This window comes from Perna viridis, chromosome 6 (genome assembly GCF_037379345.1).
Source record: "Perna viridis isolate PV_CMFRI_1.1 ecotype Kerala chromosome 6, ASM3737934v1, whole genome shotgun sequence".
In the NCBI taxonomy this organism is placed as follows: domain Eukaryota; kingdom Metazoa; phylum Mollusca; class Bivalvia; order Mytilida; family Mytilidae; genus Perna; species Perna viridis.
In genome coordinates this window covers 33,926,559-34,214,916 of record NC_142450.1, presented here as the reverse complement: position 1 = coordinate 34,214,916, position 288,358 = coordinate 33,926,559, and the positions used below count along the sequence as shown (strand labels likewise).

The 288,358-nt window shown below is 32.4% G+C and overlaps 8 protein-coding genes, 1 long non-coding RNA gene and 1 pseudogene across 24 annotated transcripts; 5 read left to right on the top strand and 5 right to left on the bottom strand.

Annotated features, from left to right (window-relative positions):
- The first annotated feature begins 3,092 nt into the window (after positions 1 to 3,092).
- On the top strand, positions 3,093 to 4,825 carry LOC148614660 (uncharacterized). The gene is made up of 4 exons (XM_088586199.1): positions 3,093 to 3,249; positions 3,525 to 3,629; positions 4,102 to 4,203; positions 4,660 to 4,825. Exons 1-4 carry the CDS (start codon positions 3,211 to 3,213, stop codon positions 4,792 to 4,794), a joined length of 381 nt encoding a protein of 126 aa, XP_088442325.1. The 5' UTR covers positions 3,093 to 3,210; the 3' UTR covers positions 4,795 to 4,825.
- Positions 4,826 to 7,249: 2,424 nt separating this feature from the next.
- LOC148614659 (uncharacterized) lies at positions 7,250 to 11,188 on the bottom strand (annotated as a pseudogene).
- A 3,116-nt stretch (positions 11,189 to 14,304) lies between these two features.
- LOC148614658 (uncharacterized) lies at positions 14,305 to 16,608 on the top strand. The gene is made up of 3 exons (XM_088590463.1): positions 14,305 to 14,406; positions 15,481 to 15,522; positions 16,477 to 16,608. The coding sequence occupies exons 1-3, from the start codon at positions 14,305 to 14,307 to the stop codon at positions 16,606 to 16,608; spliced, it is 276 nt and encodes a 91-aa protein (XP_088446589.1).
- A 7,754-nt stretch (positions 16,609 to 24,362) lies between these two features.
- LOC148614657 (uncharacterized) lies at positions 24,363 to 28,032 on the top strand. Its single transcript, XM_088588921.1, has 4 exons — positions 24,363 to 24,516; positions 26,564 to 26,674; positions 27,529 to 27,633; positions 27,880 to 28,032. The coding sequence occupies exons 1-4, from the start codon at positions 24,475 to 24,477 to the stop codon at positions 28,009 to 28,011; spliced, it is 390 nt and encodes a 129-aa protein (XP_088445047.1). The 5' UTR covers positions 24,363 to 24,474; the 3' UTR covers positions 28,012 to 28,032.
- A 13,746-nt stretch (positions 28,033 to 41,778) lies between these two features.
- Positions 41,779 to 50,847, bottom strand: LOC148614656 (uncharacterized). Of its 2 annotated transcripts, none has more exons than XM_088588919.1 (12): positions 50,780 to 50,847; positions 49,222 to 49,411; positions 48,809 to 49,010; positions 48,176 to 48,346; positions 47,567 to 47,751; positions 47,188 to 47,347; positions 46,692 to 46,803; positions 46,174 to 46,324; positions 45,458 to 45,614; positions 43,253 to 43,418; positions 42,480 to 42,670; positions 41,779 to 41,998 (listed from the first exon to the last, which is right to left on the bottom strand). In XM_088588919.1, exons 2-12 carry the CDS (start codon positions 49,396 to 49,398, stop codon positions 41,958 to 41,960), a joined length of 1,713 nt encoding a protein of 570 aa, XP_088445045.1. In that variant the 5' UTR covers positions 49,399 to 49,411; positions 50,780 to 50,847; the 3' UTR covers positions 41,779 to 41,957. The 2 variants fall into 2 exon arrangements, with proteins under 2 accessions (XP_088445045.1, XP_088445046.1); XM_088588920.1 differs by lacking the exon at positions 50,780 to 50,847 and adding an exon at positions 49,931 to 49,954.
- Positions 50,848 to 87,343: 36,496 nt separating this feature from the next.
- On the bottom strand, positions 87,344 to 121,899 carry LOC148614655 (uncharacterized). 5 transcript variants are annotated; one of them, XR_015923747.1, is made up of 7 exons: positions 121,813 to 121,899; positions 110,854 to 110,977; positions 107,039 to 107,139; positions 105,068 to 105,095; positions 95,867 to 96,216; positions 95,233 to 95,338; positions 87,344 to 92,103 (listed from the first exon to the last, which is right to left on the bottom strand). It is a non-coding gene; the product is annotated as an uncharacterized LOC148614655 (long non-coding RNA). The 5 variants fall into 5 exon arrangements; XR_015923749.1 differs by lacking the exon at positions 105,068 to 105,095; XR_015923745.1 differs by lacking the exons at positions 105,068 to 105,095; positions 107,039 to 107,139.
- Positions 106,763 to 139,233, top strand: LOC148614654 (baculoviral IAP repeat-containing protein 8-like). Of its 3 annotated transcripts, none has more exons than XM_088588916.1 (7): positions 106,763 to 106,849; positions 114,727 to 114,989; positions 123,577 to 123,752; positions 126,348 to 126,429; positions 128,399 to 128,539; positions 130,612 to 130,761; positions 131,179 to 139,233. In XM_088588916.1, exons 2-7 carry the CDS (start codon positions 114,752 to 114,754, stop codon positions 131,376 to 131,378), a joined length of 987 nt encoding a protein of 328 aa, XP_088445042.1. In that variant the 5' UTR covers positions 106,763 to 106,849; positions 114,727 to 114,751; the 3' UTR covers positions 131,379 to 139,233. The 3 variants fall into 3 exon arrangements, with proteins under 3 accessions (XP_088445042.1, XP_088445043.1, XP_088445044.1); XM_088588917.1 differs by lacking the exon at positions 106,763 to 106,849 and adding an exon at positions 110,759 to 110,804; XM_088588918.1 differs by lacking the exon at positions 106,763 to 106,849 and adding an exon at positions 110,884 to 110,902.
- Positions 139,234 to 151,388: 12,155 nt separating this feature from the next.
- On the bottom strand, positions 151,389 to 166,967 carry LOC148614653 (Golgi-associated PDZ and coiled-coil motif-containing protein-like). The gene is made up of 9 exons (XM_088588915.1): positions 166,712 to 166,967; positions 161,350 to 161,514; positions 159,929 to 160,104; positions 157,390 to 157,555; positions 156,746 to 156,841; positions 155,389 to 155,553; positions 154,658 to 154,749; positions 154,285 to 154,410; positions 151,389 to 153,751 (listed from the first exon to the last, which is right to left on the bottom strand). The coding sequence occupies exons 1-9, from the start codon at positions 166,922 to 166,924 to the stop codon at positions 153,625 to 153,627; spliced, it is 1,326 nt and encodes a 441-aa protein (XP_088445041.1). The 5' UTR covers positions 166,925 to 166,967; the 3' UTR covers positions 151,389 to 153,624.
- A 4,218-nt stretch (positions 166,968 to 171,185) lies between these two features.
- On the bottom strand, positions 171,186 to 229,902 carry LOC148614652 (intersectin-1-like). Of its 7 annotated transcripts, none has more exons than XM_088588905.1 (45): positions 229,537 to 229,902; positions 225,870 to 225,938; positions 224,608 to 224,697; positions 224,410 to 224,473; positions 223,349 to 223,539; positions 221,117 to 221,218; positions 220,448 to 220,675; positions 219,424 to 219,487; positions 218,901 to 219,109; positions 218,568 to 218,681; positions 216,072 to 216,222; positions 215,642 to 215,753; positions 214,984 to 215,133; positions 214,302 to 214,442; positions 213,590 to 213,677; positions 212,640 to 212,779; positions 212,153 to 212,262; positions 211,876 to 211,904; positions 211,267 to 211,500; positions 210,616 to 210,719; positions 209,996 to 210,123; positions 209,295 to 209,376; positions 208,870 to 209,016; positions 208,249 to 208,316; positions 207,800 to 207,993; positions 207,032 to 207,204; positions 202,631 to 205,366; positions 201,615 to 201,708; positions 200,377 to 200,498; positions 199,809 to 199,940; positions 195,469 to 195,514; positions 194,594 to 194,788; positions 185,320 to 185,441; positions 184,712 to 184,818; positions 184,268 to 184,343; positions 183,693 to 183,800; positions 183,386 to 183,484; positions 182,516 to 182,683; positions 182,267 to 182,338; positions 181,727 to 181,858; positions 181,009 to 181,130; positions 180,195 to 180,277; positions 177,139 to 177,216; positions 175,359 to 175,532; positions 171,186 to 174,581 (listed from the first exon to the last, which is right to left on the bottom strand). In XM_088588905.1, exons 2-45 carry the CDS (start codon positions 225,883 to 225,885, stop codon positions 174,424 to 174,426), a joined length of 7,953 nt encoding a protein of 2,650 aa, XP_088445031.1. In that variant the 5' UTR covers positions 225,886 to 225,938; positions 229,537 to 229,902; the 3' UTR covers positions 171,186 to 174,423. The 7 variants fall into 7 exon arrangements, with proteins under 7 accessions (XP_088445031.1, XP_088445032.1, XP_088445030.1 ...); XM_088588906.1 differs by having other exon boundaries at positions 229,788 to 229,899; XM_088588904.1 differs by lacking the exon at positions 177,139 to 177,216 and adding an exon at positions 177,875 to 177,952 and having other exon boundaries at positions 229,736 to 229,885.
- Positions 229,897 to 238,493, top strand: LOC148614651 (ferry endosomal RAB5 effector complex subunit 4-like). 3 transcript variants are annotated; one of them, XM_088588914.1, is made up of 12 exons: positions 229,897 to 230,010; positions 231,371 to 231,451; positions 231,992 to 232,069; positions 232,374 to 232,497; positions 233,033 to 233,101; positions 233,882 to 234,063; positions 234,692 to 234,755; positions 235,449 to 235,547; positions 236,617 to 236,750; positions 237,632 to 237,737; positions 237,989 to 238,034; positions 238,292 to 238,493. In XM_088588914.1, the coding sequence occupies exons 2-12, from the start codon at positions 231,392 to 231,394 to the stop codon at positions 238,386 to 238,388; spliced, it is 1,059 nt and encodes a 352-aa protein (XP_088445040.1). In that variant the 5' UTR covers positions 229,897 to 230,010; positions 231,371 to 231,391; the 3' UTR covers positions 238,389 to 238,493. The 3 variants fall into 3 exon arrangements, with proteins under 3 accessions (XP_088445040.1, XP_088445038.1, XP_088445037.1); XM_088588912.1 differs by having other exon boundaries at positions 229,915 to 230,501; XM_088588911.1 differs by having other exon boundaries at positions 229,916 to 230,195.
- Positions 238,494 to 288,358: the final 49,865 nt, after the last annotated feature.

The window sequence follows — 288,358 nt, the reverse complement described above, 5'->3', positions numbered from 1 at the left end:
ATCAATAAACAGGACAGGTAGCCCTCAGGAGAATAAATATACCCTACGAATGATTAACTACCTCTAAATTAGAAGTTTTGTAAAGAAACTGATATACTTTATCGAAGATATGTATAATGTCTGGCAAGAATTGTGTTTTTTCATGTGTGAACCAGGTATATATTTAGACTGAAAAAGCAATTGAATTATATAGACTAAAATGGCAGAAAAAGTATGGATTGGTGATTTTGTATGTGATCTTGCTTTGATGCAAGGAAGAAATTTAGCACACATTTTCGAGATCGTCAGCAATCAACTTTACTAAACCACCTTTTTGAAAATTCTTTTCGCAGTTAATTTGTATCTAAGCTGCATCTTATTCGACTTGGCAAAGAATTCACAGTCCATCAATAAAAAAGTTGTTTAAACACTAAATTACTTCAGCATGCACTATTGTTCGAACGTACATGTATAATAAAAGCCTTGGTTTTATATGGAATGCATTTGTTGTAACTGGTTACAATTTAACTATTCTAACTGGCTCTCTGCAGAAAGCATATACGCATTATTTGTGAAAAGTCATATGATTTTCTAGAAAAGTTCCATCGCATAGCCGCAATACGAGTACTAGATCTCAAGAACAAATGTTCCGATGTATAAATTAATACTTATTAGCATTGAAATATTATTAATTCGTGAAAAACAAAAACACGGAGTTGATAACAACTGCTGGTACTACAACAGTCTTCTTGACCTGTTTGGTAACCATGTCAGTCCTGAAAGTTTAATTAGAAAATAAAATTAACAAAATCAGAATTTCCTGTAGACTTACTCAATCAACATGTTTTGCATATTCTCAGTTTTAATATGTTTATCTATGTTTTTCATTCAATTAACCATTAATTTAAGTTTTTTTTTTATTGAACACAGACTCTTTGGTAAGATTCATGCATTCAACAATGTTAATGATATTGCGATGCGTACGAACTTCATTTTTTATCTATTTTCACACATAAATTTAACTTTGACTGCTGTTGTATTTAATGTATGGGGTCCTGCGACTTGAATTAAAAGTAAGCCATGATTATTTTATCACAACAATACATCAATTTTATCACATACACAACATAATGTGCAAAGAAAACGTCTTTGATTTCAAAATGTATACTGATTGATATCCAATGCATTGATATACATTGCGTTTGCCAATTAGGTACATTATCAAGAAATGGTGAACACTTTGAGTTTTCATACAACTGAAACATGATGGTGGCACTGATATTTCATCAATATTAATTCGATAACTTCCTGTCAAACATCATTACATCATCATATAAAGATATGTTTGCTCCATTTTCGTAATATTTGTTTTTTTATCCAGAATTTGCCTTTCTTTTTGAAGAATTAAACGGAATGGCATATTATATTTCTAAAGGTGCATCTCTAAGCGCTACAGGTATACAGATATCAAAGCGACGATATTTCTAAATCTATTTGTGTCAACAAGCACAATTTACAAAAACCGATAAAGAGCTATCCACTTTAAATGACTTGATTTTTGTCCGTGTCCGTTCCTGGCATCATTGTTCGTGTCATTAATGGTACAGTTAGGTTAAAAGGACAACTTAATGTGAATAAATGAGCACAACAGCTTGATGCACGATATTACTCCAACTGAGGCCTTTCTTTATTAAAGATTTTTATCATTTGCTGAAGACGAAGAAGTTCTTAAAGCCTATTGATTATTGATTCTTATAGTTGGTTTGACCCTGCTTATGTTGGTGCTCTGCCTTTGTTGAACTAAGTTTGCTAGTGTTAAAGGAACTATAGTTATTGTAGGCTTAATATTTCTTTCGCTGTTGAATTTCTACAGTTCAGTTGGCCATTTCTACAGTTTAGTTGACCACTTTAGCTGATGATTGCTCTTTGAGAAACGTCCAATGAATTAATTAAGAGGAGTGTGAATTAAAAGTTATAAGAAATGTTGTTGTTGATTGGTCTGTAGCCAGAATTGCCTTGTTATAAACGAAAATGGTAAAAGCACGTATAAAAACGTGCATTTTCGTTATAATTTAGTTAATAATGAATACAATATATATGCTAAATTTAGGAGCGTAAAGCTTATGAAGGCCATAAATGACCGTTTTATTTTTAAGAAATAATTTACTGAACACTTTTATTCTACAGTGATACAATGTGTTGTAAAATGACAAATTCTCACTCAAAGCTCTTACCCCTCTAACATTCCCGGCAACTTCTGTATATTACTGTTACAGTATAAATTATATTTTCAGTATGTTGTGCAGATATCTAACATCAAAATACTTTACTTCAGTCTAATAATTCGGAGAAATATTTAGGATCTCAGGAAATGCTTATTAGGTGTTCGGGAGAAATCGGAAATGATACTGCATGGTCAAATCAGACGTTTATCATTCATTCATCTGATATTAACATTGATAAAATAAAATAAGCGTTTTACACTATCAAAATTGTGTGTTGTAATTTATTGTTTTTCGATCATCGTTGCCAACAAAAAAATGGTTCCCTCATTGGTGGTTGTTAAGTGAAAACAATGATATTTACAAAAACAAGTTTGCTAACTCTTATAGACATGGCACCCTTTTTACATTAGCAATTACTGTTTATACCAGTGTTCGTTTTCGAATTTCTTTTACATCACTCTTATTTTTCATTACACCAGTCATCTAGTTTAATGGTCAGTTGAATATTGTTGTACCCATTTCAACTAACATCAAACAAACAAGAGAAATCGTATGGCAACTGTGAAAGAAGGAGATTTGTGTAGCCAAGTTTAACCCACCATTTTACCTTGAAATGCATGTATTATGATAAGAACCATTGGCTTATTTTCCGATTCATCCTTGATTTCAACAATTCATGTAGTATTTATCATTTTCCTGATTTGGTAATTTTGCTTTAACCTACATTTTCAGACTTTATAGCAGGACCAAGTGAAACAAAAACAAGTAAAAAATGATGGTTTTTTAACATATATTCAGCAATTTGATTAGTCCAAAATTGGGTTAAGGAAGGTTCAGGTAGGGTTTTTGAATGACAAAACCGGACTAGACCTGTGCCAACATACATAGCATAGTTCTCTTATCAAAAGATATCGTGACAATACATACTGGTATAAATATGCAGTAAGTCATCTTTAAACGTTATATTGAACAATTTAGTCTGTGTGTTACAAGGAGACCATTCAATATGTTGTTTGCTGTGTTAGTTAGCTGTATTGTAAGCCAGGTATAAGTGTTTGATATTTTTAATGATTCATTTTTTAAGTCGATAAATTAGTAAAAATTGTCATTTCATTTTATTTTGATCAAGCATTTACAGCAACATTCAATTCAGATCAGAAAACCTCTTGTTTTTATTCATTTCATTTCGACGTCAGATATTTCTGATATTGTAGGGTTTTTTTTATAAAATTTATATCAAATGCAATTTTCGATTTAGTAGTACCGGGTCATACTCAAAGCAAAATCAAAATCATTCGAAACTTCTTCCTTTTTACGTAGGTGTTTGCTGCAACAACCATGCACCCTCATCACACTCATCCACATCATACGCATGCAACAAAAGAACCAATAGAGTTTGAAACCTTCAGATATGATCCTCATTCCGTAAGTACAAAACCTAATTCTGATTTTAAGACAGTGAGATCGAATTATAATAATTTGGTCGCCCCTCTTACATTTAAAGTGGAAAAAGCAATAGCGACGATACAAACGAAGACAGTTTGTGGGCGCAACAATACCGAGTGGACAAAAAAATGCTTTAAAACAAAAAATTAAAATGTGTGGTACTGTACAGTCCTTTTTTCCTTTATCACCAACATTTGGTAAATATGTTGAAATAAGATGTTAACTTCTTTTTACTAGAGAATTTGATTCGTAGTTTGCCTTCAAATGCTGAAAAAAATTTCAAAATGTTCAATTTTCCGGTTGTTTTCCTACTGAATTGTCCTTCAATTTAAAGATCAATGACGTCAAAATTTAAATTACAAGATTATTCAGAGACAAATATGGGAACTTTTTCGAGACAATTGTGAATACGAATTCATGTATATGCTTTACATGTTGCATTTCATTTTAGCATATCTTGGCAGTGATGAAACAGAAGACGTGCTATTTCTATAAAATGACTACCCAAGAATCAACAGAAGTCCATACATCTACAGGAATGCATGCTATAGAGGTTTGTGCTGTTTAAAATAGAAAACAAAATCACGACACTTTTAGAAAGAAGGTTAATTTCTAGTGCAACTTCCGTTGCGTCATTCAAACAATGTAATATCATTGATAAAGATAGGTAAAGTGAAGTTGTTTCAAAGTTTCTACTTAAAAAGGGCAACACCGTAACTAACGAATTGGGGTTTTCGGACTATGATACTTGTGCATATGTGATCTAAACTGCACGATAGTGAATAATGTATAATACGTAAAATACTATGCATAAATAAGACTGGAAAAACGTATGTTGCGTGATTTGAAATGTTATAAACATATAGCAAAGAAGGGATAGCATGAAATGAGTTATATATATTGTATATCTCCTTAATCAATTCAATCAAGCCGAACTGAAAATGTCTTATGCAGGGCTTTTTCTTTCACAAATGATTAACGTTTGGGTCATTTTCATTTTTCATTTTAGGCCAAAGTTATTGCTATGATAGACGATTCCACAGCAACATACAGTATAATGTCACACGCCGATGTTACATCCGCCAGCCATCTTCTTGGTCGTCAATGTAATCATCAAGGATGGACAACATATAAACTGAACTGAAAATCAAACATTATAAACTATAACAAATTTATCAAGTTAATCATTACATCTAGTCATAGTCAGCAGATGGTTGACAAATGAAAAGAAACGTACTATTAGCAACATGTTTCTTGTCTCTTAAGTACTAATCGATATGATATGCAAACCCTAAAGTAAAGGTAATTAATGGTGCTGAACCCCCCCCCCCCCCCGAACAAACGATGCTTTTCAGTCTACATATGGTATATCTTTAGGTAATGATATTCCTTTCTGTATGCAAATTCGTATTTGCTTACCCTAAGGACGCTTACCCTACCGGTGCACCTGGTCCATGATCCCAGTTTTAGTGGAGTCCGAGTTGCTCATTTGCTTTTGTTACTTTGTATGTATGATTTTAGTTACTTTATATTCTTTGTTGCGTATGTCTGTTTTCCATGTCTGATCTTTGTCCCAGGATTACATTCTTTTGATTTCTGCTATAATCTTGGTTCCCTTGATTACTCTTTCTCTATTATCAATATATAAAGACGATGCCTTTTTAGTATTTAATTGCAACAAGCAATATCTTTTGGAGTCATATAATATCGCAAATAATGTGCACCCTCCTACAATTTACACATGATCTACAAATACAATTTCCAGATATACTGGTTTATAAAGGAGAACGGTTTAAGACTAACAAAACATTTGATGTCAAATTGTATCGTAAACCTACAGACAACTTCCTATACCTAGAAAAATCATCCACCCACCCAACCTCTGTCTTCCAAGGATTCATTATTGGTGTAGTAACACGATTTATTGGAACCTGCAACAACAGGGGTGACCTCGACGCACAGATAGAATTACCTCAGAACAAACTTTCTCAAAGGGATTACAATTTTGTTGAAATTAATTCATGGATACTAAACACGCTTGATAAAACTCGACAAAATACATAAGAATATAAAACTAAAAGTAAAGAGAAGATCTCAACCATTAGTTTTAACTACTAAATTCAATCCAGTGTTCAAACAATTAGATGCCTGAGGAAACACTGGCATTACATTTCAGACGACGAAGAAGCATCTGCATTTGTCCTTGGCTGCCGATAACAGCTTAAAGAAAAAAAACATAAAACAATATGAATATCCAACCGCAGCAAAATTATAAACAATCATGGAAAATGGATAATTTATAAATATACTCAGGTAAAAACAAGTTGGCTGGGTGAAGTGATCTCTGTCAAAATAAAATATATTTGACTCTATCGATATGAATGGCTAGAGTACAAGATGAGGATGTACGACCTGGGTCATCTTGACCTAAACGATATTCGAAACACAAGGTGAAGAGATAAAAAGATATGTTTCTACAGACTTAATATAAAAAGAGAGGTAATTGCTACCTCTTATGAGTACATTGAACATTACAGAGGGACATTATTAAAGTACCTCCTGTGTAGAGAAAATTAATAAATACAAACAGACAATCAACTCCTTAACTTATTTGCAGCAAATTGCTTACTAGAAATTCTGTTTAACGACTGAAAATGAATATTATGAAACAATATAATCCTGAATCAAAATAAACGTAATAACGTTGCAGTTCCAAACTTGATAGGAGGGATAAGACAGATATTTATCTAATTAAACACATGCAACGGTATTTGTATTGGGTTTTGCTGGAGTAAGAATATGGACACGTTTATTTTTACAACTTACACTGTATTATTAAATGAAAAGTTATAGATGTCTAAGTCCCCTGGTTTAGTAAACTCTTTATTAGTGTGTTTGGCTTCTGTATTTTGCGAAAATATGATTCATGAATACTCAATTCTACTTTATAATGCATTGGTATATTAACCTGATGGGTAATTTAAAAGTGTTCATTAAGTTGATGTGAGCATTAATTTTTTGTAAATTATTTCTATTTTTACATAATTTGGGGATTAGACAATATCGCTAGATAATGTATTCCTAATTACCCGTTTTCGTTCATATGATTTAGTTCAATAACATTTCTTAAAATATTTGGTTTATTCTAGCTATTCCAACATTCTAAAATTTATAGGTAAAATTATAAAATCCATGTAGGAATAGCCAGAATGGTTGTATAAACAAGGGATTAAGTTTGTGTATACTGTAAAAACAAAACTTCAAGTGAAATTCTAAATGTGTTGGAATTACCTGTCCCATTTTTGCTGTATGTATGAATTTTTATTTTGGATCTGTAAAGGTTTCATGTGAAAATTCTTATGAATTTTAGACTCGCAAGTGTTTAGGTGTCATTTAAAGTTTCCTTTTATAACAATAAGTCATTGATAATACACACTTTATGAGTACATAATATTCAAGCACTGATAACATTGTAAATAAATGAAGAAGCAGTAAATAAAGTTAAAGTACTCATAATTTGTTTAAAAGAATCATACAATAAATACATAAATAAAACATACAAACACAACAGTTCAAGCAATGATCAAAAGTTCACAAGTCTACTCTAGACGCAAAAGATGAGAAGCAGCGTCAGCAAACTGGACTGGTGTGAATTCCTGCTTCTGTAGACGAGTCTTTAGTGTTGTCTGTCTGGAGTCGATCTCTCGGTATTTGCGTTTCCTTGGGACACGTTTATCACCGGCTCGGTACTGGAGCAAGGTACAAGTATGGGCGGCTTCTTCGTGCTTAAGTAGTCTCACCATGTTGAAGACGTTAGGATGCGGAGCTTTCACCAGTTACTTTAGATGGTTGGTAGTCCTTGGTCCCTCTGTTGCATGGTGGTTCCACAGGTTACGGTTTCCCTCTATCCAGTAACTGGTAACGTAGTCAGTAAAGGAAAGTGTTGGTATGTTGATGTCGGTGTCGTCGAAATCCTCTAGTGCATGGAACCAAACGTCTTCAACTGTGTCGGGTGGCAATAACGGCAGTACAGCAGCACGTCCTACTAGGGTACGGATGTCGTCGTTGTCCTTATAGGGTACCTGCAAACCATGTTTCTGTGCATTCCACCAGATGCTTTAGATATCGTGAAAGAAACAGCCTTTGATGTTGATTCCTGAAATAGACAAAAAAAACATACATTAAAGTTTATTGCTAGATGAATTTAAAGTCATAATAATTTACATTTATTAAAACATAATTATTAATTATCATATTGGAAATTCAAATTGTCTATATTAATGATCAATTTGTTTTTGCTTCAATGCTCTCTGATACATTAGTTTTTTACAAATTCTGAAACATTCTATAAAGATATAACAAATGAGAAATATTATCCTGGGGAAACTTGGGTTGCTGCATTTCTGATGGCTACTTCGTAGTCAAGAAAGAGTGTGGTTGGCTGGAGTCTGATGTTGAAGTTCTGGCAAGGGTCTAGTAGTAAGGTAAGTAGTCTTGTGTAAACGGGTTGATTTTTTCCTGGTAGTAGACTGTACACGAGTGGAAACATTACACCGTCAACCATGGCATGGAAAGTGTAGAGCTGGTTAAAAGAGTAGCACAAGCATAAAATGTACCATCACCATAAACTGTGTCTGCTGCGGCAAGATGGGTTAGGTTCTGTCGAGTACTGAAGAGTAGTATGCGTTCGTTGGTGTTGTCGTCGGCGAGTAGGAATTGCTGTTCCGTAGTAGTCTCTGTCCATTCTCCTTGTAGTTGTAGGTCTGCTAGTAAAGTAGGTAGTGCGGGTAGTGTCTTGTGTCGTAGAACTGGTCTTTACATGACTGTGAGGTGGGTATCTGTTGAACTAGTTGTAGAGTGTCGTCATTCCATTCTCTGTTGCGAAGTTTTACTCTTCCTCATAGATGGTGGGTATTGGTGTGAGTTCGACTCTGGCTCTCTCTTTCATAGTGTGGAGTATTGTGTCAACTCTGAGTTTGTTTTGGTCTGGCTGGTGGTTGTGGTTACTGGCTATCCTGGTAGGTATGCTGTTTAGAGTGTTGATGGTGGCTTGGCAGTCACGAGTAGAACACTGCCATTAAATTCTGTCACCACGTCTTCATGTGAAACTTGAACCCATTGTGTATCAGGTTCTGGTTCCCGAGTCTGTTGGTAGTAAAAGTAACATCTAACTGTGCATTTGTTATGGTAAACTGAGAATGACTTCAATCACAGAAATCAGCATATTTATAAGAAATATATGGCTTGCACTACTCAAAATGAACAAATCTCACAAACTGGTGAACTTGGACTAACTCAAACTCAACATGTCATATTTTAATCACTTTTATCATTTATAATTGATTATTAATTAATTGATATTATAAGACGTTTCATAAACATGTATCAATAATTTCCAAAGCTTGTATTTGAATATAATTGAATCAATCTCATTTATTGCTTACAAATTAATGTATATAAATATTTTCAGAATCTGTTTTAAATGTATATATATTTAAAAAAAACTTATAAACTTTTAAAGATTTTTTAAGATTTGTTTATTAAATTTTAAATTCAGTCTTTATCTTTTCCCCAATATTTCAACATTTTAAGTCTATCTTTTATTTATTTATTACCATGAAAAAGTTATAAATTTTGCAAAAATAGCCCTACATTTTTCTAAAACACATTATACAGAATGTTATAATTTTGCTAATAAAATATTCAAATCCAATGTTGAATCCCACATTTATCTGTAAAATGAATTAGGCAATAATTACTAAAACAACAAAACCTACTAAAACAACATCCAATGTTCTCTGCATGTAGGTATATCCAGCATATATATTTTTTAAAATGTTGGAATACCCAGAAGACACCAAACATTTAAGCAGACAATAAAAACATATAGAATATAACACTTGAAAAATTAAAATTGCCCTAAACAATCAATTTGTTACATTTATCATTTACTTTTCTTGATCAAGATTACGCAACTCAAAACTACGGTGGTCACTATGATACCTTGGACTGCTAAGAAATGTCAATTTTTTAATATGTTAAATCTTCCATATGCTAAAGATATTTGTTTCTTTCGCCAGCAACTTTCAACATCTAACATGGCTGATTGATATTTTACAAGAGCCAGGACAGCTGCTTCAAAAAGTCATAGCACTTTTTACTTTCTGTGTGTTTTTAATTTTTAATTGTCGGGTTGTTACTTTTTGTATTCATTGTTTATTAGTTTAGTTTGTTTTTTTGTTTGTTTGTTTGTTTTGTTTGTTTTTTTTTTATGTTTGTTTGTTTGTTTGGTGTGTGTGTGTGTGTGTGCGCGCGCGCGCGCGCGCATATACTCCCTTGGTGCCTTTTCTCTTTTTTATTTTTAACAAAATGATTATTTCTATCGCACATACTGAAGAATAAAAGATATGTTTTCTATGTAACTTTTACATATAGACAAGTCAACTACACACGCCGCCTAATGTGAATCAAAATTCGATTCATCTGACATCACTTATTTTCCCGGTATTTTCGGTATAGCTTCGCTTTTTACCCTTTGACCTTTAGGATGCTCTTCTATGGAAACGCAAATCACCTGATCGCAATTATTTTTCCCGATTGGCCAATACTGCTATCTTAGTGGCGTTCGAAAAAACTGTATCGAAAATTTGAAATAGAGTTCGAAAAAAATAATCGAAAATTTGACATTGCGTGCCATGTGATATTTCTTGAAAGAAATGTAGAAACTTAGAAAAAGAACAAAATTTTATTTCGTCGGCTATCTTTCTTTAAAGATAGTACTTGCTAAATATAGAAGTTCATATTGCTTGTGTCTTAGTTTTTTTTATTGATGTCTTGTTTATTTATAAATCTTCAGTTTTATATGTAATATGTTGAAATCAGTTGGCTACATTTTGTAAAGTAGATCGTTTTTGTGTCCTGTTTTCATGTTCAGGCCATGATTATTAAATTTAATTTATTTGAATTATCCCAATATTGACGCTTCGGTATTTTGTTGCCGATATTTCCGATAAAAATGAAAAAATAACTTAAAATCATAGTTCGATAAAGGTAATGGTAAAAGTTATCAATACTCGTATTTCGGAAAGGAAGATAAGTATTCAGTAGTTGGCAAAGTCAAATTTAACCGGGAAAATTCCTCAAGTTGTCAATTGAAATGATAAGATAATCAAACTACATTTGAAAAATATGAATAAAGTAAGACTTAATTTTGGTGTATAATGTAAAATGTACAACTAAAATAATTGTTTGCATTGGTTGAAAAAGGGATTTAAAAAGGGTTAGACAATTCATTTAGTTCCGCAATAGCAATGATTTCCGTCTCTATTTCTAGAATAAACAAACACTTGTCATAATTGCTCATTAGAAAAACTTTTTATGAATTGGGAAGCGGAATTTTGTCCCTTTTTCTTGCTATAATTATTCGGTCTGAGGATGTTTTCAAAAAGCGTTTCTTCGGATTCCGATTTTAAAGATACTTACACAGATTTAATAAGATTGAAAAATTCTGTTTCACGAATAGAAATATTTTCTTCCATCTTTCCTATCTGCATACTAATGTCACTAGCATTTTCATCCTTCTGTTGTAGAACTGCATTGTAAAGTTAAATGATACTGTTACGGCGAGTTTGGAGATTTGAAAATGCGACATCTTTTCGCCCATTTTTTAACGACTCCTTGATGGATACTATTTTACAACAATTATAATGAGAAAACGCTATATTTATTGCACATCAGACTTCATATTGTTGCTCACAAATAATGTTATTTCCTGTAAAGGATGAATTTTGCATACATTCCACTCTTAAAATTTACTAAATTCATTAGAGTGTGGAATAGTAAGTGTATGTTTTAGGCTGGCTTTGCATGAAACAGTTTTAACAAAAACCCTATCCACATGTAATGCACAAGTTGGATGTTTCACTTTTCTCTTATTGTGTACCGTTGAACGATTCATAGTGGGATCTAGGCACGACGTTTGTATTGAAAACACCTGAAAAAAGATTCGGAAATATGTGATGGCAAACTTTTATCTCATGTTGTTACAATACAACTTATCTGAGTAAATGATGCTCTGGTTTAATATACATGGGACGCATACCTTATTGTATATGTTTCAGATCAATGAAATGTTATGTTAATAATAATAATATACCTAGAACTTTAAGTATATATATTATAGCTTATTTTTCTCTAAGATGACCTTCAACAAACATACTTTGAAATTCTAATATGAAAATGAAAAATAGGTCACCGAACTTAATTTCGAGACAACAGGCGATCTTTTAAAATAATATACATAGTTTCTGTAGGTCATCTTCATTATCTTTTTCGCAAACTATTAAAAACACTGGTACATAAAATATTTAAAATAATTGTCTATCTAAGTTATCTGACATTCGTTCTTATTTCAAAACGAAAATTGGGGGTCATCGAACATTTTTACTTGTAATATTAAAAAAAACTAAATTCCCATTTGAATTCTATTAACATTTTCCCACCCCTTATCTTCCCTTGAAAGAGACTTTTTAAATGCATGTTTGTAATTCTACTACATTGTGGAGTATGCGAAAAAAATGTTTGAATAACTCAAAGGCATTTTTACATCATTTCACTATTTGAAAATGAAAATATGAACTTCTGTATGATTTTGCTAGATAACAAAAAAGTGCTTTGTGCTATTGGTATGATCTGCCTTAAATGAATAATGACTGTACTTGTGATTCAAATCATATCATCAGAAAAAAACGCAGTTTTGTCTACTTAAACAAACTGAATTTATATACTGCTGATAATTGTCATTAATAATGACCTCAAAATGTCTTTAAATCTTTATAACAAACAAAGTTGACTTTCTTATCTTGGGAATTAGCACTTTTATTATACAATAAATAACCAATAAAAACTGGATAAAATACCTTTTTACATAGTAAAGAAGATGGTATTACTAGACAATAGGTTTTAGAACATTTCCAGAACGTAAAAAAAACCAAAAAAGTCAGGGACTATCTACATGCACATTGAAGATAACAGAATTAAATACAATTACACAAATACTGAAGATATGGAAAACAAAACACAGCGCACCAAAAAAACTAAAAAAAACTTGCTGTATGAACTGCCATAAAAACAAGAAAGTGACGTTAGACGGAAGGTGAATCAAGTCCTTCTTCTCCAGCAACACACATCACTTTTGGAGTAAAATCTTCTTGGAGACATATCGTTTCATCTGTGAAATGAAAGTTTTATATTTTTCCATCAAATTGTGATGACGACCTTAAACTTGTAGTGATATGATATCGGCAAAGGCTGAACACACCCTTGCCTTAGAAGGTCCTTTCTCTACAAACAAAGTCAGTAAGAAACAAGGGCATGAAAAAAACGAATTTTAAAAGCGATTTGCAGGTTTTTAATTTCTTTATTTTTGAACTTGTAAAAGTATCACTGTCATTCGGAATATCTAATGCACAGTCTCGCGCATGGATTATTTAATAAAAATTAAAAGAAAAAAATACGTTTGATAGCGAAACAAAATTCCTTTCGACATTCAGGAATCGTGATACCTTTAAGTTCGTTCACGTTCGGAATATATATATATATTCAAGGTTACATAATAGATTCTAGTTATGAACGTAAATTGCCACTTTATCTGATTAAAGCGTATGACCTGTACTTTTAGTCCAGATATTTCTGGTTTGTTAAAGGGGCTACAAGAAGGCTTTTATTTTTACAAAATCACATAAATGTTTTTCCCCTGTAATTGGCCCCTATGCCTAATCAAATATAAAATATGAATTAAAATCAATTTGTACAACCGGTGGACTTATCATATGTGTGTTTCGGTTTTACTAAGAGGGATATCGTGCGTTTTGTTTAAGAGAGTAATCAAGGGAATCAAGGTTATAGCGGTAATCAAAAGAATGTAATCCAGGGACAAAGATCCGACATGGAAAACAGACATACACAACAAAGAACATAAAGTAACTAAAATCATACATACAAAGTAAAAAAGCAACTGAGCAACTCGAACTTTACTAAAAAACTGGGAGCATGGACCAGGTGCACCAGTAGGGTAAGCGTCCCCTGCTTTTCTAGAAACACCTGCCGAGTTGCTCATAAAAAATCAAGTCCAGGGTAGAATAAAGAGGAAAGAAAAACTATGACACGTTGAACATGTCAGTTTTCATGGCGCAGATAGATACACCATAACGATCCACGAGTTCATGATGACGACCATAAACCTTTTGTAGTGATGATTTCAATCTCGTAGCAATATAACCCTGCTCCAGAAACCTATTTGTTAGTATTCTAGAGCGATACAAAAAGTGTGCGTAGTTTCGGCAAGCTCTGACATAACGTATGAGTTGTGATATGAACACTCCATACGCAGGTGCTGAAAGGATGTTGCCACAGATGAAAGGAAACTTGACAATTTTGAATGAAAGGTCATCACGTTTGTCGTAAAGTTTGGTCAATAGTTTTCCTTTACCATCGATTTCTACGTATAGGTCAAAATATGAGACTGACTTCACAGTGTCAGTAGTATCCTTTATTTCAAGTTCTTTGGGGTAGATGTGATGTATTAAATCCCCAAAAATTATGATTGTTTAAAGATAATTCGTCATCTATATAGCGGACTATATAGGCACTTGCTATGACCACAAAACATCATGGACACCATGGCCATCATGGAACAGGACCAACTAAGGAACCAGTTGAACGTGAATCTTTCAACTTTAGATATGACCCACAATCTGTAAGTTTCAGTCTGAAAGTGGAAGACAGATATTATGAATTCGCTTATAAATGTCGAATGCATTTTTGCATATCTCATCTGTAACATTATGCAGATTTTTCTTAGATCTCTTTATTTGATGTAATAGCCTTCAGTTTAGTAATGACATAGCAAGTTCAATATGTATTTTATATATAAAATTAACTAAGAAATAATTTCATTATTTCGACTTTCCTATCTGCATTACACTCCTGACATATACAATATCAAACATATGATAATAACTAAACATGCTATCCGTTAAATGTAACTAAACAGTTAAACAAAAAACAAAACAAAACAAAACAAAACAAAAAACACAACCATTGTTCAAAATAAAAATGCAAAATATGTAAATTTTTTCTTTTTGTTTTTTGTTCTTTTTTGTTCTTTTTTGTTTTTTTGTTTTTTGTTTTTTTGTTTTTTGGGGTTTTTTTGTGTTTGTGTTTTGTTTTGTTTTTTGTTTTGTTTTTGTTTTTGTGGAAATGATTTCAGTCATACAACCACAATACGATTGACAAAAGTCATCTGAATGCAAACTATATTTTAAACTTTGACTTTTCGTACATGCAAAACTTTTATCGTTTTCTTTCTCTCCCCTCTAAATCATTATGCAGTGTTTAAAAAAAATAGTCAAGATATGTAATAGATGAATATGCTGGTACTTAATCAACAAATCAAAACAAAAATTCAAGAAGTTACATGTTTTAATCAATCAACAATGCATTTCTTGAAAACTGATTGGAAATAATTATGACAGAGTACTGGAATGTTGAATTTGATATAAATCAAAACTAATTATCACCGTATTAAGTCACAAACTAACTGTCCAACTAATGGTATCAGAAGCATTTTACTTCCGCTTGTACATAATTTGTTTTAACGAAGCACGGAGTAGAAATGAGATAGCGCGTGTAAAAAATCATTTTTTAGAGATTACATAAAATTCTATTTATGCCAACTAGCTCCAAGCAAGTTTTTAAGTGCTTTGTTTTTCTTTTAATCTTAGCAACTGCTGTGGTAGGACATAAATATTATCTATACACGCTCTCTCAGACTATAGACGTTCACACATCTCATGATCTTCATACACTTGAAGTATGTTTTGCTTTCAGTATTTAGCATAATAATTATTTGTTTTTATAGTTTCTATTTCAAAAGGTGTTTCTGGAATACCTATTTAATGATACAGGGTTATTGCATGAATACTGTGGAATATTATCCCGAGTAGAATTGTAGATTGCATGAGTTTACAAGGGATTATGTTCCCCAGTATTCATGCAAAAATCTTTTTGTTGTTAGCAAAATAATTACGTCTTGTTTAAAACGATTTTTTGTCACGGATACATGTAACGTCACAAATTTTAACTATTTTTGCACTAGTGCAATATGGAAATGTGTTGCACGCTGGCGTTGCATGGCTTTTTATAAGCAAACAATTGATATTGCACGGTTGACGCCGGTTGTATAAACTGGCTATAAAATTGTTTCTGTGACAAAGTTTCCAGAATCAGAGTCAATATTAATTGGTTAGATACCTAATATATATATATATATATATATATATATATATATATATATATATATATATATATATATAGATGGGTCTGAAAAATTCCCAACGATGTTAGAACTATATATATATATATATATATATATATATATATATATTCGCCTAAATGTGTTCACTTTCACCAAGACATCAAACCTGGTTTTATCTGACTCGACCACATTTAATGTATAAATGTATATAAAAATAGTTGATAAAGGGTAACTCACTAACTGAGAGGGAAAAAAATCAAATTTCTACAGTGATATGTAATAGACTGTTATGTCAGTTCGGTACATACAATAACGTGTTTTATGTATCACGTAAAAAAGACATGTACTTGACATGTAAGTCATTTATTCAAATAATTTTGTAGTCTTGTTGTTTTTATTCTATCTACGCTTTTAATACTGTTTTCGTGTTTTGTGCTGGCATTATATTATTTATAATATATTTGTAATTTTAGTTGACTATTTTATATGTCATCTTTGCTTCCTTTATAGATGTCAATGATAACATTGATTGATGATATAACAGCTACATACACTGCCATATCACTTGTTGACCTCCAGACTGCAAGCAAAGAATTAGGCCACATATGTCATCATGCTAAATCCATTATCAAGCTTAATTAAGTAAATTGAACTATTTAAAAATATTGTATTATTGTTATGGAGTCAAAAGTAGAAACAAAAGGTAGACCAAAAGTGTAGCTCAGATTGTCCCCATATGTATTGCTGACCATAAATTTCTTAACAACATCGCAAACAGACAACTTCTTGTTAGAATCAGTGGATGTTTACTTTGTTTCTATTTAATTCTAGACAATTGTGGAAACAGACTGGTATTGCCCGATGGGCAAGTATAGACGCCAATTGGTATTACCCTAAGAGCAAATTTTAACATACATTTGATTCGGATCTAGACACTTTGACAAGGGGGTACCAGTCGAGGTTACACAGAAAAAGGTGGTGCTTAGACATTTTTTTGCCATTTTTTGTCAATTTCACACATAACAATGATAAATTGTTCATTAAAAAGGGGGTGCCATCCTTCTTGTTCCCCTCTGGATCCGCCATTGAATTGATGCCACATTTATTATACAATACTGATTGATGTTGAAAACAAAACGATCACTTGTCAACGACAGTCAATTCCTTGATAAATGTCCTCTACATCAGCAACTGTTGTGTTTATTTCATGACGAGAATGAATTACATTTAACATTCATAAGTTAATATATCTTCTACGGCGTACATTGTTATATGGTTAAATAGAAAAGATCATTCTTCTCTGACATGAAATAATCTTGTTTTGTGCAAAATATCAAATGTTCGCAACTAATTGATTCCAAGAAAGTATCAATAAATTCCATTAAATGGTGTATGAGGATTAAAATTAAGATGGGAACTCCTCTGCGAAACGGAAAGGAGGGCGACACCTTTAGCACTAAAAAAGCTCACTCAAATGAGGGATAGAAATATTTGGGGACATTTCCTGTACTATACATAGGTGAAATTGAGGTACTTGATTATTTGGGTTGTTTTGTCCTATTTTTCAGAAACTGCAGTTTAGATCATATATCATAAGCCGAGATATATACATGTACATTAAAATTTGTTGCTCTAATTTTGGAATCTCAGTCATTTTTTTTTATTTTAACAGAAACCCACAGTGTGGTTTCTATCAGTTGAATGGAATAAGGATATTTATAAGTCCCACAACTCTGGAAGGAAGCTGCAAACTCGTTACAGATTAGATGAAGTTACATAAATAAGAACGTTTCTTCATACTTGTGTAAAAATGTAAAGCAATAAATTTGTTCCTGTCATTTTGTATCTTCGAGAGAAAGAACACAAAGAAACTTCTGAAGCAATAATATATTTCAAGCAACTATTTTCTTGAGCATTTCGTCAGTACTGGCTCTTCAGATAATGTGCTTGCAACATAAATAATAAAATCAGTGTAAGATGATATATTGTTCAATAACAAATGAATATGTACACTTTTGGACCATCAATGCCCCCCCCAGAAATGTAATTTTTGAAAAATTGTGTGTGTTCAATTATGAAAAACACTCACTTCGTGATCCCTTACCTAAAACTCTGGATCCGCAACTGTTTCAGTATGTTGTAGTTTTGTGTTGATATTTTAAGATAGTTTTAAAATATTGTGAAATTAATACATGACTTATATTTAAAAACATAATTTGAATTGAATGGTTAAGATTAGTAATGTAGAAATGTAATTCAATTTAATTCATTGAAAATATGAAACTTCCCTTGTATAATAAGGTATACCTATGTAGGGTTCTATGCCAGAATTAACTTCTACTCGAAAGACCTGGTTACATTATGATGACTACAGTGCAATCACTGCGAAAAATAACACGTGTCACACAGTTAATTCTTTGTACTTAAAATTAAAAATGTAGAATTCCATTCCTAGTGATATGCTTCCTCTGGGACATCTTCATATGACAGTAGGGTAGAACCTTGTAAAGTCGGTTCAAGTATGGACGCACTATTCAAGGTTGATAGTAGCTTGATACAGTCTTGAATTTTGATTGTATTTACACAGGTTGATAATTTCACCATAATCAATGTTGCCCTTTTTGGCCACCATTTGGTTCAAATCAATCAAAACATTTTATCAGCTTCAATGTGGCCCCTTTTTTGGAACTTATTTGGTTAAAATCCGTCTGAACTTTCCTTTGGAGAAAAAGCACATTTTGGGACAACTTCTATTTATTACTTATGTAATCATCCAGACATGAGAGAAATGCATTTTTCGACTCCTTGTTCCTAATCAAATCAAGTCATAATCCCAAAATTTATCTCCAGTCTTTTTTTCAGTGGTATGTCACCTTATATTCAATCGCAAAGATATCAATTTACGAACTTGTAACAGGTACTTAAATTTTTCAGTCAGAGAAATGTTTGTTTCTGACTATTTTTTTTACCCATGGTTCCTTAAGGGTTCAAATCTTAACCAACAATGCCAGTCTAACCTTAGTGGTATAGATATTGTGGATAAATATCAGAGACATTTATTCGTTTTTACTTGAGTTTACATGAATCTAGTTCAATTCAATTCGGTTAAGGCCATATCTCCCAAAATCAATACCAATCGTCCTTTACGATTTGAGACTTTAAGCAACCAACAGTGTCAAATCATTATGATACAGCAAATTTTTCTAAGTCGAATAAAACACATTTAATCAAATTTTCTTAATTTTGGTGGAAGAGTTTTCAAAAATTGTGTGTAATGTGAACAAAGACAGAGTTCTTTAATTTTTCTCTTGAAAAGCATGCATAATACTTGTAGTAGATTTTGTAGGTATATAGATAGAAACCCTTTCAGCTGATAATATGATTCCAATTATAGGGCAATAAAGGAAACCAGTTGGTATAGAATAGCTACAAACTGGTAATCAGTAAAATTTACGCTGCATAAAATAGAACTTACATGTACTTGCACATTATGTATATTATCATAATAAAATGCAGATTGATATAACCGTATTTTAAGTCCTTAACAATTGGGACACATTCAATAAATTCAATTGACAGTTTATCTAAATTCAATTACAACACATCTTTATTTTGGATCGTAATTACATTTTAGAGGGCATAAATATCTTGTAATTGACTTTAAAACAGTAGAAAATTTGAATTTAAAGTTTTCCCATTCTACTCCATTGATTTACATTTGTGACTTTTTAACTACTAGGTTAGTGATTAAAATAATTGTGCGAGATTTCCCAACCTTTAATTTTTTCCACAAATTTCATGGGAGACCATGACCCCTTATACGTATTCTTGCTTCAAACTATTTCCAATCACTCTACTATACATGCTTGCTAAAGCTGACATGTTAGAAATCTGACTTTACCATCTCAAGTAGAGAAATACTTTGAAAACTTCTATATTTTGGATGAATTAATTACATGTACTTGTATATATGTACAAAAAGACTAAAACAAACAACAGGTTTGTCAGGGTAAGATTTTGTCCGTGTTCATATATAAGCGCTTTGATTAAATACTTGATGAAATTACATAATACATACCTAATTAAACAAAATGGACTTGAAACTGATATTGAAGGATATGGCTAAACAGTTTCTATCTTTTAGGATGAGAACAGCTATAAATTCATCCTCACAAGAATGAAATAATATGTCCGCATGGAATGCCGACCGTCTTTTTGAAATCACCTTCATCACACGGACAAATATATTGCCAATAAAAAAGATTAGCATTTTATCAGGATCTTTTACGGGAGTTTTGGAAGATGATTTGGAATCAAAGTTTACAAAGTATAAAGAATCTTTCCAAATACTATATCAAATCACTCGTGAATTATATCACGCAGAACTGACTTAAAAGATTTTGGGAAAGTGAATTGTACAAAATAAAAAAAAATCTATTTTTTTTTATTCTATCAAAAAGTGGTACAAGTAGATAGACATTTCAGTTGATTCCTTTCATGTATTTTTTTAGAATCCGTACTTGACATATGTTGAGACGGTTTTATCACAGTAACTGTTGAGTCCATCCTCCCTCCATCGTTGTGAGTAAAGGAGTAATTTCAAATTGGGGTAGCTTTTTATGTTAAAGAGCCAGCAATATGCTTCTGTTTGTAAATGGTCTTGTCATGCTTTGGTATACATTTAGTACACAAGGAGAGCAATGTTTTGTAGATCAAAGAAATACGAAAGGTCTTAAAACAGAAAAAAAACGTCAAAGTCAATAATTGTCTTTATGTAGAGGACTCAGTGAATGTGACGGGTTGCAAGGTAAGTCGTCAAGACCCATTTCCTTAATCAAACAGTCAATTTAATGTCTTTTGCAAACAAATATAATTATGTTAATGTTTAGTCTGCTGTTACGACTTTGACTATGACATAACGAACTTTTAATATTAGGATAATTAAATTGGACATGTATATAAGTTCTTTAGGTTCCAATTCGAGTGAGATTAAGTGACTTCATTTACGTTTTAAAATTAGAAATAGACGTGTCTCAAAGTTTTCCTTTATTTGAATAGTTAAGCTCATTAACTGCAATATTCCATCTTAAGTTGTAAACACAAAGGTAAAGTTCAGGTTTTAAACATTCATGCACAATTCGAGTAACCTACAAATTATATAAAGGTTTTCAAGGCAGTAAGTCTCGTTACTTGTAAGTATATCAACGACTGTATATAAGTATTGAGTCTTTCTTACTTGTTCAAGTATCAAATTATCTGGGAAACCTCTTTTGCAGTTTTTAATACCGTTCAGGAACGCCTTTTTTGTCGATTTAAGCAACCTGTCTAAAAACGCCGAAATTTATTATCCAAAACAAAAACATTACTATGGGCAAAGGCAACACAAGTTTGTCGTCGTTTTCCTCTTTGTCAAAAATTGACAAAGTTTACATCCACAAAAGTAGTCCGCCATAAGATATTTTGTTTAATTTAAATCAACTCTTTAGTTAGTCCAATCCACAATATGCGTGTTATATCAAATTCATTAGACAAACTTAAACAACAACTATACTAAACATGTGTAAGAGTTTAATTGAAAAAAAATTGATCTGACAATACGGCCATTATCTCTTGATTATGTTTTTATGAGAGTATAAAGAATTCGTATAGTAATTTGTTCAATGCAGACAAAGAAAACTGTAGCATTGGACATCATACGATTTCTCATGTTAACCTCATTAAAATATCAGCAATCTTAACGGGGATTTATACATCGCATCTACAGCTAAAGAACTTGAGATAAAGGAACCAAACACAAAGTCTTGACTTCTCATTTCGTATTGTCAACTTTCCTTTCATCTGTGGCAACAGCCTTTTGGCACCTGCGTATGGAGTTTTCATATGACAAGATATACGTTATACAAGACTTGCCATAACTACGTAGACGTTTTATTTGGTGCTAGACTTCTGACAGTTAAGCTTCTGGAACAGGGTTCAAGATTAAAGTCATCACTTCAAAATGTTTTGGTCGTTAATATGAACTCATGGATCATAATGGTGTATCCATATGCGCCATGAAGACCGATTTGATCACCATGTCATAGTAAATTTAAATTTTATGAGTAATACCTAGGTGTTTCTAGAAAAGAAAACAGGACGCTTACCTTGCCGGTGCGCATTTTCCATGTTCCCAGTTTTTAGTGAAGTCCGAGTTTATAAGTTGTGTGTGTCTATTTTTCCCGTCTAGTTTTAATTCCTTGGATCATATTTGTTTTATCACCGCTGACATCTTGGTTCGTCTTACCTCAAATATACTTTTTCACAATAAAAATAAACGTCAATATGTCTGTTTTTAATATTTTCTCAAACCATAGAAAGTTGCAATAATTAATTATCTACCCTATGTCTTATTTAAATAAAAACTCTCATTTTGAACAATTTTCCTTGAATAAGGCACTGAATATTAGCCGGCACTGATTGATTGTTTAAAAATTTTTGGTTTGAGATACTCCTGCGACTTTGAAATATCTCCTTCATCTCCTTTTTACTTTTCTCCCCAGCATCAAATGAATAATAAATACGTTTCCCTGAAGCTATAGATTCATTTTTTTAATTTCAAATAGTCGCTTTGTTAAAAAGAATAATCAAGGGAACCAAGGTTATAGTGGTAATCAAAAGAATGTAATCCTAGGCAAAGACTAGACATGGAACACAGATATACACAACAAAGAATATAAAGTAACTAAAATTATACATACAAAGTAACATTAGCATTAATGAGCAACTAACTCGGACTCCACTAAAGACTGGGAGCATGGACCAGTTGCACCGATAGGGTAAGCGTGCTCTTCTTCTCTAGAAACACCCGCCGAGTTGCTCATAAAAAATCAAGTCCGGGGACGATGAAAGAGGAAAGGAAAACTATGACACTTTGAACAAATCAGTTTTCATGGCGCAGATAGATACACGTTAACGATCCACGAGTTTATGATGACGACCATAATGTTTTTTTAGGAATGACTTCAATCTTGTATCAACATAACTCTGTTCCAATAGCCATTTTTTTAGAATTCCAGCGCAATACAAAAAGAGTGCGTAGTTTCGGCAAGCTCTGGCATAACGTATGAGTTGTGATATGAACACTCCATACGCAGGTGCTGAAGCGATGTTGTCACAGATGAAATGATATCAAGTTCTTTGGGGTAGATGCGCTGTATCAAATCCCCAAAATTAGGATAGTTTAAAGATAATACGTCATCCATATAGCGGAAACTAAGATTAAATGATCTAGCTAAAAAATATTCTTGCTGTCGGATAAGATCAGCTATAAAGTCAGCATCATAAGAGTGAAGGAATAGGTCAGCAAGAAGAGGAGCACAATATGTTCCCATTGGAATGTCGACCGTTTGTTGAAAAACGCGTCCATTGTATATTTGGTAGATGATTTGATTTTATTTCTTACAAAGCATGAACTATATATTTGTATCTAGGTGTGTCATCTTTATTGAAAACTTAACGAGGAATGATTTTTTTAGTCGGGATTCTAACTGAGTATGGGGGATAGACGTATACAGTGTTACAAAATCATAGGATTTAATGCTTTTATGCTGTGATAATAGTCTTGAACTGAATGTCTCCAAAAGCTCTTTCGAATTTTTCAGGATCCACATTGAATTAATACTACTAGGGGAGTAACAAGTGTTGTGGTAGGACTGCAGACCCTCTTTGATAGCTGTATAGACGTTAAAAGTTTTGAAAGAGGTTTGGTGGTACATTTTGTAGATCCAGCTATGTAACGTTGTTTGTATGGATATTTGTGGAGTTTAAGAATCCAGTACATAGACGGTAAATCCCACTCATCGTCCTTGGTAGAGAGACCAAAAGAGGATGGCACAGATTTGTGGTTTTTCACAATCTCTTTTTTAGAGAGTTTGGTAGCAGCATAGGTTTTATCACTGCTATTATTTTCTACGTCTACCTGTGATAGTAACAATTGGATGTAAAACGTTTTGCAGACAAAAACAATGTTGTTTTGGGCTTTGTCTGCTGGTACGACAACATATTTGTCATGTATTGTAGACAATGTTTTGCTACATCGGGGTCTTTGAAAACTGATGTAGCATTTGCTTAAATCATACAACCACCAGCTATTGTCAGACGTAGAATACAAGAATGTATTGGCTTTAAGTTGAACTATCGCTATAAATTATGTATTTGTTCGATAACATATATGCATCACACCATAAAACTCTAATGTCAAAGAAAGCCTCGTTCGCTTGTACGGGTGCTCAAAATCGAATAAGAATAGTCAGCCGTGATATCATCAAGATATAACTTAAACGTACTTCATGACTACTTTAGTCGACAACATGAAATGATTAGTCAGTAATGACTTATTGTTCTTATGTTCCAAAATTCGTTCACAAATTTTCCTTGCGTAGGCCTCTAATCTCGCCTTTATAAATTACAAAGTCTATTTCTTATCGTACTATTTTTCTGCAAACGTTCTATTTGGCAAGAAAGATCACCATGATGAAGTTTGTAGTTCTCTGCTCTCTATTTTTGGTCCAGGTAAGAACTGATTGTAAAATAATTATACTACCATGTGTTAGGATTCAAAAAGCCTGTGTATTTTTAATGTGTTTTTGTGTGTTTGTGTGGGTTTTTTTGTTTGTTTCTTTGTTTTGTTTTGTTTTTTGTTTTTGTTTTTTTGGGGGGGTTTTGTTTGTTTATTTTGGTTTTTTGTGTTTTTTTTTTATCTTCGTTTTGTTTTTGTTTCGTTTATTTTTGTTGCTATTTTCTTAAATTTCGTAATAATAATTAATTGGTTTTAGTTTCAATGTTTCAAAATATTCAAAATTGAATTTTTTAATTGGTTGAGCTTTTCGCCACTTCTCATTTTTCAAAGTTATTTTTATTTCCGAGGAAATTTTGAATTTGAGACCAGTACAACAGTTTGCTTATGCAATATTCATATTTCTGATTTGTGGTTAAAGTCATATTTGAATTTACTATTCACCTATTTCAAAGTCATGTCATTATAATTTTACTACGTGGATTGAAATAGGTCACAATATGTGAAGCAAGTATGTGTTCCAAATCTTATCTCTGAGTCGTTGAACATGACAGGGTCTGTTCGACCTGAATAGATGATATGTCTCTAAATTATGTGATATCCGACTTAAAGTTACAGAAAGCTTCAAAGATCAACAATTACACAAGAATGTGAAGAAAAATCCATTTGAAAGGACATTTTTTAAAATATTTATTTGTGGAAATATATAAAAGAACAATGTTAATTAATCATAAATGCCATCTTAAAGCATTTCGACATTTTTTTCCATTTTAAACTCTTTTGAAATTTCCATGAAAGAAAATTCTTACCCATAACATGCTTCTAACAGCGCAAGATGATTTATAAGACGTTGTTTTTGGTGAAACGTCATTTCAAACACATAATAACACACATAAACACTAGATCTATGGCAGTGAATAGAGGCTACATAATCATATTGTAATGTTAGTCGTCCAAAACAGAAAACGAGTTTAATTTTAAAACGTGAACCCGAATTAGTTTACCAGTTTCCGGTTAAAAAAATCTCATGTTTTATTTTTTAAACATATATTCTTTTCAAAGGAAAATAGTGTATGTTTAATTCCATGGTGCATTTAAACAACGTTTTCTTCTTGTTTCAACAATCGTCTGAAATATGTAACATATCTAAATTGCATAATTTGAACATTAAATTTTGTTAGCTATATTATATATTATGAACACAAAACTTGGAAACTGCAGCCCTTTTCACAAACAATCGTAAGATTAAAATTAGTCGTAAGTTATGACGTCACAATACTTTTATTTACTATAACGTCATAACCTACGACTAATTTTACACTTACAATTTTTTGTGAAAAGGACCACAGGATCAAATCCTGTCATATTTGTATACATATGTAATAACTTCTTACATTGCACTAAAATCTACATTTCATCCGTATGTTTGTTTGCAATAACGAAATTTTCATAACGACGTATTCTGGCAACTCAAAAATGCCTATTTACAAATATTTATAAATAATTCTAGATACTTATAATTGAATTATAAATATTTATAATATAATTATAAATATTAATAATATAATTATAAATATTTATAAATGAATTATAAATATTTATAATTCATTTCTTATCATTTATAAAGACTATATATATTTACAAATATTAATAAATAGGAATTTTGTCATCTTAAGTTTGCCATAACGTATAGAATAGATGTCATTTCGATATCTGAAGATTTCTCCTTTTCTATATTCAGATTTATCATACAATACCCTAGGTCAAATAGCATTCATATAAAGTCTATTTAAGCATAAGATTTACCTTACAAAATAGATGGTGTGTATTGATAACGATATTAGTTATTTCTTGACGCTACAGAGAATAAAAATGCCCAAAATACTTGATCCCTTATCCAAACAAATTACGATATGGTTATTTTTTTTTTTTTTTTTTTTTTTTTTTTTCCTTACGTCTATACTAAACTGTCGTCTCGTTTTGTATTATTAAGTTTTAAGGAAGTTTTTTTGTCGATTGAAATGAAAATTTATTTTGATAAAGGCTTTGGCAATGACAACAAAACACCATGGACACCACGCCCATCATGGTACCGGGCCAACCAAGGAGCCAGGGGAACATGAAACTTTCACATTTAGATATGACTCACATTCAGTAAGTCGAACTTATACACATGACAATGAAGTTTGAAATAATATGTGTAGTTATCTGAGTCTAATGCCTTTATGAACAGCCGAACTAAAGTTGAAAGACTGCTCAAAGTATAATGCAATTGGCAGACATGTAAACACAGGTATGAACAAAATAAAAACCTAAGGTAATTTAAGATTTGATTTTAATTAAATAGAACAGATTCATCAAAAGCAATATATTTGTGTAAATAAAAGATACAAACTATTTAGAAAATATAAAATGATGCATGAAATATTCTTATTTCAGTAATCTTTGCGTTTTTACATATTAAAATGTTGAATTGCAAATGGTTTATCATAAACCGACCAATGAGTCATACAAATTTTATTCAACGTTTTTAGTATAGATCATTTAGCCTGCTCTTATTTAGGTAATTAAACACGAAGAATATGGACAATTCTATATTAACACAGAGGCAATGTAATCGATTTTTTATCAAAATATGTCTCAGCGCTATATAGTGTCGAAGAGGATATTGAAATTTCAAAACGAATCTTAATTTTTTTTATCACTGGTTTTCCCATCTTAACTGACGGAACAAAAGACGATTGCAATTATACAAAAAATAACAAACACCAAAGCAGCTAATGTTTCTTTTAATCAAATTATCGGCATAGCATGACATAGCCATCGATTATCAACGTCCACCTTATTCTGATAACACCTCATTTTCAACAAGTACACATCATGATATTTGAGACCAGATGACCAGATCCAGTCTAGAATTTATACGATTGTTTACAAATCTATATCGATATTTTGAGTAACGTCTGCTTAGTTTGGATTTGCTTAATATTATCATTTCTTTATTTTAGCACATGCTTTTGGCTCTGGTAGGACACGGTAAATGTTACTTGTACCAACTCTCTGGTGATCAGACAACAGATGTCCATACATCTCACGGTCTTCACACACTGGAGGTATATTATAATTGTCAATTCTATTGGTTTTATAGCAACTATTTTTTCAGACGACAAAATGTTTACTTTATTTTTCGTATAAAGAAATGACAAAAGTTTACTTGTAATAAACATTTTTGCTGATTCGAGTTTATATGCATTATAAAATTATGAAGAAGTCGATAATATCATACAAATAAATGGGTTAGAATATAACATATTTTCGTACGTGTTACATGAACTAGTTGATACAATTTTGATTTACAGATGTCAATGATAACTTTGATTGACGATACAACAGCAGCATACACTGCCATGTCACTCAATGACCTTCAGACCGCCAGCAAACAGTTAGGACACATATGCCAACATGCCAAAGTCATTTACAAACTTAATTAAACTCATTTCAATTTAAAGAAATTAAGTGTATTTATCACTGGCCAATTAAGTTTTGTTTTTTTATGTCAAAAAAACTGAAAGGGGTTTGGGTTAAATACTTCTGTGGTTCTTTTAATGACTTGTTGCGTTTTTGTAGTCAGATAATTTGCAAACAATGGGATTTTCGATTTCCCATAAAATGTTGCATATATTCGGTGGGGTAGGGGTACGTTTTCTTTACATTACTATAGTTTACAAAAACCTAAGGGTTACCGCAACTTTTTTTTTTGGTATTATTAGAAAGCTAACATTTGGCTGTCAGATGATACCTATATCTATACCAACTTATTTCGATCAGGAAAAAAATTAGTTCGATGAATCAAAACACATAAAATATAGATTTGTGCCTCAGTGAGGCAATAAAAGGGGCAAAAAATATGCAAAAATGCTTCAGTTTATTTTTTGGCGACTAAATGATTGATTTGTAAATGGGAGGTGTAAGGGTACCCAAAAATCATATTTTGATTGATTAGTGGATGTGCACGGTGGTTTCTCTGCCTAAGAACTTTATTTAATATCTGATTTTACTTTTCTTAATTGTAATAAAATTTCGGTTTTACATTTTGTAAGTAAAAATATGATTGTCCTTTTGATTTCTTAAGTTGAATTGATTTACATTTACAGGATTTGTAGAAAATCAAAGTAAAGCAAATCATACATTCCAATAATGATTTACATACAATTTTTCTTTAATCCAAATATATAAAAAATAATAATAAAATTTAGTACGTATCAAAATGTACCATTTTTTTCCCTTAAAATCGAATGACCAAAGGTAGTTTTCTAAAGGTATTCTTCAAATGACAACCTAACAAGTTTGATACTTGATTTTTATTGGTTATTGATGATTATTAGGTACCGGCAGAAAAAGCAAAACGTCAACAATGAAATTAGTTTTTTTTATATTTCATTTGTTTTTCATAGTCAAGATTTTACAACATCCCATACACCACCGCCTGACTAGGGTGTTTCGGGGTATTTTAACAAAAAGAAAGTATGACTGACTATCATTTTAATGTAAATCTAATACAAATAAATTACAAGTTGTAAATTGAAGAAGAAAAAGGCCTTTCACTCACACTCTCATCCAGCTTTCACACTGCCTGCTTTGCTTAATAAATAATACAAGAGAAAAGTTTTGCCGGTATATATATTTACATGACATGGTAATTATGGAAATATATGTCTAAAAGGGGTCCATCTTCGATCAAAGTTCAGAATTTTATTGTTCTTTACTGCAATGAAGTCTTGTAAATCGTGTAAATATTGAAGTTTTAATTTTAGTCCTATGTTTGGAAGTTTCTCTCTCAACCTACATTGGTAGATATAGTTTTTTTTTATAACAACAACAATGTAATTAAGAAATGGAGTATGATCAGTGTATCCATAAATAACACTTGATTTTTTCAATTGAAAATCTAGATAAAAATTCTTTATATAATGTAACACAACATCCCAAAAACATTTAATAATTCTACATTCATAACAAGGAAGTTGAATAGTCTCTTCTTCAGATCCACAAAAAGAACAGTATTTTGTATCATTTAGATGTATTAAGTACAAACATTTATTTGTGGGAAGAATTCTATGAAGTATCTTGTGTTGAAAAGATTTAATATAAGTGTGATTGCATACCTTTTTCAAAGGATGGAAATATTTTGAAAAATCATTAATTTCTATCTCAAGCACTTCTTCCCACTTTTCAAGTTTGGCATTTAGTGAAAAAAAGACGCCATCTCTTAAGTTTTTATAAACAAACTTTGCGTTTTTTACTGATAATAATGACTTGAGAAAAGAATCTTCTGCATGAAAGTTTTGAAAAGTAATATTATTTTCATTATTTCTGATGTAATCTTTTACAAACTTTGGTATGCTAGATATCAGGCTGTAGTATCTCATTAAATTATTACTAATAATCACTTCCTTGATTCTATCAATAGACATGAAGCTCTTTGTTTGTGGATCTATAATATCGTACAAATGTTAAACACCAAAATCTTTCCAACCTTTATAATAATTCATTTTTTCACAAGGTACATAACTCAGGATATCGATAGATAGCATACTTTGCACACAATTCTTCACTATTGGTTTTGCAAAGGATAAACTACATAAAACATCTCTCCAAAAAGGATTAGCAGCCTTAACACTTATATCCTTGACTTTTTCTTTTTGAAGTTGAAAGACACGTTCACCTCCATAGTTGTAAAATATCTTTAACAAAAGTTTTTGCCAATGCCCTCCAGGATTCCTAAAGAACCTCTGTACCCAACTCACCTTAAGATAAGACACAAAAGACTAAATATGAATCATGTTTAGCCCATCCTGTTCAAAATCACCTATCAGAGTATTCCTCCTAATTTTGTCTGATTTGCCATTCCATGAATTTAAATAACATAGAATTAAGTTCATTTAGCTTTTGGTCTGGTAGGTTTGGTAATGATGTAAAGAGGTGAATTAGGTTTGAAATTGCTAATGTTTTAACTACAGTAACCTTTCCCAAAAGTGTCAGTTTTCTATGTTCCCAACTTTTTAACACTCTTGATACCTCCTTAATTTTTCTTGCAATATTTATATTAACCATAGCACCTAAGTCTAAGGAAAAATCCAGACCCAGAACACGGAAATTAGAATGTGACCATTTCAAATCTAAATTTGAACATAGAACAAGATCAGAAAATCTCTTACTCCCAATCCAAACTGCTCTGGTTTTTGATGTATTAACCTTTAGACCAGATACTAAGTGGAAGGAATCAAAACATTTTATGGTCTCCCTTAAAGAGGACTCTGTACCGTCTAACATTATTACAGTGGAATTATTAAAATATGTCAAAATAAATAAAATCATGGCCTGAAAACAGGATACAAAGACGATCTACATATGTAACGTAGAAAACCGAAAAAAACATATATTACATATAAATACTGACGAAAAAGAAACACAGACACATTGTAGGAAAGTGAATAAGCATGCAATACCGGCATACTTCAGGGTAATTTTTCTTACCCATGTTAAAAGCTTTATACATGGTAAATATATTGGCCTTCAGTTTTGTAATTGCTATTTAGTCCACCTTGTCTCTAAGCCGGAAGTACCATATCAATGAAATAAGATTAACAGCGACGTCAATAAATATGAGAACCGTCAAAACTACTGATGTAGTTAAAAATTAAAAGTTAAAAATTATCAACAGTACGTCATAGGAAATATCAAAAATTCTGTACACTATCACAAACCGGTTGAAGAATTTAGTCCATTCTCTATTGCCCTCGTTCCGGTTAAATGTCGCCCTATATAAGCCATTCATTAAGGTGAAAGTTGTTATTCCATAGTATCCATAGTAGACAACATGAAATAATAACACAGCGCTAAACAGTCCTATTGATACTCCAGTTCGTCGGTACGATGTCCGGTTTGTACAACAAATGATCAAAAACGCAACAATATTAACAAGTAGGACAAGACCAGTTCGTATCATTAATATCTAAGTATTACTTTCTGTTCATTCGGTACCTTAGACTCCTTTTCACAATTCTCTTCCCTCTTTCCGCGGAACAATCCCTCAGGTAGAACATTTGTGTACAATGCATATAAGATTAAGTATGTCAAATCAAAAAACGGATTGTCCCTAGTAGCCATGTTTTATAACATTTACACACATAATTAAAAAACCGTAAGAATTTGCATTGACTTTAAATTTAGTAAAAAGCATATCCTTTAACTTTATGAAAATACCTTATGTATACTCATTCACATGAAAAAACGCAGCGACAATTACATACACATACACCTCTGCTGGGCGCTTTTTGCAAATTCATTAGTAACTGCCTCCTAAGTCATTTAAAAACACCAATAAAACGATTTGATCATACCATTCATTCAGCTTTAGTCTTAAATCGAAGTGGTATTGCAAGTTAGTAAATAAAGCTTTCCTTTAAATCTTTACCAACGTTAGTCGTGGATATTGAACCGTTCATATGCTTCATACATTTATGAGTATAAACAACATTCAAAATCTTCCAAGCAAATCAAACCAAGAAAATAGTGTTTCTTTATTGACTGAAAAAGGACAGGCACACACATGCTGTAGTGATGTGTTTGAATTGGGATTTTTATTTAGATATTTTTTGTACATTTCTAGTGAATGTTCATGAAACTTTTGCCTCAGGAAGCAAAAAGAAAAGTTCGCCGTCAAATGAAGTCAGAAACACCTTGTTAAAAGAAAGGAGAGTGAAGACTAATATTTTGTTGTGCCGTGTTGGGGTAGGATATTTCATCAATGTTGGTGGCATTTTAGATGTGTGTTTTACAAACAGGGATACAGAAAAGGAAGGGGAAGCAACGTTTTTTGTCATTTTGTTTTATTGTTATCTACACGAAATGTTTTTATGCATTTATTACTTTCTCCTTGGTTTATAAAATAACTGTCTAGTCATATTTAGAGAATACTTCAAAGACACAGGAATATGAACGGTTTGTGATTGTTTATAGAACTTTGGAATTTGTAGTTGACGTTGTTATTTTGCTGTACAGTTATATACTTTCAGAGTGGAAGATGACAGAATTATCATAGCAACAACAGCTTTGTCTTGCGCAGATGTTTTACTTAATATTCTGATTTTAATAAAGAATTGTCACGACTGTTGTTATCATACACCGAAACCAGACGAAAATACTGATATGAAGGTTAGTTACTTAAAACCGTTCTTTTGTATATATTTATATGACCTTTCACAAATAGATATCATAAAGATAATATGTGCTTTTCAGAGTCGTGCTTTATTCTATAAATTACTGATTTCCTTAAAACGTTAGATAAATATCAAGTAATCATCTCTAAAATTTAATTGTTTTTTTTATTAATTTTACAAAATGATACTTTACATTTGCTTGTATATTAGATGTCATGCATTTAAATTTTGAGACGGTGGTTCGTTCACTTGTCGTTTTCTTTTATTTAAAATTAAGGATATTGATTGGTATTTTTTCATGATAATAGTATGAATTTTTTGTGTCAGAAAAAAAGGAAGAGCGAAAACTGAAGACCAAGTAAGGGATATATTTTAGGAACGATTATATCAGGAATACGTCTTTGCCAATGGCCGATGATAACTAAATTGAAAATTAACAACAACAAACTGTCTAAGAAGCTCGGGAAGACGTATTTGATGAGCATTGCAGACGAAGAATTTATAGAGGGTTCAATATCTTTATAACGAAAAGTTAAATATTTCAATGTTAAGAAATACGTATGGTTAAAAATTTAGGGACCAAAATAACTTTCAGTTAACTACGGCAACTTCTCAAAACAGTGGAATTATTTTGTCGATAAATTGTATTGTAAAACAATGTTCATTGTGTGCCTTGCTTCCTTTTTTGTTCTTTGCATGTTGTCCTTTAGGTGTCCCCGAAGTTGTCATTTTCAAAAATTTCCAATGAAATACTTTTGAGTATAGCTAATACTTTTTATTGTGTTATCTCAAAATAATCATAGGTTGATATCTTGTATAAAGATTTAATTATCGTACTGAATATTTAAAGGATAATCTTGTGTTTTAGACAATGATTTTTTTTATGATATTACAATTAATCTTCTATACTGTTTTGACTACAATTTAGATAAACTTGCCCGATGGCGATGTTATACTGACGGTCTGTAGTGCAATATACCGTTATGAAGCAGGAGCAATATACCCTCATTATGCCTTATAATTTAGGCGTATGACAATATGTCCGATATCGATGTAACAAGAAATATTGAATCACCAATCAAGACAGATTTATTGACATCACCAAAGAAAATCGAAGACAGAGGTAATCTATCAGGAGAAACCCTGTTTCCACTCTATTGTTTTCCCTTAAGCATGATCATACTTGCAAACAATCATAAGACTTGTTTACTTTCTTTTTAAACTAACTTGTAATTGAATACAAAGTGCAATGATTTTTTTAGCAATAAACACTTGCTATACACTCTGTAAATTACGTCAGGTCATTTGTTCATTTTTATCAAAAACTATTCCGGTTATGCAGGCTTTTCCTTTTGCATCTGTTGGTTAGTTGTTAATTTATTCAGGGCTACAATTTTGTCAATTGATTGTGCAAATTTGTATGTAAACAGCATCCAAAATTTTCAATTATAAAAGGCTATTGCAGAACCTCGCGATTGAGGATTTCAAGGCTAAACTACCTGACTGTTCTGGCAAAAACTCTCCATTCAAATATGGCCCTTCTGGTCACGTCGTTACGGGAGATTTAACCATCATCGAAAACGAATCTCTGCGTAATATCCTTTCTAAAGGTCCCATGTACCGTGACCCACGCTCCATAAATTGGAATTATAACTTAAAAGTTCTTATGGATGCCGTCGAGGACTATGAAAAAAAATGGATAAAACGAGAACAAGAAGACATTGATTCTCTGTCAGAGTGGTTAAAGGCCGTGAGGTCTTTAATTTTGAAACGAATGAAAGTGTTAAGTAGGTCAATGAGTGCCAAACCTACATCAGTTTTCAAAGACCCCGATGTAATAAAAACATTGTCTACTACACATGACAAATATGTTGTCGTACCAGCAGACAAAGCCGAAAACAACATTTTTTTGTCTGCAAAACGTTTTACATCAAATGTTTATTATCAGAGGTAGACGTAGAAAATAATAGCAGTGATAAGACCTATACTGCTACCACACTTTCCAAAGAAGAGATTGTGGAAAACCATAAATCTGTGCTATCCTCTTTTGGTCTCTTTACCAAGGACGATGATTGTGATTTTCCGTCTATGTACCGGATTCCTAAACTCCACAAGAATTCATACAAACAACGTTTCATAGCTGGATCTGCAAAATATACCACCTAACCTCTTTCAAAACTTTTAACTTCTATACTAACAACTGTCCAAGAGGGTCTGTACTCCTACCATAACATTTATTATTCCCGTAGTGGTATTAATTCAATGTGGATCCTGAAAAAATCGAAAGATCTTTAGGAGACAATCAGTTCAAAACTATTATCTGAATATAATAACATTAAAACCTACGATTTTTCAACACTGTATACTTCTATTCCCCATACTCAGTTAAAATCCCGACTTAAAAACATTATACATCGTTGCTTTTCCAAAAACGATGGTACACCTAGATACAAATATATAGTTCTTAGTAGAGATTCCTCATACTTTGTAAGAAATAATTCCAAATCATCTCCCAAATATACAGAGGAAGATGTTGACAAAATGCTGAAATTTTTAATCGACAACGTATTTGTCCAGTGTGGTGGACGTGTTTTTCAACAAACGGTCGGCATTCCAATGGGAACAAATTGGGCTCCTTTACTTGCTGACCTATTCCTTCACTCTTATGAGGCTGACTTTATAGCTGATTTGATCCGAAAGAAATAATATTGTTTGGCTAGATCCTTTAATCTCAGTTTCCGCTATAAAGATGTCGTATTACCTTTAAACAATTTCGGGGATTTGATACATCGCATCTACCCCAAAGAACTTGAGATAAAGGATACTACAGACACTGTAAGGTCAGCCTCATATCTTGACCTACACTTAGAAATCGATGATAAAGCAAAACTATTGACCAAACTTGTTCTTTGTTGGGTATGCCTGTTTTCCATGTCTGGTCTTTGTCCCCGGATTGCATTCTTTTGATTACCGCTATAACCTTGGTTCCCTTGATTACTCTTTTAAATACAATCATTACATGTCATTACAATTAAATGCATAAGACACCCTATGTTCGTAACATTCGTGTTCACATTCCGAGTTGTGCACTTAAAAGTACCCAAAATTTTCCAACATTTTACCGGTATGTTAAACTGGGATATCATTGTGAAACAACCGATAACAGGTTGTTTCTTTTTTCAGGCAGTGTACAGATTAAGATAGAAACAGGAAATATACTTCAAGATGGACCCAAGGTTATATTGATAAATATCCTCACGACTACGCCCCTTTTCTAACAATAACAGACCCCTTTGTATAATAAAAAGAAACGATTAAAATATCCTTAAACGTAATATGAAACAATATGACACACATTACAATAACTAGTAATTACATTTGTAAAAAAAATTACATATGATTTTGAAAATTGTTTCCAGGTGCAAGAAAACCTTGAGGTAGGAGATATAAATATCGCTTTCTTAATTTTTTTCTGAAATTATGCATGCGGAAAGATCGGCTCGAATGCAATCATGTGACAGAAAAAAATGACATCGTTTCGGAATTCGATTTCTTTGTACATAGATTTGAATTATACAAGTAAAAATGATGAAAATACATAGGATATGTAGGAAAATTGTTAAAAAACGGAGGTATTAAATCATTTCTTAGTACTGTGAAATAACGGTGCAAAGAATTTTCTTTAAAATATATATATATAATTATCAACTGTAATGGCTATCCAACGATATTAAAAAAAATCACTTGACAACGGAACTCGTTAACCCTTCATGCTCTTTTAAAGGGGAATACTTACAATTTTTTCGGTCTTTTTCTGTAACGTCAAACTTTACTTCGGCGACGTCACTTATCTTTACATGTAATTACGGTTGTGAATGTTCAAATGTTAGGCTTGCTACGACACTTGTTACATATAAAGTACTTGTAGCAAAATTAATGAAAAGAAGGTCTTGGATACAGTTTTTCTTCAGTTTCAAATGAATTTTAAAAGAATGGAAAAATGATTTAAAGTACAACACGTTTTTGTATCGAAATAAGATCTCTTCAAAATCAAGATAAAATGGACAGGTAGAAGATCGTTGCGTTTATTTTTTTTTTATTTTTTTATTTTTTTTTTCATTCATTTTCCGTCAAAAATGAAACGATTTATCCAAAGCTGTTCGCCGAGTTCTACAACTCTTCCACGTTCTGCGTTGTTAAGCTTATCTCCAATGCAAAGCAACGCATTGTCGTAACCATATGCTTTGAAATTACATAAGACGGAACAGATGTGAACGTTTCACTTCGGGATATTAATGTCCCTGTTTTGTCTAAACGAATTCATGATAAATTCAACAGAGGTGTGACTATAAATCATTTTTTTCAGCATTTGCAAAGCTTTTACATCCCCGATGGCATCATGAACGTCATATGATATGCTTAATAAATCGGTTACTATTACCACCTGACTAAAGATTTTCTTTTCAATTTTCCGCTTTACTTTCGTAAGTGACAGAGTATCTATAAATCCTATACACTTTTCCTTAAAACTTTCCAAAAAGCCATTCGCCTCCAGTTCTTTAATTGTGATGTTTGAGTCGATCTCCCCTTTTCCGATACCATATTGTTTTGGTTTGATTCCTTATACCAGTGGTACAACGTCATGCAGTGTTTGGGCAAAAGTAAGTAAATAATAGAAGAAGAAAACAACAACAACAACAACAAACAAAACAAAACATCAACAGAAACAATCAACATCAACTAAAACAGCTGAATCAAACGAACTAAAAGTATCTGCTAGGTTGGAAACAAATTGTACTATTCTTAATTTCGACAGAATTTTAGCACGGCTATCTGAAAAAGAAATGACAAATAAAATAGAACTTTGCAAAGACGGTGGCGAAGTAATTTTGATCATGCAGTTTTCTAAAGAATGATTGCAGTCTATGGTATGGTGTTATTGCTTTGTTAATCATCTGGGTGGGTGTTTATGCGACAAATTGTAACATTTAAATTATATAATAGCTTATCAACTGAGAATAAATTAGATGAGAAGTGTACATGTTCATGTAAATAAGGGCAGGTTTGATTTCAACGATTGTGGCAGAAGTTTGAAGAATTTGAAGAATTTTCACTAAATTGAATTTCGAGTTGATACTTCTATTACTCTTCTACCCTGTTTTCATTCCAAATTGTCGTTATTACTTTCGTCTGTTTCTCTTTTTTTCTCGGTTCTCGTAAACATCTTTTGGTCTGTCTTTTCCGCGAAGGTTATTTAATTTAGTAAAATACAATTAGCGAACGAAATATCCACGGGAATTTCGATTACATGACATTTTAGTCAGTGGTCGAAGGGAAATAACTCACATAGTAACGCAACGTCAACGGTTTTTTTTTTTTCGTAACCCGCTAGGGGCGTTCATTTACGTAACTCCTACTTTTTTTTAACAAGCAGGAGTTAAAAAAATCACAGCAGGTTATAACTTGCCATATTGATTTGGAATGCATACAGTAGTAAAATAAAGAAGCTGTATATACGTAATAATTCAATTATCTTTTACCAATTCATAGGGTGTCATTAAACTTTTACTTAACGCATAATACAAATAACTAAAATTACATAATTATCATTTGGATTATTGCGCTTATTTCATTAAAGTTTGTAGTACTTTTCGTTCATTTTAGTTACTACTTTAATGTACTTTTCAGTCAGAATCAGACGTTTTAATTGTTCCAGTATCATCTGCTGGGAGTAGTACAAACCTGAAAGAGACTGATGAGAAACAAGCTCTGATAAAGCTCTAGGGTGACCATTTTAAGAATGGCTTTGACAAACAGATTGGTAACGGTTTACTTCCTGGCAACATTGGTGAATATTCCGGAGCCAATCCAAAGCAACAAACCCAGCGCGTACTACTAGCGTACATTTCCAAACGAGATGAAACCATCTGTCCAGGACAGGTGATATTGGAAGAATTCGGCAATTTACAATGACAACCAACGTTACGACTGTTTAAACAGAATAGCACGAGTTTTAAACGTTTCGATAGAACATCAAATTCAAATACAGCATTAATAAATTCATAGAGGAAAACCAATCAAGGGATAGACTTTTGATTACCATGGAAAGAAATCGGCTAACGAAAATGAGGTAGATCCTTATTATGGAAGCTAAGTGGCAAGGATGATAGTGATGTTTTCTGTATACTTAGAATGAATAAAACTACATGACACTTATGTAGTGCAAGAGTAAAGTATACGATTAGGATTGCACCTTTCTCACATTACTTTTATGTTGCATTCCGCGTTTAATCGAATTCTTAACGTTTATTAATTGTAGCTGCACATTCAAAAATTTGAATTTGTTATCTCCTCATGTTTAAGTAGAACAAATGCGAAATATACCTAGGACTTAATTAAATATAAAATATTTAATGGTTTTTAATTGCTTTAATAACTTAAAACGGTGGAATGCATTTCTTTTAACAATTTTAAAGTTAACAATCTGATCCTTGGTATACTCAAAACTGTCTACTTATTTCAGGCTCTTACAACTCCCTCATATTGTACAATACACATACACACTATACAATGTATTTCTGCACATTTCAACGAAAACGTCCATTTTAAATTGTGATTGATTAACTACATATCTTATTATTATCATAAATATTTTCTGCTTTGCAGGAATTTGACAGAACACTTTCAATTTACATTAAGGACGGATAATATCAGAAGATAAATGTCATTATGTTGTAAAACTCAGTTCAATTTTTGGATTAGTATTTAAGATCTAAACGTTTATCTAGTCCAGAGAGATATTATATGTTATTCAAAGATAAGCCTTTTAATATGAGTTCTTTTCTTGTGGTAGAACAGCAATAAAATTTCGTTTTTGCTCTAGCCAAATTTTATTTTTACTTGACCGTGATGTTTCGTATATGTGGTGACTTCAAGCCGACAAGAGAATAAAGAATTGGTTATAATTGTGTATCGAGATTACATTATTGGAAATTGCACTGACACGATTTAGTCAAGCTTTTTATCTGCATAAACAGTGTATGTGTAAATTTTGATACTTTTCGATGATACACATGTGGATCTAAAATTGATAGTTTGTAAATAATTATGTACTTAATTTATATTTAACAATACCCTTTATTCTCTTTGTCTATATAAAAATCCACTGAAATCTACATTTCTTTTTCCGTTTTTAAGATGAAGAGCATTACAATTTTATGGCGGTTTCAGCCCAATTGAGATCAAAGCATAACAGATATGTTAGAAACATGTGCTCATATAAGCGCACAGTGCCCTAGAACACTCGGCCAGCTAGGCTATATAAAAGTATAGCTTTCGCTGGCCGGGTCATTCCACCTCGTAGGATTAATCGAGGTCTGTAACTTAGTACACGATGTATGGTAGTACGGGACAGTTCATTTAGATGTTATTATGTAAGATAGAAGATCACATTAATGATGCACGTCACCACAATTCAATATTATACAAACGTCTCAGAATGTGACGACTCTATTCACTACACTGCTCCATCGGATCAAATTGATACAGGGAAGATATGTAAACGTATAGAAATGTCTGAAAACTGAAAAATTCCCAACGATGTTAGAACTGACGTTCCCTCCGCGGGACTCGAATTCATACCGCTGTGACATCTATGGCAATACCGCCTGCACAAAGTCCACTGCCCTAGACCACTTGACCAGCTAGGCTATGAAAATATAGCTTTCTCTAGTCTGGTCATTCCTCCTCGTAGGATTAATCTAGTGCTGTAAATGAGTACACGATGTATGATAGTACGGGACAGCTCATCTAGGTGCCACAGGGCAATTTTTTTTTTGCTCCAATGTAATGTACATAGCATATGTATGTGTATGTCGAGAAGTATAACTCTAGTTTTGAATCGACAATGGATGGCTCAGAAAACGATTTTAACATTCCCTAACAAAGCAACCAAATCTTGCTCAAATCAAAGATTTATCTCCCTTTTTTATTGATCTTTAATGCTTTCTTTGTAATTTATTTCTCTTTTATCGTTGTAGTAAATCCAAAGCTAACATTCAACTTTGAGAAAGGGTGCAATGTGATATGAAATGGGTGGAAAAAAATTGAAAACAAAATTTGTCATATGTCACCCACTGCCTGATTTTTTGCATGGACATTCTTTTTAATTTATCATTTTTAAAATGCCTACGATAGTCTAACATGGTCCGTAGTTTTAACCTCTTTTTTAATCAGTAACAGATTTTCTATCCAATAAATTTATCTTTTGATTATTAAATCTATTAAAATGCTATAGATTTTTTTCAAAATAATGCTATTTATATAAGTATCAAGTACTACTTTTCAAAGAAATGCTTTATACATTTTAGTGTCTCCGTTAATGCTTTGAAGAATGTTTAAAATTCGTAAAACTGGATGACTCTTTATTTGCGTTTCCAACATTCAATGTTCGATTGGGTTTTAAAGCAAAGGAGTTTGCAGACGCATTTAAACTGCATTGATATTTTTTTTGGGAGGGGGGTGGTATATAGACTAGAACGGCTTTGGATCACCATTGTTACAAAATCGGCCGCAGAAAAGGAAGGTAAATCAATCTTAATATAGCAGCAAAATACCAAATATGACAGAGATGGTTTTGGTATATCTAGATTGACAAGCACGAGAAACAAAACTACTGGAATTCTCGTTGTTTATGTTACCAAAACAAAACTACTTCGCACATGTTTATATCCACACGGTGCAAGACTAAAATTCTTTACTGTAGAAAGCACTTTTTCATGATTAATGTTATATCGCTTGCCGTTCTTAACAGTAAGATTGTACACCTGCATACTCAATATTCTGAAATATTTATCCTCAAGAAAAAAATAAAAAATGCAATAAAGCCGTACAATTATAAGCAACATTTTTTAGAACAATGTCACATCAGATCATGTGGTCAGTATACTCAAAACTGTCTACTTATTTCCGGCTCTTACAACTCTTTGATATTCGATTAATACGCAATCTCAATGTTTAGAGCATTTTGACGAAAAGTTTGATCTTAAATGTGATTAGTTTATTAATGTAATTTCTTTACTATATCTAAGATACTTGTATGAAATAGATCAATGGCATTACCCAACCCAGTTCAATAAGTCAATTAGTTTTTAAGACTGTTTTGTTTTCGTAGTAGGACAAAGCCACTTTGTTTTAGCTACAGCCAAGTTTTATTTTCACTTGTCCATGATGTTCCGTACATGTAGTGACTTCAAGCCTGAAAAAAATGACGAATTAGTGTCCTTATATCCGTAATGGACGTCAAAATAAAAGAAACTGCATTTACACATTCTGTTCAAGGTTTTTAATAACTAGATACATACGAGTAAAATTTAATAATATCTAATGCAATACATGTTAACGCAAATTTCATAGTTCGTGCGTCACTTTATAGTCAATTAATAATAACAATGTTTTTTAGCCTTAGAAGAAGCTTTTTATCCTGCAACTTAAGTGTTATAGTCACTACGTGTAGCAGTTTGTATTTATAAAATAGTAAATAAAAATCCAAAAGCTGGGATATACTTAATACATTTTATTCATGTAGTCTTATGAGTGAAAAGTATATTTAAGTGTTTTTACATTTCTTACTTTATATAATAGAATCTATCTTTTTTGTGGTATTGCCGAATTTAATAGTCATTTTATGGAAGAAGAAATTTCGCGAACTAAATTCATGTGAATAATTTATGCTTTACCTGCGACCGCGCTCTGAAATCCTGCATTGTAGTCACAAGCCACTTCGTTATTAATGTAATTATTTCTATCATCTGAGTACTGATCGTTCTGTCCTGGACCTCCAACGAGTGCACCAAACAGGATATGGGGGTTAGGTGCACTAGCCTGCTTGTTCAGGTCATTGCAAGGACCGGGCATCATTGGGCATGAGCTACAATTTCAATTTGAAAATGCTGGTTCCATTTTTGTTGTTGAAATAATGATAATAGCACTATTATGTGTCAGTTTATTATTGGATTCAAAATATTTATTTTAGGATAACAATGTATTAGAATTCGATTTGTAAAACCTTTAGAAACATTTTCTTTTTCGTTTATTTATTTTTTTTTTTTTCGGAAGTGGGGCATGTCCACATTTTTATCGTATCTCCAGCCCTTTTTAAAAGAATGAATAAAAGATCTGTTAAAAATAAGTTTTCATATGTAATGGGTCTAAAAACCAAATTTACTTATCAAGTTCATTATACATGTAAGATATAACCAAATTCTTTTGTTTTGTGTTTTACAATCAATCATAGGTACTTTAAACTACAAGTATTTCTATCTGGACATTATGAATTATGATAAAGCTTTGACCTTTGTTTACCTTATAACCTATGTCCATAAAATTTAATCATTGACCAAGTTTAGTCAAACAAACAAGAAAACACATTTTACCTTAAGAGGCTACTATTTGTACATCTAAAACACCTAATTATTCCAAGTCTCGTCATTAATGAGGTAATGAATAGTACCTTGCTCTGTGATGGGGTCTGGTTGGAGGGTTCACTCCGAAGCCCACCACGAAGCTTCGGCCTGTATCACCTAGAGCATATCCAATTTGACTCTTTGCCCATTGTCTGTACTCTGTTGGATGAACACCTAGGTCAGCCGCCAGCAGTGCCATGAAAGCCATATTAGCTGCAAAACAAGGCATTTGAATTAATGCTGAATAAAAACTACAAGATTAAGTAAACATCTAAATAAATACAACACATCATCATTCTTTGCATTGAAAATATTAAATTGCATTTACCTACACCATTTAAAGTGTTGTAAACTATATAAAAGACAACTCACAATATGCCATATATCAAATTAAGTCAGAGCGCATTACCAGAAGAAATAAACAATACATCTATATTAAATGATTAACCATGATTCATGTTAGTAGTCCTCGGAGTGGGAGGGTCCACCGTGCACCCCCTCCTCCCATCAACTTCATGGTGATTTGTAGGTACCTTTATACCTCTCATTACCGAATCAATTTGTCGCAAAAGAACATTCCCGGATTATTTTTAAGTATAAGCCTATACTTGTACCCCACTGGGTAAAAAAAGCCAAGATTTTTTTACTTAATTGTTTGAGTGTCGTAACCTTCCTGGAATAGCATGTGGTCATAAACTGAACAAATTTAGATATCATCGTATAGCCCAATGTCTTTGCTTTACAATGGTACTAGGAAAGTTGCGGTAACACTTAGGGTTTTGTGATAAAATAAAAAAAATCTACCTATACCCCGCCGAAAAATCGCTTAAATTGACATATTTTCAAAACCCCTAGAGTATTTATGTTTCAGTAAAAATGGCTTTTTGGTATTTTCTATTTATTATTATCACAATTTATACTTCTGGGGTTCTTTTGATGAATGTTGGTGATTTTCGTAGTCGGAATCTATCAAAAAATGCGAAAAATGGGATTTTTTATTTTTCTGTCAAAAGTCACAAAACGTCGACTCTACAAGTTATTTCTCAAATAAAACGTCTGAATTTTTTGGTATCATTCGATAGATAATTAAATTTCCTACATAAATAAATCACGGAAAAACCCTAATGTAAAGAATTAATTTCAGAAAAAAATGTTAAAAATACTAATTATGAATGCCTAAAATATGAGTTCTACGGTGTCAGTATGCTGTAAATGAGAATTGTGTTTGATACTGAGACCAGTTTTCTAGAGGTAGGAGTAGTATCTTTAACATTTTGACGCAAAATCCTTAGTGTCCAACTTTCTTGGTACCATTGTAAAGCTGAGACATTGGGCTACATGATGATGCAGACGTATGTCAGTTCAAATCGTTCTGTAGAAAGCAGAAGTTCGTAGAATAAAAAAAAACTTTAAAAACAGATTTTTGCCTCAACGAGGTATAAAAGTAGCCAAAAATACAAAAATGCTTCAGTTTATTTATTTATTTTTTTTTATTATTTTATTTTATTTTTTTATTATTATTACTTTTTTGCAACAAAAAGATTCGTAAATGGGAGGTTTAAGGATATCTGAAAATCATATTTTGGTTTATGAGTTGGGGGGGTGCACGTGCACGGGGGTTATCTCAGCCCACTTACTATAGTGAGATGACCAGCAACGATACACTCATAATTAAGATTCTTCTCACTTTTTTTAGGATTGTTCATGAAGTTGATTCTCTTGAAATGAGTTGCAGGACAACATAAACATTCCAAAATGATGGTTTAGATGCAAATAACAAATAAACAAGAATGACCATTTTTCCCTCCTCGACGACAAAGATCGACTTCTTATATTTGTTTCTGAGAACCATTTTACTCCTTTGCCCATTGAAATGGATTACCCATCTCTCATATTTTTTAATATAATTGCCAAACACATAGAAAATGAGCAAAAATAAATCACTACTCCACCTTTGGTAATTCCAAAATTATTATACATTGTTTTAGTTCATTAAGCAATATTTTCATCACTCAATCTAAAGAAAAGTCAGTTGCTGCAGGCCGAAATAAATCTGCTCTTTCCTGGATATTTGGCTTAAAAGTCGCTTCAGTTTGTACAAAATGATAAAAAAATTTAAACACGAACTGTGGATAAAAACGTAATTTCTACCTCAATATTCCTTCTTCTTTTATTGTAATCGTTCACAAACTTATTTTTGTATGATGGCTTATTCACACTAAACTCTACGCACAATCATTTGTTAAACTTACATGCATATCTCAAAGATCCCCACTGAAGCCTAAAAGCCAGACCTTTTGGTGTGTATGGAACAGCATCTGCTCCGGAGCCCCCCGGCATCCAGTTTTTAAAGGTTTGTTCCAAATCTTGCAGATATTTCGTGTCTTTTGTAATATTGTATAATAAGATCTGTAATGTTATTGAAATTTTCTTAAAGAGAAACTCTAAGTAACATATAAATGCTTTGCAGTACTACTAACACCATGATAACTTAATGTTTTGTAATGCAATGATACTTTTAATAGCCTGATTGTACAAATAAGTAAAATAAAAAAATATCCACACTAAACATTATTTGAGTATATCATAAACCTGTGTGAGCCCCTTACTACAACAATAGATTCGTTTATCATTATATGCAATTAAATTGAATTGTGGAATTAGATCTTCCTATGAATTGGTTTCTAATGATGCTGATGAGAGATAACCCATTAAAACACATGTACAGCATATAGAAATTTGCAATATGGATATATTGTATGCATATACAGGTGTATTTTAAATCGCCTAAACCAAAGCAAATTGACTTGTGCAAATATATGCGGTTCACATCAATTTGACATGAAAAGACACTATGTTTAAAAGTAATTTTGGAATAATTGGCTGATACCGATATTTAATTCATCGATATTTCAGTAAATCGGGTTTCAAATAAAATAAGGTATACGTTAACGGGTTATATAATAACCATATTTCCAGTGTTTTTGTCGTCCCAAGACTGGCCCCACGCTGCCCCGGGTTGATAATATTGCTCTGCATCTGCCAAGTACTGATTGTCATTTGTAGCCTTGTACAACCAGGCTGCTCCCCATGACAACTCGTCTTCATATACAACAGATCTGATAAAAATGTAGCAAATGTGTTTTTACCTACTACCTTGGCCAAAACTAGAAGTTCCACAGTTATTTCAGATTTAATTGTGTACAATTTGTGTGCAGAATACATTTTGAAAATGTATTTGTTACACTTTCATAGAAGTGGTTACCCCTTGCCAAATAATCAGTGGTTTTAAAATTTGTTTTAAGGCAAATTAATATCTTTCCCAACTTTGAAGATATCGACAAAAATCAAAGCTTGAACATTAGGGCAATTCAAGTATGTCAAAATCCGATTTCATGACCAGAACATCGAATAAAATAAAATACACAAAAACCTGTAGATAATGAAAACAAGAAGATAATTCCATAAGCGTCAATATCTGGTTACCTGTAATATGCTGCTGCTTGTGGAACGCTTGTACTGTAAATGCCTTTGAAAGTTTTGGCAAACTTATACAACTGTTTTGCATGAGTTAATAGTTTTGCAGCAAAAGCTGGATCTGAAATGATGTATACTCTAAATATGAAGTCCTTTCTTTTAAGGTAATTACATTTAAATAACAAACGAAATACACTAAGTCAGAAGCCTCAACCTCTATTTGCGGAAAAATAGTATTTTGAAATCAAAATATTGCTTCTCTAAGGAGTCTTTCTTGATCATAAAGGGGATTTCTACCAAGGAAAAATTTAAAGACGCCATTTCTACTTCCAATTTTTGACATATGAGTTCAATCACCTTATGTGTCAAAACTCAAATCGAGTTCCTAGTTTATTTTCGTTTGTAGGTTTTAATATAAAATGAAGGCGTCTGATAAAGGGAACGATTTTCACATATCAAATTCAGATAAACCTTAATATCAATACATTACTTAGATATGACAAACCTTTTTCTTTAAATACCATTGAACCAACCGCCATTGCAGCTGCATATTCAGCAGCTACGTCACTTCCAGGTTTGCTTTCGGTTATTTTGAAGGCAGGTCTGTCCATGGTCATATCTTCTGGTCGACCCCAGAAGGAATGATCCTTTCCACCGTCCCCTACCTATAAGCACATTGAACTGTTCATGTAACGCTCAAATTGATTTGCATGCCGTATATTGTGTTTAATCAGATACGTCTTGATTTTGAGATTAATTAGTGTATCATTGCACAAATTTATCAACTTGCTGATAACAACTGCTCAAAAATACTTGAAAAGGTCTTAGCTCTTTGATAAAAAGAACATAATTTCTAATTTCTTTGGGAAAAAAATAACATTAACCTGGACATAGAGTTCGTTTTCCCCGGTATGACATTTCAGCAACCACACAAGCGGCCACCTGATACAATCGTACATCTCCCCTAGTTCCTCGCTAGCGATATAGGCATCTTTATACTGTAACAAACCCCATGCCAAAATAGTTACAGTTGCTGACATTGGGAACCCAAACTTTACATTATCTCCAGCTAATGAATAAATGAAAAATAAAGGTAACAATTCTCCGAACTGTGTGTTGCAAGTCTTTATCCAAACACGTATTCTTATGTACGTAAAAGTCACCATCTTACCATAGTTAGATATCGCTTGCAAAAAGAAATGCTGATTCTACTGTTAAATTTATATACATGTAATTAATCTAGCAACAAAGTGCGTGTAATTGATTAATCTTTACAATTATGAATTAGAAATATGAAATATCTCTTCCGTTTGCAAAGTTAAGAAGGATTAGAAAATATACATAAAGTGATAGTATTTCAAAACATCATCATCAATACATCCATAATGTGAAGTACCATTGCTAAGAGTCACGATTGCAAATCTACGATTAATTTTTAGTTTCCAAAGGAACGATGTTTTCAATGTTCATTCCAATATGATAAGGCAACCTACCATCATACCATCCACCTGTTAGGTCTTCCCCATTATTTCCCTGGTCATGTAAGGCAGAATCACCACGCCATGGAATTGGGTTATCAGCCGGAAGTTTACCAGATCGCTGTGCGGCATAGAACAAAATAGACTTCTCAAGAACTTCGTCGTAGTTGTACTTTGTTCCGTCGTCTATAAATTTGTAAGGTTGATAATACCAATTTTATACAAATACTGCTAGTTTCGGTCTGTTGTACACGTGGTCCGACGGATATCTTGTCGGAACAATTATTTTTGTACATTTGTCTCAGAATGTGACGACTCTATTTGCTACACTGCTCCATCGGATCAAATTAATACAGGGATGATATATATACGTATAGAAAGGTCTGAAAAATTCCCAACAATGTTAGAACTGTCAAATTTGCGATGCAAATTTTTGGTCGTTCCCTCCGCGGGACTCGAACTCGTACTGCTATATATATATTTACTGATCGTTGCGTAAATCATTTGTCTTTTTAAATAAAAAGTATGCGTGTTGTTTATGCACTCAAAGAAATGTGCAGTCAGCTACTCCATATATAAGACTTAACCGTTTCAGATAGATGATAGCTTATGATAGAAATGTCTAGAATTCTATTGTAAAGTACCTACTATTTGGTAATGGAGGAACCGTAAATGTATCGATTCCAAGATTTTTTAGCACTGCTGTAGCTGTTGGTTTAGTACCACTATATTCTATCTGTACAGTTATGTCCAAGGTATCCCCTATTTTCTGTACAGCAGTATGGCGACGGTTGACCAGGGTATGACCTGTATTGTCACTTGTGTGTTCGATTTCATCACCCATCCATTGCTGGTGAAAACATACAATAATAAAAGATTTCGTGAAATTTTTTAATGTGTAATCTAAAACTTTCCAATAAATAAAATACATGAAATGGTATATATACTTGTTCAGTTCAATCAAACTATATTTAGTTGTTGATATTAGTACGTGTTCGACTATGCTCTAGAAAAGAATAAAAGTCTTTAAAATATCTAAAATAGAAAGAAGAAAAATATACCGTCATGGACTTTACAGGTTGAGAGAATGTGATAAAACACTCCCAACCATTTAGATCTTCTGTTATATGAAACCTAAAGTGACCTTGCATTCGTCCTCCCCAGTCATCAACATTGGTCAAGGTTGTTGTCATGTCGCCTCGTGACATAACCGGAAGAAGTAAAAGTATGAGAAACATTTCGTAGCTCAATCTAAAGAATAAAATGCAGTGTTACGATTACGAACATTTAGGCAGGCCTACATAATACTGCGCAACAATTCATCAGCATATGTGCAATATTGCTTTGAGATAAACAAACATTTTGTTTCGCTTGCTGAATGACGTTTCTTTCAATTTTAAAAACCTTAACTACCATATCAATAATCAAATTCTTTTCTGTCTGTTCATTGCAATTATGTTTCTTATATTATACTTGGTTTCTTGCCCTTTTTCGGTATTACTTGTTTTTGTTCTAATTTGCCGAATGTGTAGGTTAAATGTTATGAAATCAGATCTTATTGGGTTTAGTAATTTTGGTTGCTGGAGAGAGTATCGCATAAATAGTGTGTAAGCTAAGTTATGTCAGTTTATTAACTAAAGGAGTCAAAATAATACTTAAGATCGATAGTAATCATACAATATGATCTAATCACGTAGATGATTGTTTGTAACTGTTGTATTCGTATAACTCATTTCAGAATGAATATATTATGTCAAATAGTATGCATACCAAAATCTTCTGGGTGCAAACTTTGAGAGTTCATTAATGTAAAGCGAGAAAAAGTGATCTTGATCGCGTGTTCGGGTCCCTCCATCATGGCAAAAAAATTACAAAAAAATTAATCCGAAAATTAAATGTCAACACAAATTTTTAAAACTCTTAATCAACAAAATATGTTATGACACTGAAACGTCACTGTTCAAAGTTTTTTTTTATTTTTTATTTTTTATTTTTATTTTTATTTTTTTCTAATTTAATTTTATTTGATTGATTGTTTGTTTGTTTTGTGTGCTTGTTTCTTTGTTGATTTTTTTAATATTCTTCATTTCTTACATGTATCACCATATGAAAATGGTCATTCTTCATAAATACATCCTCATTTTAAAATGCAAGCTTCGTCAATATTTTTCAAACTTGTTCTTTCTTTCTAACAATACACACACTATTATGTAAAATACTATCAATATCATTTAGGAAAATACAAATACTTTTCAAGAAAATCGAAATACTCCCAATTTGAAATCTCTTAATTGCACTTTTTTTTTCTACCAAATAAAACTTTTCATTTACCCCTATTAATGATTCATAAATACCAAAATATATGGATTCTTTTTCATGGCTCACATCCAGGTAGTTGCATGTTTTGTGCGTTTATAACAACTTGTAAAGACGATTTAAAGTTAAATACATTCATCGAGTGTAATAATTACTCAATCTGCTGTAAAATATACAACATTGATATGTATTGTAATAAAATAATAGAACACTGTTTTAAAAAATCATATAATAACGAAATCAATAATTTGAATTCAGTTTTTCATATATTTAAAAATAAAGGTTAACACATACTATTCTTACCTTAAGTTTCACTAGACTAATTTTTCTTATCTTTGACTCTTGACATCAGTGACCGAATTCTAGACTATCGGACCTAGTATATGACCCCATGTTTTACATTATGAAAGCAATGTTATAGTTGACATCTAAAATCTACTTTTGTGTCTGTAAAAATTTAAAAAATATTTTATTTGCCCTCGCGTTTCAAAAATTAATGTCCAATGATTTGTCAAGTTTATTATTTATCAAGAAATATACCTTATACTTATCGGCCGTATAGATATGTACCTATGTTTGAATGGGTTTAAATTGAGTATTTGGATTAGTAGTATAAAGATTTAACATATCATAAGTTTGAGGTAATAAATATGACATTGTTCTAAGGACCAAACTTTTTTACCCAATAAAACACTCAGTCAAGTTCTGTTTCTTGTTCCTTTTTGTCATTTATCCATGCCTTTTCATAATCGTCAACTTTGTCCATAATGATTTTAAAATTATGGTAGCAGTTTTCTTGTTGTGGTTTCTCCGGGGCATGATATATCATTTTTTTTAAATTGTCATTTTAGTAATGTTCCAATCACCATTGACGACGCGACAAGAGAGGTTGTAAACAAACGGAGACTCGGGGCAGTCAGTGATGTTTAGAAGTACGCCTCTCAAATTATGTAATCAATACTAAACATTCATAAGCAGCCAAATGTGTCCTATATTATAACAATATATTATTTCATTCATATAACAATCATATGATAATTGACATATTTATCAAGATAACATATTTAGCTCACAGAGATCCACTCAATAAGACGTCTTATCATAATCAAATTTAACTCTTTCAGTTTGCAAATTTATTTTAATATTTTTCTATTCTTTAAGTCGTATTTTTGTGAAAATGTTTTTTCATACGGGGCGCCGAGTTGGGCTCTTGTGGTTTTGTACTCAAAAATTCAATACAGACAAAAGTGAGTTTTGTTCAACAAAAATGATTTCAGATTAACATAATTTATAACATACTACGAATTTAATTTTTTTTTTTCATACAAAGTAATCTTCCAATGGACAAAAGTTACTTTGTCATGAACAAATTCATTTTTGTATCACAAACTTTTCAAACCTAATTTAAATATAAGGTAACAAAGGTCAATTTTGTATGCCAGTTAGTTTAGTTTCGATTCTGTCATTTTGTCATCACAAAATTGAAGTGATCATAAAATAAGTCTGTATATCTTAGTTTTCTACGACAAAAATGATTTTGTTGTAACAGAATTCAATTTAATTTTGTGTACACAAAATTGATTTTGATTACAAAAAGATCAAGTCCTATTCAGCGCCCCGTATTTCACACAATAAACTATAATTTCTTCGCAGTACATTTCGATTTCTAAATATTTTTAGACATGACTCAAATTGGAAATACTATAAATGCTTCCAAATAGTGTACATTAGTCAATGTTCAAAGTATTGCACATTATACTGAGCGAAAGATTTTTAACAAGACGGCAAAAGCGGGCGAATTTAACGAATTGTTTTTTTCTTCAAACTGAACTGAATGACTCTAACGTCATTTGTGATAACGAGCTTACCGAAATCGTTATTATTGAATCCAAGATAGAAGAGGTACTCAAAAACCTTAATACTGGTAAGGCATCTGGCCCCGACCTTGTCAGTCGATACTTTAAAAGACCGCGTTTCCGAATTGAAAGGTCCATTATGTAGACTTTTCAACTTATCGCTCTCGAAGTCGTTCTTTCCCAGTATGTGGAAGAGAGCTAACTTAACGCCAGTTTTCAAAAACTGGAACGTGCGAGAGGTTAGAAATTATCGGCCTATTTCTTTACTCAGTATCATATCAAAATGTATGGAACGTTGCGTATACAACCATGTAAATTTTTACCTGAGAGAAAATTAGACCATCACTCAGCACCAATCTGGGTTTACGCATGGCGATTCGTCTGTGAATCAGTTAATTGACATTTCTAATTCGTTTGGGCAAGCCTTAAATCACGGTAAGGAAGTTGGTGTCGTCTTTTGTGACATATCTAAGGCATTTGATCGTGTTTGGCATAATGGATTATTATGTAAGCTACAACAGTATGGACTAAACGTACGCCTGTTACTATGGTTTCGTAGTTACTTATCGGATCGACTACAACGCGTTGTTTTAAACGGCGGTTTTCCTGGTTGGAAACCAGTGAGAGCTGGGGTTCCGCAAGGATCTATACTTGGCCTTTATTATTTCTCATTTTCATAAACGATATCGTTGATGACATTGATGCTTATATTAAATTATTTGCCGATGACACTAGTCTTTACGTTATAGTGGAGATTCCTGACGACGTGGCACTGGCATTGAATAGAGATATTGAAAAATTCCACCAGTGGGCTTCACGATGTCTTGCACCGTTTAATCCTCAAACGACGGAAGCGATGTTAGTATCACGTAAACATGTCAGACAGGTACATCCTGCTCTACAAATGAATGATTTCGATCTTAAAGAGGTCTTCAATCACAAGCATTTAGGGGTTTATTTTTCGGACGATGGTTCATGGCACGATCATATTGATTATATTGTTAAAAGGGCGTATTTGAGGATCAATGTACTTCGGTTTGTACGTTTGGTTCTCGACCGTTTTACTTCGGAAAAGATGTACGCATCATTTATCAGACCAATTCTAGAATACGGAGATGTAATTTGGGACAACGGGTTACAGATTTTGTTTAACAAGATCGAAGGTGTTCAGATACAAGCAATGCGTATCGTAACTGGTGGTATAAAATTAACATCGTTAGACGGCCTATATCGAGAAACCGGAGAGGAAAAGCTCGCGAATAGAAGGCGAAAGCACAAGCTTGTGATGTTTTACATGATGATAAATGGTGACACACCCGAATATTTGAGTACCCTTGTACCAGACGCGCGGGCTAATATCCATAACCATTCTACCCGTCAATCCAATGACATATCAGAGATACGAACAAGGACATCCTTGTATTCGAACTATTTCCTGCCGTCCATTATTCGATTGTGGATGTGGAATAACCTTCCGATCGAAACGCGCAATTCCAGATCATTACATATCTTCAAAGCGCGTTTATATGTTTCGAACGAACGCCGACGGCCATTATATCATAATATTGGAAGCAGGCTATGTCAGGTATTGCACACCGGGTTACGAATGAACAGTGGTTCACTCAACGAACACCTGTTCAGGCGTAATCTTGTGGGTGGCCCAAACTGTGTTTGCGACAAATTGAGTCAAACAGCCATTTCTTCAATATTTATTCTGATTTACGACGTACCACTATTCACACTTTGAATTTTCAGTTTGACATTGATATTCTCCTAAATGGGTCGAATGCTCTACCAACAGATCAAAATACTGAACTTTTTGTGAAGGTGCAATCCTATATTATAAAGAGTAAACGATTTGTAAACGCTTAAAAATATAATTTGTATACATGCTATCTTTTGAGTACATTTCATCTACTTTACAAATATATATTCTTTTATTTTTATTATTTTTTTATTATTTCTATTTTTTTTTTCTTCTTTATAATTAATTTTCTTTCTGTTATTAATATTTCCCCAAAAAGTTAACCCTTTCCAACTTCATTATACATATAGTACATGTATTTGTAAAAATTCCAGAGCATGCTTCTGAATGTATTGAGATGTATTTTGTCCTTTATTTGGAGACGGATTAGCATAAGCTATATGGCTTGTTTCCGAATCCTTGTGCTTATTTACTACACTGTCATATCATGTATAATATTGACGTATTCTTTGAAATAAGATGTGTTTAAACTAAGATCGTGCTTGTATCTATTGCTTTGTAAAATGCTATTACGGATCGCTATAAATGGCTTGTATTTCTCAGAATCACTTCCATTCACCCGTTTATTTATTTTTTTTTTAATTATTATTATTATTATTATCTGAAACAGCATTGCAACAGATCACAACTATATTTTTGTGGTGCTAATATGTTCAGTGACGTGATTCATTGTAGTTTAAAAGGGTAGAAAAAGTACAAGTACAAATATGATTTAAGTAGTGGATAAAGTAAGTACCGTGATATCCTATATTTAGAGAAGGGGAATTCAACATGGTGAACAAATATTATACGAAGTTATAGAAAAAAAAAACTGATATTTTGTTGTTTTTTTTAAATTGTGAAACTGTTATGCTGATATATGAACATTTTCCAATTGTTTCACTAAACTGCTGCGTTAAAAATGTGTTAAGATATACAAGATGTCAATAACGATAATGCTGATTTTCAATAAAAAAAGAAAAATATTAGAGATAGTTTCATTTGTGTAGTAAATGGATAGTTCGAAGAGTGTAGCAAATGTTTGTTTGTTTTTAAGCTTTTAATATACCTATATGGTGTAAACCTCAAATAATAAAGTATCTAATATATTTTAGATATAAAATATATCGTCGAATTTTGTTTTTAATTTGTGTTGATATTGTGCTCTGTTTAATAATATTATATTCATTTCTATAGTTTAAATGTTATGGATTAAAAATTTACTTTACTTTTGATGGCGATGTCTAAATAGTAAATAGCCAAAAATACATTATTTCGTGTTACATTTAAATACATACCATAGACAAAGAACGAAACAGAAGCACAATGCTTTATTTTTGTTCGTTCCCTGCTTTAAAGTTTGCTTTGCACATTAATACTTAACATAAAGATTTATGTTATTCGATAATTTCATTTCTATTTTTTTCTTCTTTTGAGTTACCTTGCTTGAAACAAAATCAATTGTAGTTTATTCATATACATTCCAGGGCTTTATTTATCCCATTGTGATTAAATTCTCGCAGTAAATTTTTCAAATACAAAATAAAACAAAAGGAATGCCAGTCTTTCTACTGAACAACTTCATCTCTATCCGGGTGTGTGTCAAAGAGACATTCTAATTGTGATAAATGCCAAAAAGCCCTTCATGCTTTCTATGAAAAAAAATATGAATACCAAATAATTTACAGCTTAAAATTTTGAATAATTGATCAATCCAATACTGCTCTATGCGGATGACATTGAAAGAAAAGGTTAACAATTTTGTAAGAAAGTTTCAAGAGTTAGAAATACTACTTTAATGCTTAATATATGATTTATGGAGAATTATGTCGTTTTCCATTACATATCTGTTTCAAATGTAGAATGGCAATGTTTTGGGACAACCATCTGCTAAATAATACAAAACTATTCTCATGTACCACGTGAAGTAAAACTAACATTCTATACGCCTTTAAGGGCATATAAAAACTTAAGTTTATAACATTAATCTGGGAAGACCAAATACCATAGTTAAAACAAGAATTATAGTATCTGTAAAGTATAAAAAGGTCCGAACCTGACAGCAGATCGGACACACTGTTGTCTTGTAAGAATATGGTGTCCCGAGATTGGAATCTTAGCACGCTCACACGTGGTATGGAAAGTGCCCCGACCAATTTAACAAAAAGTACCCAATCACACGTTCAGTCTGCAGACCATTTATTCCAGTACAAAAATTTTGACTATTTCAAAGTAATCAAACTATGTTCCTTCACTTTAATGATACATTTGACTACAACGATGACGAACCACATTGTACCATATCAAAATTTCAAAACATGCAACGTTCTTATAACCGACTCTTACTTCTCCAGTTCCCTTACAAACAAAATCTTCCATACAAGAGATCACGATGAATTAAGTTGCAAATCAACAAACGTAATCTATAGATTAGAATTTAACTTATGTGGTTTAGTATATGTCGGAGAAACACAAAAACGATTAAAGAAAAGAATGTGCGGTCATCTTTCAGGAATTAACACCACCAAATTCCCGACAGTTTATCAACAGTTTAATCAACACGATCATTCAATTCTCTCTATGAAAATTCGTATTTTAGAAAAAAATTACCATCCTAAGAACAGTCCCGTTCTAAGTAAAACTATCGTAGGGAAAGAGAGGAGTGCTTGATATGCAGACTAGGTGCTGCAATACCTTACGGATACAATTATAACATCAAAAGTATAGGAAACCTTTGAAGCCAATATAACAATAGCATAAATGTGATGAATTTATTTGACAAAAATCCAAGATGGGAAAGTCATGGCCATTGCCACTATACGTCACCTCAGTTAGATGTCTCTATAGATGGCCTCCTTCCTTTCATACAAAAACCTCTTGGACTTCATCACATTAGAACCAAACCTCTCAATCTACTACACTCCCTTTACAAAACAAGTCTTGACACTCCTGTTTCAGACCCTACCTCATCATTATACAGACCTCAGGCCATCATTTTGGATATTGGTTTCCACAGACTCTTTAAACCAGTTTGTCTGAAAAGTCAAGATGAAGAAAAACGATCATTTCTTCCAGTACCGTTTTTCAACAAAGGCATAGATGCAATCTGGCTGATATCCTCCATCACAAACACGTTACCAACATAATTCCCCCATATTTCAAGACAAATCCATACCAGTTATTTCATATTCCTATACTTCACCCATTTAAAATTTTCAATTATAAAAGGCTATTGCAGAACCTCGACATTCAGGACTTCAAGGCTAAACCACCTGACTGTTCTTGCAAAAAATCTCCATTTAAATATGGTCCTTCTGGTAACGTCGTTACGGGAGATTAAACCATCATCGAAAACGAATCTCTGCGTAATATCCTTTCTAAAGGTCCCAAGTACCGTGAACCGCGCTCCATGAATTGGAATCATAACTTATGAATGCCCCGGAAGACTATGCAAGAAAATGGATAAAACGAGAACAAGAAGACATTGATTCACTGTCAGAGTGGTTAAAGGCCGTGAGGTCTTTAATTTTGAAACGAATGAAAGTATTAAGTAGGTCAATGAGTGCCAAAGCTACATCAGACCCCGATGTAGCAAAAACATTGTCTACTATACATAACAAATATGTTGTTATACCAGCAGACAAAGCCGAAAACAACATTGGTTTTGTCTGCAAAACGTTTTACATCCAATGTTTATTATCAGAAGTAGACGTAGAAAATAAAAGCAGTGATAAGACCTATACTGCTATCACACTCTCCAAAGAAGAGATTGTGGAAAACCATAAATCTGTGCTATCATCTTTTGGTCTCTCTACCAAGGACGATGATTGTGATTTACCGTCTATGTACTGGATTCCTAAACTCCACAAGAATCCATACAAACAACGTTACATAGCTGGATCTGCAAAACGTACCACCAAACCTCTTTCAAAACTTTTAACTTCTATACTCACAACTGTCAAAGAGGGTCTGCAGTCCTACTACAACACTTGTTACTCCCGTAGTGGTATTAATTCAATGTGGGTCCTGAAAAATTCTTTTGGATCTTTTGGAGACAATCAGTTCAAGTCTATTATTTGAAAATAATAGCATTAAAACCTATGATTTTTCAACACTGTATACTTCTATTCCTCATACTCAGTTAAAATCCTGACTTAAAACATTATACATCATTGTTTTTTTTTTTTTAAAAAAGCTGGTAAACCTAGATACAAATGTATAGTTCTTGGTAGAGATTCCTGATACTTTGTAAGAAATAATTCAAAATCATCTCTCAAATATACAGTGGAATTTATAATCGACAACATATTTGCCCAGTGCGGTGAGCATGTTTTTCAACAAACGGTCGGTGGTAATAAATTGTGCTCCTTTAATTGCTGACCTATTCCTTTATTCTTTTGAGGCTGACTTTACAGCTGATCTGAGCCGAAAGAAAGAATATCGTTTGGCTATATCCTTTAATCTGAGTTTTCGCTATATAGATGACGTACTATCCTTAAACGATCCTAATTTCGGGGATTTGATACATCGCATCTACCCCAAGGAACTTGAGATAAAGGATACTACAGACACTGTGAAGTCAGCCTCATATCTTGACCTACACTTAGAAACCAATGGCAAAGAAAAACTACAGACTAACATTACGACAAACGTGATGACTTTTCATTCAGAATTGTCAATTTTCTTTCATCTGTGGCAACATCCCTTCAGCACCTGCGTATGGAGTGTCCATATCACAACTTGTACATTATGCCAGAGCTTGCCGAAACTACGCAGATTTTTTGTATCGCTCTAGAGCTTTAACATATAGGCTTCTGGAACAGGGTTATGTTGCTACAATTTTTTAATCATCACTAAAAAGTTTTATTTTCGCCATCATGAACTCGTGGATCGTTATGGTGTATCCATCTGCACCAAGAAAACTGATTAATTCAACGGGTCATAGTTTTCCTTTCCTCGTTTGTCTACCCCGGACTTGACTTTTTATTAGCAACTCGGCGGATGTTTCTAGAAAAGCAGAGGACGCTCATCCTACCGGTGCACCTGGTCTATGCTCCCAGTGGAGTCCGAGTTGCTCATTTGCTTTTGTTACTTTGTATGTATGATTTTAGTTACTTCGTGTTCTTTGTTGTGTATGTCTGTTTTCCATGTCTGGTCTTTGTCCCTGGATTACATTCTTTTGATTACCGCTCTAACCTTGAATCCCTTGATTACTCTTTTAGTACAATTGAAAGATAAGCTAATACACATGGGCGGTCTAGTATGTCTAAATCTAATCTTTTCGACTTAAATTCAAAATATCGTTGGCGTAGAAAATTACTATTTACGCACAGCGCTTACAACAAACAAATACATTTATGTCCTATAGAAGATGCTCAAATTTGAAAAACCCCTATTTTCTAAGGGAGATGGTTAGGAATTGCGCAAGATTTCATTATCTTTCCATTTGTCAGAAGCGAGAAATTTATACTTTGTTTTAATTCTAATGATCTGAAAAGTAATGATTTGACCTAATATTTGAAAAATATAGATAAAGACATTGAAATCGATAAATAAAACAAGTAATGCAAATATGGGAGTACAATAAAGACATTGAAATCGATAAATAAAACAAGTAATGCAAATATGGGAGTACACTAACTTTTAAATAGTCTCTTAAGAAGAGGTTACTTTAAAATGTCCATCAATGTTTTAAAAAAAAAGTTCTATCCTGCACACACAATGCGAAAACATTTGTCTGATTTTGAGTCACTGTTATCTTCTTTATACCAGAATTTTTTGTTGCCTTTTCATTTTACAAGATTTAACGGTCGCTTGGGTTTCAAAAGGTACAATTTTAGTACCCGTTGATATTTCGCTTATTTGTTAAGGTCTAGTTGTAACTGTAAATTGGAATTGAATTTTATAAAAGGCGATGGTTATTTATATCGAGGGCTCCGAGAATATATATACCAGTACAAGAATATATTATATAAATCATGTTTTACTTAGATAATAACATTAACCTAATATCAGAAGACAATTATTTTTTTATTTTATTTGCTAGTTTTAAGCTTGAAAAAAAGCCTCATAGTGAGTCGTTAATATTTGGTAATATATTTATAACTCGTTCATTAACGCGCTGTGTGCAAAACAAACCACTATTCCATTGAATTTTACATCAGATTTTAAATTTCGCCTATCAACCTTTACCTACATCACCTTTAACTGTTGTATGTTCCATATTTAAGTTTGTCATTCTTTGTTTGTTTATTAATTGGAAATAATCACCCCTGTCTAGACCTAGCTAATGTTATGGTTTGATAGTTATTGAGTTTAAGTCGATAAATTTATATCGTCAAAAATACTGAAGCATGAACCTCAGTAAAAACTGATGTGTTCCTTCTTGTTTGTATGTTTTTATGTCATGAAATTTTATTTACAAAATTAGTAATTATTCCATTTATGATCATTTTTGTATGATGGACGTCATCATGACCTCGTGGATCCTTACGGTGTATCAATCTGTAACATGAGAATCGATTGTTCAACGTGTCATAATTTTCCTTTACCCTTTCGTCTTCCCCGGGAAAGTAGAAGACCGCTTACTCTAAAAGCACGCCTTGTCCATGCTCTAATTGCATTAGAAGAATCTGTTTTGCTCATTCAGTTCTGTTTCTTTGTGCGTGTTATTTGGTCATTTCATGTCCATTATTACTTGCTTCTGTTTTCCTTGTCTAGTCGTTATCTTTGAAATATCTTCTTTTGATTTTCGTTTGAATCTTGGTTCCCCTGGTTACACTTTTATCAATTTCAAAACCATTCCGAGAACGATCGATCGCGTCATAATGTATATAACATTGACAAAGATGTTTTACATCATCAAATCAGTTTTCTCTTATCATATCACAAATGTGAAAGATTATTACGACTTAAAACGATCAACACGATCTGGAATTGTAAAGATTCTACATAATAAGACGAGATTATAGATTTAACTGAAATTGAGAAGCTCTCTCAGGGCATTAGATAATGAAACAAGAATGCATCATAATGACTGCAAAAAATTAAAAACCGAATCTTTGGGCCAAGAGAGAAGAAATACCACAACATATGCTAAATATGGAGATGTGATGCTGAAAATTAATTATACTGTGCTCCTTTGATGTAATATCTATTTTGCTAGATTTGTTTTGGATTTGGTTTAATAATGGAACGGATAAGTGTTCGGTAATTTTATTGTTACCTCTTATTTACATCCTAGTTTTTATGATAATGTAATATATATAGCTCGAAAGTTAAAACATAATCTTTTTAGTGTGGAAACATATTTAAATAAACTTATCCGTAAGGGTCATCTTTACCGTATCATTGTTTTTATTGCTTCTGATATTGAGTCTCTTGTAAATAAATTAAATATTCATTTACTTTATAATCAAATTTCATCCTATTTCCTGCAATACTTTATATCTTTGCATTTGCATGAACACCTTATTTGTCAGAGACATTTTCTGATATGTGTTCAATCGATCGTATTGGACGTGTTTTCATTGATACTTTAATTAAAGTAAACTTTCGCTTTAATTATAACGCGACGTCGCCAAGTAACTTAACAACGTCTTAAACCATGATTATCTGCAGAAGCAGTGAAACCGGTAGGAGAAGAAAGATATGACTTTATACATTCATTTGTGTGATTTTTAATTGTATTGTATCTATAAATGCAAAACAATGCATTTCCGACTTCTTGTTTTTCAGGGCGCACTATACAGTTACATTAAGGCGCACTGTTTCGCACACCAAGTTACCCCGGTCAAATTTTGTAAAACTTCAAATTAAAAGTTGAAATTTGGTGGATATATTAATTAAATGTAGATAAGCATTTATACATAGACAGATGTAATATATGTTATTGTAAACAGGTGTAATTTAAATGAAAAATGATATCCGGAACATTTCAGTCCCCTGCCGTATTAGGTTCTCTCCTCAGCATCAGATGGCTGATTTTCAAAATACCTTATTTCGCACGAACTTTTGGGACTAAAATTGTGAGAGAATTAATCGAAAAGGGTCGTATTATTTTTACCTTTTTTCCACCTACTCCATGTATGCTTTCATCCTGTGGTAGTGTCTAAGTGCCTGATACTTTATAAAATATAGTATTTGGCTGTAAGTTATGGAAAGGCACCCCTGATTTGTACTAAAACTCAGTAATATTTTTTTCAGTATGTTACCATGGCTACTGGATTTTATAAGAATAATCACTAAATTACTTATTAATGACTTGAACCTCCACACACCAAGGATTTAGAAAATATGCACTTTTTTTATGACAAAACACTAGTGTGGACTGCCTCAAAACAGCTTGATTTCAACAAAATGAGACAAAATTTTCAGAAATGACCTAACTGTTTTGTACTACCTCACTATTGATTTCAACCCGTGTGGATAAATCAAAAATCTTTTGCAAAGTTTTCCGTTGTTGTTTTTATTTTGGAAATACAAGTGTTTTGGCAAATAATGGTATGATTGTGTATTGATTTTGGTGGTATTGTTATAAATTTTGGAAGTTTAATCTTGATAGCAGTGGCTCATTACTAAATATTGGTATGAGAATCTGTTGTCAAATAATAGAATATCTGCATAGATTTGAGGACAAATTCTTGTTTCCATAAGGGAGTGGGTATTGTTACGGCCGGTGAATTTCAGTATCGGACATATTATTGTCAATTATCGGGTTCATGTAATATCCTCATTCACCGGTATTTTTACATGCAGATATTCGGTCATTTTTGCTATACTTGGTGCTTTGACTGAAGAATTGTTTTACCTGTTATAAATAATACTTGTAATTATCATTTTATCGTTGTCCCGAACACACTTGACTGTATTATTGTTAATTTATCTCCGTGTTCGGAGTTGCACATCGAATTCGGCGCCATCCCTCGTGATGTGTAGTTATTTACTGTTGTTTGTGTACTACGTCATGACCTAGTTACGATGTAAATAGCGTAGGCGGACACCGAGATGTTGTCTGTTCCTTTGATCCGCATATGCCAATTAGCTTACTATGCAAATTATGGCCCAAAGTCAAATTAGTTTTGACCAGAAACTGGTAATTTCTAATTATTTGTAAACTTTTATGCTGCTATTATTTATAACCTGCAGACTGCTTCGACGTCTGCTGGGGCTTACTTTTCGAGGAATTTACTCCAAGTAAACTTTTGGCAACACCAACTAAAAGTGTTTGTTGCTGCACCAAGTGAACTACTTGGTGCACAAATTATTACTTTAATTCTTATAGAGTTAGGGGATATTGAGTTTTTATTTATTAACTTGGTCACCTTTGTGAAGTGTTTTGATGCTGCACCAAACTGCCCCAAGTGCTGTTTGCTCCAAGTATATGTGTGTCAAAGATTTCTGTGATCCACTGTATCATTATATTAATTTATCATCTTGCTCTTACCTATGTATGCAGAATTTCGCTTGCCGGGTCATTCCTCCTCGTAGGATTTAATCTAGGGCTGTAACTTAGTACACGATGTATCGTAGTACGGGACAGTTCATTTAGGTGTTATTATGTACGATAGAGGATCAAATTAATGATGCATGTCACAACAAATCAATGTTATACAAACGTCTCAGAATGTGATGAATCTATTCGCTACACTGCTTACCGAGTGATCTAGAGCGCTTGATTTTGTGCAGGCGGTGTTGCCATAGATGTCACAGCGGTACGAGTACGAGTCCCGCGGAGGGACGTAAAAAAATTTGCATTGTTTACCTTGTGAAATAGAAAAATACTAGTCCAGAAAAGGACAATTAAAACTGTTCATATTAGTTTTATTTAAAGTCTATTACTTAGGGTAAATTTCAGTAGTGTATTTGGAAAAGTCAGGCTTATTCAGCGCAAAAATACGTTTTAAAATTGGTTTCCTGATGGTTATGCGTACTATTTTTACCCGAAATCTTTTGATGATATGATGCCAGCCGATAAATTTCCACTTGAAATAAGTTATATAAAAAAACAATTACTGATTTTATGTTTTTTTTATATTAAAGTTCGGCTGTTTTTATTCGAATTGTATAGGTTACAGAACCATACTGTCAGACTAGAAAAGTGACCGTGATAAATGTACTGAAGTGCAATTGTTACAGGCTTTGTAAAGAATAGCCAACGGATGATTTCCGCCAATTTTTTCAATTAAAATGTTCGATCCAAGTACTACAGCGTTTGAAACTTCGATTTTTCAACAAAATTACAAAGCTGTTGAAGATGTCGAAAGTTTTGTTTGACCAACATATATGTCCAGTAGAGTAAACATGATCTTGCTGTAAGAACCATTTGATATGAAACATACATCATCGATAATAAAAATGCTGGATTTGTTAAATTTTCCTAAAATATAAAAAAAACTTATACAAATCAACAAATTAACGAACACAGAAAATACGAATAACTACAACGGAGAGTGCATGTAAGCGTCGTTCGCCTTGTTTGAGACACTTGGCGATAATGTCAAATCCGGGTTAAGACTGTTAAATATCGACAAAAAAAAACGAGTTGTCAGCAATAGGATGGATCAAGTCTGTTCAAATCCCAGAACATGGCTTAACTGTCATTTATGATCATTATTTTAACACAAAAAAGATATTATGCTTAATAATGTTAAGTGTTTATATGATTTTTAGAAGGTTTTCCTAAACACGCTACCCGCTACCACTCAAAGTTAATGTAACTTCAGATATAGAAGAACCCCAGAGAAAATTCCTTTGAATTATTTTCACCCATTGGGTTTCTGAAACTTTGCACTCCTTTATAGTATATAAAAATAGAGAATGCATCTAATTCAACACTGGATATTTGAACATACTACCAAAGATATATTTAACCTTTTTATACGGTTGCATTATGATGGACATTGAAAACTAGAAGCCGATATTCTGTATACACTTATAGCCATAAATGTGAACATATATGTTATAAACCTACACATTTATTTATTAAAACCCATGTCACACCTACACAATAGTTAAGTAAAAAGTTAAATGCATCAACTAAAACGCAACTGATATCTTTGCGCATGGGATGTCGGTATCAATTTAAGATATCCACGCAGGTATAAAATAAATATTCTGTATACAAGAAAGCTATTCTCACTTAAATTTCATAATAACATTGGCAATATGTTCAATAAAAATTTAAAGTACCAAATTGGACAGTGGTTACTTTTATCTGGAGTTCTAGTGATTGCTACTCTTTTATACACAGTGTCAGAATACAATGACGAAACACTTATTCAATCACAAAATGCCGGATCAAACTATCTGGACAAAAATTATGTTTTCGTAACAAATATCTTCCTGACTCGCCATATTTTGAAAGGTGAATGTGAGGCTCAATTTGAGAAGATTTTCAAGGACAGACTTGAGGAACTTGCAAACAATAAACAACTACACCCTGATTAAACGACCAACTCACTCATTTATAACTAACCCTCATAACAATTATATTGGATATATTATATACTCACTTAAGGCAACCACTTCGGCAAACGAAGATACCATTGATAAACAGTTATGTTTACATCATGTTCATGATGATAAATTTGGATGTCTTCGTATTTCAGTAACCGATTTCGTGTATAAAATTGCCCATTTTACAAACATTGTTCGGCAGCAGGCGCAAAACGGAGAATGGAAAGTACAAATATACAATTATAGCTGTTCTAAAAGAGATTTTTTATCGGTATTTCTATGGTTGGAAAAAAGGAGAAACGTCAATATCATATTATTCATTTTGACCATGTTTGAAATAAGGTTGTGAGCCTTGCAAATTTTCAAATACGCAATTATTACTTGATCTTAAGTCATTTAAATGAATTGGTATGTATGTTAAAAAATGGTTGCAGTTTTCTATGTTGTTCTGTTTCCATCATTTATGCAAATGGATGCATTTTCGTTTTGTTAATTTTACGAAAGTTCCAATTATATAACATTGAACAATTCGATATGCTGCACACGTGTTTTAAGGAGTAACCTCTCAGCAGCAGCATTAAAATCAAATATAAAGGAAGATCTAAATTCCAAAATTAACAAGACGTTCTCAAATCCAAAAGTATCGAAATAGAATGCTAATAACATCACCGAGACGTTCTACAATGTGCATTACAAGGAATGAAGCCTTTGTGTTTTATGAATTTTAAACTTTGATAAATAATATATCAAAAGATTCGTGGTCAGACAAGTCTGACTACTGACCAGAAGTGGCATCGACCTGGTGGATTTTAAGTACAAAAGTTACAATCATATTATATTGCAATTCACATTCTGAGTCTCCGGAAAGAAGTCTCACTGGAAGTCGTTAATGCTTTGCTTGGTAATCTATCTTTTTTTCACTTCCAGTAACGCGCTGTGTACAAAACAAATTTAATTCCTTCCGTTTTTTATCAGAATCTGATTTTTCCCCATCATAATTCACGTAAAACTAATGTACATATTTTAGTTTGTCATTGTTAATTTTTGCTTATTTATTGGGGAATAATGACCCATTTACTTGGCCAAGCTAATGTTGTGTTTGACAGCTGATTGTGTTTAAGCTAATGGTTTAAGATATCGAGATATATCGGAGCGTGTACTTGTGTAAATACTGATGTGTTGTCTGTTGTTAATGTTTTTATATCATGAAATTCTATCCTGTACCATTTTAGTAAATATTTCACCATTACATTTTTTTGTTTTTGTATGTCAATATTGTAGTTGAGAAGAGTTGGTATGAATATAAATTGTTGCAATATATTGATATGACTTATTATAACGTTATCTTTTTTATTACATTAGGCAAGTGAGACACGTGTAAAGAATGTAAAACGATATTTAGTTGTCGGAAAGGTTTTGAAATAGATATAAATAGTACAAGCCAACTTTGTATATACCAATGACATTCATAGTTTCGGAATAACTAACACAATAACAAAATGCACAAAAACAAGCAAAATTTTGTATTTATTGATATATTGACAAACACAGCGTGTTTTGATAGGACTGCTTATGAAAAAAATTCAAAAAGCTGTATGGGCCACATTTATCAGTTATAAAAAATAATCGTAGCCGTGATTCTTGCGGCATTAAATTATACGTTGTAAGTAGCATAACTAATGTGCAGGAAATGAAACATATTTAGCATACACCCGGTTTTCAAATCAGAACGCATACAGGAAAAAAAGTAAATTTCACTGGGGCATTTTAGATGACAGAAAATGTCCGTACAAGTGAAAATAGAGCATCTTAGAGAATCTTAGTTCACAGCTACCACCTAGATTCACATTAGTTGGTCGAGTTATCAATTTTTAGAAATAGAAAGTATTTGTTTTTTTCACCCGTCTCTTTTTATGCTTTTGTAAGGCATATTTCTCAACGTTAACAAATTTGAAGTATGACTTCGCATCTACCTCAAAGATCTCAAAATAAAGGACTACTAAGAGATCGGTGGAAAAGAAAAAAACTCAATTTTTTGCAACATCCCTTTAGCGTCTGCGTATAGAATTTTTATATCACAAGCCATGACTTGTACCAAATCCTGCCAAAACTAAGCGGACTTTTTTGTATCCCGCTAGACTTCTTACAATTAGAATTCTGAAATAGGATTATGTAAACGTTACTACAAGATTAAAAACAGTACTTCAGACATTTTATACATCATGAATTCGTGAATCGTTATGGTGAACCCAACTGCTTCATGTGAACGGATTTGTACATTGTGTCAAACTTTTCCATACCTCTTTTGTATACCCCTGACGTGATATTTTATGAACAACTCGGCAGGTGTTTCCAAAAAGCAGAAGAAGCTTACCCTACCAAAGCACCTGATCCATGCTCCCATTTCAATGAAGTCAGGGTAGCTCATTTACTTTTGTTTCTCGGTACTTTTGGTTATTTCATGGTTCTTCGCTGTTATGTCGTTTTTCCTCGTATTTTCTTTACCCTTAAAATATATTGCTCAGATTACCATGCTAATCTATTGATTACTCTTTTTAGTTTTTTAGTTAGATCTGAAACACAAACAATACGGAACACAACAATATTTACGTAGGTATAATACCTTGAAGTTTAAAAAACAATAAGCTATTGAAACATAAAAATTAGTATGGCTTAGAAAGGGATAACAATTTCGTTAGGACCACAAATTCAAATTTCAAATCTACCCCAACAAGATCCTTTTTTATTATTTCACATAAAGCATCTATGACGGTAAAATATAATGAGGATATCCGTATTGTCCTGAACGGCAAATCAAGAATTGAAACCTATGCCGATGTGTATTGAAAATAGATAAAATTAGTTGGACGAAATGGTATGGGAATAATATCAATGGACAGTAGCTGCAAGATAATGGACCATATAAATGTGCTTTGGCACATAAATACCTGCGGCGTAATTGTGCATTTGAAGATTTATAATTTTAAAGAAAGACCCGCACAAAAATAAGTGGAATAACAGTAAAATTCTACAAGAAAGGTATCTATCAATTCCATAACCATCACTTGCAATTCATTATGTAAAGTTACATCTGGGTCATTGTTTGGTACCTTCATTGTTAAGTTGATTAAACGTTAATGACGAAGCATGCAAAGTTCAGAGCTCTTATCAATAATTGGGTTTTTTGTATGATACAATATAGCAGTGGGGTGTATTAGTTTCCATTTCCAGACTTTTGGTCCGGTAAATGTATATTATTTGTGTCTCAATGTTTATATCGTTGCAGAATTTCTGTACTGACTTCCCCGATAACCGATAATATCAGAGATTATCCTATTATTAAATGTAAACTTGAGTTATTGGGGATGTCCGTTACTCTGTAAACTTGAGTCATTGGGGATGTCCGTAACTCTGTAAACTTGAGTCATTGGGGATGTCCGTAACTCTGTAAACTTGAGTCATTGAGGATGTCCGTATTGTCCTGATAAGCAAATCAAGAATTGGAAACCTCGCCAATGCGTATTGAAAACCGGTATTATTGGTTTGACGGAATGGTATTGACGATTCTAATTTCAAATTAATAAGTGACCATATTCGAGTAGTACAATTTGAGTACGTTACTTAATACGTCTTCAATATGTTCATTTCATGTTCATTTTATCATCCATTTCATATGCATCGCCTGAATATAGCTGAAATATTGCTGCTCGGGCGTTAAACCCCAACAATCAATCAATCAATATTTCGATATGATTTTCATTTGTATTCATTTGATTGATACCATTTTTCAGTTCAGTTCACAAACTTAACGAATAATTAGAAAGCCCATGTGTGTATGTTATGATGACTATAGGAAGAAATCCAGTATATAAACTCCCATTGATTTTAATGTTAAAGTCAATGTTTTAAGTTCTGCCCTTTGTTTTATGTATTACCCTTAAATTCATGCAGCATTTTTTACCGTTACATGCAATATGAAAATATGCTTATTTTTTACCTTAGCCTTCACACTGTTTCAAGTGCATAAAAAAGTATGAAATGTAAAATAAAGAATAAGCATATTTGGAAGTGCAAAAAAAAGATATATTTCAAATTTTATTAAATTGGAAAAAAAATATTTTACAATTCAGTGGGCGCTTTCTTCAATTCTCACTTCATAACAAAAGGGGCAACACTTGTGACGTCATACGTATTTACTGTATTTCTACCGATAAGTACATATATTCTTTAAAGAAAATAAAGAATAACTAATATTTATGAGCATCGTCGGAAACCCACTGTCATAAGCGACTCATTTAAAAATCTTGTTATTTTTTTTCATTTTTTCAGTGTGTGAATAATTAGATTTATAGTGAAAAAAAAATAGCAGGGATATTTGCCTTTTTTAACTTTGAAAAAAAAAGTAAATTTTGTTGACTTTAACCCCTTAAGTGTGACGATTGTTTGTTAAGTTTGACCTCATTTTATTTGTTTGTGCGTTTCATCTATTTGGTTATTATGAGTGATTCATGCCTTTTTGACACACTCAAAAACATAAATACCCGTGCAGGTCCGGGTGTTAAAAGAATAGGCCTGCAGCAGCGCTAAGCTTGTCATAAAAGGCGACTAAATAGTTCTCAGAACCCTAGCCGGGGGCTATGGCGCTCTGCCCACAGAGCAACTGTGATGTGTGCCCCAGGAGGTGGAATGGGGTACCCCTGGCGTGTTACATGCTGGGGTTGTCAGGCTATAATACGGAAAACCTGACCGCAAACCATAGTGGTGCACCGTGTTGGGAAAGATGCCACGTTCCTCGCACGTTAAAGAACCCTACTGTGGTATTCTCCCGGAGTAGGAACCATGGGGCTCCGCCACAGGAGGCTAAATTGCCAGACTCTACCCACCTCTCCCTATCTCCAGTGGTAATCAAAATTTGTCGACCCCATTGTCCTTGTGTCCCATCCCTTTTTCATTTCATCATCATTTCATGTTCATTTTATCATCAATTTCATGTTCATCGTCTGAATAGAGCTGAAATATTGCTGCTCGGACGTTAAACCCCAACAACCAAATAAACAAAAACATAAGTTGACATCTGACTCTTTATTAACGCGGCATTTCTTGTTAATTCAAATTATGGATATTTAAAGATATTGAACGAGAATTCTGAGAATTACATTGTGGAAAATATCAAGTCGATAGACCATTACAGTGCAATCATATCTCTTTTTAAGTTAGTATTTCTTGTTAATTAAATAAGTAAATAAAGGGGTATATAAAAGCATTGACCGACAAGTTCTTCGCAGAATTGCATTGTAAAGATTGGTTATATATAGTATTTATAGGTAAAGTAAATAACATATTTTTAAAATTAAAACCATGTTCTATCTATAAAGGTGCTGGCTTTTTTTTTTTGGAGGGGGTGGTGGATTGGTTTTTCATATACTTGTTCAGTGCAAATGGTCATATTTAGATTACATACATAAATTTGAAACATTATTAAACACACTCGTTTTCAATATTTATCTCTTCTATCCCGAACATCTTAAAATAAGGAATATTATCGAAATGCGGAAGTGTGCAACTTTTCTTAGGATAAATTATGTTGATAAGAATAATACTTATCTCGTCATCGTTTATTGATACTTAGAAAATTAGAACATTATGAATACATTAACATTAAATTTGGGATACGTCTGAGAACTACTCCGCATATTTCAAGATAAAAATGGTTGAAACCTTTTAAGGAACAATACATTAAACAAAATTGCAAAATTGAGTATACAAAAATCTACAAAGCAAACTTTTTTCCGACGCAGTCGGTATAGTTTCGCTTTTTACCCTTTGACCTTAAAGACGCTCTTCCATGGAAACGCAAGTCACCTGATCGCAATTTTGTATCCCGATTGGCCAAATACTGATTAGTTAGTGGCATTCGAAAAATAATAAGTAAGAACAGAATTTTACTGCGTCGGCTGTATTTTTTTCAAGATAGTACTTGTTTAAATGTTGTGGTGGATTACTAAAAGCACTTAACTTATCTCCTGTTTACTTTTTAATGAAAGCCAGATATATTTACGCAGTTCGTACAACAGCCGATCAAATCAAGACTTGACTCTACAACTCGATCTAACAGACCTGCCCATGAGTAAATTTCATTAATTTCTGAATAAAACCTATTGACATTAATACCCAGTTTTTACTACTTAGTTATAAGACGATGATTTTATTTTTGTTTCGTTAGCATAGTCAAATTTGTTTTAACATAAATCATATCTGTACTTTTTTAAGCGAGATAACCTTATCTGATCAGTAGCACAATTTACAAAAAAATGGAATGTCTATATCCCGTGGTACCCTCTCTCCATGTCAACAGGAAGAGCTGTTAACACAGAGAAAAGCTACGCAAGTAAGAGGGAGTATAAAAGCGGGTCATCAGGTGGTAGATATAGCTCCAACATATATTTCATTTGGGTTTCAATACCTTATTTGACATTAGCACCAAAAAGACTTCAAAACAATTATATATAAAAGGGTATGTCTGTTTACACTCTGTGTAAATTTCTTCGAAGAAACTGGAGTATTTATATCAAAATTATTTTTGAGTATCAGATGTTGTTAACTTTTTCTAATATTTTGTATGTACTATTCTTATATCTTTTTTAAAACGCAACTTGGGTTTGTTAAACACTTTAGTCCATCGGACAAATACATGTTAGAATCTTCCAATTACTATCTAGGCCGTGTCAATCGGAACTTCTCGGTCATTTTTGCTTTTGTCTAACGAGAAAGCATGAGGAGTTCCGATAGAGGCCATGCAGGTGGTAGACGAGTCGAAAACAAAGGATAGTGGAATATTTTTGACAATTAAATTCATGGTTATGTGCATATGTATATATGTATCATTTTTTTATTACCAACAATTTAATCATTGTTTTTCATTGTCACCAACAATTTAAAATGATGTAATTAATAAGATTTTGAGCATCAGTGCAAATACATTCTAGATTGTTCATCATTGTTATCGGTTACCTGTATATTCTTGTATATATTTTTAAGTATTTTTTGTTTACAGAAAGCAATTTTGATGATTTAGAGCAAAGTTTATCATGCACCATCTTCATTCATTTATGACTAGGAAACCCCGTCTGAATAGTTAGTCATTATTATTTTTGAATTTTTTTTTCAAAGAAATTTATTAATAAACGATTTATCACTAGCTTGATATAAAAAAGGTTGCTTCTGGAACGGGGTTACGTTGCTACAAGTTTGAAGTTACCACTACAAAAGTTTTATGGTCGTCATCATGAACTCGTGTATCGTTACGATGTATCCTTCTGCATTATGAAAACTGATTTGTTCAACGTGCCAATTTCCTTTCCTCCTTCGTCTACCCCGGACTTGACTTATTATGAGCAACTCGGCGGGTGTTTCTAGAACAGCAGGGGACGCTTACCCTACTGGTGCACTTGGTTCATGCTTTTGTTACTTTGTATGTATTGTTTTAGTTACTTTATGTTCTTTGTTGTCTGTTTTCCATGTCTGGTCATTTAGTTTGATCATTATTAGATCTTTCAGCTTAAAAAGTTTGTCTAAACGTTCAGTATTGTGAAATTTAATCTTATTCTCTTCGTGCTTGAAAGTAAACTCAGAAGTTTCTACACCCGTTATCGACTTATCCGATTTCGAAATACTGCCGTGATTATACGACTTTCGAAATGATTGATTATTGTTTTCTTTTGCTGATCTAAAGCATTCTATTAAACCGTCGTAAATAAAGATACTGCACCTCTTGTCGAAAGTATCAGAATTACCAGAATTGCACGACTTTTTGCACGTAATGCTGATGTACACTTTGCTGTACTTCATCATATGTATTCTCAACGATGATATCTGTTTCAGTCATAACTCAACACGTATAACAGCAGTAAATCGTCTTGTTCTTGTGAGCACTTGTGAGCAACTCGGCGGGTGTTTCTAGAAAACAAGAGGACGCTTACCCTACCGGTGCACCTGGTCCATGCTCCCAGTTTTTAGTGGAGTTCGAGTTGCTCATTTGCTCTTGTTACTTTGTATGTAAGATTTTAGTTACTTTATGTTCTTTGTTGTGTATGTCTGTTTTTCATGTCTGGTCTTTGTCCCTGGATTACATTCTTTTGATTACCTCTATAACCTTGGTTTCCTTGATTACTCTTTGATACCAAATGATGTCCAATGCATCCTGTTTTAAACTATTAAATGGCCCACCCTTATAGCCGCCAAACTATATCTCGACATATTATCTTGTGGGAACGACAAAGCATCTTGAGGGAACTATATATGTATCTTGTGTAAATGAAATATAGTATCTTGAGGGAACAACATTATATTAATTATGTTGTTAGAATGACATAATAACTTGTGGTACGATGTAGCATCTTGTGGGAACGATATATGTATCTTGCGGAAACAACATAGTATCTCGAGGGACCAATATATGTATCTTGTGGGAACGGAATAGTATCTTGTGTGAATATATACCCGGTATGTATCTTGTGGGAATATATACCCGGTATGTATCTTATGGGAACGACATATATTCTTGACGGAACGAGAAACCTATCTTGTGGGAACTACGAACTTTCTTGAGGTAAGAACATAATATTAATTGTGTTATGGGAACGACATGATATCTTGTGGGAACGACCTATAATCTTGTGGGAAAGACATACTATCTTGAGGGAACGAGATACGTATCTTGTGGGAACGATATATTTTCTTACCTTTGTTATTAATTTTTTACCATTTTTTTACTAGTAAAATTTAAGCCTAAACATTGTTGAAAAAAAAATCGTTACTCTTAAATCTTATTGCAGACACGAATAATGTCTACGTTTTGATAAATTTTATTCTTTATAATGTACATGTATGTAGTCATTAGCATGTTTTACTACCAAACTCCAATTTCTACGTATCATCTTACGGATCAAGTGCGTAATCTAGGCTAAAAACCACTAATTCCACTTCCCATAGGCTTCTATGCTAATTTCACAATATTCAATGGCTTCTCTGGACTTTACCTTAACTTTAACCTGCAGAGGACTATATATCAGCATGATTCTACATATGTCAGCTCACAATCCTCAGAATGGCATGTGGGGTTAGCAGACTTGCAGTGCAGTACTGGTCACCGGAAGTGAAGTGTCTATAAATAGCATGGGAAATCCCAGTGTTTTCACAAGATAGGGGTATATTTAGAAATCATTATGGAGATTAGGCTTCACATCACAAGAAGCAAAATGCACCTATAAAATGTACAGAAATGTTTTTCCTTTCAGAAACTGTTTACATTTTTCAAATGAGATGAAAACTTTTTTCACAGCACTATGAGGAACAGGGGTAATTTCTGCGTAGGACTATTTTTGCGTACGTTCCAAATGCTCATTGTTTGAATTGGTGGTCTGTAACCTAAATCTATACTTGTACGATACAAAGAGCGATAACGTTTATAATTATATGCATAATAAGACAAACTGCTGATCAGTAAAATCTTTAAAATTGAATAGGTATTTACAGATTTTTTATTGACTTATAGATTATCAAAATGATACATTAGAGCTGATTGTTATTGATGGTTGCCTTTAAGTTGCAAGTACAGGTACTAGCATAATTCTCTCATGAATATATTAAATTGATATAACGAGAATAGGTATTGTGAATATATCAAAGGAACGACCCCATCGCGATGATACTCTATTGGAAGATAAATTGGGCGGGGGGAATATCCTACATTTCTACTGCAAACATTTGACAAAAGATTTTTAACGGGAAGAAACATGTTAAAGGAACTAGACTTTTTCATCTCAGGGTTGAATCCCTGAATGTTATTCATAGATAGCTAAAGACTGTTGAACAACAAATTATATATTTACAAATAGTTAAAATAACTATCTTAAAATAATTGAAGATAGGTCCAATTCATTTACAGATAGATAAAATATAACGTAATCATCACTATCATTTTTAAAGTTATTTACTCATATAAAGGGCTACGTGGCTATTCCGAATAACCCCTTCTACAGTTTTAGTTCCAAGAAGTTTTTACTTTCTGTTTGTTTATACCTAAATTAAAGATTAAAGTCGAACTTAACTCGCTCGAACTCGGATGGCTCGAACACAATTCAGAGTACCAAAATTTCCCCCTATATAATCAATATTAATAACCTTGGATTTCTCGAACATTCGAACTGACTAGTCGGTCCCTCCGGTAATAAGTCTTAGAAAATAACACTCACTAACTGGAATTCGTCAGCCATTTTGTCAGCTTGGGTAATAAAAGGTGTGAAAAACTGAAACCCTATCATTAATCAATGTCATTTTAGTTAATTACAGGTAAAATTTAAGTCATCACTAATAGATCCTTTTGTGCTAACGTTGGGGTAGTCGATGAGCATGCGTAGAGCATGCTCGATATACACTTCCGCGAGGAAAATTCTTTTGTTCTACCCAAGTTCTACCTAGCGGAAGTGTATATTGAGCATGCTCACCAATTTACCACAAAAGGGTATATTAGATAGTTTGATCTTAACTAGTACTGATTGAAGTTCGAGAACGTTCCGGAGTCGGCATGATATAATTATCAAAAAAAATCAGATGAAAACAAATTACTGACTAAGGAACTCGAACTCTGAAAATTTTTAAAAGCAAACACAGCATTTTTAATGCCCTCAAGTCAACATAATCTTCCCAAATCGAATGAAAAAAAGATCCACAAAATAACAAAACTTCGTAGGAAGTAAGCAATTTCAAACGATAGTCAAACTCGGTAACGAAAAAAATCAATTTCTATAACTCCCGTAACTCGAACATTTTTCAGTGGTCCCTTGGAGTTCGAGCTACCGGGGTTGACCGTATTTATATCAGGGTTTTGATATTATCAATATTTGCTGTTTTGGGATAGTTGTGGTGTGTATTATTGTAATATGGGTACATACACATTGTTTTTCTAGATAATTCTTCCTAGAGTTTAATGGTAGGAAGTGTGTACTTTGCTGGCTGCTTATGCATATATTAAATATGTATGTATTAATATATTATCTCACCTATTCTGAAATGCCAGTGTGAGCTATTGTCATTAAGTAGAAGATACATCGTATACCTCAATAATCAAATCAAATCAAATCAATCGTTCCAAACATGTTTATTTTTCATCATTTACATGTTAAATATTAAAATTTTGTTTTTGAAGAGAGGTATTTCTCTCCGGGCTTAGGATGGCAACTTTTTTACCTAATTGGTCTTGAAAAAAGTTCAAAAAATTATAAACTGAAAGCTAAAATACTATACAAATGTACTGTATCACATAAAAGTTTGAACTATGGTATTAAATAAAAATTACAATAACGGTTAATCTAGACAAAAATCTTAAATGTTGAAAATCCCCCATTTTATCATTTATGATAATTATATCCCCAATAAGAAAATATTAGCGCCCGAATTGAACAAATTATGTTGGATACATCATAATCTTAAATATGTGTCAAAAGCTATAAATGAGAATTTTGTCTGATATTGAGATTAGTTTTCTATAGATAGGGGTACCATTTTAAAACTTTTTAAAATCCTTTCATGAAAAGTTTTCGTGGTTTTATTATGTAGAGAATTTAATTAACTGTCGAATAATACCAAATTTAAGACGTGTTGTGCAATAACTTGAAGAGTCGAGTTTCTGCGATATTTGAAGGAAAAATCGAAAATCCCATTCTTTTGCAAATTTTGATAAATTTTGTTTGTTTGTTGGGGTTTAACGTCCAAGCAGCAATATTTCAGCTATATTCAGACGATGAACATGAAATTGATGATAAATGAACATGAAATGATGATGATATGAAAAAGGGATGGGACACAAGGACAATGGGGTCGACAAATTTTGATTGCCACTGGAAATAGGGAGAGATGGGTAGGGTCGGGCAATTTAGCCCCTATGGTTCCTACTTCGGAAGAATACCAAAGTAGGGTTCTTTAACGTGCGAGGAACGTGGCATCTTTCCCAACACAGTGCACCACTATGGTTTGCGGTCAGGTTTTCCGTATTATAGCCTGACAACCCCAGCATGTAACACGCCAGGGGTACCCCATTCCACCACCTGGGGCACACATCCCAGTTGCTCTGTGGGCAGAGCGCCCTAGCCTCCGGCTTAGGTTCTGGGCACTATCTAGTCGCCTTTTACAACAAGCTTAGCGCTGCTGCAAGCCTATTCTTTTAACACCCGGACCTGCACGGAGATGATAAATTTGGACTATTTAAATCGCCACAAGTTACCAAAACCATCCAGAAGTATCAATTGTGATAGCACTGAACAGAAAATACCAAGTAAACCATTTTTTACTGAATCAAATATACTCCATGGGTTTTGACTCTGAAAAAATCTTACTTTGAGCGATTTTTCGGCGGGTAGAGGTAAATATTTTCCATTTCACTCCACAACCCGAAGTGTTACAGCAACTGGAAAGCTTAGGTTCTTGCGTGTCCGATGATACCTAAATATGCCAGTTTACTTCGTTGTTGAGGAATAAGGACTTAGATGAAATAAAAACAAAAACAAAAATAGATTTTTGCCTCAAAGAGGTAAAAAAGGTGACAAAAATACAAAAATGCTTCAGTTTTTCATAAATTGCAGGTATACAGGAAGCTGAAAATAATGTTTTGATTGATGAGTGGGGGTGCACGGGAAATATACCAGCCAACGTACCATATCAAATGATACCACATTTGAAGCGTTGAGGTCGCCAAGCAATAAGTTGTAGAGGCGAATTTTTATGAAAAAAAATGAAAATCCCGTTTAAGCAATTTTTAATCATTCCTTTTTTTCGGGGGAGGGAGAGGGGGTTACGTTTTTTTTTTTTCATCCCTTTTACTAGAAGGCCGTATTTTAAAACTTCTTTAGTGGTGTATACCTGGGCACATTAGAGACCAGTCAATATTTAGTGGGGTTGGGACCGGCACATTTCATTTTTTAAAAAAATGTCTTTTCGTCTTATTTTACACTTGTCCATCCAATTATATTGACCGGTCCACTGTGTTCCCCCAAATAAATCACTTGAGTAAATATCCACTGATGTTCCTGTTGATACTTATCTTAAAACGGGAAACAAGCTATCATTTGCGTATTTGAACTCAACTTAAAACGAAAGCTTCAATTTTTTCTGGTCCTCTCTTCCACTCTGAATAAGTATTCAGTGCGGAGCAGAATTATATTGTCATTTAATGCTAAGGTGTTAAAAAGAGTAATCAAGGGAACAAAGGTTCTAGCGGAAATCAAACAGAAACATCATCTGCTTTTCTAGAAACACACGCCGAGTTGCTCATAGAAAGTCAAGTCCAGAGTGGATGAACGAAGAAAGGAAAACTATGACACGTTGAACAAATCAGTTTTCATGGATACAACACGAAAACTTCTGTAGTGATGACTGCAATCTTATAGCAACATAGCCCTGTTCTAGAAGAGTAATTGTAAGAGGTCTAGCGCAGTACAAGAAGTTTACGTAGTAACGTCAAACTCTGGCATAACGTATGGTTTGTGATATGTTAACTCCATACGGAGGTGCTGAATGATTGTTCCACATATTAGAGGAAAGGAAATGCATCGCCTTTGTCGTAAAGTTTGGTCAATATTTTCCATTACCATCGATCTCTAAGTGTAGGTCAAGATATGAAAATCACTTCACAGTGTCTGTAGTATAGATGCGATGTATCATATCCCCGAAACTGGGATTATTTAACGATAATACGTCATCTATATAGCGGGAACTGGGATTAAAGGATCAAGCTGAACGATGTTCCTTTTTCATCAGATCGGCTATAAAGTCAGCCTCATAAGAGCGAAGGAATAGGTCAGCAAGTAGAGGAGCATAACTTGTTCCCATGGTAATGCCGACCGTTTGTTTAAAACGTGTTCACCACACTGGACAAATGTGTCTCTATCTAAAATTCGAGCATTTTGAAAACATCTTCTTTGTTATCCTGTGCAATGTGATTAAAATTTCCTGTGATTAAAGGCTATGTGGAGACTATGGTATGTAACCATTTATAGATATAAACGATTTTGTTTAAAAAAAAAAAATATTTTACATCCCATTACATTTTTTTATATAAAACTCAGATTAGTAAGCTAAATGATGGTCTGACTTGTTTAATAAAAAGCTCCACCGAATACAGCATGATACGACCGCAGTCAGTTGAACTGTTCAATGGAGGCAAATGTGGATACAATTTTAGTTTTTGATACACTAAGGGATTTACAGTTCCAAATCATTTGTTCACACTAATGCAAATTCTTTTGAAATTGAATATAAGTAAAAAGAACTGCTGCTTCTAGGCGCATTCATGGATCACTTTGTACCTCATTATCTCATAAACAGTAAAACAGTTATTTTGATAAGCATACTTCTTAGAGCTCTTGCATTTTCCGTATAGAATCCAATAAATAAAATTCAAAATCGCACCAAAAATAAAAAGTTCATTTTGGGGGGTGTGGTCCCCTTTAGGCCCCTTATAATTCGAAATCTGTAAAAGTATCAGAAATCTGATTGAAAAGCACAGGCAAGAATTTTCATGAGGAATCTTTAAAAAATTCAAAATCAAACCAAAAATAAACAAGCTATCGTCAAGAAATCAGAAAAAAAATACTTGTTTCTGGTCCCTTTGTTACCCCTTATTCCAACTTCGCTCAACTCATAACCCCAAAAATAATCCCAATCTTCCTTGTGTGGTATGACACCTTGTAATACAGTTCCAAAAAGATTCATTTACTAATAGTCAAGTTGTTGCCTGGACGTCAGGAAAATGCGTGTTTCTGGCCACCATTTTGGCCCCTAAGTTCTGAGAAGTTCATATACTCATATGTTTTTATTGGCGTTATTGGTTAAATTCCACCAAATGCTTGTTTGCTTGTTTACGCCCTTTTTTGATTCTAGACGGTTGAAGCAGTATCCCCCAAAATCATTACCAAGCTTTCTTTTGTAGTTTTTAAATTTGTTATAAAATTGTATAAAGATCAACCAACTGATACTCAAGTTATCTTACGAAAACTACATGTCTACCGACGACAACGACAATAACGCCATACCAATACGATCGGAAATGTTTTGTGGTCGTTAAAGATCCTAGCCTTGATAACCGAGCATTTTTTGTTTCTTTCGTCAAACAAACAGCCAAGATTTTAGCATTAATACGACCGGCCATCATGACATTATAAAATTCATTTTAACTACAATGCTGTTTAATATGGGAAGTTATTCGGATCATAGATCCTAAAGCCAACCCACTTATCAATACAATTTAGTCCATTCAAAGTTGATGTCCGGAAACCAAACGGCGACAACGATGAAGTTGCAATAACATTGTACGTCTATATTTTTTGTGGTCAATAACTTTTTATTCTATTTTAGTTTTTTTTCCCCATGTATATTTAGGGAACTCTTGAAAATGTTTTTGGCTTCTACAACTGATTCAAGCAGTGAATTCCACATGTCCACATCTTTTTGTAAAAAGCTAAGTTTCCTCTTATTTGCTTTGCAATGTTTTTTTATAAATCTTATGTTTATGAGCTCTAGTGTTCTAGTTTCTGATTGAAAAAATACTATCACATTCCACTCTGTCTCACCTTTGTCTTAACCTAGCCCTCCTGTACTGTAATGATGATAAAACCTGGATAGATCAGCCTTCTTCCATAGTGTTGGATAACTTTTAGTTGTCCTTCTTTGCACATTTTCAATTAAGATTGCTTCCTTTTTATTCAGAACAGACCATACTAAATTATCATACAATAGATGCGGACATACTAGACTTTTATATAGTACAAGGAACCTTTTTTTGTCTAAATATTTGAAGGTTCAGTTTATCAAACCTAATTTTTGGTTTGCCATTCTAACTTTAATATTGATATATTCTTGAAAATCCAGTTTGTTACCTATGGCGATTCCGAGATCTTTTCTTTGTTCGTTTGTTATTATCTCATTATTCATGTTATATTTAGCACCTGTTTTTTGACTTATGAGCAAGTGTTTACATTTGGTTTTATTAAATTTTGTAACCAATTCTAATACCAGTTCATTAGAGCATCTATGTCCCTCTGTAGATTATTACTTTCTTCTTCAGTGCTTACAGTGGCGTAGACTGTTGTATCGTCTGCAAATAGTTTGACAAAATTTTCAATAGCATCGGGGAAGTCGTTTATATAGATTGTGAAGTGTACAGGACCAAGAACACTGCGTTGTGGAATTCCACTGGTGACACTGGACAAATTTGAGTGGTCTCCATTTAACACAACTCTTTGTTTTCTATTATTGGGGAAATATTTAATCCAACTGATTCCACTACAGTCTATTCCGTACCCTTTGAGTTTGTGGATTAGTCTTTTAAGAAGAACTGTATCAAAAGCTTTCTGGAACTCGAGATAAATACAGTTTATGGCTTTTTGGTTGTCTGGATCATATGTCCGCTTCTCCATTACTTTTATTAGTTGAGTTACGCAGGATCTTCCCTTTCTAAAGCCATGTTGATGATTTGTGAATAATTGGATTTTGTTCGTGTGTTCCATAATTTTCCCTAATTATTCTTTCCATTATTTTATATATAATAGAGGTAAGACTAATTAGCTTATAATTGGAAACTTCATATTTTGGGGGTTTCTTTTATGAATTGTGGTAATATTAACTGCATTCCATTCCTCTGGTAATTCGTCGATTGCTTTGGTAATGCTTTCGACGGTTTCCTTAATTAGTTTTGGATGGTTCATATGGAGTTTCCATATCACAACTCTTACGATATGCCAGAGCTTGCCATAACTACGCAGACTTTTTGTATCGTGCTAGACTTCTTACAGTTAGGCTACTAAAACAGGGTTATGTTGCTACAAGATTGAAGTCATCACTGTTACAGACGTTTTATGATCGCCATCATGAACTCGTCGATCGTTATGGTGTATCCATCAGCACTATGAACACTGATTTGTTCATCACGTCATAGTTTTCCTTTCCTCTTTTGTCTACTCCGAACTTGACTTTTTATGAGCAACTCGGCGGGTGTTTCTAGAAAAGCAAAGGACTCTTACCCTACTGGTACACCTGGTCCATGCTCCAATTTGTAGTAGAGTCCGAGTTGCTCGTTTACTTTTGTTACTTTGTATGTATTATTTTAGTTACTTAATGTTCTTTGTTGTGTTTTCCATGTTTTGTCTTTGTCCCTGGATTACATTCTTTTGATTTCCGCTAGCACCGTGGTTCCCGTGATTACTCTGAACCTTGAGATTTATTCTCATTGACCATATTCAAGAGTTTGTCACTAGGATTTCATAAAATTCTGTCTTCTCTATCCTCGCTTCAGTTCTCATCTAAAAAATTGTCAAATTCTCCAAATGAGATTCGCCCGTGAAGACATGGTGAAAAATTGTTTAGCAACTCAGTTTTTGTACCGTTATTTGTCTGTATATCCCCCGAACAATCTTTTATACAGTCTGTGTTCTCTTTAACTTTGGTCTTAGATTGGACTTATTTCCAGAAAACTTTCGAATCATCTTTTGTTTTTAATAATTGTTTTTTCCATAATTTTTGCTTTGTTTGCACTGTAGATATTGTGATTTTGTTCACCCAGGGCGTATTGAAGAACCTTTGTCTAGATTTGCTCACTGGTATATTTTCTTCCCAAATATTTGATAGTTTATTGATAATTATATTCCATGTGTCGTTGATATTTCCTGTTGCCAGAAACGGTTCCCAATCAATGTCTTTTAACATTATACTTATAGAGTCATAATCTCCCTTGAAGTAACACATTTTTACTTTTTTTCCATTGGTTAAAATTGAAGACTTTTATACACAGTCAAATTCTAAAACTTCACGGTCACTGTTTCCCAGTGGAGCGCAGTTCTCCAGGTTGTCAACTATACCAAATTCATTTGTAAAAACAAGATATAAAGTACTAGATTCATTGTTCCCTGTGTATCTTGTTGGTTTTGATACATGTTGAAATAAAAAAAAATATCCATTTTTTTCCCAGAAATTTAACTGACAGATGTTCAATTCCCATCTGTTGTGGTATTGTTTATCCAAAATCATATTTGATATTGATGTACTTTCTTTTTGGCAGTATTAGAAATAATTCGTTTATAAGTTCCTCAGTTGATTCAGTAGGATTTCTGTAGATATATGATATTAGTATATTTTGACTATTCTGACTTTTAATACCGATTTGTATATGCTATACATACTTTAGAGCTTCACAGTCAATACGATATGCATTATATTTTGTGTATTTACACATCCTCTTCAAGTTTTGTAGTGTGTATCATTGTATATTCCATATACTTTTATTGCGGTCAAAATTATTGGTATGGTGTTTTGGGAAGATTTCTGTTATTGCTGTATTGTCAAGTTTCTTTTCAGTGACAGTGTTAAAAAATCACCCAATTAGTTGAATAAAGTGTCATCATTTGTATACACTATATGCAAGTGTGCATTATTTACAGTGTTGTTAAAATCAATCAACTCTTTATTTGTTTGGGTTTTCCCATCCAGAAGTTTCTACTTTCTTGATTGATATAGATGCCAATAATAACCTTCTCATTTTCCTCATCATGTGACTTGTCAGTGTTAGCAATCATCTCAACATTGTTTTTTATAAGATCATGTCAAATTTCCTAGAAGTGATTGTGACTGGAATTGCGAGAGGGTGATAGAGTTTTTACCTTTTGTGTTAACTATATTGATATTCTCATTTGATGCCAGTTCAGGTAGCTTATATTTATCAAGGCAAATAGTATCTTCAATGTACATTGGATCTTTTTTTTGGGGGGGAGGAGAGGGCTTAAGTACCATCTTTCTTTGATTTTTTTATTCTCCTTTTCTTTGTCTTACAGTAAGATCCTTTACTATAATGCACTTTCCAAAGATGGTGTTAGACAGAGACTTTATTTTCATGGCGTTATCCATTATGCTTTTTCTCTGTTTCTTGTTTTCCATTATGATTTTAAGCGGCCTTATTTTACCCTCTGTCTGATTACACAGACTGAATGCTGATGTGAAATCGGAATCTGGTAATCCAATATTTTTACATAAATCTTTAAAGTGTGAGTTATAATGACTTTTTTATAATGTGTTTATTGTCACTTTCAGGTAAGTTGAACACAATAAGATTTAATTATATTCTCTTTGCTCTTCAATTTCATTCAGTTCTTTTCTGACATCATCGTGGAGAGATGATTTAATTTGTTTTTTCACGTCTTTTACAAGTCCAGATTTTAATGAATACACCTCGTGCTTAACTCTAATTCCAATCTCCTGTTTAATGATATCTACTTTTTGCTCAATTATAGAAATCTTATAATATGTTTTTCCTCAATTAATTGTAGCTAGTGTGCTAAGCTTGTCATATATGGAAACATTTTGTTTACACACATTGCATGTCCTTTTAAAATTTTGAGTGTGTCTTCTTTTAGTGCCAGTAGTAGAGCTTGAGAGATATTTGTATATTATTTACAGAAATTGAGTTCACATACACAGCATGCTATGCATTCTTTATGGTCATCTAGGGTAATGTCACATTTTGGACAAGTATTATTACTGCCCATTCTGCGTTTATTTGTTTTACATTTGACAAAAGGTGTTGATGTTAATAGGTTATATGAAGTTGGGTGATTATTGTCATATTTGTAGTTGGTGAATCGTTGTGGAACTATTTTAAAATTGTCTTCCTAAGGCTTCCCAGAGCAATCGATCTTTGAACAATAAGTGATTTCCCACATAATTTCAATTATTGTAAAAATAAGAAACGAGGCTTCCCAGTTTTATTTTTTGTTTGTTTGTTTGGTTTTTTTTGTTTGTGGTTTTGTTTGTTTGTAAGGCTACCCCACTCTAGACTGTAAGTAGATACAAGTAAGGCTACCCCACTAGAAAACTTCCCTAGAAGCATCTTAGGCTTCCCCCACAGCTTGCTGTTTCAGTATATAATTACATTATGCAGATAGAGCCTCTTAGTATCAAGAGTTGTGCTTCCTGGGTGATCGTGAAGTAAGGTTTACCCGCTTCGACTAACTTTCATATAATTCAATAGGGCTTTTTCGCTTTTGATATAAAAATAAAATAAAGCAAGGCTTCCTCGCTCTAAATTATGACCACATAAAAGGCAAGTCTTACCCACTTTGAATTTTAGTTACAAGTTCTGAGGTGTTCTATAAAGTAAGGCTTCCCTTCAGTCCTTGTCGTTTCAGTCACTTTCGTACATGTTCAACTTTATAAAAAGGGGAGCAATATATGTGGTGTCTTATTGACTTTCCCTACTTGCGTGATGGCTTTTAGACTCTTGTGAAAAAAGAGAGAAAACAAGCAAAAATAAAATATTTTTGTTTATTTTCCGAAGACTGCTATCAGAATTTACAAGTATTTTGAGTTACCTCAATCGACTTAAAATAATTTCAATATCAAGATCAATCACCGTTTAAAACCAACACAGAAATATAATTAAGCATACAAGAATCAATCAAGTAAAAGATGTTTACAATAATATGTTTTCATCAGTTACAATAAATAAAAGTTCAAATAACTTAAATCCATTATATAAATTTCCAAATTGTCGTCAAAATATTTTTGAAATAATGAAATTTAATTATTACAAATGAAAAACTTTGACATTTGATGAGAGTAACTCCATAAATAGTTTATATTCAAAGATATAAACTAAGACAAGTCTGATGTTATCATGGTAACAACTTTTGATACCAATTCTTCTATAAAAGAATCAAATAAAGTAAATCAGTAAAAAAATATTGTATTACAGATGATTGGGGGTATAGATCCAATTTTTTCAATGGCAGTCTTTAAATCGTTTTATGCAAAATATGAAAAAAGTTTTTTTCAATGGCAATCTTTAACTCTTTTCATGTTCCCCTCAATAACCTGTTACACAGTTTTTGGTTCCTTTAAGGATATAGAAATTAAAGGACAAAAAATTAAATTTGCAAGCAGACAAATAATGACATGCAAAACAGTTTAAACCTGAGACTACAACTTCAACTTATAGTTTATAAAACTTTTAGATAAGATTATCTCCAACACCATCCATTGTTGTTCTGCTTGCACTAGTAACATCGTTCAATGTATTCACTTTTAACAATTTTTCATTTTCACTCAAACAAGAGCTATAATTACTTTATATTAAACCCGATCAAAATATATATTAAAGATCTAAAAACTGTTATAAAAATAGACACTCCACTTAAACTTTTAGAAACATGAACTATCATTGAGAACGTTTTTGTTCGATAGAAACCAAATCTATACTTAAACACAGCCTCACCAAAAATATGCAACTAGTACGAATTTTATATTAAACAAGTTCGCTCGTCACACTTTCTTTCCTTGACTGCTCCAAAACCAATATCCAAATTTGTTTATGAAACAATAAAGTAATGACATAATGTACATTAGTTTAGATAGTTGTATCTTTTATTTTTGAATCTCATGTACTATTTGATCGGTAAATTTGTGATTCCGTGGACATTTGATGAATTAAATGAAAACATGAGTATGTAATTAACTTCATATCAAATGAAGGCTACATCTTAATACACAATTACACTACATTTGTGCCATTCAAAAGGAAGCTTAATATGAGACAAATTCGTCTGTCAATAACTGTCAATAAACATATAGTTATATGCTTTGACAAGAAGCAACGCCTCTAATTTTTTTTTAAGTCAAGCGTTTGACTTAGGAATGGACCGACAACTACCGTGGTGCGAGAAAAGAGGAAAAGTATTATACTGATGAGATCTAACAAGTTTTTCTCGTAATAAATTTGATTTTTTTTTTTATGTTTTTTTTCATTTCAACAATTGATAATGCAATTACAATAATAAAAGAAAAAGAGGCTCTCAAAGAGCCAGCATCGCTCATATGGCAAACCATGCCCTGTTAAGTAGGTAAGTAAATAATGCTTTGTTGCCATGTTTGACAAAAAAATGCTGAGAATGAGCTTCTACTGATGATGCTGTAAGTTCAATTGAGTACCTAAGGCACTGCATGTAAAATGTTGGAAATACCTTCAAAAGTTTTTTTTAGAACCTCTAGAAAGTATTTGGGCAGGAGTTCCCCTGTGCCTTATTATCCCATCGGGTCTAAAGGGACATTAGCCTCTTCATTGGCCTTCTATTGTTGAGTAAAAAATAGCAAAAAAGCATTTTGACCTCTATGTTGTATTTTTAGTAATGACGGCCATGTTTTTCAACCGATGAAAACGTTAAACAATCAGTTCGTGCAGGATATCCAAGGAACAATTATGCCAACTTTAATTAAATGTTGTCTCATGGTTTCAGAGAAAAAGATTTTCAAACTAATACATGTGAAAAACTACAACAAAAATTTTCAGGAGCAATAAATCTTACATTGGGTGGCAAATCACTTTGAAAATTTAGACTTCTGATGATGCACAGTATTACCCTATGTCAGAATTTCGCTACATTCAACTGCTTTTGAATTACTTGCAAAAAAAACTGTATTTGGAAACCTACGTTCTATTCTTAGTAAAGACGGCCATGCTTTTCAACAGATGAAAAATTTCAAACGATCAGTTTATGCAAGATACCCTAAGAAACAATTATGCCAACTTTAATTAAGACCAGTTCTCAGTAACGACCAAAAAATGGTGCCAGGTTACATAAGCAAATGAACTGAAAGTTTTCAAAAATAATTGATGGACCCAAAAATTATGTTTAGTTGCTATGGTTACTATGCAATACTTTGTTAATACATAGATGATTAAATTAAAATACTCAAATACAATATTATTTCGACTGTTTTTTTTTTTTTAATTATTTTGAGAGAAGAAGGCATTCCATTCAAAATTTAAATTGTTTTGAAACAAATGAAAGAAAGATTTAACTAAAAATGTCTATATTATAGGTGACACAGTCAAACATATAAATACCGTGTTGTGTTACCAGCTGAATGTACGACAGTATACAATAAAAGGATAGAGGGCTTCTGACTCTATCAGTTACATGAATCTCTTCACTATAAATGTGTTTTTATTTCTATAAAAAAAAATAGAATGGGATCTGCATCATAAATTGAGAAAAATGTATTCATTATGATACAACTCAACCACTATTTTATCACATTTCTTATTTGAATTATCTCCCTTTGCCCATTTGAGAACTCTCCTGTTAGAAGTATCGTAAAGCGGGAAAATATGAACAAAGCAGAAACACATTCCATTTGATTCTGCGGGCATATTTTATTATCTTTTATGTTTGTGATTGAATTATTTGTGGCTGTTGGAGTTGAAAATGTAATATAAAAACACTATGGATAAATATTTTTACACCTGAAGGATCTCACATGGCTTGTAATTTAACAATTTTGATGTATGGTTTCAGAGAAGAAGATTTTCAAAATTGTACATTGTAAAAACCAACAAATAAAATTTGTTTCTGAGCCATAACTCCTACATCGTGCGACGAATCATTTTGAAAATTTCGAAATAAGTCTGTCTTCTGGTGGAGAACAATATTATTGTCAAAATTTTGCTTAACTCAACTGTTTTTGAGTTATTTGCAAAACACTGTATTCTGACCCCTATGTTCTATTTCAATAACAGCGGCCATGTTTTTAACTTTTCAAAAATTTGAAAAAAAGCAGTTTGTGCATATACCCTTAGACATAACCATGCCAAGTTTCATTCTAATTGGTCAAGCAGTTTCAGAGAAGAAGATGTTTGAAAAAAAGCTAACGGCGACAGACAACGGACACCAAGTGATGACAAAAGCTCACACGGCCTTTAGGCAATGTGAGCTAAAAATTACATTAATGAGTGTATAAAAACATAACACATATTTAAAAAAAAAACATGTTTGCACTCGTTATTGTGAGTTATCCTTTTCCCTTACACTTAGGAAAATAAAAAACAAAATTGTACTATAAAAGTATTTCATTTAAGAATAACTATCAATAGGATAAAGACCAAAAGGTTCGCGCGTTTATAAAAGTATACAAAGCCAAATAAATTTTAGGGTAAAAAATTCAGATCTTTGTATTGTTTCTGTTTGAATCGTTAAATGAAATAATGAAATATACTTCCATAAACATTAAACACAACCTTAGAATATCATGCAAAAGGAATGCAGTTAGTAATAGATACTATAAATGTTGACCTTAAAAAATGTAATGTTAAGTAATTCATACATGTAAACATACAAAAGAATCAACTGACTATACACTGGCATAATATTTTAACCAGATTTTCTCATAAATTAAGCAGAGAAGGATTGACATGAATTTTGTGCTTCGTGGAATTGAAACTAATTTTAGTGAATTTGCCTGGGAAATGTAAATATTTTTTTTTCAAGAAAAAGTCACGTTAAGCTAAAATAAATACTGATACTTCGAAATATTTACAGCTGTCTGAATTCCATTTACGTTCTGAAGGTGTGCCATCCTTCATAACTTTTCTTCTGATACATGTACTTCATCTAAAGAAAGTGCTTTGTTTTGTTTTCTTCTCTTTTCTTTTCGGTATAAAATCATTAGGACTGTAATACTCTCATAACTTTAAAATGCGTCAATATCAAAGTTTTACTTGACATACAATACCACAATGTCTAACCCCAACGAATTTTTTACAGTTGCAATGCCGGGTCACGTTTTTTTTTAACACCGGTTTTTGTTAATTTATGGTAATTTCCTGAGAAAATATATATAGGTTGCTTAAATAAATTACTCTGAAAATGCGAATGAATGAAAATTTTACTAATAAAATATATATAACGTTATTATTACTAATATATAATATAACAATATAAGCATTCGATGCTTAAATGATGAACCCTTCTGAGTTTTGCAAACATGAGAGTATATGATTATTTAATACATACGCATTTGGGGTTTCCAACAGACCGTCCCGAAGAAAACGAGCAAATACACTCCTTGAGACGTTCACGTTTCCTATTTTAGCGTTCGTGCATCGTTTATCGCGCGTTTACACATCGTTTTGTCTTCGTTTAAACGCGCGGTAAGAGCGTTCATTTTAATGCATGATACGATCGTCCGTTCAAACGCACAATACGAGCGTTCGTTTAAACGCACGATAGATGCGTTCGATTATTTTGTACTTTGATTATTTCCTTCATTTAAAAGTTTTTTTTTATATTTTTGGTATTATCAATTTCTATAATTTCATTAATTTTATTTTCTTTTTTTTTTTTTTTTTCTGTCTTCATTATATGTTAATATTATTAATTTTGGCCGTTCTTCTATCGTGCGTTTAAACGCACGCTGGGAGCCTTTGTTTATCGTGCGTTTAAACGCACGATAGAAGCGAACGTTGGGTATCTTGCGTGCGGGAAACCTAAACGTCTCAAGGAGTGGATGAGACAAATTTTGCTTTGTTTACATTTACTGTTTACGAATGATTAAGAAATGTGTACTTGTACCTCTGACTGCTTATATTGTTATATATCAAAATGAAAGTTTTCAGAATGATTTACTTATGTTAACAACATATTTTCACAGAAAATTACCATAAATTAATAATACCCGGCTTTGGAAAAACCGTGACTACAGCGTTGAACCAGTAAAACCTGTGTTAGGGGGTTAGATACGGTGTTTATTTATACATTCAACTGAATAACTTTGAATCAAAATAGTATCAAAACTTCGTGTAGCGTATCTGTACTTCATGGCAGGGTACTAGAAGGACGGTAAAATTCTATTCATAGGAATTCATTTTCAAAGGATCTGTTTGTCCTTCATGTCGACCATTTCTACTTTTTTTCCTCCATCTCAAGTATATACATATTCCTGTTACAATAATCACTAGAATGCTTGCAGCAACATATAAAACCGTAGTTGTTTTTTCACTGCTCCTCTTTTCAGTATCTAGGGGACTAGCTGTTACTGGATAGTGTACAATGTTTCCTTTTTCTAGCAAGCAAATAACATATGACAAATATTGGTTCCATTCTGTGTAATTATAATACGCAACGGACATATTTTTCAATACAATATCTCCGGTCGGATCAACTACCACAAAGTCAGATGCATATGGCTCTAAAGAATGCATGCATTTCGATTCAATACTACAGTTTGAAGACATGTTAGACAAAACTATATCTGTAAAAGAACATGGTAATTTCGGCGAATATCCGGAATGAAATTTTTCATTAAGTCTAGAAAGAACTCCATTGAATGCTTCGATGCCTATATGTTTATTCAAGGAATATTTGCATAAAATGAATGAAATGTCCTGAGATAACTCTTCACCAGTTTGGTCCATTTGACGACGAATGAGGATTGGAACATTCCCAAAGAATGCATTTGACGTAAAATTCCACGGAACTATTGTATTGTTACAGATTTCCTGTGAATTACAAAGTCCATCTGGAAGACAGCGATAATGTGCAGGGTTGTTAGGGCATACTTTCATCGCTCTTGTTGAGCGTTGTTCCCCATACGGGCACTCGTGGAGAAGTCCTTTACACATTAAAATGCTTACAGCAATAATACGTAATGCCAGTAACATCATAGCAATTGACTATTGACCCGATTAAAAAATAATCCACCTAAAAATACATAAAAAATGAATACATCTTCAATTAATAAGAGTTTTCGTTTGATATTGATTCTTCGAATTATGGATTGTATAATAGTCAACAAAAGAAATGATAAAACATTTTATCAAACACAATATTTTTCTGTTTTGAATAAAACAATACAAAATAGATAAAATATTTATTTTTAAGGTAACGATCGTTTGATTATGATGGGGGCTGGCAGGATTTTGCCCTTTATACTTATTTGAAAGACAGTTTTGGAAATGTTTACAATATTCAAAAGACATCGCGAAAGGATTACGAGTGCCAGTAAGTGTTACAAGAAGTCCATGACGCCAAAGAATAAAATTATTCTTCAATCTTCTAAATCATTAAAAAAAGGTTTTAGCGAGATGAAATTACTATGTTTACAATAAGTTTAAAAATCATGAAATTATATTTTAATTACCAGACTGATAGACATTACTTGAATTGACGTTTACGGGTGATTCGATGGATTTGCGATATTCTCGTCTAGCGTAGTTGATTATATTTTGTTTTCATACGATTTATTGTGCTGTGTAGATAAATTGAAGACATCAGATTTCAGATGCACACTCTCCTGTTACACTTGTTTTTATTTTATTCAAATGTCGTAAAACCCGACAACAAAAAATAAAATGATATGAAGCATAATGCTTCAAAGAAAATTAAAAAGTGGGACAATGCTAAGGTTGAAAAACATGTAGAAAATATAGATATAGAAAAGTCAATAGATTGGTTAATGATCTTTAGACTCCATTTCTCATGCAAATGTAAATAAACTGGCCCATAAGATAACGATGTCATTATTCAACCAGCAGAATATGTTTTTGGTACTTTTTCAAAAAGTAGGAAATAAACAAGCATAGTAAAAGTGAATATAAACCTTGGTGGAAGGTCGAGTGAAGAGAAAAGCCTTTCGAGCAGCAAAAAAAGGCATTATATATAAGGCACAGGAAATATTTTTGAAAAAATGTGAAAACCCTATAAACGTGAGATGTGTAGAGAAAAATGGGATATGAGAAAATAAATTGAGCTCCCTACAAAAAGGGAAGGCAAAGAATACAAAATATCAGTGATCTTCTCATCAGAGATTTCAATTGATGAATTCTATAATTTCTTTAAAGACCTAAACAATGCCGAAGGATATGAAGAGAAATTACCTGATATGGTGGCAATAAAGAGTTGATTTAAAATGAATTCATAAACTTTGAGATTACTGAGGCTGAAATTTTGAAATGCATTAATGGATTAAAAATGGGAAGGCTTGTGGTGAAGATTTTGTTATTAATGAATATATAAAAAGTACGTCTAAAATATTTATGCCCATATATGTTAAATTCTTCAATATAGTAATAATTTTGGAAACATACCTATTTTGTCGATTTAAAAACAATAAAGGAGATATGCGTGCATGATCCTAAAAATCAAATACCCATTTGAGTTGCATGAGTAAACTTTTTACAGCAGTGCTAAATAGGTTGTGTAGTTTTTGTAGAAAGTTTTTGTATAGTTAAAGAAAATCAATCTGGTTTCCGAAAAGGATACTCGACTATAGGCTAAAAACCACTAATTCCACTTCCCATAGGCTTCTATGCTAATTTCACAATATTCACTGGCTTCTCTGGACTTTGCCTTAACTTTAACCTGCAGAGGACTATATATCAGCATGATTCTACAAATGTCAGCTCACAATCTTCAGAATGGCATGTGGGGTTAGCAGACGTGCAGTGCAGTACTGGCCACCGGAAGTGAAGGGTCTATAAATAGCATGGGAAATCCCAGTGTTTACACAAGATAGGGGTATATTTAAAAATCATTATGGAGATTAGGCTTCACATCAAAAGAAGCAAAATGCACCTATAAAATGTACAGAAATGGTTTTCCTTTCAGAAACTGTTTAAATTTTTTAAATAAGATGAGAACTTTTTTCACAGCACATGAGGAACAGGGGTAATTTCTGCGTAGGACTATTTTTGCGTACGTTCCAAATGCTCATTGGTTGAATTGGTGGTCTGTAACCTATAGATAACACTCTATCTTTCCATTTATTGTATGATTTATTGAAACTTAAAACGAAAAAGTTATTTTGTGCCTCTGCAGACTTTTCGAAAGCTTTCGATACTATTTGGCGCGACCTGTACTATGCTCAAAACTTCTGAAGTGTTCTATTAATGGGAAAAAAACAATGTAAACGTGAACAAGTACAATAATACATGTATAAAATCTCGTATTTTCAATGGTATAGAAAACTCAGATTATTTCCTTTGTAATGTAGGTGTCAGACAAGGAGAAAACCTTTCATCCTTCTTGTTTTTATTGCATATTAATGATCTAGAAGAATTTATGGCATATAATAATATCATTGGCCTTTCTGACTGATCACACGATATAGATATAGAACTAGGTCAATATATTAAACTTTTTTTTTATTTTATAATATGCTGATGATAGCGTATTTTTAGCTGAGTCTGGAAAATATTTACAGACACAGTTAGATATTTTTTTATATTTTTTGTAATATGTGGAAATTACAAGTAAATGTTGACAAAAGCAAGATACTTATCTTTTATAGGGGTAGAATTTGTAACAACTTATCATTTATATATGATGATAAAAGTATAGAAATTGTTAATGATCTTATGTATTTAATAGTACTATTCGCTAAGACAGGTAGCTTCGTTAAAGCAAAAAAGCACAATACCGAAAATGCTATCATAGCTATGTACGATGTTTTGAAGAACTGGAGACAACATAATCTAGATATAATAATCACAGTTGGACATATTTGACAAAATTATCAAGCCGATTCGTTCATATGGGTGTGAAGTTTGGAGCACAGGCAACAATACTTCATTATTGAACGCGTGCTCTTAAAAGTTTGCAAAATTCTTCTGAATGCAAAGAAATCTACACTAGATTTTGTGATTTATGGTGAATTTTGGAGACACGTATGACACTGAGAGCGATAAAATATTGGGCAAATTTAATCATCGTCAAGCAATCAAGATACTTCCTTTGTTTTAATGAAATATGCTGGTAACACTACAAGGTTGAACGTGGTCAAAACATTCTTAATGCATGTTGTTATTCATATGTTACAAAAGTATTTCTTACTCAGAATATCAGTAGTGTTGATTGGACATCCAAATCAGTCAAACAGAAGCTCGTTGACCAATGCCAACAGAATTGGCATACTCATGTACAAACTTCTCCAAAATCTCTAAATTATAGAATCAATAAAGAAAAAAATTAACAGTTAGATGACAGAAGTATAAAAACTTTATTTAGATTTAGGACCAGGAATCAAAAACTGCCCATAGAGACCGGATGATGGCAAAACATACCAAGTGAAGATTGAAAGTGTCTTTTGTGTACAGATCACGGTTTAAGGGTTGAATATCACTATTTATTTACGAGTACGGCTTTTGTTAATGAAAGGAATTTATTTCGTGATACCAAATTTACGAATAGACAAAATGTCACGAAATTTTTGTAATTTAATGAAAAGTAAACATCTTCCTGATGTAAATAATTTATGCCAATTTTTTCGTATCATTAACAACAAATTAAACTTTCAAGGGTGATAACGTTAAATGAAATTTTCTTGTTGTACCTATTAATAACTTTACTTGTATATGTGTTTTATTGTCATTCTCAGTGTTCTTAGTTATATATTTGTTGTTTATTTGTATCTCTGTACCAAAGATATTGGTATTTAGAAAATAAAAGATATATAAGATATACATACGGGTTGGTAATCAATTTTAATAAAATTACCGCTCAGGTATGTCTATAAAAACAGCAAATGAAAAATAATTATCGGCAATTTATCCTTTTTTCCTTCGATATTTCTGTGTGATACTTTTTCGTATCTTGCACACTGGTAGTATAACAAACAAACGTAAATCCTATTGACTCCCTGGGGGATGCAGGGGGTTGGTATCCCTCCTTTTTATTGGAAAAAATGTCATTTTCATCTGTCAAAATTGTCATAAAATGGCAAATAATGTCCTAGCACCCCCTTTTTCTGAGGAACCCCGGCTGGCTTCTCTCCTTTTCTGGATTCGCCCTTGCAAGGTAAAAGATGTGGCGAGTAAACTGGAAATTCAATAAAAAGGTAACATTTAAAAAATAAATAACTATTTGATATCGGTATAAATAAGCATTGAATAATTAGATTACAGATAAACAGAATAATTATTGTAACTTCCGACTTTGATACCGACAATACACGTTTGTCAAGATTGTCATAGTAACTATTTTTGTATATTTATTAGACACACAGTCATTTTTTTGTAATTTTTAAACTAAATTAAGCGATCTGTCATTAGTCTTTTCCTATAGAAACTATTTTCAGATGAAACAGACAATTTTTGATGAATTATTTCATCACGATGTCATGCAAACAAGAAAGCATTTATTTATATTCTTTCTTAAAAACAGTAATGAAAAAAGTCGACAGCCGAGTAAGAATCTTGAAAAACACTTTATTCCTTTATTTTTTTTATAAAAAAAAAACATAAAAGCCGTATTTCCCGAATAAAACACAAATTGGACGAACTCGGCAAGGACATTTTAACTTTTTATGAGCAACGCGGCGGGAGTTTCTAGAAAAGCAGAGGGCGCTTACCCTACCGGTGCACCTAGTCCATGCTCCCATGCGATGTATCAAATCCCCAAGACTAGGATTGTTTAACGATAATACGTCATCTATATAACGGAAATTGAGATTAAAGGATCTAGCTAAACGATGTTCTTTCTTTTGAATCATTGCAGCTAGAAAGCCAGCCTCATAAGAGTGAAGGAATAGGTCAGCAAGTAGAGGAGCACAATTTGTTCCTATTGGAATGCCGACCGTTTGTTGAAAATACGCGTCCACCACACTGTACAAATATGCTGTCGATAAACAATCCCAGCATTTTGAAAACATCTTCTGTGTATCGGAAGATGACTTATTATTTATAATTATTTTTTACAAAGTATGAGGAATCTCTACCAAGAACAATATATTTATATCTAGGTGTACCATCTTTTTTTGAAGAAACAACGATGTATAATGTTTTTGAGTCAGGATTTTGACTGAGTATATGGAATAGAAGTATAAAGTGTTGAAAAATCATAGGTTTTAATGTTATTATATTCTGATAATAATCTTGAATTGAGGGTCTCTAGAAGATCTTTCGAATTTTTCAGGATCCACATTGCGTATAGAAGTTAAAAGTTTTGAAAGAGGTTTGGTGGTACATTTTGCGTTGTTTGTGTGGATTCTTGTGGAGTTTGGGAATCCAGTGCATAGATGGTAAATCACAATCATCGTCTTTGGTAGAGAGACCAAAAGAGGATAGCACAGATTTATGGTTTTTCACTATCTCTTCTGTTGGGGAGTGTAGTGGTAGTTTAGGTCTTATCACTGCTATTATTTCCAACGTATAACTCTGATAATAAACATTGGATGTAATACGTTTTCCAGACAAAAACAATGTTGTTTTGGGCTTTGTTTGCTAGTGCGACAACATATCTGTCAGGTATTGTAGACAATGTTTTTGCTACATCCGGGTCTTTTAAAACTGATGTAGCATTGACACTCATTGACCTACTTAAAACTTTCATACGTTTCAAAATTAAAGACCTCGCAATTCTATATAATGATGTAGTAGGTTCAGATACAGGAATGTCAAGACTTGTTTTGTAAAGGGGTGTAGTAGAGTGAGAGGACAGAGGTATAGAAAAGAGTTTAGTCCAAGAGGTTTTTGTATGAAAGGTAGAAGACCATCTATGAAAACATCATGCATCTTGGGTGACATATAGTGGCGATGCCCATGTCTCCTTATCCGTCTTGGATTTTTGTCAAATAAATTCATCACATTTATGTTATTGTTATATTGGCTTGGCAGGTTTCCTATATTTTTGATGTCATTGCACCCGTAAGGTATTGCAGTACCTAGTCTGCGTATACAATAATCATACAAATTCTGTAATATGTAATACACCCCCAAAAAAAGACTACACATTTTTATTTTTGTTATAAAGTTGAAAACCCAACATCTCCCTTAATTTTGAATTACAGTGCATTCTAAATAATTGTTATCTCCTAAGAACAAGGATTATATGAAAGTCGCATGCTAATTTCTGTTTACTACAACAATTTAAACAAAATATCCAAATTAAGATATGTAGGCTTTCCAAAGATAAATCACATTTTGCATGATTCTTAGATGAAGTGCCTCTGAAAAATATACATCTATATTTCTCTTTTTTTTTCTTTTGTGGCTGCGGTTAATCAAGATCCAAATAAGGGGATATGATATTCTTACTAAACCATATATCTGGAAATTATATATTCAGAGCGGAAAAATAAGAGTAATCAAGGGAACCAAGGTTATAGCGGTAATCAAAAGAATGTAATCCAGGGACAAAGACCAGACATGGAAAACAGACATACACAACAAAGAACATAAAGTATCTAAAATCATACATACAAAGTAACAAAAGTAAATGAGCAACTCGGACTCCATTAAAAACTTGGAGCATGGACCAGGTGCACCGGTAGGGTAAGCGTCCTCTGCTTTTCTAGAAACACCTGCCGCTCATAAAAAGTCAAGTCCGGGGTAGACAAACAAACAGCAAATAGATACCAGACCGAACAAGATTCTGGCGAACGGAACCGGTCTTGGTCGAGGCACAATGTTTATTTTCAATGACGTCTAAATTATTTATTTTCATTATAGTGTACAGTGGAATCTTGAGGCCAGATTATGAGGACCAGAATATTTGTTTTTCAAATTTTTCAATGAAAAGGTATTGTTTACAAAAACGTCCACTGGCAACACCCGTCCCACCCCGTCATAATCCAATGGTTGTACTATAACGTTCTTCGTGACACAAGTAACCAAAAAATACGTCTCCTTGACCAAATACAGACAGATGAAAATAACTATCTAGAATATCGATTTTCGGAATAAAAAAGAGGTTCCAAGGAGCCTGAATCGCTCACCTTGTTAAATTTTGTCTCTCAATGGCAATAAATTTAATAAGAAGTTGTCTAACAATTTTGACTCGACTTTGGTAGGACTTATCATATGGATCATTTCAGCAATTGCAATTTTATTTCTATCTGTTATAGTTTTCAAGATATTGGCTGAAAAATGTAAAAAAAAAAAAAAAAAAAAGGTCATTTTTCATCTTTCAAGAGCAATAACTCTTACAAGCAGTCGTCTGACAATCTTGATCCCTGGAGACTTTTGTTGGCCTTACAATAAGGAACATTTCAGCAAGAAGAATATGGCTAAACGAAACCGTTTTGGAGATATAATATGCAAAAACCTACAATCTGACCCCTATGTTCTATTTTTATTAACGGCAGCCATGTTTTTGGACGGATCAAAAATCCAAACTCCAAATTTTGTGCAAGATACCCCAAGGAACATTCATACCATGTTTGGTTCCAATTGGTCAAGTAGTGTCAGAGGAGATTTTTGAAAGAAATAACATTAAAAATAGCAAACAAACGTATAAAACCGGCAATAACTCCAACATGGGTTTACAAATTAAAATGACAATTTGACCACAAATAGATCTGATCATGCTGAACACTTTCACCCTGTCAAAATTTGGCTAAACCTAATAGTTTTTTTAGATATATGCTAAAAACTACCGTCTTACCCGTACGTTCTGTTTTTAGTAACGGCGGTCATGTTTTTGGACGGATCATAAAACATCTTTTGTGCAAAATACCTTTAGGAACATTCTTACCAAGTTTAGTTCCAGTTGGTCGAGTAGTGTCAGAGGAGAAAACTTTTGAAAGAAATAACATCAAAAATAGGAAAGAACGTCGAAAAGGGGCGATAACTCCAACATGGCTTAAAAGATTAAAATGAAAATGTGACCAAATAAAGATTTGGACGGTTAACGAACGACGACGACGACAACGACAACGACGGACGCCAAGTGATGGCAATAACTCACATGGCCTTCGGCCAAGTGAGCTAATAAAAATGGCGATCAGGTATATTTTTCTGGTAGCAATTCCCAAATTCAATGTACAATCACGTACTTCTGTGCATTCGTAAAACACGTATCAAGTGCCTGGGGTTGAGCGGTCTTGACGTTATCACAGTTTTTTTTTAAACGGCGTCTGTGCTATCATTTGATGAGCTAGTATGCGAGTCTTGTATTTTGATTATAATGTTACTAGCAGCAGATTCTGTATAGGCCATAGTAAAAAAGGTTGTCTGTATTAATCGAGGCCGAGGTTCCTAGGACCGAGGGCTAATACAACCGACCGAGAAACAACACGTGATAATGCAATACAGAATCAGCCTGTTAGCAACACTTTTATTAAATGATCCAAAACAGCTCACAGTACACCTGGTCCATATGACCAATCTGTATGACAATCCAGCCCGTATGAATATCCAATTTATCCCTTCGATAATCTGGAAACAGCAAGTGGATACTAAACGGGCCAATACGATTTCCCATATTGGACCGGGCCGAAATTTGGAAAAGTTCTTAACAGGGTAGATTTTCATAATAGTTCATATATTTATTGGGATTGGGGCAACGTGGAACATAATTGCCATGCCGAATATTCCGACGCAGTCGATATAGTTTCGCTTTTTTATCCTTCGACCTTAAGGACGCTCTTCTATGGAAACGCAAGTCACTTGATTGCAATTCAGTTTCCCATATACTGATAATTTAGTGGCGTTCGAAAAAACGGTATCGAAAATTTAAATTGCGTGCCATGTGTTCTTTTCTTGAATGAAATGTAGAAACTAAGTAAAAAGAACAAAATTTTACTGCGTCGGGAATCTTTTTTTTTTAAGATAGTACTTGTTTTACATGTTATAAAATAGGATAAACCAAGTTTTATTCAACTCAAAGTGAAGCAGGCAAAGACTTTGAAGAACGTTACATATAATACAAGCAGACAAATAAAGCTCTGAGCTCTGCACTCAACTAACAGAAAAACAAACCTAAGGATGAAGCAGTTAAGAGAAACATGTCAGCAAAAATAAGTAGAAGAAACACATTGCATCTGTCAGCTTGGTAAGTCATACTACATGTATTTGCAAACAGTGCACGAACATCCCTCACCCTTCCATTTCTTTATTCAACTTCAAAAAACTAATTCCGTCCGATTTCCATCCTTAATTCATTTGGAAGTTGACTCCACAGTTTGGCTGCCCCATAACCGATGGAGTGCATGCCATACCTGGTTGTGTTTTTTGGTATTTACCTAATTTTTATATCTAGAAGAGTAAGAACTTTCTTTAACAGTAATAATACAGGAGCAAGTTTGTTAATCATTTTATACACATAAATACCAATTTTCTATTTTGTTTGTGTTACTCTCAATGCAAAAATGCCAAAATAAAGGACTGTTATTGAAATTTGCGAGTATAAAACATAATAAATTGTTAATTAACCAAATTTGCTGAGAATATTTCCAAAATCTCTTTAAAACATACGTGTAGTCCAGTTTTTATAACGAAGGGGGAGTAATTTGAGAGAATTTAGAACTAGATAGCGGAAAAAAAACTTAAGGTTGTCTACATTTTGCATTGAACCTTCAAAACAATATTTGAAAAAAATATAAAAAAATGAATATTCTTATAAACTCAATTTACACATAAAAAAGGAACACCTGTTATGAAAATATTAGAACAAATAGGAAAGACGAATTTAGAGATTAAGACAGAAGTGTTCAATGGTTTGATGGATCATAGATGATATCAGCTAATTACAAGTATCATAAACAAGCTAATCGTCCTATTGTGAACTACGTTGATGATATTGACATATTGATATTTTCATCATAATTAAGCTTATCATAGGTAAATGCAACCAAGATAGATTCTCGAATAACACCATTCTAATATCATCATAAGCAGGTCAGTGGAAGAAAAGATGTGGCTTGTCTTCACATTTAGTCGCACATATTGACAAGAAGGGTCATCAATAATAAAATCACGAAAGATATGCGAGTTTAAGTTGCTGGCTTCATTTCTCAATTGACAATGATATATGTTACTTTTCCCTTTACCATAATCAAAATATTCAGTAGGTTGTTGTGGTGGTTTAAAAGTTTTCCCCAAGTTTTTCATAAATTGGTTCAGAGATGTAGAATCCTTGATAGACTTATCTCAATCTTTCCAAAGTTTAACCGTAGCAGGTACAAAATTATTGAGATAAGAGGTTGTCCTATACTGAGGCTGAATAAAGTTTTGTTGGTCAGTTCTTAAATTATAACTTATGTCTATTTGGTCTTGGAAAGCAAGGAACTATTAGGTCATGAAGGTAACACGGAAAAATTCATTTTTTATTTTATAAAAAACAATCAATCTATGTTGCTTTTCTTCTATCTGATATATATTTTTTTCAAACCAAACTCTGAATAAAGCCTGTAACAATGTATGCTGCTTCAATGGGCACACTCTCTAATAAAGATGATTCTTGAAGAGTACAATCATCCCAGACATCATTAATTTTCAAGTATTGGACGAATGAAAGATAAATATCTTGTACATGTAATAAGAGCACTTAAGTTCAGAGTATACTTGCCGAAACAAGTGTAATCTTGAACAGGCTTTATTTTATATAGTATTTATGTCTAACTTCCACGTCGCATTTGAAGTAAAGTTCACACCTTGAAGACAGTGTTCATTAACATTATCAATAGGCTCTCCAAAGTGTAATACAGATTGATGAACTTTTTGCCCATGCATTTATTTTACCGAGATGATTAATTAGAGACTCAGAAATAGATACATGTAAATCATTTCAGTCTATAATAGTAAACAGTGACGTATCATCGGCAAACAATGTGATATGGTTATGGATGTTATCAACAATATTAATTTTTGATATAAATTACAAAAAGAAAAGGTTTCAAAACAGAGCTTTGTGGTACACCTGCATTGATACCTTTTGTGAGGAGAAAATTCCATCGAGTAAAACTTTTTGACACCTGTCATCTATGTAATCCTTAATCCAAGCAACTAAATCATTATGAATACCTAGTCTTTTAAGTTGTTTTTTTAATTTGTTATATCAAATTAATTATTTTTTATATCAAATTATTTATTTGTTATATCAAAGTATTAACTTGTTATATCAAATTGTTAATTTGTTATATCAAATAATCAACTATAAATTAAAAGCTGGTTGTTATTTAACTCCATTTTCTGGAAGTTCACAGTCATGGGTAGACGCTATTTAATTGAGTACTATTTTAGAATGCATCTCACATTTATTCAAATAGAAGAGATACTTTTGAAAAAGCATGATATCAAAGTGTCAAAAAGACATATTAAACGAATAAATACATCATATAGGTTGTATAGAAGAGAATACAAGTCAAATTTTCTTGATGTGGCAGACTTCATTCCTAAAGAAATACGACAATCCGGAAAATATCATGGGTACAGATGGATGCATACTAAAAGTTTGGGTAGTGGCAATGGACCAAGAAACAGTGTGCTTGATAATAAAATGTTTAGAGCCCCAAAAGCGTAGAATGTAGAAGTCGTCGAAAATTGAAACGTAGATATTATAATCAAGGTCCAAACTACCTATGGCACATGGATGGTTATGATAAACTCAAGCCATACGGAATTTGTATTCATGGTTGCATTGACGGCTTTTCAATAACTTTGTTTAGCTAGAAGCTTATTCAACAAATAACGACCCTTTGTAATTGCTCGATATTTTGTTGATACAGTTTGCGAACTAGGCGGTTATCCTCTGAAAATTAGAGCAGATTTTGGAGCAGAAAACGGAATCGTTCAACAAATTTGATGAAACAAATAAGTAATTTGATATAACAAGTTAATAATTTGATATAACAAATTAACAATTTGATATAACAATTTAATAATTTGACATAGCAAATAAATAATTTGATATAATAAATAAGTAATTTGATATAACAAATTAAAAAAAGAAATACCATGTCCCCAATACGCTTCAGTGAATAGTTTTAAAATTGTTAATTAATGTTGAACTATATATTCATAAGACAAACAATATAAAGGTGTTTTTCAATGATGGACCAGTTATATGTCCAAGGTTTGTAATAATAGACGAAAGAAGACCAATGGTCCAAGGCAACGTCGATGACCAAATGTTATACACTTCAAAGGGCCATTATTACTGATGGAAGACAGATAAATGTACGTCTATTATGAAGAAAAACACATTTCTAAATATATTTATTAACCAGGCAGTTCTAAAAATTGTTGCTTTTCTTCAAGTCTAAATGGACATAGGTTTTTATTAACAATTCATTTTCTAAATACACCAAGGAGTTAAATAAAGGTACCAAAAAGTTGACCGGAAGGGTTTGAAATTTCACTCGGGCGGAGAACAAAATTTCGTCTATGTTGATCTTATATATTCATTAAAATTCATAAGCCCCGGTCACTAATCATATATCAAATCAAATAAGCTTTATTTAAAGTCGGCAAGTTATGTAACAAAAGCAACATAAGCTCTTAAAGACCTTTTATAACCGACATAAAGTGAATGATAAAACAGTGAGTGCATGCATACATGTAATACAATACATAAAACGAGACATAAATAAAATATGACGAAGACAAGTTAAGACATTTTCAAGCACTTATAAGCAAATTAAATGCAAAGCAAGCAATAAGCTGCTTAATAAAACTAGTAGCGTAAATTTAAGCAAGATAAGCAAGCAAAACAGCAATTCAAATAAACAGAACCACACAGAGAACAATTTGGTTTAGGTGCGCTGCTTCAGTCATGGTAACACAAATCGTGTTTTACAGGTAACACAGGAGCATTTTTTTTCCTCCCAGCTCGAAATCATAGATTTAAATTGATTAAAATTTGAGCACTGTCTGAACTCATCAGGAAGAGAGTTCCAGAGGACTGGAGCAGCGTACCTAAATGATTGTTTCCCATACGTTGTTGTTTTTACATGAGGGATCAGTAATAAGTTACTGTATCTGAAATTATAAGTATGATTTTGTTTACAGATTAAATCGGATAATACAATTGGTCCTTGATCATGTAAAATTTTAAAAGTTTCTAGTGCCATGGCTCTATTACGTCTTATATATAGTGAAGACATTTTTGCCTTTATTAAAAGATCCTCATAAGAAGAGTTATAATCATAATACACATACCGTAATGCTATTTCTTGTATTTTTCTATTTTCTTTGTATTGGCCATTGAACAAAAGTGCCAAGAAAGAGGACAAAAATTAAAATTTGGCAATATAAATGTATGAAAAATAGTAAGTCTACTTAGTTTACAAAGATTTTTATCGACTCTTTTTAAAAAAATCAGCCGTTGTACAGCTTTTGTACAAATAGTTTTAATATGACTATCAAAATTTAGCATAAAATCTATAATCAACACCTAGACGTTTGACTTCCTTCACATGTCACATTAATATCACCACTTCTAGAAGAAGATCTTTCAGCAGACTTTTTACTTACAGCAATCGCCTGAATTTATTCAGGGTTAACCTGCATGCAGTTAACATGAAACCAATCAATTAAAATTTTACTTTCTGTTTCTAAAACATTTACAAGATCATCATAACTAGAAGAACAGTATGACAAAGTATTGTCATCTGTATAAATATAAAGATTACCCTTTTCAATGAAATAAAAAATGTCATTGATAAATACATTAAATAGTAAAGGCCTCTATATTGATCCCTGGGGTACACCTTTTTCTATATCTGCCCATTGGCTTACAATACCACCTATCTTTATTTGTTGTTTTCTACTTGATAAATAAGATGAAAGTAGATCACAGGCTTCTTCATACAGACCATAGGAAGACAATTTACATATCAAAACATTGTGGGGAAGGCAGTCAAACGCTTTAGATAAATCCATTAGAATAGCAGTCAAAAAATGATTTCGTTCCAAAGCAAGTTTTCAATCTTCCAAAAGTTTTAGCAGAGTTGTTTGACAGCCACGTCTTTCCCTGAATGCACACAAAAAATTATCAAAATATATTTTGATTATATAATAGATATATATATATATATATATATATGTTATAGAATATTCTGAAAAACAATTTCATTTATTATCTAATGATAAAAATTTATTTTGCAAAATCATGAATGAAAACCATAATCTTTACCGGAAATTAAAGGTGCCCTAGCGGAGTACGCGTTAACTTAGAAGCGGTTAATATTTTCGTTCCACAAGTTTCTGTCAATATTTTAACGATCCTAGGGCCGCTTATGGCACGAAACCACAATTAATTTTCCCACTGTCTTCTTTATAGCCTTTCTGTAATTTAAAAAAATTCCACCGGCGCAATTCAATTCAGATTTTCAGGGACGTTAATTTGAACCTTCCAACAACTTATATAAAAAATATAAAAAAAATTACCATTATTTTTTCAAATTTTATGCATAAACACAGAGATACCCTAAAAAATGACCCAAAATGGCTTCTGGATGTCACAAACTTGACCTTTTTTGACCTCACCAAATCACAACCTAAATGTCAAATTTCTCATTTCAACACATCTACTAAAATAATTTCATTATTCCTCTTCCATTTGAGCACAAAAAGTATGAGAAATTCTGAAAGGAAGTGTTTCTAAAAAATTTTTGAAAAATCTCCTATTATTATAGGCTAAAAGCTAAGGGCAGATAATTGTGGTCTCGTACCTTATGATATTGACCAGGGAACCAGATTATGCATCCGTGGATCGCCAATTATCATTATAGGTACGTGTAATTGTAATGCAATATACAAAGCCCTTCACTATTCCTTGTCCAAATTATGCTGTCTTGGGAGTTTAATCGAATTATTCGACATTATTTTCTATATTTCCAAAAGGGATTAAGTAATGTGGCATACAGAGGTTTTGGAAATGTTGGAAATATTCTATGTTGAGCTTAGAACTTGAAAATCACCTGGAATAACAGCAATCTGATCTTCGTTGTTGTTTTCATGAAACAGGCCAGGTTCAGTTTTGGCAACCTCTGACCTCTGACCCAAGCACGTGCTGTCAGTTCTGTACAAAAAGTGATATTAATAATACATCGGAACTAGTTATACATCGGAAAGAAGGTACAGCAGTATATTTCATTCAATCTCGCACAAGCACAGGCATTATATCAGGACATATATATTCTAATCACTTAGTCAAATCGGCATCTAGTCTGGTTAAATCCACACCTTTGCAATAGTCTGGTTAATTTGTCACCTTATTTTTTTTTGTCATTTATAGTCGGCACGCGATTAATGTTTGAAGATTGACCTTGGGAAGAACAAAAATGAGAAGTATGATTTTGATAGGTGAAAGACCTGACCATGCAAGTTGCAAAATAGTCAGAATTTCCTCTGACCCTGCAGTCAGACATATCAATATCCAAATAAAAATGAGGAGGATTGCAGGGTCAGAGAAATTCAGACTAGTTGCAAAATGACTGAAATAACAAGATGGAACTTATTATAAACAAGATTTGTATATAAAGACAATTTATGTTCTGTTTATTTATCCAGATAATAAAGTTACAGGAACTTCAGCATTTTAAAATGCCACCCACGTCAGTTTAGGGTATAATTGTTGACATGGTATTATTTTCATGGACAGTACATTAATGTCTCATACATGTTGGTTGTACTGTCATGGTGCTAATAATATGAAAAAAATTTCACAAAACTCAGAAGCTATACAGTTTTTTTTTAAAATACCCTAGAAATAGAAATGATATGCATCAAGCAGGCAAGGAATATGAAGCAGCGCTTACCAAAGCATACAACGACTATCAGCATAAAGCAGCTAATGAATTAAGAGAAATTTCAAAGAAAGCCAAAGTCACTTTGGAAAATCTTAAATAGTCTAAATAATAACAATAAACAAAATTCAGGTGATGATATTTCTACAGAAACCCTGTATGATCACTTCAAAAATCTTAATGAGAGTAATGATGTATATTCTGATCAAGGTTCTGAATTCGAGGATAACATGGAAAGTATTTCCTTTTAGGGAGATGTATGGCTGAATTCCCCTATTACTGAAAAAGAAATTAAAAATGAGATATCTAAGCTAAAAAATGGAAAAGTGTTTGGATTGAATGAAATTTTCAATGAATATATTAAAAGTATTATTGAATGCCTTAAAAATACCGGTATGTATGGGTGGTTGGGTCAAAAAACTGCCTTCCAACCCTCTCATACATTAATGATTAAGTTTGTTTGTTTGTTTGTTTGTTTGTTTGTTTGTTGGGATTTAATGTCCGAGCAGCAATTTTTCAGCTATATTCAGACGATGAACATTGATGATAAAATGAACATGAAATGAAAAAGGGATAGGACACAAGGACAATGGGGTCGACAAATTTTGATTGCCACTGGAAATAGGGAGAGATGGGTAGGGTCGGGCAATTTAGCCTCCTGTGGCAGAGCCCTATGGTTCCTACTACCACAGTAGGGTTCTTTAACGTGCAAGGAACTTGGCATCTTTCCCAACACGGTGCACCACTATGGTTTGCAGTCAGGTTTTCCGTATTATAGCCTGACAACCCCAGCATGTAACACGCCAGGGGTACCCCATTCCACCACCTGTCGCACACATCCCAGTTGCTCTGTGGGCAGAGTGCCCTAACCCCCGACTAGGGTTCTGAGCACTATCTACTCGCCTTTTACGACAATCTTAGCGCTGCTGCAAGCCTATTCTTTTAACACCCGGACCTGCACGGGCTAATGATTAAGTATGTCTTCCATATTTGTATTGATTTTTTGTTCAGATATAACAGTTATTTGTAATATTTTTGGCTCACCTGTTCCTTAGAGTATCCTGCACAAACTGATTGTTAAAATTTTTTATTGATTGAAAAACATGGCTGTTGTAACTATAAATAATGTAGCAGTAAAAATACAGTGTTTTGCAAATGATTAAGAAATTGTTGAATTCAGCAAAATTCTGATGCGGGTAATAGTGTTCACAATCAGAAGACAGACCTATTCTGGAATTTTCAAAATGATTTGTTGCCTGATGTAGGAGTTATGGCCCTTGAAACAGATTTTTTTTTGGTCATTTTTCATGAAACAAATTTGAAAATATACTTCTCTGAAACCATGAGACAAAATTGAATGAAAGTGGGCATAATTATTATTTAATGTATCCTGAACGAACTGATAATTTAAAATTTTTCGTCTGTTGCTGTCGTAACTAAAAATAGAACATAGGGGTCAAAATGCTTTTTTTGCTTTTTTTTCTCAATTGTGGACGAATAATGACAATGAAAGCTACTCATAAAATAAACATGATATTCTGAGTTGATTGGCAGTATTGAAATCATTTTTTTACATGGACATTTTCAAAATGGTTGCCATTATACGACCATTTTCACCAGTTGCTTGGATTCCAATGATTTTTTGTTTCATTAGGAAACATGGTGTTCTAAGTTGAATGGTGGTGACAAAAGTTTGTTCTGGGTGGCCATTTTCTTTCTAATTTTTGTACTTTCTTGGATTTCAATGATATTTGGTTTACTGTTAAAGTACTATTGTTCTTGGGGTATCAAATTTCATGGTTCATGGGTGGGCTAAATCATGAAATTTGGTTCCAAATGAAAAGGAATATACTATTGATGTGCATACTGAAAACCTAAAAACCACAAATTTAAGAATCCACAAACTTTTGTAGTGTTTATTTCTGATCCTGCTGCCCTGTTTTCTAATTGCTTTATGTCACTTTTTACTTGCAGTATTTCAGTCTCAATATGTCAGAATCGGTTTTCAATTGCACCGAGTCTTCTGTCTATAGACGGCAAGGCTTCAAGGTTACCCAAAAGAGCAGGGATAGAATCGATTTTATTCAATTTCGTATATATGTCACTTAGAAATGCTTCTAATGGTAGACTGTTTGTGTTGAAATTTTGGGGGGAGGGTTGATCAGAGAATATCAAACGTTGTGGAATCGGTATTTGGTTTAATGCTGGAGTGTTACATGGTACATTATATTGTGTATTGTCATATAAAACTCTACGGGCACTCTCTATCGAGTTTCCAACAGGTGTATTACAATTGACGTCCTTTGTGTTATTGTATACTAAATTGTGTTCAGCCATTTTGGACAACGAAAACAAAATAGAGTCTGATTAAATGTAAATAACTTCAACTACCTTTGTGTATCTTCAATCCAAATATTATGTTACAATCCATAATCAATATAAATCAGTCCTACACTATTATATAGCCATGTAAATCCCAAAAACACTATAAATTCATAGAAAATTTTCGGAGCCCATAACTCACATCTGAATAGTCCGCCATTGCATTAAGTGTGATCATATTTTGGTTATTCTCTCTTTTCTATTAATTATCCCGTTAAGAAAATACAATGTATATGTAAATGACGTAACAAATCTTGAAATAATTGAAGGCAATATATTCCTTTGCAACCTGAATCATGTAGCTTGAGGGTTTTTTAAGTAAATAAAATGTATTGCATTGTATAATACTTACAAAATAGATATTTAATCTAACACATGTTGGGCTTCCACAATGCAAAGTAAAAACTATTGAAAAAAAGGAAATTTCTGTTTGGGGAAAACCAGTTTTGCTGTGCTATATTTAGACCTGGAATTTATAGATAGAATTTTTAGAATATGTTTATAGTATGAGGTAAAGGTCCTTAAACATAATTTTCTAAAACCTCTGAAAGTTAAGGTTTGTAGAAAATATTATTTCCTGTTCAGAGGAATATATATATATTTACCTGTTATAATAATCAGTATTGATTTTTTATCTGTAATTGGATATCCAGTGTAAGTAGGTCATCATCTTTTGCTCCTTGGTTGATTGTTCCTCCAGTGACAACTGTGTTGGATATTGTGTGTGATCTGGTGGAAGAAGTTTCCTTTTTGACTTATGGAGAGAAGTTCAGGAAGTGATATGTTTTTGATCACATCATCTATGAATTTTGATGGTGTTTACTGGACATTGACATTTTTGTTAACTTGTATTTGCAAGCAATATTTTTGTCTAATTTATATCATTTTTGGTCAATTTTAGAAACTTGATGATTACAAAAACGTCAGTTTGTTTGAATGTGAATATCCAGAGATTTGTAATTGCTATTTGAAAGTCATGTACTTTTAGGGGTCAAAGTTACTAATCATACTTTTTAAATGAAACTATATTACTTACTGGTATTGAGTAGTCAAAGTTTAAATGTATGCTTCATCATTTTACATTATTTTGTTAATGATTTTTTTTACTTTTTTTTAAATCTTTTGTGAAATCCAACAGTACTTCTTGTTTTAGTTTTAGTTATGGAATTTACAATGATTATGGTTTTCTTAAAAATTTTCATGGACACTTTAAATAATTGTTCATACCTGTCCATTAAGGAAGTAGAATATCATAACAATTTAAATGAACTGATACTTTAAATCAATAGGTCGTAGCATTTTTTATATTGAATTGATATTTTTGGGCTTTGGATATTAAAATCTTATGATATGATGCAAGCATTTCCATGCAACATGATTGGTCACAGTCTTCTATTGAATATATTGACTTACACGAGATATTACATATACTTAAGAATAGTTCATGAGTGTGTCATTTTGCTTTTAAAAACTTACTGTTTTGAATTGATATTAGTATTCAGTGATATTTTTATGAAGTTGGAGTTCTTTAAAATAATTTAGATATAAAATGACATGATTCAGTTAAAATTTATAATGAATATGAGTGTACAATATAGAAATGATTTTAAACCATTGTGGAGAACTTCCTTTTTTACAATTGGTACTTGTGATGTATGTGTTACTTGTTTTAGTTGAGGGAACTCATTTTTTATTGAACATAGACATAAATATTTTATAAACATGTAATGAACTTCAATTTTACCAACTGTTAAATAAACATTTTAAGTGTTATCATAAGTAGTGTTCTGAATTAAGGGTAATTAGCTTTAACGCTGGCTATCACCTAAGGTTACTTCATATTTTCCAAGCAATATTACTTTATTTCAAGATAGATTTTAGTGGTAAGATAGAGATTGACTTAATAATTTTTTTTTAATTTTGATTTTTTTTTTCATTTTTAGGGTTACAAAAAAAATCTGTAATTTTTTTCAAAAAGGAAAGTCACAAATTCCATTCTGATTTTTTTTTCATTATTATTATTCTAATAGTGTTAGTATGTTGGTCATATTTTGCTGCATGTTTTTTATGGTATGTTGAATTATAACCCATTAGTACAGAAGACCCCTTAAGTAGGGCCACTTAAATACCATGCTATTATTATACATTTTTTATAGTCCTATTTCATATTCATGGAATGCAAGCCATTTTAGCAAGTTTTTCAAAGGGACAACTTGGTTAGCAGTCTCATTGGGAAAGGAAGAACAGTTAAAATTTTTCTTTGAAACTTAAGCTATTTACACTTTGGTAAGTAGCTAAATGGTTTGAAATTAATTATTCAAAAGTATCCAAGCTACATTCCCTTTGCTCAAAATTAAAAAAAAAACAAAGTCAAAGTCTGGAATATGAAAAAGGTCTATTTCATTTAATGTCAATTGTACTTTTAAGCCTTTTTAATACACCTGTCAGAAGTTTTGGAAATAGGTTAACATCATCTTAGTGCAAATTGATCATGTGACATATTGCCAAGTTACAACTATGAGATTATTGGCTAGTTCTCAACATGCTGTTTAATCATAGCTATTTTTAGTTTGATAGTTTCCATCCATTCCAAATACCTTTATTTTAATATTCTATTTAGGTAACTGTGAAGTATTCTATTTATAAGACAGTGAAACCGTCTAGTAGTGGTTGTTTGAATATAGCTTAAAGCTGCATATTGTAATTGTTTATTTGAAAAATGGTTGTAATTTTACTTTGTACAATCAGGGACTTTATATTACAAGGACAGGTCACTCCTGACAAAGTCTATATAATGTGTAAAAATAACTACACCTCCCTGGTCTTTATACAGGTTAAACTTATAGCTTATAATATTTACATGTGGCATATGCAGACTGGAGAAATTATTCAGGATTTTAGTTATACATGTATAAGTTATAAAACTGACTAATTGATAATAACTAACTTGTGATGAAAATACTAAGGAGGGTGTGTTCTCAAAACACTAAAATAAAATAAAAATTTCAAAATTTACATGTAAAAATCAATAATTATTATTATTTTTCAATAATTGCGACAGGGAAAATTAATGATATTGGTCAACTCCTAACTGTTAATTAAGTATTTATTCATTATTATGTACTATAAGTTACATCATTTTAAAGAAGTTTCTTTTATCTTTTAATTGATTCATATGGTTAAACAAACAGACACAATGATTAATAGCTTACTGGGGTAGAGTTTAGGAAAATAAAATTTTATTTTTATTTCTCAAGACATAGGTACATTCATTTAGTCATCATTTTATTGTTATTCAAAGCACACTTATTAAAAATAGCAATTGTAATTCAGCAGTTTTTTTTCTTACATTTGATATTAATTTTATTTTAATAAATGCAATAGTTTTCACAAACATTCAATGACAAATCATACTTTATGATCCTGTAAAAAAAGTGATTTTTTCTTATTTGTCTAAAAAGACCTAATATTGAAATGGAAAGTATTTATATTCCTTTTATTTTAAATAAATAAAAAATATAGATTGCCATTCTTTAATTCTTTAATTTTGGACGTCAAAATCCATCCAGTGGTTGTTTTTATGTTAATAAGTTACCCTATTTTCAACAGAGAAATTTGAGAAAATTGGCTAATAAACAGGCAAACAGCAACTGCAGTGTTCTATATAGATTATTACAATTGACTTATCCCTCTAATATACACTCCCTGGTACAATATAAACTGTTATAATCATAAATTTTTAAAAGACATTTCTATGTGAAGAAAATGGAAATATGAACTGATTTGAAAAATGAGGGTTGAAATTTTATTTAAAAATATGTTAAATAAGGTTTATATTTTGAAGTAAATTTAAGTATCTTGATGTATCAAAATTTTACAGTTTAGTACGTAATATTGTAAGAATTTTGGTAAATACATAAAAAATTTCTATAATTTTACCTACACATTTGATATTGAAAATACACCAGCTGTAAGTTTTGCTCGTAGTTGCATGTAGATACAATATTCTTTTGGATTACTTGCATGTATTTCATACAAAATACGTTTTGGAAATAACAATTTTTATACATTTTTCAAAGTAGTAATTCATTCAAACTCCTCAATATACCAAACCATATATAATTGTTTAACTAGCTAAGGTCCATTAGTATTCTTATTTTAGAAAAAACTAGGTCAACACATTTGTTTATGTGAACAAGTTGTGACATTGTCCAACTATTATAAAAATTATTATAAATAAGTCAAGCAAATAACTGGCCGTTTCAATAAAGGGCAATTTCATTTGAGTTTAATCATAATAAATATGAACAAAACAACTGAAATAAGATCAGACACATTTTTTCCTAAGTTAATAAGTTTGCCTCTTTGCTATGTACAATCATGGGTTCTGTTGATCATTTTTGCCTTCTGACTGAGTACAGCACATTTTAAGTTGGCATATTAGTGTAACAATAGTAATATTTTTTTCTTTTTAAAAGGGTTTTACTTTGAAAAAGGACTATTATGATAACTGGCTCAAACCCAAACTTTACTGAAAGTGCAGGGAATTTCTTTCTGGAAAACACAAGAATTGATACAGACACAAGTAGAGCAGCCAGTCAAACCAATCATCAATCAAAGAGAGGACCTAAGTATCCTCAGTATTCCATTACATGTATAAGGCTTGGAACATTTCAGTCATGGCCTACAAGTATACAGCAACACCCAGAGACTATGGCAGAGTCAGGTTTTTACTACACAGGTCAGTGCACTGTAAATAGTATTTTATGCCCTGCATTAATAGATCTTAGGCGGCCCTTTCATACATCTGTCATGTGAATGACTTTGAATGTGTTGTGAAGATGAAATTTAAGTTTTGGCTGCTGAATTAGTTATCTGCTTTATGAAATTTAGAGCACTGGTGTTGTGTAACTTAAATAAGGCCCCAAAAATGTGAAGTCTTATGATGTCATGATACTGTTGTCTTCCACTTCTTTCTCAGTCATTTTCTTTGTTGTCGTAGAAGTTTTATCTGTATTTGATTATTTTAGTATTATGGGTATTCAAATAAAATTTACCCTTATGTTGTTAAGTTTTCATTGATGTTTGGGCTAATTTTGGGGGTTGGACTAGTTTTCAGACTAAAGCCCAGTTTACATGCACAATTATACTTCTGTATGCATTTTTACACAGGTGAGTTGATACTGCATGTAAATGCAAATACATTCGTATTTGAGCCAAGTAAGAATAAGGGGCCTGGAACAAGTATTTATTTCTGATTTCTTGACCGTAGCTTGTTTATTTTTGGTCTAATTTTGAAATTTCATTATATTAAATTTCTCTTGAAAGTCCTTGTCTGCATTTTTCAATCACATTTTAGAATCTTTATAGTTTTGCAAATTATAAGGGGTCTAAGGGGACCAACTCCAAAAATCTTCTATTTAGGTCCCCTGGTCAAAGGGCATTTTAGCTATTGCCACCACTTGGCATCCTTCATTGCCATTGTTAACAATTTTTCAACTTCTCTGAAACTACTGAACCAATCAGAACACAACTTGAATGTTCCTTAGGGTATTCTGCATAGAAAGTGTGTGGGCATGTTTGATCTGTTGAAAAACATGCCTGCTGTTACTAAAAATAGAAAATAGGGGTCAGACAGTTTTTCGCATATATCAGGTTCAGCCAAAATCTGACACAGATAAGTGTTCATCATGATGGGATCTATCTCTGGTCAAATTTTCGTTTCAATCTGTAAAGCCATTTTGAAGTTATTGTCCTTTTGAGCTCACCTGACCCAAAGTCCACATGAGCTATTGCCATCACTTTGTGTTTGTCGTCCGTAAACTTTTTCAAACATCCTCTCCTCTGAAACTGCTCAACAGATTGTAACCAAACTTTGTAGGAATGTTCCTTAGGGTATTTTTACAAATCTTGTGCAGGGAATTTTGATCCGGAAAAAACATGGCTGCTGTTACTAAAAATATACCATAGTGGTCAAATTGCAAAGTTTTGCAAATAACTCAAAAATAGTTGGGTTTAGCTAAAATCTGGCTGGGGTTAAATTGTTCAGCAAGATGAGATGAACCTATGTTGAATTTTTTCAGAAAGATCAGATAACAAATGAATGAGTGATGGGTCCTGAAATGGATATTTTTCTCGAATTTTACTTCTCCAATTTTAAAAATCTTCTCCTCTGAAACTACTGGATAGATTAAAACAAAACTTATGGTAGCATAATGTTATGTAGAACATCTTTAACTAACTATGCTTGGGTATCTTTGATCTGGTGAAAAACATGGCTGTCTTAACTAAAAATAGACCATAGGGGTCAAATTGCAGAATTATGCATATAATTCAAAAACAGTTAGGTTTAGCTAAAATCTGGCAGAGGGTGAAATTGTTCAGCATGAAGGGATGTACCTACACCAAAATTTTTAGAAGGATCCATTGATGAATGAATGAATTATGGGCCCAGGAATTTTTTTTTTTTTTTTTTCCAGAATTTTACATTTCCAATTTTGAAAATCTTCTCCTCTGAACTTACTCGATGGATTGAAACAAAATATAGCATAAATTTTATTTAGAACATCTTTAACAATCTGTGTCTGGTGATTTTTGATCTTGCAAAAAAACGTGACTGCCTTTACTAAAAATAGACGGCAGGGGTCAAATAGCAGAATTTGGCACATAACTCAAAAGGAGTTTGGTTTATCTAATATCTGGCAAGGAGTAAAATTGTTTTGCTTGATTGGATTGACCCATGCCGAAATTTTTAGAAAGATCCCTTGACGGATGAATGAGTTAAAGGTAACGAAATGGATTTTTTTTTTTCAGAATTTTTGTATTTCCAACTTCAAAATGAAAATCTTCTCCTGAAGTACTGGATGGATTGTAACAAACTTTGCATTAACATACCTTACAATATCCTAAACAATCTTCGTGTGGGGGTTTTTAATCAGGCAAAAAACATGGCCAATGATACTAAAAATAGACCATAAGGGTTAAATGGAAGACTTTTTCAAAATAACTAGTAAACAATTAAGCTGAGCTAAATTCTGACAGGGTAAAATTGATCAGCATGGTGAGACCGACCTATGCCGAATTTTCATAAATATCTGTTGACCAGTATCGAATTTTGTTGCCTTTGAAGTATGAAAACCTGGTAGATAACTAAGATGCTCTCTATTGATTAAATGATTTTTGTGACAATAGCACAGCTTTAAAAAGCTGAAAATCCTATTTTTGACCAGTGAACGCTTCAGGCTCTAAAGATCCTCTATTTTGACGTTTTTTCCCTAATTTTAATATTATTTCTTCCAAAAATCTTCTCTGAAACTGCTGGAGCAATCAGAACCAAACTTTGTATAAATGTTCCTCATTGTCTTCTGCATGGAACTTTTGTGGTTGATTGGGGGTTTTTATGGTCTTGACTATCCTTACGGATCTCGGAGGACCGCTCCTTACGGGGATTCTGTTAGTAATGCCAGTTACTAGTAGAAGGTAGTGGAGCCCAACCTTTGGGATACCTGACCGAAGAACTCAGTCAGAGTATGTCCTACTAGTGGCTGGACTGCTGTGTTGATGCTCTTGTGGAGAATTTTGATCCATTTAAATACATGGCCGCTGTTGTTAAAAATAAAATGTAGGGGTCAGAGAGAAGTTTTTCACTTATATCTCTAAAACCATAAGGTTTAGCCAAATTCTGACATTAGTGAAAGTGTTCATCATGATGAGATCTATCTCTGGTCAAATTTTCGCTTTAATCTGTGAAACCGTGTTGGAGTTATTGCCCTGTTTCTATGTGTTTTTTTTCCATATTTTTAATGTTTTTTTCTTTCAAAAATCTTCTCCTCTTAAACAACTAGACCAATCAGAAGCAAATTTAGTCTGAATGTTCCTTTGGGTGTTCTACATAGAACTGATATGGGAATTTTTGATTCATTGAAAAATATTGCAGCTCTTACTAAAAATAGAACATAGGGATTGATTGATTGTTGGGGTTTAACGCCTGAGCAACAACATTTCAGCTATATTCAGGCGATTAACATGAAATGGATGATACAATGAATATATACAATGATGATAATGAAATGAAAAAAGGGATGGGACATAAGGATAATATGGTCGACAAATTTTGATTGCAACTAGAAAAAGGGAGAGATAGGTAAGGTCTGGTCGGGCAATTTAGCCTCCTGTGGCGGAGCGCAAAGGTTCCTACTCCTATCAAATACCACAGCAGGGTTCTTTAACATGTGAGGAATGTGGCATTTTTCCCAACACAGTGCACCACTATGGTTTACCGTCAGGTTTTCCATATTGTAGCCTGACAACTCCAGCATGTAACACGCCAGGGGTACCCGATTCCACCACCCGGGCACACAACCCAATTGCTCTGTGGGCAGAGAGCCCTAACCCCCAGCTAGGGTTCTGAGCACTATTTATCGCCTTTTACTACAAGCTTAGTGCTGCTGCTGGACTATTCTTTTGACACCAAGAGTAATGCCCTTGATAGGCGAAAAATGATGTTTTAAGCATTTTTCAGACAATATCCATAATAAATAGAAAGATTCTTTCAATTGATGAAATTATCCTATTGATAAGTCCTACAAAAGTCTTCTTCGATTTAAAATTGTCAGACAATTCCTTGTTAGAGTTATTGCCCTTTAAAGACAAAATTTTAACCTGGTGAGCAATTCAGGGTCCTGGGAGCCTGTTTACAGTTTTCAGCCAATATCCTGGAAAGTATATTACATGGAATGAAACTTTCAATTGCTGAAATGATGGATCAAAGTTGTCAGACGACTCTTTATTAGAGATATTTCCCTTGAAAGGCGAAAAATAATTTTTATGCAGTTTTCAGTAAATATCTTGAAAACTATAACAAACCGGAAGAAACTTTCCATTTATGAAATGATCCTTATGATAAGCCCTACTAAAGTCTTCTGGAGTCAAAATTGTCGGACAATGCTTGTGGGAGTTATTGCCCTTGAAAGGCAAAAATTGAACTAGGTGAGTGATTCAGGCTCCTGGGAGCCTTTTGTTTATTTTTGGTGTAATTTTGAAGATTTTTTTATTAGATTCTCATTAAAATCCCTGCCTGCATTTTTCAATTAGATTTCAGATATTTCTTATGATTTTCAAGTTAAAAGGGGCCAATGTGGACCACACCCCAAAATATGTATTTTTTTATTTTTGGTCCAATTTGAATTTTTTAATTGGCTTAGAACTATATGAAAATCCTAGCCTCAAAACAAAAGCTTTAAGAAGTATGCTTACCAGATTGACCCCATCATTTACTGTTCTTGAGATAATGAGGTACAAACTTGATCCATGAATGCACCTTGAAACAGACGTTTATATACTTAAATTGAATTTTCTATTGTGTCCATAATAAACTGTAAGTCCCTGTGTTTGGTGTGTCAAAAACTAATATGATGTCCACACTTGCCTCAGTGAACAAATTTTCAATGGGAGCAGTTGTATTATGCTGTGCTCGGGGAGGTTTTGTATTCTATTTATTTTGGTGTTCAAGATATTGGCTGAAAAATGTCAAAAACATAACTTTTTGTCTTTCAAGAATTTGATTTTAAAAGATGGCCACAAGAGGCTAATTTAGCTTCTGATTTGCCTTTTTTAAAAGATCAATTCCTCTGAAACCACATGTACTTGATAGGGTAAATGGTCTCAGTGCTCTCTATAAACAGTCTGCTGGTACTTTGTACCCTGTGATATCGAACTATGGGCCAAGATGGGGTCAGGAAGTTTAATAAAGCATTTTCTTTAACTTTGTATAAATTGCCTGTTTTAGAATTTGTCTAATTGCAAATTATTAGTTCAGTGACTACTTTAATTTTTGGTCAGAATCTTGTCAGACATCATTATATGAATTATTAGGTGTATAAAGTTTGAATATTGTGTCCATATTTATCCCAACTGTTCAGAGTTCAAGCTATTTGGTGTATGAATCTGTGCCCTGTGGAAAGTTTTATTGAACTTGCCTTGCCCAGTTCTGTGGATATTTATTCAGTAGGTACCTATTTGACATAGTTTCAGTCATGAATAGCAGAGTTAGAAAAAGCAATCTGCCCGCCAGCCTGTGACTGCCAATTCTTTAGCAGCGCTGGCTAATTTTATCAAAAATCTATATAGCCATACAGTAAGTATTTTGAAAAATTGTATTAAGGACTGGCTAGAATTTGATTGAATTTCCTACCCTGTGATTAGTGCATATGCCGTGTAATATTGCCATGTCAAAGATAGCAGCACTAAAATGTTTTTGCAGGGAACAGAGTTTCTTGATTGTCTGATTTTTTTCTTCTCAAGTAATAATAGATAAGGAGATATGTCTAGTATCGATCCTGACTGTTTTCAGAAATAAATGGTTTAGCTACATGAAAATTTAAATTAGTCTTTAAAAATTGTACCATATTTGTATAGGATAAATATAGATCCTTCAGTTCTACTGACATTATGAATTTATCAAATAAATCTAAATAGTTCAGTATATCAATAAAATGCTTCACAGGGCCTGACTGGATACAATTTCAGAATCAAACCCCGAACAGATATGGCAAGTATGAACAAACTAAATTCAAGCTTGATACCAGTCTGAGTTTTAATTGTGATATTTAATATTTGACACAGGATAAAAATTTGACTTGAATTAAAGTGGTCCCTAATTCCAACAGGGTTCCAGTGACAACCCCTGAGTAAATCCCAGCCTTGCTTTTTTTCTGGATATGGCACTTTGTGGAACAATTTCATAGAGATCTAACCACTTTTACTCAAGTTATTATCTGGACATCATGAACATGTTAATTGCTGGTATTTTTGGCTCCTCATTCTTATATAGTTCATGTCACTACCACAAAAGTCAATACTAGTGTTTCTTTTCTGGTATAATGACACCATGTAGTACAATTTCAATAGAATCAATTCACTTGTACTAAACTATTTATCTGAAATCATGAAAATGCTTGTATTTAGTCCTTTTTTGTCCTTCATTCCTAAACAGTTGAATTCATAGCCCCCAAATCAACCTTAGCCTTTTTTGAGGTATAAACAACACCTTGTGGTACATTTTCAAAGATATTCATTTACCTGTAGTTACATTATTTTCATAACATGATGAAAATTCCTGTTTCTGGCCCCTTTTTGGTCCCTCATTCCTAAACAGTTAAAGTCATAGCCCCCAAATCTATCCAAACTTTCCTTATTTGGTATGGCACCCTTCATTTTGTGGTATAGTGTTTTGTAGTTTGTTTTTTTATAAAGACAAATAGATACTATGTATTATGCAACTAAATTTAGTTTTGGCTCTATAAAAATGTTGTGAACTGACCATTCACATAATAAGGGCTGATGTGGCAGAGGGATGGACAGTGTAAGGGTAGTATTCACTGGTCATAATCACACAAGTTTTAAATTCAGCAATCCACTTTGGGTTTTTTTTATATACACAATCAAAGTAAAATGTGGTTTCATGTAAAACTGTTCACATACATGTACATCCTATAACATGATTACCACTGTAGTCACTGTTAATGATAAAGATGAATTACACTTTTAAAAGTACTTGTACTTACATTTTCTGTAAGTTATCCTTGAAAAACAAAGGAAACAAATATGCTGGTCTTGCCTCAATACGATGTTATTAGTGTGCATATCCAAATTATTTAACGACTATTTATAACTTTTCATATCATGAATATTCATGATAATCTGATGTCACATGTGTTAAATACCTGTACATTTAAAAAAAGTAACATGGTTGAAATTTTTCCTGTTTTAAAATAAATTTGAAAATCAGTGTCACTGCATAATCTAATAAAAACAAATCATGCATATAATTTTTGTTTTTCTTGGGTCTGAAAGTCTTTGAATAACAAAATGAGTAAAAATGGGGGAATGAATATGTCATGTGTTTGACATAACTTTAGTAAAAAGATTGTAGAATCTTTTGATGTTTTGATTGTAAATTGAAAGCTAATGCTTTTATTACCAGTTCTTTACTATCACGATATTTGTGACGTTAAAATATTAACACTCCAGTCATGTCACTGTGTTACCTAAATCATGACTGCTCCTTGAGTGGCCATGATCAAGTAAATAGAAGTATAATGTATATTGTATCCTGTGTTGTGATCTAAATGTCTATTTAATATGACATTCTCCTTTTTTGTTTTGCATTATTCAGACAAAATTAAATTATATATCCCTAAATAGATGTATAGTGTCCTATGAAACTGTTTGTGATACCCTTGCAAACAAAGTTTTTTTTTTTCGGGGTATATAGGTTTCACCCTGTCTGTCCGTCTGTCTTAACTATTTTCTAAACAGTTTGCAGTATTGTTATGAAACTTTGTGGGATGAAATATAATCACATGGAGATGTGCATACTGTCAGGCAGTAATATTTGAACAAAAATTATAGAAATAATGGCTGTTGAACTTAGGGTTCTTTTTTTTTTTTTTTTCAAAATTTGGTCTCATGTTCTGTCCACAACTTCTCCTTAATGACTTGCAGGATTGTTATGAAATTAATTGGGTGTTAGATTACCATGTGGAGATTTGCATATTGTCAGTAATTTATGTTTGGATAAAATTACATGGAAATGACAATTGTTGGAACGTAGGCGTTTTTAGCATAACTTGGTCTGATACGTTGTCTGCAACTCTCCTTAACGACTTGCAGGATTGTAATGAAATTTAATGGGGTGTTAGATTACCATATGGAGATTTGCATATTGTCAGAAATTAATGTTTGAACAAAAATTGTAAAAGTGATGGCTATTGGAATTAGGTATTTTTCAGCTAAACTTGGTCTGATGTGTTGTCCACAACTCCTCCTTTAACCACCATGCAGGATTGTAACGAATTTCAACTGAATATAAAGTTATCATATGGAAATGTGCATTGTGTCATGAATAAGTCATATCCTGAAATTGTGTTGTTAACAAAAAACAGTACTGATTGCTGTTTGGAGTTGGGTGTTTTAGAAATAGTAAAAAATTGTGTGTCAAAAGTGAATAGTCTATCCACCATAAAAATTGTGTCAAATATGAATCATATGTCCACATTGGTCCCCAAGTTTACAGAGTTCAACTGACTGTAGATGTATTAGTCCTGTTAGGGGCAATGTCTAGTTTAATGATGACCAATAAAACCTCAAAGTTTATTAAAATGTGAAAAAATCTATGTACCTTGGTAATATATTAATAGAGTTTGTTATTGAAAGCCAAAAATATACACTCCTCAGCTATTTTTGAAAAGAATGTAATTGGAATGGATAACAAGACCTCTATGGCTCTAATGTAGTGCAAAAATAAAATAATGACTACTTATTTTCAGGCAACAATGACCATGTGCGCTGTTTCTTTTGTGGCATTGGTCTCCAGAACTGGGACTCTGAAGACAACCCATTTGTAGAGCATGCTCGGTGGTCCCCTGATTGTCAACATCTCAAAGATAAAAAAGGAATTGATTTCATTAATACTGTTCAGGATGCTGTTAAAAGAGTGCAGATGGTATGGATCTAGAAGCTGATATTTTTTCATACCCCTGTTTTGAATTTATATAAAATAATATCAGTGCATTTTCAAAATGGCATTCAGGGTTTCGTTTGTTTGTTTGTTGGGGTTTAACGTCCGAGCCACAATATTTCAGCTATATTCATATGATGAACATGAAATTGATGATAAAATGAACATGAAATGATGATGAAATGAAAAAGGGATGGGACACAAGGACAATGGGGTTAACAAATTTTGATTGCCACTGAAAATAGGGAGAGGTGGGTAGGGTCGGGCAATTTAGCCTCCTGTGGCGGAGCCCTATGGTTGCTACTTCGGGAGAATACCACAGTAGGGTTCTTTAACGTGCAAGGAACGTGGCATCTTTCCCAACACAGTGCACCACTATGGTTTGTGGTTAGGCTTTCCATATTATAGCCTGACAATCCCAGCATGTAATACGCCAGGCGTACCCCATTCCACCACCTGGGGCACACATCCCAGTTGCTCTGTGGGCAGAGCGCCCTAGCCCCCGGCTAGGGTTCTGAGAACTATTTAGTCGCCTTTTACGACAAGCTTAACGCTGCTGCAGGCCTATTCTTTTAACACCCGGACCTGCACGGGGTCATTTGGGGTTTCATGACGCAAGAGGTGGACTTTGTCATTTATTAGACCCCCCACAAACAAAGTGTCCGTCTGTCCACATTTTTTCTTAGCACAACTCCTCCTAAACTGCTTAAGGGATTTTGATGAAATTTTATAGGAAGGTTGGTAATTTTATTGCATGAAGGAAATTACTGTCAAAGGACTCTAAAGGGAGATAATCTAAATTAAAGGTTTTACATGTTAAAACCTTGTAAGCACAACTCCTCCTAAACCACTCAAGGGATCTGATGAAATTTTGTAAGTGGGTTGGGTATGATATATAAATGTGCATGAAGAAATATAATCACTGTCGGAGGATTCCAAAGGGAGATAACTTAAATTAAAGGTTTTACAGGTTAAAACATTATAAGTACAATTCCTCCTAAACTACACGAGGGAATTTGATGAAATGTTGTAGGAAGGTTAGGTATCATATGTAAATGTGCTTGGAGGAATATATTTACTGTCTGAGGAAACTTAAGGTAGATAATCTAAACTAAGGGTTTTACAGGTTAAAACCTTGTAAATATAACTCCTCTTAAACTGCTCAATGGATTTTGGTGAAATTTTATGGGTAGGTTGGGTATCATATGTAGATGTGCATGAAGGAATATAATTACTGTAGAATGACCCCAAAAGGAGATAATCCATAGAGTGTTTTACATTTGAAGCAGAATGTATTCACTTTGTGAGCTTGCTCGCAAACTTCTTGTTGACCAAGGGGAATCATCCACCTGAAACTCTACTGAAACTGCTATACAATTTTTATGCCATGAGGCTTTTATAACTTGGGGGTTTTATGATAAAAGACATGGTCTTAATCATTGTTCAAAAAGTAGGATTTGATGAAATTTATACTCATTCTTCACCACATGCCATTGTTTACCTGATGGTCTTTTGAGGTTTCATGATGTAAGACATATGCTTTGCCATTTACTTACGAAAGGGGAATCCCCATCTCATTTGCAATGTTCAGTTATGGCACATGTATTCATGTATACAATAATTCAATACAATGCAATTTCCTTATGCATCTATGTTGTAACCCATTATATTTGGATATTCCATACCCATATACCACTGTTTTTAACTGAATAAATTTATGGTAAGAAATTCTTATATCATGACTTAGTGGCATTTCTCTTAAGGGAAAAAGATTCATATTGATATCCATGCCAAAAAGGAGTAGTTTATAGTTCAAAGTAGTTCTAGTTTCCTATTAAGTGTATGTTCATATTTGATAAATTGCTTCTTCAACTTTTCATTGAAAACTTTTATTTACTCCTTAATGGATCTTTGCAAACAAATCTTCCAAAATAATCAGATACATATCAGTAAATAAGTAATACATGTTTATTTGGATTTATATCATGAAGAGAGTTATAATGCTCTTTTTGACTAGTCCTGATGCCCTGCCCTTTTCCCAACTGCCCTGACTTGTTCTATTGACCACCCTGCCCTTTCAAGGCACATGGCATTGTTGATATTTTGCATTTGCCAACAGTAAACTATTGAATGTTCACTTCGTAATAAATTTTAATAAATATGAAATCAAATTCTGTTATTACACTCTCAGACTTTCTCTTGCCAAGACATCGCAATACTATTCTCTTGTGGTGTTAAATATTTGATAAATAGGATCATTATTTCGTTATTGCAAATAATAAAATATATTATTCATGCTGAGAATGATTGGAGATTTTACTTGTCCATAGAACAAGCTCTGTACACTTATTAAATCATAATGTTCTTTGGTACTTGTAATCATATTTTGGTTAATCACCCCATTATTATGCTAATATATTCGGTAATGTAAGGTAAAGAGTCAGTTCAATTTGAAGCTGAATTGGTATTGACATTTTTGTCAACAAATTGTTTTACATCATGAAGAAAAATTCTTCTGGTTTTAAGTTACTACTTTCCTTCATTACTTATTTTTTTAATGCTTAATGTTATGTTATCTAGGAAGAAGCATTACACAGGGATGGTGTGGCGGAGACATTTGACAATGCTGACTTTGAGGAAGATGGAAATTCTGGAACATCTGGTAGATAGTTTCTCTTAAGCATTATAAGAATTTCAGAATTTTTAGAATTGTTAAATACATGTATCAGAAAAGAATTAGATCATGAATGTTTAAACATGTTTATGCTGTATTATTATTTAGATAGCAGTGTTTTATCGAATGATCTCAGTGTAATAAATTTCGATATTTTATACTGTGAAATAAATTTGGTGATGTCACTCTTCGGACTTTCTCCTGCCAAAAAACGACACATCTTTGATATCAGTCTGCCAATTACAGAATTTAAATTCATGTTGAAAATATTGAAAAATCATGAAGAAAATCTTTATAATAAATAGGATACTCAGTTGGTTATCATGAATAACCAAAGTATGATCACTCTTGCCAAAAACACTTCAGGATGTAACTCATGGAACAACTTCCGCACACTAGTTAAATCAAGGCATTCTTCAGCAATCATGATATTTTGGTTATCGACTCTTTTCAATTAATTATCATTATTATTATTACCAATGTTACTGTACTACATCTGTTTCTGCCATTTCTATTCTAAAACAAAATCTATTAATTGATGGTTACTTTTTGTTTGACTGCAAAAATACAATGGTATAGTGATGTCATTTTGTTGTTTTTGTCGCATAAATTGAACATTAGTGTGTTGACCTTTACGAAATTTTTCAACATTGTTTCAAAGCACAAAAAGAAGACTGAGAATGACTTTGGGGTAATGATTTGAACAGTTACAGAATTAGGGACTAAAAGAGCCGAAATCAAGCCTTACAGTAAAAGTATATAAATATCAATGATATTGAAAGTGCCCATTGATCTTCAAATGTTTAAATGGGTTAGCTCCATCTTATTTAGCAGATAAAATAAAATTTGTTTCTGAATTAAATCATACCATTCAAGAAATGCCATAAACAATGCTCATTTTATCCCTAAACCTAAGACAGAACTATTCAGACATACTTTTATTTACTCTGGCCTATTTAATTGAAATGAAATAAGAGTGTAAAAGGAATAAGTCTTTTTAAGAAGAAATTAAAATCTTCCTAATGGAACAACTTGCAAAAGAATGAAAGAACTATATTTATATGTACTATAATGTAAAATAATAACTTTGTTGGCATGCATTTATGTATTATATACTAGTAGTCATTTTGTGACATTGAAATTTACCTTATATTTTGTTTTTGTGTAAGGGCCTCAGGGAAGATTACTATCCAAACTTATAAGCGTTAAACCTGTCAGTCATTTTATGCTGCATCCTGTAAAGTAATTCATTACTTTCTTTGGTATCCACCATTAACGTCCAGATAGATATCTTTCTTTTGTCAAAATGTGGGTAGCTGTATTAAGATATTTGTCCTTTTTAGTCAAAGGCACTTGTTTCATATACAAAAGTAGCCCCCTCGTAACAAGTGCCTGCGTTTTTAGTCCCATTGTCCTCTAAGGATTTCAGTTTGGCTACACATTTAGGGTCACCGAACCCCTTTCTTGTTACTTTTTAAAAATCTTTAAATCTCATTACAATACTTGAGAACAATTTTTTTCTCAAATTATCTCTCCTTTAAAAGAGGGTTTATAGAATCAATGTTTGCAATTTTACTTTTAGTGGTCTCTGTGTCAAAACTTCTCATAAAGTAATCTAAAGATCATTTTCTCATTCTATATCAAACACTATTTGCTCATTAAAAATATATTTTATGAATTTGCAAGATGACAAAAGATGCTCTGTGAAATAGATATGATATTCTTTAAAGCTGATAGTCTTTTTCATTCTTACACATGAGGCAGCCATGTTAAAGAAATATTATTGCTGTGTTGGTACAGTACTTTAAGAAACTTAATTGCAGTTCATTGTATGATACTTGTATTTTTTGTGATATCAAAAGGTTTTTGACTGTATGATGGCATCATCAGTAAATATTTTTTATATTGATCTTCCCTCTCATTCAGGTATTAATCTATATCAATATTTTAATTTCAGATTTGTTGCCAAATGGTAAAGCCCCATCAAGGGCAGAGAAGAAGAACCCACTTTTAACAGATGCTGCCCAGAGTCTCATGTTGATGGGTTATCTTCCGAAGGTCATAAAGATTGTCATTGATCGAGTCCTCAAACAACATGGTAAAAATTAAAGATGTGACCATGGCCTTCAGTTTTTAACATGCAACATTAATAAAACCACGATATTCACATTAGATATGTACAACTCTTGATACAATAGTTCATTCCAGAAATGTAAATGTCAAAGTTTGAAAATGTTTGAACTCATTCCTTCTATTAAATATAAAACAAGGACTGTCATGAGTTAATGTTTATAGTAATGTGAGTTCAAAATATACAAACAGGACAAATCAGTAAGGGAAACTGAAGAATTAGTATTAATTTCACTTTCAGTTCCACTATGCAAAGTTTCGGCTGATACATTGTGAAAGTACCAGGTATTAAGTTTTATATATTTTATTGATATATAAGGAATGGAGTGAAGTTTTCTCCTTTCTTAGAGGAGAGATGGACAGATGAACTCCTTTCCATAGTAAATCCACACATTTGAAATATCACAGTGATACATATTTTGATAGACTTGCCAAATGTCTACTCTGAATATGATTAGTGAGACACTACATTGTAATTTATTGTTTAGGTTTCATTCTTTCTGTAGAAAGAGACATTTTTCTCTGCTTTAGTGTTTTAAGTACAGCCCTAGTAAATAAGTTAAGGGAAAAATATGAGATCTGTACAAAATAGAATTGACGTATTGACATACTCTGTACTGTGAAAGAACTTTAATTCATGGGTGAAAACATTAGTGCATAGATTCTTGAATTCTTGAATACCAACTCCATCATACAAAAGAGTGGGAAATTAAGTTTTTGTTGAGAACCAAATTTTGTGGTTTGCCAAACGTCATGAAAACCATGTAATTTTCTGCCCTATGAACAGTGATACTTTCACAGTAAAGTACTTCATTAAATGCATGTGAACAGGCTTTTTGTATGTTGTACAGTAATAATTATTCACTTGTTTCACAAGTATTAAAATGTTAATGTGACAAAATGGAAAATTCTACAGGAAAACTGTCTTCTTGTGTGGTTCATAGTAATTTTATACAAAATATATGGTTGTTAATAGACATTTAAACTTTCTGTCTATTTTCAATTGAATATCTTTAGTATAATGTATCAGTTTGTTTGATGTCACTGTCTAATTAATTATGTAAAAATATCTATGACTTGGTTTAAGCTTTTAACATGATTTGATGACAATGAATGAATTGCTTTTCAAGTTAATAGTTTATTCTTTATGTAAGGGATATTATTTTGTTGTGCTTTTTCAAAAAGATTTTTTTAAGTAGTTAACAAACGGTCATTTCTGTGCATGCCATCATATGCATGTATTAGTATAGTTTTGTGCAGATTTTTTTTTCTTTTGTTAATCTTCATATTACATGTACCAGTACACAGAATTTTGAAACAAATTTATTTGTAATTTATTTTAAAAATTATTATAACCTCTATCAGAAAAATCAAATTTGTGTTAGCACTTTCAAACCATCAGATTTGTTCAATGTTCCAATTCTAGTATTAATCAAATAATGGCTTTTTAGTTACTTTTTGAAATAGAAATTTTGTACATTATGTTTTTAATTTTGGGTTCAACAATTTAAGTTGTTACCTTATAGAATTTCAGTCAATCAATGTACAAGAATGAAAATGCACTCATGATATAAACATATTGGTAAAATAAATGGAGAAACACAGAGGAATAAGGGGGAAAAGTAAGCTATGATGTACATATGGAAAATAGTATGCATGTTCTTATCTGGTTACAATTCTGGATCATTATGGTGTAACCATCTGCACCATGAAAACTGATTTATTCAACGGGTCATAGTTTTCCTTTCCTCTTTCATCTATCCCGGACTTGACTTTTTATGAGCAACTTGGCAGGTGTTTCTAGAAAAGCAAAAGACGCTTACCCTACCAGTGCACATGGTCTATGCTCCCAGTTTTTAGTGGAGTCCGAGTTGCTCATTTGCTTTTGTTACTTTGTATGTATGATTTTAGTTACTTCATGTTCTTTGTTGTGTATGTCTCTTTTCCATCTCTGGTCTTTGTCCCTGGAATGCATTCTTTTGATTACCGCTATAACCTTGGTTCCCTTGATTACTCCTTTACATTTCTGTTTCAATTTAGGGTGGTCAGGTTTGTCCTCTAGGGCCTTGATGGAAGAAATTTACTGTATCGAAGAATCCGAAGAAATGAAGAAAGATGACATGCTTGCTCCAACTCATATAAAACTGAAAGAGGCTTTGTCTGGCAAGAAGAAAACAATCAACAGCAAAGGTTAGTTAGAAATTTTGTGTGGAGCATTAATTCATGTGCAACATTGGAAATATGAAAAAATTTAAATGTGCCGTATGGTGTCGGACATTGGCCATCGTGATTGAGAAGTTTTCATTTTGTTTCTGTCATCAAAATATCCATCTTCACAACCTTCCTGGAATATTCCTGATGGTTTTACTGAAAGAGTCAGAAATAATGTGTCAGAGGACCTATGCACGAATCAATTAGGTATCAATTTTCATTTTTGTTTCTCTTTTTGAAATGTAAAAAACAATCCTGTGAAGTACATAAAAAATTTATGTCACTTCAATGCTTTATTTTGCTACCAGATTGAAAGGTCCATTAATGCTTTATGTATTTCAGGATTAAAATATGATGTGAACAATAGTAAATTATATCATATTATTTTAATTATAGAAGATTACAAGAGATTAGAAGAAGACTCAAAAGACATGAAGGAGCAGATGCAGTGTAAAATCTGCTGTGAAATGATGGTTTCAATTGTATTTTTACCTTGTGGTCATTTAACATCATGCTCTCAATGTGCCCCAGCTCTCAAAAATTGCCCTGTATGTCGTACTGATATTAAGGGGTCTGTCAAAATCCAAATTCAATAACCTAGCCATGTAGTAGCATTTCTGCCATACATATTTACCAACTGCTCTCTGCTATTTACCAAAATGTTTATGCATTGATGATTATGTTATTTTTGTATTGTCTTTTAGAACAGTTGATATTGATGTGCTATGAGGTGATAGGAAGAAACTAACTTAATAATACCATTACATTTTACTGCATTCATTAATGTTATCTCATAAAAAATGCTGAGGCTTTTGCCAAAAAGTTTCCCTAGAATTTACTAGTATATACATCTATTATGAACACAGTAAAATCTGGTTAGACATGAAAGTACTTCAAATTTTATTTGTTGGAATCAAAAAAAAAAACTAAGAATTTTCATTGCTTTGAGTATAAGATTGTTATTATTATGATCGTAAATGTGCCATTTTTAGGCCGTTTTAGCTATTGCCATCACTTGGCATCCGTTGTCATCCGTTAACTATTTTTAAAAAATCTTCTCCTTTGAAACTACTGAGCAGAATTATACGAAACTTTGCACATATGTTCCTTAGGGTATCTTGCACAAAAGATATGTTTAGATTTTTGATCCGTCTAAAAACATGGCAGGCATTACTAAAAATAGAAGACAGGTCAGACGGTAGTTTTTTGCATATATCTCAATAATCATTAGGTTTAGCCAAATTCTGACATAGGTGAAAGTATTTAGCATGATGAGATCTGTCTGTGGTACAATTTTCATTTTAATCTGTCAAGCCATTTAGGAGTTATTGCCCTTATTTTGACGTTTTTTTTTGTTGCTATTTTTAATGTCATTTCTTTCAAAAATCTTTTCCTCTGACCCTACTTGACTAAATGGAACCAAACTTGGTATGAATGTTCCTTGGGGTATCTTGCACAAAAGTTATGTTTATTTTGTTTGATCCATCAAAAATCATGGCTGCCATTACTAAAAATAGAGCAAAGGGGTTAGACTGTTTTGCATTTATCTCCAAAGCCATTAGTTTTAACAAAATTCTGACATAGGGTAAAAGTGTTCAGCATGATGAGATCTATCTGTGGTCAACTTTTCATTTTAATCTGTTAAGCCATGTAATTGCCCTTATGATGAGTCCTACCGAAGTCTTCTTGAGTCAAAATTGTTAGACAACTTCTTGTTAAATTTATTGCCATTGAAAGACAAAATTTTCACCAGGTGAGCTATTCAGGCTCCAGGGAGCCTCTTGTTATTTACAGTTTTACTTTTGAATGATATCTACAAAAGTCTTTGCATGTTAAAAAAGCAAAGTGAAATGTATGATCCTTTTAAAACGAAGCTCATTATTTCATCTCATAATCAACTTGAATATTGAGTATTTTGATGCCGAAAAAATTTCATCATATACCAATTGTCTTTCAACATTTTTATAGGACCTTGAAAAATTTGTGGTGTGGCGCTGTCATTGTTATAATTGGAGTTGTCATCATCATCTGTGTCATTGTCTGTAGACACTTGATTTTCATGCAATAATTTGAATATAAGTTGGTTGATTTTTTTTATAAAATTTTATAGCATGGTTTCAAACCACAAAGGAGAGTTTGGTATTGATTTTTGGGATTATGGCCCGACCGTTTTAGGATAAGGGACTAAAACAAGCAAGAATTAAACTATTTAACTCCTGTAAAAGCACTGGAATGTCAGTGATATTGTTGCACAATATTTTATACAAAAAGGTGACCACTTTGGTTCTGGTTCAATTTCATCCTACATGTCAAATTCAAAGCTGTGTCAAGTTTTAATGGTGTGTCCATACTTGCCTAAAACTGTTCAAGGTTTAGCCTCTGTTGTATCAATATTGTATTTAATATTTTAACCTTCACAGGTGGTGTGTCATATAAAAGTTTAATATGAAAAAGTAGTGCTGCTGTAATTGCCAACATAGGATTTTTAGTCATGTATTAAAATGAAATTTTAGGCGTTGAGATTGAAATGTGCTGAGGTCATATTACTGGCAGAAAGGTTTTCAGCAGCACCAATAATACTAAATTGGATAGTTCTACCATATTTGTCAGCTTTGCTGGCATACTTTGTAACTAAAATGTGATATATTACCTACAAAGGAGAAGGGGTGTTAATGACTTTTTATTGGCCTTAGATACAACTGAAAATTAATCATCAAGTGTTAATAATATTAATTGTGAATTTGGAGACTTGAATCCTTAACAACTGAGAAAACATTAGGACTTCTGAAAATTCTTGAATTATAGGATATAAGAATTGCTTGAAGCTTACTAATTTCAGATACTCTGTACATTTTGTACTTACTGGTATTTCTGGCATGGAAATGGTGTACACACTCAAGAAACAAAGTTCATATTTACAATTTTCAGCAGTATTTTGATAATTGTGGCACCATTGTGACATTATCATAATTAACTAAATCCACAAAACATTCTTTTTCCTAATATTTTTTATATTTTATTATGTTTTGAACAATAATTATGTTATTACAACAAAGTTCATATTTTCGGGCCTTATCCTAACTTAATGCCCCTACACCTTATAATTTGCATTTGAGTTATATTTAAACATTTTTATTAAAATCTCAAAAGCAGAGTGCAGAATACTTTATCAATTTTAAGAATTTAACTCATGTTATACCTTTATACTGTAGCATCACTCTGATGTTTATTGCTTGACTTAAATATGTTAATTAGTGAAAAATTACAACTTGTAGAATAAAGAGTGTTAACTGTGTGCAACTTATATTGAATATTGATTGATATAAATATACAATGTGTCAGATATTGTAAATATTGTTTAGAGCCAATATTTTGATGACTGTATTTTTATGTATATATTAATATGTACTCAGAAATAACTGTTTGCAGAGATACTGTTAGTAAACATGTATGGCAGAAATGGATCTAACTACTGGACAATCGTCGCAGTAGTTTTAGCAGGTACCACATGCTGTGTTCATTCCACAATTTGCTCAGGTAGAATTTTTTTTTAAATTTTTTTTTATTTTATAATTTACAAATATACAATTGTTATTTTTTAAAAGTTTTGTACTGGTGTTTATAACAGTGCCTTTTGTCTACATGAAAACCTCATTTTGAATCATTCATTCATACTCTAGTATGTCATCTTTAGTTACTCATTAATCTTTTAAATTAAGTCAGGAAACAGGAAATATGAAAAAGTAAAAAAATGCATATGACCGTGAAAATTTTATATCAAGGTTCCATACCACACTAGGACAGTTGTAATTGATTATGGAAATATTAACCAATGCAAATTGTTCAGGATTTAAGGGGCCAGAAGTAAACTTATAGTAGAATTTAACTATATAATTTAAGTATTAGTGGCAGTATTTAAATAACCCTTGTCAGCTTGGATTCTTATTTGGGTTAGTAAATAAAACAGTGAAGAAATTCGGGGCCAAAAGGGACCTAAAACAAACATTTTCCTGGTATGTAGCAATGACTGGAGTAGAAGTGGATCTCTATGAAATTGTAATGCTATGTTCCAAAAGGAAGGTTTAATAGGAACAGTGTTTTGGCCCTAGTCTTTATGGAATCAAAGACCAAAAAAATCAGAATTTTTTTTTTTAATTTTGTATTAATTGCTTAGTTCTTATGTCTAATTGTAACTTTTAAAGTGCTTTCACCAGTTTCGTTTTGTCAGAATCTTATGCTGTGTCAAGCATTTAATCGCAATCTATATTCAGATTTGTATCAAGTCTGATATTGTGTCCATGCTTGTTCCAATGGTTATAGTTTGACCCCTAATTTCATAAAAAGCTACACCCTGCAAAGTATTTTATTGACCTCCAAGTTAACTTGAACTAATGCAGTATACTTGTACTTGGTCAAAGGAACATTTTCTAACATCTTTGTTTAATGTAGAAATTAATTTACAGATTAATATTTTCACTTTTTTTCCATACCATGTGATAAATTCTGGCTTGAATACACAGTATACTACTACTACAGGCTAGGCTTTTTGAAAGACCCCTTCATTTTCATGCAAATATCCTTAATAAATAGCTGGAATCTTTTTCATTTTACCAAGCCTTTTTTATATGGATTTGAAAGTCTGTAGATATCTTCTTTCGCACTCAGCTCTTCTTTTATTTTATTGATTGTGTGTGTTTGATTGTCATTTATATGGAAATATTCTTGTGTGTACTTGTTAATGCCACAATTTTATTAAAGTCATATTTTAAATGCTCTTTTTTTGTGTGTAGGTATGTTATAAATTTAATCTATTAAAATAACAATGTCTTGCAAATCAAGGCAGCCTTTATCCAATGCATAGAATAATTTGGTTTTGGTTACAAACACTGTTTCAGCTTAATCATATTGCATCAATGATTTTGATGGATTATTTGAAGTTAATTTTTATTGGTATTTAGTAGTTTGATCATGTGGGGTCATTTCAGTAGGAAGAGAGAGCTACGATCACTGACTTTATTTTAAGGTATATCATACCTATTACACTGAGCATGCTTTTCTGTCATTTTACAAAATCATTTAGACATGTGTATTTTCAGTGAACTAATAATGATTAAAATGATGTAAAAAGAGTATGATTAAAACTTTTGATGTATAAAATTGTTTGGTAATATTACAAGTGCCTCTTTTAAGGGGAGATAATTGGCAGGAAAATGTTCTATAGAAATGTAATGGGAATTTCAGTTTTTTTAATAATACAAGAAAAAAAGTTTGGTGACCCCCAAACCTCTTTGAAATATGAAAGAATGTCAGTTAAGTGTTCTTTTTATAATTTTTATCATTAAAATTTTAAAGTACTGGTATTTTCATCCAATGTAATCTTCCAGAAAAAAAACTAAGAAAATTTATCTACAAGAAATATTGGGTATGATCTACTTTAAGTCAAATTTCTAGCTTAGTACTCATTGTTATAAATATCGAAGGTTCTTTCCTTCAATGTATTTATAACTGTATGGGGTAATGGTATTATGAGTACTATTCTGTTTAAAAGTCTGGTAAAGGATGGATCGTTAAGAACTCTATATAAATACATTCATACTACCGGTATTAACAGTTATAACACTGTTTATTCATTTTAGCCCTGCTCCAGAGAAGAAAGGAATGTAACTGTTTTTGTCTTTCTGTCCCTCTTACAGTAGTCTGAATTAAAAACTATCTTTTTTTTCTCAGAAACTACAATTCACAATTCCTTAGTATTTTGTACATGTATACAACTTCAAATAGGGGTTCAAAATTTCAGAAATATAGTGCTTCAACTTCCAGTTTAGTGCAGTTTTCTAACATTTATGGTAAGGAGCAAATATTTTTATCACACTTTTCACAGCAACTTCTATTTGCTGCCTTAAATAAGTGAGTGAAAATACTTCCATCAAATCTGTGGCAGTTATGCTCTTATATATCAGGAGAGGGGAAAGTTGAGGTATTCTTTAGTGTACATGTTGTATACAGGTAGATAATTAAGATGAGAAAAACATTCTCAATTTTTTTCTCATATCTTGCCCACATTGTAGTTAATTATATTTTGAATCAACAGTGTTCTGGTTGATATAAAAAAAATATTGGTTAAATTTAGGTAATTCTAAATTCTAAGGTATATAAATCTTGAATATTAGGTTAGTATTTGGTTAGAATGTGGAAAAGGTATTTTATTTGCTTGAGCAAAGCTTTTAATTTATCTTTCTCCAAATTGAGCCATTGGTTGAATATGCATATAACTCTTTCACCACTAGGCATGGATTAAACTATTGCTAGAGTTTTCCTGCCATTTTACATTTTTCAAGTTTTCAACAGATTTCATTGGAGAAACCAATTTCTTGATGTAAATTATTTCTCCACTTTATGGTAAAATTAATATTTTAACATACTTGCTAAAGCTGACTTGTTGAATTTCTTTATTACCATCTTGAGTGGGGAAATAATTCAAATCACTTGTTACTGAAGGGGAATTTGTATGTAATTTTTATCCAGTCTGTTTTGCTTTGATCTTGCACATCCATGCACTTCATTTGGTTTGTAATGCCACATTTTGTAAATTGTTGTTGCTTTTTTTATTTCTAGGAGTAAAACAAGTTGAAATAATGATTATAGGGAGCTCTAGTATCAGTCAGTTGAATTAAGAGTCTGTGACTTATAGAGTGTATTCTGGAAGGAATATCATATGCATAGTGTGTGTGAGGAGTAAAGATTATAGAACGAAAACCAGTTTCTAAAAACATTGACAAAATGTGTTCAATGTGTTTCAAGAAAACTTAGTTGAGAGAGAGGATACAACTAGTTCCAAAAAATACTACAATGTATCAGTGTATTCAATGTAAGTGCCCAATATAGTCTATAGAAAGAGAGAAATATACTGAGACAAATGAGTTCCATATGTATACAGTGCAGGAGACAAGTACAGGATATAAATTTACAAATGGAACAACCTTGAATTGAAAAATTGAAAGTATTTATTCTAAAAATAGCTGAAGATGCTTTGATAGTGTTTGGTTAAGGCAGGGGTCATGGTTAAAGTGCCATTGTATTAAATCAAATCCATTTATTTTATCTTTACTTTGGAATGCCCTACATGTACCTATACCTCATAGTGTGTATGTACATGTATATATAGATATTACATAATTGATTTTTCAAAAAAATATTTTGTTTTATTGATTTAACTGCGATTTAAATAATTAACATACACACTTTTTCAAGATTGATATATTTAATATTTTTTATTTAGGTACTGACCATTTTTTTACTGAGGGGAGCTGAGATTATTTGGAAAAAAAATTAATTGATAACAAATTTTAGCCCAAAAATTCTTTTACAGCCATGGACAGAAAAAAATATGATACAATATTTCTTCAATTACTTATAAATATAGATTTTCAAATAAAATTGTTTAATTCCTGCTGCTGCTGGGAAAAATACCAAGTTATTTTGACATATGCATGAAAAAAAAACTCAGTAAAAGATCCCGGCCCCATCCCCACCTTAATTGAGAAGAAAACGGTATGTGCCTTAAGCATACAATCTTTTTTTTCTAACTTATTAAATATCGTACTAAAATAACAGAAAGCAACGAAAACTTACCAAACCCCCTTAAGTGACTTGTCCACTTAGTAATTAAAGGGTTTATTTTACATGTTTTTTTTTATTAGATTCCAAAATATTTCCAAATCCAAATAATATCTTGTTTTAACATGACTGAAACAATAACATGTGAATAAATGTATTCATCTCTGAAGGCTGCAAAGTGATGTATACGATGTCAATTTCCAAATGTTTAAAATTAGTGAATTATAATATCCAGTTATCAGGAGTATTTACTCGTTATTTTCTCTTACAAGACAAGATATTAAAAAAATCCAGTCAAAACATTAGGAGTGATTATGGCGTCATCAGATCATTTTCAGATTTTTAATAAAAATGACTTCACACAGCAACATTGTGCGACAAAGTAGTCTAATCTCTATATTACATTAAAATAACTGAAAATGATAATTGGATTACAGATAAGGCACCGACCATTTTTCTACTGAAGGGGGCTGGGTTTATTTTGAAAAAAAAAATAAAATCATTCCAAATAAGCCAAAAAATTTTTTTTTACTCAGCATGGACAGAAAAAAAAATATGATTTAATATTTCTTCCAATGTAGATTTTCAAATAAAAATTTTTAACTGCTGCTGCTGAAGAAAATTATTTTTAGGCTTGCAGGAAATTGTTTTTTTCTAGATTAACATAAAATCCCAGCATCCACCCCCCAGAAGAAGAATATGGTCTGTGCCTGACAGAATAATAGGTCAAGATTGGAGATCACGTTTCATTTTATATGTTGTTGTGTATGTTTTCAGAATAAAAATAAGAACAAAATATACAAAAAAAATGTATTAAAATAGTTATTTGTCAAATTAATGTATTGCCTATGTATTTTGCCAAATCTTTTTGCTTCTCCACTACCAGTATATCTTGATTGTGTCACTGATACTAAGGCATGTTGACACATATGGATGTTCTTATTATACCCCCTGCAAACAAAGTATATAGGTTTCACCCCGTCTGTCTGTCTCTCAGTAGCGATTTTTTAAGCAGCTTGCAGCATTGTTATGAAACAATTGGGTGTTATAGAAAATTCAGCAAATTGTGTGTCAAAATAGTTTAGTCTATCCACCATAAAATTGTGTCCAATATGAATCATATGTCCACATTGGTCCCCAAATGTACGAGGATTCAACAGACTGCAGGTGTATTAGTCCTGTTAGGGGCAATGTCTAGTTGCATTTTTTATAGTTTTTGGCCACTATCATTTTGCCAGAATTTTATGCTGTTTCAAACATTTGATCACAAACAAAACCCAGAGCTGTTTCAAGTTTGAATGTTGTGTCCATGCTTGTCCCAACTGTATTTGTGAAGCATATGAAGCAACACCCTAATCAAGTACCTGCAACATTTAATACAAAGCATCGGCTACTGGGTAATAGCATCTGCCAGCGCACTGGATAATAAAAAGTATTTTAATGAAATTTATTTATTCAAAGTTTACTTCAAGTGATTTCATAAAAATGAATCACTTTATGTACATGTAATATGTAACCAATAAATACATGCCCGTATACCCAAAAAAAATCTTGATTTTTAGTTCACCTGGCCAAATAATGCACTTACAATGCATATTTCTAGGTTCAGTGTGTTTTTTGTACTACATTCGGATGGTCATTTGACCTGGAAGTGGTTAGTGAGACCCTATCTGTAGTGAATTCTCATTTTAATCTATTTAGCCATGTTGGAGTTATTGCCCTTTTCGACATTTGTTATGCTATTTTTAATGTTATTTCATTCAAAGATCTTTTCCTCTGACACTACTCGACCAATTGGAACTAAACTTGGTATGAATGTTCCTTGGGGTATCCTTCATAGAACTGATATGGGGGTTTTTGATTAGTCAAAAACAGGCCACTGTTACTAAAAATAGAACATAGGAGTCAGACAGTAGTTTTTAAATGATCCTTATTACAAGGCCTTCAAAAGTCTTGAGGGATATAAGTTGTCATATGACTCCTTTGTAAGAGTTATTGCCATTGAAAGATTGAAAATGATGTGTTTTTTTTGTTTTGGTTTTTTTACAGTTTTCAGCCTATATCATGAAAATTATAATAGATTGAAAGAAACTTTCAACTGCTGAAATGATCCTTATGATAAGTCCTACCCAAGTCTTCTTGAGTCAAAATTGTTGGACAACTCCTTGTTAAATTTATTTTTTTCCTTGAAAGACAAACTTAAACCAGGTGAGTGATTCAGGCTGCTGGGAGCCTCTTGTTTTAAAATGAATTTGTACCACAGCAGGATTTTGGAGTTAGTGACTTGAACCATTTTAAAATAATGGGCACAAAAGAGAGCTAGAAACTGTTTTCTAGATATCCAGACAATAGCTTGAGTAAATGTTAAATTGTATTACAATGTTCTACTATGTAATGTACTACGAATGGAAGATTGTGATTGATTTTTTGGGTTGTGACCTAGACAACATCTAGATTAAAAATGAAAGGATCTCTTTGAATGCGTACCACGAGATGCCTTACAAGGGCAGATGGACTTGAATTGATTTTTGGGTTGTGACCTGAACTAATTAGAAATTTAAGACCAGATTTTCCAGATGTCCCAATTATTTTATTACAAATAATTAGAGTAAAAGTGATCTGATCTTTTTTGAAAATTGTACTACAAGGTGTTATATGACATTTGGAAGTCTGAGATCTATATTGGTTAAGACCTTTAGGTACGAGAGACCAGAAACAAGCATTTTCTGATCTAGGACAACTTGGCTTCAGTAAAAGTGAATGGATCGTATCATGCATATGGCCAGCTGTTTTCATGTTTATTACATATATTAGATATCTCCTATAATATATCAGTTATATAAGGTATCTCAATTAATACATATGATATCTTCCCGAGCTTGTCAGATAAAGTCCGTATCGAAAAAGAAAGTTATTATAACAGGCTTTGCCATATAAAATTCTGACAACAAGCACAAGCTCAAAAATTTTGATGAACTAGTAGAGCAACCATTGGCATGTTAGCCAAATCCTGCAATTCCCCCAGCATTTTTACCAGCTATGGCTATTGGGCTGGTGTAAATTTCGAAGACCGTAACTTGTATACTATATTAGATACATGGCAATATATTTTCATATTTATTCTATATACAAGATATCTCGTGTAATTTATCAGATATCTCATATGGTGTGTTCTCTGAACATCAACTTTCTTAAAATCACATATTGTAACATTGTTGTTTTAGTTATTATCTTGGGGTCCTTTAAAGGGGGGAATTAGAAAATCTAGAAACAAATAAATATTTGACATTGAATATTTCATAAAATGTTAATATGCTTAAGAATATTTGAATTTTTATAATCTAATTTTCATTTAACATATTGTAGTATAAAAAGATCTAAATAATTATATACTGAATCACCAATTCTAAATTAAAAGATTGAACATTTTTTAAATATTTAGATGTTACTGAAATATATTTGAATTCTATAAATTATAATTTTTGGAATTTTAGTTAATAATAATTTATGCTACAAAAGGATCTGTATAACAAAATTATACACTGAATAATAAATTATGAAATAAAAGATATGCAGACATTAAATTGACCCTTTGATTTGATTTCCTCCTTCCAAGCTTATGTGAACACATTTCACATTTCTCATTTGTGTGATCTCTCCAAGCCATCTATTAGCATGAATAGGTGTCAGCACATGAACTAAATTGACTCTTTGATTTCACCACCCAAGTTTATGTGAACATGATCTCTCCAAGCCATCTGTTAGTATAAATATTGTGTCAGCACACGAGTTGAGCATAACATAGTTCAACTCAACATGGCAAATGCTCTGCTAGATGTCAAGTTCATAACCAACAGAAAAGGAGGACAGCCTACGATGGTTATATCTACAGACACATCCGCAAGAGGGGTGACAGAATATACTGGAGATGCACTATACCCAACTGTCCAGGTTCTCTATCAACATTGAACAACACACCAGTAGGTTTCGGTAAACAGATAACCACATCAACCAATGCTGCATGGAAGACGTGAGACCAAGGACCACGCACAACCAACAACCTAGAAGCCTGGCATGGTAAACTTAAGAAAAAGATTCAACACGCACACCCGAACATTTTCACCATCATCAAGACATTCCAGGATATCCAGAACGCAACCGACATAAACCGACCACAGAGAGAAGCAGGGGGAACAGCCAGACCACGTCCAAAGAAGTACTTGAACATCGACCGCCGCATTGCCATCCTCAAGGAAAGACTACAGAACAGAACCATCACGCTCATGGAATATGCCGACTCAGCATCAGAACTTCTCCTCCTAGGTTAATTGTGTACTGACTTGCTGATCTGTTATGTTTTTGTATATGTATATGTTCCATAATAATGATGATTATGTCTATCATATTTTAATATTAGTTTCAGTGCTAAACTTATTATGTTTGTTATGTATACTACAAAGTTACATTGATATATAATCAAATATCTATATACTATCTTGTTCTCATTTATAAAGTAATTGTCGGAAGAAAACTTTAAAAAAAAGAGTTTTAAGTGACAAATGAAACAAAAACACACAAAATAAATCATTCACAGGCTTTAAAAAAGTTCATAAAACTGTACTTCATTTCAAATCTTTAGATAAAAATTAAATATAAACTTATGATTGATTTTTGTTGTAAGATTTGTTTTTTTTTTTGCAAATCAGTTACAATTAAACAATATCCTTAATACAATTATCAACATAAACAATAAAGAAAATTATACCTGGATATTAATTTATCTGAGTTTCTCATTAGTGTAAATTCCCTTTTTGGTGCCCCATAATTAAGTTCAGTGAAGAGGAACATACATATTAATTAAAAGTTGACATTCAGAGAATCAGCCTCTCATATATTATACAAGATTTCTTATGTAATTTATAAGATATCTTATTATATCTTATATAATGTATGAGATATCTTCTATAATCTTTTATATAAAATACATGTATCTTAATATATCAGACATCTCATATATGATACTAGTCAGATATCTTATTCATTAGATAAGATATATATAAATTCTTATATATGATATGTGTATATCATATAGTATATGAGATATCTAATATGTTTAATCAGATATCTTATATATTAAATAAGATGTCTTATATAATATATAAGATATCTGAAGTATGGAATAAATATGAAAACAGCTTGCCATACACATGGTGCCATAATATCAGAAGGAAGGCAATGATTATTTTTGAAGGTTGTTACTTTTTAGGAATTAGGAATTATGGACCTGAAACAAGCATTTTTATGATGTCCAGACAGCAACTTTTGTAAAAGTGAATATAGGTACCTCTTTAAAATTGTACTACAAGGTGCCATAGCAAATGAGACTGAAAGTGATTTTTGGGGTTGTGACATGAGCCAATAAAAATTAGATGTCACAAAAGGATCAGACAGAAGAGTTTTTTTTCTGATTTCTTGATGATAACTTGAGTAAAAGAGAATGGATCTCTTTGAAATTCTACCACATTGTACCATACCAGATGAAAGTTGGGATTGATTTTGGAGGTTGTGACTTGAACCATTGAGGAATTAGGTGACAAAAAGGGTCAAATTTTTATCATTTGTCAAATATTTAATCACAATTAAAAAACAATGCTGTATCAAGCTTGAATGGTGTGTACATACTTGTCCAAACCCTCTGTGGTAATTTCAAACTGCACCTCACAGTCATCTTGTTAAATTTATAGTCAAGCTTGAATTAAATTTTCAGTTTATGACCAAAACTATTTGGAAATAAGAAAAAGATGACAAAAAAACAGGGTCTAAAACAAGAAATCTGTGAGCCAATATCCAATAGTGATAAACCTGCATCCCAAGTTTAGTACCGGTACATGGGCAAAAAGTTAACCAAGTTTTCATAAAGAAAGTGTTGTCACCCATGCCCAAAATCATACCATATCTATATCAAAAACTTGTGTCAAAATATCAAGTGAAATTGACAAACAGTTCAAGAGAAAAAAAGTGCTATGAAATGACTGATACAGGTTTTAAGTACAATAACTTGAGTATGTTTTTGGATGTGTATTATATTTAACCATATGGTTAAATACCATTAAAGAGAAGGCTGTGACTGCTCTTTTTGTGGGGTTATGATTTTATAAGGTTAGATAAAAAGTGCATACCAGTTTGAAGTTTACAAAAAAAGATTTCAAAGTCATATTAATGGATTGATTATGGTAGAATTTTTTAAAGAATGCACTTATGTAAATGATGCTGAAAATTCTCATTGTCACAACTTCAGCTGACAGCATGGAAATGAATTACTAGATATGTAAGCTATTTTCCAATGCATTTGTAGTAAAAGACATATTTTAGTAGTACACATTATCAGCATTTAATCAACACATACACAGATTATTCAGCAACAATTTGATTCTCTTGGGGCGAGGGGGGGGGTGCAGATTTTTTTTCTGAAACAATTTTTTTTCCCTTGAGCAGCAATATCTTTTTTCCAGGGCCAATAATAAAAAAAAAAAGTTTTCATCACTGTTGAGAACAATCATTTTTTTTCTTGTCATCTCACTACTGCATAGCACCTTTCACATAGACAGCATGATTTTATTTTTTTTTTTTGGTCATTTGTTAAATAAACTCCGTAGTCCCCCTAGCCTCACCCTTACTCCCCAAAATGGATGCTGCCTTACAATGTCTTTTGTTAGTACTACATAGAAGTTGGAAGGTAAGTAGGACTCATATCAAGCTTGAGCATTTGTCTCTTCACTGACTGACTGTTCAGTGTTCAACATCTACAGTTGTTTCAAGCTGTGTCCTCTCAATAGACACTAATTCTTATTGGTTCATGTGCAAATCAAGCTCTTTGAAACCTTTTTGTTTTTTAAACCAGTCAGTAGACTTCAGAAAATTATCTTGCCATAATTGGCCTGAGGTTTAGTAATCCATATTGATAGTTATTGGCTTAACTTTTAAAGTTCTTGATATATTTTATATAATATTTGTACTGTGTAAAAAACTAAATCCTGTGTCATTAAATTCTCAGTAAATGTGATAAGCACTGCATGCTGTCCATATTTGCCCTCGAGTTTGATATATTATTTGTAGTCATCCAAAGATGCAGGAGGGAAACCCTAATTAATTGATTAATTACTTCATTGCTTAAGTATATGTAGATTAATACTTTTCACATGTTGTTAATTTCAGAAAAACAAGATTGCTTCACATATCCATATAACCTCATTGCTGATGATAATTGAAGTTGCCTGAGTTGTCTAACAAAAGGTCCTATGTTGAATAATCTGTAGTAAGTATTAAATGTTCACTATATAACAATACATCCTACCAAGTATGAAAGCATGCACCTGCTTCTGTCATACATTTAAAAAAAATACCAAAAAAGTATGAAAGCAATCAGCTTAGCAGTTTTAAAGATGAGTTCACAAAGAATCATGGAATGCCATTAGTTACCATGTCCCTCCATCACTTTGCTGCTGGGAAATGATAGTTTTATTGAGTGTAGCAGTATCAATCTATCATTAGAAAACCAGATAGCTTAATGAAAAGTGCTCATGTTGACATGAGAGATTCAAGTTCAAACCTTGATCTGGTAAATCAGAATAAATTGAAAGAATGAAATGTAGCAAAATATAAAGTAAATACAAAATAGTAAATAAGAAGTACAATACCATCATAACTACCAGAAATAATCAGTCACTACAGTGGACTGGAATTGGAGTAGTAAGGTCAAGTACTTAATATGCAAGATATTCCAAAATGACGTAGTTTTTACACTTCAACTTGTTAAAACAAGGTGCAAAGAATAGACAATCTATTAAGGGCAGTCAATAAACCAATTAGATTTTTATTTCAAAGAATGTGCTTTACACATTTTTCTGTAACAAACTGGCTGAGCAATACCATTTTTAATTAAGAGCATGCAAGTGCTATTATATTTTTGTTTTGTAATGATGAAAAAAGTTTATGATATCGATACCCCTGAATGTTAACATTATCAAGAGAACACAATATAAACAACCAACTACTGGTTTACCCTCTAGAATATGGCCAAAACTTACTACAATTCACTGTATGTACTCAGCAGTAAATGTAAGATGACAAAACAAGTATGTATATAGGGACAATCAAAAAAAGAAACAAACCTTTGTAATTTTATTTACAATCACAATATAAATAATAGTCCCCTAATAAACAAACAACAAATGTGGCCAAACACAGAATCCAGAGGCCAAAAATACCATAGGATGTTTAACATCCAAATTCATTGAGTGAAGTGGCTATGACTAAGAGGACAGACAAAATCTTCAGCTAGTGTTTTAGATGATTAATAGCAGGTAAAATATTGGAATAATAATGAATTTAAGAATCAATAATATAAACTCCAGTGTATACATTTTGTTATCTGTTCTTTCATTTTTATTTTTCATTCATGGTGATATAAAGATTTATAAGTGCCCAGAAAAAAATTATTTAATTTTTCCTATTACCTAAAAAAGTGAAGAAGTAGAGTGCACATAAAGCTATGGCCTGATGAATTTTCATTTTTAAAACTTGTAAGTTCTTAGGACTTTTTTATAATGTATTTAACTTTTATATTTTGAAAGAACTACTGTCTTTGGGGTACAAATATGGTTTGTTTATCTATAAATTAAAATCCCCTATGAAAGGTACAATTTCCTTTGAAAACTTATAAGCTCTTATGAAATTTGCAAAGTAACAAAACCATATAAACTGATATCGCAAATATAAGTACCTGCATATTCCATTAAAGAGAAAAAAGAGTGAGTGCATATAACATTCTCTTTCCATGAAACTAATAAAACTCCTAAGGATTCTGAAAAAAACTACTTTGACTGCAAAGAATCTCCTATATTCCAAATCACTAATATACACCCTTTTTAAATAAAAAAATAACATCATACACCTATTCATGATAACAATTTATGGCAAGCCAAAGTGGACAAAAATCAATATTTTGTAATATTAGAAAATAGTTTTTTAATATTACAAAATAATTTTTTTAATATTAGAAAATTTTTTTAATACATGTATTAGAAATTCATTTTGTAATATTAAAAATTCATTTTCTAATATTACAAATTCCTGATTTAGTAATACATGTATTACAAAATATCACACATTTAGTAATATTACAAATTCAATTTATAATATTAGAAAATGAATTTATAATATTTAAAAATCACTTTGTATCAGTCACATTTTTTAATATTACAAAATGATTTTCTTTTATTAAAAAATCATAATTGAATACGACAAATCCATTTTCTAATATTAGAAAATCAATTTCTAATACTAAAAATCATTTTTCAATAGTAGAAAATTCAATTGATTTTTTAATATTAAAAAAAGGGTTTAAAAATCATTTTTTAATATTAGAAAACACTCATTTTAGTCCAATTGGCTTGCCATAACAATTGGAAATAATAGGCCATTTCCACTGCACTAAAATCATCACCTCAGATGCAGAAAGAAGAAATCCTTCTAGAATTATTTGATGAAATAGCAGTAATCAGAGGATCATCAAAGTAGTTTCACCCACCAGATGACACTAAATATATTAGTAAGATATCACTAAAAAGAACACTACAATTCTTCCAAGAATTTAAAAAAGTAATGGTAAAAACTTTCCATCAGTTCAACTATGATTTTAAAGTTTGATCAGACAGATTTTTCCATCTAGTGCATACAATGTTTTCCTCTGTGTAACAAGGAAGGCGAAATAGTTCTGATTACTTAGGTAACGTATAAATTACATTCATTTGGTTTTACATCAAACCCTGTCTGTCCACTTATATTTATACATCATCTACACATCTGTTCATTTAGAACATGTTTAAGACATCCCACTCTGCACATACATATCAAATACATATGCAACACATTCTAACATATACAAGAGTATAAAAGCTATAAACTAAATCCTCAGTGTGTGCTACACCCAATATCCCAACCACAATATTTGTGACATGTCCATTAACAAACAGTCTTGTATTTGTCTATTTGTAAAATCAATTAATAAATGACTGCTGCTGCATTTAAGTACTAGTCTTTGGCAGAATCAGGCAAAATGAAAAAAATGCATTTCAGAAACCCATTAATATGAAAACATACTTTATTTCTAAGAGAAATCTCTATTTGATCTCTGCATCACTGGAGACATTGGAAATATTTTCGTAAGAATGTTAGAAATTTGAGGCTTTTTAAAGTTATCTGCCCCTGATATATTCATTGCATTTAGATGTAATTATAATCCAATTGACAAAAATTAATTGAAAATAGTATCCATATTCCTTATTCCTTATCATACAAATATTCAAATTACACTGTAAAACAAGTTGGGTTACTTCATCCCATGTTTCACCCACTGCCTGATTCTTACAGAGACTGAAATTTAAATACATGAAAGAATTTCAAGGTTTAAAAATAAAAACTTATGCCATAACAAATTTGTAGTAAGTTCTTTCAAAATTTTATTATTAATGAACATACATTTTTTAATACTTGTTAAGGCTTTCTTGATTTATTTCCATATTCAACCTTTTCTTTACTACCGGTAAACATTCAGAAATGTATGGGTTTGTATAATACCAGGTAAATAAAAATAATAAAAAATACATTAGACACTAGGAGTATTTTACAGTTATTATTTTTTTTAAAGTTGTGGTATTATAAAATAGAAAAAAAAATCAACTACTGCAGCTTAAGTTAACTTTTTTTATAAATGGTGGATGAAACCTAAATTAACCAAACCGAACGAGTAATTATTATTTATCAAAGTATTCTATGAAGGTAATTAATTATAATGATATTGATATATGATGAGCAAGTCAATCTAAGCATTGATTCACACAGTCAATGATTATGTGACAAACAACTTACAAATTAATGACATATCAAATCACCTGACATACTTCGCCAAGGTCAGATATGGCTTTACACAGTGAAAGTATTTTAATTCGTGGATACCAATTTTCGTGGTTTGGAGAAGAAACACAAGTTCTTGGATTCTTGATTTTGTGGTTTTGAGGTTTTCAGAAACATATTAATGGAAATCTCCTTTTCGATGAAAACTAAATTTGTGGTTCGGCCTATCTACAAAAACCACAAAAACTGGTACCCTACAAACAAAAGTACTTTCACTGTCAGCTACATAATGAAAGTGACCAAAGTAATAAATATAAATAACATTTAAAGTTCTATATACATTGACAAAGGTGAACTTCAAATATAGACCACTTTCACATTCAATTCTATTTAGGAAAAGTTTATTTTATTAATATAAAAGTCTACTGGGTTAAGATGGGGGACATAGCAATGGGAGCCAAAGGAACTTGAATTGATTACTACAAAGAATTTTTCAATGATACAGTATTATAGATGTATTTCTGATATTTTCATATTCCGAGATGTATTTCATCATTACTATAACTGGTCTTATTTTCAAATCAAAAATCCTTTCTTTGTTTAGTCTAAAACCATAAACCAGTCTCCACAAGATTCAACATAAATGGCGAATGTGAAAGCGGTCTGTTGGTAGTAAATGAATGCACTATTGCAGAAAGTTTCAAAAGGTTCCATAAAACTAATAATTACACCCATGACACATAAAAAAGTCTACAATTTTAGTATAATAAATTGCTTTCAAGCTATAATGTATAATTCATTTAGACACTGTCAATATGCTGTAGTTCAATCATATTTTTAAAATATGTTTTGTTGTATTTTTAAAAAACAAGCGATCAATTTAAATAAACAAGTTGCACATATTGTCCCCACTTGTTCTACATGGTGAAGAATGGGAAAGTCCCAGGAAACAGCAAGTTGATATCAGACAGCAACTAAAATTCCTTACAAAGTATGTCTTATCTTTAAAAAAAACACACTCCAAATTTAAAATCTATTTACCCATTTGGAAATGAGATAATTGTGACAATTTGTATGGACGGACAATGTGATTCCAATGAACCATCCTCTCATTGAGTGGAAGTATCCGATAATTGCACCAAACAATTTTTACCAACCTATATTATCAGACTATCTTCTTTCATCATTATATATAAATCATATCAACACCTCTAGAAAGCACTTACAAGCTACATGTACATCCTTTATAATTGACCCACTGTCAAACAAAAGTCTAGTATCATGTGATAAAATATATACTTTGAAAACTATATTTTTGTATTTTCTTATATTCTACAGGCATCACAAAATTAACTGCTTTTAGTATTTGGTGCAACTGTATCTCTTATGAGAGCTTTTCATTACAATGTCAATAAAATAAAAAAGAAAAAGCATCACCCTCAGCAAGTTTTTCTTGAAGCTTGCAATACAAAAGTTTTTGATTTCCATGTTTCTCTTCTTATCCTTACATTTCATGCTACTTTTTATCAATTAACAAATCATGTAAAAGTCAGTTCTGAAATAAAAAGCTTTTGTGAAAATAAAACCATTAAATGCACTTAAATGATTGTCTCCATTTCAATAGCACTTTAAATCATTCTTTAATTCTAAACGACAAAATGGTTTTCATATCATTTAGAAAAATGTTTCTGCTGGAATTATTCAAGAACTGAATGGTTTATTTTATATGTTTAATTTGCATGTGAAAGTGTTGATAGTACCGGTAGCACATTTTCAATGAAACCTGCTAATGCTTTATGTCCAATATCATGTGGTCAACACTTTTACATGCCAATGCAACATCAAAAAAGAAACATTCAATTCTTAATAATTTCACATGTTTTTCTTATTTTACTTCTATTTTATTTTCAGTAGCACAAAGAAAATAGGCAATACATTGTGATAACTAAAAATCCATTCAATTAAGGGTGCAACCTAAATAAAAAACTAGAGGATGTGTTTCACTGACTGATGAAAAATCGTATTAAAAAGGCCATTTATCCAATCAGATTAGCGTATTTTAAAGATATGCACAGTAAATGTAATTATTATAATATAAGCTACATGACTTAGCATTGATACAAAATGACCTTAAGCAAACAATTATTGCCCAATTAATAACATGAAAAAGTAACAAAAAGCATTGTACAACAATAATTAAATAATTTATTGATTATTCTTTTAACTTAGACAATAATGGTCCCAAATATACAAATGGACATGAGAAATTGCTACAAAAATGAATTCACATATCTCCTGCATACTCTTAAACCAAAACTACAAATGTATACATTCTGCTTTACAGAGGGAAAGTGTTTCTCAGTAATTACCATGCATCTGAGTAACTTACAATTTACAACAGGCCAATCAAAAACCTTTTCATTTTGAAGTATAGAAACCACAATATCAACTTACATTAAAAAGAAAATTGTAAAGATACATGCATAATCATTATTCTCTGACTGCTTGAATGTAAGGAAAATTATTTTACACTTAAAAGAATAATTTATGCAAGCATGCATTGACCAACAACAAAATTACAACCAAAAGCAACCTTAAATTTCTACATGCACTGCCTAAAATATGTGATCTCCTGTCCATCTACTAGTACATATACAAGATTATCACAAGAGATAAAGATTACTTTTGAAAAAAATTAGTTTCTTTTCATAAGCATTAGCTCTACGAAGTTCAGTGAACCCAGGGATAAGAACAAAGTTATGATATGACACATAGAAATTAAATATCTTAAAAAATAACAAATGTAAGAATTTGTACCTACTACATTAGATAAATGGAAGAAAACAGTTTGCCCTGTACCCCTCACCCAATGAGTAAATCAATGATGTCAAATATGGAATTTGAAAAATTATGTAAGATTTCAACACTGGGTTAAGACTAAGCTTCAATAACAGCTGTTAATGCAGTAACAACTTAATTTCTTAAATCAAAACTTACAAAAATAAAATAAAATAAAATACAAACCAATATATGAAAAGAAAATGATACCAGTACAATACAAAATACATAAACTGCAACAGTTTGTAGATATATTATAGAACACCTGTAAAATAACAGACATTACAGTTGTATTTCACATCAGGATGAACAGTTTAAAGATAATCAAATCAGTAACCATATTATTACAAAAATGGGATATGAATGATACAATACATTATTACAGTGTTTCAGCTTCATACAACATGGAGTGTATATCCCTACAGCCCTTCAGCAGAAATTGACGAAAAACTTCTTGTCACATTTGTATTATTCATCTTAGAATCATTGTATTTTGGTCTGATAACATGAGAAACCTTTTTTTACCCAACCAATAACCATAATAAGATAACCTAATCATTACATAACCAAAGGTGTACAAAGGTATAAGCTGTGCCCTTTTAACTATTATTAAACAAGCTAATATGCCATTTATTCTGGCTGGAAATCTGGATAATAAAACTTTCTCAACACCAAAAAGACACTTAATGCAACTGCTTTTGTAACAAGAAAATCTTATTTAGATATAAAATTTAGACTTTTTCTAGTAGTTTCAAATGCAGAAATAATTGATGATGACCTAATTTGAAAAAAAAATTACCAAAACAGTTGTATTTAAAAAAAAAAAAAAGAATTAATATAGCAATTTTGCCCAGTTTCAAAGACGAAAAATTAATGTTGTAAGCATTTTCTATAGCTGCAATTACATACAATGAGTACTGTTTAAAGGATATGACCATAACAATTATAATATACAGTTATATTAGCTCAAATATGGCAAGGCATATCACATACCATAAACAAACAGAATGCAAATAGTAACACCAAAAAAGTAAATAAATATACCATGATATTCTATGAAATCTGTCTAAACCATAAATATAATGGGACTGCACTTTATCAAATCTACTATAAATTCAGAATTTTTAAACATGAAAATATCACTAGCAAAAGTTGCTACTGTTGAAAAAGAATCAAATTTGCTTTAAGAATTTTTACAATAAAGTAGTTTGATTTTAGATGGGTTTGTATAAAATTATGTATTACATGAAAAATTAAAATTGCACTTACAAGTATTTATACTATTACAGTATCAGAATGAGTACCAACAACATCTGAATCTACAGTAGATTATACCATGTACATATCGAAATGATTTATAAGATTACTGCAGATTTTTAGACAGATTTCAACGAATTTTATTCAACAAAAAATAATAAAATAATGTAAAACCTTGTAACAATTATTTTGCAATGCAAAAGTAAATGATGATTATCATCGATAGTCAAAAGCTGGAGATTCTTCATTTTTATTATTGTCCTGTATATTATTTGTGTGAAATGTCCCTACTTCAAGTCTCTTATCAGGGCTGTTTCCACCGCTTGCTGTTGCACCAGGTGATCTACAAAATCAAGTGAATTAAGTCGAAATAATTCTTACCAGTCTTAAAGTAACTGTCATATTATACATTTAAAAAATTGGGAAATTTTTTTGTAACAAAATGCATTTTTAGTGTCTGCTTTTTATTTCAAGAAAATGTCTGCTTTAGTTGCAATTACAGCCCTGAATTGACTGTATCTACAAGAGTCATCATCATTTTTAGCAGACACTGAGTAATCACAAACAGATCTACAAACACAACAGTATTAAACCAATGGTTGGGTCTTGGGTGTCTTGATATTATGTGTATACAGCCCTTCATTTCCTTTACTAACATTCTTTTGTTTTAAAATTAAAAGAAATAAGTAATACTTTATCTGAAGAGTTACTTGACATACCTTGGGTCAGACAATTATGTTGTAAATATGCATTGGAAAAACAATGCATGAATTCATTTAAGAACCAACAAAAACAGATAAGAAAGGGCAGTTGAATGTTCAGGTGTTTGAATATGCAGGTTCTACAGATTTATTATACAAAAAAAATTTAACAAACCGAAGAGGACTAGAGTTTGTAGACATTTGATCAGAGTTGCTGGTTTTAGTTGGTTTTTGAGTAGCGTTGTCTCCCTTGTCTGTTTCACTTGCTGTACTTAATACCTCATCATCATAGATTCTGTACCTAAAACACAGGAGAAGAGAACTAAATTACAATAAAAGCACATTTAAAATGTATCAAAGTTATATGATTTCTTTTAAAAATACCTCAAGCACTCAATTTTCATAAATATCAAATAAACCTGTAGTAATTAAATTTACATTGGTATAGTTCCCTGGAACATAGTATTCAGTTGTTGTAATTGACTTTTGGTCCTCAGCTATTAACTTTATCGTTTAGCTGCAGAGTATTGTTATAATCTAAAACTAACCTAAATCCATTTTCATCCTCATATTCATGGTTTTCATCATCACTATCTTCGTCAGGGGAGACAAACATTACTTCCATTTCTATAGATCCAGTCTGTTCAAATACACATATAGTTCAATGATGGAATCATTAATGAAGGATATGAAAGATATTTATACTAAATTTTAGAATCAAAACCAAATTACAGTAGTGATCTGCAATATGGATTTGATTATTTGTGAAATAAGAAAAAATTTTGAAAATAATTTCTCTAACAAATGCTTTTTAATTCCTCGATGAAAAAAGCTGATATCTATATTCCTTAAATGAATAAAGCACAATTTCCACTAAAGCAGTAACACTCACATACACTGACCTGATTAAATGTGACCCTCCACTAACTGATTGACCCAATTCCACCAAGTAAGGCAGGGACACTTTTTTGTATTTTGTTGTTAACTCTCAAGTTTTTATTCAAATTAACAATAAATAACAATGTGACTATAAGTAACCCTGAACATACCAAATTTTTAAGACACTGACCATTTGCAAAAAATATTTTAATGACTGATTGATTGATTGATGAGTCTTTGTGCATGACATACATATTCTTCTGTAAGGAAAATTCTAATGTTCTATCACAAGCCATAATTCACAGAAGTACAATGTATATGTCATTTTTACTCACCCAATTCCCAACAATTTAGACAAAGTGGTCTATTACATTTGTTGGACTTGATTTATTATCTATACCTGTTGAGAGAGAACTTGAACAGCCTCAGCATGTTTAGCATTCCTCAGATCTATTCCATTGACAGTCAGTATAGCATCACCTACATACAGGTTAGAGCATCGGTCAGCTGGCTGCCCCTCATGGATTTCAGATATCAGTATTGGTACACCATGTTCCTTACCACCCTAAAAATACAGTAACACATGACAAATCACATGAATTCTTCACCATGTTTCCATTTTAAATAGCCTGTCTTTGTTTACTATAATTAAACAATACTTTTTGTGTTACAGGTTAAAAGTAGGTATTTTTCCACAACAAAAAAAAAGACAAAAAATGGTTATGTTCCACATGCTAAAAATGTCTATAATAGGAGGTTACATCCTCAGTACGTATATAAACACTTTATAAAGTCTTAATAATAATGTACTCCAGCAGTGCTAAAGGTTGTCTGGCAAGCTAATTTCTGAATTGGTACCATCCTAATCTCTAGTATCTGATATGTTGAAAGCCACCGCAAATATGAATAAGCTAAACATGTGTTTTAAAATATTTCAAGTCTTTTATTTACCGAAAAGAAGTTTAACCCACCAGAAATTAAGCGATAAAAATCTAAAAATTTGTTGAATACCTAGAAAACATTTGTAATGAAGAGAGTTATCAAAGTGACCAGCTATTTGGAATTAGGTCACTAATTTTACAGAATACAATATATTTTTAACAAAATGAACATGAAGTAGGTAATGGCAATTCGTTGATTAATTTAATATTTTCATTTCACAAATTAAAATCTGTAATTTTATCAACCAGATGTACCCATTCAAAGTGCTTAAAACCAAACATGAACTTTATCCAAACTGCTTTTACAAAGGATTTCAAGGATTGCTGGATTTTCTCATCTGGTAGGTCATTTGTTTTTCTTCAGTTTAGTCATCTTTTCACGTGTTTGGTTGAAGAAACTGTATACAATATCTTAAATGGTAAATATTTTACTATGATTCTGCTGATTTCAAAGAACTTCAGAACAAGCAGTATGAATATATCACTGTTAGGTAAGAGGTTGGGGTTTGCAGGAACAGAATTCCAACCTCATACGTTGCAGGAGTAAACAATAATGGTTTAATAATTTTAGAGCTACAGATTACACACACTATTACAACAGACAGATGGAGTCAAGCTGCTACTCCACCTGCTTTCAGTGCTAGTTAAACAGAATAACTCTCTCATCCATATCAAATAAAAGCATCTTTTTCTTTTGCAAATTGAAAGTAATTCTAAACAAATAAAAATGTTGAAAACGGAAATAAGCACTAGAGATTTTATTAATTCTTGACAACAAAACAAAATGTTTGTTTTTTTTAAATGGCATTAACTTACTGTTATAGACAAGCCAAGTCCATCATCAGCACCTTTCTCTATAACAACTTTTCTGATATCACCTAAGCCATGTTGTTTTCTTAGGGACTTAAAATCCTAGAAAAATACAACAGTTTTTGATATGTATACATTTAATACAAATACAAAGCACCATAAATATCTTGCCCTAATATAGTAAGATTGAAACTTTGATGTATAACAAAGGAACTAGAAAATAGTTATGTATTTCTTTTGAAGTAGGGTAACATTTCACATCTATGCAAGGTCATTTAGGCAAAATGTTAAAAGTTTAAACCCCATTTGAATATCAGTGTCATAAATCAGCTTCTAACAGGTTCTTTCATGTTGGCATTTAGCCACAACATTTTGTACGACTGGTAATTTTTTTGTTTTGTTTTGGACATAAGTCTGCCTAATTCAAACACTGTCTAAAAACTACAATAATCATAAATCTTTTTTTATGATAATCAAGAGTACTGAACATTATACAACGTGTGACATAAAGCAGCCAAAACAGTTGACCAATGTTTAACTGCCTGTCACGCACCAAATACAACCTCAGATAACATTAATGGATAATCAATGCAACCAACAACAAGTTCGAAACAACATTTGAGTGGTTTATAAAATCTAGTATAACCTACATGACCAGCAGGAACTGGCATTTTCTTTTTCCAATTATTCCTCCCACGGCAAGCACGTATCACAGTTTTATGTCGATGTAAGTGGATTTCAGCCTCTAACTGGTTCCATAACTTGTCATGCTCTGCTCCTCTCATGTCTCTACCTAATAACTGGATCTGTTGAATTCTAAAAATAGATTACACTTTGAAAACAGTCCCAGGGTACAGACTGATACAACTGAACATTTGCTGCAAGTACGGACAGACCATTCAAACTTTTTACAGCTTTGAATTTGAGTTGTAATTTAACTTTTAACACAGGATAAAATTTTGATAAGAATTGAAGTAGCCATTTTTCACCCTCAATTCCTAAATGGTTTCATTCATAACCTCCAAAATCAATCCCAACATTATCATCCAGATATCTGAATAACGCTTGTTTCTTGACCCCCATTTATTAATCCAAACCTTTCTTTTGTGATATGGAACATTGTAGATCATTTTCATAGACAATCTTTTACTGGAGTTATATAGTTAAGTAGCAGTCTTTACAAAAATCAGACAGAAGGTGATTCATGCATGTCAAAAACCCACCAAATTCAGTTTTATTTCTTGTTCAGAAACAGTTACTGAACACGTAACCAGTCTTTGTTTTTCATTTGGGTGTTGCACCTTTGAGATAAAAATTATATAGATTGTACATGGAACTGACACTTTGCAAGAGTTATCATTCTTGATTTGGTTTCATTTGGTTGATTTTAGTGGTAAATAAATGTATGATTTTCTGAAAAGTGCAGATCTGAATGCAGAAATGATTCAGTGTTCTAGCTAGGATCTGTAAATAGAGGGGCGCAGGGAAGAGGGCACTTTAAAGCATAGCGTGCTTTGTCAAATAGAAAGGGACAATTCTTTTAATGTGTATGGTTGTATCAAGTCTGAGATATATTTCTTCATTTTTGTCTTGTTTATATGTTTGTAGTTTGTATACTTATGGCTGTTTCTTGTACATATACCTGATTACTATATTATTTCTATGTTTGAAACCTATCAATATGACTTCAGTCATTCGTTGCTGAAACATTTTTATAGATATATATGGCTTATACATAAAAAAAAATGAAATTGTGTACATATAATTTATTCAAATTTATAACACCATGACAAGAAAACAAAAACAGCACAACATAACTATTATGAACTATGCACTATCTATTACAAAAGCTAATAATGCATTACATAATGATACATGTACCTACATCTATTCTACAAGTAACACAATATATTTTATATTTCAGAATGAAACAACTATAAAATTTAAGAAATTTACATCATTATATTAAATAAAATGTTTATGAAAGTCACTTTGTTGTTATAACTACACAATTCTAACTAGTCTTCTGTCTTTCTTGGTTAAGAATGCCTTGACTAAACTATCCAATATGCAATAATATCGCATTTGCCTTCGTTGAAATGAGTAAAAAATTAGTCAAAAGTTATAAAATTAAAAATCATGGCAACTATGACAATCCGAGTCCGTAAAAAATATTAAAAGGAAAATATTACGATGATTTTTTAAAAAATTATTTTCCCCTTCTAAAAACAGACATAGAAAATGGTCAGGGACAAATAGAAATATACAATCTATTTTTAAAAGTGTAATGAACTTCCTTGTTGACGTATTTATTTTTATCGATCCAGTTAAAGTGTTCTTGATAATACGTACAAAAACAATTGGGCAGGAGTATAAATCTTTATTATCATAAAACATTAAATCTTTATTACCGAGAATTGTCATTATTCATGAAGATATAGATTGTTTGGTCCTTGCGACTTTCTTCTTCTCATTTTGAAGTTGGAGTAGTTTGCATTTCTGTGTAGGCATCGTGAACAATACATTGAATCAGATCATACAACCGGTGGCCGTTATTTTATACAATTTTCTCGGCTTTGACATCGTTCACCAGTAGTTTTAGCCCTCCAGTCGGCTGGGTACATCCTCATAATCATCAAAGGTGATAAACTGCTAATCACCGACAATCACCTGAGATTTACGTCGGGGTTAATTACTATGGGATATCGTAAAGATGACACTTCCTAATTGGCTTGGGGTAAATAGCAAGTGTGTAAGCTTAATGGAACATTAAGTTACGCTGACAGGACACTGAGAGGTGCTCAGAGAGGGCAGAGGGGCGCAGGCTTGATAGGGGCAGGGCGCGGTGCCCCTCCATTTTGCTCTAGCAAGGACACTGTGATTATCATTATGTGAAAGTATAGCATAAATAGACTGAAAAAGCGTTAGTTTGTTTGGTGAGTTTTTTTAACCATGAATCACTTTACCATTGGCAGTGTCTAGATTTTCTAAGGACTTGTTTTTGGTCCTTTTAGACCCCTAATTCCAAATTGGTTAAGGCCATAACTCCAAAAATCAATACCAACCTTCCTTTTGTGGTTTGAGACCTAGATTTACAATTCTATAAAAATTGACCAACTGATATTCAAGTTATCATGGCTCAGACTTGTAGTTGACTGTATAAAGAAGAAAACTGTAATGTATACAAACCTTCCAGCTAGTTCTTTATCAAGGTATTTGGCTGCTAATCTTGCCCCATAGACCTCCCCCTGAAGTGCCAGTACATATTGCCGTAGTTCTGTATTCTCTTTCCTTAATTCTTTTACTTCAGCCTCCAGCTTGGACATGTTAAGAAACTCTGCTTTTTGAGCTTGAAGTTCCTCTTCCTGTTAACAATATCAAATAATGTAAATATATCAATTCTGTATGTACAAGTACCATGCACATTCTAATTAAAATAAAACTTATCAATTGTTCCATTTAGCCACTGCATGTAGGACCTAACAACACTATCTTCTACTTTCAGTTCTGATGACCTTTCCAATCAGCTAATCAGATTTCATACTTTATGATTTTGAAAGCATGCCATTAAGGGAAAAACCAGAGGATTCCAAAAAGGTCATCTAAACAGAAAGTAGAAAGCAGTGTTGTTAGATCCTTCATGCAGTGTCTGAATGGAAGGATTGATAGGTCTAATCTTAATTAGATTGGTACCATGCAAACAGCAACATTTCTCCATAAAGCGTTATTTTAATGTATCAACGAGACTTCACAGTCACTTTTCACAGGATCTCTGTTACACAATCAAACATTCATCCAGCTTTGATCTTAATCATCAAACACTGACAAATATACTGGTAGATTTCATTCCATTTCTTTGTTATTATATGAACCCTTATAACCCTCTTAACCTTTTGGAAAGGTAAAATTACAAAGAAGTGTTAAAGGAGCATCATGGCCTGATTTTGCCACATGTCAATGATGAACCATTAATAAGGTAGTGTTCAGTCTAAAGCATGCCCTTGCAGCATTCCCACAAGATTTGTAACCTTGAAGCAAAGGAGATTGTCATATGAGCCAATATATGTGGATTATATTTCCACTACTTGACATTGTCTGGTAATAAATTTCAGATATGTATTATATAAAGAGAGCTATGTCCAACTTGACAAAATAAATGGTCTTTAGCTGTCAAGTGCTTTATTTAACTAAAAGTTGTTTGCATTGGTTGAAGTAGTGTTGGTAATACATGTAGGTTTTCAAATTTTGCTTCCATGGGCAAGAAATTGGTGAAAGTCTTTGCAACTCAGGAAAACATAAAAGCAGTCTGTACAAATATAAAATAATAATTTTTTTTTGCAAATGATTCATGTATCTTCACAACAAAGGAGACAAGTATATCATGTCAGATTATGAAGTGCGGTAAAATTTAAGATTTAACTAAAGGAATCTAACATGTACATCTACTAACATTCTGATCACTGTAAACAAAATTTACACTTACATGTACATGTACATGATTAAGAACCATAATTATATAATAAATCTGATAATGTCCTCTAAGGCACAATAATACATGATTCCATGACATTGATCAAGTAATATTTTATCTTACAAGTTCATGCACTAACCAATTTCTTCATTATACTAGAAGAGTCTGTCTCAATGCCTTTCTCTGCCTGTTTCTGTAGCTGGAGAGAATGAAGTTGGAGCAACACATTGTGTAGTTCCTTCTCCACCAAAGCTTTAGATGATTTCATTTCTATCATATCAGATCTCATGTCTACCAATTGTGCCTACAAAATAAAAATAATACCGGGTAACTTATAGGATTAATCATAGTTTTAAATAATGTGTGTACATAAACTTTTATACATTTACATGTAATGACATGTATTAATTAAAAATATAAATGTAGTTTTAATAGTTATCAAAACATCTCCATGGAAGATAACACTTATCTATATTTACATGTAAATGTGTGTTCCTCTAATTTTGCTTCAATTTTCATACAGCTTGACCGGTGTGGAAAAAAATGTTCTCATCACTAGTGACTTTTTAGTAGTCAGAGTTCGATTGGCTTAGAAATCAAATGTCTTGGACTCCATCTTAAATCACCTCGATTGCCATTGTAGTTATATTTCAGTTAAATGAGATAATTTTGGTGTTTTCTTACCTTAAATAAGAATTATGAAGGGACTTGGGAAGATTGGAAGTGAAAAAAACTTTGAAATCGTCTGGTTTCTTTTGTTTGGAATGTTTGCGTTTGTGTGACATCAACATGATTCCTATGAATCGGAATCATAACGTTTAGCACGATTTTCATTTTTGGGTATTTTTTTTACATTTTTAGGGTTTAGAGAAACAGAATCTACACTCAAAGCTTGTTGATTATGAATTTCTCATATCTTGTGAAATAAATTTTAGTTTGAATAGCTGGGCAAGCCTCGCGATGAAAACAATAAAATTTATTTCACTTGATGTGAGAAATTCCACAATAAACTCATTATCGTTGTAGATTCTATGTATTATGTTATAAATACTCTCTGTAACTATGCTATAGTTCTAGAGATATAAAGTATTCATATTGGAAGCATTATGATTGTACGGTCCAAAGTGCTCCAAACATATATACTAGATAGAAATTCCTGACATGATACTGCTACATAGGAAACTAGCAAAAAAATATAAATATCATTCTAGTGATCACAAATAAACACACATTACATGTACACATGTTGGAAGTTAAAAAAGGGAAATAAGTTCTTAAAAGTGAAAATTACAAGCATAAATATGTGTTGTGTAAAAGTTGTACTTTTGCACAACTTGTCATTTGTTTGAAAATTTTGAACTTAACATTTGAAACTTAGAAACATCTGAAACTTAGCAGGAACTGAACTGTGGCTTTACAACGTTTTAATGTGGCCAAGAATTCCATCTATACAGATTTGTTGCCTGAAGCTGTATTCAAATTTTCAAAAGGTTACTCATTTTGCAAGTGTACGGGAGGTTGTTCTAAGTCTGATTAAAGTCTACACTAGACAATTATGAACATATGCTGCATATGAAATAAATTAGCAGAACAACTCAGTAGAAATTTCCCATAATTGGACTGGATTTTTTTAATGTATACAGTGTTCTAGCTAGGGATGGAAAATAGAGGGGTGCAGCGAACAGCGCACTTTAACGTGTAGTGTGTTTTTTCAACCAAAAAGGGACATTGATCATAGTTTTTTTTTTTAAATGCACTAATACATCAGAAATATCTTCCTCAATTTTTTTCTTTTCTTGTGTGTTTGTATTCATATTGCATTCATATTGTATTCATATCACTTTTAAAAATTAAGGAGGGACAATGTGTAAATGGACAGTATTAAGTCATATTTTGCAAGCTGCAAGTTTTACTATATTAATGTATGCATGACACCCTTATTGTATTAAAAGACATTTCTCAGTTGACCAAGTGTTTTATGAAAACATATGCATGTTATATAATAAATAGAATTTAATAAACCCTTTTTGTGGGGTTTCTTCAAAACCTAAGTAAAATACTGCAGCTTTAAATGTTGCATGAAATGTAACTAATATTAAATATTGCTTCAAATTAAATTTCAAAATCAGATTTATTTAAAAGCAATATTATTTCCTATAACTATTGCAAACACTACTTTTGGTAAATGTACTGTACTGTTGGAGATAAATAAAAAATTTTTGAAATTATAAGGTAAACTCTGAGTTAAATGACATTTTGAATAAACAAACATATGCAACATGGAATTGTTTACACAAGTGGTTCTACAAACCATAGACCTGTTAAACTGACAGTATTTGTGAAATTAATTGTGTAGTAGAAATTAATTATTAACAAATGATTGGCTGTCCATAAGTGCAACTTGTAAATCATCATCCGACAACCCTGATCAGCTGACTGATCACTGATAATTACCAGAGGTTTACCTGGGGATCAATTTCGACAGGATGTAGTTAATGAAGGTATCACTTCTTAATTAGGTTGGGGTAATTATCAAGAGTACAATCTTAAAGGTACATGCAGCTAATTGAAATGGGGCACTAAGGGGTCCATTTTGCCCTAGCTAGGATACTGGTATACATATCTGTAAATGAGTGTATCCCAGCTGATCCCATTCTTTTAGCTGTATTTATTTGTACATGTACATAACAGGTAAAAATGAAGATGAGGCTAAAAATATGTTGTAGGCATGTGCATTGCCTATAGTAGCCAGCACAGTAAGGTTCAAAGTTCTGTAATGTCTGAGACAGAATATTTACAAAGTCCAGAAATATAACAGTTCTCCACGGATGGTGGAAATATTTTACACATAACCTGTGACGTAAATAAATGCAAATCAAACTGACCCAATCGACAGCTTTGCAGAATTTCCCAAAATTATTGCCTGTCCTATCTCAGGACTTCAATAATACAGTTAGATCTATATTTTTTAAAAAAGGCGGGTTAGGCTCTTGAACAACAAGTGGAACAGCACTGCAGAGAAATATACTTTTCAGTATATGTACCATGCAAGTTTCCCTGAAATTTTTCATGAATATATTGTATGAAGCAGAAAAAAAACAGAAAGAAATGCATTTTCAATGAATAATATTAACGCAAATATTTTTATATTTATTGATCCCGGTCAATATTTTTATTTTTTGGCTGTGGAACTTCCCAGATATGGATATTTGTACATTCTACCAAAGCCTTTCTGGTTTGACTGATAGCTATCACTGGGGACCATTTCAAGATTCTTTTTCTCACAAACATATTGCTGTAGATCACTTTGTGCTTGCTATTAAAAATCACATGTACACATGCACTGTACTATGATGCATATGTATACAAATGTAATTTGTAATCAAAGCTGAGCTTAGCAACCAACAGAGTTAAATTTTCTGACATTTTTCCACAGCTTACATGTATGTTCTATTTTGTAATGGACACATGTACATGAACAAATTGTTTACTATATCATTGTACTTAACATCAATATTGTACTTTATATCAGCCTTATGTAATTTGAATAGAATCAGATAACTAAGAATAGAATACATTAAGACTAAGAGTAAGAGCACTAAAATGTTCATGTATGTTCTGTTTTTTGTATGTTTGTTTTCATAAAATCAATTAGTTACCAAAATGTATATATATGTTCAGTCATGAAGAACAGGAACTTTTTAAAATCATTTTATGACATTTTTATACATGTAATTCGGGAGCATAAATGGCTGTATCATCAACTGGGTCCTGCATACTTATGGGCAGAAAAAGCATCAATATCCGGTTTGTGCATGTAAAATCAGTAACTTAAAACCAGTAAAATGGCCGCTTTATTTTTGTATACTCTGAAAATGCAATTGAGAACCACACCAGTCTTGGAAACACAAGCTATCTTCGATGATTTAATACAGATCAAATCTGAGCTATTTCCAAGATAAGGATGGTCAAAACATGGCACCTGAATGTTTAAGAAAATTACGTAATACAGCTTATCAAGTCCGGACAATTCAACCCAAAGACATTTCGGATCATGACAACCCACAACTCCTTTTCAAAGCCGGATATATCATTCCATACATATTTCAGACCATCACAATAGGCAAATGCATAAGGACAATAAAACCGTATATCATAACAAATATTAGTCCGAATTTCCTCTGACCCTGCAACCCTCCTCTTTTTTATTTGGATATTGATATGTCGGGTTGGGGTCAGAACAATGTGCCATACAAAAAGTTGGAGATTTAGCAGTATCCCGGAGTATCGCCCTTCAACCGCTTGTAACGACTTTCAAGTTGATATTGTGCATGTCACACTTACCTAGTTCAATTCCAGAATCATTTTCCTGTATTCTGATACCAATTTTGCTACAAAAATTACATTTAATATTGAAGTTTCGATGGTTTTCTACGAGAGACCCTGTTTTGTTGACATTTTGAAGTAGGCGGAGCTTGTTACCTTTGGAAAGGAACGGAGCAGAAACTATTTTTAAAACCGGGATCTAACAGAATATTTCAAAATTCTGCTGAAAAATTACGTGCCCGCTACCCTTCCGTTCCAAAAGTAACAAGCTCCGCCTACTCTCTATTTCGGTTCAAAATGTCAACTATGATTTGGTATCAGCATACAGGAAAATGATTCTGGAATTGAACTAGGTAAGTGTGACATGCACAATATCAACTTGAAAGTCGTCACAAGCGGTTGAAGGGCGATACTCCGCAGTACCGCAAAATCTCCAACTTTTTGTATGGCACATCGTTCTGACCCCAACCCGACATATCAATATCCAAATAAAAAAGAGGAGGGTTGCAGGGTCAGAGGAAATTCGGACTAAACAAATATCACTATTTTGAAAACAGGGCTGACAAAAATTGTGAAAGGACATAGGTGTTTGACTTCATATGATTCTACAGGAGCATTTAAGGTTTCACCTTCCTCATATTACATTTAAAGCGAGCACAATTCATGTTGTGACAAAGCTGCAGTGAGAGCAGAGAACTCTTTTGCAAAATGCATGTGCAAGTTATAATATGTAGTCTAGAAATGTCTAAAATTCTTACTTAATTTCAATTGGTGTTGTCCCTTTTACTTTTGTCCCTAACTCAGTTCCATAGACAAACAATATTAAAATGCCTGAATTTTAGTAACATGTAAATGGACAAATGCAAAACAATAATTCATGCATTTTAATAATAATTTTATTTCAAATAAACATGAGTAGTCAATGTTATCTGCTGACTAAATACTGCTCATGCATGTGCCTACAACTATTTGTCATTTATAGCGAAACCAAATACTGGTAAAGAAGAAATGCTGTACTCAAATTGTCTCAATAGGCAATGCCTTCTCCATATTTTGAAAAGCTACTGAGGAAGAGACACAGGCGCAGAAACAAGTGCCTGTGGGAAGAGGAAACAAACCATTCCAAATACATTCATGGAACTGTATTGAGAAATTAAGGTTATGAAAAAGTTTACCTCTAGCTTTGCATTTGACTGAAAAACAGTTTGGGCTTTGTGACATAGCTGAGCAAAAGCCGCACTGAGTGCAGTCATTTTCTGTCTCCCCTCGAACGTTAGTTCGCATTGGTCAGGGTCAATTTCTCCAAGCAGCAAATCAAGGTCAACAAAGGCCTTGTCAAACTCCTTTTCTAATAATTCCAGCCACCGAAACGATAGTGTTGCTGTCATTTTCCCAAAATTAATTTTTTGTTCTGCATCTAATTACGGCATTCTATTGATAGTACAAAGTAATGAATTGCAAGCGCACAGACGACTCATTTGTAATATACGAAATGTAACACGTCATATATCGAAAATATCCGGACATGTACTCGGAAAGGATGATTCTTTGAACTATGACGATATATTAAAAAAAAATAGAAACTTTTACTCTTATATTGAACACCGACCATTTTATTAGCGGATGTGCATGTGTATGCAAAAAAGGTGGTTGAGGGTCCTTTTGAAAAAAAGTTCCATTTTTTTAATTTTTTTACCAATCCATTGTAAATAAATTCCAAGTACTTAGTTAACAAGGCAATTTTCAAATAAAATATTGATTCGGGTTGCTGTTGAAATATTACCATGAAGAAATTTTATCCTCTATACCTAAGAAAATATTAAAAGTTTTGTTGTCTAACATGTAGTACGAGGTGGCATGATGATTTAAAAAATGCATATTTACACAAGCTACAACATTAATTCATTCAAATAATCTAAAAGAAACATTGAAATCATCGTCCCTTGGTACCAGTTTTACTTAAGTAACATTGGATTTACATTACTTAGAGGCAAATGCAGGGGTTAAGTCTGTGCAAAAGGTTTCAGTCATGTCCAGGATGTAGTTGTTGTTTCATAACAAAAACAATGTATGTCCTTATCGTCATTACAAATTTTTGTGAATTGTATTTTGTGTGTTGCATAGAGTTACGTGCATTACGTATAATTCATGATTATGTACCATATGGGACCCTTTAATTGATAAAATCTTCTTTTTCCTATAAATAAAAATTTTGCACTTGCGCAAAAAAAAAAACTCTAATCCGGCATGAAATCCCGGCCCCTCCCCTCATAATAAAAATGGCAGATGCGTTATGCATATTCATATTTTGATTTTTTTCAAATTCAAAATACTCAGTCAAAGGAAGAGCATTAATGCAGAAGTTACAATTAAGTTTGTATTTCGTGTGAATTGCTTACATTTTTTGGAGTTTCGGATTTCAAATAATACATTCATCAAAGTTTTCGCCAATGTTAAGAGGATCAGACAAAAAAAGAACGAAGAAAGTCAACCCATAGACCTGTATTCTAAATGTAGGCCTAGGTCTATAGTAAAACTGATACGGAACGTAATCGTTTACCGAGATCGTCGCACCCTATACTATACAATGTTTGAATACAATTATTTTATTGCTTACTTGATCCAACTTGGGACAACTTGTACAGGAACATTTGCATTTTTTATTTATTTATTTATTTATTTATTTATTTACATTTTAAATTTACATTTCAAATACATTCAATTCACGTCATTTTTGAATTCATAACAACTACAGATATCCGCTAGATTATTACGTAGGCATTCGTAAAGTGCATGAAAAGCATATCATTTTACAACTGCATATGCTATTGTTTGAAAAGAAATCAATGCTATTTTTTTATAGACGTACCTGACATTTAAATGATTGTATGAATTATATGGAAATAATGCGACCATAAAATATCATACTATTGTTTTTTTTTTTTTTTTTTTTTTTTTTTTTTTTTTAATTTCATTAGATCGGAGATAGGAATTGAATTCGCAGCCACCAGAGCCTATAATTTGTAAAGCCTGTTAGCATCTGCGATTATCTCTTATACCACCACAGGGAAATAGTTCCAGTTTGGCATGCCCATAAGGTCCAAATGCAGGTAGTTAAGTCCCCTAGGTATTTGTAATACATCAAATTTAATTCTATGTTATGTTATTTACGCCAATAAACAAACCCAATTAACAACTTTTCCTGCGAGCCAGGGATGAAAATTAGAAAATAATATAAAGTCCCTGTGCAAACTAATGATTATAATTTGGCTTGAATTAACAACAATCCAATTAGAAATAATTGACCTGTTGTTTATCGGAATAAACCAGTCTTTCACTATCAATTTTCAAGTTCCTACACATGCTTTATTCAAATTAAAGATGCACAAAAAATATATGATGTTTAGCTATAGGAATGAAAACCCTATAATATTTGGACGCATCCAAATATTAATGAAAAAAGGGGTAGTGGATTTGATCAAGAAACTTAATATAAAATGAAAGGGGGTTCCAAGCTATTCTTGGCCGCACATTTTTATGACAAATTTCACACAAACTTGATACTAAAGGCTAGCGCCATACCCCGAAACCATCCTGATGCATCATCCAGTGTTTCGTGCATTTTGGCAGCTAAGTCGACAACACATTTTTGTACTAGTTTTAATCTTCACAGATTTATAGTACGGTTACCGCCTCATGACATTGGAAGCCCGAAGATCACAATTAAATAGAAATAAAACGTTGCTTAGGCGATGACATAGGAATTTTGATTATGCAATTTTCTCAGGAATGGTATAAGTTTGTGGTCTGGTGATATTGTTTATTGTACTAAATAAATCATTCTATCTGGCTATTTGACCATGTGCTATGATAACGAGCTGTATATGCTTCAGGGTCCTAAAGGTGCATGGCAGGGAAACTGGAAAAGGCCAATGAATGGTTTGTAGTACTAGTTCAATTATGCAGTATGTCCGAGAGTTTTGTGTTCATTCATCTTCAGGCGTTCCATGTAAACCGACAACGAGCCTGAATATACTTTTACCGCAAACTGTCGTACTGCTAAAATCCCGCGTGAATTTTGGTGTGGTCTTAAAAGATGAATTGATTTTTTTTTCATAACCAGAATGTTGAATTTTAACAGAGAGTTCAACAGCTTGTGTTAAAATAGTTTGAAGTCGATTCCCATTATTACCTTTTAGCTTATCCATATTTTGCGATTATTTAAGGCTTATAAATTCAAAGGATCGATATAAATTGATTCAGTACATCAGTACTTTGGTTTAACATATCCTCACTTTTTTGCTACAAGTAGCATTAATTGATTAACGTTACATCTGTTTTACACAAGTAAGCCACCGTCTGTGTTGAAAAAGGTTTTTTTTGCGCCTTGATAATACCTTAGTCCTCGTAATATGGTTCACGTGATCGGATTAAGTTATCCTATGTTGTGTAAATTGCTATAAGAATGTGATACTGGATCTTCACAGGGGTATGCATGGTGCATACTCTTTACATAAGCCATAGGTCGGGGAGTATGAGGGATCATATATTCTCTATTCGTATTCTATATTTTCCACCTTATCATAGTTTTCCTTTTCTGTTATATTTCGTCTATATTCCCGGACTTGATTTTTTCTGAGCGACTCAGCGCTTACCCCTACCAGTGCACCTGGTCCATGCTCCCAGTCTTCAGTGGAGTCCGAGTTTCTTTGTACTTGTTATTTTGTTTATTTCATGTTCTTTGTGGCGTGTGTCTGTTTTCCCTGTTTATATTTATAACATCTCTTGACTGCATTCTTTTGATTTCTGCCAAAATTTTGATTCCCATGTGTATGGGCTCATATTCTATTATCTCCACATGAGCCGTTGGTAATAGAGTGGTGAATACATTCTTCTGGAGTATAGAACTTTGAACAGGGACTTGATATTACAGGGACTAATCATTTCAACACACAAAATATACTACCATGCTTTAACTAAGCACAGGAGTTTGCTTATAGTATATAAATACTATATACTAGTTGGGCTGCATATGTGATAGTTGGAGAAAACCCCTGTGATCAGGTAACATTACCTATTTCCGTAACATTTTTGTAATTTCCTAATCATTTAATGTCATTAACATACCCATGAACAGCCTTCATAAAGTACATTCACTTTCATTCTTTTGTTGGTTCATTGAAATTTTGATTGACAGAACAAAAAGGGGCATAAACTAATAGGAAACCCCCTCCCCCCAAAAAAAGATTGCTCACCCTTTAGTGTACAATTTTGGTGTTTGTCAGCTTCAAATAAATAAATAAATAAATAAGTCTGAATATAATACATAAAAAGGGACATAAGTTCTGGCGAGCTTTGCGACAGTTAAGGTACAACATTGAACAAAATCTAGTGGGAAGTGTAAGTTATGGGATAGGACATAAGATTGCCATTAAAATATCTGACACTCATGAATAATTTAAAGAAATTTAATGAACTTACCATGTCATACTTCCATTCCCACTAAAATGTGTTGGTTTCTTAAATTTGTTTAAGACAGGAAATTTTTAATTCAGCTATTTGACTCTGAGTATCTTTGAGAATCTCATTTCTACTTCTGACCCAAGCATAGTAATTTAGAGAGGGGAAACAAACAAACACAAAAACATCTTATATTCGAATCTATATTGTATTCATTCATAGGAACCATTTTGATACAGAAAATATCAATTGTAAAAATCATATTTACATGTATATTGCACATAACTCTCTCAACAAGTTATAAAGAACTTGATGAAATGGATTTTACAGGTGGTCAAACAGTATCATGTCAAATACAGTGTGAAATAGTACAGATGAGAAATAATATTTAGACAAAAATCAATCTAATTAGAGTTAGACATACTAATTAGTCTGCATATAAGATACAACAATACTGCATTTTACTTTCACATCACATGACCTTTCTTATCAGCCAATCAGACTTCAGCTTTTAGATTGAGAAAGTATATTTCACAAAGAAACCCCCTGAAGATTCTAAAACATCATCTGAACAGAAGGTAGAATGAAGTATTGTTAGATCCTACATACTGTGATTGAATGGGACAATTAGTAGGTCTACTTTTAATTAGTTTGGCCCACTGAACATCAATGGGGACCATGTTTTTTTTTCCACAGCCACAAAAATGTATTATATGTACACTATTATACTATACTTATTTGAAATAAATGACAATTACCACATGCCTGTGATCTAAACTTGTACCATATATATATATGTCTCTGTTGAAACTGTAAGGCTCAGGTTAATCATTTCTGCTGCGACAGAACCAGGGGAGGGTTTCAGGGGTTGGAATCCCCCCTTTTGTTGGAAAATTTTGTTTACCGGTAGTTGTTTTAAAAAATGACAAAAATGCCTGGATATAAATTTCTTGTTCATAATCCCATCTTTTGTTAACTTCTTGGTCCATCATTGAATGGGCAAACATGCCTATGTCTTATTGGCTGTTTATTTAAATGGATATGTTACCAAAACTACAAACTTATTCTCCAGTTGATAAAACCATATTTATCAACTAACTTATCAGTCAGAATGTTTATTATTTAAATGATACCAGTGGCAATATATAATAAATTAATTCAACAAGGCAATACCTCCCCACCATGGTATAAATGGACCAAGCCCTTTAGCGACATTCCACAAATGACTAAATTGAAGCAAATAATTAGGGGAGAGGGAACATTTGTTCAGTATCCCACTTCATACATCACTCCTTATACCTTTTTACAAGAAACAAAACTGCAAAAAGGTGTTGCGAAGTACTTGTATTTTGTCTTCCATTTCCTCTTGAAAATATGTACACATATGAAATGAATACAAAATTATGAAGATTCCAATATTCCACATATACAATGTGGCAACATTTAAAACATTGTTATGTTTATTAAAAACCAATAAAAAGCACCAAATTCACCCCAACTACTGACATCAAAAAGCTTTGTTCGAAATTCATTGACAAGAGGGACAGGATACTAGCAGCATCCAACATACTGCCAAAATCTACATGAATGGGCAAACATGCCTCTTTTTTATTGGTTGTTTATCTGAATGGATATGCTATCAAAACTACACTGTATTAGTTCATTCTATTTTACCAACACTTTGAAATGTATGAAACATACAATTAACATCAAAACAAAGCCTTAATCAAAAACAGTTAATCACAAATAACATAGCCATTACTTTCTCCAGATAAAAAAAACCAAACCATTTTAACATCAAGTTAACTGTTGGCATTACTTTAAAGATCAGATGTAATCAAATCCAACAGTCCAATCAATAGACCACTGATGACACTAAAGACCTACTTGTCTTCTTATGAATAAAATTTCTCTGGTTTGAACCTCCCTATTCAGAAATTTGGGTTTCACCTCAGACATTACAATCCATTAAACATAAAAGGTTGACTCGTTAACACAGTTGGTTTTGAAAGACTTCAAGCAACATTGTTACAAATAACAAGATTAATTACACAGTAGTGTATCATTAAATGATCAGACCAAGGTTTTAAAACAATTCTTCACATATGACAATAATGACTATAGTCTTTTGATGAAAATCATGCAAAAAAAAAACAAAAAAAATAAAAATCAGTAAAAAGTCAAAATTTAGAACAAATGACTAGGTATCATACAATGTGCAGATCTCTTTCAAAACAGGAAGAAATAAAAAAACATTATTATGCCTTTATTTAATGGGGCAAGAATGGTAGCAAATGCCATGGAGAGCTTAGATGTTGATGTATATCAAAATGTATCTCTAAAAAAGAAACTCAAAGTCATCCAAATAATTCTTAATTATTTCCAATAATAACTATCCTCTAAAAATCAACTGTAGCTGCTATACATTACAAATACCAGTATATCATGATAAAAAAAAATAATTAAAAAATACAAGAACCAAAATTTTGTTCATAACTTTATCAATCTGACTGCATAAGGTGCTCTAAATGTAAATTAATATATTTTTAAGGTGTAAATGGTGGTTGAATTACTTTTATTATAATTATCATTATTTTCTTCAGAAGACAAAGACATAAGTTTGTAGTACACATGTACATGTATATTTTAAAGGGACCCTAACTGACAACCTAAACAATTATTCAAATGTGTAATCAAAAGCGGACTGATGACAGAACAAATATGGCTCATGATTTGTGTGATTGTGTCAAAAGAAAAAATTGTCATGTACTTTTTTTCATGGGAATATATGAACTATTTTTCTTCCATAAAAATAGCAATTATCAGTTCATAGCAAAAAATGCCATATCCCCAGAACACTAGCTGTTTTAGAAAATGAAACGTAAAAAACGAGTGCCCCGCTAGCTGCATTTGGATTATAATTACAAATTTAATCTTACAAATACAAAAATTACAAATACATATATAAATAAATCTTTGACTATCCATTAGAATTTTCAATTGTTAACAATTAGTAGAATTTTCAAGTAATTAACAATATCATTAATGTTACTGTCCACTGCAAGTCTAGAAAAAAAAGATGTTAAAATTCAGATCAACAACTTTAATTCTTAGGAAATGACAATTTTTCTATAAAGAAATTGATTGTGACATTAAAACAAGATAATAGTTTTATTGCGGATATGGTAAACCCATTAAATGAAAAAAAAAAAAGGAAATAATTTACTTTCAGCTGTCTGGTTTTTCTTGCAAAATACATTTGGCCAATACCCAATGTGTAAAAATATAATTTAAATGAAAGTCAATCTTCATGTTGAGCATCCAAAAGAATAACAACTGGTGATAAAACATTAAAAGTTAATATGAAATCACCCAAAGTGCAGAAAAATAGAATTTCAAAGTAAAAACAATAATGCTATAAAAAGCATCATTCTTGTAACCCCTCATATAACTGTAAGTCTAGTTTAACTACAACTTCGCCTGATGAAATCTCATGCAATAAAAGTCTTTTAGTGATTGGTCCTCTCTTTTCTCTGGATTCACTAAGGATTTCCTTTACTCTGATTTCTGTTCTTCCTAGAAAATCTGTAACCATAAATGAAAATTACACATGATTTTATGCTAACCCTAACAGTGCACCTGGTCTACAGTCATATGTGAAGTCAGGCATGCTACAAAAGATCATAAAGTCTGAGTTTATTCTGAACTCCAATTGAAGTCTTGATATATCTCTGAATCACTATCAGTAAGAATATTTTCAGATTTAGGTTTTATGGCACTAGTCCCTGCATTGCTTTAAAAATTTATTTGCAGCATTTTGTGCCTCTATTTATCAAGTTCCTGTTTGTTGTTATATTTTACCACGTCAATTTCCTCTACTTCATCTTAGTCCCTTGATTTATAAGTTTTGAATATTGCTTTACCTGAAGTACTGTTGAATTTCAAAATCAATTATTTTCAATCTACCTGTAGAAAACCATGGACATAAATATTCAATGCCGATACTTCCAAGTATAACCATACACCTGGCCATGGTGCTAGATTACTTTACCTAAGTCTGAGTATATTCTCTACCAGCTTGCAATGTCATGAAATGCAAAGATTTTAAAATTGTTGAATTTGTTCATTATGTTATTTTTCTTAGCTAGATACTAATAAATGTTGATCTTATACTTCAGATATATAAAAATGAGGCGAATTTATATAAAATAGTTGTTGAACAGTCTCTAACATTGTTGAATTGTAAACAACAAAAATTTGTGTACTCCCCCTTTGGAGCATGATATAATAAAACAGTTTATAGAAGATGACATTCAAAACGCCTAAATTACACAATACCAAAATCCAAACAGATCAACTTACCATTAGGGGAAAACAGATCCCTATCAAATACAGTAATACACAATACATCCTGGGCAACATCTCTGATAGTAAACTGCATGTTCTGGTTCCACTTGGGGTTCAATGTAGCTGGAATGACTTTGGTTTTGTGTTCTTGAGCTCCCATACTCACTTCACAATAAGGATCACTCTTACCTGTGTAGAGCAAGATATGAAAGGATGAAAAGTTCCTCATTTAAACCAACATTCACATCTTTTAGGCATGTATTTAATTACAAGGCTACTGCCTTGCATGTAGATCAATATATTTTTGAAAAATGATAAAGAATGGATACTGGCTAGAATACATATATTACTTCAGTGAGTTTAAAAAGTTTTACTATCTTATATACAGAGACATTTTCTTTCGAATTAAGCCTGCAAGCAAATGTTAAGTTTACATTAATAATATGTAGGGAATTCGTTACTGAAATAAAAGTGACTGATTTATCATATTTGACAAAAATCACTGAACTCAATTTATACTACCGGGTGGGTATTAGTGATTCAAAAATTTTGTCATTGTTCACACTGGGCTGATTTTAAAAACAAGAGATGACTGTATATTTAACTTCCTTTTCTAAAATGACATGCTTCAAAGGTCTTTAGACAACTGCATGGTAAAACTTTGATAAACATATGATCATCATCACAGACATATGAGAGTTTTATTTCCAATGCATAGATAAGTTTTTTACCCAGTTTACCGACTAAAACAGAATTTTGCTCCATAACATTCACCATTTTGTGTCTTTTAAAAAAATATGAATTAACTAGTACTATTATTGAAATGAATCATGGGAACTCCACTTTATCATTATTTTACTGAGACTGGCCATTTATGTTGATATCTAATCCCTCGCAATTGCTCTGGTTAAATAATGTGACATAAATGGCAAGTCCATTGTAAAACAATGATAAAACAGAGTTTCAGTCTTTTAGTTTCCATCATTTATGTTTTAAATGACATCATTACATGTTTGACTGTTTCTAATCACATTATTAAATCATACATATAATGACTGAGACAACTTGATCAAAGAAACAAGTTCTGTGATACCTGTTAAAACTCCTTTGGACTGAAAGTTTTGTTCAGTTTAATGAGGTGTGCATTTCATACAAGTTAAAAATGCATTGAAACTAACATAGCAGGACTTTGAATGATGAAATCAAGTTAAAGATGCTTGCTGCTCATGTTCAGTTATTTTTGTCAGACTTTGGGACTCCTCTAGTTTTATCCATTTCATAGCATCGATATTTTCTGCCCAGTGACCCCCACTTTTCTTTTCATAATTTCACTGAACACACCTTAAAATGTTATTGAGAAGTTTTTGATGAAAGATATTACAAGATTTCAGTCCTTTGATATCCTTGTTACTCTTAAACTGAGCAGCAAATCTCCTTAAGACAGGTTTAACTGAGAGAAAGTATGATAAGCATCAGAACTGTCCTATCAGGACTGTTTTGGTACTAGTGGAACTTTCTGTCTCATCAATCAAAGCTGATGTTGCTCTATAACAATAATAGGCTTTTCTTTACCACCACTCTTGAATATCCACAGCTGAGTTTACTGTGAAAATGAACATACCCGAGTCAGTCATTGATTTTCAGTGTCAATCAACAAAAAAAACCCCAAAAACAGTTCAGAATTGAAGAAATTAAAAATGCTCTTTTTAAAAAAAAAAAAAAAAAGAAGGTATGGTATGGTAATTATATACAATAAAGAAAGCATTCAGAGTAAAAGGTTACACAGACAACATACCATTAACATCTCGAGGTTGAAGGTCACAACCTTCTTGAATAACAACCAGTAGCCGTCCAACACCGGCACTTCGCTTTACTGAACACATGCAGTGGAAATAAAAATAGTTCTTGTTAAAATAATATCATGCAAAATAAACTTAAATGAAGCTGGGTGAACATAAGAAAAAAAAAAAAAAACACAATCTGGAAGCTATCTGTAAGAAAAAAAAATACATTCAGCATGCAGGATAAAAACCATACTACCAGTTTATGAGAAGGTCATATCAAACAGCATCATTCTAATGCAACATCTGTTATAACAAGGATTTTCATTGTACAACATTGTAAATTTCAGGATGTCAATTCAACAGTTGACTGTTCCAAATTATTTTAGGTATGCACACAGTTATTTGTAAAGACTTTTAATGGTTATTTCAATACATATTTGTCAGTTGCATTAGAACATTTTGTGTTTTGAAGACTCTGGTTGTCAATCTAGATTTGATGGTGGCAAATATCCGTTTCCTGGCTCTGCTTACAAATCACCAGTAAACTAACTTTGCCATCAAAATCTTCAAATACAATACAGTTATTATCTCCTAACTATAAAACACACAAAATAATTTCCTATTTCTAAAAAATAAGCCTGAAAAAAAAAAGAAAAATAAGAAACAAAAATGTGGGTAAGCATGGATTGGACTGTAACATTCAGCAGTTCTAAACAGAAGGTTTGGCTTTATGGCATGCCTCCTTACCATTCTGTGAGGAAGCAAGGTTTATACCCTCAGCTATAATGACTAACATACGACCCACTTTCTTATTGGGTTCTTCAACTGAAATTGATCATCTTAATTACAATGAAATTATTATTTGTAATTGATTAATAATTTTTTTACAAAACTGAAAATGAGCATTTTCAATATTAAATGACAATTTCTTCATTAACATTTAAAAAAAAATGTTTACCATAACGGTAGCACAACATTTCATATCTTGTAAACAATAACATTTTTTTCTTAATTACTCAACATGTTTCCGTAATCATAACAGCTTTATTGCATGCTGTTTTGTTTCCAAATGTGGTATTGAAATCTGATTTAATACATGAAGCAGTCAAATCTAATCAACGACAAAGGGAATAAAAAATTTAAGAACCTTAGTGAGCGCGCTCACATATCCCACGTCCCCATATTGGATACACAAGTAAATATGTTCGTAAGAGAAATACATGTAGAAAGACCTGATAAAAAAAGGAATAAGAGTGTTTTTTAGGCTTTAGACCTTTATCTTCTGGCTAAATTCTGTTACTCAGAATGGTAGTTTCTAACTCTAGACTGATTTTTTTTTAGTTTCAGTTAATCCAAAGTAAATTTCATCATAGCGGAACAAAACGTACACTTGACATGTAACTTATCATGGTGAACTTATATACTAAAAATCATGTCATGACCTGCCAGCGTTTATAAAAAAAGGTCCGAAAAATGGTTATTTCTGTGAATTTAGCTAAGTTCAAGGATCATAGTTTTGGTAAAAAAAGAGCAGAAGCAACTACAAACTTGTCCTCTAACATATCACGGTGAATTAATATACTAAAAATCATATCAATGTCTGCAAATTTTTGGAAAAAAAGTCCAGAAAACTGTTATTTCTGTGAATTTTGCTAAGTTCAAGGCCCGTAATTTCGGTAAAAATCATCAGAGCAGAACAAAACGTGAACTTGACCAGTAACTTATCATGGTGAATTTATTTACCAAAAATCATGTCAATATATGCAAGCTTTTAGAAACAAGAGGTTCCCAGGAGCCTGAATCACTCACCTAGTAATTTCTTCACCATTCAAGGGCAATAACTCTTACAAGGAGTCGTCTGAAATTTTTATAGGCCTTACAGTAAGGATCATTTCAGCAATTGAAAGAATTTGGCTAAACCTAAAGGTTTTGGAGATAAAATATGCGAAAAACTACTGTCTGACCCCTATGTTTTATTTTTAGTAACATCAGCCATGTTTTTTGACAGATCAATAATCCCCACTTCAGTTCTATGCAGGATATCCAAAGGAACATTCATACCAAGTTTGGTTTCAATTGGTCAATAGTGTCCGAGGAGAAGATTTTTGAAAGAAATAACATTAAAAATGGCAAAAGACGCTGAAAAGGGCCATAACTCCAACATGGCTTAACAGATTAAAATGAAAATTTGACTACAGATAGATCTCATCATGCTAAACACTATGACCCCTATGTTAGAATTAAGCTAAACCTAATGGTTTTGGAGATATATAGGAAAAACTATTGTCTGATCCCTAGGTTTTATTTTTAGAAACAGCGGCTATGTTTTTCCACAGATCAAAAATCCCCATACCAGTTCTATGCAGGATTCCCTAAAAAACATTCATACAAAGTTTGGTTCCTATTGGTCAAGTAGTGTCAGAGGAGATTTTTGAAAGAAATAACATTAAAAAGAGCAACAATTGTTGCAAAAGGGCAGTAACTCCAATATGGCTTAACAGATTAAAACCAAAATTTGACCAGAGATAGATCTCGTCATGCTAAACACTTTTACCCTGTCAGAATTTAGCTGAACTTAAAGGTTTTGGAGATATATATATAAAACAACTGTCTGACCCTATATTCTATCTTAAGTAACCGTGGCCATGTTTTTCGACAAACAAAAATCCCCATATCAGTTCTATGCAGGATACCCCAAGGAACATTTATACCAAGTTTGGTTCCAATTTGTCAAGTAGTTTCAGAGGAGAAGTGTTTTGTAGAATTGTTAACAACGACCACGATAACGAAAACGACAACGACGGACGTCAAGTGATGGCAATAGCTCACATGGCCTTTGGCCAGGTGAGCTAAAAAAGTCAGGAAAACTGATGATGGACTGTTGGACGGGTCAAAAACATTATACCCTTCACAACTTTGTTGTGTGGGGTATAAAAATGAGGGGTTTGTATAAATTTGTTAATGATACACAGTTTGAAAAAGTACATCAGTAATGGACTGATTTTTTTTTTCAGTCTTCTTTTTACTCTTTTTGCACCACTATACCATATTAACATGTAAATCTTACAGCTATGGACTTTCTCTCTTTTCTTCCTTTCAGTTTCAATATAGTACTTGGAAGCTTCACTTAAATGTCGTACCCAGCTCTCTCTGCAAACAGATTTTATTCAAAATAATAACTATGAAGTGGTATGAAACATAAAGTTTTACCTCATTTTGAATGATAATTGTTTTTATTAAAAAAGTTAAGTTCAAATTGGTAGATCTATATAATATCTGCTACCTCGTGGATTCAGTGAAGAGTTGTACTTTGCAGTGTAATAAAGCATCAAGACTGATATCGCAAGTTAAAGCAGGCATGGACAGACGAAGGGACAAACACAATGATCACTATATACCTCATGCTTTCAAAGTAGTGAATTTGCCATCTTTCTTAATTTCTCAAAATCTTACATCAAAATGATGTAACAATATTGGCTAAAATTAGTTTTATAATAGAATACAATATAATACCTGAAAATTTTAAGACTAAAAGCATTCTTCTCCTTACTTTACTGCTGATAATTATGAAGATTTTTAAAGGGATGCTTTTACTGTGAAAGTATTATTGTTCATAGGGTACCAATTTTCATGGATTTCGTGGGTTTGGTAAACCATGAAATTTGGTTCCCAACGAAAAGGAAATTTCCTATTTGTTTGTATGATACAGTTCTCAAATCCACGAAATCAAGAATCTACAAACTGGTCATTTTCCCCTAAACCACGAAAATTGGTACCCACTAATAAAGTACTTCACAGTAACACAAATCTAAAACTTTAAATGTTGTATTGAAACAGACATAGAACTACATTAACCTGAGTGTATGGTACATGTACCTTACCTCTCAGAACTGTTAGCTGCCTTGAAATTATAAACTCTATCTATATGGCACACTTGGAATAGACTTGTTTCCGAATCTTCCTCTCCAACTCGCTTCACCATGATCTCATTCAAAAATATAGGCTGAAATGTATTCATATGACACAATAACTTAATTTTCTCAAATTTTGTCAATGAAACATATTTGTGGGTACTAAATATTTTTGATTATCCAGGTTTTGGGAGGAACTAGATGTTTTGTTGTAAGAGAAATTCATGTTTAGGAGGGCATTCTTCCCCTACTTTCCACCATTCTTAATATACATGTAGGTTATCACACTGAGTCAGATGTACAGATGCTACTTTTTTAAACAAGGTGTTGCTATATCCATACATCATAAACCTAGTATTCATATGACCTAAGGTACAGATTTATTCTAAACAAGGCATACTAGATAAAAAGATGATAAAACTTGTTACATGTACATGTATATTGAAACTAGGATGTTTGAGTAATAAAAATGCATTTACTTTACTTCAACAGAGTCAAAACAATCATTTTCACAGTAACTATATCATCTCATAACTATATCATACCAATCATATGGTACAAGCATGTTTTCCTGCCATGAAAACATCTCATGCCAAATCTGTTTTGTGTGCTGTTAATAAAAACAATAACAGCACACTGTCCTGACATGAATTTCACTAGTTCCAGTATAGATTCAGTAATTACTTACTGTTTTATACATTTTATGATGAGACTTTGCCTTAGAATCAAAGACAAACTTGGAATTACTACTACTGAGTGATGTGGTCAACAACAGGAAGTCATTACACAGAAAACCAACTAGTTCTTTGTTACTCTTCATCTACAAATGTAATGATTTCAGATAATAATAAATACACATTTCTTATTTTCTTTTCCATAAAGTTCTAAAGCTTAAAAATTCAATTTACACTTTTCCTTTCAATTTTTTTTTGCAGAACACTTTTTAATAATTTTTGTGCAAAAAAAATAAATATAAATGCTACTACTGGCACATTGAAGTTAACAAAAATGAAGGAAAATTATAAAGCTTTAAAAGTATGGTACATAACTTTGACCTTGGGATTCAAAGTCATGGTCATACAAAAGTCATCATAGAATACAAAACATAACAAAGGTACAACTGAAAAGGTGTGACAGACTTGAATTGAAAGCAAATTGTTTTTTTTTTTAATCACTATATCTTTCTCCAGTAATTTTCAAGTAGCAAAGGCATTCAAGTACAACTTACTTTGCAAAGATTTCCTGAATACAAAACTTTCCTTGGTCCAAGACAGTTTGTCACTGAATTAAAAGTAAGTTTCTGTAATACAAAGATGGATGTTAAAATAAAGAAAATAAGACGAGCATTATAATAAGATACATGTTACTTAAAATAAGACTATCCTAATACATGTAATAAGACTCACATTATTTAATTTCAATATGTTGTATACTTTCACTCATTATGAAACCTATAAATATCCTCCTAAATGATTACCTCAGGTAGACCCTCACAGTTGATATGGCCCTGCATCCATTCCAGTTTATCAGAATTTTCTCTCTCTCTTACACCCTCATTGACCTGGCTACAGAGTTCCTCAGCCTTTGTTAAAGCTTCTTTTAGATTCTGGTGGTCTGGATGATCTTCTGGTGTGTACTGTATTATCTGTTGATGGAAATAATAGTTCTAATATAATGTCCCACAAAGCACCGCTGTGATAAAAGATAAACATATAATGAATATTAATGGTCAAGGACAGCCAGAGTTATAATGTCATAGATTGATATTTGACTATGTTCTATTGAATACACAGACATTTTCCTTTATAACTATGGCTCTGACGAACAATGCATAATGGCAAAAAGTGAAGTCATTGATATATTCAAAGCAAAATAGTTCATGGATACCCAAGTTAATCATTTGTTTAACTATCGACTATTTATGATGTTAATTTAACTTTCCCTTTCTGTTGAGGCAAAGTTATGCATATAATTGGCCACTCCATGGTAGGGTATTTCCGAAAAATGCAGCCTGTCTTTACGATGCATTATATTTTGCCTTGTATCTTAGTCTCATATACATATTTTTTTTTTACAATACCCTAATATTGTCTATGTACTGTAATTGTACTTATTTTTGTGATTTTCTGAGTGGATAGAAAACTGAAAAAATAGTACCCGGGGAAACTGATTTTTTACACTACATAGTGCCAAACATTTATTTGAAACTATGAAAATTGATACCTGCAAATACTGGTATGTTTACTTGACAGAATCCGCAAAAATTAGCAACTATTAGCAATTAGCAAAAAATTAATATATTTACAGTATTTTTATTATTCTCTTAACTGTGTAAACATTACCATACCTTCTGAATCATGAGAGGATATTTAGTTATTCTCTGCATTGGTTTTAGTAGAAAGCTACTTAGCGGCATTGACTTGGTCTTTGGGTTCAACATACACCTCTGTCAAGATATCAAGGACAAGAAATTAAAATTTAATAATGATACAGAGTAATAGTGCAAGAAATTAAGAAAAGTATTCATCAATTTTTTGAAGAGTGGCATTACTTATTTCTTTCTTGAAAAATTAACACAGGAGTTTGAATGTTTTCTCTATTAATGTTCACTGATGCTAATGTAAGGCCTCCTAACTTCATTACATTGAACTTACTTTATGGACCTCTTTAAATTCAGCACTATTTTCTGTCTTGTGTTGTATCAGAGCTGCAGCCCTCAGCTGACAACTACAAAATCTAATATAGGGAGTCAGATGTGGAAGCTGTAAATAGAAAAACCTTATCACTTTAATGTCAAAATATATGCATTTATAACTTTTAGACATTAGTTATATTTGTGACTAAGTAAACACCATTTCTTATAGACATAAAAGGAATAGAGGTTGAGTAATCGTTCATTGGTGTTACTAACAGAACAGACTTTATCAGTATGATATTACTTGTGCCTAATCCATTTTGTTATATTACAAATAAAATATGTTTAAACTAAATTGGTGTTATTATTTATAAAGCAAAGACTCTACCATTAAATATATGAGCATAAATTGATGTAAGATACAAGACTAGACCATGTCTCATTACCTATGGTTTATCTCTAAAACTAGAGACACATATCTTTTTGCGTGAGTCTTTATGAAGGCTTTTAATTCCTTAAAAAAGATTGTAGAAATACAATAATTTCACCCTCCCCCAACTAAACAGAGTTATACTATAGTACTATAAATCTTACATTTTCACATAGGATATCACCAATGACATGTATAACTTGTCCCTTCCCAATCATTTTCTTCCTCACACGTAAAGACCTGAAAAAAAGACAAATAAAGATGGTTTTGTAAAAGTTTTTGAAACATATAAGCTGATATGAAAAGCACAAGTAATGCTTTTTGGATGGTCAAATATGTATTTGCATTTAATATGATGTCAACATTCTAAGCACCTAAGCATTATGTGTTTCTCTCTATTTTTTTTAAATTACACTATGTACTGTTTCCGTGGAAGAATTGAATTAAAATTAGACCTATCAATTGTTCCATTCAGTTACTGCATGTAGGATCTTACAGCACTCCATTCTATTCTGTTCAGATGGCCTTTTCAGAATCCTCAGATTTTTCCCTTTGAAAAATGCTGTCAAAATCATGACAGATTCTGATTGGCTGAAGACAGAACTAACCTGGAAAGTTTTGTATTACATAAGATTAGTTCATTCCAATTGACAAACACCATTTCAATCTCTTCCTCACTCAAAACTCTGGAGTCTTTCATTGGATTCAAAAAGGCCTAAAACAAAATAAAAATATTAGAAGACTAGAAAAAGAAGCACCTTTATTCATCATTAAAAGGTAAAAAGTTATAAGTGATCCTAGTTTAATGTCCTATGGTAGATATGGCATGCATTACAGGACAGGAATGTTTGATCAAACAAACCCATTTTATTACTAGTATGATATGCTGAGCCAAAGAAACAATAGGCTGCTGGAAAGGCATGCCACCCCAGTCAGACAACATTTTATAAACATGCAAGTGATTTTAACATGGTTTCATAACTCGTGCTGTACAGCTTTGCCTTTGCAAGCAGATTTGAAACTCTCCTCCAATGAAAATAAAATTGACTGTTAATTGGTACTATAACTTATACTAATACATGTACATCATTTCTGGAATGTAAAAGATGCTTTTAACTTGAGTTACATGTACCATATACAAAATTTATTAGAATGTAAATTTTGATTCTATGCCAGACTGAGTAGTGTGACAGCTTGGACATGTGACTCTAATTACCTCTACAACTATAGACATGTCCTCCATGTAGGTCTCCTCTGTATTAATCAACTCATGAATGTAGTTCTGTCGTTTACTCTCTTGAGCTGAGGTAGTAGCTAAAACCACTGGATCACTCGACCCTGAAAAGAAAAAGTAAAACTTGGTCCATGCTCCAACTTTTAGGTGGAGTTCAATTTGCTCATCTACTTTTGTTTCTTTGTACATGTTAATTTAGTTATTTTTTATTCTTTGTTGTATTTGTCTATTTTTCCTGTCAAGTCCTTATATCTAGAATATAATCTTATGATTACTGCTTATATGTTGGTAGCCTTGATTACCCTAATGTATCACCAACACACGTTTTTTCTTTACAGAAAGAAGATTTTTAAAAATTGCCTTATACAATGCACTTTGCTAAAATATTAGTGATCCTATAGAAATTGATTAACTCTTGATTTAATTTATTTCTATGGCAAGCAACAGTAACACAAATTTGATAATCTGGGTTTATCGCGTGTAAACTATAGTTAGCAGCCGCTACACCTCGTTTATCGAATGCAAACTATAGTTTACGCCTGATAATGATAATTATACTTATTTAATGTATTTTCATTAGAGTTCGTTAATTTTAGTTTGGAAAATGTTAATTGAGAAATTAAAGTTTTATCCAATCGTGAAGCAAGATTCTGAGAACTTTAATTTCGCTAATGTTAGTTTTTAAAGTATAACCAATCAGATGTCAGGATTTAGATCAGGTGATATGAACTCACCAATGAAATTTAAGTACCTTTTAATGTGAGTTAAATCTGACCAATCATAGTGACCGTAACAAATTAACTTCTTACAAGGGGGTTTTAATGTCCTTGACTTTACCCTGTTGGGTCTCACATGGACGGCCCAATTTGGTGGGCTTTTTACAAATTTTATATTTATTTTAATTGTATTTTTAACAAGATAAAAGAAACAAATAAATAACTAGACAGATAATAATAAAAAAATAAATAAATGTTCCCGGGACTTCGTTCAAGTTATTTAATTATATATTACTCTTTTTGTTGCAAGATCATAAGTAACCAATCATCTTCGTCGTTACTAAGTCAGCCTGACAATGATTAACTTCATCGTAAAACACAGTTTATCGCTGATAAATAAAGTTTAGCGACAGTAAACTCTAATTTCAAATTGTAAATTGTAGTTAGTGCACCAGAAATACAGTTTATTGTAGACAAACTGTTATTCGCACCACAGTAATTATAGTTTACATTGATAAACAAAGATTATCGACCGTAAACTATAGTTAGCGTGCAATAAACTAGGTTTAGCGGTCGTTAACTATAGTTTACACGCGATAAACCCAGATTATCGAATTTTTGTTACTGTCGCATGCCATATATTTCTATTGTTATCTTAATTGTAACACTATTTTTCATTTTAAAGGTGTTTGTGCTCCATTCTACTCAAGTATAATGATATTTCTGTTAAAATACTAGTACATGTACATGTAGTATGTTTGACAGTGATTTGTATATGTTTGTATTCGGCTTTGTTTTGGTCATATGATCCTTGATGTTTTACTTTATTTAACAGATATGAATTTTGTCAACCATGATACTAAAATACTCTTAGAGGTTGATCCTACTGGCCCCAAATTCTTAAATGGATGGGACCAGCATCCCCAAGGTCAAAACAACCTTCTATTTGTGGTATACATTTGATGTGAAATTATGAAGAGATCCATTCAAGTGATATTCAATTGATTGAACATGACCAAATGTCTATAAACAATATCAGAGATAATGACTGTACCATAATTTTTGCTGTCAAATGAAAGTACTCTCATGATGCTGTAAATGTATTAATTTTTGCGGTGAACATTTAAGTGTGAAAAATAATACCTGCAAAATTGATTTCGAATACATGTACTATATAAAGCTTGTCATTTTTTTAAATCCCCGAATCACTTGACAGAATCTGCGAAAATAAGCTACTGGGAAAATTGATACGTTTACAGTATACCATTCATTTTGTACTTAAACACATTGTTTGTATTGCATTTAAGCTTACAAACAAATTAATTAGAATACTCGTGCGTGAAACTTCTATAGCGTTAACCTAATTATCCATGGTATTGTACATGTACATGAATTTATTTGAAAAGACACTTATAATTTACAGAACCTAAAAACACAGCAGACAACTTCACTTATACAGTAATATAAAATGTAACACTATAAAACAAACTGGAATACTGATTTAGGTCAAGAAGGCCTCTGTCCCAAGTGAAATGAAAACAAAAAACTGAAAAAGCATATCTTCAGGTGTTAATAAACTAATATGAAGCAAGTTAACTGCTAAGGAAACCTTTGGAAATTTGTCACAATAAAAACTAGATTTTCAAAATCTGTTACTTTTTAGAAATAAAGATTTTAGAAAAAATATTCATCCAATTACATGTACCAATAAACTTGTTAAAAAAACTGACAAATGTTAAAATAACTGACAAATGTAACAAATTTTTAAGTCAATCCTTTTGTATTGCTCTAAAAAAATTGTTGAAAACCAGATGGACAGAGTGTTAACAAAAGGACACTTGCATCCTTGATGCAGGATCCTAAATATCTTATTCCAATTTTTTTGTTCTGGTATTGAAAACTTTATTTTGCAAAGTTTGTGTTCTGAATTAAGCCAGTTTTAGATTTAATGAACAGAAACATTCTTAACACAGTCCAAAGATCCACAGTTTCTTCAGTATTTGTTGGAAATTTTAAAATAAAGTAAATGCATGTAATAGTAAACCTTGGGGGGATCATGACAGTTTGAAAAGAAAGGGTGCTAGCTGTGGTTCCTCAGAAAAAAAGGGGGATGCTAGGGCATTATTTTCCATTTTTTTTGTAAATTTTACACCCTGATCCACACTGATTCACTAGAAAAACAATTGTTAGTTCTTAAAAGAGCACTGATTTGATTTTAATGATAATTAATGCAGGACCAATTGCATTGTATTTGAACAGTTATTCACTCGGCACCATTTTTTCCAAATTACTAAAGAATAGTATCATAAACAATTCATTTTACCCCAGCAATACACACACTATCTCTTATACCAACACTCAACACATGATTACCCATCTTCTCCAGCAATACACACACTATCTCTTATACCAACACTCAACACATGATTACCCATCTTCTCCAGCAATACACACACTATCTCTTATACCAACACTCAACACATGATTACCCATCTTCTCCAGCAATACACACACTATCTCTTATACCAACACTCAACACATGATTACCCATCTTCTCCAGCAATACACACACTATCTCTTATACCAACACTCAACACATGATTACCCATCTTCTCCAGCAATACACACACTATCTCTTATACCAACACTCAACACATGATTACCCATCTTCTCCAGCAATACACACACTATCTCTTATACCAACACTCAACACATGATTACCCATCTTCTCCAGCAATACACACACTATCTCTTATACCAACACTCAACACATGATTACCCATCTTCTCCAGCAATACACACACTATCTCTTATACCAACACTCAACACATGATTACCCATCTTCTCCAGCAATACACACACTATCTCTTATACCAACACTCAACACATGATTACCCATCTTCTCCAGCAATACACACAGTATCTCTTATACCAACACTCAACACATGATTAGGCTAAAAACCACTAATTCCACTTTCCATAGGCTTCTATGCTAATTTCACAATATTCAATGGCTTCTCTGGACTTTACCTTAACTTTAACCTGCAGACGACTATATATCAGCATGATTCTACATATGTCAGCTCACAATCCTCAGAATGGCATGTGGGGTTAGCAGACTTGCAGTGCAGTACTGGTCACCGGAAGTGAAGGGTCTATAAATAGCATGGGAAATCCCAGTGTTTTCACAAGATAGGGGTATATTTAAAAATCATTATGGAGATTAGGCTTCACATCACAAGAAGCAAAATGCACCTATAAAATGTACAGAAATGTTTTTCCTTTCAGAAACTGTTTAAATTTTTTAAATAAGATGAGAACTTTTTTCACAGCACTATGAGGAACAGGGGTAATTTCTGCATAGGACTATTTTTGCGTACGTTCCAAATGCTCATTGGTTGAATTGGTGGTCTGTAACCTAAAGAGTCACTTTTTGTCTTAGAAAAAATAAATAACTATACAGGTATCTTCCTACACACATACTGAATGCATTTGCAAAGTTTCAGTGAAATGTGACAAGCACTTTTTTAAATATTTGATTTTTAAATATAGGGTAACCAAGTTGTGCGAGCAAAAAAGTGACAATATTCTACCATACTTAAATGCATTAAATATTTACTAAGAACTTTTTCTGACTTTTCAAATAAAAAATATCAATCACAATTTGTTTTTTAACAATATCAATGAAGAAATAGTTTTAAAAGTAATCATTTTCTGAGAAATTGGTCTATTTTTAAAAATTTATTTCTGACATGCCTCCCCCTTTTTCTTGATCACATGTCAAAAATCCTAAATCTTTAAATTTTCACAAAAGGTGATATATTTGGCTTTAAATTTGTAAATACAGTGTTTTCACATTAAAACATGACCAGTAAAGGGCACCTAAAGCAAAAAAAGTACTCAATAATGGATTTTCCATGTTGCCATAGGGGAATGCTGATATGGCCTTAACCGCAGTAATGAAAGTGAGTTTTTCCTCATTTCTAACCTAATTTTTGCTCAAATCTACACAAACCTTGATTTCAAGTGCTTATTACCACCATATTTAGGTAAATATAGCCCTCAAAGTTTAATATTTGATATTTTTACTAAATTTTCTACACTTTTTACAAGATAGGACATAAAAATCAGCCAAAAAGACCAATTTTCCATAGTTTGGACCTATAACTTAAAAAAATGCATATTTTGAAGGATTTTTGTAGTGTATTCCTCTCATGGCAAAGTTAACAAGATCTTCAAGTAGTTTAAAGCTATTTCAAGAAACTTTTCATTTTGCCATGGCTTGATCTTAAGGCTAAAAACCACTAATTCCACTTTCCATAGGCTTCTATGCTAATTTCACAATATTCAATGGCTTCTCTGGACTTTACCTTAACTTTAACCTGCAGACGACTATATATCAGCATGATTCTACATATGTCAGCTCACAATCCTCAGAATGGCATGTGGGGTTAGCAGACTTGCAGTGCAGTACTGGTCACCGGAAGTGAAGGGTCTATAAATAGCATGGGAAATCCCAGTGTTTTCACAAGATAGGGGTATATTTAAAAATCATTATGGAGATTAGGCTTCACATCACAAGAAGCAAAATGCACCTATAAAATGTAAAGAAATGTTTTTCCTTTCAGAAACTGTTTAAATTTTTTAAATAAGATGAGAACTTTTTTCACAGCACTATGAGGAACAGGGGTAATTTCTGCGTAGGACTATTTTTGCGTACGTTCCAAATGCTCATTGGTTGAATTGGTGGTCTGTAACCTGATTACCCATCTTCTCCAGCAATACACACACTATCTCTTATACCAAGAAATCCATTTCAGGTTTTAACACTCAACACATGATTACCCATCTTCTCCAGGCTTCTTATCCAATGGTACTTCTTTATATTGCACGTTTTTCATCTCAATTCTTAATTTTTATGAACTACTGGTGCTTTCTCAAGGCACATTGAAAAGTCAAGCTTACAGCATACAACAATGACAATAATTTATTGACCAAAAAGCCATAAAATCATTATGATTACAAATATAACATAAACAAAACCAAATAATAACAACTACATTAACATAAATACTGGACTCTACATAGATATGATAGACAGGAGTGTGCTGGACAAGCTTTATAAAGCCATTCAGAGGTACAGGAATACATATGGTGGGATTTGTTCAAATATTAATAATGAACTGGAAGTAATGAAACACAAAATGTGTAAAAGACAATCTATTCTGTTGACTATTTTCAATACAACCTTCAACTCCGTAAAAATATGGCTACTTCAACCTGTTGAAGTTATATAATTGCACATCCCAATCAAATTAGACCTATAAATGGGATTCATTAGCTTCTTTTATTATCATCTCTATAAACAAGAGTACCTAGTGGATTGATATACCTATATGGGAATCATTTAATATTTCTGACTTGTCGAACAGGATTAAAATGAAAGTTCTGAATTTTTTTTCACATTCAAGTATGTCAAGAACTTCTCTGAAACATATCAAATATTTCATTAATTGACCTTAGACACTTAGGTATTTATCAAAAGAGAAAATAAAAAATAAACAATGGACTCAATTTCAAAACATTCATCAATATAAATTATTTTCCATTTTTTTACTTTTTAGATTCTATGAAGCCAGAACTTAATTTGTTTCCAAAACATTTTTTAGTTAGTTTTATTTGGTAGTACATTGAAGAATTCTTAAAAGTCATTCATGCATTGGATGTTTGATTAAACTTTATATGTAGATACATTACATATATTACTATACCTTTTGTTTCTTTGCACATATGTTTACAAGGTATAAAAAACACATATTTACAGAAGAAAAGGGTACTTTCACTTTCTGATCTTAAAATTTTCAACTCAGTTTAGAATTCAGCTTTTTTACCCCATCAGTTCAGCTCAACTTGGAAAAAGCTACGAATTTGAAAATAACTCATTGAAGATTTCCTAGTATTCATATTTTACTTTTGTTTTTTTTTTATACCCACAATGCACCAGATGAGTTTTAATACACATGTGTTTGGGATAAATCTTAACAAACAGCTACAACATAATATTTGGCAAACTTTTATTTGCATATTCAGTATTTGTAAATGAATACTGCTAACTAAGTATTGCACTACATGTATGCCATTACAGTAAAAACCTTTATAAGTATCAACATTTGCAGCATACATGTTATTCATGGCGGACAGATAAGTGCCAAAACTAGTACAAGAGCAACTTATTTTTAATACAATTATCCTTTTATTTTCAAACTGCAAAATTGACACCTGCAAACTTTTCACTTAATGAAATCAGCAAAAATTAGTATATTACTGTATTAAATTCATAAAGAAGAAAGAATATGTATTAAATTATGCAGCAAGCAGTCTATATATTAAGCCTTATTTTGTGAAGAGGCAAGTTTACCTAATAAAAACACTGATTTATAAATAAATTTTATGTATCAAGAATGGCTATGTGTATAAAAAACTGTATTTTTAGGACACTTACATGTAGGTATAAATGGCATGTGTTATTCCTAGAGAATATATTAGATGCTCTTGTGTACAAGGTTCACAGGTTAAAATGTTCCATAATTAAAATACATGTACATACAGTCAATAATTAGCAGATAAGTGATCAGGAATTTTCATGTTGTTCTATTTTTTGTCTTTTCAAGAAAAATCATTGATACACATGTGGACATTGATCCGAAAAATTAAACAAATAAAATATTCATGGCAATACACGTTTTTACCAAATTGCACAATGACCCAAATAAAATCAGATGAAAACTGAATTTTTAGCAAGTCTTTTATAGCGCGCCATTCACAAACTCACTTGATGGTGTTCATATGGAAAAACTACTATTTATACATAATTGGTTCTAAGTACTAATCTATATTTTTATCAGATTTCATTGACATCATAGATGCCCTACATGTAATACTGTCAGTAGAATATTCTAACCTGTATTGTGTCTAGATTTCTATGAAATTTGTTATAATTCATTATCCAAAAAGTTAAAAGGTTATATAGATAAAGCAGTGTTTTAAATATTTCATATTTCAAGAGTTTATATGTCTCACCAACTAAGTCTTTTAATAAAATGGAAAAAAATCTACTTCTTTTGATTTAAAAGAACACCTTCCCTTAAGTACTTTCATCAACTAAACAAAGCTTTTTTTCATCAGAATTGACCAAACTAATACTTTATATTCTGTAATAAATGCATGCCAGTATTACATGATAATATAAAATTAATATCATATTACTCTGAAAAATGATAAAAATACATTTACAAATACAACAATTTAAATCTATCACATAGAATTATAGTAGTATATTGTAAAATAACAGAAAATTATATATGGTAATATGCAAGTGAGAGTTGAAAGGTTAAGAGTGAAGATCAAAGGTCAGCTGGTGTCTGACCCACACAGTCAACTGACACTGTTAACAAATTACACCTCTTTCCAGATGATTTTCTCTGGTAGATATCTTGTCTTATAAGTTCCAGAATTTGCAAACTTGGGGTAGAATTATTATCAACAATTGATAATCTCCCCTTTCAAGACCCACAAGCATATTACCATCTACAGTAGAAATTGTTAACACTGTCAGATGACATAATGTGTGGTAATAAGCCTTTCTTTGTCCACTGCATTTATCATGCTTCATAATAACACTCAATGTGCTATACTAAGGCCAAAATATTTCAAATTCTCTAAACACACTGTGCAAAGATCTATACAAAGATTTGAGGGTCCATCTAAGAACTAGAAAACTTTAATAGGATAGTAGCAAACAGATTTTATAAAAGAAATGATCATAAGTTCCACTAACAATTTTTCACAATAAATCTTTCATAAGAACACACAATTTTTTAATCACTCTGATTATCAAAAACACATGCAAATTTATGGCTGAAGACAGTACATTTCTTTGAATTTTATTTTTCAAATTATTTAATGGTGAGTTGATTCTTAATCTTACAAAAGAATTTAGAAATATCATGCTAACACACAGCCCGGCTGTAACTTGAATGACATAATATTGGAAGCATGGTAATAGCACAGTAGACAAAATAAACTGAAGGTTAGAGCCTATTATTGTTTATTTTATCACTGTCAGACACCACCAACACCTTTTATCTTCATTCTGAAAATATAAAAGGGAGGTAAGCATGTTATAAATGATGTGGATGAAATAATTAGTAGAAACTCATACACTACATATAAACAAAGTTCTACAAAGAAAAAGATTTTGTTCACGTTATAACTTGCCAAAACAAATCCAGTTATTCCCAATGTAGAAAAGAGTATGGACAAGTTTTATCATGCATATTGGAAATAATGCTAAGTTGGAAATATTAACAATGGTAAAAGGCTATTGTCTTCATATTGCATTAAAGCTCTAACAGAAACATTTTGCATTAGGTATGAAGTTTATTGTATTATTACCAGGAACATGTAAAGAATTTCAGTTTGAACATTAAACATTGAACATTGAGTTTTAAAGTGAGGCCTAACAAATCATTTAAACTTACATGTATTATCTTGAGGAGGTGAGGTCGTCAGTGGCCCAACATAATTCGCTGGAAACATTCCGGTTTGTCCGTTTACTTCCCCTTTCCACCAATTATCATCATCTTTACTTATAACATTTATGACAGAATCTTTTTGGAATGTCAGTTCATCATCATGCTGGGCAGCATACGGGTATACTGCTATCACTTGATCAACTATAACAAAAGTAAGCAGCATACAAATAATTATCTTTCACTTGCTTTACTGTCATTGATCACTGTATGGCAGTCAAAATTTGGTAATTATAAAGCAAAATGTTATATAAAAAATGTCTGCAAGGAAATACTATTTACTGACATAACCTATGCAAATAACACTATTTACATAAACATAAATTGTTTATTCAATGAAATTCACCAGAATTGTCTGTCTTATATCACAAAAACTAACTACATTTACTTATGTTAAGTTCATAAAAATGTCAATAAATGTTAATTTTATATTTTCCACTCATTCTTTGATTCAAAATTTCTACCGTTTTGTATTTTGTTTGTCACTTCCAAGTACAATGATTACTATACAAATTCTGCAAACATTACACATTTTCTTTAAGCAGTAGAGTAGACACTATCTATGATGGTTGTAAACAAAATGAAAGAATTTAACAAGCACATTCACATGATTGAGGGAACAAAATTTTCTGGCAATATGCTTAACATACTGTTTGCCTACTACATATCAAGTTTCACAAAATTCTGTTCAGTAGTTAGAGAGAAGTAGCAATGACAAAAAGATGACTGACTGACAGATGGACACATAAAAACATTACTTGTTGCATGCATGGGGTAGAAAAGCTTGATTCAGTTAGTTATCAATGAATTATATTCACACTTACTGTAATTAACTTGTGGCTGAGGTGACGGTGAGGGGGTGCTACCAGTCTGAAAAAAAAATGTCATAATAGGGTATGTAAGTCTCATTCTAGTTTCATTTTCTTTACCGGAATTTACGATGTAGAACGTATTGAAAACCGAAGACCGATCTACATTGTATTGTTTACTTCCGGGTACTCGAAACGCTGTACAGCAATGTAAAATCTTCAATTTGATGTGTTAATACCTTTATCATGTAGACATAGATATTTTTCATTCATTATCGGTATTTTTACGCAAAAAAGATGTTTTGCCCTCAACACAGAACTTAATGCACTCTAAATAACAAATCTCCATGCTTTTGAATGGTAGACAAGGACCCATTCTTGTGAAATCACGTGGTCACATGACGAGACTTACAAACCCTATACAAGTAGAAAACCTAACAAGTTCCCTTGAAGTCTTGTCCTAATTTCACACTTGTATTAACTGCAATCTTAAAACAGTCAAACTATATAAAACATTTCAGCTTCTTTCACAGATGACATTAAAATTATGGTTAACAAATAAGTGATAAGAGCTGCCAGCATTATAATCAAGGTGACAAAATGGAAATCGAAGACCCTAAATTTAAAAAAAAGATTAAAGTGCGCAGTTAATGTTTTTTCATGGAAAATGAAGTTGCAGTACAATATGATAAAGAGAGATAGATAACTCTAGCTCTTCCTGGTAATCAATAGTAAGCACCCATAATGGTGGCGATTTTTGTATCAAAGAGAAAACTTAAAATGAAATTGTTCAATTTAATTTAATAATATCTACGCAATGCTGGGAGTATATTACTTTTTATGCCTTGCAAAAGTCAATACATGTAATTACAAGCAGAACCTAAATAAAAGAAACAAATTCAACTTTTGAGATCAAAAGCAAAGAAAACAATAACACATGGCATATTTCACTGACATGTCTTCACTATACACAGGTGGACATGTTTTCACTATACATAAGTGGACATGTCTTCACTATACACAGGTGGACATGTCTTCACTATACAGGTGGGCATGTCTTCACTATACACAAGTGGACATGTCTTCACTATACACAGGTGGACATGTCATTATACAGGTGGGCATGTCTTCACTATACACAGATGGATATGTCTTCACTACACACAGGTGGACATGTCTTCACTACACATAGGTGGACATGTCAATTGTTGTATATTTCGAATAATTACAGGTAGATATGACCTTAATAAATCTGATGGCTCAATTAACACAAATGTTTGAACATATATGTTTAATTATAGATGAATTTAATTGAATTACTACCAAGTCACAATTTAATCCATGAGGACATTATTTTCAGTTTTTGTTACTTACATTTGTTCCATGAAATTATTACATAGACCTCTCACTGTGCTGTACATCCACATATAAAAACTTTTGCTTTATTGAGCAAGCAAAATGTGTTCAGTATTTAAATAAGTGAAAATATATTATTGTACATTGTATATTTTAGAAAATTAGACAAGAAAACATTTATTGTTATCAATTTAATAAGTTTTGAGTACAGTAATGATTTAATATCATAAAAGGATTTAAAAGATTAAGTAAAAAGGATCTTTACAGTTAGAACACAAGAAACAGGATTACTATTTATACTGAGATCCTTTATCAATATTAAAATATTAAAAAAATGCCTGTTAGCAGCTTAAAAAAGGGAAAAAGTTGCAACTAACATGATTACCTAGCATCATATATTTTTTTAACTCAGTTTTTCGATTGGGTAATTGCAGAATTCAAGAATTGTTTCACTGACTACCATAAATCCCATTTCATATGAAATCTCATTTTGAACAAGATAAAAAAATGTCAACTTCCAGTTTCGTCTAAACAACGAAAAAGTCGTTCTACACCGTAATTTGTGTATAGGGGATCAGTTTTTGATGGTTGTTAGTCTCGTTTGACATGTTGTTGCTATAATATAAGGGTAAAATACATGGAAAATTTCTTGGGAGGGATAAAAAAGGTTTTCATATGCAGGAGGTTGTTCTAGGGAGGGTGTGGCAAGAACAGGTTTTACTGTATATCCATATGTTTTATCAGTAGGATTGTGTAAGACGGGTGGAATAGAGTGGTGACAGAGGTATAAATCATGGTTATCAATTGAACTGAAAATTCTCAATCTCTACAATATGGTTTGTTGTATACAGTCAAATAAATTTGCACAATTGCTAGTCATGTATAAATGAATCTATAAAATCTAATTTTTAAATATTCAGAACTTAAAATAGGGTGCTTCACAGAAAATGTGCTACGGTCAAGGCTTTTGCACGCATATGAAACATAAACAAGAGGCTCAAAGAAGCCTGAATCGCTCACCTGGTAGAGTTTTACCTTTCAAAGACAATAAATATAACAAGAAGTTGTCCAACAATTTTGACTCAAGTAGACTTTGATAGGACTTGTCATAAGGATCATTTCAACAATTGGAAGTTTCTTTCTATCTATTATAGTTTTCAAGATATTGGCTGAAAACTTAGAAAAAAAACCAAAAAAAAACGAAACAGTCATTTTTCTCCTTTCAAGGGCAATAACTCTTACAATGATTCGTCTGACAACTTTTATCCCTGAAGACTTTTGTATTCCTAATAATAAGGATCATTTCAGCTATTGAAAAAATTTGGCTAAACCTAACGGTTTTGGCAATATATATGCGAAAAACTACTGTCTGACCCCTATGTTATATTTTTAGTAACAGCGGCCATGTTTTTCAAAAAATCAAAAATCCCCACAACAGTTCTATGCAGGATACCCCAAGGAATATTCATACTAAGTTTGGTTCTAATTGGTCAAATAGTGTCAGAGGAGAAGATTTTTTAAAGAAATAACATTAAAAATAGCAAAAAAGGGCAATAACGCCAACATGACTCAGGTCTCACTAACCACTTCTAACGTTTCCATTACTTTACATGTTAAAAAAGTAATTTTCAAAGTCTCATTGTGAATTCCCATGACAAATGACATCTTAAAGCTGCATACCGTAGCGAAGCTTGGAAAATAAGGCTTCCAAAATCATTATGCTAATGGTACGATGATAGTAGAAATTCTTCACAAAATTTACTTGAATAAATAATACTGAAAATCCACATTTTTACCTGTTCCGCTAACTGACAGCATGGAGGCAAATTACTCACACATGTAAACAATATTCATACACTTTTGTAGTTAATTACATATATGATTTTAAAGTACACATTCTCAGCTTTATTTTGATTACTTTTAATCATAATACACACAAATAATGCACTTACAATGCATATGTCTAGGTTCAGTGTGTTTTGGGTACTACATAGGGGGTGGCCATTTGACCCGGAAGTGGTTAGTGAGACCTCAATGGATTACGACAAAAATTTGACCACAGATAGACCTCAACATACTGAACACTTTTGTTTATGTCAGAATTAGACATAATCGAAGGATTTTGGAGATATATGCCAAAAACTACTGTCTGACCTCTATGTTTCATTTTTAGTAACTGCAGTCAGGCTTTTCGTCGATCAAAAATCCCCCATACCAATTCTAAGCATGATACCACAAGGAACATTCATACCAAGTTTGGTTCCAATTGGTCGATAAGTGTCAGGAAAAGATTTTTGGAAGAATTAAAACATTAAAAATAGCAAAAAGGGCAATAACTGCAACATGTCTTAATGTATTAAAACAAAAACTTGACCACAGGTAGATCTCATCATGCTGAACAGTTTTACTCACGTCAGATTATGGCTACACCTGGAGATATATGTGAATAATTACTGTCTGAACCCTATGTTCTATTTTTAGTAGCGGCAGCCATGTTTTTCGACTGATCAAAAATCCCATCAATTCTATGCAGGATACCCCAAAGGGCATTCATAACCAAGTTTGGTTCCAACTACGATAGACGAAGACGGCGGATGAAGATGGCGGTGGACGCCAAGTGATGGCAATAGCTCACATGGCCTTCAGCCAGGTGAGCTAAAAATAAAACATTCAATTTTTATAAAAATATTAACATCTATATTTTTTTCTCTTTTTTTAATTTTATCTGTATCTAAGGCTCCATATAAGTAAACACTGTTTCGGTTATTTCAATTTATTTTTATAGATGAAATACACAGCATCAATAAAAGTAGTCCAGTAATTGTGAGCATGGCTTATATGAAAAGCTAGAAATGTGTTTCATTAACCCTTGAAACATCATGCATACAGCCTTTTATCCAATGAAATTAGAGTGTTTCAATGATATGCACAGTACATGTAATTATTTAAAAATACAAAATATGGGCCTCGTTTTTTTTTTCTCAAACTTCCAGACTCACCACAGTTACAGCAGGTGATGGTGTTAGACTCTGGTCTTTTTGTTGAGTATTATCAGGTGTGTTTCTGGATCCACCTAGCAATTTTACATAATTAGCAGGGAACCAGCCAATTTTCTTCTTCTGACCTCTAGCCTAAAATTGTATAATAAAAAAATCCTTCAAATATGAGGTCTGGTTCTATATTGGTAATATAATTAGGATTTAAAATATTATCTACCTTCTACCTTTGCAGATCTATTTACCCCAATATCTAAAATTCTGTGATTTGGACTTACATGCAATATATCTGCCAGGAACAGTTTTTGGGATTCTCAACTCTTATATAATATATGAATCTTTTTTTTTGTTATCTGCAATGAATTTGTAGCTTAAGTCCATACCAATAGTGTAAAATTTATTAAGGAGGCACCTCTGTCCTTGGTCAAATATCAGCTGTAACCCTTATCTAAGATAATCTTTATGACTGGTAATAAAGAACCAGACATATTCTTCTCCTTTGTACAACTGATTTCATAAGTCAATACACATAAAACTGTTCTTTTTTCAAACAGTGGGATACAACTCTTACCTGAAGTTCTCCTTCCCACCAACCACTAGCACTTTTCTTTCTGACTTGTATAACCTGCCCAGGCTGTAGTGATAACTGTTCTGGACCTGTAGCACTGTAGGCAGCTATTACAGAGGCTATTTCTGTAAGAACATGTATTCAATCAGTAAATTTGTACAAACATTATACCAAAACTGAAATAAAATTGACAGTGGAAGGTTAGCAAAAATTTTTCGCTAATACAAACATACAACCTGCACAAGATGTCCAAAGCAGAATTAAATCCATGAATAAAGAGCTGCATAAAAGCAATTGATAGGCCCATCCCCACTCCTCCTCATCCAATAACTCCAAAAACAAAAGAAAATCAGAAATAATGTAAAAAGAGAAAGAGAATGCCTTACATTCATAGTATTATAAATAATCAAAGCTACCCAAAAACATTTTCAAGTTATCTTACAAGGTGTGACTTTCCATAAAAAAAGATGTATAAATGGGAAATAAACTCTATTTGCCACTTTTGTAAGGTATGAATTATGTGCCTGCCAGTTTGGAAAAAATAACACCATTATGACTTAATTCATTATGTAATCAACAGAGAGAAAGTTAAGGTGTAGATTGTGTACTCAATGAATCATAGATGTCTGCAGCAAACATGTGCAGTATATGTCTCCATAGTCAAGTTGTTTATTCAGGACTTATCTAAGGAATTTAATGGTTACTCATCCATATTGTTAAAACCATCCAGCTATTTTTCTGAACTAATCTTAGGGTTAAATTAAGCCATACATAATCAATCTAGGACTAAAACATTGTAAATACATGTACCTGTAAATGTTTTCATTTTTATCACTTAAATTAGATATCCTGATAATTCTGAATTCATAATTTCACAAATCAATAGAGTTCAATGTCCCATTGTACAATTCTTTATGATTTGAAACTTTAAAATCCAACTAAAATAAAAATAAAATAAAAAAGGACCAAACTAGTATGCACATGCACCGTATCAATTTTCATTATGTCTACTGATTCTCTTTTTTTCTTTCCTTTTTTCATAGTTTTCAAAAAAGGGTCAGCAAAATATCAAAAGAATACATACCACATAAATATTGATGTCCTACCAATATTTTTATTGAACCCAACTAAATTAAAAAATAAAAATTGTATTTAAAACTTAAATGTTAAAAAATCTATTATAAAATGTCGATTGACCTTCAAAATTCCAATGTTTAGAAAAATAAACCATAAAAGCATACCTGGTTTTTTTATAGTGCTTCCTTTCTGCTGTGCTGGTTGAGATGGCAGTGTAGACTGTGTCTGCTGGGTCGGTTGTACTGGTTGCTGGGTTTTCTGAAAATCAATTCAATAAATTGTAAAAGTACCTTTAAAATCACAAAATCTGTACTAATTATAGTAACAGAGACACTTGATGTTTATAACTCCTTCTATTGTGAGAGTGTTTACTTTGATAACACAAGTCAATTGGTGAAATGATAAACTTCAAAATAAAGGATGTATTAGCCATGTCATAAATAACCTGAAAATCAAATGATAGCCAAGAATTTTACTGACAAATTAAAATTTCGTATATGATAGTTATAAATGAAACAAATAAATTCATGACATTTTGACCCATCAATGTTACCTTCAATTCCTGCATAGAAATGATTAAAACAATATAGAAAAATGATGTGAGTAAAAAAATTGATGATTTTACATGTTACAACATTATCTACTCTTTGAGAAGTGTTTTAAGTTGGATTTCAATTTTAACAAAATACAATTTCGCATTGCTTGGTCTCAAGTCCTAAATCCAACAAGCAAAATTACTTCTGCATGCCCCATAAGGTGGAGGGTTCAAGGAAACTTTGCAGTGTAACATGGGTACCAATGTTTCAGGGCAGCAGGATTATATCAGGTAGTGCACAAAACTAATTTATGCTGCAGCATGCTTCCATAATGCAGTTGTAACTTAGTTAGCAGGAGGTGGACTGTGCTTAAGGGTTTCCAATGGCAACATTAACCAGGTGGACAGGAATGTGCAGGTCTAGCTGCTCCAATAAACCTCTTTAGAAGACATATCTTTCATATTTCATACAAACTATACTCCTTAAACAGCACATAAAGGAATTCAATAAATGACTGATATAATTTCTGCATAGATATTAGAACATCATTTGAGCTAACATTTGAAGTATCAACAAATATTTAAACTTTCAACTTTTACAAAGTGCAATTCGGTGATGCTGTGATAGAGAAGAAAAGACTATACCTCTTCAGCAGGATCAGGAACATAAAATGTTGAATGAACAAGTCCATCCTCAGGACCTGTCACAGCTTTCTCAGAATTCAATATTTTTTCAGCTTCTACCTTTTTTCTAAGAGGAGATCCCACTTCTTCATATGTATTATCATCTTCAGCAGACCAGTCTGTATCTATTGGTAACTTTGTGTTACTAATGGAGGATACAGGGGTTACAGCATTGCCATCTATAGTCAAAGAAGACCTTGTATTAGGTCCAACAACTTCTTCAACTCCAAGAGTCTCGTACAACCCAGGCTCAAATTCTACATTTTCAATTTCTAAAGCAGAATTTGGTGTGGGGATGGTTGGCACAGTGCTCAATAATGATGAGTTAACAATACCTAAACTGCCATCCACTGTAGTAGTGCTTCCAGTACTTGATGTTTGTGATGACATTCCAGAAGCTTTGTCTGCATTATCTTGAGCACTTTTAACTGGAGAAATAGTTTCATTTGTAAATTCCTCGTAAGTCTGAGTTCCATCAGGTTCTGGTGTAACTGTGTTATAAACAGGCAAAGAAGAATCATCATTTCCAGTATGACTATCCACTACCATCGTAGGGTATTCATCACTACCTACACCCAGAAAAATGTCATAACTTCCCGATAGTTCAAATCCAGCATTGCTTTCAAACCCTGTACTTTCCATGTTTTCAGATGTACTTTCTGCTGTTAAATGAGGAATGTCATTTTCAGTCAAAGCATTTTGTATAGTCTCCTCCTTCACAGGTTCATATACATTTCCAACCTCAGCAGTCTCATTAACTTTATCCTTACTTGAAACAGGCTCTTCATACATTGAAGGATTATCTAAATTTTCCAATGATTTGGACATTTTTCCACTATCTGACTGATCAGCTTTTTTCTTCCAAGGCCAAAATGATTTCTTGCCAGTTTTATTCTTCCCTTCCTCAACACCAGACAAATTTTCCATTGATTTCGATTTTTCTGCCATTTTTGTCTTACTTTTCCCCTTTAGGTCATCTGTTCCATGTTTTTCTTCCTTGTCAGGACCACATTCAGATTTCAGACTTTCCTTCTTTTTCTCCTTCTTGTTTTCTTTTGATTTTTTCTTTCTTTCAGGAAGAGGAGGAGTTTGTTCTTCAACAGCTTTTTGAACATTCGAGGGACCTAACACATGCTCTTTTTCCTGAGGGGAATTATCTCCCTTTTGCTCGACTTCCTTGCTATTGCTTCTCATTCTCCTTTGAGGAGGTAATGGAGGTATAGGCTCTTCCCCATCCAATGCTGTCTTTTCAATTTCTGCAATATTAATTTCTGGTGTTTCATCGATTTGAAATCTGACCTTTTTCCTCATTGGTGGTGGAGGAGGAGGTCGAGGGGGAGGTGTCTTTTTTATGAGTGAGACCTCGGGTTTAACTTGTTGTTTTTCAGCCTCTTTCCTTGCAGCAACTATTTCTGAGATGTCTTCATACAAATCGCCCCCTACAAGTTCCTCTTCCTTTTTGAAAGATGTTTTGGGAATAACCTCCTCATACAATCCAGGATCAAATATATCCCCCACATCAGCATTTGGTACTATTCCCTGAGTTTGCAATGTTGTATTAGTAACTCCAAAGTCAGCAAATCCTTCATTTGGAATATTGTCCACACCTAAATTACTGACTTCATCTAAATTGTCTGTTTGATTAAAAAATCCACTGTCTGTTCCAGATGAATTTTGTTCTTTCTTTACAACCTTGACTTCACTATTCAAACTCTCAGCAGCTTTGAAGTTTGCAAAGTCAGATTTATCACCTGAAGTTGGATCAAACAAATTGTCTCCTAAAAAAGAGCTAGTATTCTCAGCCCGGTTGATAGGGCTCTCAACAAAATCAGTCCCTGTTTGACTTCCAGGAATGGGAAATCCACTATTAGGAGAAAATGGGCTGTCTGGACTTTCAATCATATCAGAACTACCTACTGATTCAGTTTCAGATGAAACACTATCTCTGTGTTTCTTTTTCTTCTTGAACAGACCAAGCAGTCCTTTCTTTTGTTTAGATTTGTCAGCAGGACTTTTCTCTGGTTTGCTCTTGCCCTTCCCTGGAGATGTACTGTCAGTTTTTGTACTCTGACCAAAGACATTTTCAAAATCTGCAAAGGTAATATCTTGACCTGTAGACAATGGAGTATCCAGCATCCCTGGTTCAGTCATAAGCCATAAGGAGCTTCCACTGCTTAATTCTGCAGGTATAGTTGAATTATTTCCAAAGAGATCTTTATCAAATTCTATAGAATTATTGGTCTGAGCAGATGCCAAGGAAAAATCTGATCCAGAAAAGTTATCTAAGGAAGTCCCAACACCAGAGGAAGTTGATAAGGTTGATAATTGATCACTGTTGCCAGTTGACAAAGATTCAATTAAGTTTATATTTGTAGGTTGAGTAGTGGTGACATCTGAACCAAAAATAGTTTCATAGTTCGCGCTACCATCATCAAAAAGGTCATTAGATTGCTCTCCTGGACTAGTAACAAAAGGATCCAGCTCAAAATTAGGCTTTGCAAATGGATCCTCTGCAAATGTAGCATTGCTTGGGCTTGTTATAGTCTCTGCTTGAGTATGAACTTGGTTCAGGGTTTGGTCCATTGGAAAAGTAGTCTGTGTGGGACCAACAGAAGAATTAAAGTCTATACCCTCAGTGGTGAGGTCTATACTGGAAACATTGGCAGTCAGTAGGCTTTCTACACTGGGCTCCCCTGCCTGTTGAACAGAATAACTTTATCCAGTTTGGTGCATAACAAATGTATGCTATTCTTTATATTGTAAATGATTGGGAAACTGCCATATTTATTCTGCTACATGAAATACCAGTATAAGCAACAGATGGACAAAGTAATTTTGTACTTATAAGTCAAAGTATTAGAGCCTATGGTCTGTACTGTTAACAGTTATTGTACCATTGAATCAAAATGATTCAGTGCCCACCTAAAATAAACTAGTCCATGGGGTGCAGCTTGATACAGTCACACAGAGGTTCAAACCCTGAACACTTGGGAAATTATGGATACAATATTAATGCTTGATAACACTCTGAATTTGTGGCAAACAAGGTTTCAACCTATCATGTTAGAGCTGCATACTTAAGTTTTAGCTAGACATACCTATATATACATGTACAAACATGTAAACTTGAATTAAGCATATATATTTCTATGTGTGATTAATAATTGGTAAAGCCCTATAATAAGACAAGACCACACACAACAATAGACTTGGGACAACATACACAGACTTGTTTGATACATTGAAATGCTGGGACCAATTGACAGCAACATGTTCATATATCACACAGCATGCAATATATAGAGGTCAATGGAAAGAGAGGGGCTTATAAATCTAAATCACAAGGTATCTATAAACATGATAAAGTCTAACCCTCAATTTAAGTTATACATCCTATCAGCAATGAGATACTTCACTAATCTGCTTTTATGTAATCTCTTAGTCTATGATGCCGAAAGAAGATAACATTTTGAAGTTACGTATATTGCTTAGTCAGTCTGCCATTCCATCACTTGGTTGTCATGACATTTTTTTTTTGGTAAGCAGTATGAAATATCAGCCAGTAAATTGGACTATAGTTGGCTATAGATAACTGGTGTCAATGTCATTCTTTTCAGATAATTTTTGGCAGAATCTTGGCTTTGTGAACGATATTAGTTTTAGATAGTAACTATATTTGGCATCAAATTCTGAGCACACCATTTATTAATGAACCTTTAAGTTTATTACCACCTACTGTTATCTATTAAACTATTTAGAACAAATTACTTAATCATACTAATAAATAACATCTCCTTAAAACTGCAATTGTTCAAATCTGCTGACATTATAATCCAAAATTTCAAATGTTTGTCCAAATGACTGTGATACTGTTATCAAAATGATTTTTGTTTGTTTATGATTTGAAAAAAATCTTCTTTACCTCAGAACATCAATTCTAAAATCTTTTCGCAGGTTATAGTTACAACCAATTATTTGTTTATTTCAAATTTATAGAAAATTAAATATTTGTAAACAGAGAATTTGGATAGTCCAATGATCATTATTTGTCCACAATTTGTCAACATGAAACAAAGATGGCATCAAGTATAGATAAGACAATGATTAAAGATGAATTTTATCATACATCAGGTAGTTTTTGACAGTCATGACACTTTCATTCTTTTTGCTAATTAATACATGTATTTCTACATGCAATTGTCTGATAACCTTGTTTAGAAGTTACTTGAACTTTAAAACACTTTCTTTCCAATTTGGTGAAATTGATTCTATTGAAAAATGCAATACCTATCAGCATCCTCTTTTTTCCATGTCTTTGTCTAGTACAACAAATTACACTTACAATACACAATACACACTTACTTGAGGAATATCCATGGCCTTGACATAGTTGTGTGGAAATATCCCTGACCTTTCACCTATTGTCCCAGTCCACCAATCACCATCCTTCTTAGTGACCATGATAACCTCATTTTGAGTAAAGTTCAAATCACCAGGTTCAGAGGATTGGTAGGAATAAACAGCTAAGTAGCATTCTGAAAATAAAATAGAACATTTCAGATCAAAACTGACCTTTTACACAAAACAAACCTGAAAATTTTGATTGTTTTTTTTTCTTTTTCATTTGTTAATTTAAGATTTTAGAATTGTTTTCCAAAATGCTTAACTCTCTGCAAGTGGGATAATGTGATCAGTTTTATATGCTTCCTTTTACTGACAAAAACAAATGAAAAGGATTCCCGTAAGCCAGATTGCTTATTTAAAATATGAAGGTAATAAATAATTATTGTCCACAGTCTGATTGAATAATAATACTAATTACTAGACACATTGTCTACAGTCCTACCTACAAGTATCTTATTATTCCCAAAGAAAGTCAATTATATTTCTTACTGACTTACATTTTAAACACCAGATTGTGTAAGATTTATATCTAAACCACAAATTACTTAAAGAAGGTAAGGTTAAAAATCTGGGGTAGTAATGTCATCACAAACAATCAAAAGTACAAGTTGACATTGAATATTTCATTTATTCTATTGAATACCCCCCTTTTTCTTCACTTTTAGCCAACCTGATAAAATTTAAAGCTTCAAACAAAGAGGAAGAGTTATCAGGTAAGATACAAACCTCCTTCCTTTTGTTCCAGAGTAGCAGGTGTAGATCTAGAACTATCTATCCCAGACTGTATGGGTGTAGACCGGGAGCTGTCTGTCGTTAGATGACTGATTGTATTGATCTGTCCTACATTATCATCTGTAATGGGTACCTGTTGAGGTGTCCCTCTTGACTGGTCACCAGTTATAGGAGTCTCAGATCTAGAACTACAATAACTAATTAATTTACTTTTTGACTGTTTAAAATCTATTCAACGGTGTAGTCAATAGGTGTTTTTTTCTGTTTAATTTTGAATGGAATAATTCAATATTTATTATTCTTCTTAAAACTTTGTAGAAAAATCTGTAGAATTAGAAGATTTCTCTTGTATGTTCGAGAAAAATAGCTGAATTCTGAAAAAAAAAAACACACACACACACAACTACTAGCCACAAATATATATATGCACTACTCTAACTTACTTTGATTGTGAAGTATTGGTAGCTACACCTCCTATTAATTTGACATAGGATTTAGGGAACCAACCAATCTGAAAATTAAAATATAACACTGCAATTGGCAAAATCGGGAATCAAGTAGTTCATTTTCATTTTATTTTTCTAAAAAAATTCAATAAGTGTACAAATCTAAAGCATCCATATAGCCACCTAGTCTAGAAACATTCAGTACAAAAGCATGAAAATTGAGACGGTTACAGAAAACTTCAGCATACCAATAAAAGTTATCATTGAGCAAACAAAATCAGAAATTGTCAGAAAAAATGTTCTTCAGGGATAAAATTTTTAAAAATGGAGAAGTCAACTGAAATCATTTAAAACTTAAATAATAAATATACTACAGCCTACTAAACCATAATGTCTTGTTCCCTGGTCCTTACTCATCTCTTTAGAAAGTTCCTTGGTATACATTTTATCACCATATCAATGAAATAAAAACAAAAGGCAAATCACTCATAACAATGTAAAAAGCACACACATCACTTTTTTGATGCAAGAAATACCTCCTTCCTGTACTTGTTTTCAAGAAAAATGACACTAGAACCAGAAAATTAACATCAAATGGCCTTAAGTATATGACTATACCTGTCCATGTAATTCACCAGACCACCACATATCCTGTTGCTCTTTGATGACTATCACATCACCCTTGTTGAAGGTTAGATGGTTGTCTTTCTTTGCTTTCCATGGATATAAAGCTTGCGCCTGTAATCCATCTGGAGCTTTCTCTCCCTGTAATCAAAACAAACAAATTTACATAACAAACTGGGATTAAAGAGACACAAATATTGGTTGGTGAAACGCAATACTTCATTTAGCACTTTCTAGTATACATGCTGCACAGTGTTGCAAAGATAAGGAAATCATAGCTAGCCCTAAAGTGGAATTTAACTAAATTTTCAGTATTTTATACATAAAATGTTCACAGCCCTGCTAATATTAACCACTGTAATAGAAATTATATAATATGCATCCCCTATTTATGATCTTCTATGATGTGGTCAACTTACCTGACCAGGGGTAGGGGAAGTAATTCTCAATTCATTAACTTGGGTTGGAGTAGAATATTCAGTATCAACAGCAACTGCACCACTGTAACATAATAAATTCTATATGTATTAGAAACACAAGATTTAATGACATTTAAATACATGTATATATTATTGAAACCAAACAATCTTACTAATACAACAAACATTAAAATAATTTCTGCAAGCCTGCTTTGTAATACATTAGTACTAACAAAACAAAAAAATTTGTCGTTAGAAAGTCAATAGAAATTGTTGATTTTTTCCCGTACTCAAGATTTTCTTAAATATAGTAAAATTAATTGACTGAAATCATACTAACAAGATTGCTACACATAGCCACATGTCCCCCACTGCCTCAAAAAGATAACCTGTAAAAATCTTTTAACTCCTGTAAAATTTGTCCAATCAAACTGGCAACACTAAATACATATGGTGGCTTACCATCGTGCAAAATTTGAACAAGATTTATAGTCGTTTCTGAGGAGTTGTGTCCACAAGGTCAAATTTGACAGACTGAAGCAGCCACACTAATATGTCCCCTTCCAATGTTGTGGAGGAGGAGGGGCAAAAATAACATTGTCTCATGGCATCATAAATGCTATATGTATATATATTTTGTTTAGTAAAATGTGTTTCCAAAGCCACAAAAATTGGTAGAAAAGACGTTCTTTCAAAATTACCCAAATGAGTCTGTGACAGGTTGACTAGAGTCTAATTTTTCTATATAAGCCTCAGGGAACCATCCTGTTTTGCCGTTTTTTTCACCACCTAGCCAACCAGGCTCTGCACCACTCTGGTCTGCATATAACTGTTAATCATAATAACGAAATAACAATTCAACTCTGATTAGAACTAACACAAAAAGCATTGTTTTGATCATGTTTCATGTAAAACTGCTGCCATTTCAAACATCATTATCAAGAAAGTGGGAAATTACTTGAAACTGGCCATTATTCCTTAATTTGTCAATGGATACATCATCTGAAAATCTTTCCGAACTTTGATATCACTTCTTTTAAATTAATACATGTAGTTAATAATTATTTCAAATCTGAGGCAGCAATGTTTCTACTCATACATACACTATGATTCTACCTTGAAAAAAAAAACTGAGGAAAAGTTTCTGTTTTGACAAAATTATTATTTTACACCTGTTCCTAGTGTAATCTTGATCTAATTATAAAATTGAAGCTGCAAATATTGATAAAAACATACAGATTTATTTCTACATTCAGTAAATTTACAAGTAGTATAAAATCTGCATGAGAATTAGAAAGTTTTGAGTAGTAACTGTACTGACCAGAACAATGTCACCAGGAATGAGGGATAATTCATCATGGTTCCGTGCATCAAACTGATACAAAGCTTTAGCCTTCTGCCTCGACTGAGTATCTCTGGAGGTATCTACAGCAAGTAACATGGTAATGCATAATATTTTTTCTTCTTATTTTATTATTGGTAAGAGGGTGTGAAAGTGTATGCCTTAAGTTACAATACTGTGTAATGTAATTTAGAATTTATAAAATACATTTATTATCATGATTTTGTCATTTCAGATCAGAATGCAACGTTGAATTTTGCAATATCGTGAAAATCATGGATCTTTTGAAGAAACAGTCAATAAGTGAATTTTTATACTTGAGATCCAAAACATGGTTGAAATTTTCACAAAAATAAAAACATTACAACAACTTCTGAACTTACAGTATATATCATTCTTTGCAACATTGTGTATTCAGAATTTTTTTTTTAAAAGCATAACACTCCTTTTTTTACGAAGCTGAATATAATTTTGCATATAACAAAAGCTGTCAACAGTAACATTTCATTCAGATAGTAAAACAGTCATTTCAAAACTGCACCTACTTCATGTATCTCATATGGTATAGCTAATAAAATAAAAAAAATAAAAGTCATAACAGTTTTATATTAGCAAATAGCATATATTCACCTGTTGTTTGTTGACTAGAAAATGCATTGCCCCAAATATCCTGTGACCCAGCACTAGAAACATTGACATCACTGAATGCAGCTGACCAAATATCATCTGTCTTCTTTGTAGTTTGGTTACTTCCACCAAAAGCAAACCAAGCACTATCATTTGTTGCAGTAGTTGTACCAACTGGCTGAGCAGGCTTTGCAGGTTGGGCAGCTGCTTTGGCAAGGTTGGCAATTCTGGCAGCCTCTGAAAAATGCCAAAACTAACTATCTACCAGTCTTCTTTTATGTTACATGCAACTGCATGATGTTTATTCAATAAAACCTAAGTGTTTGTTAAAACACTCATATAAGGCACACAAAAAGAACACCATATACATTTGCCCAACTGCATCTACATAAAATTTGTCCAGGACATGGATGTGTTATGTTTGACACAAATGTCACGAAAATTCCTTGAGAAGAGTTATGGATAAAGAGTCCTTATGATGAGGCATGGGACAATATAGACAAAAATTTGTAAAAAATGCAATTCATCAACAAAAATTTCTAACACTAGTCAGTTACCTGATATTTGTATTGAACAGTGGTGAAAAACAAGATAGAAGTAACAAATGCTCACCTTCCTTTCTCTTCCTTTCCTGTTCTTCCCTACAATCATAAAATAGAATGTTCCAAATTAACAAATTATCTTTATATGCCTTTATCTGCCTCTCTAATGTGTTTATACAGAAAGGCAGAGCAAGATACTACATACTTCTTACAGTCCTGCAAGAATCAACAAAGCCAACAAAGAATACCAACAACATTAACAGATCTGTAAGGAAATACAGAAGACCACATGATTAGTACGGGGACTGATACTCAAATGTAGAGGTGAATGATAAGGTATAAATTACCTTTCTCTCTGTGCTTGTGCATCAGCATTGATCTTGATCTTTATTTCTTGTTTCTGTCTATCTGCTTTAGATATTTCCTTCTGGATATCTTCAAGCTTTGCTTTTAGATTCTGTTCAAATGGTTTAATATAATTAAAATAGGTAAATTGTACAATAATCCAGAAACTATTTGAAAAATCTAATTTCTAGAAAATTTAACCTGCAAAAGTCAATTTAAACAGAAGAGACCTAGCAAATATTGGCAAAAAAAAATACAGAAGCCTGAACAATGGGACAATTCAAATACATGGCCAGAATGTGAAAACAGGAAATAAAGCAAAGTATGACTTCAGTAACTTTATGGTTAATATTAGCTGGCAATGAAATATTCTGAATTCAAAGATTTTCAGATTGTATTTTTAAAGTTAAATAACTTAATTTATTTGTTACATTTCTCCTTCATTTAACAGGGAAGAGATTTTATACAAATTTTAAGATAGGTCAATACCTTAAGATCAGAATTAGTGTTGTCAATCTCTAAAAGTCTAGATTCTGTATCTCTCTCTATTTGTTCTAATTCTTTCTTTAATTTTTGGATTGTTGTTTTCTTCAACTCAACACTGTGTAATACTGTTCTGTAAGTCTCAGCTTCAAAGTAAATGCATAAAATGATAGACTAACATTATGAACAGACATCAATTTCACAAATAGTCATAAGTGTGATATTGATTGTAAGTTATGACGTCACAATGCTATTTTCTGTTGTCATGTCATTACTTACGATAAACTTTACTTATGACTTTTTGTGACATTGAAGCCAGGTCTTCTATTGTTAGCCTTTAATCAAGGTGTTCAGTACTTAAAAGATGGAATGTACTTCATGACACCTAAGATGTGGATTGCATTCTATACTACATTTCTTCCATATTTTTTTACCTAATGATATCAAGGGCAGTGCTAAATTTAGCATTCACTCAATTGAAAAATTTACCCTTGACCTAAAAGTCAGGGTTACAATAGTATTCAGAGTATATATACACATCAAGCATTCTGAGAGTAGTGCATGGGAATGTAAAGTCCCCTACCGGTAGAAAAATCTGTTAATGAGAATAAATTGCAAATGCATGCATTATTTATTTATGAAAAAAAATGGGAAAACTGAGTTTTTGCATTCATTTTCCAAGTCCAAGGGCCATAACTGAGCAAAGATTAATGAACTGAAATATATGTAACTTGCCATGGTAAAGTAATTATAAACCAAATATCAAATGAACATCTGCAAACATGACAGAAATAAATGGGGAAAACTTGTTTTAGAATTAATGATTTAGAAAAACTGTAGATAACTACTGAACATCTGACACATGTGATATCACAAGGATAATTACAATGATATCTAAGTTTTTCAATGTATTCTTTCTAAAGGAAGTGTTAAAGTAGTTACTATAGTTGACTTACCCATCGGATTGCTTTGTATAGTAGTTTGAACTTTCACATTCAGGAATTCTTGATCTTGCTTTAATTTAGCGAACTTCTGGTCTAAAGTCTACGAGAAACAAATATGCATTCAATAACATATTTATAGAAGCAGTTTTCCCAATCGTTTAAAATCAAAGACAGTCAATAAATACTTGTAAAGATCAAAGGCAGTCACTAAATACTTGTAAAGATTCTCTTCTATTGACACTGTCTCACGTTGAAGATTTTTACGTATAAATTCAATTATTCAGTATTTTCACAGAAAATATACTAATTTTAACCAAAAACCCTACACTAATCTTACATTCTTATGCGGGATATCCTAATTTGTTCATCGATATTGTGGGGGGGGGGGGTTAAAAAATATGATGGTATTCAAGCCATCATAGTTACATCAACTACATTTGATTTGAAATCTACAATTTATTTGAACTAAACCCCATGGAAGACAGCCAAGTTTGACCTTGTCTTCATGGTCTGTTTTCAATTAAAACAGACATTACTATTACATTATACAAAAGTTGTTGCATTATAAATGCTTGTGTTTTACATCTTCCTCAAAATGAATGGATATATGAAATTTTCTGATATTTAATTCGCTTAATTTAATTCTGACACATGCTTATTTGTGGTTTGTAATTAAACACTAAGTTATTGAACATTTAGAAGTAACTCTACTTATACTATGTACCTGAATTTCATTCTGTAACCTCTCTATTTCTGCATTTTTATTGTCCCGAGTAATTCTCATACTCTCTATACTGGAGGTAAAATCATTCACTCCCATCCTGACCTGGTTTATCTTCTGTCCTATCTCAGCTTTTTTACCACGCTGTAATAAATTGTCACAATTAATAATCAAACTTCTTTTCACTAGTAAAAAAAAAAACACTTTTAACAATCATGTCTCTAGTACTTGAAAATCAAGATTGTTATGTTTATGGTGGTAAAAAATTAAGTTATTAACAGATGATGATAATACCACAACTGCATTAACAATTAGGCACATGATCAGAATTATATCCCTTGAAATAGTACTGTTTCCCAAAAATTTCAAACCACATAACTCTATCAGTATTACACTACAATGTAATTATTAAATCTCAAAATAAAATGTAAGCTCTTAACCAATTCAACAATTGTTTTGATTGTAATAGGAATCAGTCTGGAAGAATTTTAGTTACATCAATAGTTAACTATTTTAACAATATAAAGATAATATTAAAGCATTTTCATCTATGGCAGTCCTCGGATGCATGTTCACGTTGTACTTGTATTTAAATTATTTCTTTTTCAAATTTCGATTTGATTATCCCAAATATGTATTATTTCACAGTATAAAGTATTCATCTTTTGTCAATTTTTAGACTTACCAAAGACTCTAATTCACATTTGAGATTACTGGATTTAGACTTAGCATTAGAGAGTTGTTGGTATTCCCTGGCTTTCTCTGCCAGTAACTGTTCCTTTCTCTGTCTCTCCCATTCCATCTGACGATGCCTCTCAGACTCCCTTCGGGCAGCCTACAAATAAAAACATTAAGATTCATCAGTCTTAATATTTCAACATCAATCTTACTACATGTATTTTAAAAGTATAAATTAAAACTGTAAGTTAATTTTGAAGTAACACAGAGTTTTTTTTAATAAAACTCTTTAGATTTTCTTGAAATATATTTCCTGTCAAGTCCAGCTTGGTATTTGGTATATAGACTAAAAATAATTTCTAGCAGTTAAACAGAGAAATTTAAAACACTTTAAAATCATGAACAAGTAGTTGCTTGAGTCAAAATGGAAAAGTCATTAGTTTGAAACCAGCATATTGGAGGTGGATGATGATATTTCTTATATCTTTTTTCGAACATTCGAAAATACATGTTTTATGTTACTTGAAGTAATACAGATATACACATCAAGTGAATGATAAATTGATGTAATAATTTCATTGCTTCATTGATCATTTGTAAGTTGTAAAAAAAACTACATCTCATTTCATCATTAAAATGAATCAATTTGTTCATTCAGATATTACTTCTTTTTGCTCCAACATCTTTTGCCTCTGTTGTTCTTTTTCTCTTTCTATCTGTCTTTGTTTTTCCATCTGCCGTTCCAACTCCATTAATCTTTTTCTCTCTTGCTCTTGTCTAAAGAAGTAATGTTACAACTTAAAACCAATTGATCTCATTTAAAACAAAATGTTATATCATTCTCTACAAGAAATAACTCATTTGATAGGTTGTCCCTAATTATCATAACAACAGGTTCTACACAAACTGAAGTAATTTGACATCTTTAAAATATATTAAGAATGAAACAACTGACTTATCTCTTGTCTCTCATCATCAACAAAGATCTTCCCCTTTCTTTGTCATAACTCCTGCATATTCTTACAATCGTTTTAATTGTAGTAATCTGTTTCCAAAGTGTGTAAGGTAAGACAAGTTTCCCTGTAGTTGTCATACCTAATTCTTTCTCTCTTTTCTTGTTCCTGTCGTTCTTTCTCCAACCTTGCCCTTTCTTCAGCTCTCATCTGTTCCTGCAACATCTGTCTTCTTCGTTCCAACTCCGCCTGACCCTTGTCAAAGTTTTCCTTTCTTTTATCCTCAAATGTCACTGTTAATTTAAAAGAAATATTAAACTTGAACTGACATAGTTATCTAGTTTACATAGAGCTTTTGAGATCTTAATACATGCACATTTATCATCCTCAAAACTTCAATGTTTCGTTTATTTTTTAAATTTGTGTCCATATCTACCACCAAAAGTCCAAGGACTATTCACAGTTGACAGTTGTTGAAAACGAGTACCCCTCTCTGCCCTATGGAGAAAAAAAAGTTTTAAGGTTCCATTACATAGCTTAAACTTAATCTGTTTCATTGTACATAAGGATATTAATCAGCATTAAAATATGCAAATACAAAAACCAGTGTAAAAGTCTGAGACATTCATTTTAGTCAGCTGGCAAGCTCTCCCTTCCAAGTAAAAAAATAAACTGATACCAACTGAATGGAGTTGAAAGTAAAGGAAACCAGCTTACTACATTTCCTTACAATATCAAAGTGCAGTGAATAGACATTAAGAGTGTAACAAGGAACTTAAAACAAAGGTACACTACTGCAAGTGATTAACTTCAAGTCCCAAATCACATCAAGAAATCAACATTAATTTTCATATACAATAAACAACTTCCTTAGATATTTGATACTTATATGACAATGTAAATGTAACAGTTGATTTGCAACTAGGAAGCACAGTTTTCTACATGCTCTTGTGTTAAATAATGTGACAATGGAAACTAAATGTAAATTAACTATTTCTAAGAACCAATGGGAAATATTGTACAATTTGATTATATACATGTACATATTTTCACAAGCTTTTTCATTTGTGATTATGATGCAGGTATACACTATTGACCATATCTTACCTTGTGATTCAATACAATGTGTATTAAAAAAATTGAAAAACATTTGTATTAAGAGACAAAACCAAGACAAATAAATTGATCTTTTCATATTTCTCAATTTTTTTAATAATATTTCAGGTTCTTAGATTTAGCCTTTCACTAGTGCACAAATGTACAGATGTTATACCTTCAAAGTCGTCTGAAATGAAGCAGATACATTAAGTAATGCAGAAGCTGTTATATAGACATATGTTTTAATAATGCAGCATTTATAGCTATGGTAACCTGAGCAGGGACCATCACAAAATATAAAAAGTTATCTGGAAGTCTAATGTCAAAATCAAATGAAAATTTGGCAAAAGAGTTTTAACATTAGACAGAATGTAAACTGAAGTTATTCAATTTAGCAGCAACTTAAGTGTAAGTGTTTGAAAGAATCAGGAAAAATAGGAAAAATCAGAAACATGCATGTGAAAAACCCACAGATCAGAAACATGCATGTCAAAAGCCTACAGATCAGAAACATGCATGTCAAAATCCCACAGATCAGAAACATGCATGTCAAAAACCCACAGATCAGAAACATGCATGTCAAAACCCACAGATCAGAAACATGCATGTCAAAAACCCACTGATCTGACAATGTCATATCAGTCAAGAATATTTTCTCTATTTGAAAATACCATTATTTAATCTCTGCATTAATGGCTTTGCTCCGAAATTTTCAAATAGAATGTTAGAAAAATAAGGTTTTCGACAGTTGTCTGCCCTTGAAATGTTCATTTTCAGTACATTTCAATGAAATTATAACTCAATACACCAACATGATATGGAAAATATTGTCTTTGTTCCTTGATTCTTATGGTGCAAATAGTCAATTACACTATCAAAATGATGGTTTTTTTTCATACCATGTTTCACCCACTGCCTGATTCTTACAGAGACAGACACTAAAACCAAAAATTGGAATTACATGTTTATCTTCAATAAAGACTCTTTCTTATCTCTTTATCATAATGAAAATAAATCATTATCAAATACAGTTGATTTTGTGATGCTCTCATGGTTACAAGAAAATGAAGAAAGCAGATAAACCTTTTCATGCATTAAACAGCAGCCTTGATAAGCAAGTGCTTGCTATGGACTATATCTTCTCTAAATACCCAGTATAACTCAAACCAAAACTGTAAGATATCCCCTAGCTGACATTTATCATTTTTAACATCTAAAATGTTTCAGTCTAAATTCAAGAATGTTTCTTTAGTAATTGTGATTAGAAACTACAAAATAGTTCTTTTCTCTTGTCTGTGATTGTGGGCCTAGATTGGACTAAGGAGTTTATAAAAAAGACAAATTCCAAAAGTACAATAAATGGTACTACATAACTATGTCACTACACTAGTGACTTTTGACCAATCTAAAACAGTAAAGACTAAAATAATATGGTGAATATTGAATCATTTCTTCCTAATACATGCTAGATGAAGTTTTGTTCTCAAAATCTTTCACTATAAAAAAAAAACTACTGAGTTTTGTTGGAAACCGTCAATACCTGGTTGTAAATCCTCAACAACATTTTCAACAGGAACATTTGGCTGAGGTGGCACAGGCTGTTGCATCCCCATTCCTCCCAGTAAATCACCAAAGGCATCTGGCTTTTGTTGTGCTGGAATAAGCATACATATCATTCCTTACACAAATAAAACATATTTTGCCAAATAAAACCTAACTCTGATCATATTGCTTCAAAGACTTAAACTAGGACCACTTAACCTGAAGCTGAATCAAGTCTGACATTTGTTTACTACTGGTAGATAAATCAAACAGGAGGTAAAATATCTAGTACATTACAGCAAAAACAAAAATCTACAGAACCATTTAGTACCTGGTTGATGAGCTGGAGAGGTACCAGTAAAACTTCCTGTCCTAGGACCAGTACCAGTCATACTTCCTGCTCTTACTTTAGCTGGGTAAAGTTCTGGAGGCAGCTTAGCAGGAATTGTGACCCCTGCTTTCACAAGATCAGCCAGGTGCAAAGCTATACAGAATTCTTCACATGTCAGGTTGCCATCTTTATCATAGTCAGCTAAATTCCTGTATAGAAATATCATATATTTTTCCTTTTGGAATGTCAAATAATAGAGTAGATATTTGTGAATAAAGATTCTGGGAGATTTTTTTTTCAACGGCTGTATGATATCAATCAATACTTAGTAACAACATTTCCTCAGATATGAAAGCAGATACTGACAAACCAGTACTGTGAAGTAGATAAAACAGTAAAATTATATCAAAAACGGGAATTCAACTCTATAGGAGAGTAAAATCAGAACTAGGGCTATATTATCAAAACAGGATAGAGGGACAAGAATACAAGTAAATCAATGTTCCAGTAAATAAAAACTAACCAGATTTGAGCCAATAGTTGTTGAGACAGTCCAGTCTGTACCAGCAGAGCTCTTGCTTCTACTCCTGTAAAAATAATTGAAGACAATTATAAATCTTTATATATGTATAAAAAAAAGATATTTTTTCCAACTTTTTTGATAAGTGGGTTATTATTTTGTTGATTCCAACTGAAATAACAGAAACAAAAATAAACAAGACAACAAAGGAATTGGCAGAAACTGGACATTACCGGACTAATACCTTCCTCCCGCTAATTTATCGAAAGACTCCCAAGAAGAAACCAGTACATTTTTTTGTTGACAACACAATAACAGAATATGATAGCCAAATTACTTTAACATAAATTCCTGACAAAATCCACACATCTCTATGGGAATCTAACACATCATTGAGTTTCATTACAATCTTGCAAGTCTGAAAGGAGCAGTTGTAAACAATGCATCAGACCCAAAATTTGCTCAAAAAAGTGCCTTAGTCCAACAGCTCTCTTTTCTACAATTTTGCCATAACATAACTTCCGAACAATATGCATATCCCAATATGGTAATTTATCATGCAACAAAAATTCATCACAATCCTGCAAGTCGTTGAGGAGGAGTTGTGGACAACAAAAAATGCCCATCAGTCATCATTTCTACAAAATTTGCCAAAACTCAAATTCCTGACAGTTAGCACATCTCCATGTGGTAATATTACATCCAACAAAATTTCATAACAATGTTGAAAGCTGCTTAGAAAAAAGTTGCAGACAGACAGACAACTGGACAGACAGACAGGGTGAAATCCAAATACCCTGCAAACGAACTCCCAGATTTCCTTTGCGGCGGGTATAAAAAGATGTATGTCCCATTTTGGTCACAACATGACACACTGACACCCACGCGTTATACATTCCATCCAAAAATGAAAAGGAGTTCAGTCACAGAATGGTCATCAAACTTTGTTTTTTCTTCCATTGAAACCATTTCAGATTTTTCTGAATAAGCCATTATGTGAAATAGTAAACATTTTACTGGTACAAACCTGTCAAATATCCTCTTTTATTTCTGTCATGCATGTTAAATGTCTGTGTGTGCTTCAATTTTGAGTTATGTGGTATGGAAAAACCTGTGGTGGGTTGCTGGGGGACTTGTGTCTGACCAAAGGAACCAGCCCTTGGCTTATTATCTGCCATCATGCCACCCGGTCCAAATGATCCTGCCCTACCTTTATTGTCTGGCATCATACCTGGCATTCCCATTGGCGGAGTACCTGCAAAAACAATATCATATCTATATAATCAAAATACTTTTTCAACTTCACATTTAACACTAAAAGAAGAGGGTGATTTTTTTGCCTTTTCCATACCCACATTAGTCTTGCTCAGTTGAAATTATTCTTATGAAAGATGAAAACCATATTTTTTCGATTTTTTAGTGAGACATCTTCCTCACTTGTCTCAATTGGGCCTTCAGCTTTGACCTTTATCAATTTTTGTATTTTTGTAACAGGAAACTGAGGCCATCTAATTACCTTGGAATAATAAAATAATATAAGCAATAACTATTTCAAACTGACTGTGATTGTGCTGTTAAGATCATCTAGTCAGAGCATCATATCTCCCCTATTGCTATGATTTATATAACTGCTTTTATTTTGCATGTTCAAGTCCCACATATTTCAAAACATAAACCAATTTTGATATGTATTTACCCATCATTCCTATCTGTGAGGGAACACCATTGGACATAATAGGCATTGCCATAGAACTAGCTGTCATACTGGTAGGAGCTAATCCACTCATCATTGGCATTCCTGTAATGTATGTATAACAAAAGTTCATACTTTTATGAGAAATTTTCCTTTAATCTCATTAACCGTTTTATTAGTTATGAGAGAAGTTTGAGAAGGGAAATATTTGCTAGAATCAAATGACATTTTTGTCATAGTGCCAATCAAATCAATGGCAAAATAAAAAGAAACAGATTTCCTCACTCAATCACTTATCTATGTTTGTCTCATCATGGTGGTACAAGTAGGAAAATCTCGTGAATGAGATAAAATCATGGTGTGTAGTACTTTGTAACTTCATTTTTAATGTTCATACATTTGAAATTTAATGGAAAATATGTCAATAAAGCTAAAAATAAAAATAGTGAAGGTTTTCAGGCAACACTACATCCCTTACATATTCCAGTGTTGATGATTTTTATTCCACAGCAAAAATAATCAAAAAAATAAAATAAAAAATAAAAAATAAACAGTTTTGGTTTCATAAATTAATCAAAAAGATCAATTGTACACTTGACAGGAAGGTTCAAAATGCTTCAGCAGGTGCAGTTACATGACATCGATTAAAACATGACCACTAATATTGTACAAATCTGTTTCTCTAGGAAGATTTTGATGCTATGAAATATCATACAAAACTTCTCCTTCACATGCACTTTTTCTGAACTGTATAATAAATATTTATCAGCTTGAGCAGTATATACAATGAAATATTTCACAGAACAGTTTGTCTATTGGTTTCAAATATAAAAAAAAAAAGAAAACAAAAACTGCCATATTTTTTTTTAAAACAGTGGCCTGAGAACCTAATATAAAAATAGGAGGTGTAGTATGATTGACAATGAGATCATCATTCATCGAATGCCAAGCGACAAACAATTATACTTCTTCAGGTCACCACATGGTCTTCAATGATGGGCAAAACCCATACCATAAAGCAAGCTGTAAAAGGCCCCAAAGTAATTTATGAGAAATTATTCATAAAAAATGAAAATCAATCTAATCTATATACAATTGACATATAAAAAAAACAATGAAAATCACTGGACTACAGATTCCTGGTTTGTGACAGCACATTAAGTATGTGACAGGGCTTAACATATTTGTGAGTGCTCAACCCTCCCCTAACCTGGGACAGTGGTGGCATAATAAACAACAATAAAACAAACCATAAAAATCTGTCAACTTTTTTTTTATGGCCTAATGTGCTATGATTTTACACCATGTACAGTACTTTCATGTTTTTTAGATTCATTCAATATCTTATGAACTTTAAATTGGTATTTGTTTCATATGTACATCAGGCTTTTAGCTAGGATTTTGAGGGCTTTAGTCACTTTTGTGTAAAACACGAACAACATATCATGGGCAGCAGAATTTTGTGAATAGTCAATAGCATCATCAACTAAAGACATAAACACTCTTAATATATTCATTTTAAGTTTACAGACACAGGCATAACAATAAGTACAATAAATGTTACAACAAAATAACTGTTATTTTCTATAAGAAAACGAGTCTTACTTAATAAAATAAAATAGTTACTATTAGAAATATAGATTTTTACATCACGACAAAGCTTTGATGCATTCAGTCTAAAAATAGCTACTATCTGACAAAAGCTACTATTATGGTATGACCTGACACTCAACTAATAAGAGAAAATCCTCCTGTCCTTTGCCTAACACCACACTTAAAAAGCCCTCTTCAACCTAAAACTCCTCAAATAAGAAGGATGGCAACAAATCTTTAGAAGAGAATTGACTAATGAAACCTTGAGCCTGTTCCTAAGAAAAGTCTAAAAAAAACCCAGATTTTCTAAAAGTCAAAACCTTTAAAAGTATGTTAAAAAAGTGTGTGTAAGTATGGTCCAATAGTATGTACTGTACATACTATTGGACCATACTTACACACACTTTTTTAACATACTTTTAAAGGTTTTGACTTTTTGAAAATCTGGGTTTTTTTGTTTAATATTAATGAGCATGCCTAAACAAATTTCAGCTTTTCATGCCTGATATATTATGTTGGTTTCAATTTTTTGAAGTTTGAATATGAATATAAACATTACGCTTGAGACTGAAGCTAATAGTTTGTAAGGAAACTTGTTTTTTTTTTCACTTACTGAGCAACTCTTAAAATGAAAATAGTTACCTGTGACCATACTCATACCCATGGGTGGGGCCATTCCCATACCACCAGTCATTGGCGAGGGATCAGCTTTTAAACTAGGGGGTAAAGCCTTTGGGAGCTCAAATCCTTGTAACTTTTTCTTTATCAGGTGCATAGCAATAGAAAATTCTTTCTTGTCCATTTTTCCATCGTTGTTCATATCAGCTAGAGTCCTGAAAAGTTTTGCAATTGGAATTCACAAAATTGTTTTTGTAGGGTTTTAATATCAGTTACATGTAATTGAAATATTAAGTTAAAAATATAATATAATTTTTCAAATCAAACAACAGAGGTACTACTAGTATTTTTTTTTTTATTCTGCAGTTACAAATATTTTAATTTCTATGAAATTCTGAATAGTTCAGCATTATTGAACAAAACCTTTCATTAAACATAATCAAGCTTCAATGGTATTTTATCCATGTCCCCTCATTACAGATCTTTTTTAATATTATCCAAATACACTTAACCATGTAAATTACAAATGGCGCTATTAAATAATCAGCGGATGAAGTTGAAAGAATTGACCTGCGTTAAAAAAAAAGTTGATTTCATATTTTTGTTTGTCTACTTTCGTTTTCTTTTCATTTTTTTAAATTAAAATAAAATAAAAAGAATTTAAAAAATTTTCAGTAATAATATTGGTTACAAACAACTTTGAGTCAGTTTAGGCTGTAACATAAAACTGCTTTGCTGTAAATTCAGCAGAAGCCAATACAAAAACTTATATGTCCAATACTCTAACCAACAAATCGAAACAATTCTTAAATAAACTTTGCCCAACACTAAAATGTCATGCATCTATCAGTCATGTAGTCGTAAGTTTTTATGCCAATGTCATGAAAAAGAGAGGTGTGGTTGACAATGGTTTCATTTAACTGTCCAAAAATGTACATGACAACTAATACAGACACAAAATATATCTCTTTTAAATCCTATTATAAGCATTTTCTGTTGTGTTTAATCCATTCAATTTCATATCTATAAATGTATTGTAAAAGATGGACCAACTATTCTTCAACCATCATAAATAAATTACAAACCATATTTGTCCCAATACAGCAGTGGGCAATCCTGACTGCATAAAAAATCCCTTCGCTTGTTCTCCTGCAATAAAATTATCAATAAATAGATTTATAATCTTCATTTAAATCTTCAAAGCAAAATAAATTATTGACATGAATTTGATATATTCAAAAATGTTAGATGGTACTATTGTACGTGTATTACTTCATATTTACCTGTGATAAATCCATTTACAGGTTTCAGTTGAAAGAACTGGGTATCATGTTTCATTCTATCTTCTCCAGATATTCTCCAAGCATCTCCACCTTAAGAGTGAAAATAAAAGTAAACATGCCAATAAAAGATGAAGTTTGTTCTCCATAACTAGTCAGTCTGGTCATGACAACTGAAAAACTTATGGAGTGATAACCTTAATCTATGAGAACATATCATTTTCCAAGGACCTACTGAATAAGCTGCTGAGTCCTACATAGAAAATTGGTATAATAGTCTTTAATTTTTAGCAAAGTGTATAGGTTGAAAACAAAAAAGCCATATGTTCATTGCTGGATCAACTGGAGCATGTAGAGTATTAGTACACACGAATAGATAATTAACAATGTGGTAATCAATGTTTTTCCCAGTAATAGAGCTTAATTGAAAGTTTTCCTCTTTTTATTAACATCAAGATAAGGTTAAGATCAGAGGTAAAAATCTGTGTGTCTGTAGTGATCTAAATTTCAAGCTCTTTTGGGTAGATGAGATGAAGATAGTCAACAAAACTAATATTTCTTTCAGCTTTCTATAACGAGTGGTAGAATTGGAAGTATGCTTCTATCTAGACTAAAAACTCTCTGTATTGTATTTAATAGATTCCAGATCATCATTTGTTAAATCAATAATTCCACTACATGTATTTATGATATACAAAGTATCACTTATCATACATGTCAAACAATTTTACAGTTAATAAAATGGATATACATGGAAGCTGTTGAGGTCTTTTGCAGCATACCATTTGAAAAAAAAAAAATAGATGGGTCACTATAACTATGAGGAACTAGTACATCATGAAGAGTAAGCATAAAAAGGCTTCACAACACCAAAGTTATGTTAGAAATTCAGTAACAAAGTTAGATTTGAAATTTATCATAAAATATGTATTTGACCCCCCCTCCCCCTCAAAAAAAATTTGCACATGCATACATGTACAATTTTTGTTCAGACAATTCTTAAAAAAAAAACTCAGCACAATTATGACAGTTTTCATACACATAAGACAATATAATAGTTAAAAATCTAAATTATGACTGCAACATTCTTCAAGATTACTACACTGATTCTGTAATAGTCTACAATAATTTTCCATGTAGTAAAAAAAGGTATGTCTTGCATTCTTAGTTTCTATGTTTACATAATTATGGAAAGTACATAAACTAATTTGAAATTATCATTAACTTTGATACATGTACTTGTATCATATGTATTGTAACCTTACCACTTGCACCAGCCATGTTAACCTCTCGAATATTTAACCAAATTAGCTCCTCTGTACAATAATCTTAACCTGAAAAAAAAAAATAAACATCATTACAGTAAATGTAAGTCCCACTTTTATTTCATGTACTAAAATACTTTGTTGCCCATGTTACATGTAATTAGCCCTATTTAGTTCATATTTAATGGACGGACTGTCTTTCATTGGATTGATAACTTTATCCCCAGCAGCATTACATGCCTAGAGTTCATATCCATACATTTATTTTTTTTAATATTGTCAAAACATGGATTTTTGATAAGTAATAGGTGCATCATTATGTAGAGATCTAAAAGGGTATAACATTTGCTTAATACATGTACACAATACAACATGAATCATAAGTTTCCTTTATGACTCTAAATTGTAAGTACTTCTTTTGAAATTTTAAATGCATTATCTAGACTTCAAGATAAATAACCTGGATTATGATAGTAATGTACCTATACATACAAGTGTACAGTTATACAAACATACACATGTACTTTAAATATACAGCCAAACCTTGGTAGCTCGAACTCCAAGGAACCATTGAAATGTGTTCGGGTTACAGTGAGTTCGAGAAATTGGATTTTGTATATTTCCAGATTGTTTTCGTTGCCGGCCTGAGTTCAACTTTATCATTAGATATTGCTTACTTTCTATGAAGTTTTGTTAGTTCTTGGATATTTTTCATTTGCTTTCGGATGGTTTTGTTGATTTGTGGACATTAAAAATACTGTTTTTGCTTTAAAAAAACCTTTAGAGTTCAATTGCCAATGATTTGTTTCCTTCTAATTTTCTTAGACACTTTCATTATGCCGACTTCGGAACATTTTGAACTTCAATCCGTACAATGCATATGTTAGATTATTTAAAACTACCAATTAGTGATGACTACAATATTACATGTAATTAATTAAAATTACACTTTGATTAATGATAGGGTTTCAATTTTCACAACTTTTATGACCCAAACTGACAAAATGGCTAACGAGTTTGAGTTAGTGAGGTTTATTCTCAAAAATTTATTACCAGGATGGATTGACTAGTCAGTTCAAGTGTTTGAGAAATCCAAGTTTGTTTATATTGAATATATAGGAGAAAAGTTCTGTACTTTAAATTGTATTAAAAAAATCCCAGGTGTTCGAGCCATCCGACTTCGAGCGAGTGAAGTTCGACTGTATAGTGAATAATACAACGCAAGTAATAGTAAAAGTAGGTTCTAAAGCATTCTTTGTTTTTGTAGTCTTAAAGGCCACCACTTTCCCACTCACTCATTTTCTGCATACTTGTACATGCACCTTGTGGAGAATTAAATTTCAATTACACTTTGATTGAGATGTCTATAAATAACTACAGTTCAAAAGCAGAAACTAACAAAATGAAAATTAAAAAAAAATGCATTTGCAGTGCTTCAGAGTATTGTTGCAACATTTTGACCTGCATTTAACATTCCATTAAGTTGAGGGCGGGTCGTTTCACCCCGATAAGCGAGTCGTTTCGCCCCCGATTATATTTTACAATTTTCATTAATAAAATATCACATTATTTCTAAAATTATTTATAAAATATCATATCATTTAAAAAAATGTACACTTCAATTTTAATGCTTTTAATTATCATCCACTTTCTTTTGTTATTTTGACATCATAATAGTAAATTGATTAATTAGTATGGCAAGCCAAAGTGAACAAAAATCAATATTTTATAATATTAGAAAATGAATTTCTAATATTACAAAATCATTTTTTCAATATTAGAAAAGATTTTTTAATATTAGAAATTCAATTTGTAATATTAAAAATTTATTTTCTAATATTACAAATTCTGATTTAGTAATACATTGTATTATAAAATATCACACATTTTGTAATATTACAAATTGAATTTGTAATATTAGAAAATGAATTTGTAATATTAGAAAATCAGTCACATTTTTTAATATTACAAGAAGATTTTCTATTATTAAAAAATCGTAACTGAATACAACAAATCCATTTTCTAATATTAGAAAATGAATTTCCTATATTAAAAAATTGTTTTGAATGTTAGAAATTCAATTGAATTTTAAATATTAAAAAGTGTTTTGTGATATTAGAAAATGAATTTGTAATATTAAAAAAAATAGTTTTTTAATATTAGAAAACAATTATTTTCTAATAATACAAATTCATTTTCTAATATTATAAATTCATTTTCTAATATTAAAAATTCCTGATTTAGTAATATTATAAAATATCATACATTTTGTAATATTACAAATTGAATCTGTAATATAAGAAAATGAATTTGTTATATTAGAAAATCGGTCACATTTTTTAATATTACAAAATTATTTTCTAATATTATAAAATTGTCATTGAATACGACAAATCCATTTTCTAATATAAGAAAATCAATTTCTAATATTCAAAAATAGTTTTTTAATATTAGAAATTCAATTGAATTTTTAATATCAAATAATGATTTTTTAATATTAAAAAAGTTTTGTGATATAAGAAATCCAATTTGTAATATTAGAAAATGAAGAAAATGTTCATTTTTGTCTACTTCGGCTTGCCATAAATTAGTCTTATGATAAATTGTTATTGTTTTAATTGGCTTGGCAATTTGAAATAACAATTAGGATATTGTTTAACAATGAACTAGCTGGCTTCAATCAACATGTTATAACAATAATATAACTGCTTTTATATCATAATTGTAAATATAATTTAATTAGTCGTTAATTAATTGAATGGGAGATAGATTAGAATGTTTTATTTACACGATGTCAATTATTGGTAATTAAATTAAAGGTCATATTGAATTTGTTATCACAACAATTATAGGTAATTAAGACATGATTTATATATGCTATCATTTGAGGTCAAGTCCTGAGCTTGGAAGCCGAGTTCAATTAATCAAAATAAAAAGAATTCCGAAGCTTGTGTTTTCCTGAGCCATGTCAAAGCCTAACGATTCAGAAGCATACATAAGGCAAGATTTGCATTCATTCTCTTACATATCCATTATATCAGATGTTTGTATCTCTTGTGACCAGGTGGTTAGTAAGCGCCAGCATGGAATTACGTGTGATGTATGTGACTGATGGCAGCATCGTAACTGCAACACCAGTGTTAGCATTGACCAGTATAGATAAGCCCTTAGGTGCATCAACTTCACTCATGAAGAATGCAGCGCCCTACCATGGACGCAAACCTTATTGGTGAGTTAGACAGAGATAAAACAGAAAGCAGCCTAGACCCAGACAGTAGTTATGACCAGCCAGTATTCATTTAGAATCGGGGCAAACCGACCTGGATTCAATTAAGTCTCATGCAATCTAGCAAGTGATGTAGGGGCTTTTGGACATCAGTCAGATACCACACAAAAGAATTGCAAAGTCCATGGATTTATCTTTAATAAGACTATTTGATTCTTAAATCCGGACATTGATCTGCATATGGTGATCTATCACAGTATTTGGTTTCATAAAAATAACATGTAATCTAGCAGGACATATCTCATAAGATGTAAGAGGAGCTTCCGAAAACATTAAATCTGGCAAGTGCTTATACAAAGCTTAGTCGGTTAAAGAGCTCATAAGAGCTCGTGTTGATTTGTTAAAATGTATATATGTGCCGACTAAATAAAGTTTACTTACTTTCCTACAAGTACCGACCTTCATGGACGGTCTTAAATCAATCAAAAGCAATCTTGAAGAATGCAACAACACAAACAAATATTATTCACAGTAATTATTCGACGACAGCGATCTAACCGGCAAAAGATAAGTGAAGTAAATAACTTGATCGAAGTGTAAGTTTATTTTGGACAAAAGCGTGGATTTTGGTTCTTATCACCTTAACTTTCTGTTGGTGTATCTCTCTGATGAATGCTAGAACTGAAACATACTGTTCTTATTAACATAGCTGCTTCATCTTATAGTAAAAACATTTAAAATCCTAATTTTATGTGTCTGGGTACACCCCAGCAAAAAGCGGAAGCGAATTGCATTGTGGTTGACAGAGGCGTAAAATCAACTTCCGGTTTCTTTTAGCAGTCTGCTAGAACCTCTTTATTTTAAAATTGATGAACTTGAATTACCTTCCGTTTATTGCCAGTTATAAAGTTTATGGTATATGATTGATAACCCTACTGAAAGATCAAATGAAAACATGACAACCCTGTTTCAAGGAGAATTCGACTTGGCAAAATAAGCTTTTTCAGTTGTAATTTGTAGCTTGCATACTCAATAAAAATCGCAACAATATCCCAGTAAGGGATATAACCCGGAATCCTTGCTACTGTACGCAGTCCAGGGTAAGCAGACACTCTACCAACTAGATTACTCTGTTACTCAGCTACATGTACTTCCTTCATTAACCTTTACTTCAAGGTCCATCAATGCCTTTAAATCTGCCTTAAATGATAATGAATGGAACCCATACAAATTCACCTGTTCATTTTAATTTTGTGGCATTATATTGCATATGTATTTTTGGGCTAACCCATACATAAGTCTATGTGTCTATGTTACAAGTTTTTATTACGCCAGAGAAAACCTACCACTAAAGATGATGAGGGGTCTACAGAAGCCATAGCGCTTTTTCTGACCTGAAGATTAAGGTATAAAGACAAGAGTCAGTGTTGATATGTATTGAGACAATATTTGAATAATCACATCAAATCTTACCCGTACCTAAACTATTTTTTTTTCAGTATGATAATGTCGTGGGTGTAACCTGTAAGAGGATTAAGTCATATGCTAAAGCTATAGGATTGATAGAAATGTAACTTATCATTAAATTGGGTGATGTCCTACCTGTCCTATAGAAGATTAGGGACTACTTGTAATTGTCTATTATTTGAGTTTTACATCCCAAATGGTAAACGTCCATATTTGCACCACATTATTGACAGCAGATCTCTTAATTCCCAACAGCATGAACTCCCTCAAAGGTTCTATGGTCATATTTTAAATTTGTATAGAGTCCGAGGACTTAAATGCACACTCAATCACCGTGACGAGTTTTTTATTTGGGTGCCAAACAGAACTAGAAGGAGATTCAATGTAATCGAATGTGGTAAATCTACTAGTGAGGAGAAGCCAAATCTACATATTTTTTCATCTTTTAAAAAGAGACTATATTAATATATAAACATTACCTGTATTCATAGCATCATGTTATGTGATATATGTTCACCAAAGTTGGACAAATAATAACCACTGTTGTTTCATTAGTCTTAACACCACATAAAAAGATCAAGTAGCATAACCATTTGTCAATAATAAAAACAATGCACCAGGTATAAAAAACAATTTCCAACTTCTCAACAAAAAGTATTCTTTAGGAAAATGATCTGAAAGAATGACTCCAGATGATAAAATACAAAGATGACTTGAAGATAATTGGTACAAATACCCCAAGTTAATTGATATCGTTTTTGTTGTCTTCATGTTGACATTCCTATCTTCCTTCAATTGTTATTTCCAGATAATTGACATTTGAAGGGCAATGAAAGGAATCTACTGTTCAACCTCTTCAGGGCATCCAAAGTTCATACTTGCTGATGATGTAGGTAACATATATTTCATCAAATATGAGACATGTAAAACATTGCAGCTTGGTGTGATCTGATTTTAATCTGACATTTCACATATTTCTTTTTGATGTCATTTTTCTGCCATCTTGTAGAAATCTATTTTACTCACAGTCTATCAGCTACATCCCAAATTTTCATTTTGCCATTTTTAAACTTCTCTGCCATTTAGCCCTTTTTGATAGGATATTATTTGATTAAAGTTTTATTCTCCAGCTTAGAGGGCATTTAGGTTTAGTGTTGTCCATCAATATGCACAACTAGACACTTCACATATTATTGTTATCATTTACGAAAAAAAAAACAAAGTAGAATACCATTGTAGACGTAACCATTTTCGTATTGATTTAATCGTGTGATATTTTTTCTTTAGTGGCCAGATTTAAAAAGGAGGAGGGTTGTAATCACACTGAAGTACTTTAACCCTGCCACATTTTTAGGACATGTCAGGAATTTCTGGCCTCTGTGTGTCTTGTTTTGCTTGTGTTTTCTTTTTTAGTTTTTGATTATTTCAGGTTGAAAAACCCACACCTGACAAGTATGATATAGTGGTACAAGTCAAGTCTTGTGCTCTGGTGTGTCCTAAGTGTAAAGTAAGGTTAATTTGAAACATTTGTACTTGGAGAGAAATATTTCGTTGCAAAGAATGCATTTGCATGCTAAAATTCTGAGAATTAAAATCAAAACAATTACATTATAGTCATGATAGATGATGCCCTTTAAAAAAATTGCTGATATGATAAAGATCTGATATATTTAAGATTGCATCTACAGAGAATGGAAATGCATACTGCTACATAAAACACATTTTTTCTTAGCTCATTACCATATTAATGCTTGGCCCAGAAAGTAACGTAACCTGAACTTTGAAAATTCAACATTTCTATTTTTATGTAGGCTCTAAATGAGCTGTTTAAAAAAACACCCAGAGAAAGATATATTGTTGGACAGGATATCTCTGGCATCGTTATGGGGATTGGTGAAGGAGTTTCCAATGTACAAGTGGGAGATTCTGTTGTAGGTAGGTGTAGAACTCAGGTAGGTGTAGAATGTGTGCAATACATGTCATTAATTGTGACATACTATGTAGCAATTGTTGCTCTGTAAAATTCAGTGTTGTATTTGTTATAAAGACCTTATTTCAGACACTTAAGGTACTTGTAGGATGAAAAATCTTTTTTTTTAAAACTGTATCATAATTATCAGAATGCCTCCAGTACCATTTGAATGTAAGTTATTTTTCATGTTTTATTTGATGAGGTCAGTTGCTCAACCATGGTTTACTAGTATATTGGAATGCTCTAAGTCAATTGGGTTCAAATGTTCTACTGCTGAGAGAATTTCCCTCTCATAAACAAATTTTGAACTTTGTATTTACTGTTGGAGCAGCATGTGTTTTAATAGTCTCTGAATGCAGACTTGCTCTTCAATCTTTTAAAATAGCAGATGCATTAAGTGATAGTGTGTAGAGAGGTCAGCCTCAAACCTTTACACCATAAATTTAATTTTTACTATGTAGTTTGGACATGCCTAATTTTATCTTTTTGTACTTCTAGGTATAGTTCCTGTAGATAGTTATTATCCAGGGTGTGGAGAGTTTTGTTTAATGTCAGAATATGATGTTGGTAATTATACTTTATTTTCTAAGAAATTCAAATACTTACTGAAAGCATTATGGGATTGGATTATGCAAGTTTTAAATGTAAATTTTCAGTTATATGCTATATTGTTAAAAGTATTGAATTAAAAAAGTAACTTTTTAGGTTTAACCCTCTGTTTTCCCCATTATCTTTTTTATAAGTGTAACTTAATCATTTTATAGTCAATTGTAATGTCTCATTATAACTTCTCATTGCATGAACTATTAAGTAGCACTCCAGATAAGAATCATGCAAAATGTGATACATGGTTGGAAACCCTACATATTTTTATTTTTGATATTTTGTTTAAAATGTTATAGCAAGCAGAAATTAACATGTGGTTTCATATAACCCTTGTTCATAGGAAATATAAAAAAATACTTAGAATGTACTGTAGAAAATGTAACTAAGGGAGACAACTCTATAAATGACACTAAAATGCAGAAAGATTGGAATGAATAGTTTTACATTACATCATATAGACCAACTCAATAACAAAAATAAAAATGTTTAGCCTTTTTTGGAATGTATCACATATTACAGAATTTGCATGATTCTAATAAACATTGAAATAGGTCAATTTGACCATCAGCAGGCCTTGCAGCATTCATTAATTATTTTTTGTTAAGATTAGAGAGAGTCATACAAGTATACAGATACATGCACTTTTTAATCATTGAGTAATTTGAATTTTTATGTACCCTTTTTGAGCTGTAAAGCTAAACTCACCCATTAGTGTAATCTTTGACCATTATATATTTACAGTGAAGAAACCAGAAAGATTGAATTTTGAGGATGCAGCTGCTTGTATTGGAGATTGTGTAAAGGCTTACACAGGCTTGTTCTACCAAGCTAAAGTGTTTCCCGGGGATACTATACTTGTCATAGATGGGGCTTCACCTTTTGGTTATACAGTTATACAGCTAGCTACACAGTGGGGTGCTAAGGTATTATATTTATAAAAAAAGTGAATTCCTATAGGTAAATGCTGTGTTGAGTAATCATAGATTATGGTGGTAATACTAAACTGAGAAAATAACATAGCCCCCCCTCCAACCAAAAGGAAAGGAAAAAAAAACTACATTTTCAGCAAAAGAAAGAAAAAAGTACAGAAATTACATTTATTTGTAATATATATATATATGTCAGTAAAACCCTTGCTCTTGAATGCTATAAAATATACTGTTTAAAAGTTAAATTAAATAATTTTGTAGAAAATGCTTTTATATATATCTTTTATAATAATGGTTTTTGCCTTTGGGATATTATGGCAATTTGAACTGAACTGATAAAACTTTCAGTATAAATCTATCTTGACTTCTGGGTGATATAAAAAAGCTCCCTAAGAATTCTGCCAGTACCAGTAATAGGTATGAAAAAAAAACGTAAGGATAGACAGTAAGATTACTTTTTGACTGCTGAGCATTTGTGTGATCTTTTGGGCACACTCTTGCAAGTTTAAAACAATATCAGTTTTGATTTTAAATTTTATTTGTCACCAAAATGGGTTTCATAATTTTTTAGATACAATTTAATTAAGAAGACAATGAAAGTTTTATGTGTTTTCTTCTGTAGGTGATTACTACTTCTAGCAGTCAAGAGGAACAGATGTTTCTAGACAAAGTCAATCCTCCTGTTGGTAAGACAGTTTTATCCAACTATTAATTATTACAGTGGTTCATTAGAATGACTTGATTTTTTATTATTCCCTGTCCAATGAATTTACGAAACAGTAATCTTACTGTCTGTCCTTATGCTTTTCCCATACCTATTACTGGTACCTTTCTTAAAACTCAACATCCATCAAATGATTTTTATCATTTTTTGGCACATTCTTACTTGGTAGTCCTTATCTATCAATATTGAAACCCAATTTTCTTTTCATGATTATAGGTTAAAGGTCAATTTTTTAAGGGCAATGTCATGATTTTGTCAGTGTCCAAAAACACTTGCTAAACTTTACAGATGGCAAAGCATACAAAAACTTCTACTTCTGTTCTTTGGATCACTGATGGATCTGAAATCCAAGTTTTATAAATTAGTCTCTTCAGCCTTTGGTTGCCCGTAGAATCTTTTGAATATGAACTTATTCTATGTTGAACTATGTTAATTCTATATAGTGTCTCAGAATACTTAGGTAGATGATGAAATGTTTTTTATAAAACTTCAATGAAAACATCTTGATTCTGGGTATTAACTGAATACTGAAATTTCTGGTTTATAGTGAAATACATATAAATGTGTGATAAAAGAACGATTTTTGATGTCAAGGAATTAATGTACCTTTTCTGTTGATTGAGATTTTACACATAGTTATCATAACATTTTGTAGCTCAGATAATAGACATATCTAAGAGTAGCAATATCTTAGTCAGTAGTGTGATGGAGGAAACTGGAGGAGTAGGTGTAGATGTTGTCATAGATAATGGTGGTAAGTTCGTGTTTATTTGAACTTTCGATAAATTTTGTTGGAATGTTAGTCTGGATGCCCTTCATTTTTCTTGATTAATCCTATTTTCTTTTCAGAGTTAAGGAACTTTGAATGTCTAAAAGGTTTGGACAGAAGTTGAATGTGCTTTTTATCAAATGTTTAAAAAAAAATAATACTAAGTAGAATTCTTTTTTTTATATCTTACTGGTAAGTGAAAAAATAGAAATTCTATTTATGAATGTTTTTTAGATATTTTTTTTCTTGATTTAGTCAGTGTAAAAAATGTGCTATTTTATGTATCAAACCACTAATTGTATTCTTTATTATTATTAAACACTGTTTCATTCAGTACACACACTTTACTGGTTTCATAAAATTTCTGAAATGGAGATCCTTACTTAACCCCTTTTCAACCAATTTACTTGCAATTGAGAATTGGGGGAAAAGTTAATTTGAGATTTATTTTACCCAGGCTTGACCTGAGTAAAATGCACCAGAACCATAATCAGAACAAGATTCAAAACTATTGGCGATGCTGAAGATTTCCATTAAAGCTAATTTAATCTTTAGGATGAGAACAGAATCAACAAAAAAACTGATGATGATTTTGTTAGGTACTGCTATTTCTAAAACAAATTAAGCTAGTTCCATTTTGTCATTTAAAAAAATATGACAAGGTTGAAAACAGTGATTCATAAATTAAAATATCTAGACGTATGTTCCTAATTTATTCCTCCTAGTATGGTTCTGTTAAAAAAAATGTGAAGTCAGTTTTTGAAAACGAATCCATGGAAAAGAGATATTTGTAAATAGTTAAATATTTTTATAATGGTACTTTCTGCTGCAATTTTCATACCTATCTTCCCCCTTTCATAATGTATTCTAACTAATCTTAACTCATTTGAACAGATCAAGATCTAAAAAATTGCAACAGGGTTATTATTTTTGTGCTTCCCTAATTCTGAAACTCTATAGATTTTTTTTAACAAGAATCACCCCCTGGTCGGCTCTTAGAAATTGCTATACTGAAGTTTTAAAAAGTGCTGATTTTTGTATTTTATTATTTCAGTGAGAATGTTCACACAGGATGAAGATATAAAGGAAGTTGAAGAGACAAAACATTATCCAGTTTTACATAAGCATGACATCATTTCCTGTTTAGGGATGTCTGGGAAATGGATCACATGTCAAAGTGACCTTCAGGTATGATGACAATTGGAAGACGTCATTATTGAAGTTTTACTCTATTTTTCAGTTACTAATTTCTTTCAAGATCAAATTACTCCTTTTTTTTTTTAACCCCCACTTAAGGAGTCAGGGGTATACCAATATAGTGACCCTTAATTTTTCTGTTGGTCTATCACATTTTGGGTTTCCTGATTATGATTGAAGAACCTCTCAGTCCATTGTCCACAATGCTTTGGGCCATAAAATACATATTAGTACCTGATATAGTTTGTATTGCATTTACCATTATAGAATAACGACCTTTCCACTTTGAAACACATTTCTGAAAGAGGATGAATAAAATAACAACCCTGTTTGGAAAGAATAATCAAGGGAACCAAGGTTATAGCGGTATTCAAAAGAATGTAAACCAGGGACAGACATGGAAAACAGACATACACAACAAAGAACATGAAGTAACTAAGATTATACATACAAAGTAACAAACGCAAATGAGCAACTCAAACTCCACTAAAAACTGGGAGCATGGACCAGGTGCACCAGTAGGGTAAGCATCCTCTGCTTTTCTAGAAACACTCGCTGAGTTGCTCATAAAAAGTCAAGTCTGGGGTAGATGAAAGAGGAAAGGAAAACTAAATCAGTTTTCATGGCGCAGATGGATACACCATAAAGTTGTCATCAATATGTAATCCTGATGAAAGTAATTTTTTCCACTTGTGGAATAGTGCAATATGTGCTAAAGATTTTTTAATAATAAATCATGTGACTTCTTTAAATGATTTATACAGATGGAAACATGTGTGGAAACAAATTTTGTCAGCTTTCATTTAGTCGATAAGAATTAATAGCCTATCTGTTTCTAATGCTGCTTTATAATTTTTAATTTTATCTTACAGCTTGACCCCCCAGACAGTCAGCAGTTATTTCTTCGTGGGGCCAGTGTCAGTTTCTTGTTTGAAAATATATGGACTCTTTCGTACGCTCAGCATGGAAGATATCAACGTATCCTTTGATTTAATCAATATTTGATCTGATAAATACTTTTGATAGTATAATTTGAAGGAGTAGTAAACTCTCATATATTTCGCATAATTTTTTTGTGTTATTTTTTAATTTGTTAAAATAGATCTCAGGAGAACTTTAATTGCTATTTTTACTGTTTGAAGGCTATAATTAAAAGACTTTGATACAACTTTTTTATTTGTTGACAGCTTTTTCCCTGCATTTCTCTACTTTTTCTTAATGATGTACAGATATATTACAGGACGTTGTCAATAAGATGGAAAGAGGACAATTGAAGTAGGTTTTTTTTTTAATTTATTTTACACTTTTAAGCTGCTGCATATCCATTACTTCACTTGTGTTAAATTGGATTAATTAGTTATTAATTTGATAATGACATCCTACAGATGGCTGCCAAAACTTGTCAAAAATAGCCTTTCACTGAATCTTTTCAAATTCAGATGTGTTGTTTCTTGGTTTTCCATAATAATAAGTTGGTTTTTGAATATGTTTTTAAAGACTTAATATGCTGTAGCTAAGATTTTCTATTTCAGAACAAAAGTTTCCAAAACAGTAAATCTAGATGAGGCTGTAACCTTATTGCCCGAAGTAGATAAAATTCGTGTAGGAAAAGTTGTGATCAATATGTAATCCTGATGAAAGTATTTTTTTTACGCTTGTGGAATTGTGCAATATGTGCTAAAGATTTTACGTTATAAATTACAGATGATTTAATAATAAATTATGTGAATATTATATTTGACTTATTTAAATGATTTATACAAAATAATGGCAGTTTTGAGGTTAAGACCTAAAATTTAACTTCTATAGATTGCAGTTTAGTCAGTGGTCTTAAATTAACAAATTAATAGATAATTCAGTTTTTGTCTGTTACTGGATATATTCTAGTATACAGCTATCCATCTATTAATCAACAATTATATAATTATTTACCTGTACAAACAGCACAAAAGAATTAAGGTTAACTTTGATGAAAATATACAATTATACAAATCTGTAGAAACACCATTTATGCTGCTTAGCGGAAATCAAAAGTATGTAATCCATGGACAAAGACCAGACATGGAAAACAGATGAACACAACAAAGAACATAAAATAACTAAAATAATACATACAAAGGAACATAAGTAAATGAGCAAACTCAGAAGCCACTAAAGGCTGGAAGCATGGACCAGATGCACAGGTACAATCATCAGTATTGAGAAATAGCATAGTCAATGATTAGAATTTCCCTAAGTAGTGATTAATCTATATAAAGACAACTTGAGTGTATTATATGAACATGATTTTGCTTTGCCTTAGTAGGCTAATTAAAACCATTAAAAATTGACACTTTTTCCCTGTTTACAACTATGCTAAATTAAAATAAGTAACCAAGAAGAGAAGAGATAATTAAAAAAAAAATGCATGAACAACCAGAATTTAATCATCAAACTGAATGAATAAAAATTATATGAAATGATATCAGAAGTAAAAATACTTCTCTGCACATCATGAAATTCCCATTGCATGGGTTACTTTGATAAATATATGGTGTTGATTCTGTAGGAAGTTTTTTGAATGGTAAAATAAATATTTTAATTAATAGCTAAGCTACATGATACACTGAAACCCATTTCAGGTGTTTCAAGTACCATATCTGAAATGAAAAATGAAAGGAAGCTTTCTTCCATAAAGATGAACATTGATCCAAATATAGTTGAATTTTAAGTTATCATGTGTTGTACAGACAGATGAAAGATGACTGACAACAACAAAAGACTCAAATTGAAGGTAACAGGTTACACCTCTGATCAGTCATCTTGAGATAATTCAAATTCAGTGATTTTTCATCAAAATATTTTTACTAGTTTAGCACATCAAAAACTATTGTTCTTATACATATAAAATGTTATCACCAGTACCATTATTAATGATCCGTCCGACCATCATTCCATAGCATTTAAGGTCAACAGATTAGCATCATCATCCTTCAGGGGATATCGAATGGGCCTAACACATATCCATTCCCTGATGTTAACACACTAGAATCATCATCCTTCAGAGGACACCAAACGCATATCTATTCCCTAAGGTTAACATGCTATCATCAGCATCCTTCAGGGGATATCCTACAGACCTAACACATTTCTATTCCTTAAGGTCAACACACTAGCATCAGCACCCATCAGGGAATATCGTACAGACCTAACACATATCTATTCCCTGAGGTTAACACACTAGCATCAGTATCCTTCATGGGATATCGTACAGACCTAACATATATCTATTCCCTGATTTTAACACACTATCATCAGCATCCTTCATGGGATATCGTATAGACCTAATACATATCTATTCCCTGAGGTCAACATACTAGCATCAGCATCCTTCAGGGATTTTCGCACAGACCTAACACACATCCATTCCCTAAGGTCAACATACTAGCATCCGCACCCTTCAACGGATATCGAACAGACCTAACACATATCTATTCCCTAAGGTTAACACGCTAGCATCAGCATACTTCAGGGGATATCCTACAGACTTAACACATATCTATTCCCTGAGGTCAACACGCTAGCATCAGCATCCTTCAGGGATTTTCGCACAGACCTAACACATATCTATTCCCTAAGGTCAACATACTAGCATCAGCATCCTTCAGGGGATATCCTACAGACCTAACACATATCTATTCCCGAAGGTCAACACACTAGCATCAGCACCCTTCAGGGGATATCGAACAGATCTATCACATTTCTATTCCTTAAGGTCAACACACTAGCATCAGAACCCATCAGGGGATATCGAACAGACCTAACACATATCTATTCCCTGAGGTTAACACACTAGCATCAGTATCCTTCATGGGATATCGTACACACCTAACATATATCTCTTCCCTGAGATTAACACACTATCATCAGCATCCTTCATGGGATATCGTATAGACCTAACACATATCTCTTCCCTGAGATTAACACACTAGAATCAGTATCCTTCAGGGATTATCGGACAAACTAACAAATATCTCATCCCTAAGGTTAACACACTAGCATCAGCACCCTTCAGGGGATACCGTACAGACCTAACACTCATCTCTCCCCTAAGGTTAACACGCTAACTTTAAAATTCTTATGGATGCCGTCGAGGACTATGCAAGAATATGGATAAAACGAGAACAAGAAGACATTGATTCTCTGTCAGAGTGGTTAAAGGCCGTGAGGTCTTTAATTTTGAAACGAATGAAAGTTTTAAGTAGGTCAATGAGTGCCAAGGCTACATCAGCTTTCGAAGACCCCGACGTAGCAAAAGCATTGTCTACTATACATAACAAATATGTTGTCGTACCAGCAGACAAAGCCCAAAACAACATTGTTTTTGTCTGCAAAACGTTTTATATCCAATGTTTATTATCAGAGGTAGACGTAGAAAATAATAGCAGTGATAAGACCTATACTGCTACCACACTCTCCAAAGAAGAGATTGTGGAAAACCATAAATCTGTGCTATCCTCTTTTGGTCTTTCTACCAAGGACGATGATTGTGATTTACCGTCTATGTACTGGATTCCTAAACTTCACAAGAATCCATACACACAACGTTTCATAGCTGGATCTGCAAAATGTACCACCAAACCTCTTTCAAAACTTTTAACTTCTATACTCACAACTGTCAAAGAGGGTCTGCAGTCCTACCACAACACTTGTTACTCCCGTAGTGGTATTAATTCAATGTGGATCCTGAAAAATTCGAAAGATCTTTTGGAGACAATCAGTTCAAGATTATTATCTGAATATAATAGCATTAAAATCTATGATTTTTCAACACTGTATACTTCTATTTCCCATACTCAGTTAAAATCCCGACTTAAAAACATTATACATCGTTGTTTTTTCAAAAAAGATGGTACACCTAAATACAAATATATAGTTCTTGGTAGAGATTCCTCATACTTTGTAAGAAATAATTCCAAATCATCTTCTAAATATACAGAAGATGTTTACAAAATGCAGGAATTTTTAATCGACAACATATTTGTCCAGTGTGGTGGACGTGTTTTTCTACAAACTGTCGGCATTCCAATGGGAACAAATTGTGCTCCTTTACTTGCTGACCTATTCATTCACTCTTATGAGACTGACTTTATAGCTGATCTGATCAGAAAGAAAGAATATCGTTTGACTAGATCCTTCAATCTCAGTTTCCGCTATATAGATGACGTATTATCTTTAAACAATCCTAATTTCGGGGGATTTGATACATTGCATCTACCCAAAAGAACTTGAGATAAAGGATACTACAGATACAACCTCATATCTTGACCTACACTTAGAAATCGATGGTAGAGGAAAACTATTGACAAAACTTTACGACAAACGTGATGACTTTTCATTCAGAATTGTCAACTTTCCTTTCATCAGTGGCAACATCCCTTCGGCTCCTGCGTATGGAGTGTTCATATCAAAACTCATACGTTATGTCAGAGCTTGCCGAAACTACGCAGACTTTTTGTATCGCGCTAGAACTCTAACAAATAGGCTTCTGGAATAGGGTTATGTTGCTACAAGATTGAAGTCATTACTACAGAAGTTTTATGGTCGTCATCATGAACTCGTGGATCGTTATGGTGTATCCATCAGCACCATGAAAACTGATTCGTTCAACGGGTCATGGTTTTCCTTTCCTCGTTTGTCTACCCCGGACTTGACTTTTTATGAGCAACTCGGCGGGTGTTTCTAGAAAAGCAGAGGACGCTTACCCTATCGGTACACCTGATCCATGCTCCAAGTTTTTGATGGAGTCCGAGTTGCTCATTTACTTTTGTTGCTTTGTATGTATGATTTTAGTTACTTTATGTTCTTTGTTGTGTATGTCTGTTTCCCATGTTTGGTCTTTGTCCCTGGATTACATTCTTTTGATTACCGCTATAACCTTGGTTCCCTTGATTACTCTCTAGCATCAGCAATCTTCAGGGGATATCGAACAGACCTACACATTTCTTTTCCTTAAGGTCAACACACTAGCATCAGCATCCTTCAGGGGATATCGAACAGACCTAACATATAACTATTCCTTAAGGTCAACACACTAGCATCAGTATCCTTCAGTGGAAATAGAACAGACTTATACATATCAATCCATAAAAATGTCTGGTTATTATGACATTAAGAACAATAAATATCTGGTCTTATGTTAGCATTCTCGCCCTGTGGATAAGATATCATGGGTTTGATGGCCAAGTCATGCCACGACTGCTAAAAATAAGAAGTTGCTGCTTTGTTACCAAGCAATCAGCATGGAGACATAGTAAGAATAATACACTACACACAGAATAATGTGGCTGATGAATGTGGCATGCCTAATTATTATTTTTTTGAGCTAGCACTTAAAAAATCTGGCTCTGTCATGCCTGAAAAATATTTAGATAAAGACGTGTTGGGAAAGTTTTGCTTCTTTGAGCTAGCACTTAAACAATCTGACTCTGCCATACTGACACATATTTAGACAAAGGCATGTGTTGAGAAACTGTTGATGAATCTATATATCCTATTATTTGTTTGACATCACAAGCAATAAATGAGACTATATTTCCAATTTGATTTTTTTTAACTTTGTTTTTGAAACACATTATTATTATAAAATTAAGTTTTGATTTCGATTTTTTTGATACACTTGATACACGTATTAAAGAAAAAAGGTGTGCTAAGTTTAATCTGGTATTTGATTTTGCAGTTTATTATTTTGAAAAAATAGTAAATGAAATTTGATATATTTCATTATTTTGAAGAAAAAAATAGTAAATATATTTCTTGCTACTGAGTTGGTCAATACTCTTGAAGGCCTTTGGTCCACCAGCAGTGGGATTGACCAAGTGGAAATAAAATACAAAAATACCAATCATAAATATAGCAAATTTCGATATACTGTGCATGTGTTTCAAGGAGTATGCTTTCATTAGCAGTATTAGCATCAAATATATAGAAAGTACTATCGATGTAGGAAGCCAAAATTCACCACTGAGAGGTTCTACCATGTGTTTTAAGACCTAAACATATATGTGATGGAAAACTGTCCAGGAGTCAATATTTTCTATTTGTCTGACACCACAAGTAATAAATAGAATATTTAACACCTTGTTGTTGAAACTGACCTTTTCCTTCTGTATACAATAAGTTGTTAATATGAGCACTAGGGTGTTAATTTGCTAACAGGTGAAACGTTGTTTTCCATCTACATCTAGGCGATTCCTGGAACAAGTCCTTGTTTACACCTTTTCTCTTACTTTGGCAGAAGAAGTATACGCAGCGTATAGCTTGCCATGAACTTTTTTCTAACCGCATAAACTATAATGTATGTACTCAGGGATCCTGATAAAACAATTTGATAAATAATAATCAAATTGTAAATATCAAATGAAAATTCTATAGTGCAATTACAGATAAAGAATGTAGTGAATTTATTTATTTAGTTTTTTTTTGGGGGGGGGGGTTGTTTGTTTGTTTCTTTTTTCTTTTTTTTTTTATTAATGTCTTTTGGCATTTTAAATCATTTAATTCTACAACAGTGCATTGAAATCATAGTAAGTTATTACCATGTTTCTAGAAATTAAAGCAGAAGACTCTTACCATACCAGTGCACCTAGTCCATGCTACCAGTTTTGGGTGAAATCAAAATTGCTCCTTTGCTTTATTTTTCGTACGTGTTATTTTGGTTATTTCACGGTTTTTGTTGTTTGTGTCTGATTTGTATCATTGGATTATACTATTTAGATTTCTGCTAAAATCTTGGTCACCTTGATTACCCTGCCAACCGTATATACATAGTTTTCATGGAATAACTTATTTATAACCCAATAGACTTCTACATAAACTGGTTTCATGCCAAGAAACGTAGCTTGGATTTTTTTTTAGTTTTGACACTATCCATTAAGGATTTATGGTAAAAAGGGAAAAAATCAAGCATTTATGTAATATAAAACTAAGTAATATTTGTCCATTTATAAAAAGAAAATATCTTCCTTTAGAGAGAATTACTCATTTGGATTACACTATTTTTAAAAAGGCTTTAGCTAACAACTGAAGTCAAAAATTTACAATTGTTGGTAACAATATGCACTTATTATAGAATTTAAAGCTGCCAAATTTGTTCAGTTTTGATTCTACTGAAGTTTGCAGATTCAACTAAATAAGTTTGTAGTAATGCAATTGAAGCAATAAATGTCGATAATACCTACAGAATATTGTAAAAACAAAGAGAAGATCGATAATTCTGATCTAATTATTTTCGCCATTACTTCCGAAGATTGCCGACAGGCCATTCACCTGGCATAAAAATACTTTAACCTTGTTAAAAAATAACAATAACGGATACACAGGTAAGCACGTGTCTTGTTTTCATAACATTTCATCTAGTTCTTGATTAGTTTCAAAATGAATAATGACCATATTTGTGCGACATTATATCACAATAGGTAAATTTCAAAAGGATCCTTGCGTTATATTCGAACTGTTTTTCATTTACAGCTTGAGTCCGTCGGTCTTCCTTTCCGTTGAATAACCACTTTCGCTTTGTAATCAGATTTGTTATTAAAGAAGCGACCCCTACACCACATGCGCGGATTAAGGTCACCAGAAGTCACATGCATACGAATTTAACTAGGTCGATTTTTTGTCTTGCAAGACAATAAATATATAGACACTTATTTCATGTATTAAATGCATTTTATTTGTGGATATCAAATGAAATTATACAAGAAAAGTGCAATTTAGTAGAAATAATTTAAGGTAAAGCATATTTCAACTTGAAACAAAAATTTACGAAAATGACAGCTAATCAATCTTTAAGAAAAAAAAACATCAAATAAAAATTAATATTTCATGACGCATTTTATTGGAGGTTTTGTTTATAGTCTTGAATTTCCTTTGGCTTTTTGGTATGCCTAATACAACATGATATTTAATTTTGCATTTTTGTCCAGTTTTCAAGATGGTCCTTATTGCGAATTTCAAATCAAACTTTGATTACATAAAAAAGTTTATTCTTCGAGGTTCCTCATGTCGATCTTGATAGGTAAAATAACGAGAATGGTATATAGGTCAAGGAGACTACAATCCCGCCGGGATGACAAATGTGAGCTCAAGGCCACCATCGAGTCTTTAATGAACGATGAGGAAACCCTCACATCACAGAACAGGCTGCAGCTGTCCCCACCCCACACCCCCCCAAAAAAAGAAACCAACAACTTCATACACAGGTAGAACGAAATAGTTGCCTCTACATACTCCAGCAGCAGCATAAAAGTAAAATGAGAGTTAAATCGAAACTAGACATACAGAGGTCAGAAAATTCCTAACTTGGGACAAGCACAAACATACAGCGGTGTTAAAGTACTTTGGCGTGAACCCAACTCTCCTCCTTTTAAATCTGCCCTCTGTGGAAAAAATATTACAGTATTTAACACACACAGAAAAGGTCTGAGTCCCTTGTTAAAACCGAAAAAAAGAAACCGATCTTTCGTTACACAAATACACAAAGAAATGACTACTATCAGTTAACTGACATATCACATCCAGACCAGTTTGAAACCTATAAAAAGTTATGTCCTCATCGTATGTTAAATCAATACTCCTCATGCAAGGAGGAGAACAACAGTACATCATAAATCATACAATAAGGACACTTTTAAATATACAATTGTAGCATGCTATTTCGATGTAAAGACACTTTGAGCGAATCAATGTTAATATAAAAATGCTATCATTAAGATTGACAACAACCATAACTATATCCCTTAAGAATTAGCTTATTCAACGGTTTAGTCAATGTCCACTGTCATGCTAAGGTCACATTCATTCTGTGTAAGAAACCTACGCATGCTATGTATCTAGCTTGAATATGGACTTCTGTATCTGTGTTATTTCATAACTCAAATATTTCAAATTGACCCAACACGTTTAGGTCCCAACCCTTTTCCGAATCGAAGACATTAAAAGGTTATATTTAGAGAAAAGAGAAAATATACAACTAACTAGAGTACACATAGGACAATAAAGAAACATATACACCTAAGTACAGTGCGCGCAGGACAAAAGAGAAACATATACACCTAGCTACAGTACATGCAGGACAAAATGATAAAATTAACATCCAAAACCTCTAGTGTTGTACTTAGTATATAAAGAACAAGTGATTAAACAAACTTAGACAAGGATGTCAAATAAAAGATAAAAAAAAATTAGAAAAAAAACTTCAGCTGTGCAAGTCAATCGGAAGAAATAACTATTGTCATTGCTGTTTTTTTTTTTTAAATGACAAGAATGACCGTTTTTTGCCATTTACAGTTTCAAAATATCCTAAACTATTCAAAAATCATATGATGTTGGGTTTGATCAAAATTCATATAGTTAAAGTTGATGAGTTACTTGAGGATTTAATCATGAAAAGACAAATGTGACATTTTTTTCTGCTTTCCTGTTCTGTCCGGTTCAATATGCTTCCGTTTCATTTTTTTAAATCTGTTTTTTACCTGCAATTAGACGACTTCTTTTGTTTTCAGATGAGTGATTCATGCTCTCTTTATGATTCATCTTGAAGATTTAATGTCGTAAATGAAATGAAGAAGTCCCTAAACTTAACAATTTGACATTCCTACTTGTGTGTTATATCTTCCATGGGCTAGCAAATCACAAATCTGAATTAGAGTGTCTGACTAAAATTAAGAATAGTTGATAAAATATTTTCGTCCTGAAATTTATGAAATATCCACTGCATGAAATGTACTGCAATAAAGAAACAATCCATTAGACAATAGTTAGGAGAAAATTAAATGTACGTTTATGGAAGAAACAGGCAAAATGGAAAAAAATCAGAAATATGCATGTCAAAACCCACCGATTTGACATTAAAATATCACTCAAGGCTACCTTCTCTATTTGAAAAGACCATTATTTAATCTTGCATCGCTGGCTTTCTCAGAAATTTTTCAATATACTGTTAGACAATGAAGTTTCTAACAGAGTTATCTGCCCTTGAAATGTTTTCAGTGCAATTCAATGAACTTTTAACGCAATAGGCCAGAATGATTTGTAAAATCTTGTCTGTTTTCCTTGATTCTGATGGTGAAAATAGTCAAATTAAACTATCAAAATGGTGGGTTTTTATACCATGTTTCACCCACTGCCTGATTCTTACAGATACTGACACTTAAGGGCTATAGGGTAAACATTGACCTTATAATTGTTTTTAGAAGCCATATTTGTGCACTTGTATATGCGTATGTTAGTTATAGATAGGCAAAACTTGTACTCTAAGTTCCAAAAATACATATGTTGGAAACCTGTCCATGAGACCATATTTTCTATCTATTTGACACCACGAACAAACAGTAGCATTTAAAAAAAAACGTTATTGAAACTGAACTTTTCTTTTTGTTCCTATAAGCACTAGATTGTTTCGAGAGACATCTAAGAAAGTATTCTCACAAAAAGAACGTAGTGGCCACATGTACACCGTTATATATTTTTTGGTAAAATTATATACATGATGATTGATTTGGCTTACTTGAGTAATAAGCACAACGAAAAGCTTTGTTTACAATAGAAAAATGGATACGCGGTAATCACAATGTCACACACCATGTCAGAATATCACATTTCAGCATGAATGGAACCTTTTTTTAAATCAAAGGTGGCCTGTTGATTTCCTTTTCATCTGTGGCAACATCCCTCCAGCACCTGCAAATGGAGTATTCATATCACAACTCATACGTTATGCCAGAGCTTGTCGAAAATACGCAGACGACTTTTTGTAACTCTAACAAATCAGACAGGAAAATCAGACACAAACAACAAAAACCGTGAAATAATAAAAATAACACGTACGAAAAATAAAGCAAAGGAGCAATTCTGATTTCACCAAAAAACTGGTAGCATGGACTAGGTGCACTGGTATGGTAAGAGTATTCTGCTTTAATTTCTAGAAACATGGTCATAACTTAATATGATTGCAATGCACTGTTGTAGAATTGAATGATTTAGAATGCCAAAAGACATTAATCAAAAAAAAAAAGAAAAGAAAGAAACAAACAAACAAACAAATAAACTGCAAAATCAAATACCAGATTAAACGTAGCACCACTTTTTTTCTTTAATAGGTGTATCAAGTGTATAAAAAAAATCGATATGAAAACTTAATTTTATACAATAAGTTTCAAAAACAAAGTTAAAAAAATCAAATTGGAAATATAGTCTCATTTATTGCTTGTGATGTCAAACAAATAATAGGAAATATAGTTTCATGAACAGTTTCTCAACACAAGCCTTTGTCTAAATATGTGTCAGTATGGCAGAGTCAGATTGTTTAAGTGCTAGCTCAAAGAAGCAAACCTTTCCCAACACGTCTTTATCTAAATATTTTTCAGGCATGACAGAGCCAGATTTTTTAAGTGCTAGCTCAAAAAAGTAATAAATAGGCATGCCACATTCATCAGCCACATTATTCTGTGTGTAGTGTATTATTCTTACTATGTCTCCATGCTGATTGTTTGGTAACAAAGCAGCAACTTCTTATTTTTAGCCGTTGTGGCATGACTTGGCCATCAAACCAATGATATCTTACCCACAGGGCGAGAATGCTAACATAGGACCAGATATTTATTGTTCTTAATGTCATAATAACCAGACATTCTTATGGATTGATATGCGTAAGTCTGTTCTATTTCCACTGAAGGATACTAATGCTAGTGTGTTGACCTTAAGGAATAGATATATGTTAGGTCTGTTCGATATCCCCTGAAGGATACTGATGCTAGTGTGTTGACCTTAAGGAAAAGAAATGTGTTAGGTCTGTTAGATATACCATAAAGGATGCTGATGCTAGCATGTTGACCTTAGGGAATAGATATGTATTAGGTCTGTTCGATATCCCCTGAAGGCTGCTGATGCTAGAGAGTAATCAAGGGAACCAAAGTCATAGCGGTAATCAAAAGAATGTAATCCAGGGACAAAGACCAGACATGGAAAACAGACATACACAACAAAGAACATAAAGGAACTAAAATCATACATACAAAGTAACAAAAGTAAATGAGCAACTCGGACTCCATTAAAAACTAGGAGCATGGACCAGGTACACCGGTAGGGTAAGCGTCCTTTGCTTTTCTAGAAACACCCACCGAGTTGCTCATAAAAAGTCAAGTCCGGGATAGACAAACGAGGAAAGGAAAACCATGACCCGTTGAACAAATCAGTTTTCATGGTGCTGATGGATACACCATTACGATCCACGAGTTCATGATGACGACCATAAAACTTCTGTAGTGATGACTTCAATCTTGTAGCAACATAACCCTGTTCCAGAAGCCTATTTGTTAGAGTTCTAGCGCGAAAAGTCTGTGCAGTTTCGGCAAGCTCTGGCATAATGTATGAGTAGTGATATGAACACTCCATACGCAGGAGCCGAAGGGATGTTGCCACAGATGAAAGGAAAGTTGACAATTCTGAATGAAAATTCATCACGTTTGTCGTAAAGTTTTGTCAATAGTTTTCCTTTACCATCGATTTCTAAGTGTAGGTCAGGACATGAGGCTGACTTCACAGTGTCTGTAGTATCCTTTATCTCAAGTTCTTTTGGGTAGAAGGGTATATCATTCAGTATTGTCAACTTTCCTTTCATCTGTGGCAACATTCCGTCAGCACCCACGTATGGAGTTTTCATTTCACAACTCATACATTATGCCAGAGCAACATGTATGAGTTGTGAAACGTTTTTTTCCCTCTTTCGTCTACTTTGGACTTGACTTTTTATGAGTAACTCGGCGGGTGTTTCTAAAAAAGCAGAGGACGCTTACTCTACCGGTGCACCTGGTCCATCCTCCTAGTTTTTATTGGAATCCGAATTGTTCATTTACTTTGTATTGACTTTGTATGTATAGTTGTTATTTAATGTTCAATATGTCTGTTTGTCTGTTTTCCATGTCTGGTCTTCGTCCCTGGATAACAATTTTTTTCCGCTAAAATCTTGGCTCCATTGACTACTCTTTCTAGTACACGATCATTTCTGTGCCTAGTTTCAGCTTATATGACTAAAATGATACCGGGAACAGCTGTTTCAGTTATGATTATATGACTAAAATGATACAAGTAACAGCAAATGAACCAGCCTTTGGTATTTCATCGTGGTGATATTATTCCGTTATCAAAACCAGACATCGTAGGTTGCACTCATTATTGAGTGTGGAATCGATAAAAAAAAATTACTCCTTTCACCCATTAAGGAGACGTGGTGCTACTCTCGCTGTAACAGTTGACATCGGGTCTCATTATGTTACAGAAGTTGCATTACCCGTTCCCCATTCCACATCAAATCTATAGCAGGTTTCCTCAAAAATACTTTTCACTTGCCCCTCATGTATAAATTTGTCAGCCTACCGATCATTTCATACAATCTGTAGTTCATATCTAGCACAGGAATTATTTTGTTATGACAAATAAATATTTCAGTCGAACTATTCAATATTGATTAGCTGATTACGTCGTTTTTGTAAACATTCGGGTGACATGTTTTGACCATCCAAATCTTGGAAGAAGCTAAGATTCGATTTGTATTTAATCATCGAAGCTAGCTAGTGTTTCCTAGACATGTATGGTTCTAAATTGCATTTGCCAAGTATACGACAATAAAGCTGCCATGATGCTACATTCAAGCTCCCGATTTTACATGCACAAATCGGATATTGATGGTTTTTCTGGCCATAAATATATTAAACGCAGTTGATAATACAACCCTTCGGGGACGTATACGTTTTTAATAGTAAAATGCAGACATCCGCATGATTTACTGTTGTATACAAGAACTTACTGGAAAAGTTCTAAAACGACGGTATCCAATTGTCAAAGGAGGTTTGATTAAAATACTGGCCGTGAATTTCAAACGTCCTGTCGTCCTGTTTCTTACTACAGCCAGTGAGAGATGAAACAAATTTCTGCCACTGTTAAGAGCTTGAGGAAATCAGTGGACAAAAATAGTTACTTACATCAATAAGACAAGCTGATAAGGTCAAGCTGTCAAAAAAGCCGAATATTTTTGCCCAATAGATAAGTTGAGCTATGGAAAATGGTGTTCATTAAAAAGGTTGAGAAACGTCAATGTATTCTACGCACGAAGTATGTTCCTACCGAAATCACAAATTACTTTTAGATGCTGTTTAAGATTTATCATGTATGACGTCGCTACTCTTGTTCCTAGAATGATCTGACATTGGGTATATGCAATACGAACTCCTGTTATTGACATTTTGACAATTTAATGTATCTAAGATTTAGGTGGCAAATGAATAATAGGATCTTCCTGGTATGGTGTAGTTGGCTAGAAAGTTAAAGCCTGTCAAACGTAGATGACTGACACAGCAAACATATACCATATCGGATAGTAAGTATCATAATGCCGTGGAAATTACAAAGAAATTACTCTTAGGCTCCATTTCTTACTTCATGTAGACTTTTTAAAAAAAAAATTGAATCACTTTTCAGAAGCAAACATAATATACATCGTTTATGTTTTCAATTTAAACAACTACCAATTTAATATCCCGGTGATTACCTTTTTAAGTTGTACGTTGTTTGTAACTTGATCTTTCTCTCAATCTCTTAAATTGCTTCTGATTGACTTTTTTGAATTCTTTCTTTCCATTTTATAAAAGAAAAGAAACCCAAAAATTTCAAACCTCTTGTTTATTTCATTTTATATCAGTCTTTTAAAAAAACAGACAACAGACAGGAGGTGACTCATGCATAACAGAAACCCACTAAATTTACTTTTATTTTATATTCAGAACCAGTTACAAACCATTTCATTTGAGTGTTGAATTTTTGAGATAAAACTTATATAGATTGTACATGAAATTAGCACTTTGCAAGAGTTATCCTTCTTGATTTGTTTTGATATGGTTGATTTTAGTTTGAGATGAATGTATGTTTTTTTTCAGAAGTGCAGATCTAACTACAGAAAAAAGTTACCTAAAAATATATCAACTGGCGACCAAAAAAAAGCATTGTTTGTTCGGTGACTTTTTCTAAACAATGAATCACCTGTACCACATGCAGTGTCTGAATTTTATATGGACTGGTACCTAATTCGTTTATGTCTATATTTATTCACCCTGTCAGATCAAGTACTAAATACATGTTATATATATGCCAGGTGACATTTTTTATATTAAACTTACACTATATTATTAGATATACATCTGATTAAAATAATGACATCGAAAAAGAGTTGTAGCAAAACCTAGTAAATACAAATGACAAGGAAAATCCTTTAAACAGAACAACACCTGAAAATGACACAAATAATACTATTATTTCAACATACTATTACTAAGAATATGTTTTTATAATTAAAAACAAAAATTCATTCTAACACCACCAATTTAATGCCGCAAATTGAAAAAAATCACACACAGATTCGCAAAGGACATAATAAAGCATTTCATTCAACAATCTATGTAAATATTTCAAAAAAGATTTGATACGTATTAAAATTGTCGAGATAAATGTTATTGATATCACCTAAGAAGATGACAAGGTCAAAATGTAAATTGAAGCAAACGTCATCTTGAAAATATTTTCTATAAAAGAAATAGGGTTATATGATAAGCAAAATCAACTGGAAAAAAATTGTCCATTAACGAGGTTGAATACCGGTAACATTCATGTAGTAACTGCCTACTAACATCAGAAATTTATGTCAGATGCTGCATAAAATTTGTCGTGTATGACGTCGCTAGAATTGTTTCAGAAAAAGCCTGGCATTGTTTGTATGGGAAGTGAACCTCTGTCTTTGTCATTTTGACAATCGATTCAAGTAGCAGATGGATGATATGGTGTAGTCGACCCGCAGATTAAAACATGTGAGGGATAAATGAATGACAAAGCAAATATATCACATGCTTTATACCACGTGTCATTATCATTTCGTGGAATTTCAAAGAAATTAATCTTTGACCGTGTTCCTCGCTAGAGGTCGACATTATATGATAATATGAATAATATACGAATGACGCATACTATGCAAACGAGGCACAGAGACCTTTGAAATATATATTTTTTGTTTTGTTTTGTTTGTTTGTTTGTTTGTTGTTTTTTTTTGTTTAAAAGAAAACATCCACTCTTTTGGTATAAATATACATTTGTAAAGTCAGCGCCTGTAAGGTGAAACCAAAGTCATTTACAATAAGCACTGTTCCTCCTTCAAGAGCATGTTAGTAATAAAAGCTACTGTTATGATTACCGCTTTAACATGACTTTATTAAACGTTAAACCATATGCACCATTTGTTGAGTCAGGTATATAAACAAATAATTCCATGGTATTAAAATGAAATAGACAGGATGTTTTCTTTGCCTGCAACTCATATCTATCGCATTTGTAGTCCCCAAAATGTTTTACTTATAACCGTGGGTATAACTGTTCATTGTTTAGCGTGTTATTCTATAACTAATTTAGATAATCAACAGTTCGCCGTTATTTTCATCTTCTAATTTCATTTATTTCTACCCTATTTATCGTTTCAGATCTAGTACTTATTGCAAAAAATCAATGCCATAAAACAATTTTATATTACAGTTAATCAAAGACTCCACACCTAAACCAGTGAAACCAAACTATGTAGCTGATTATTAACTTGTCTGCACTTACAAGTGCATAAATGTACACGTACTTCTAGGTACATCATAAATACAATCGCAAATATTACATTATAATTCACTTTCTTGACGTAAATAATTCTATGAATTTATGTAATCAAGACTAACTCTATAAAGTTGATGTCATGGTCACAGTTCATATTTTTGTGCCGGCAGGATGAGGTTAGGTGAAGGTAATGGAACGCCATGCATACTGTGTTTTGTCCGTGTTTTACTGGGTGTCTGTAAAAACAAAAATCCTCTACGTAAAAAAACACAATAGAGCGGCGTAGTAGACCGTCGACCCAAATACATTTCAAATATTCCCTCCAAGAATTTCTTGGTATATGCTATGCACTTAAAAACAAAGAAGAACACCTGATATCTGAACAATTGAGGAACCCGGTTCACCTGATACACTCAGGTGAGACCAGAAATCTCTGTAGGAAAACACAGAAGTGCCCTATCCTAATTTATCTTTGCCAATGTGCGATGTAGGAACATGATCCACCCCTTCATCTTGCATCATCCTGCCAAATGAGTGATACTAACCCACTCACTGCCGAAAAAAACAACGTTTATGAACCTGACTCTAAGGCTATATGTATCAATGAAGATCGTCTGGTCCAATAAACCTTTCAAGCGTACCGTGTAAGTTATTTAGAAAATTTCATAACCAATCTTTGACAAGTGGGTTCCGTCAAAACTGTATAAAGATCTCTCTTTTGCTTTCATATAAAAAAAAGTCTTACTACTCTATCTTTTGTACTCATTACTGAGTTCTAAACACTAAGATTAAGTCTTTTTCAAGTTTTTTTTTATTTAACAAAGCACCATCTACCTCTGCATGATGACAAAACCTTTTCATAAGTATATCAGACCATGTTATACAACAAAATATTTATCTGTCAACATATAATAACAAAGAAAGACTTTGATCTTTACAATTAAGAATAAAATAGAAGAAATTTCTGGATAGGAGTAGGAGATTTTGAAATAAACAGCACCAACTATTTGCAGCAAATTGATGGGAACGACAAACAATGCGCAAAGAACATAATGTGTCAGTTAATTAGTGTTTATCATCCATTTTCCCAAATAGTTTGTCTAGTTCATATTGACTTTTGTCTTTCATTATTAAAGTCACAATATCAATATCATAAAAAGTATGACACGTATAAAAATATTCTTTTTACGTTTATATATATATATCAAAAATAGATTTTTGATTTATCCATACGGGTTGAAATCAATTGTAAAAAACAAGAAGTCGGAAATGCGCTGTTTTGTATTTATAGATACATTACAATTAAAAAAAACCACACAAATGAATGTATAAAGTCACATCTTTCCTGTCCTACCAGTTTCACTGCTTCTGTAGATAATCATGGTTGAAGACGTTGTTAAGTTACTTGGCGACGTCGCGTTATAATTAAAACGAAAGTGAAAGTGACGTTCACTATAAATAGTACAACTATAAATAACGTCTTGGTAAACAATCTATTATTATTCATCTTTCTAGTATTTATTATACTTCTATATATTTTTACTAATTTATTTTCAAGTGTTAAAATGTTGGTTAAGTTTCGGTTTATCCTTTTGAATAAAAAATGTTTCTTTATTAATATGTTCTTTTCCGTTATTTCATCCGGAAATTTATAAAACTGAAATATTGTATAGTTCTTATTTCCATAGTTTTTTAAATGTCCAATTAATTGTATTTTGCGATATTCTGGAATTTTGATTTGTTGTCGATGAACTGTAAATCTTTTCCGGAGTGATGTTCCCGTTTGTCCAATATAGTTTTCCCCGCAACCTCTGCAAGTTACAATGTACAAAATATTTTCTGAGGTACACGTAAAACTGTTCTTTATATCAAATACATCTTCTGATTTAGATGTGAAAGATTTACTTTCTAAAATGTAGGCACAAATACCACACCTTGGATGTTTGCATTTTTTAACTTTAGTTTCCTATATGCTTGGAACCAAGGTTATAGCGGTAATCAAAAGAATATAATCCAGGGACAAAGACCAGACATGGACAATAGACATACACAACAAAGAACATAAAGGAACTAAAATCTTACATACAAACTAACAAAAGCAAATGAGCAACTCGGACTGGGAGCATGGACCAGGTGCACCGGTAGGGTAAGCATCCTCTGTTTTTCTAGAAACACCCGCCGAGTTGCTCATAAAAAGTCAAGTCAGGGGTAGACAAACGAGGAAAGGAAAACTATGACCCGTTGAATAAATAAGTTTTCATGGTGCTGATGGATATACCATAACGATCCACGAGTTCATGGTGACGACCATAAAACGTCTGTAGTGATGACTGAGCATGCATTAAAACTTTAAGGGGTCTAGTTTTTACCCTTCGGTTTGGTAACTTGTTCTTCCTCCGTCATTCTTTTAGTATTTTTCTTGTACAATTTTATTTGATACCCACAAATGAAATGCTTTACTACTCTTTCCAAAGAAGAGATTGTGGAAAACCATAAATCTGTGCTATCCTCTTTTGGTCTCTCTACCAAGGACGATGATTGTGATTTACCGTCTATGTACTGGATTCCTAAACTTCACAAGAATCCATACACACAACGTTTCATAGCTGGATCTGCAAAATGTACCACCAAACCTCTTTCAAAACTTTTAACTTCTATACTCACAACTGTCAAAGAGGGTCTACAGTCCTACCACAACACTTGTTACTCCCGTAGTGGTATTAATTCATGTGGATCCTGAAAAATTCGAAAGATCTTTTGGAGACAATCAGTTCAAAACTATTATCTGAATATAACAGCATTAAAACCTATGATTTTTCAACACTGTATACTTCTATTCCCCATACTCAGTTAAAATCCCGACTTAAAAACATTATACATCGTTGTTTTTCAAAAAAAGATGGTACACCTAGATACAAATATATAGTTCTTGGTAGAGATTCCTCATACTTTGTAAGAAATAATTCCAAATCATCTTCCAAATACACAGAGGAAGATGTTTACAAAATGCTGGAATTTTTAATCGACAACATATTTGTCCAGTGTGGTGGACGTGTTTTTCAACAAACGGTCGGTCCAATGGGAACAAATTGTGCTCCTTTACTAGCTGACCTATTCCTTCATTCTTATGAGGCTGACTTTATAGCTGATCTGATCAGAAAGAAAGAATATTGTTTGGCTAGATCCTTCAATCTCAGTTTCCGCTATATAGATGACGTGTTTTCTTTAAACAATCCTAATTTCGGGGATTTGATACATTGCATCTACTCAAAAGAACTTGAGATGAAAGATACTACAGACACTGTGAAGTCTTGACCTACACTTAGAAATCGATGGTAAAGGAAAACTATTGACAAAACTTTACGACAAACGTGATGACTTTTCATTCAGAATTGTCAACTTTCCTTTCATCTGTGGCAACATCCCTTCGGCTCCTGCGTATGGAGTGTTCATATCACAACTCATACGTTATGCCAGAGCTTGCCGAAACTACGCAGACTTTTTGTATCTCGCTAGAACTCTAACAAATAGGCTTCTGGAACAGGGTTATGTTGCTACAAAATTGAAGTCATCACTACAGAAGTTTTATGGTCGTCATCATGAACTCGTGGATCGTTATGGTGTATCCATCAGCACCATGAAAACTTATTCAACGGGTCATAGTTTTCCTTTCCTCATTTGTCTACCCCGGACTTGACTTTTTATGAGAAACTCGGCGGGTGTTTCTAGAAAAACAGAGGACGCTTACCCTACCGGTGCACCTGGTCCATGCTCCCAGTTTTTAGTGGAGTCCGAGTTGCTCATTTACTTTTGTTGCTTTGTATGTATGATTTTAGTTCCTTTATGTTCTTTGTTGTGTATGTCTGTTTTCCATGTCTGGTCTTTGTCCCTGGATTACATTCTTTTGATTACCGCTATAACCTTGGTGAACTTTGTCCACGCAAGGGCTGTAAGGATCGCTTCTTTAATAACAAACCTGATTGCAAAGTTAAAGTAGTTATTCAACGACAAGGAAGACCGACGGACTCCAGCCTTAAAAGAAAAAAGTTCGAACATAATGCAAGGATCCTTTTGAAATTTACGTATTGTGATATAATGCGGCTCAAATATGATCATTATTTATTTGAAAACTAATCAAGAAATAGATGAAATGAAATGAAAACAAGACACGTGCTTACCTGCGTATCCGTTATTGTTATTTTTTTTTTACCAAGGTTAAAATATTTTTAACCGAGGTGAATGTCCTGTCGGCAATTTTCGGAAGTAATGGCGAAAACTAATTAAGTCACACCTATCGATCTTTCCTGATTAAAAACGTTGTTTTTACAATATTCTATAGGTATTATCGACATTAATTGCTTCAATTGCATTGCTACTAACTTATTTCATTGAATTAGCAAAATTCAGTAGAATCAAAACTGAACAAATTTGGCAGCTAATGCAACTTTAAATGCATAGTTAATTGTTAATGTATGGTGTCATGAGTACCTTACACATACGCATTAGTAAAACATATAATATTTTAGAAAAATTTTATGTATATTTTGTCGACATACTTATATGTATAGATCGTTATAACACAATGTGATCAAGAATGTGGCATTTTTATTTTACCAATAGTTCTAATACCGTATATAAATGTTTTATCTTTCATCTATTAATGTCTATCCCCATTCATCGTTTCAGAGCTGATAACTTACCACAAAATATCAGTACAAAGAAACAATATTCATACTTATATACACTGCACGATTCGATATGTATCTTTTCAAAAGAACACAATGACAAAAGAAGTCAAGCAATTTTGAAAGCACAAAAATCCCTGAAAAAAATAATGCATGAAACAAACAAAATAATTAGTCAATCAATTTAAGATAATAAAAGACATTCTAGATTTGTACAGTAAACTTGAGTTCAGTATTCAGGATAACAAATTCGAGATTAAAGGGAACAATAGATTCAATTATACACATCGAATGAAGATTAGTATTGAAAGACAATTAAGCATTCAGATCAGCATATGAGAAACATTCTACCTTGTCAGTTTATAATTGTTTGTTTTCAATTTGAGTTTTATTGGGTTGATTTGGGTTTAAAAGCTTTGCTCTTAGAGATATTTTTTAAAATAATTTGGATTTGTTTTAATTGTGGGTAAGCATAAACGAAACGATATTTATTTTTATGAAATGTTTGTTTTCCAAAATGCATAGATTTATTAAAACCTGAAAATCTTTTATATGTGTGAGCCTAAAACTTGCCATAAAATTTTGTTTGCTTTTTGTGAAAGAGTTTTCTTTTCATCTTTTAAAGTCCAATAAAATAACACAGTAAAAGACAGGAATGTATGAAAACCCGTGGTAAAACAAACACTTTAAGTAAATGCAATGAAAATCATGTCGCACCACAACGAAACTAAAATGTTCATACAACACCCAAAAATATAACACCACGAATGAAATCAGCCACAAATAAATGGATAATGTAACAAATAAAAATAAACAGGCATTTTAAATCACCTACCGTGCTATTTGTTGAATGATATCTATGAAAAACGGAGATTATTTGTCAAATTTGAAACGGTCCCTCTATAGTTAAATAATCAGTTCAACCGAATAACATTTTGTAAAAAAAAATTATGTCGCTGTCTAATAAATAACCACGGATCTACAACAGTTGATGAAGCAAGGATATAATAATAAGTTATGAATCTCATCTAATGCTACTGTGAGACAACCTTACTGTAACTATTTGTTAGAAGTAGATATGAGGAAAATGTAAATTCCCTCTTCCCCCGTGGCAGTTTTCGGGCTTTGTAGACAATATATATATTATGCTTTATGATATGGATACAGAATATTACATGTCTCTTTGAGCTGACACATTTGCGCAGTATCACATCGTCGTATTGTCTCTTAACAGATGCATGTCAGGCTAACAGGTTTTGGTTTGCTGTTTTAGTTATATAATATTAGTAATGTTTGTTTCTTTACATTGTTATTAATATAATTAATTTATTACTTTTATTATTTTGATTGTTAAAGAGACAGCGGCTGAAAATAATGTTTTGCTTTCTATTGTTAAGCTGGAATATTATAAATTCATATATTTAAACGAGAAGGTGAAAAAATAAGAAAGGAATTAATTGTGTAACTTAAGATAATTTTTCATTGTTGACCAAATTTGTTCTATTTAACCCTTCACAAACCGATAAGAACTAACAAATACAACAGTGGGTAATAGTATTCATAAATTATCGGTCAAAATAAAGTGGTCCTGATTATTGAGTTTCCAATTGTTATCCAGCACAAACATTATGAAGAAAAGGTATCTAGTTTGGGATAATTTGAATTTCAAGGTTTCAGTCTGTTTTGTGAGAAAGAACGAGTTCTGACGATTCCAACTTTATTGTATGCGTCCAAAAAAAAATATAGAAAATTTATCTGTAGAAAAATATCAGCCTACTGTCTTTTGTCAAGAATCACCCGATAAGACACAATAACCTAATTTCAATACTTCGTCTCAACTTGAATAATAAGTTTGTTTGTTTGTTTGTTGGGGTTTAACGTCCGAGCAGCAATATTTCAGCTATATTCAGACGATGAACATGAAATTGATGATAAAATAAACATGAAATGATGATGAAATGAAAAAGGGATGGGACAAAAGGACAATGGGGTCGACAAATTTTGATTGCCACTGGAAATAGGGAGAGGTGGGTAGGGTCGGGCAATTTAGCCTCCTGTGGCAGAGCCCTATGGTTCCTACTCCGGGAGAATACCACAGTGGGGTTCTTTAACGTGCGAGGAACGTGGCATCTTTCCCAACACGGTGCACCACTATGGTTTGCGGTCATGTAACACGCCAGGGATACCCCATTCCACCACCTGGGGCACACATCCCAGTTGCTCTGTGGGCATAGCGCCCTAGCCCCCGCTAGGGTTCGGAGCACTATTTAGTCGCCTTTTACGACAAGCTTAGCGCTGCTGCAGGTCTATTCTTTTGACACCCGGACCTGCACGGGGCTGAATAATAAGTAAACGTTCCAATGCCTTCTATATTACATACATTAAACAATACAATCTTTAACTGATGTTTAAATACATTTGACTTTTTAATCATTGTTTACTTTTTAAAACTATACAGATTCAATAAATCGTCTACATAATTACTGAACTTGAAAATAAAAGTATGAATGGTTTATTATACATGTACATCACACACGAGTTTTCCTATATTGCCAACAAATTCTGATATGTGTACATGTATTACTTCGAAAGTTTCTTTCTGTAAAAGTAATCTAGTGTTATAAATCTTCATCTACATGTTTAACAGCTTTTATAGCAAAGGAAAATAATTGTTGATTTGTCCTCCATAATTGTGACAGACACGTTGGATGGTGAGGGCGTTAATTATTGTAATTGCCTAAGGTTTGATAAGCGTTATTTCCATATGGCGTACGTCTGAAAACTAATCACAACGGCTTTTCAAAAACAGAAAGTAAAATGCCATGATAAGCAAAAAGCCAGACGGTGACATCATCTGGAAAAGGTCAACCTATTTTTAAAGTACTTACATAAGCACATTGTATTTAGAAACAATACCAATAAGAAAGTATTTCTGATAATATCAGAATCGTTCCGTGATAAAAAAAAATATTTAAAGAATTTTAGAACATCATAATATGAACTTCGTATGAAATTCATTTGAGAGTTATTTCAGCTGAAACTTACATGATTTTTAATCCTGTAACAAAAAAATTGAATCGTTTTTGTTTAAGCATTAGTGAATATTTATATTTGTCAACTACATAATTATCATTGATCGTTATCTTATATAAGCGCGTCTGGTTCATCTGGTTCGAGTGATTTAAGAAACCAAGACTGCTCATTTATTGTTTTTCTATAGAACAACTGTCTATAACGGTTATATAATAGCCCTGATAGATTACTTTTGTATTATATAGGGTGGATGTAGCAATGAAAATTTGAATAAAAAATATTAAAACTCCATAAAATTGGGTTTAGCGTTGATAAAATTGAGGGTTTTACAAAACAAAATGGAGCCGGATCTTTGTGCATCATAATGCGAAGATTAGATGTATTTACCTATGTATGTATGTATGTATGTGAAACCAAAGAAACTGCTTTATATAGAATTATCATTGAAATGGTATTTTGTATATTGTTTTGTTCATATCAAATTTGATCATTTGGAATGTTTCTGTATTTGCTCCTGTCTTTCAACACTATTTCGTTTTTTCAGCTTTTTCATATTCATTTTCATGAACAGTCCTTGTAATTTGCTGAAGATTAACATTTAGAAGACATTCCGTAGTTATTACTAAATGTATTTGTATTTTTGTATTGATTAAATCAATAAAGAAGCAGTATAATGGTTGCACTTTGATATTGTTCTCTCCTTTTTTAATGTTGTTGTCAAAATTTCATTGAGAGAAATAATCAAGTCGTATTCGTTGTCGTGATAGGGATACAGGAAGTTGATGTTGGACAGCTCCAAAAATCGTTTACAACCTTTACCCCATTTTTAAAACCACGTACCAGACTTGAAATTAATCCATTCAATGGGACCCGCTATAATTGTGACGAAATACAGTCGATTATTGTAAACCAAGTGTAAGCTAGATTACAAAGGCCAAGCCATGTGTAAAAAGTGCATTACCATACCTAACATGAATAATCTCTGCCCAGAGAAAGATATACCGAGTTACAAATCGTTTGAAGTTTTCGACTTCAAATATGAATTTCATATATATATGTCATTGCTTCGTATTTTGAATACGTGATTATTTGTATTTAAAAATTACAATTTCAATAAGGATGGAGCACCAGTGTTGTCCTATATGTGTACATTGTTGTACATGTTCTAAAATATAAATCGTTCAAAATTGTTCTGTCTGAAAGGATATATTTTGGGAATGACAAATGCAGTTGGGAAGTGATTGTTAGAACTTCAAAGGCTGATGCACAGCGCATGAATCTTGCATGTTCCCTTTGGTCAAGACATCAACATAGCTGGGTATTATCAACCAAGTCCATTGTTTTTTATAGATCAAATAGCTCCTTCCCTCTTAAGCAAAGCCATATTAATCAAATGGTATTATTCATTAAATCATTTCATTTCTTAACCATTCTCAAACAAGATTAGTAACCTTCTTTCAAGTATCCAAGTACATATGATACTTAAGTCAATTATATTTGTTTCAATACCAGTAATAAGCCAATTTTTTGTTAATTTAGCTTTCCATGATGTGTATTGTCTCTCATTGTATAGGAGTCATAAACTTTTTTTATGGTACTAAAATAATTCAAGACGCATTAAATTAGTCGAGGTGACTGAAATAAAAAATCCAATAAGCCGCTTTCTTGAACACCTTCAATTGGAACGTTGTCTATTAAGGAGGTTGAATCGTTAAATACATATCCTCAATTGGTACACATTGTCCATAAAAAAATCTGAGTTTCATAGACATATCCAAACGGAAAACGCAACCCCTCCCCCCCAATTAAAAAGGATGAGTTGCCATAACGGGTAATAAGTATCAAACTCCATGAAAGTTGGAAAAAGATACTTTTAGTCATAGTCCTTAATAGAGATCAAACAATTATCACGCCGCGGACTTTATATATTTGGGTTTCAATAAGTCACAGTCATACAAAATTTTATTAAACATCACATTAAAACCTACAAACTATATATTGAATTATATTATGCATAAAAAGTAATTCACGGGCACTAGAGTCTATTATTGCCTTTTCTGCCTTGGTATTGTTATTCAATAATCTTTATTTTTTACGTCCCCAGAATGTATGAAGAAAGTCGATGATATTTAATTGTAATATAATACAATATTTGGGCTGAAACTCATATTTGTCAATTTGTTCATCTGTTAGTTGTTCCAAACTCTCAAGAATTGAATTATCTTATGAAACATTTTACACAAATATTTGTGGGTATCAAACTGTGTGTTCGGTTTCGTTTGTTCATCGAGTTCTGTCTTTATTTTCTTTTTTTTCTTTCTAAAAATAAAAAGTAAAAACAAAAATGTTTTTAAATATTTTTTTTCACCATGAAAACTGATTTATTCAACGGGTCATAGTTTTCATTTCCTCGTTTGTCTACCCCGGTATGCTTGCTCATTTGCTTTTGTTACTTTGTATGTATGATTTTAGTTACTTTATGTTCTTTGTTGTGTATGTCTGTTTTCCATGTCTGGTCTTTGTCCCTGGATTACATTCTTTTGATTACCGCTATAAGCTTGGTTCCCTTGATTACTCTTTTTTTAAAGAAAGTAGTATAATGTGAAGTGTTATCTACAAAATAACATGCATTTACAATAAAAAACAAAACCAAAATTCTTTTTACTATTTTATATTCTTCTTATTATTCATAAAAATATAATAAAAAAACAAATGTCACAAGATCAAACTGCATTATAAATGCATAATAAGTATCTACGGTACATGCCCCGTGCAGGTGTCAAAATAATAGGCCTACAGCAGCGCTAAGCTTGTCATAAAACGCGACTAAATAGTGCTCAGAAACCTAGCCGGGGGTTAGGCGCTCTGCCCACAGAGCAACTGGGTTGTGTGCCCCAGGTGGTGGAATGGGGTACCCCTGGCATGTTACATGCTGGGATTGTCAGGCTATAATACGGAAAACCTGACCGCAAACCATAGTGGTGCACCGTGTTGGGAAAGATGCCACGTTCCTCGCACGTTAAAGAACCCTACTGTGGTATTCGACAGGAGTAGGAACCTTTGCGTTCCGCCACAGGATTGCCCGACCCTACCCATCCCCCTTTTATCTTGTGGCAATCAAAATTTTTCGACCCCATTATCCTTGTATCCCATCCCTTTTTTCATTTCATCATCAATATTTCATGTTCATTTTATCATCCCTTTCACTTTCATCGCCTGAATATAGCTGAAATATTGCTGCTCGGGCGTTAAACTCCAACAATCAATCAATCAATCTAAGATACATAACCATAATTTATACACATGTAGTAAACATAAAATTCAGGGAGTGCCTTGGGGCCGACACACGTTATGGGATTAAGTGCATGATTATTTTTTTTTGCAATTTATGGTGTACTTCCGTGATATTTTTTGATAAATATCCCTCCAAGTTTTGTATACAGATATTTTCCTCCTAAAATATGAAAAAAAGATAATGGTTTATACCAACGAGCAACGTACTGAAACAGTAATGTGTATAATAGTTTTGTTTCAAGTGAATTTCGATAGGAAAGTATTTTGGAACAGATGTCGGAAGAAAATGTCGGATAAGCATTGTATCAGATGAATGTCAGGATTAGGAGTCTTCCATACACCCTTTCTGGGACTGGCTAATAAAGCAGATGAATGCCTATATTAGGACCCTTCCATGCACCCTTTTCTGGGACTGGCTAATAAAGCAGATGAATGTCTAGATTAGGAGCCTTCCATGCACCCTTTCTGGGACTGGCTAATAAAGCAGATGAATGTCTAGATTAGGAGCCTTCCATGCACCCTTTCGAGGACTGGCTAATAAAGCAGATGAATGTCTAGATTAGGAGCCTTCCATGCACTCTTTCTGGGACTGGCTAATAAAGCAAATGAATGTCTAGATTAGGAGCCTTCCATGCACCCTTTCTGGGACTGGCTAATAAATATCAACACGAATCAAATATTTACACGTCGGAGTATGCATGTGCTCAGTTGACCTTTTAAATATTACATTTTGCTGATTGAAATCTCACGCAGCACATTTTAGATTAGAGTAATGTTCTATTCAGAAAACATCTAATATACTTTGAATTGCATTGCATGCATTACAAAGATTATCGTTACACACGAAAATATATATTAGTTGCATACAAGAGTACCTCCTGAAACAAAAAAAAGATAGTTATCCTATCAACACAATTACAAAAAAATAATTGAATAGAAAGTATCCAAATTAGGATCACGAGTACCGAAATTACGCACAGAATAAACGATCGAATGCGCAGATCTTGTTCAATACATGAATAAAATCCTCAAGCGATCAAACGAAAAAAACCACATAAAAACAAAAGCATTAGCAATATAAATTCCCACAAAAAACAGGAAGTGACATCTTGTTCTCCGGAACGGTAAGCATGTCACATTACGGTTGAGTATGATTCAATGAGAGTTTAGCTACAGAAATGGAGCCCCCAAAAAACTGTAAAGACCGAAACAACCGAAACATAAAGGGTCACATAAAAAACAACATTTGAGCTTTATTACATTATTTGACAAAGTTTCATGTTGTTAATAGAGTCAATAATATGGAAATGTTGGAAATTACATTGAAATGACAAATTCAATATGGATGATCAAACATCGCCCAAAGCATGGGACAACACAAACTAAAACGCAAGACACACACAAATTAATTAAGACTTTAAAAACAAAATATAGAACGAGTATTTGTTTTTATTGAATGAATAAGAGTGAAAATTTGTCATTTTTGTTTTGCTTCATTTTTCCTGTTTATAACTTCGCGGGGAAAAAGTTGCTTGTAGCCGCACATAATTATTCGAAGGTTACGTTGTGAGCAGTTAATAAAGGTAATAGAGAATAAACAGCCTGTGGTTTTACCATACATAGTCTACATCTTCATTATTGGCATGACATTCGAGCAAGATACGTTTTCCCAATTCCACCGTTTTTCTTGTGGCCTCTTAGTGAACTCTAACTCTTCTTCAACCTGCTGAGACAATTACGATAGAAAACACCGTAATTACATATACCATTCAATATATAGATAAAAGACCAGTCGGAAGACATTTCAGACAAATAAAATCTGTTATGTAGGTCTTCACGACATCTATCAATAAATATCTGTTGACGATTTGAAAGATTTCTGGTATAAAGCCCAAACAATTATTGTCATTAGATGCATAAAAAAGTTTACAGTCTCTGAAAGAAAATCTTTGTAGTGAAATTTCAAGAAATTCCTAACGTTAGAACTGGTTAGTGGGGTTTGTTTTTACGTATTTCAACGCCAATGAAATGAAATCCTATGTTATATTCGCACATATCAGAATGTGTCAGAGTTGGGAGTCCTTGCACACATATAAGAACAAAATGTCATTAAATGAAATGTATTCACATTGAATTAAAACCTTCATTTTCCTGCATATTCTGAGCAGATATTAAGTATCTAACGGACATTGAAAACCCCTGGGTGGTGCAGAAATACAGGCGATATCGTGAGGAAGAGCAAAAGCACAACACCTTAAACTATTGAAACATACTACAGATTTGACATAATTAATCATTGTTGAACACAAGGTATAAGAAACAAGACGACACCCCTCACTGCCTTATGCCATTTGTTACATTGTGTAAGTTATGTTCAATGTGTCTAATCCTTTGTTCTGAATTTACAATTTACTAATGTCATTGTCAGATAAGTGGTTTACATAATTATTCATAAGGCATTCGTGGTTTTCCCGTGTATTGCCAAAAAATGTGTTTGTTTGTTTGTTTGTTGGGGTTTAACGTCCGAGCAGCAATATTTCAGCTATATTCAGACAATGAACATGAAATGGATGATAAAATGAACATGAAATGAAAAAAAAAGGATGGGTCACATGGTAATACGGTCAACCAATTTTGACTGCCACTAGAAAAAGGGGGGGTGGGTAAGGTCGGGCAATTTAGCCTCCTGTGGCGAAACGCAATGGTTCCTACTCCTATCGAATACCACAGCAGGGTCCTTTAACGTGCGAGGAACGTGGCATCTTTCCCAACACGGTGCACCACTATGGTTTGCGGTCAGGTTTTCCGTATTATAGCCTGACAACTCCAGCATGTAACACGCCAGGGGTACCCCATTCCACCACCTGGGGCACACATCCCAGTTGCTCTGTGGGCAAAGTGCCTAGCCCCCGGCTAGGTTTCTGAGCACTATTTAGTCGCCTTATACGACAAGCTTAGCGCTGCTGCAGGCCTATTCTTTTAACACCCGGACCTGCACGGGGCCCAAAAATGTATGTACATGTATTATTTGAGTGTCGTTCTGTAAAAGTACTAGAGTTATAAATCGTCACCAAATTACATAAACAACAGCTGTTTATGGCCAAATGTAAATCAATGTTAATTTTCCTTTATTTTATATGACTGACACGTTCGTTGCTGACGACGTTAACTAATGTAAATCTCTCATGGTTAGTTACCGTTATTTCCATATGATGTGCGTTTAAAAACCAATCAAGGAATCACAACGTTTTTCAAATAAGCAAATACCTAGATAAGCAAAAAGTCAAAAGTTTACATCATCTGGAAATGGTTGACCCACATAATATAATATCATATGGAGCTTTTTTTAAATTACTTAAGTAATGTCTGCTGAGGTGATCATTTCGTAAAAATAAAATTACATTCGATTATCATTATGCATTTTGCGTAATACTTGTATGTTATGGGTTTTCATGATTTTCTAGTAAGTATTCTATATTATCATATGATAGTTCATCTCCGCTGTAGTTCAAGTGATAGTAAACGTTTGTTTTGTGAGCATTTCTGGTACTTTTTCAAAGTTTTGGGAAAACGGGATTACTCATATTAGTTGTGTTCTGAAAACCTCTGGCGGTTATTTGGCTTATGAAAGGGTTCATTTTCAATCCATCGCCTTTATACCTTACAAAATCTATAGAGTTCTTCATCGTATATTTTCAACCCTGAAACAAGATCTTTGAAGATAAAAGCCACAACGTACAATAACTAGAAGCGTTCTTACATATTTATCTTTGATTTACCTATTTATAGGTATAATTATATAACCCCTGGTACACACACACACACACACAGGGAGAACGAGAGAAAGCTAGGGATAGAATTTTGTCTCATTGATCAGTATTTAAAATTAGTATTAGAATTACAGCCAATTTGTATATCCTATAGGGTTTAACAATTTTGTCAAGAAACACCACGATAGAATAGAACAATATGTATCAAAACTACTGGTTCTAATGGGCCCGAATCGCCCACCTGGCGTCAATTCACAAAAGTCGTAAGTGTAAAGTTGATCGTTAGTAATGACGTCACAACATAAAATAGCATTATTACGTCATAACTTACGATCAATTTTACACTTACGATTTTTGTGTTATTGACGCCAGGAGAATTCAAATAATTTAATCGAATCATTCGGAACATAATGTTCACCAATTAAAGATGCCCTTTACTGATATAATTTCTTCTACCCATATTTAAGCAACAAACTGAGGTTTCAGAGTGGATGATCTTAAAAAAAAAAGTCAGAAAATCGAATGGAAACGATAAACAGGACAATAACCCCAACAGCGTTCAACAGATTTTCACTACAATATCTCCTTAGATAGATTACATCATGTTTAACCCATGTCAAAATAGTCTAAATCAAACGGTTTTTAATTGAAAAAAATGCAAAGAAAACCTGCTGTCTATTTTAATAATGGCGGTCCTGTTTGTTATTGGATCAAAAATCATCAGAAGCTTTCTATGCACAATACTATGTTTACAAAGTTTGGTAAGAATCTGATTCATACTTTCAGAGAAAAAGATTTTAGAAGTATTAGCAGCAATAGCAAACGAAATTAGCAAAAACAATAAAAATTCGTCATAAATTATAATCATTCCAATATGGGTCAACCAAAATTCACAAAATTTTAACCATTAATATATTTTATCTTGCTAAACATTTTTATTGATTCAGAATTTGTCTAAACCTAATGGTTAGAGGTATTTGCAAAAACAAAACGATACTTCTCGATCCTTTTGTAACAGCGGCCATGTTTTTCGATAAATAAAAAAATCCCGTCAGTTCTGGGCAGGATATCCCTAGGGTGTATTATACTGCTAAATTGAGGACTTTTTAGGAGTTAAAAGTTGGTGGATACATAAATTAAATGCAGTTAAGCATTATTACGTAGACAGATATAATAAAGGTAACGGTAAGTCAAATAGAGTAAGGTATCCGAAATATTTCAGTCCCCTATAGTTAAAGGATTCCATCATTAGTTGGTTGAATTTCAAAATACCTAATTTCTTTAATTTACTTATTTCCATTCATTTAGGAATTACAATTAATTGTGAGAAAATGAATCGAAAAGGGTGTTATATTTTCTTTCTTATTTCTTAATTCCTCCATGCATGCTTTCATCATGTGGTAGTTTCTTGGGCTTGATATTTTATTAAACACAGTATTTGGTAACATAGTTTCTAGTTACAATATTTAACTTGCTTCGTTCCCTACTCACCTGCAATAATTCACATAACGATGTGCTCACGATTATTTATCTCGCTTGACAGTGTGTCGGGGTGTTATTTCGGTCTGTTATTGGTCATCGACCTGTCATAGATCATTCATTGATGCCAAATCGATGACCATTTTTAAATCATATGGCTCAAGCAATTGTTTGACTACTTTTATTTGTTTACATAAATAATAACAATATATAGGGATTCAAAAACTTTTTTTGCATGTTTTATTTTCTATATAGTCTTTTTACACTCACAGATCGATGGTAAAGGAAAACTATTAAACAACTGTACGACAAACGCCATGACATTTCATTCAGTATTGTCAACTTTCCTTTCATCTCTTGCAACATCCCTTCCGCACTTGCGTATGAAGTGTCCATATTACAACTCGTACGTTATACCAGAGCTTGCCGAAACTACGCAAACTTTTTGTATCGCGCTAGACTTCTAACAAATAGGCTTCTGGGACAGGGTTGTTGCTACAAGATTGAAGTCATCACTACAGAAGTTTTATGGTCGTCATCATGAACTCGTGGATCGTTATGGTGTATCCATCTGCACCATGAAAACTGATATATTCAACGGGTCATAGTTTTCCTTTCCTCGTTTGTCTACCCCGGGCTTGACCTTGTATGAGAAACTCGGCGGGTGTTTCTAGAAAAGCAGAGGACGCTTACCCTACCGGTGCACCTGGTCCATGCTCCCAGTTTTTAGTGGAGTCCGAGTTTGCTTTTGTTATTTGTATGTAACACCAGATACCTAGATATGATTTATTAAGTTTTTTTCATATTATATCTACATATTATTGATTAAATTTGTTTATAGAATATCTAGATATGATTTATAAATTATATATTAGGAGCAGTATTTAATGGATACAATCATCAAACGCTGAAGATCACGAACAGTGATAGGTAAATCAAATTAAGGGTCATGCGTTATTGTCAATATGGAACTACAAAATCGTGTCTTCATCACACAAGTCATGAACATATTTGGTTAAACTAAATCTATGCGAAGTTTGTGCGACAAGCTTATATTACATGATATTTTGATCTCATATTCCCAGAGTCTTATTGCGATTTACTTCATGGAAAAATAAAGCCCACACAAAAACGTAATAATTATAATATTTTCCGCCAGGGTATATATCTGTTTGGTTAAAATCTCATTTCTCCTACGCAGATGTCATCTATGAAGCTATTTAAAATCTAATTATTTGTAAATAAGGATATTTTTTTTTAAAATTTGATGTATATAGATATGTATTACATAATTGTAAGTCATTTATAGCTACAGTTTAAAGAAAATATGAGATCCAGATGTGGCATTTTGGTCGGCATTCCAATGGGAACAAATTGTGCTCCTTTACTTGCTGACCTTTTCCTTCACTCTTATGAGGCTGAGTTTATAGCTGATTTGATCCGAAAGAAAAAATATCGTTTAGCTAGATCCTTTAATCTCAGTTTCCGCTATATAGATGACGTATTATCGTTAAACAATCCAAATTTCGGGGATTTGATACATCGCATCTACCCAAAAGAACTTGACATAAAGGGTGCTACAGACACTGTGAAGTCAGCCTCATATCTTTACCCTACACTTAGAAATCGATGGTAAAGGAAAACTATTGACCAAACTGTACGACAAACGCGGTGACTTTCCATTCAAAATTGTCAACTTTCCTTTCATCTGTGGCAACATCCCTTCAGCACATGCGTATGGAGTGTTCATATCACAACTCATACGTTATGCCAGAGCTTTATTCAACGGGTCATAGTTATACTTTCCATGTTTGTCTACCCCGGACTTGACTTTTTATGAGCAACTCGGCGGGTGTTTCTAGAAAAACAGAGGACGCTTACCCCACCGGTGCACCTGTCCATGCTCCCAGTTTTTAGTGGAGTCCGAGTTGTTCATTTGATTTTGTTACTTTGTATGTATGATTTTAGTTACTTTGTGTTCTTTGTTGTGTATGTCTCTTTTCCATGTCTGGTCTTTGTCCCTGGTTTACATTCTTTTGTTTACCGCTATATCCTTTGTTCCCTTGATTACTCTTTAAGTTTTTAAGATATATAAGTATGTTCAAATTTTACATGTTTTTCTTTCACTATTTGTATTTAACTTAACAAGTGGAAAACACGCTTTTATAACTACGTTTCGCCTATTTTGAACCTATGCTATTACATTGCTGTTGAGAATTAATAGTCGTGATTACGCTGATGTGTCATTTTGACAGCTTTTAAAATTTCAAAGTACATTTCCGGATTTTTTGCTGGGATCATCGTATCATGTGAAATCAATGAAGTGCGTTTTTTCCAATGAACAGATGTGATTTAAAGACGTCGTCTAATGTTTCCAAACAACCCTGAAGCGTAAGAACTTACATCAAATATTAAAAAGACAGCCCCTCTTGCTTTTCATTTCTTTGACAGATTCACCATTAAGCCCGCTGTTTCTATAAATTAGTACGCTGATGTTCTTTGTCGTAGATAATTCTTTTTTATAGAAATGACCAAAGCAACTTAAGCACATATTGGTACTTTCCATAAGATCGAGAAAGTTTGAATCAGTTCTTGTTCTCAGCTTCTTATTCAATCGTATTACCTTTCTGAAGCCGCATTAACTTAACCGACCTCTGAGTCAGCGATAATGTATTCTATTCCTAGGCTCAGAACGACCTAAACTTGAAAATACACGAAGTACTGCAAGCTGTATCTGATTTTGAATCTACCATTACAATTAACTTTTTTGTCAGGCATCATTGTCGATATGTTGATATGTGGTCGTTTGACATGTTGGTTGGTAGGTCAAACAAAATCCGGAAATCCATAAAGATAATTAGCGGTTTCGTAAATGAAGAATTAAAATTTTGCCTGTTAACTTTTGATTATCAATATGAAAGTTGCTAAATTTTCGGCCATGTTTTGTGTGTGTGTCCCAGATTTATTTCGTGAGTAAACTTCATGTCGGTATATGGCTTTTCAACTTTATGTTGACAATTAGTGAAATCGAAGATAAATATGAACACTACTATTTGAAGTTTTAATCAATGTCTACTTTTTTTTCTTTTTCAAAGCATGGGTCTTCGGTCAAATGTTGAATTTTAAACAAAAACAAACAAACAAACAAAATAAAAACACGTGCATTATGCATAGTATTTTAAAACTGAAAAAGTTTGTGTATTTACAAACTTGACTAATTACAATATATTGTAATTTCGACATGCAAATGAGTAACGTTGTATTTGCAAACAAGATATTTTGACATATAAACAATTGGTCGACTACATCAAAGGTAGGAAAATGAATTATTGGACTCTTTAAAATCGTGGTTGCTGAATGAATCAGAAATTATCTCTACCCCGGATCTGACTTTTATGAGTCACTCGGCGGGTGTTTCTCCAAAAGTAGAGGACACTTACCCTTCCAATGCATCTGGTCCATGTTCTCAATTTTTAGTGGAGTTAGAGTTGTTCATTTACTTTTGTTACTTTCTATGTACTATTTTGGTTATTTCATGTTCTTTTTATGCGTGTCTGTTTTTCATGTCTGGTCTTTGTCCCTGGATTAACAAGGATCATGGTCTCTTTGTTTTAACTTTTATTTAATCATGTTATTTTGTAGTCACGTTCAAGAGGTTTAAAATAGAACACAACAAATAAAACACGTTTTCTGAAATGCCAACACTATTTTACTTATTTTTTATTAAATTGGTGCTGTTATAAGATTATTGGTTAATTAGTACTGAGTATGCCACGTGTCTGTTGGACTCATTCTGGCATTCCTGATTTATCTCGATAGAAATATTGGTTAGGATAGTTTGTATAACTAATATGTTCATTCACATTTATTGATTGTGTTTTGATTTAATGAATTATGTAATAACAGTCTGAGTGATTATGTGTTTTTCGACAGTAACACTTATAGGCGGTAAAACATTGTAAGCCTTTCCTCGCTAACGAAGCAGAACTTTCTAGGCTTACAAATGGACTTTTACTATTTAAATCCAAAAGTAAAGTTAATATTGTGTCTTTCTTGAACTTTTTAAACACATGTATCAAAGACATTTTTTTCTGATTGGTTTGTTTTGTTTTGTTCTTTTTTTGTCTTTGTTTTTGATTTTTTTTTGCTGTTATTGAATAGGCATATCATATTTATTGAGATGTAAACAATGTTAGGAACTGGTTGCAAAATTAAACCCTGGTATATTATTCCCTTTTATTGTTGAATTGGAAAATATTTCCTGTCAGGTTGGCCTAGGATCGATGGTTGCCTGATGAATTGAAATCACACACTGACAGAATTCAGGAGTTTGTGTCTAAGTAATCCTAATTACTGTTAACAAACCGTCAAACATTCAGAGATATATATGTCAAAAATACATCCCTGAAAACAACGCATATTAGAATAAATAGATGTATTTATGACTCCAATCTGATTAAAATTAGACCTATCAATTGTTCCATTCAGTCACTAATGCAGTGACTGAGTGGAACAATTGATAGGTCTAATTTTAATTACATCTAAATGCCCCCCTTCCTCAAAATGTCCAATTTCTATAACAAAGACAAGTTGGAAACAATGAAAACGGGCTTCTTTCAATTGTGACATACTGCATCCAAACCCTTATTCAAAACTGTCATAGGACCTCACTTTGTGATTTCTATTACTATTTTTATTTGTATTTAGTTCGTTTTTACAATTAAATTATTTATCATTCATAATATACGAGTTATATTTCAAACTGCGTACAAGAAATTCCATAGAATTGTTTTTGTTGAAAAGTTTAGGATAGGAATTTGTATCAGTAACTTTATTTTGAAATAAAACCTCTAAATGGATAAATTTCGTCATTAAATAGATGTCACAAACACACTAATACATAAGGAGAACCCAGAAATGTCAATTTATTTCGGCATGACCAAAACTTGTAAACAGGATAAACGATTCTTCAAATACACAATGTAGGCAGATGAATAATATGATAATAAAATGTTGGAATTATTGGAAATACATTTGTTTTATTTTTGATTGTTTCTGGTATGAATATTCGACTTTTAGGTACTGAAACTTAAAATTATTTACAATGTAAATAAATACAGTACAAAAAGTATATAACCTGAAAAATGACTATATATATTAACTGATAGAGTTGTCGGTTATAATTGGATTTTTTTGTCAAAATGAAATGTTTCATTGCAATATTATCTAAGATTTTAAATGACTCTGTAGTATTTGTCAGTCCATAATATTTGCACAATCAAAGGATTTGCTTAATGTCTCTGTTTTAATATCTCTTTTACTCTAACATCCTTTCTGGTGATTTTAATTAACTTTTTGTGTTGTTGTTTTAGTAGTTTGAGATTTTAATTATTTATGATTGAATTAGTTTTATTGGCTGATGTATAATTTGCCTCGTCTTGATTAATGTATTCTTTGATTAAGTCTTGTTATTAGGGTGTATACAAATTGAATCCATCAGTCGGTCTATGCTACAGGAAACTCATGATTGTACATCCGATCTGGTTAAACGTGGTTGTCAACGACAATATCATAGCACTATAAACCGGATATGAACTTGACACTTGTTTTATTGTAATTGCCAGTTTTCATGCCATCGAGGTTGTTATTCTATCACTATACATTGCAAAGGGAAAATTGTTGAATGCGTGCCTCGTGTGTTGATCTAAAGTGGCAAAACATCCTGTCAAATGTGCAAGCGGAAAAGTTTATATAAATTATATATATGGTTTTGTAATATACAAAAACAGTCCTGGGTTTCTAGTCCAGAAAACGTACAGTTCAAGTTTCATTTTGTTTGCGTGTTTGTTTTTTGTTAAGATTGTTCATTGTTCTGTTCTGTCTCGTTTTTGATTGTTTAACCCAGCTCAATTTTATCAAAGCATTGTCACAAAAAATAAACCATACAAAGACTCGACATCTTTTTGCCTTTTTCAATTTTTTAACCAAATATTGAAAATAAAAAGCACTGATTAACAATGTCCGATAACAAGGTCAACCGAGTTTTTGAACTTACATAAGGTAGGAAATAGCATACAATTCTACAACTATTTATATCGTTCGTTGGAAATTCATTTATACGTTTCATAACAATAAAATGGTCACATTCATAAATGGTTGATTGAAAAGTCGTGATAAATATTACTTTAAAGGTCAATCTGTTAGAAATTCTCATTTTTCAAACTCACAAGAAATGAATGTGTCGTGAAAACAAATTATATTTTGTTTACTTTTATTTTATTTTTGGTGATGGTTGATTGATAAATTAAATCTGATTTAGAAACTTGTAATTGTCTGAAAAAGTAATCAAGGGAACCAAGGTTATAGCGGTAATCAAAACAATGTAATCAAGTGACAAAGACCAGACATGGAAAACAGACAAACACAACAAAGAACATAAAGTAACTAAAATCATACATACAAAGTAACAAAAGTAAATGAGCAACTCGGACTCCACTAAAAACTGGGAGCATGGACCAGGTGCACCGGTAAGCGTCCTCTGCTTTTCTAGAAACACCCGCCGAGTTGCTCATAAAAAGTCAAGTCCGGGGTAGACAAAGAGGAAAGGAAAACCATGACCCGTTGAACAAATCCGTTTTCATGGTGCTGATGGATACACCATAACGATCCACGAGTTCATGATGACGACCATAAAACTTCTGTAGTGATGACTTCAATCTTGTAGCAACATAACCCTGTTCAAGAAGCCTATTTGTTAGAGTTATACCGCGATACAAAACGTCTGCGTAGTTTCGGCAAGCTCTGGCATAACGTATGAGTTGTGATATGAACACTCCATACGCAGGAGCCGAAGGGATGTTGCCACAGATGAAAGGAAAGTTGACAATTCTGAAGAAAAGTCATCACGTTTGTCGTAAAGTTTGGTCAATAGTTTTCCTTTATCATCGATTTCTAAGTGTAGGTCAAGATATGAGGCTGACTTCAAAGTGTCTGTAGTATCCGTTATCTCAAGTTCTTTTGGGTAAATGCGATGTATCAAATCCCCGAAATTAGGATTGTTTAAAGATAATACGTCATCTATATAGCGGAAACTGAGATTGAAGGATCTAGCTTATCGATATTCTTTCTTTCTGATCAGATCAGCTATAAAGTCAGCCTCATAAGAGTGAAGGAATAGGTCAGCAAGTAAAGGAGGACAATTTGTTCCCATTCTGAGGCGTCCTTTATGTCAAGTCATTTTGGAAACGTGTGATGTAGAAAAGCACTGAAACATTAATCATCCAAAAATAATAAAATGTCATTTGTGTGGAGAAATCACAAGAGCCAAAAAACAGATTGGCAAATAGTTCACACAAATAGTTCCAACTGGTATATTGACTGTTGAAAATATGTCCATCACACTTCACAAATGTATTTTCGATATAAGGTACGACAATATCGACACACCTTCTTTTAATGTACTTTCATAATGAGTTTTACTCATATTCATGTCTACCACATTGAAATAATACGATGTCATTAACATATAGTCAATGAAAAATACATATATTTCTGTCTAATTATAAAAGAGACTTTTTAAGATTAAAGATTCAATCAATACTGTAAACCGGAAAATTTTCGTGGCAGTTTTATTTTCATTATTTTCGCGCCAAGATCCGTAACGCGAAAAATTAAACTGTCGCGAAAATAATCTTAAAATATTATAATACAATTTGATGAACGATCACGCATTTAAAACTGTGCGAAAGCAGATTGATAGAGTAATCAAGGGAACCAAGGTTATAGCGGTAATCAAAAGAATGTAATCCAGGGACAAAGACCAGACATGGAAAACAGACATACACAACAAAGAACATAAAGTAACTAAAATCATACATACAAAGAACGGCGCGAAAATTGCTCGGTTTACAATAAATCTCTGTATTATAAGTTCATAATATCGTATCGTCAATAACTGAAAAAAAGGTTTTACACATTTTCAAATTACAGTAGGTCTTTGATGTTAAAGATTCAACACTGTCTTCAATGAAAACAACACGTAGCGAAACACGTGTGCTTCAATGCAATGATACATTTGAAATATTATCTCACGAGAATACTGTCCTCCCACACATTCACTGTTTTTTGTGGATGAAACAAAAGAATCAGGTTAAAATACTGCATCAAAATTTTGTTAAATCCACAAAAACATTTTACCACTTTTATAACTGACGATGTTAGACTGGAGAGAGTAATCAAGGGAACCAATATTGTAGCGGAAATCAAAAGAATGTCATCCAGGGACAAAGACCTGGAAAACATACACACACAACAAAAATGGATGGATAATATTGATAAATAACAACAACAAAAAAAGCAAACAAACAACAAAACAATAAGTTGAACAATCTCGTCTTAAAAACAAAACAAAAATGGTAATAAAAGAATAAAAAAAGCACCAAAAACGTTGACGGAATTTACTATTTTTGTTTTGAATGTACGTCAATTCATATCAGTTTCCCACTTATTTATATCAGATTTTACACTTCAGTTTAAGAAATTCTCGTTTTATCTAGATCAGATGTAGTCTCTCGGACATTAACCACAATCCACGTTCTATAAGCCCAAGACAAACAAGATGTATTAGCAATCTATGCGTCTTTGTATATCTACACCTAATGTATCGTTTATCAATGATGCTTTAGGAACAAATCCAAGGCTATTTAAGAAACCTTAACTTGACTGTTTTGATGAAACCTAGGCCAATTGATTCCGCAAGCTCCTTGCAGCAAGCAGACGTTCGTCTCCTCTCTTACTAACCACTGCAAACAAGCCTTTCGGAATTTTCAGACATTATTCAAAACAAACGTCGTTTGACAATCGGATACCGTCGCAAGATTTTGAGAGGGCTGTCTAAAATGCTGTTTGAATGTCAGACGATGTTTGTAGTTTAATGATTCTGCAGTATCCAGTTGTTGACGTGGCGAATAACAAAATTTTATCAGCATGAATACGGAAACGATATATAGCTCCAGATAACCCAAAAGTTGTCCCTCAATGACCTTTTAATATCAAAAGAAAAAAGGAATTGTACATTGTGACGTCGTTAATCTTTCAGTCGTATTAGAAGTCCAAACTAAAACACCTGGAAAATAGATTTTCTCTAATGTCATTCACAAGTATGTATACATCTATAGACGAAAATGTAGATTATGTCTACAACATTAAAATATTACGATGTCGAATTTGTAATATCATGTCTCAATGATGATCCTTTTGGGTTTTTACAAAGGCAGATCAATATGTGCCTTTTTTTTTCGGGCAAAAAAAATGACAGTGTAACTTGACGGCGACCTCCCCTCTTTGGTCAGTCAGCGCCCCTTTCGGTTCTTCTATTCCTATATATATAAACGTCTAAATATGTTTAAATCACCAGAAGATGGTAAAATTTAGATTGAATATTTCGGATAACAGATATCGTTCCTCAGCATAAAACTTACAAAACTTAACGAGCATAAAACTCACAAAGTTCAAGATCCAAACAGATTCAGAAGCTGAATCGCGTACGGTGTGGGTGATTGTACCTTTATCAAAGGCCGCATAAGCAACTGATGAGAAGCCTGAATGAAAATAACAAAGAGGGTCTTTTTTATCAAAGTTACAATTAACTGTGGAAAACTATTTAAAAAAATAAAAAGTTCAAATATAGTAGTACGGCGTATTGATGTATAGCAAGTGGTGTTGTACCAGGCTTAGACCAAGACCTAAACATGAATTATTTTTTCTCGTTAATTCCATCTGGAGAAGTTGTTTGCAATTTCTTCATCCAAAATCTTTCCCGAGATACTCTTTTACGTTCTTGATATCTGTTATCCGATATATTCAATTTAAATTTTACCATCTTCTGGTGATGTTAAACATATTTAGACGTTTATTTAATTTATTGTTATGTCTCGCATCGTTTTTAACGATCCATCACCCCGTAAGAGTGATTGTTGACTATTATTTAGACCAATATGTGTGTTTGTGTGTGTGTGTGTGTGTGTGTGTGTGTGTGTGTGTGTGTGTGATGAAAACCAATTTTACCTTGATATTGTCATTTGTTTTAACAGGCTTCCCTTTTTGACTTTTTTGTTGTTACCCTTCAAATGTGTTTTGTCGGTTTCAAATCTACTGTCCTCCTACACTTTCACTGTACGTGTGAATAAAACGAAAGAAAAAGGTTAAAGTTTTGAAGTTTACTTTATTGAACGAGGTAATATGGTTTTGAGATACCTGGTAAATCTAGTTTGGACGGGACAATTCAATCAACTTAATAACCAGTAAATCGGCGGGCGATGTAAAGATAATATCAAACGTGTTCATGTTCTGCTGCAGAAAAAAAAACACGGTTTAAAATAATGAATCCTAAACGCAGTTGAGTTTATTTATTAGCAAAACAATGGTCTGATCTTCGACAGTAAATACAACATTGAATGCAAAGAATACACTTTGGTCATCATTTCATATTCAATGAATATTTCTTAGTAAGTTTGATAGAAAAATAAACGTTTTCGTATCATTTTCGTCTTCTTCTAACGTTTAGAAATGTTGTAATATGAATGTCATGCCTTTTTATTATTTCTTTGGAGTTTTCTGGGGATATTGCGAAAATTTAAGTTTTATTTTCCATCAAAATTATATAAAAATGTTCTTTAAAAAAACTAATGTAATTAACTAACGCTCATTTACAGGTAAGGCTAATATTGTTTCAACACATCATGAATGAATCGTATGCTTTTAACAAACAAGGATGAATATTATGGAATATCATTTTTTTTAAATATAATCTTGTGTAATAATAGCAATATCATTTATATTATTTATGCAATAACTGATTTTTATAATTTGTCTAATATAAACGTTCCATTATGAAAAGTTTTGCTTTATCTGTCTTTTAATATCATAACACAAATGGCGCTTACGTAATATTTTGGTGATCTCGAAAACTTACGCGAGCAATAATTTTCATATGTGCTCAGAAAAAAAAAACAGGCGAATTCGACATTAAGGTAAATGTTTTAATAGAGTCCTCATACTGGTAACGAATTTAACCTTCGACGTTTGAACCACTGAGTTCAGTCTGACATGAAGTTAAAAAAATATCCTGAGCATGTAATAGTAACCTAAATGAATAATATTAGTTTGTACAGTAAAATCCTGGTCGGTAACCAGTTATACGAAGTAAGGATACTATTGGTTCGTATCTTTAACAATGACAAAATGTTTATAGCTCACATCCAAAAGTTTTATAAAGTTATAAAGAAAAGACAACCCTTTTTAATGTGAAAATGTGGAAGGCGTAATTATTCTTCAAAATTCCAATTTAATCAACTTCGTCCTGTTATACTATTGTTAGCTTATATTCAGACGAATCTAAATGATTACTACTGTTAACTTAAGAAATAAAATGTTTTATGTATTTGTTTTTTCTTTTTTTTACATTTAGTTCAATACTTGATTTTAAAATACAGCTCCGAATTTCTGCAGGTTTTAAACAAACGCCGCGCCGTATTTGTTTTCAAAATACCGTTTATTTACCATTATTAATATGCTACCAAAACAGTTAAAATTCTGTCTTATTCGGATATATCAGGCCTTTACACCACAAAAGAAGAAACTCAGGTTAAATCTGGGTAAGATGTAATCTGTTGGACACTGACCGCAATTGCCATTTTCAGTAAGTTCAAGGTAGACAAAATGAATACGCTATCTCTTCTACGTTAATCGAATGCAATGACGGAATTAATCGTCTTTAAGTAGCTGTCTTTGTAAGAATCGTGCAAAATCTGAAAAAGTGATACACCCCAAAAAACGCTACATATTTTTATTTTTGTAATCAAGTTGTTCTATGGGTCTGTATTATGAATTGGGTAATTATTCATTCAAGTCTGCCTGCTCTTAGCAGATAATCAACATTGAAAATCCAATAGATTCTATTGTACTTGAGTATCATTCACAGAGTTATCTCCCTTAATTTTGAATTATACAGTGCATTCTATATATTTTTATCTCCTATGAGCACAGGTTATATGTTAATTTTGTTTAACTTCCTGCCATACTGAAATTGATCTCTCGGTGCTTATATTGACATCCGTTGAATATGTACTGATTACCGTTATGAGGACTTTGTCTGCTGTAAATTGTCATGTTTATTTCTCGTATTTCTTTAAAAATATAAAAATGCATTCTTAAAACTGGGTCCTTAATTGTATCAATGTAGAAACATACGTATTAACAATCTTGTTTTGTTAGATCTCATTTCGTTAATTCCAAGATAACTTTCGAGAACTCCCAGTTCCACAAATTCGTTAAAATGTATTAACAGGTTTGCCAAAGTTATCGTATTTACGCAGATTACCGTTGGTTTGTAGATTCTATTATATACATGTTCATGTACGTGAAGGAATAACCTCTAATCAAAATACTGAGGAAGTTCAAAATATATACAAGAAGTTTTAAAAAACCAAAATATCGAAAGAAATCAGAAGCCAAACCCGGCACATAGAAGGTAACTTAATTAATAATGTTGTGCAAAAGTTATATGAAATCAAGCACTAACGCTATTTTGTTTAAAATCCCTTTTATCTTGCTATACGATAATTTTCAATCTCACGCCAGTTGAGTGAGAACTAAAATTATCGCTAGTTTCTATGCCCTCGCGTGACATACAAGCAACAGCGTCGAAATAACCGTCTATTTGTTTACTGTGTATGAATTAATGGCTTCTTTGTGGCAATATTTTCTAGTCAGTCTACAATGGAAAATGATTAAATTCAGTAATTTGCCCGATTAGAATAAATCCCAAAATTATTCCACAAATTTTAAAAGCGAGTGTCATAGTCAACCGATTTTTTTTCCAAAAAAATGTGTATCACAGCTGCACAACATACGTGACGTCACGTATCACGTCGCTGAAAAATAGTCCCGAAAGGAAATTTTGCAGGGTTTATAAAACTTATATATTTAGGTCAAGAAAACTGGAAATAAAACAAAACTAATACCTTACAGTTCAGCAAAACAGCGATAAACAGATTATTAAATATTTTTTTCAACTCTCGGGAGTTTCTCATGCTCATCTCGTCTCGCGGCAAAGCCGCTCGACGAGATAAGCATGAGAAACTCCCTCTCGTTGAAAAAATATTTAATAATCTGTTTAATTTAATTTAATAAACTGTCACTAATATTGTATAATTGTGAATACACTGTAAGTTAACTAAAAGAAATACGAGTTGACACTGGTGTTTAGTTCGTGTACCTCCAACGAATCTTTTAAAAAATTAATTAAAAAAAACAAAAACAAAAAAACTTTTGGAACCAACATCTACTCTGAAATGTTTCGATCATTAATGATGAACATTATGATTACCAGAAAACCATTAGATTGATGTGTCAGAAAGTGACAATTAGGTCGTTACGCAGACACTATGATATCCTAATCTAACCAAAAACCGACATTACTACCATGGAATGTTTTACTGTCAACCCATTTTCCTAAAAATATGTGCATGGGTTTGATAACTACGAGTTAAGCTATTGTGTACCACAAACTTCATTTTGAAGAGTTGTTATACATTTCTATATGATGAGCTATTGTCCAAGCAATAAGCTAAACTGGTTGTTAAAAATGAACTCTACAGTATTGGTCTTGGTGATATCTGGTGTAACCAAAATTTTTTCACAGATAACAAAATCTGTAATGACTTTCTATTTTTGATCAAACAAAGACTATATGATTGTCAAGAGCAGTATTTTGACAGTTTGTTAAGTACTTCAAGTAAATGTTCTAATTATCAATATGTTGTTCACAATTTTTGTCTGCAATTTTATCTTTCTAAACCATTACCAGATGTATATAAGAAATGTATTACACAATTAAGGCTGAGTAGCCATAATCTGGCTGTTGAGAGTGGTCGGTTTTCTGCAGTGCCTAGACAAAACAGATTATGTAAATTTTGTAAGGATGACATCGAGTATGAGATGCACTTTGTATTGAAATGTCCAGTATATCAGGGTTTCAGATCGTATTTTATTAAACCATATTATTGGAAAAAACCATCAATGTTTAAGTTTATACAGTTAATGAGTTCTTGTAATATCAAAGAGTAATTGCATTGGGGTAAATTTATATTTCGTGCTATGAAGTTACGTTCTGACATGTTATAATTTTACACAGTACCTTCTGCTTACTAGTATCAGCTAAGAATTATTAGCACTTATGTATTATAGTGTAACCTATAGTTGTATATGACTTTGGTTAATAAAGATTACGAGTCTAAGTAATCCAACTGAATATGCGCTTTATACAAAATATTATCCTGAACTATCATGATCTCGTAAAGGCTTGTATAAAGCCATCTAGAGATTAAGCTGATTCTTCGACACAATACAAAATAAAATAACAACCAACCTAATGCATACGAACTGTGATACTAATGTCTGATACTGACATCCATTTGTAATTTCGACGTCAATCTTCTGCCAAGTATAAATTAAAGAGATAAAAATATCTGATTACAATAGACGTAATGCATTGTTCATATTCAAATTCTTCAAAACTGTCTAGCAAATATGGGCAGGGCAGACTCTGTGGGTGTGAGTGACAGATAAATACAAATCTAATTCCAAAATCAATATTTACTAATTCAATGCTAAACAATCTACTTGGCAATGCTTCTTTAGATGATTGAAAGCGGGCACCACTGGATGTCAACTATAGATGACTTCTTTATTTTAAAGTTATGTTTCTCAAATGCACATTTTAACTGTTATAATCCTGTGAACTCTATAATCCGTTTATATTAAATGGACTTCTTTCAAAATTTCCTTGAATATTTTTGTCTGAAAATGTCAAAATTCATTTCGTGACAATTTTATTACTTTTCCCACTAATTACGTCTAACTTTGTGCGTTTCAACATATCTTTGCTTTATTTGCCAATAAATCAAGTATCAACAATTGGCTCTGTCATATAATTCGGATGAGTAAAAATTTTACACATTAATCCAATGTTAAATACATCATCTGTATATAGGCTTTTGTCCCTGACCATCTCTTGTACTTAAAGGAGTAATGAAGATTCAGCTTAGCATTTGAAAAAAGTACCAATGGAAATGTAAATACAAGCCTTTATGTACTGCATTTAAGTAGTACTCCAGCTAAGAATCATGCAAATTCTGTAATAAGTGATACACCCTAAAAAAGGTTACATGTTTTTATTTTTGTTATTAAGTTGGTCTAAATGTCTATATGATGAAATGTATCGTCATTCATTCAGGTCTGTATGATCGGAGGAGATAATACGGATTGAAAATCTAATGGTTTCTACTGTATTTTAGTGTCATTTACAGAGTTGTCTCCCTTAAATTTATTTTGAATTCTCGTATATTCTATATAACTTGTATCTCTTATGAACAATGGTTCTATGAAAATTCACTTTCTTCAGTATTTCAAACATAATATCAAAAACAAATATCTGGAGACTTTCTAACAATGTAAGACATTTTGCATGATTCTTGGCTTGAGTGCTACTTAAGTGAAATTATTGATACGACGGTTGATATTCGAAACCGTATCTGATCATGAACCTAATTTTTCACAAAATGTGTATGTACTTAATTTTTGTTTGTGTTAAGTTTTTTGTTTTTTGTTTTTTTTTAGTTTTTTTTGTTTTTTTGTTTTTTAGGGGTTTTTTTTGTATGTTTGTATGTTTGTATGTTTTGTTTTGTTTTGTTTTACGGTATCGGATTCCAATTTTATAAATTTCTGGATCGAAACCCGACTTAAAAATTGCTGGAATCCGCCCGAAATGATTTGTATTCAATCCATTTAATTTCGTCTATTTAGAATTCCAACAACTAAAACAAAAGGCTAATAATATTTCAGATTGTCAGAATGACACGGGACTATGGCACATTTATCTAATACACCGCCATTAACCCCTAGATGCAAAGGAACCTATTTCTAAAAATCGATATATTTCAAAATTACAAGTAAGAGCGAAAGTTTAAAATAAATGAAGCTGGATATAGTTCATATAGTATTCCTGAATCTTTGATAATATAGAAGACTCAAGTCACCTCCTTTAGTATCCATTATATTACAACTAATTGAAATTTTTTCGAACAAAAGATAAAATCAGATCAGTTGAAATCAATTGGATTTCTAACATTTGTTCGTAATATAACCTGAATACGAACTGATTAAGCTAGACTTCGGCGGAAATGTACATATCGCTATATTTATTACATTGCCACAAAATGAGTTTTACAAAATAAAAGAAAATTTTAAATAATGGTTATAGTAATAGTCGTTGATTTTGTACCTGACGTTATGTCAATAACCAGTAATATGTGGATACTTATAAGATAAGGAGGCTTTGTTATATTAATGTTCATGCGCATATTTCCTGCTATTTTTATAGGGAGATTATTGACAGCTATTAACACTTGAAATGACATGTCTTAAACATGTTAAGCCATTGTGAATGTCAAACTGGAATTTTCATATATCTTCTCTACTTCATCATTTTAGTGTTTCCTCTAAATCTCATTCAAAGTATTGAAAGCAAGTAACATAGACCTTGACTAGCTCTGTGTTTGTTTATTATTTCATATAAAAGACCAATCAAAAGAATAAAATCAAAGGACTAGACAGGGAAAATAGATATACTCAACCAATAACATGAAATATTCCAAAATAACACGTACAAGGAAACACAAGTAAATGAGCAACCCGATCATAAAACTTAGGTAGAGACGACTTTAAACTCGTAGCAAAATAACCCTGTTCCAAAAGCCTCTAGCGCGGTAAAAAAGATTTTAATGGTTCGCATTCAAAGATAGACCGACAGGTGCTTTGTCAAATTTAATCCCCCCAAAACAGAATCTCCCCGTGCAAGTCCGGGTGTTAAAAGAATAGGTCTGCAGCAGCGCTACGCTTGTCGTAAAAGGCGACCAATTAGTGCTCAGAACCCTAGCCGGGGGCTAGGGCGCTCTGCCCACAGAACAACTGGGATGTGTGTCCCAGGTGGTGGAATGGGGTACCCCTGGCGTGTTACATGCTGGTGTTGTCAGGCTATAATACGGAAAACCTGACCGCAAACCATAGTGGTGCACCGTGTTGGGAAAGATGCCACGTTCCTCGCACGTTAAAGAACCCTACTGTGGTATTCTCCCGGAGTAGGAACCATAGGGCTCCGCCACAGGAGGCTAAATTGCCCGACCCTACCCACCTCTCCCTATTTCCAGTGGCAATCAAAATTTGTCGACCCCATTGTCCTTGTGTCCTATCCTTTTTTCATTTCATCATTTCATGTTCATTTTATCATCAATTTCATGTTCATCGTCTGAATGTAGCTGAAATATTGCTGCTCGGATGTTAAACCCCAACAAACAAACAAAACCAAAACAGAATCTTTGCTTATATTTAGGGAAAAAGTCCATGATTATCTCATCAACCCTTTCATTTTGGATAGGAGTGTCATTAAAAATGTGGATTATCATAAACATTTAGGGTATTTTGTATTTCTTAAAGGATGGTAGCTAGAATCTTCATATAGAAGGTATTCTGGCAAAACTTCTTGCTGTTCAAACTTGCTAATTCATAAAAACATGTATTTTCCTATATCCGACCCATATTTGAATAT

Coding starts and splice junctions, on each gene's coding strand:
- LOC148614660 (XM_088586199.1), top strand. CDS start 3,211: ATGTTGTTTGCTGTGTTAGTTAGCTGTATTGTAAGCCAG. Junction 3,250..3,524: donor TTAGCTGTATTGTAAGCCAG/GTATAAGTGTTT, acceptor CTTTTTACGTAG/GTGTTTGCTGCAACAACCAT. Junction 3,630..4,101: donor TCAGATATGATCCTCATTCC/GTAAGTACAAAA, acceptor ATTTCATTTTAG/CATATCTTGGCAGTGATGAA.
- LOC148614658 (XM_088590463.1), top strand. CDS start 14,305: ATGACCACAAAACATCATGGACACCATGGCCATCATGGAACAGGACCA. Junction 14,407..15,480: donor TTAGATATGACCCACAATCT/GTAAGTTTCAGT, acceptor ACGCTCTCTCAG/ACTATAGACGTTCACACATC. Junction 15,523..16,476: donor ATGATCTTCATACACTTGAA/GTATGTTTTGCT, acceptor CTTCCTTTATAG/ATGTCAATGATAACATTGAT.
- LOC148614657 (XM_088588921.1), top strand. CDS start 24,475: ATGATGAAGTTTGTAGTTCTCTGCTCTCTATTTTTGGTCCAG. Junction 26,675..27,528: donor TTAGATATGACTCACATTCA/GTAAGTCGAACT, acceptor TCTTTATTTTAG/CACATGCTTTTGGCTCTGGT. Junction 27,634..27,879: donor ACGGTCTTCACACACTGGAG/GTATATTATAAT, acceptor TTTGATTTACAG/ATGTCAATGATAACTTTGAT.
- LOC148614656 (XM_088588919.1), bottom strand. CDS start 49,398: ATGTTTCTCATACTTTTACTTCTTCCGGTTATGTCACGAGGCGACATG. Junction 47,752..48,175: donor AACAGGTGGATGGTATGATG/GTAGGTTGCCTT, acceptor TTTATTCATTAG/CTGGAGATAATGTAAAGTTT. Junction 47,348..47,566: donor AAAACGAACTCTATGTCCAG/GTTAATGTTATT, acceptor ATGTGCTTATAG/GTAGGGGACGGTGGAAAGGA.
- LOC148614654 (XM_088588916.1), top strand. CDS start 114,752: ATGATAACTGGCTCAAACCCAAACTTTACTGAAAGTGCAGGGAATTTC. Junction 123,753..126,347: donor CTGTTAAAAGAGTGCAGATG/GTATGGATCTAG, acceptor TATGTTATCTAG/GAAGAAGCATTACACAGGGA. Junction 126,430..128,398: donor TGGAAATTCTGGAACATCTG/GTAGATAGTTTC, acceptor TTTTAATTTCAG/ATTTGTTGCCAAATGGTAAA.
- LOC148614653 (XM_088588915.1), bottom strand. CDS start 166,924: ATGACAGCAACACTATCGTTTCGGTGGCTGGAATTATTAGAAAAGGAG. Junction 161,515..166,711: donor AGTCAAATGCAAAGCTAGAG/GTAAACTTTTTC, acceptor TTTATTTTGTAG/GCACAATTGGTAGACATGAG. Junction 154,750..155,388: donor TTCAAGTTCTCTCTCAACAG/GTATAGATAATA, acceptor GTATTTGAACAG/ACTGGATCTATAGAAATGGA.
- LOC148614652 (XM_088588905.1), bottom strand. Junction 215,754..216,071: donor GAAAAGAGAGAAAGAATTAG/GTATGACAACTA, acceptor TTACTTCTTTAG/ACAAGAGCAAGAGAGAAAAA. Junction 185,442..194,593: donor ACCTCCTCAAGATAATACAT/GTAAGTTTAAAT, acceptor TTTTCTTTTCAG/GGTCGAGTGATCCAGTGGTT.
- LOC148614651 (XM_088588914.1), top strand. CDS start 231,392: ATGAAAGGAATCTACTGTTCAACCTCTTCAGGGCATCCAAAGTTCATA. Junction 232,498..233,032: donor AGTGGGAGATTCTGTTGTAG/GTAGGTGTAGAA, acceptor TTGTACTTCTAG/GTATAGTTCCTGTAGATAGT. Junction 234,756..235,448: donor CAAAGTCAATCCTCCTGTTG/GTAAGACAGTTT, acceptor AACATTTTGTAG/CTCAGATAATAGACATATCT.